This window comes from Arvicola amphibius, chromosome 3, assembly GCF_903992535.2.
Source record: "Arvicola amphibius chromosome 3, mArvAmp1.2, whole genome shotgun sequence".
Classification (NCBI taxonomy): Eukaryota; Metazoa; Chordata; class Mammalia; order Rodentia; family Cricetidae; genus Arvicola; species Arvicola amphibius.
Window position 1 is genome coordinate 46,994,223 of NC_052049.1, and position 251,747 is coordinate 47,245,969.

General features: G+C 43.3%; 10 protein-coding genes and 1 long non-coding RNA gene across 23 annotated transcripts; 7 read left to right on the top strand and 4 right to left on the bottom strand.

Moving 5' to 3' along the window:
• The first annotated feature begins 11,741 nt into the window (after positions 1 to 11,741).
• Slc30a5 (solute carrier family 30 member 5) lies at positions 11,742 to 40,129 on the top strand. Its single transcript, XM_038323163.1, has 16 exons — positions 11,742 to 12,047; positions 17,148 to 17,270; positions 19,601 to 19,667; positions 21,397 to 21,482; positions 21,833 to 21,920; positions 25,147 to 25,234; positions 26,278 to 26,354; positions 26,773 to 26,943; positions 27,634 to 27,922; positions 28,094 to 28,302; positions 28,828 to 28,985; positions 30,098 to 30,227; positions 31,966 to 32,161; positions 35,499 to 35,725; positions 38,940 to 39,068; positions 39,323 to 40,129. Exons 1-16 carry the CDS (start codon positions 11,971 to 11,973, stop codon positions 39,491 to 39,493), a joined length of 2,286 nt encoding a protein of 761 aa, XP_038179091.1. The 5' UTR covers positions 11,742 to 11,970; the 3' UTR covers positions 39,494 to 40,129.
• Positions 40,130 to 50,234: 10,105 nt separating this feature from the next.
• Positions 50,235 to 58,485, top strand: Ccnb1 (cyclin B1). Its single transcript, XM_038323937.1, has 9 exons — positions 50,235 to 50,357; positions 50,835 to 51,005; positions 51,099 to 51,254; positions 52,834 to 53,016; positions 55,636 to 55,794; positions 56,007 to 56,243; positions 57,047 to 57,187; positions 57,983 to 58,093; positions 58,335 to 58,485. Exons 1-9 carry the CDS (start codon positions 50,337 to 50,339, stop codon positions 58,440 to 58,442), a joined length of 1,287 nt encoding a protein of 428 aa, XP_038179865.1. The 5' UTR covers positions 50,235 to 50,336; the 3' UTR covers positions 58,443 to 58,485.
• Positions 58,486 to 62,317: 3,832 nt separating this feature from the next.
• On the top strand, positions 62,318 to 79,979 carry Cenph (centromere protein H). The gene is made up of 9 exons (XM_038323059.1): positions 62,318 to 62,469; positions 65,094 to 65,149; positions 68,467 to 68,515; positions 68,919 to 68,993; positions 70,646 to 70,702; positions 72,972 to 73,035; positions 74,447 to 74,498; positions 77,415 to 77,578; positions 79,611 to 79,979. The coding sequence occupies exons 1-9, from the start codon at positions 62,345 to 62,347 to the stop codon at positions 79,701 to 79,703; spliced, it is 735 nt and encodes a 244-aa protein (XP_038178987.1). The 5' UTR covers positions 62,318 to 62,344; the 3' UTR covers positions 79,704 to 79,979.
• On the bottom strand, positions 78,961 to 110,736 carry LOC119809876. Its single transcript, XR_005284684.1, has 3 exons — positions 110,624 to 110,736; positions 83,085 to 83,246; positions 78,961 to 79,525 (listed from the first exon to the last, which is right to left on the bottom strand). It is a non-coding gene; the product is annotated as an uncharacterized LOC119809876 (long non-coding RNA).
• On the top strand, positions 93,110 to 101,545 carry Mrps36 (mitochondrial ribosomal protein S36). Its single transcript, XM_038323060.2, has 4 exons — positions 93,110 to 93,222; positions 98,019 to 98,082; positions 99,525 to 99,712; positions 101,411 to 101,545. The coding sequence occupies exons 1-4, from the start codon at positions 93,184 to 93,186 to the stop codon at positions 101,426 to 101,428; spliced, it is 309 nt and encodes a 102-aa protein (XP_038178988.1). The 5' UTR covers positions 93,110 to 93,183; the 3' UTR covers positions 101,429 to 101,545.
• On the top strand, positions 110,134 to 137,205 carry Cdk7 (cyclin dependent kinase 7). 3 transcript variants are annotated; one of them, XM_038323056.2, is made up of 12 exons: positions 110,134 to 110,314; positions 110,555 to 110,614; positions 116,139 to 116,172; positions 117,349 to 117,416; positions 119,711 to 119,779; positions 128,211 to 128,321; positions 129,676 to 129,794; positions 130,957 to 131,056; positions 133,782 to 133,868; positions 134,321 to 134,470; positions 135,746 to 135,893; positions 137,007 to 137,205. In XM_038323056.2, exons 1-12 carry the CDS (start codon positions 110,249 to 110,251, stop codon positions 137,033 to 137,035), a joined length of 1,041 nt encoding a protein of 346 aa, XP_038178984.1. In that variant the 5' UTR covers positions 110,134 to 110,248; the 3' UTR covers positions 137,036 to 137,205. The 3 variants fall into 3 exon arrangements, with proteins under 3 accessions (XP_038178984.1, XP_038178985.1, XP_038178986.1); XM_038323057.2 differs by lacking the exon at positions 116,139 to 116,172 and having other exon boundaries at positions 110,239 to 110,314; XM_038323058.2 differs by lacking the exon at positions 110,134 to 110,314 and having other exon boundaries at positions 110,586 to 110,614; positions 117,349 to 117,414.
• Positions 137,206 to 138,694: 1,489 nt separating this feature from the next.
• On the bottom strand, positions 138,695 to 173,139 carry Ccdc125 (coiled-coil domain containing 125). Of its 5 annotated transcripts, XR_005284683.1 has the most exons (16): positions 172,770 to 173,139; positions 169,132 to 169,247; positions 165,814 to 166,154; positions 161,253 to 161,311; positions 159,546 to 159,632; positions 157,943 to 158,020; positions 156,825 to 156,910; positions 154,505 to 154,587; positions 151,528 to 151,643; positions 150,076 to 150,183; positions 148,794 to 148,965; positions 145,843 to 145,973; positions 144,601 to 144,639; positions 140,119 to 140,394; positions 139,516 to 139,653; positions 138,695 to 138,910 (listed from the first exon to the last, which is right to left on the bottom strand). XR_005284683.1 is itself a non-coding variant. In XM_038323054.1 (14 exons), the coding sequence occupies exons 3-14, from the start codon at positions 166,112 to 166,114 to the stop codon at positions 143,633 to 143,635; spliced, it is 1,269 nt and encodes a 422-aa protein (XP_038178982.1). In that variant the 5' UTR covers positions 166,115 to 166,154; positions 169,132 to 169,247; positions 172,770 to 173,137; the 3' UTR covers positions 143,201 to 143,632. The 5 variants fall into 5 exon arrangements, 3 of the variants coding, with proteins under 3 accessions (XP_038178982.1, XP_038178980.1, XP_038178983.1); XR_005284682.1 differs by having other exon boundaries at positions 138,695 to 139,653; XM_038323054.1 differs by lacking the exons at positions 138,695 to 138,910; positions 139,516 to 139,653; positions 140,119 to 140,394 and adding an exon at positions 143,201 to 143,641 and having other exon boundaries at positions 172,770 to 173,137.
• A 1,709-nt stretch (positions 173,140 to 174,848) lies between these two features.
• On the bottom strand, positions 174,849 to 190,217 carry Ak6 (adenylate kinase 6). The gene is made up of 5 exons (XM_038321909.1): positions 189,974 to 190,217; positions 187,838 to 187,930; positions 177,891 to 177,949; positions 177,635 to 177,780; positions 174,849 to 175,461 (listed from the first exon to the last, which is right to left on the bottom strand). The coding sequence occupies exons 1-5, from the start codon at positions 189,999 to 190,001 to the stop codon at positions 175,269 to 175,271; spliced, it is 519 nt and encodes a 172-aa protein (XP_038177837.1). The 5' UTR covers positions 190,002 to 190,217; the 3' UTR covers positions 174,849 to 175,268.
• Taf9 (TATA-box binding protein associated factor 9) lies at positions 186,125 to 190,022 on the bottom strand. Of its 2 annotated transcripts, none has more exons than XM_038321907.1 (3): positions 189,974 to 190,022; positions 187,838 to 187,930; positions 186,125 to 187,152 (listed from the first exon to the last, which is right to left on the bottom strand). In XM_038321907.1, the coding sequence occupies exon 3, from the start codon at positions 187,133 to 187,135 to the stop codon at positions 186,344 to 186,346; it is 792 nt and encodes a 263-aa protein (XP_038177835.1). In that variant the 5' UTR covers positions 187,136 to 187,152; positions 187,838 to 187,930; positions 189,974 to 190,022; the 3' UTR covers positions 186,125 to 186,343. The 2 variants fall into 2 exon arrangements, with proteins under 2 accessions (XP_038177835.1, XP_038177836.1); XM_038321908.1 differs by lacking the exon at positions 189,974 to 190,022 and adding an exon at positions 189,758 to 189,857.
• A 97-nt stretch (positions 190,218 to 190,314) lies between the features above and the next one.
• Rad17 (RAD17 checkpoint clamp loader component) lies at positions 190,315 to 216,753 on the top strand. Of its 4 annotated transcripts, none has more exons than XM_038321903.2 (17): positions 190,315 to 190,468; positions 191,174 to 191,277; positions 193,740 to 193,997; positions 195,565 to 195,648; positions 201,390 to 201,546; positions 203,018 to 203,154; positions 203,500 to 203,552; positions 203,680 to 203,805; positions 204,040 to 204,109; positions 205,621 to 205,732; positions 208,969 to 209,151; positions 210,576 to 210,661; positions 210,769 to 210,915; positions 212,379 to 212,528; positions 213,263 to 213,383; positions 215,093 to 215,150; positions 216,112 to 216,753. In XM_038321903.2, the coding sequence occupies exons 2-17, from the start codon at positions 191,236 to 191,238 to the stop codon at positions 216,377 to 216,379; spliced, it is 2,052 nt and encodes a 683-aa protein (XP_038177831.1). In that variant the 5' UTR covers positions 190,315 to 190,468; positions 191,174 to 191,235; the 3' UTR covers positions 216,380 to 216,753. The 4 variants fall into 4 exon arrangements, with proteins under 4 accessions (XP_038177831.1, XP_038177833.1, XP_038177832.1 ...); XM_038321905.2 differs by having other exon boundaries at positions 190,341 to 190,665; XM_038321904.2 differs by having other exon boundaries at positions 190,341 to 190,654.
• Positions 216,754 to 217,051: 298 nt separating this feature from the next.
• Positions 217,052 to 236,516, top strand: Marveld2 (MARVEL domain containing 2). Of its 3 annotated transcripts, none has more exons than XM_038323941.1 (7): positions 217,052 to 217,137; positions 221,740 to 222,891; positions 226,663 to 226,698; positions 231,852 to 231,997; positions 232,278 to 232,449; positions 234,063 to 234,113; positions 234,519 to 236,516. In XM_038323941.1, the coding sequence occupies exons 2-7, from the start codon at positions 221,755 to 221,757 to the stop codon at positions 234,639 to 234,641; spliced, it is 1,665 nt and encodes a 554-aa protein (XP_038179869.1). In that variant the 5' UTR covers positions 217,052 to 217,137; positions 221,740 to 221,754; the 3' UTR covers positions 234,642 to 236,516. The 3 variants fall into 3 exon arrangements, with proteins under 3 accessions (XP_038179869.1, XP_038179868.1, XP_038179870.1); XM_038323940.1 differs by lacking the exon at positions 217,052 to 217,137 and adding an exon at positions 217,265 to 217,410; XM_038323942.1 differs by lacking the exon at positions 217,052 to 217,137 and adding an exon at positions 217,425 to 217,577.
• The last annotated feature ends 15,231 nt before the right edge of the window (positions 236,517 to 251,747 follow it).

Below are 251,747 nucleotides of genomic sequence, written 5' to 3' on the forward strand. Positions count from 1 at the left end.
CTCAAAACCATGGCTGCCTATACAAGACCTCAACGACGCAACAATAGATACGGCTAACATGAAAGGTCATGGGGCCTCAACAGTAGACAAAGAACTTCTGAGGGCAGGAGAGGCCCCAGTTGGTTATCCAATACCAAGCGGTCAGCCCTGAGTTTTATATATATATATATATATATACAGGTAAATATTATACTGACTGAGAAGGTTGTACTTATGTATTTAGGTGTGTGTGTTTGTGTGTGTGTGTTAGGAATGTGTATCTCTGTGTGTGTATGTATGTATTAGGAATGTGTGTCTCTGTGTGTGTGTGTGTGTATGTGTGTGTGTGTGTGTGTTAGGAATGTGTGTGTGTGTGTGGTGTTACAACAACTAAAGAAAAAGCCATGAATTTGAGAGAGAACAAGAACAAGGGGGGTCTCATGAGATGAAATAGGGGGAGGAAAGGAAGAGAAAGTGCTACAATTAAATTATAATTTCAAAAAATAGAGTATAAAAAATGTAGTGGGTATCAATAAGTGGTGGATTAGAAAATATTTTTTATTAACTGTTGGCACCCTAAGGTACTCCAGACAAGAATTTCAGAAATGGTATTAGAATCAAGGGATTTCCTAAATAGCCTTAGAATATTAAAATATATATATATATTATATATATGTGGATATATATATATTATATATATATATATATATATATATCCTTAATGTCAATAAGAAAGACCCAGCAAGATGGCAGCAGGTCAAGGCACTTTCTGCCAAACCTGATGACCCAAGTTTGACCCCAGAATCCACATAAAGGTAAATGAAAAATTAATTCACTTAAATTGTTCTCTGACTTCCTCTTGGTGGTATACATGTGTATGGATGTCACACACACACACACATGCACAGACACACGCAAATAAATAATTGTCTTTAAAACATAAGAAAAGCAAGAGAGACTAGTCTGGGGAAATGGGGCTTGGGATATTACTTTGTTGGTAAAGTGCATAAAGATTTTGGATCCCCAGTGCCCTTATAAAACCTGGGTGCAGCCTGACAGTATCAGGCTTCCCAGATCTCATTGGCCAGTCATCCTAGCCCAGTCCATAAGGTAGAGATTCAGTATGGGGGTCTGACACCGTGGGGCATGATGGCAAAGACTTTAACCCCAGCACTCAGGAGGCAGAGGCAGGCGGAGCTCTCGGTTTGAGGCCAGCCGGGTCTACACAGACCCTGTCCTAAAATAAAGTAGAGAGCAATTGAAGAAGATACCCATTATTAACCTCTGGCCTCCAGGTGTATGCACTCAGACATGCACACATGCACAAACATGTACATGCACACACAAACACATACATACCACATACATAACCACGTATGTGCACACACACATACACACACCAAAAACCATTCTTACGTTGGTCCTGGGGATCAAACTCAGGCCCTTATGCTTTCCAGGCTGAGCTATCTCCTCCAACCTAGTTACTAAATACTTTTAATAATTATGTTGTTACATGTCCTGAAACAACCTAATTCAAAGTCAGTATAAAACGAGAGCATAAGCCAGGTGTAGTGGCTCACGCCTTTAATCCCAGCACTTGGGAGGCAGAGGTGGACGTACCTTTGTGAGTTCAAGGCCAGCCTGGATGATAGAGTGAGTTCCAGGACAGCCGGGGTTACACAGAGGAATCTTGACTCAAAAATACCAAAATAAATGAATACATAAATATAAAAATGAAATAAAATGACAATGTAAAGGTGACATCATTTACAAAGTAAAAGAGGTTTTAAGATAGATGAGAGCTACTCACTAAATATAGCAAAACCTCTGAGTTTGAGATTCTGACTTTTTTTTAGAAATAGAGAAAGTTTATTAAGTAAGGAAAATCGGGGACTGGAGAGATTGCTCAGCGGTTAAGAACACTGGCTGCTCTTCCAGAGGACCCAGGTTTATTTTCCAGCACCCACAGGATGGCTCACAACCATCTATAACTGTAGTCTCATGGGATGTGATGCCCTCTTCTGGTGTGCAGACATGCATGCAAACAAAACATCCATATACATTAAATAAATAAATAAATCTTTAAAAGGCAGGAAGGAAGGAAGGAAGGAAGGAAGGAAGGAAGGAAGGAAGGAAGGAAGGAAGGAAGGAGAAAGAATGGGCTGAGCTGCAGAAAGGTATCCACTCAAAAAGCGCTGGTCTATGAGGTTTATGACCCTCTATTAGTCATTTACATAGCACCTACTTGTCCCATGTTTATACAGCCTGAATTTCTCTTGGGCATGCTCTGTTTGTTACATGAAGCCCAGCTAGGTAGGGCAGGGTTTCCAGTGTTCTGTCACTGGCTTCTTTTAATATTGATGTCGCTGCCTCCAGTCCATGCTTTCCTCCCACAACTATCCCCCAAGAGCTGTGGTCCCAAAATTCTTTTTAAGGAGCAAATCATTTACTTTCCTTTGCATTCTTCCATGGCATGAGTGCTGTCATCCCAGACTGAAAGAGACTACAAGAATCATACTCTATCTGGTGGGTGAAGAGGTTTATAATTTTCTGTAGTAGGAGCTGATAGACTCCCTGTGTCATAGGGAGTTTAGTTTGAGATTGTCATATATCCTTCTAATTGACAAGCATTACTAGCTGGCTGACCAGGGTAAAAATATGACACATCACCAGATGGGGCCTGCTGACTGCAGATGAGAACTATAAGACAAATAATAAATTATTTCTGGGTCTGAAGACATAGTTCAGTGGCAGAGTACTTACCTACTCTGTACATAGTCCTGCAAAACAGAACAGAATGAAAAATAATACAAACAATACAATTTTTTTTAGATAGGGTCTCACTAGATAGTTCTGGCTGGCCTGGAACTTGCTCTAGAGACCCACAAAGATCCACCTGCCTCTGCCTCCCGAGTACTGGGATTAAAGTTATATGTCATGACAGCCACCGAAAAATCCAATATTCATTCTTCTCCCACAGTTCTGATACAACATTCCTGACATGGCAGTTGTCACTCCCTCTTATGTAGTCCTGCTTTTATTATCTAAGTGACCATTTCTTATCAAAACATATGCTTGACATGATTTTTTATGACATTTCATTCACCTGTGTGTGTGTGTGTGTGTGTGTGTGTGTGTGTGTGTGTGTGTGTATTGGTTGGTTGGGTGTGCAGAGACAAAGGAAAATGCTCTGGAGATCAGACTCAGGCTGCCAAGAAGCAACTTTGCCCACTGGGACATCTTGCCACACCACAGCATGAATTCTTTACTATGACTTGTATTGTACTACATGTGTCCTTCTGAAATTCCTTTCTTTACTCAGTGTTTTCCTGATTCATTCAACTTGTTACACGTAATTCTAAATCATTTATTTGAGAGAACTATATAATTTTTAATCTGCATCATGTTCATAGGTGTTGTGTTGATTTGAGTGAGAATTGCCCCTTAAGTTCGTGTATTTGAACGCTTGGTTCCCAGTTGGTGGAACTGTTTGAAGAGGATTAGGAGGTGTGGCCTTTGTTAGAGAAGGTAAAGGCTTAAAGGTTTTAACAGCCCATCCCAGCCCCCGACTCTCTCTCCCTCTCCGTTTCTCTCTCAGCTATGCTCTAGTGCCATGCCTGACCACTGGCTGCCTGCCTCCCTGCCGAGATGGTCATGGACTCACCCTCTGAAATGATAAGCAAATCAAGCGCTTTCCTTTGTAAGTGGCCTTGATCATGATGTTTTGCCATGGCAATAGAAAAGGAACTCAATCAAGAATTAAAGTTGGTGCCCCATTCTGCCCTCTTACAAACAATGACAGAGTGAATAACTTTGCCTCCATGCACCTGTTTGCAAGCCTGTCTCCAGTGGATGGTTCACAGACTCTGGAGTCCACCAGAATCACCTGAGTGGTTTCTTAGCCCCCGCCTGCTGCCTCCTGCCCCCTTTCTGAGTTTCTCCTCTGATTCTAGCGAGTTCTCGAGAGGTGTTGATGCTGCCAGTCTGAAAATCCCAGTCCCAGAACCGCTGTCCTAGGCTGTGCATGCTGGAGCACCAAACACCTGTGCATCTTCCACATAGTAAGTAGTGACAAATGGCTCTGCAGAAGGACTTCAACCGTGCGCTTTCCCACAAGGAGCTGGAGTTCTTTCTCACAGCCATACTTGATGATGCAACACTTCTGAGGTCTGCCAACCTACAGAACATGGAATTGTATTTCACCTTGGCTTCCATTTATGTTTCCCCAAGGAAGAGACCCAGTAGCTTGTCTGTAGCCCCCTGGGTTAAGTTGTCTTTTACCTGCCTTGTGTGTTCACTCTTTCTGCTATTTGCTAAAGGGCTATTTAACCTGTAACAAAAGACAAATTTTGATTAATAACCCAGTTTGCTTTTGTTTACAGTGCTAGCATCTGAAACGTCTCATCCTGTTAAACAGAAGACTCATCAGAGCAGGAGGGGAGGCTGACATGGTGGGTAGGAAGGATGAGGGAAGCAGACAACAAAAAGCTGAGTAGTCATTCCAAAACTGTTTTCTGTATAGGGTTATGATGGAAGTAACCTCTATATAACTCACGCCAACTATGGTCAGCTTTTCGAAGAGCTGGTCCATTTGATTCTAGGGCAGGTGACCCTGCTCTGGTTCAGTGTGATCTGCTGGGATGTATTCAGGAGCTAGTCCAAAACAATGGGACCCCATCAACTTTACACTTATGATAATCACCAAACCATCATCTTAGAACATGAACAAGGAAATGCATATGCACATATTGGGGAGTTTGGCATGTGCAATTACATCATTTATTAGCCTATGCAGCTTTCATAATGGGAGAAAAGAATACAGTATATGCATATATGATAATATGTAAACTGAAACTCCAAAACACTATGCTTAGAAAAGAGAGTAAATACCCAAACAGTGCTCAATTGTATCACAAGGACATGTGCTTAACTATGGTTATAGCAGCATTGAAAACATATAATGAAAAGGAGCAAGCTGAGAAAGAAAAAATACAATATGTACAATTTGAGGAGAAAATGAGCACCAGGAAGCGGAATGGAGCTAAATCCTGTGTTCAAGGAGATAAATAGATTAAGAAATGGAATAAAGGGAGTGGTGATCTCAGGACAAAACTCACTCAGCTAAATTTTCAACTTGTGAAAAGAAATTAAAGAAAAAAGCTTAGAGCCAGGTGTGGTGGTGCACGACTTTAATTCCAACACTCCAGAGGCAGAGGCAGGCAAATCTGTGAATTTGAGGCCAGCCTAGTCTACAGATACAGTTTCAGGACACCCAAGCATAGCAGTGAAGAAAACCATCGAAAATAAAAGGCTGGTGAAGATGTAGTTGAATGAGAGGCCATGTTCCAGCCCCAGCAAGCAGCAGAACTTGACAGTTTCAGTCAGGTGTCTTTAGAGTCAAAGATAGAAGAAAGGGGTTACGGAATCTTCCTCTGAGACCAAGGAAAGCCGCCGAGGCCAGGCTTGGGGCAGGGGTGTCCCTGCGTGGAGGCTTACAGAGGCCATTGCATGAAGCTGTGAAGGTGAAACCTGGATGACCTTGGAAAGCCACAAGATGCTGGAGATGCCCGAGCCGTGGGATACCTGCTGAGGAGAGCTGCTAACAGGGAGTGGAACCAGCCCAAGAGAAAGAAGGGTGTCTCAGGCAACAAAGCTCAAAGGGGTTGGAGATCTGAAGAGCGCTTTGACAGCAGACATGGAAATGCAGAGTTTAGAGTTTGCCCAGCTAGTTTTTGGTCTTGTTTTGGTCCAGTATTTCCTCAGTATGCTCCCTTCCCTATGTTTTTAGAATGGTAATCCTGTGCCATTACATGTTGGAAGTATGTGATCTGTTTTTTTTATTTTGATTTTTAAAGATAATTACAATTAAGAGATTGCTGGAATCTCAGAAGAAATTTTGAACTTTGGACTTTTTTATAAATTTATTTATTTATTTAAAAAACAATCTTTTCTCATTTTACATACGAGTCACAGTTCCCACTCCCTCCCCTCCTCCTACTCCCTCCACCTTTCCCCCACCCCACCCCAACCACTCCTCAGAAAGGGTAAGGTTTCCCATAGATGTCAACAAAATCTAGCACATCACTTTGAGGCAGGACCAAGGCCCTCCCCACTTTTGTTGAGACTGTGATAGACTATGGGGACTTTTGAAGTTGGACTAAATGCATTTTGCATTGTGATATGGTAACAAGCTTATGGAGGCCAGGGAGTAGAATGTGGAGTTGAATGTAATTGGGTTCCTATAAGATCATAGGAAATGGCACTATTAGGAGGTGTGACTTTATCGGAGTAGGTATGGCTTTGTTGGAGGCAGTGTGTCAATGCCAATGTGGAGGCAGGCTTTGAGGTCTCATATATGCTCAAGCCACACCTAGTGTCTCAGTTCACTGTTGCCTGCAGATCAAGATGTAGAACTCTCAGCTCCTTCTCCAACACCATGTCTGCCTGCAGGCTGCCATCTCCCACCATGATGACAATGGCTAAACCACTGAAACTGTGAGCCACCCCAGTTGAATGTTTTCCTTTATAAGAGTTGTTGTGGTCATGGTGTCCCTTCATAGCTATGGAAACCCCAGCTAAGACACAAAGAAAAGAGAAAATATTCCAGAATTTTTAACTGTCTACGTATCTTCTGTTTTCAGCACTTACTCATTCTTTGAGTAGCTATTGTTGCATATCTGCTATTTCTAGCACTGGAGCACAGAAGAAAAAAAAGTAAAATGGACTCTCTCTTCCCTCAAGAAATTCAGTCAAGTAATCTACTAATAAACTAATATATCAGTAAAATAAAGACTATCCAGGGTTGACTCAGCAGTTAAGAGGACTGTGTACTCTTCCCGAGAACCTGCTTTCGATTCTTAGCACTCATATGGAGGCTCACCACTGTCTGTAACTCCAGTTCCAGAATTCAAAACCTAATCTGGCTTCCACATGGGCACTGCAGACAAAATACCCACAAACAAAAATAAAGTCTTTAATATATATATTCATACATATATATATGTATATATATATGCGCGCGCACGCGTGTGTGTGTGTGTGTGTGTGTGTGTGTGTGTGTGTGTGTGTAAAGGGCATGGTGTCACACACCTTTAATCCTAGCACTTGTCGGTCAGAGGCAAACAGATCTCTGAGTTTGAGGCCAGCCTGGTCTACAGAGCAAATTCCAGGGAAGTCAGGGCTACACAGAGAAACTTTATCTCAAGAAACCAAATGTGAGTGAGAGTGTGTGTGTGTGTGTGTGTGTGTGTGTGTGTGTGTGTATAAAACATCCAATAAATAAGTTATTAATTGATTTAAAGAAAAAAGAATAATCGGGTCTGATGGTACAAACCTGTAATCATCATTCAAGAGACTGAAGAGCATTAATTTGAGGCCAGCCTGGGCTACATAGTAAGAACCTGTGTCAAAGGAGGAGGAGGGGCTGGAGAGGCACCGTTCCGTAGTTAAGAGCACTTGTTGTCTGGCAGAGGACTGGAGGTTGGTTCTCAGCACCCATATGAGAGCTCACAGTGTCTGTAACTCCAGTTTCAGAGGTCCAATCAATACCTTTTTCTGACCTCTGTAGGCAGCAAGCACATACACGGTGCATATACATGCAGGCAATCACTCATACACATACAGTAAAAATTATTATTTTTAAAGTGAAAAGAGGAGGAAGGAGAAGTAGTAAAGAGTGAGGAGCACAGCACTGTGCAAACCTAGAGTGTTTATGATCCACACATCCACATCGGGTTTAGAAAGGCTCCCTGAGAACGAGCCTCGGAGTTGGTAGATGCTTGCCGACTGTAAACAGCAGTGTGCTGGACTATACAGGACGGCCATGCTCACTGTTTGAGTTTGTCTTTAGAGTAATGGAAAATCCCTTAAGGTCCAGAGCAGTAAAAGCATGTTGTAAAACTTACATTTGAAAAAGAGTGCTACCTCCATGACAGAATGTGGAGAGCAGCCAGAAGGAAAAGAATAAACCACCAGTCGGCAGGTCCCTGAGGCTGTCCACACAGAAACAGTTATCAGCCTAGATAGACCTAACTGTGGTGGGGAGCAGGTCAAATGCTTTGATTGATCCTAGAAACATGTGTATATACAGGACAGGGTCTCACTATGTGGCCTTGGACAGCCAGGAGCTCACTACGAGGACCAGATTGTTGATTAAACCCAACAGAGATCCACCTGCCTCAGTCTCCAAAGTACTGGTATTAAAGGCATGTACCACTGCACCTGGATTCAGCTATAAATTTTAGAAGGTTAAAAAAAAAACTTCTAGAGGCAGAGGCAGGAGGATCAGGAGTTCAAGGAAATCCTCAGAGTTTAAGGACTGCCTGGCTACAGGGGAACCTGTCTAAAAGGAGAAAAGGAAGAAAGGAAGGAAGGAAGGAGGGAGAGAGGGAGGGAGGGAGGGAAGGAAGGAAGGAAAGAAGGGAAAACTCACAGGTTGACAATCTTTCCCAAAACCTCAGCAAAGGTTTTCCACATGAGAAAGTCACATATTACGTGCAGAACACAGAGGAAGGTGCCGTCCGGAAGTATAGGTGCGTCTGCCGGAAGTATAGGTGTGTCTGCCGGAAGTATAGGTGCGTCTGCTCCTGTTTGAACAAATAAGAGTGAAGATACAAAGCGCCCTTGCTGCTACTGTTTCATTGCTTAGTTTTCGTGTATAGAACAGTAGGTCTCATCAGGACTCTACTGGCGGACTTCTTAGCTCAAGATGTGTATTGGTTACTTCTCTGTTGTGATAAAACACCATGGTTTATCCTGACGAAAGCCCCATTTCCCTCCCAAATCACTAGCCCAGACTGTCCTATAAAGAATAATAGTTGACATTCATTGAGTGATCCTACACACCATTCACTCTTCTGGATACTTCGGACATAAACTTATAAAATCCTCCAAACAGCCCTATTATTTAGATATTTCTTTTCCTACTTTTCCAGGAATGGCAGTGCCACCAATGATGAGGCTTCCAGGCCATCCTTGGCTGTATTTCAAGTTGGAGACCAGCCTGAGCTACATGAGAGCCTGTCTCCTTGGAGAGAGAGAGGGGGGGGAGGGAGAGAGAGAGGGAGAGAGAGACAGAGAGAGACAGAGAGAGAGAGACAGAGAGAGAGAGAGAGAGAGAGAGAGAGAGAGAGAGAGAGAGAGAGAGAGAGAGAGAGAGAGAGAGAGAAACTAAACAGACAGGTCAAATGACAGCAAACGTTGATTTCTTTGAGTGTTCCTTTTCAGACAAAATCTCATCGTAGGGCCCTGACTGGTTTAGAACTAAATATGTAGTTCAGGCTGGCCTCAGACTTGTGGTAATCCTCCTGCCTCTGGCTACAACTGGGAATGCCGGCGTGCACCACCATGTTGACTAAAGTGACCATAGTTGTTAAGTATTGATATTCAGGCCAATAGAGATGCGGATGCCTGTATCTCTCACTCTCTGGCAACAGAAAGAATAGCTTTTATATGGGTGTGCCTAAATTAAGTAGTATAGTTTCCAAGGCAGATTTGAAGGAAAAGCTGTATTTTCAGAAAAGGATAAAGCTGTTTAAACTAGCACGCCCACAACCCTACCTTCTGTGTTGGGCCTTGACACTACATTTGAGTAGTCTATCCATATTGCCGATGCTCCTGCCCTGCAATTAAATAAAACCCACAAACATATGTATTGGCGTTTCTCTTTTATTTTAATAAATAAACATATAATGAATAAACATATAATAAATAATAAACATATAATAAATAAACATATGTATTGGCGTTTCACTTTTATTTTAATAAATAAAGCTTGCCTGAAGATCAGGGAGTAAAACAGCCCCACTAGTCAGCCTTACTGTCAGGGACCGGCCTCGACAAAAGTAAAGAGTACAAAGATGCAAAAATAATCAAACAGAAACCATTAGACTAGTTGTTATGGTTTTGGTCCCTGTCCCTTTAAGAGACAAGCCACGCCCATTCCCTCCCCATCCGCTGAGGCAGGCTGATCTTCAGCTTCCGGCCTGAGCTCACTCTCTTTTCCATCTTCCTCTCGGAGAGGCAGCTTTGCTTCTGCCTCTCTCCCCACTTCTCTGCTTCCCCTTCTCTGTCGCTCTCTGTCTCTCTCTTTGTCTCTCTCTCTCTCTGTCTCTCTCTCTCCCTCCCCCTTCCCCCTTCATAACTCCCCTGAATAAATATTCAACCTCACCATGTCTCTGTCTTCTGCCAGCCCGCCATGTGTCTCCCTGCCTGGGACCAGCCACTGCTCAGGGACCGGCAGCCATCTCTGCCTGGGACTGGCTGCTCGCAGGGCCCACTGTCTGCCGCCACATGGCCTGCTACCACCATTTGGGACTTCATAGCATTTGCTGCTTGCCTACAGCTGCCACCTGGGACTCCGCAGCATTTTTAAAAGAACACAACACTAGTACCCGGAGGGAGTGCCGGTGAATACTGAAATCACTCACGTTTAATTTCCAATTGCTTAAAATACCCCAACCCCAAAAAGTAGGAGTAAGATAAAAGACTGCATTAACATGATACAAGGAAATGAACAGGCCAGTTGAAGGTTAAACATTCTGTTGCTAGGTCACATCCTAGACCGAAACATTCCCCAAGCAAACCACTCCCTGGGTGGAATCCATTGTTATCTCATTAACGGAACTGGAACCTTAGTTGGATCCTTGGATTTCTGTTTGAGGTGGAAACATATCTACTTCTCTGTTCCTGAGATACAAGGTCTGGATATTAGCACAGCTGTTGATCATAACCTTGGGAGAGCAGGACTCCACTCTAAATCTAGGTGGGACCTTTGTTTGAGGTAGAAACACAATAACCTTGAAGGAATCGAGGTAAATTCCAACTCTCTGACCTTTGGTCAAGGTAGAAATAGGCTCACATGTTTGAACCTCCATACCTTACAGACCGGGTAGTGGTAACACACACCTTTAATCCCAGTAGCCGTACTAGTTGCCATAGAAACCAGGTGTGCACGCCTTTAACCCCAGCCCTAGAAAATATAAAAAAAAAAGGGTAGGAGACAGCTCTTAGACACAGTCTCAGTCTGAGATTCCTGAAGGCAGGATCGCCATTTCAGACTGAGGTCAAGGTATGAGCCAGTGACTGGCTGTTTTGCTTTTTGGATCTTCAGGTTGAACCCCAATTTCTCTCTCTGAGTTTTTATTAATTGTCCTGAATTCAGACATATCCTCCCAGCCCCCCCCATTCTGTGTCATAGATCATCAGAGATCCAAAAATAGTTATCTCTTTGTGGGAGTCACACTTTTTAAAAAACTTTTAGCCTTCTCATCATAAAAAGTTGATGGGCTCCATATATTCTTTGAGTTAGCAGTGCCTAGACGTGATTTACACCTGTAAATTCAGTACTCAGATGTAAGAAACATGAGTATTGCTGCCTGTTGGAGGTTAGCCTGAGCTACATGTTGAGTTCTAGGCCAACCTGGGCTACAGAGTGAGGCTGTTGGAACTAAGAAGAACCCTAACGCAAAGAGCTAAAACTAGCAAGCTGAGTTTAGTGACAACATGTGCATTTTCTAGGGGACGGCCCATTCCACGCACAGCGGGAACCCGCTGTACCCGAGATGGACCGTAGGTGGCGCCACAGGGACGGGTAAGTGCGTCCGGGGTTCCTCTAGGAGACGCGACTAGAGGGCGGGGCGATCCAGCCTCCTGCGCGGTGGGAGGAGCCTGCGGCCCGAGCCACGTGTTTACCGGCGCGCAGGCGCAGGATGGGGCACTCCCCCGGGAGTGAGGGCTGCTGGGCCGGATGACGTGGCCTGGCGGCGTCCGTGCCCGTCCTGCCTCCGGAGAACGGCGCTCCCGGAACGGCCCGCGGCCTAGTCCCGCCCAGCGCGCGTGTGCCTGCCTGCCGAGCCCGGGCTAGCGGCGGGGACTGCGGGGGACGGCGCGCCGCTGTCATGGGGGAGTGACGCTCCTGCGCCCGCGCTTCCGGAGCCCCGGCGAGACATGAGGAGCGCCCGCAGCGCGGGCAGCGGCGGCTCCTGAGCCGGCATGGAGGACAAGTACGGCGGGGACGCGCGGGCCGGGCCCGGCGGCGGCCTCGGGCCGGTGGACGTGCCCAGTGCCCGGTAAGGAACGACCCGCGGCGGTGCCGGACTGGCTCCCCCGCCGGCTGCCCCTGCGGTCCGCGAGCGGGCGGGAGTCCGGGCTCGGGGCGTGCCGCCTGCCAGTTTCCAGCCCCTGGAGAGACGATCGTGGGTGTCCCTCCCCGCCACGGTAACGCGGGCTCCTTCCCTTCTCCCACGCCTGCCCGAGTGTCTATGCGGAAGGTGTCACCGTCTCGCGCGGAGAAACCAAAGTACAAGCCGGTGAACTTGGGTGTACAGCACAGCAAAAGTCCAGCCCGGCCTGTCGTCGGGTTTTCGTGGCCGTGTTTTTGTGGGGAAGAGTGGAGGGCTTAATTTATTTTAATAGTACGAAATGCGTGCTGCCGCCTTCCCCCAAATTCGTACGGTACAGGAATTGATGAAGTGAAAGTTCCTTGCCCTTCCCTCAAGCCTGAGTAGTGTACTATGGCACCAGCCAGTTGTGTCCTTTCTGGCCTGTCCCAAGTTCTGAGGTAGTGTTAAAGATACGTAAACTAGAGCGCAGCAATTTCATTCAAACTGGTATTTATTACCTTCGTTTTTTTTTTTTAATGAGATTCAGTTTTTCCAGTCAGTGTACTCTGAGATTTAGTGATTGTTTGATAATGCTCCTATAGGGAACGTAGTAACTGCTTTACCAGCTTACTTTGGTTTGTGAAAAGGACACATGCTGAATAGAATTTAAACTAACTGCGGGATTTGTGGCGTACATTTGGCCTTCCGTGTATTTTGAGCGATTCATTTATAGCGTGTCACGTGTTAATCAGTGGCCCATAAGAGCTAAATGCGGTCGGAGTTACTGGTATGATTGGTAATAGAGGGAAAATACCAGACAGGGACAAGACTAGGCCAGTTCACAAAATTGGACTGTGGAGACAAGACTAAAGTATCAGATGATTGTTACATTTCCTGTTGGAAACTGCTGGTTTCATAGCATATTCATTGCCATAGTCTTAGGAAGTACAGATATTTCAGGGTAAAGTGTGCTGTACTCATTTACTCATATAATCCAAGGGTTGTGTGTGTGTGTGTGTGTGTGTGTATGTGTGTGTGTGTTAGAGTGTGAGCGGTTTAAAAGTGTGTGTGCTTAGAAGAGCCTCCTGTCTTAGACCAGTATGGGAAGTGTCCGTCCTTGGCCGGCTTGCCTGTGGCATTACTAACCTAGCAGAGTTGCACTTCTTTTGTAGTTGATTGCAGAGTCTAAATTTTGACTCGGACCGGTTGAGTTTTCAGGTTGCCAGAGTTTTCTGTGTGGTCAAGGGCTGGTTATTAACTGCAACAAAATTTATCAGATCTTCTCATTGTGCCTGTTTTCATGCCTGGGTTCACATATGTCTTCAATAAAGGTCTCTGCTTCTGCTTCATTAAGTCTTTGGTGGTCAGGACAGCCAGCTTTAGCTGAGTACCTCCTGGGCCCCTCAGACTCTTAGTCTACACCTCCCTTTAATCTTGACAGCAGCAGCCCTACAAACTTAAGAAGTGGTGTCCTTGTTTGATAGGTCAGGAAACTGAGCTGCCTAAGGTCACACACGACTAATGAATGACCTGGAGTCCCTGTTTCAGAACTCATGTATTATGTACGCCTTCTGCTCACACCTGTGGATGCTTGACTGTGTATTCAATGAAGTGGACTAGTATTGTTATTATTATGCATCCTATTTCTGTGTGAGACAAGATGTCATACTGTGGTGGCCAGACTGGCTGCTCCTTCGGCCTTGTAAGTGCTAGGATTACAAGCCTAGACCACTGTGTCTGGTCAGCGTGCTACTTTGTTTGTATATATGTGTGTTTTATGTACTCAGGTGTCCTGCTCTGTCACTACCTTCTTCCCCTGAGACAAGGTCTCTCCCTCAACCTGGAGCTAGCCTGGCAGCCATCAAGCCTCATCCAGCCTCCTGTCTCTTGAGTGCAGGGACTGGTTAGCACCCTGGCTTTTTCCTGGGTGCTGGGGATTCAAACTCAGGCCCTCATGCTTACACAGCAAATGCTCTTACCCACTGAACTATCTTCCCAAGCGCTTGGCTTTTATTTATTTATTTTTGGTTTCTCCGGACAGGGTTTCACTGTGTAGCCTTAGCTGTCCTGGAACTCACTCTATAGACCAGGCTGGCCTTAAACTCACAGAGATGTTTCTGCCTATGCCTCCCAAGTGCTGGGATTAAAGGCGTGTACCACCACCACCTGGCTTATTTTAATTTTTTTAGTTTTTATACATGTAAATGTTTGCTGGGTATATCCCCTCCTGCCCCTTTTCACCCCTCCTCTGTTGTCATATCTAGAGAACTATGAGTGACAGTGACAAGTGAAGTTCTTGGAGTTACAAACCCATATCCAGATTTTAATGATTGCAAGTTTAGGGAACTGAAGGACTGTCTAACCACAGAGGAGATAGGTTACATTTTTTATGAGATCACTTAATAGCAAATAATGGTTTCTAAGTCGGGAGCTGAACTGAATACCCTGCATTGCCCTGAGGTCCAGTGGCCTTTACAAGAGCCTCCCCTTCTCTAGTCATTTCCCTGCTTAACATGAACTACCGTGTTCATATTTGTTACTTAGCCTTAGCCAGTGTTTCAGAGATGTCTAGCAGGAAGATGTATTAACTAGAACTTTCAAAGTCAAAGAATGCTGGAGCCAGCAGGATGGCTTGCTGCCAAGGCATATGACCTGAGTTTGGCCCCTTGGACCTGCACTTAGGAGAGGAGAACCAACTCCTACAAGTTCTCTGACCTCTGTGTGACAGTGCCTGCTTCATGTGCACACGTACCTACACAGTAATAACAGTAAATATATGTAATAGGGGGAATTTTTAAAGTCAAAGAATGCAATGTTTAAAATGTCAAAATAATTTTCCTAATTTGATAATTATAGCAGAGTATATATATTGCGTGAAAGAGTCCAATGTCAGAATATGTGTATGGTTGCAAATGTGCATAGAATAATATGTTTATATACATAGAGATGAAAAAGAAGAGGTTTGTAAAGCTATAAAGTTTGCTTACTCTGACTAGCATATTATCAATGAGTGTTTTACATGATCTATATCATTCAGTCACCAATTTTTGAAATTTTTATTATTTATACAGAAGTTCTATAATCTTTGTAAAATAAGTATGTTAAATATAATTTCCCGTTTCTTTGGTTTCAGTCATATATAATCTATTGCTGAACTAAATCACTAGTTTGAGCTAAACTTAAATACAGTAGGATCTTCAAGGCCTCCTTCGGTGCTCATGTTTTGCACATGTGCTGTGCTCTGTCATAGCCTTCCCTTCCCTCTTCTTAATCCCTACATGGTCTTTAGTACACTTAGATCTCAAATGCTGACAAGAGACCTTTCAGTTCTCTACAGGTAGGTAGAGTCTTCTGTAAATATACCCGGGTCTGTTTCCCTATTCTCTCCTGGAGACCCGGAACTCCCTGAGGGCAGAGTGTTAACCTGGATTAAGTGTCTTGGTTATTATGTTGAAGCTGGAAACTGGAGAGGTTTAAACAAATAGGGATTCTCTCACAAAAGAAACCAAAGGGGTCAGGCAGCGGTGGTGGCGCACATCTTTAATCCCAGCACTCAGGAGGCAGAGGCAAGCAGATCTCTGTGAGTTCGAGGCCAGCTTGATCTACAGAGTGAGTTCCAGGACAGCCAAAGCTACACAGAGAACCCTGTCCCTGTCTCGAAAATTTAAAAAAAAAAAAAAAAACAAAACAAAACAAAAAAAAAAACGCCCACAGTGATACCCCTGAGACAAATTCGTTACTATTGTTTACAGTATATTAACTTTCATATTCAGACATATTAAATGGATGCAACATGTTTAGCTAAATTTTTTAAATTATTTTTATAGATTTTGGGGTTAGGCTAAAAATCTGCGTTTTAGGTGTGATATAATAGGCAAGAGAGTCGTAAGCTTTAGACCAGTCTGGACTACATAACAAGACTCTGTCTCAAATATAGGGGATGGTTTTTCCTTAAAGGCAGAAATAAGGTAGATCAGTTCAAGGCACTTCTTTCCCTGTTGAGAGGAAGAAATGAGGCTGTACCTGAAACTACCCTGCCAGATCTCCCTTGGTCCCAAGGGCCATATGTAACATCCAACACATACTGAGTGAGCATGGACTATTCATCCAAACCAAGCCGGAAGTTGGGCCTCTAGTGGTTGGGAATGAGTAGTTGCCTGGATGTGGGGAAGCAGGAGTCTGGGGGCCAGGTTTCTTCGAAGCCTAAGCTCTCCCACCCCTACTTTGCAGCTTCCTCTTGCCCTTATGAAGTATGTCCAGTCCTCCTTTTCGGGACTCTGGATCTAGTCACTTTCAGCCATGACCAGTGCGGTCGTTACCAGGACAGAGGAGGGACAGGTGCCTCTTGCTGTGTGTCGTAAATGTCTAGTCTCTTTACATGCAGAATGTAGTTTCTGCTTTGTTTTTGTGATTCTCATTTTTGACTAACAATAAGTAAAGCATATTTCAAATTTCTCTTTGAATTTTGATAAACTGTATATATTGTCTGTGGGGTTTGGGGAGCACTGGGAGCTGAGCCCATGACTTCCCACAATCAATGCAATCACTCTCCCACTGAGCTGCATCCTGGGCCTCTTGCTTATTAATTTTTTTTTGTTGTTGTTCTTTTTTTGAAGATCAGGTTTCACTAAGTTGACTGTGCTGATTTTAAACACACTTTGTTGCCAAGCAGGGATCTGTGAGTTCAAGGACAGCTTCGTCTATATAGTGAGTTCCAGGCCCACCAGGGCTACATAGTGAGACCTTTTGGGGTCGGGGAGCAAGGCGGATCCTTCTACCCAGCTTCCCAAGTAACTGGGATTACCAGCATGTCCTACCCTGCCTGCCTCCATGTTGCTTTACATATGATGTTAATATGCATTGAATATAAACCAAGAGTATATGTACCAAAACATAACCGTAGTTGTATGGATGGTGAGTTATTTGGGGGAAGGTTTTTATTGTTGGTTTTTGTGTGTTCATGTGTATTTCCATGATTTTTAATGTCCTCCTGTACTTGTAAACAATATTACAGCAATCCTAATGATTTCAATTATATTAAAAATTCTTTCTGTTTTTATTTTTCAGATTAACAAAATACATTGTGTTACTGTGTTTAACCAAATGTTTGAAGGCTGTCGGACTTTTTGAGTCATATGATCTCCTAAAAGCTGTTCACATTGTGCAGTTTATTTTTATATTAAAACTGGGGTGAGTATAGAGAGAGCCTTAATGTTTCTTATTTCTCTGTATCTTTAAGAAATCTTAACCTACCTATCCTGTGAAGTTTATTCCTTCTGACAACTATTTGATAATTTTTTTCTTTAAATAGAAGCTTACATAAGGGTAGAAGTCCAGAGACCAATCAGAAAAGGGTTATTTTAGCTAAGTGTAGCAGTCTGTAATCCTAGCACTAGGGAAGTTGAGTCAAGAGGATCATGAATTGGAGGCCAGCCCCAGTTTACACAGTGAGACTGTCTCAAAAATAAATTAAAAGGAGATGATTAAATTCTTACGACTTGCCAAATGCAGGGTTTTAGTTAGTTTGTGCTAAGATTTTTGCAAAGCTCTTTTAATATCTATCTTAATAGATGCTTTGGTTCATATCTATCTTAGCAACCAGTCTTTTGTATTCTCTTGTATCATTTAATCTCATGGGGGTAATGGAAGGCTCCCCTTAGACTCATGAGAACAAGTGTAAAACTATGTCTTTTTTTATAAAAAAAATAATTTTGACAGTTTGTTCCGCGGTTACGAGCAGTTGCTGCTCTTGCAGAGAACCTGAAGTGAGTTCCCAGCGTCTACTCACATGGCTCACAATGCCTATGATGTCAACACCAGATCTGACACTCTGGCCCTGTGGGCACCAGTAAACACATATACGGACAAACACATCCACATACCTGAAAATAAAGTTCATCTTTAATAGTTTTGGCTTTGTACTTCCCTGGGGATTTATAGACTGTCCCTGATGTAGCTCAGTCTCAAGGCGGTCATAAAAATGTTACCTGGGGTTTGTCTTAGCACAGACATTCCATGTTTGCAAGTTAAATCATGCTGTGCTGTCTTCCCTACACAACCCATCAAAGGACAGGGTCCTTGTGTATAGTTTGTATATAGTGTTCTCCCTAAATACTGATTTTTGGATCTTGAGATTAATAGTAATCCCCCTTTGTGTTAATAAAAGTTTATCAAAAACACTTGAGGGTGTAATTTGGTGAGCTAAGAAAGAAATTCTTGACTGGAAGAATTGACCATTTTTATATAACATAGTAAGAAGGTAGCTGCATGTTACTGTTCAAGATTTATCACTACTAAATATAAAAGAAAATGAGTTGCTCTCTGTGCTTTGTTAAGGTATTGAAAGTATTAAGAGCTAAGCATAGTGGCTCATGCCAGTAATTCCACCACTTAGAAGACCCAGGCTAGAGAATCACAAGTTCAGGATCTGCCTGGACTGCATCATGAGATACTTCCTCTACAGTACAATACTGAGTCTTGACACTCTATTACTTCTGTGTTCTGAAGACAGTTACCAGAGGAGCTCCTGGGTTTGCCATAGAAGCCTCATCACTGTAAAGGCAGTAGCTACTACACTTTTGTGACAGAGGCAGGGACTCTGTGTACCCCTGGCTGACCTTGAACTCAGAGATCCGCCTGTCTCTGCCTCCCAAGTGCTAGGATTAAAGGTGTGTACACCCAGCCTAGAACAAGGTTTCTTTAAATGCAATAGTCATGAAAAATTTGGCAACAAAAACTTAATTCAAAATCGAATGCATAATGAATCTGAGGTGTCTCTGTAGCACGAATTAGCTGTAGCTGCTGTCTGGTTTCTGCACACAGCATGGATGCTTTGCGCTGTGCATGTCATCTTGCCGTACAGTTCCAAAGAATACTTCTGGCTCATCTTGACTAACACTCAAGACTCTTAGGTTTTGAATTAGTATTTTTACATTATATATAAAATTTTCTAGTCTTAGAGAAACATAATGGTTTAATTACAGAAAACAAAGATTCAGTATTTTCTAGTGTCATTCTTCAGCATGTTCATATCACATTACTATATCTAAGGATTGTAAATACATCCATCTCATTAGCATGCAAATTTGCTTTCACCTCTAATAGTAAAACTGTATACACCAAAAAATTTAAGATATTTTAAAGCCGGCCTTTAATCCCAGCACTGGGGAGGCAGAGGCAGGCTGATCTCTGTGAGTTTGAGGCCAGCCTGGTCTACAAGAGCTAGTTCCAGAACAGGCTCCAAAGCTACAGAGAAACCCTGTCTCAAAAAACAAACAAAAAAAGATATTTTAAAGATAAAATTTTGCTATGATTTGTTAGCAGTAAATGTTTGATTTGTGTATATATTTTACATACCTGTATATCATAATAGCATAAAAATAGATAGGAAGGGGCCATAGGAAGAAAGAACGTAAAAAGCTCTGCTCTGGAGGATAGCATGTTTCCACTTCCAGTGTATTTGTTAAACTACACCTAATACTTAATGTAATGTTAATGTATTATTTTTTCAATGTTTACAGGACTGCATTTTTTATGGTTTTGTTTCAAAAACCGTTTTCTTCTGGGAAAACTATTACAAAGCATCAGGTGAGATGTCGACAGAACACTTGGTCCTTCAGCTTCCCTTTCTAGTCCAGAATAAAGCGCCATTTTTACAGTTTGCTTTTGTTGTTGCTTATTTGTTTTGAGACAGGATCTCCTATAGCCCGACCTTGCACTCCTGATCACCTTGCCTCTGCTTCCCCTAGTGCTGCTACTGCAGGCTTACACCACCATTCCCAGTTTATATGGAGCTGATCCAGGGATTCATGTGTGCTGGGCAAGCAGTCTACCATCTAGCTACATCCCCAGTCCGAGAATTAACTCTCTCCTGACTTGCCTTTTCAAAATTGAGGCTCCAACGGTGAACCTATAAAATCTTAATGTAATGTAGAAAAGGGTAACAAATTTTAAAGGGGTGTCTTTAACACAGTCTCCTTATTCAGAAAGGTACACAGATCAGACATGGAGTCATGCTCCAGAGGCTGGACTGTCACTGGGGAATTGATTGTGTGCAGGGGGTAGAAGTTTGGCCCCTAAAATCAGCTATATTCATGTCTTGTACTACTTACATGATTTCTTTTTTTCTTAATTTTGCTTACTTATAAAGTAAAGATACAATATTGTTCTAAGTATTTGTGAGGAGTAAATTATTTTATCCATAGGTTTATTTTTTAATTACACCTCACATGTGAGTATGCAGTACATATGCAGTGTATCACCCTGGTCGTCATCGTAATTCCCCTCAGATGGCTTCATAACAGAAAAGTTCCTCATTCAGCTTAGCCTCTCACAAAGGGACTCCCTGAGTATCTCTTTGATGTCACAATTATGGTCCTCTACCGTATTATCAGCATGGCAAATTGAAGTTCTTTAAGATTTATTTATGTATGCAGCATTTCTGCTTGCATGTGTCCCTGCAGGCCAGAAGAGGGCACCAGATCTTATTACAGATGGTTGTGAGCCATCATGTGGTTTTTGGGAATTGAACTCAGAACTCTGGAAGAACAACAGTATGTGCTCTTAACCTCTGAGCCTTTGCCCCCGGTTAGCAAGACATTTTAAAAGTACAATTAGTCTTTTTAACTTCATCTAAGTTTCTTTCTCCATTTTCAGATAGCTGTAGCATAAAAATTCCTCATGGAAAGCCAAACATGTACTCGTGATACCCATGACATCAGAAACAGGAAGATAAATGAGTTCAAGGCCAGCCTGAACTGTGTAGTGAGACCTTATCTCCAAAAGAATCCTCATAGAGATTTTTTAAAAGAAAAAAAAAAAAAAACTCAACCATTATTCCTAGAAAACTAGTGGGAAAAAAATAGAAAATTGTGCTGTGTAGGAAAAAAGATTTAAGACCTAAAAGGTGGGTGTAGTGGTGCACCTCTTTAACTAATCCCAGCACTCATGAAATGGAGACTGATGGACCTCTGTGAGGCCAGTCCAAGCTACATAGTAAGACTCTCAAAAAAAAGAAGAAAAATCCTAGCAACAGATGAGAATATAGACAGTGGAAGTAAATCTAGCTCCTAAGAGGATTTTTGGCATTTTCTTTTTAATGTTGATATACGGGGTCTCACTGTTGTTAGCCTGAGCAACCTGGAATTATGTAGACCAGGTTGGCCTGAAATTGAAGGTCTGCCTGCCCTATCTCCTGAGTTCAGAAATCAAAGACATGCCCTACCATGTGCTGCCTTCCTGTAGGTGTTGTTTAAGCTTGGAATATTTACTAGCAAATGGATATGACTGAGGTCTTTAATTTTTTTTCTATTTATAGTGGATCAAAATATTTAAACATGCAGTTGCTGGATGTATCATATCACTTTTGTGGTTTTTTGGCCTTACTCTTTGTGGACCACTAAGGTAAATAAAAACATGTATTTTCGCTATTTGTTTACATTTATTCATTTGAATCTTAATTTTGTTCTGTATCTCTTAGTATTTGCATGTGCATATATGTAGAGGTCAGAGGACTGGCAGTCACTCCTTCTACCAAGTGGGTCTTGGGGATCATGAAGATTATTATTGCCTGGTATTTTGCAGCCACATTCTTTCTAAGACAGTTAATACCAAAATATTTTCCAAAGGAATTGTCCATGTTTCTTTTTTCTCATGTTTTGTGAGACCAAAGGGATTTTCTTTTCTTGCTCTGACTGAATTCGTACTTCCTGAGAAAGGTCAGATCCATTCCTGAGCAGTGTCTCTTTTTGTAGGACTTTGCTGCTGTTTGAACACAGTGACATTGTTGTTCTCTCACTGCTCAGCGTGGTGTTCACCAGCTCTGGAGGAGGACCAGCAAAGGTAGGTTCGCCATCATTGTCACGTAGAAAGTACAGGTGTTAAACACATTGTTCATAGCAAAGACAAACCATATCTTTTACCGTTTATAATAATGAAGAGACTTAATACTAGCTAAACATTTTTCTGTTTTCATTTTGATATGATTATAGTTTTGTGGGAAGTTGTGAAAATGGTGCAGAGATGTGCTTTCTAGTCAATTTTTCCCAAAGGCGACTTAGAGGTTGGTAATAGTATAATCCATGCTTTAATCCTTTATTCAGGTTTTAGCAGTGTTACACGTGTATTTGTAGATTGTGTAGACACCTCTACAACCACAGTAGAGAACTGACGTATCACCTGTGAAGCTCTCCTTCACGTGCTACCTGGAGGAAAAGCTTGTGAGCTTGCTGTGTTTAGTCTGCTGAACAGTTACCCAGAGCCTCACCAACTTGTCATCCCTGTTGGACAGAAATCATTAAGTATTACTGTCTTTTGGAAAATGAGCTGTCAGTCTACCGTCCAAATGTTAGAGCTGGCACTACACTATCTCCATTTTACCAGATTAAAATATTCAACCAAAAAAAAAAAAAAAATAGAAAGAAGCCGGGCGGTGGTGGCGCACGCCTTTAATCCCAGCACTCGGGAGGCAGAGGCAGGCGGATCTCTGTGAGTTCGAGAACAGCCTGGTCTACAAGAGCTAGTTCCAGGACAGGCTCCAAAGCCACAGAGAAACCCTGTCTCGAAAAAACCAAAAAAAAAAAAAAATATTCCTACTCATGGTGCCTAGTCCTGGAAACTGGCATCTGATTCCATAGCAGTTGCATCTCCTCCCCTACAACACACAATAAATAAATCTAATTATTAACAGATAAGAGAGGCTATCCTGTACTACATAGTGAGACTCTACCTTTAAAAACAAAAAGAAGGGGCAGCAGAGAACAGGGGAAGGAAAAATGAAAGGAAATGAGAGTCACGAGAAAGGAACATTTTAATTGTGTAGATTTTTATGTATGCTGCCTTTGGCCGTAATTCTCACCGCACTAAGAATTTATTGAATAGATGTTTTTCTTTCTTTCTTTCTTTCTTTCTTTCTTTCTTTCTTTCTTTCTTTCTTTCTTTCTTTTTTTTGGGGGGGGGGGTTGTTTTGTTTTGTTTTGTAAGATAGGGTTTTCCTGTGTAACAGTCCTAGCTGTCCTGGAACTAGCTCTTGTAGACCAGGCTGGCCTCAAACTCACTGGGATTCACCTGCCTCTGCCTCATAAGTGCTGGGATTAAACGTGTACACCACCACCGCCAGGCCGAATGTCAGAGACTTTTTCTGTTTTGTTTTGTTTTTTTGGAGACAGGGTTTCTCTATAGCTTTGGAGCCTGTTCTGCAACTAGTTCTTGTATACCAGAGCTAGCCTCAGAGATCTACCTGCCTCTGCCTCCTGAGTGCTGGGATTAAAAGCATGTGCCACTACCACCCGGAATGTCTTGTTTTCATTTGGAATTTTTATTTACTGGAAGTCTTATAGTTCCATTGCTAAGTGTACATGATATTCTTATGTAAATGTGAAATAATACATGTAAGTATAAATATTGTATAAAATACTTGTGAGTTTACAGATAACAAATGTAGTAAGAATATGAAGTTTTTATATCTAATTTTCTGAAATGCTTATATAAACTAGGCTTATACATTTTCTCTATAACTTTCTTTTATCCAAATTCTTTCCCTGCAATGACAACACAGACTTTAAAAGTTGATCAGGAAGCTGGGTGGTGGTGGCACATGCCTTTAGTCCCAGCACTCAGGAGGCATAGTCAAGCAGGTCTCTGAGTTGGAGAACAACCAGGGCTACACAGCGGAAACCCTGTCTCCTAAACAAGGTTTATCAGGGCACTGGGTATATGGCTGTGAGAGCAAGGACCTGAATCCAGGTCCCCAGCACCCATGTAAAAACCAGGCCCCAGGCCTTGATCTTTATGCCTGTAACCCCATTGTTGTGTGGTAGAGACAGGTAGGTACTGGGGTAGGCAAGCTAGCCAACCTAGTCAGAGCAGCCAATTTCAATTTCAGATTCATTGAGAAACCCTATCTCAAAAAGTACGGTAGAGAGATAAGAGGATTGGAGTGTGGATTTCCAGCAACCCCTCTGGGTGGCTTACAACTGCTTGTAACTCCAACTCCTAGGGATCTGGCACTCTCTTTTGTTCTCTGAGGACACCTACGTTCATGTGCACAATTCCCACACACATACACATAGTTTAAAAAAAAAAACTTTAAAAAGTAGAGAGCGGGGCTGGAGAGATGGCTCAGAGGTTAAGAGCATTGCCTGCTCTTCCAAAGGTCCTGAGTTCAATTCCCAGCAACCACATGGTGGCTCACAACCATCTGTAATGGGGTCTGGTGCCCTCTTCTGGCCTGCAGGCATACACACAGACAGAATACTGTATACATAATAAATAAATATTTAAAAAAAAAAAAGTAGAGAGCGATAGAAATGACCAACTGTCTTCGTCTGTCTTCCTTATGCTTGCGTACAGCCAGCACACACATCCACCATACGCGTCTTTAACATTCTCTCAGGAATGACTTGATATTCTCAGCATGGTTCCATGGACCTTTTCCCTAGGGGAGCACTAGCTCTGTTTCTTAAATGTTGCAGAATGCGAAGCAGCTCTACTGACTATTGTTCCTTAGATACTGAGGGCTTTTCAACCAAAAATTAGGAAACTTAGTCTGTAAACCTTAATGGTTTGTTCATATTAATATGCCAGGTCACATTAGAAGGAGATATGGTGTTAACATTAAAATGCTCTGCAGAGCTTATTTCTGTAGCTTTTATTATTTGTTACCCTGTAAACTACGTAAAGAGGATAACGTCAAGTATTAACTTTCACTAAATGTTCCTTTTTTGTTTTGTTTTGTTTTTCAAAACAGGGTTGCTTTGGAGCTTGCCCTGGAGCTCATTTTTAGGTCAGGCTGGCCTTGAACTCACAGAGATCCACCTGTCTCTGCCTCCTCAGTGCTGGGATTAAAGACATGTGCCACCACTGCCCAGTGTACATTTTTAACTCTTCTGAAGCCATGCTTGGTGGAGGATTGTGAGTACAAGGCCAGCCTGGGCTGTGTAGCAAGAGCCTGTCTCAAAAAGTGAAAGGGACAGAAACCTTTTCCTCTAGCATTAGTGTGGTTATCATGCTAATAATTAACCTTTTAATAAAAAAACAAAAATAGAACTTTCTATTTCTTCTCTTTCAGACAAGAGGGGCTGCGTTTTTCATTATTGCTGTAATATGTTTATTGCTTTTCGACAATGATGACCTCATGGCTAAGATGGCTGAACACCGTATCCTTTTGCACTAGATTAAAGTCTGGAGAAAATTAGAAGCCAGCAGCATGGGAAAAAGAAGGAAATTAAACTCATGGATCACAAGTGGCTTTCCGAGATTCATGTTGACATTAATCACTGTTCAAGTAAATAGTAAAGTTTTTCCAAGTTGAATATTTTAGAATATCCTCGGTATTTTTCTACAGTGCTCATATTTTAGAATGTCCTCCTGCTAGAAAACAGCAAAACATTTAAAGTCCTTTGCCCTGGTTTTCACGGCCTTGCCCCGAATTGCCCTTGCCTGCTCAGTCCATACTCTTGAACCCGTCTTTCAAGTCAGATATGTCTGGTCTCTACTCTCAACTCTATAGCCTGCCTTATTTTTTTCCTGCCATACGCCTTTGTCTATTCTGCAGTACACCAAAGTACCAGTTTTCCTCTGAGTGCTGACACTTAGTACCCGGGGTTTATTAGTAAACTAATAGCAGTTTATTCTGTCACATGAGATGGGGGCAGAAAAGGCTCCAGATTGTATCTCCTACATCCACTCCCGACACATCCTCCTGTCTGCTGCTCACTTTGCTGGGCCTTGTGTGCTCAGCGATGTAGAGAAGATAAGTTGAAGACCGATTTTACAGACTGACCTGAAGATGTATCATTAAGGTCTGCTTCCATCACAGAGTGGACCAAAAAGATGCCTTGGCTATTTGTGCATCGTTTGGAGGCTAAGAACCAAAATGGAGTCACTATCTCAGCACAGTCGTGGTCATATGGCAGTCCACACACCCAGAAGCCAAGCATTGTAGCCCATCCTTATAAGCCCATCTCTTGGGAGGCGGGACAGGAGTTCAGGGGTGTGCAATTTGTAAATTTGTACATTTTTTTTTTTTTTTTTTTAGAATTAAACTGAATTGTTTTCAAAAGTACCGTGTTACTAAGGGTAGTTGAAATAGCATACCCAGGCTGGTTTGTCTTCAAAATAAAGTAATTAAACTTTGAACAGAACTTCGGCTTTGGGAGCTGAGATTGAAACGTGTTTTCCTTTACTGCAGTTTCCTTAGCTGAAGGACATCATGACAGCGCTCTAACTCACATGCTTTATACAGCTATTGCCTTCTTAGGGGTGGCGGATCACAAGGTGTGTGTGCTCTTCTCCATGGTGTAGCTGTCACTGGGGGAGTGGGGACATGGGAGGCAGGGCCTCGGGTAGCCCAGCTCTCCAAGAACTTGGTAGGTAGCCAAGGACGACCTTGAACTCTTGATCCTCCTACCTCTACCTCTAGGCCTATGCCACCCATTAAGTATAATTTTTAAGTTTTGTTTAAACCTGATCTATGTCTTTACTCTTCACACTAAAGCAGCTGAGGTAAGAGGATCTCCAGTTTAAGACCAGCCCAAGCTACATTATCAATACTGTCAAAAAATATATATTTAAACTAATTTATCTCAGGACTGGAGAGGTGATCTCAAACGTTTGTAAAGAAATGTATAAGTCTTTACATATTTTGAATATGATAATATATATTTTAATGAGACATTTCTCGTTTCACTTATAGGGTGGTGTGCTCTTGCTGGTGCTGGCTTTATGTTGTAAAGTTGGTTTTCATACGGCTTCTAGAAAGCTCTCTATAGATGTTGGTGGAGCTAAACGCCTTCAAGCCTTATCCCAGCTTGTTTCTGTGTTTCTCCTTTGCCCGTGGGTGATTGTTCTTTCTGTGACAACTGAGGTAATTGTTTAACAAATAGAGTTACCATTAGAAATTTCAGTTCAGTGTTTTTTAATTTGAGGTTGAGAGTAGTTTAAATTATCCTTGTTTTTTTCCTTCAATTTTTCCCCCTTTTTTGAGTTAATTTTAATTGTTTATAAAAATGTAAGTCAATACTATTACATTTACATATACTTCACATTCATTCCTATGGCCCAAAGGAATTGATGAAGAAAACCCATCTAGGGCTGGAGAGATGGCTCAGAGGTTAAGAGCACTGGCTGCTCTTCCGGAGGTCCTGAGTTCAATTCCCAGCAACCACATGGTGGCTCACAACCATCTATAATGGAGTCTGGTGCCCTCTTCTGGCCTGCAGGCATACACACAGACAGAATGTTGTATACATAATAAATAAATAAATATTTTTTAAAAAAAAGAAAAAGAAAAAAAAAAGAAAACCCAGCTAGTAGTCTTGAACTCAAAGATTTTGGCTCCTTAGTATTATAAAATTAAACAAGCGTGGGGTTTTGTTAGTGCTCTGGAGAATACTAGGGAAATGTCCTGATACTTTGTGGCTCTTCCATGTTGGCATTGTGAATCGTATTGAGTCATGAGTATTTGTTTCTGTATAAATGATCGACAAACATTGTGAAATCTGCTCTCCCCCGTAGAATACTGACAGTGTTTTGTGTTGTCTGTTTCCATTTCTAGAGTAAGGTTGAGTCTTGGTTTTCTCTCATCATGCCTTTCACCACAGTTATCTTTTTTGTCGTGATCCTGGACTTCTATATGGATTCCATTTGTTCAGTCAAAATGGAAGTATCCAAGTGTGCCCGCTATGGATCCTTGCCCGTTTTTATTAGTGCGCTCCTTTTTGGAAATTTCTGGACACATCCAATAACAGACCAACTCCGGGCTGTGAACAGAGCAGCACGCCAGGAGGGCACGGAACACGTCTTGTCTGGAGGAGTGGTAGTGAGTGCCGTGTTCTTCATTTTGTGTAAGCATTCGCCCTTGCTTTTTTTTGCATTAATCTGCTGTGTGGTTTCTGCTGTTTAAGCCTTCGGTGTAGAAGTTGTTCAGTACTTGCATTTTAGTCCTTGCTGACAATGACCATGTTGGTAACTTAAATGCCCAAAACTAGTCTAATAGTCTCTTTTTCTCTTTGTAGCGGCCAACATCCTATCGTCTCCCTCCAAACGAGGACAGAAAGGCACCCTCATTGGGTATTCTCCTGAAGGAACACCCCTCTATCATTTCATGGGTGATGCTTTTCAGCACAGCTCACAGTCGGTCCCTAGGTTTATTAAGGAATCACTAAAACAAATTCTCGAGGAGAGCGACTCTAGGCAGATCTTCTACTTTTTGTGTTTGAATCTGGTAAGAATTCTAAATATTAGTCATATTTTAAAGCACAATGTTTTTATTTTGGCATGATACGTAATTTTAGCACTTTAGTTTCTGACAAAGATGGGCTAAAATTTATATTTTTCTCTAATTAGTAGCAAGGCACCTATTCAGACGAGGCACACAATTTTTGCAGTACTGTGGAAATTCTGGTTTAGTGTGCTGTTTTAAACTACTGCTCCCGTAGCTTGTAAGAGGTGGAGTTGCCTCTTTAGTAGGATCTCAGTGCACACTGCTGATACTGACATTTTAAACCTTGCCCACAGATATACAGATTGAACAGTGCCTTCTAGTTTATAAAATGGTTATATCTGATAGCTTAGTTCTTTATGATCTTATGAAATACAGTTTCCAGGGTAAGTGTCAGGTAGAGTTTGAAACACATCTTCAGAGACAGTTTGGGTAATTAAAGGTTAAATTCTTATGATTAAAGTTAATAGTTCTTTATTGTAATTTATTCTCAACATGCTCCTCCTGTAATGTTTGAAACCTTTTTAGCTTTTTACATTTGTGGAGCTGTTCTATGGCGTATTAACCAATAGTCTAGGCCTGATCTCAGATGGATTCCACATGCTCTTTGATTGTTCAGCTTTGGTCATGGGACTCTTTGCTGCCCTGATGAGTCGATGGAAAGCAACCCGGATTTTCTCCTATGGGTAGGTATGCTATCAAGGCACTCGGTTTCTTTAAAACAGTTCAGATTCCATCTTCAGAAACAAAATACATTACATCCCATGTAGATAATGCCAAATCTTCACTTTTATTTCATTCCAAGTTAATGGGGAATAAGAGCTACACATTGACTAATACTGAATGGCAGTCAGCTCAGCATTATTCTTCCTAACACATCTGATTAGAAGCAAAGAGAAAAAATACCACCTAAATCATTTGTGGTTTTGTGCATCATGTTTCTTTGAGGGCATGAAATATTCATAACCATTCACATCTTTTTGTTAAAAAGTATTTAAAATTTGAAGTGGCTATGTGAAAATATCCTCCCATTATGACAATAATTGGACAAATGTCAAATCTCCTTTGCATGCAAGTTGTTTTAGTAAGACTTACTCTAGCTAGGCAGTGGTGGTACACGCTCTTAGAAAGAGAAGCCATGTCTCATAAAACCAAAAAGAAAAAAAGAAAGAAACCTATTTAAATAAACATACCCCTTAGTGATTGTTTATATTTTGGAATTCTTGTATATGTATTTTGTTTTAGGTGTGTGTCTGTGTATGTTTGAGTGTGTTGTACGTGTTAGCTGCTTGTATGTGTGTACCGTATGCATACCTAATACCCACAGAGGCCAGAAGAGACAGTCAGATGACTTGGGACTGGAGTTACAGTTACAGCTGCTGTGTAGTTGCAGGGAATCAAACTTGGGTTCTCTGCAAAAGCACCAAGAAGTACTCATAACTTCTGAGCGATCTCTCCAGACCCAGTGTAAGGTGGATGAACCAAAACACAATAGTTTTGGTAGAGAGCAGAGTGTGTGCTGTGAGAGATACAGGACACATCAGAAGTTTAGAGAGAGATGATCTGTTGCTACAAAACCAGACAAGGCTTTCTGTAAGAAGGGCTATATATATACAAAATTCCAATAAATATGTATTTGGGATGACTTTTGAACATAAATAATATTTTTAAATTTTGATAATTTTATTTACCTAGTAGTGTGAAGACCTGGACTTGTTTCTTCACTTATTAAGTTTATAATGTTTATATTTTTAAAGTACTTGTTTTTCCTTTCTAAAAAGTACTCTTGTGTTTTTAGGTATGGCCGAATAGAAATTCTCTCTGGGTTTATTAATGGACTTTTCCTGATAGTCATAGCTTTTTTTGTGTTTATGGAATCAGTGGCTAGATTGATTGATCCTCCGGAACTAGACACAAACATGTTGACAGTAAGTATTGCTCTTTCCTCTTTGGGCTCCTGCTCGTCTCACACTCTTCCACCGAGGGTCGACTGACCTAGGGCAGTTCTGACTTCGTTTACGTCAACATGACTTCCATTCTGGTGCATTGTCTCCTCATGTACTGTTTCATTTCCTGTGGTTTGGGTAACAGTTTTACCATGGTGTATTAAAAGAAAAGTTTCTTAAATAAATCTAAAGTTTTAAGTCATTTTTAAGCAAGCTATGGTGATGTATACCTTTAATCTCAGCACTTCAGAGAGGACTCAAGCTGTTTTATCACATTGCATTGTTATCATGGTTCTGTTTTATCTCTGTTGTTATTAGTCTCTTACTGTGCCTGACTTATACTTTATCATAGGTGTGTATGTGTGGAACAAAACACAGCATATGTGGGTGGATTTGGTATCATCCTCAAGCATACATTGAGGTCTTAAAACATACGCCCCAGCCAGCAGTGTTGGCACATGCCTTTAATCCCGGGTCTCAGGAGGCAGAGGCTGACAAATCTGAGTTCGAGGCTAGCTAGTTCCAGGACAGGCTCCAAAGCTACAGAGAAACCATGTCAAAAAAGAAAAAAGGGGGGGGGGGGCATATGCCCCAACAAAAACAGACTAATAATGTGTTTACATTATTACTGCAGGCTTTTAGAAACCAATCATTTTCTCAGATACCTTGGACTAATAATGTTAACTTGTATTATGAAATGTACAGGTTTTGTTATGACTTAATAATATTTTTTCTTTCAAGATTGTATTTTTAGATACCTGAAGGCATTTGTACAATGTTAGAGATAAAATCAGAAAAGAATAAAAATTGTACATATTTTACCCAATAGATTACATAACTATTATAACAATTTTAGCTCCTCTGTACCCCAATCCTTATGCATGTTGTTTCTGTAGATGGCATTTCTCTTCTGTTGGGATGTTTTCTGTTAAGCCATTCTTCATCTCACAGTTTCTCAGGCTCTCTGACTTGGGGTTTCTGTTTAGTTAGGCATTCCTCCACAACTTAAAATGTGCTTTTAGACCTTGAGTTATGTATCACTAACTTTTTAATGCTGGCACTTGAGTCTTTTAATTATGTGTGTGTGTGTATTTTGCCTACATGTATGTCTGTATACCATGTAACAGGCTAAAGAGGTCGTGGGATCCCCTAGTACTGGAGTTGTAAATGGTTGTGAGCTACCATGTGGTTGCTGGGACTCAAACCTGGGTCCTCTGGAAGAGCAGCCAGTGCTCTTAACTGCTGAACCATCGCTCCAGCCCTCTCCCACCTGACCTATAAGTAGGAAAATGACAGTTGATTCTCAAATCACTGAAAGCAGTTTAGAGTTTTCGTTCACTTGTACAGTTGAACCAATGATGTGCCCATCTGTTTTGAGACAGGGTCTCACAATGTAGTCCTGGCTCACCTAGAACTCACAGAGATCCACCTGCCTCTGCTTCCTGAGTACTGGGATTAAAGGTGTGCACCACCATGTACTGCCAGAATTTGCCATTCTTGATCACATTAGAGTAAATTCAAATATGTATACCAGTTTTTTTCTGGTATTTGGAAGTTAAAATGATCCAAAATCATTTTAAATCATGGGGAACTTAGTGACATTTACTGTGAAGTTTTTAAGCTGTAAGTAGGAAAAGTATACAGCCATGTAATAGCTTCTAAATAGCAACTTTGTTTTCTAAGCTTCAAATTAAAGTTTTGCCTGTCTCCTTTCTGCTAGCCAGTCTCCATTGGAGGACTGATTGTAAACCTTATTGGGATCTGTGCCTTTAGCCATGCCCATAGCCATGGTCATGGGACTTCCCACGGACACTGCCACTCATCCGATCAAGGCCATTCTCACCATTCTCATGGACACGGTGATCACGGTCACAGTCACGGCTTCACGGGTGGAGGCATGAATGCTAACATGAGGGGTGAGTTCTTAGGAAGTTCTGTCTCCTGAGTTGATGTTCGTACTTGTTTTTATTAAATATTGGCTTGCTGGTGTTACCACTCTAGAGATGGTGAGACCTGGGAAAATGGAGCCAGTAATGAGGCGGACTAAAATCTCATGAAATAGCTGTCTTTATTTAGAACCTTAGACAATTCGTGCTCTGAGGGTTTGATGCAGGAGAATTGTCTGTATTCTGTCTATCATATTTTAAATAAATGCTGATTGGCCAGGCAATAAGTATAGGCAGGTCAACCAGACAGGAAATACAGGCGGGGTGATGAGAACAGGAGAATGCTGGGAAGGAGGAAGCCCATTTCTCCCCATTCCTGCCCAGATCACCGAAGAAGCAGAATGTGACCTGTGGCTAACATAAATAAGAATAATGAGTTAATATAAGCTACAAGAGTTAACAAGAAGCCTGAGCTAATGGGCCAATTATAACTTATGGAGATCTCTGTGTGATTTTCTTTGGGGGCTTGCTGGCTGTGGGAACTGGGCAGAAACCCCAACAAGCCGGCCTTCATGTTACAGAATGGCGCCCAACGTGGGGCTATGAAACAATCCCACACCAGTTTGGATTCAAAGGGTTATTTATTTGAGGGGAAAAAACTTACAGAGCACCGTCCTACACGACAGCCAGGAAGGAAGTCTAGTCACCAGAGCAAGAGAGCTGGAACAAGAGAGCGAGCAGAGGGCTGCCCCTGCTTTTTAAAGAGAGAGACCATGCCCCAGTGGGCTGGTATCTCAGCAGCTATTGGCTGTAGGAGTGGAAGGAGCTCCCGCAGCAGGGTTAAGAAAGGTCACGAGTAAAGTTCTCATGAGTTCAAGCTGTGTACAATCACAAGGGCAAGCCACACGTGACAAAAATATATTTTTTCATATAGAGAATAGTTTAAACATTTAATTGAACAACAGCAAGCATACTGAGTGATCTGAGTAAACTCACTTCATCTGCTACACCTGGGAGGAGCACAAAACATCTGCCAAAAACAACTCTGTGTTTTGAAGAAACTGGGGTCATAAGATGTTCATCTTTTGTTTTCTTGGAGTTTTCTCACAAGCACTCAGAATTCTCACATGACCCTGTTCATGAACTGTCTTCTGAAATTCGGGTACAATTATTACTCCGGATTTTGTTGTTTTGTTTTGGTTTTTGTTTGCTTGTTTTGTTTTTGGAGACAGGGTTTCTCTGAATAGCCTTGGCTGTCCTGGATCTCGCTCTGTAGACTAGGCTGGCTTGCCTCTCCTTCCCAAATGCTAGAATTAAAGGCATAAGCCACCACTGCCTGGTTTATTCAGGATTTTTTAAAGGAGAATGCTAAGAATATAGCTCAGTGAAGAGTACTTGCCTAGTGTGCCTAAGGCTCCCAACACTAAAGGAAGAGGGAAGCAGGGACTCTAAATGCAGCAGCATGGATCAGCCTGGGGGACACGATGTCCGTGAGGTAAGATCATCACAGAAAGATGGCTTTCTCAGAAGTCTGCTCTCACATGATGAGACTTAGGCTTAGCATGGCGAGGTAGCCAGGGAGAAAGGTAAGGACAGATGGGTCACTGGGCCTGAGGTTCCTAATGAGTAGTTCTGAAGACCCACAGTCTATGAAATCTTATACCTGTAGGCCACAATGATGGAGTACTACACCATAAAATGTAGGAAAGAAGACATCTTAGGTTATGTTCACTCCACAATAAAGTCATCTTAAAAAATGGAAATGAAGGGGCTAGAGATGCCTACCACACATGGCAGCCTTTGATATAATACCATAAAACAAAAAAGGAAATACACTTGTGCTTAAATGTCCATGTTTGAATCAATTGCTGTACCGTTAATAAACTCGTGAGTGACAAAAGAAATATTTTTGTACTATAAAAAGAACTGGGTTTTATTAATCTCTTTTGGTATTGAATTGTTTATGCCAGTTAGTAATTTGGATAATGCCAAAACTTGGCTCAAACCTGATGGTGGTGGCACATGCCTTTAATCCCAGCACTCCAGAGCCAGAGACAGGTGAATCTCTGTGAGTGCAAGGCCAGTATGGTCTACAGAGTGAGTTCCGGGACAGCCAAAGCTACACACAGAAACCCTGTCTTTTAAAAAATAAAATAACTTAGCTTAAGGGAACTGGTACCGTGTGACTTGGTGGATAAAGGTTCTTTCTGACCAGTGATGCCTATTGGCCAAAATTTAATCCTAGAACCCATGTAAAGGTGGAAGGAGAAAACCATTTCCACAGGATTTCATCTAACCACCACACATGCATCAAGGCATATACGTCCATACACACATACCATGTGCACACATAGTAATAAATACATTTTTTCAAAGAATATTTAATTTTACTTTGTTTTTGTAGGAATAGCTTTTAAGCACATGATTTTTTTTTTTTTTTTTTTTTGGTTTTTCGAGACAGGGTTTCTCTGTGGCTTTGGAGCCTGTCCTGGAACTAGCTCTTGTAGACCAGGCTGGTCTCGAACTCACAGAGATCCGCCTGCCTCTGCCTCCCGAGTGCTGGGATTAAAGGCGTGCGCCACCACCGCCCGGCTAAGCACATGATTTTTTACACATACCAACTTGACTGCATTATTTTTAAAAGGTCCTTCTGAAAAGATCATAAAAATGCTTGGTTTTGTTTTGTGTTATGTGTTTTGTTGTGTTTTGTTTTGTTGTTATGTGGGTTTTGTAAGGGTGGGAGGAATGAGACAGGGTTTCTCTGTGTAGCCCTGGCTGTTCTAGAACTCACTATGTGGATATACTGACCTCAAACTTAGAGATCCACCAGCCTCTGCCTCCCAAGTGCTGTGATTAAAGCTATGTGCCACCACTGCCTGGCACTAAAAGCACTGTTTTTTAGCTAGTTATATTACTTTTTTAAAGACAAAATCTTTTAAATTACAAAATTTTAAAGGCAAAATGAGCTAGTGTTAAATGCACACCTATTTTTTAAAGGCAGAGTCTTACTATGTAACTGGCCTGGAACTCTCTGAGCCCTGCCTCAGGTTTTCCTCTTGAGTGCTGGGATTAAGGGCCTGAGCCACTGAGCAGTAGAGCTCTCGCCGCCACATAAAAGGCCTTGAGTGCAGGAGGGGGGGGAAGAAGACAGACTTGCTTCAAGCATGATTTTTAGGAAGCCTTCCCAGACAGATACTGTGTCACGATTGCCTGCGTCCTCACAGAGTCTGTACTCTGGGTTCCTTGATAGTAACCGTGCTTTAGCCACTAAAACGGGCCTGGCACTGATGTATTGGTGTCAGCAGTGCTGTAAAGAGGCCAGTTAGGTGAACTGTCATTGCTCATGTCCTTAACATTTTATTTGTAGGTGTATTTCTCCATGTTCTGGCAGACACACTGGGCAGCATTGGTGTGATTGTTTCCACAGTTCTTATAGAGCAGTTTGGATGGTTTATTGCCGATCCCCTGTGTTCTCTTTTTATTGCTGTGTTAATATTTCTCAGTGTTATCCCACTGATTAAAGATGCCTGTCAAGTCTTACTTCTGCGACTACCACCTGAACATGAAAAAGAACTACATATTGCTTTAGAAAAGGTAATTTCCTCACTACTTTATCCTTTAAAAATAGCGCTTAAAGTTGAGTAAATTGTTTTAACAAATAATAAGCAAGGTATAAATTAATATAATACAGTTTATCTTAAAGAACATAAATATAGTAGATCGGGCCTTAATGGCTCAAGCTTGTAATCTCAGTTGCCCTGGAGAGTAAGATAAAATGAGCAAAAGTTTAAGACAAACCTGGGCAATTTAAGTAAGACTGTCTGAAGATAAAAAGAGCTAAGAATATGTATATTACAGTGACAGGGGCGAATGGGCAAAAGAGGGAGAAGGGAGAAAAAGATGAGACAGCACACAAACCAAGAATTGAATAAGTATAAGATTCTGTATGATGAAGATGCTTAAAGACTTTTTTAATTTATTATGTATACATTGTTCTGCCTGCAGGTCAGAAGAGAGCACCAGATCTCATTACAAATGGTTGTGAGCCAACATGTGATTGCTGGGAATTGAACTTGGGTCCTCTGGAAGAGCAGCCAGTGCTCTTAACCACTGAGCCATCTCTTCAGCCCTGATGCTAATTTTCTTTTTTTGGTTTTTCGAGACAGGGTTTCCCTGTAGTTTCTAGAGCCTGTCCTGGAACTAGCTCTTGTAGACCAGGCTGGCCTCGAACTCAGAGATCCACCTGCCTCTGCCTCCTGAGTGCTGGGATTAATAATTTTCTAATCTCTATTCAGTTCTTTGTCATTAGAATTTTGTTTTTGGTTTTTTTTTGTCTCTTTTCAGTATTATTTAAAAATAAGGCAAGAAGCTATGATTCAGTCAATAAAGTACCCACCTCACAACCCTGAGGATCCGAGTTCAATCCCCAGAACCCATGTCAAGATGCTAGGCATATAATGTCACCTGTAATCCCAGGGGACCAGGATAGCCTGATTTATTAGCTCCAGGCCTGTGAGATGCCTTGTTTTAAAGAAGATGGATGGTATTTTTAAGGAAAACCTTACTGGACCTCCACAGACAGACAGATACACATACACACGCGTGTGCACATAAAAAACTTATTTGAAAAAGTGCTTAAGGGGCTGAAGAGATTGCTCAGCGGTTAAGAGCACTGTAACTCCAGTTCTAAGGGATCCAACACCCTCACTCAGACATACATGCAGGCAAAATACCAATGCACATAAAATAAAAATCATTTAAAAAAAAGAAGGCACTTGAGAACAAACAAAAAAATAACTTACAGAATTAACTGAGTAATTAGTAGACGCCTGTTTTGTGATTATAAAGTTATAGAATTAGCTCACAAAACTAAAAGTATGTACTTACACTTTTTTTAGATTTATTTATTATGCATACAACATTCTGCCTCGATGTATGCCCGCACGCCATAGGAGGGCTCCAGATCTCAGTACAGATGGTTGTGAGCCACCATGTGGTTGCTGGGAATTGAACTCAGGACCTCCGGAAGAGCAGCCAGTGCTCTTAACCTCTGAGCCATCTCTCCAACCCCCCCCCCCCTTTTTTTGAGATAGGGTCTTGCTACATACCTCTGGTTGGCCTGGTACTCACTGAGTAACCTAGGGTGGCCTCAAATTTGCAGCAGTTCTTCTTCAGGCTCACCAGTGCTAGGATTACAGATATGTGCTCTATACCCAGCTTCTCCCAGTTTTCATTTTAATGAGTTAGTTAAGTTTTCTCACATTCTCATAATCAATGAATACTATATCATACTTCTTTTAAAAGATTTCATTGCTGGCTTATTTTTTGAGATAGGGTCTTGTGTAGCCTAGGCTGGACATATGTTGCCTGCTTCCCAAGTGCTAGGAACACAGGCATGTTCCAACACCACCTATTTTTTTTCCAGTATGAGGGACTGAACCCTCTCTGTACGTGTTAGGCAAGCCCTCTATCAACTAATGACATCCTCAGTTCTAAAAAGTATTTTTTATTTTAAAAAATATCTCATAAGGAGATATCACAATAGTTAAGTGTTTACCTCTCTAGTTGGCAGCTAACAGTGTGAACCTGGGAGGGCTGAGCCTAAAGATGAGGTGGACTGACAGTCTCATGAAACAGCAGCCTTATTCAGAGCCTCAGTTTACACTCTGAGAGTTAAGAGTCACGTGAGCAAAGTGTCCCAGTCACAAGGACAAGCCATATGTGGCAACAACATGGGTTTTTGCAGAGGCATATGGATAGATAACAGTAGCCAGGTGTGAGGAGTGAGCTGAAGTACACCCACCTGGTCCCAGACCTGGGAGGGGCACAAAAGCATTCCAAGAACAGTTCCGTGTTTTCAAAGAAATTGAGCTCACAAGACTCTAGTTTTCTTGGAGTTTACCCACAAACACTCAGAATTCCCCTCACGCAGCTCCATTCACTGACCATGTTCCAACAGTTAAGAACACTTGTTGCTCCTACACAAGACCCAGGTTCAGTTCCCCGCACCCACATGGCATCTTGATTGTCTGTAAATTCCAGGGGATCCAGTGACCTTCATGAGCACTGCACACATAAAAACTGTATCTTTAAATAATAATAACACATATACCCATTACAGAGAAGTTTGAAGTACAGCAAAATATAAAGAAAAATCAGATGAAATTTGACAGCATTTTATAAGTTGTTTCACTACATAAAATACTTGAGGGTTGGAGCAATGGCTCAGCAGGTTAGAGCACTGGCTTATCTTCCAAAGTACCCAGCGTCAATTCCCAACATCCACATGACTGCTCCCAGTGGTCTGTGTAACTCCACAGTTTCAGAGGATCCAACACCCTCTTCTGGCCTCTGAACACCATGCACACACATGTAGACAGAACACCCAGATATATAAAAGAAAAACAAAATAAATACTTTAGCTTTCTCCATTAATACCATACTGAAGAAATGTATATATTAATGGCAATGCAAAATTACATTTATTTAGCCAATTTTCTGTAGTTGACAATTTAGCCAACCCTCTGTTGTTGAAAACTGAGGCTATCTTTTAAATCTGTTATCCGTGTGTGTGTGTGTGTGTGTGTGTGTGTGTGTGTGTACACGCGTGCACGTTATCAGTGTAAAGGAAGCTGTAGTTAAGTAAACACACCCAGGCAATGTTTAGAGTAGGCGAATTGTGTTCTCTGTCTTGAACAGCTTATTACAAACTGTATCTTTTTATTTCTTTGACCTCACCATAATTCCTAAATTAAGTAATCTGTATATATTTTATAAAAATCATTTGTATCACCTCTCTACTTCACAGATACAGAAAATTGAAGGATTAATATCATATCGAGACCCCCATTTTTGGCGCCACTCTGCCAATATTATAGCAGGAACAATTCATATACAGGTGACCTCTGATGTGCTGGAACAAAGAATTGTGCAGCAGGTAAGTTTTGTCTGTGATAATTCACTTCTAAGATGCTATCCACTATAGGGCTTAGTAGCCATTTACTCGTAAAATACTAATCTTGCTGAACCTGGTGGTACTCGCCTTTAATCTCAGAACTCAGGGACCCAGAAGCAGGCAGAGTTCCATGAGTTCCAGGCCAGCCTTGGCTACATCTCAAGACCCTGTCTGAAGAACAAAACTGTACTAACTACATTATTATAAATTTTTTAATTTTCTGAATTTTTTGACAGATTACAGGAATACTTAAAGATGCTGGAGTAAACAACTTAACAATCCAAGTGGAAAAGGAGGCATACTTTCAGCATATGTCTGGCCTGAGTACTGGATTTCATGATGTTCTGGCTATGACAAAACAGATGGAGTCCATGAAATACTGCAAAGATGGTACTTACATCATGTGAGATGTGCCCATGTGCATGGGCCGTGGAGGAGGAGTGACAGTGTGTATGATGTACATCAGCATGAAAGTTGCACACAACTGTACAAAAGCTTTTAAAGCTCCCTGCTGTTGGATCAAGGAGTCTTTTAAAAGAAAATTGAAATGCAGAATGAAGCATTAATTGTACAAGAAAACTGTTACTCTGTTTGAATTACGTGTATCAGACTCTTAAATATGAATGAACATGATGTAATTATATCACATCATCTTCAGAAATGGACACATAATGATGGATTCTGGTGAAGACCAAATTTCTTCTGTGCATTTATTTTCTATCAGAAAGCATCCCCACTGTGAATATGTATTTACATGTTTATTACAAAGACCCAGAGGAAGTTTTTAGTCGATTTTTTGCATATCTGAAGGACAAAATGGGAATAAAATTCTATATTTATGAATTTTCTGTATATAAAACTGATTTCTAATTATAACTTAAGTACATTAAGTAAAAACTGTATTTCCACTTGAAATGTAAATTATTCAGGAGAAATTTCAACCCCTGATTTGAGATAAACAATAAGAATAGAGAACTATAATATAGTTCCTGATGTATTACATGATTTAACCACTCCATTAAATAAATTTTTTATTTTTGGTAGTATTTGCAAATGAATAATTGATTAGGGCAAAGAACTTGCACTAAGTTGTGTCATGTTACTTTCTGTTTTCTTGCATTTCTGAAGTAGAATATCCTGTCTTGTGTGCATCTGACACCCCAAGACCCTTCTCATCCGTCTGCCCATCAGTCCCTGGCTTCCAGCAAGTCACTTGCCTCCTCGGTTGTGCAAGAGGCGCTTTCTCCGTCTGGGGTTATAACATTTTTCTAATTTCTGGGAGATATACATATGTAACAAATAACAGAGTAGTTTTAGTGAAACTGGCACAGGGATTTTGGACACCATGAAATTGAAATGTCCTATAATTACTTTATATAGTTATGTCTACCATATTTATCTATTTTCCCCTTTTTTGTTTATTCTTTCATAATCCATCCTGGCTGCAATTCCACCTCTCTCCCCTAAATCTCCATTTCCTTTCAGAAAAAAATCAGGCATTTCAGGGATACAACCAAACATGGCATAACACATTATAATAAGACCAAGCATATGCCATCTCATCAAGGCGGGACGAGGCAACCCAGTAGGAGGATTGGGGCACCACATTGATGGGAGCCTTTTAGGTCTAGCCTCAATGACCCCTCAGGGCTCAGAGAGGACACTATAGCAAGCAAGGGTTAGTGATCCAAGGGTAAACAATGAATCCCTCATTCCATACTCTTTTTTTAAAAAAAATATTTATTTATTTATTTATTATGTATACAATATTCTATCTGTGTGTGTGCCTGCAGGCCAGAAGAGGGCACCAGACCCCATTACAGATGGTTGTGAGCCACCATGTGGTTGCTGGGAATTGAACTCAGGACCTTTGGAAGAGCAGGCGATGCTCTTAACCTCTGAGCCATCTCTCCAGCCCCTCATTCCATACTCTTGCTGCCAGTTTCTTTATTGTTCTGCTGTGCTGCACTCCCAGCTTACACACACACACACAATGTCCTCCAAACGACCCCTACCCTCTTGAAGATGTGGAGTGGAGCTGAGGCTAGAATGACCTCTTCAGGTGTGATAAAGCCTTGATAATCTGAGGGTTCAAAGTTCTCAGCTTCAATAGGGCTCTCCCACATACAATTACAGGATCCCATTCTTTACCAATTAATGCCCTTACTTTTGACAGCTGGGACTGGAATTTGCACTGTGATTCAGCCAACCTTGCAGTGAGGGATTTGGTTTGAACTTCTGCAACTTGAGCTCTGTGGCTACTGGAAACATTCTCTTCCAGGGCACACTTGGAAACCTTCCAGCTGTTGAGCATCTGCAGCCGATCAACTCCATCTCTGAGTCATCGTCCTTTAATCATGTTAGGAGATACTGGAAATTGGTCCATTTTGTCACGGAACTATCCTATCCATTGTCAGTTTGTCGACAAACTGACTCGGAGGTCAAGATGTCCTCAGCGGCGAAGAGTACATCTTGGTGTAGATGGTAGTGATTAAAATCCCTGTCGCAATGCTATCTGTACGTTAAGGGCCTGTATTCTAGAAGATCCCTGTCAACAAAAGGCTGAGTAAGCTGGATCAAAGACACTTGGCAGATTTAAAACAAGAGTCTGTAAGTAAGAGAAGAACAGTCACAGTGGCTAGAAGTGCCATCATAGGGTGATTTCAAAAGACTACTAAGTATGGCCCCAGTGAACGTGAGGTTGAGAAGGAACATTATCCCACCCAGTGTAGGGCCCAGCCATGTTAGAGTAAGAGAATAAGCATGGGGTTCGTAACTCGATGTGAGTAAATACCCCAGACTCTGGCTGCTTACTGGGGAGATATTTAAAGATAGGTTTCACCACGGTTTCATAGAGAGAGGAAAGAAAAGCAGGTCTCCAAAAGAATCACAAAAGGACATTTGAACTTTGGGTGTGGAACACTCTTAACTCTGGACAGATGACCCCATGATGACAGAGTTTATATCTTTGCCTCTTGACCAAGCAGGATTTGAAACAATCTGGTCCAGACAGCATCCAGTGTCAATTTGGCCTCTGGGAGGATTTTATGAAGGACTCGATCTCCTGGTTTATATAAAGAGGTGACCCTGAAAAGGTATATCGATACCTGGGGTTGACCTTATCCTAGTACTCAGTGATAGCTCCATCTTCCTTGGAAAGGAGTCTGGAATGGCAAGGTCTTCTGCCAGGTCTTAGCAGTTGATTCTGAGAGTGTATAGACAGAGTTGCCTGCAGCTTCCCTCCCAGGATGATTACAGCCTGAGACTTCCTCCTCATAGGGACCGCCACCGAGATTAGCTCACCTGACTCATCCTGGCGCGGATAATAAAGCTGCTGAATTTTCTGGCTGCTGCAGGTGCATCCCCCTAAGAGCCTACATCCTACCAGATCCCAGCTTTCCTGAACATGTTTCTGTTGTCATGATCTGTGACCCCCCCCTCAGGTCAGCCCCAAAGCCATGCATGTCCTGGAAAACATGACAGTTTCCAAAAGGACCGTTTCTTTTATTTTTTTCATTTATTTATTATGTACATAGTGTTCTGGGCACCAGATCTCATTATAGATGGGTTTGAGTCATCATGTGGTTGCTGGGATTTGAACTCAGGACTTCCAAAACAACAGTCAGTTCTCATAACCTCTGAGCCATCTCTCCAGCCCAAGACCACATCTTTAAGTGCTATTTAAAACGTTATCAGGAGCCAGGCAGTGATGGCTCACACCTTTGATCCCAGCACTCAGGAGGTAGAGGCAGGTGGATCTCTGAGTTTGAGGCAGAGGGCAGGCTCCTAGAGAGAAGGTAAAAAGTGTAGCCCGTGGGGAGGTACGTACACTACTGAAGAGCTTAATGAGTTTGCTAATTCATTCAAGCACAAGCCTGGGGAATATGTGTAAGAATAGGTTTTAAGGGTATGGGATAATGGAGGAAGGAACAAAAAACTGGGTCAGGGTGAGTTGATTGATACGGGCCACCTGAGTAGAGATTCTAGGCTTAATATGGAAGCTCACACAATTTTTTTTAAAGCTGTCAAAGTTTGTTTGAATGGTTGGTTGAAGCATTTGTCAAAAGATGGCCTACTGCCGGTTAGTGGTGGAGCACGCCTTTAATCCCAGCACCTGGGAAGCAGAGACAGGTGGATCTCTGTGAGTTCAAGGCCAGCCTGCTGGTCTACTGAGTGAGTTCGAGGACAGCTACAGAGAAACCTTGTCTAGGAAAACCAAAAAAGAAAAAGAAAAAAAAAAAGCTTGCCTACTGAAAAGGAGTTGGAGGTGCCCGATATCCCTTGGCTTAGTGTTGAAGGGAGTTTAAGGCTCAAGGAAACTGCGGTGCATGAGTGGGTGGGTACCCTGTGTAAAACCCAATCCTCCACAACGGGAAGGTCCAAAAGACGTGCCCTTCATAATTCTATAAGACAAAAAAAGGTAAGCGGGGCACCACCTCCACATTTGAAGAGCTCTGTTGTCGCTCCATTCCTTGTTCCAGACCTTACGGTTGGAGACGCTGCAGCTCAGTTGGATTAATTAAATGCAATGGGTTTAATTGGGCCTTGAAGTAGCAGGAGCCAGGTGGCAGCCCTGAATCGCCAAAGGCAAGGTGACTGAAGTTATCATAATGGGCAGCGTAGACAAAGCAAGGTCCGTAATGGCCTGACTCATACTGGTCAGCCCAGGCAGAGTGATTTTTATGTCGGCACTACTCCTGTGGGCTAATCAAGCAGGGTGTTTCCAGGTCTGAAGTAGATAAGAAGTCTACTGAATTTTTGTTAAGAGGAAAAGCTTCCAAACCAATGAAAGAAAGGCCGCATTCGATCATGGCAACAGGGAGTCTCAGTCCATAAACCAGCTTCCAGACTTGAGCCAGTTTGCAGTCCCTGAACCCCTTGAAGGAAGGGTTGGCTGAGTTCCCCTGAGGAAGGACCTTGATAAAATACTTAAGGGTCTTACTGCTAGCCTTTCCCCAGTCCTTCCCCAGGGGGACCTATGACCTTTAGCAAGGATAACTGGCACTGAGAGAAAGGAAACAGTGAGACTTTCCAGGGTCTATTGGATACTGGTTCTGAACTGACTCTAATTCTCGGAGAGTCCAAGAAACACTGTGGCCTTCCACTAAAACAGGAGGTCGGGTGTTTAATGGAATTTTAGCTGAATCTTAACTCACAGTTGGTCCCAAAACTCATCTCATGGCTATTTACCCACCCCCAGAATGTATAACTGGGATAGATATACTTAGAAGTTGGCAGAATTCTCACGCTGCCTCCCTTACCTGTGGAGTGGGGGCTATTATGATTGGGAAGACGAAGTGGAAGCCTTTAGAGCTGCCTCTGTCCTCCAAACCAGTATTACATCTCCAGAGGACCTGTAGAAAATAGTATCATCGCCGGGCGGTGGTGGCGCACGCCTTTAATCCCAGCACTCGGGAGGCAGAGGCAGGCGGATCTCTGAGTTCGAGGCCAGCCTGGTCTACAAGAGCTAGCTCCAGGACAGGCTCTAGAAAATACAGGGAAACCCTGTCTCGAAAAACCAAAAAAAAAAAAAAAAAAGAAAATAGTATCATCAAGTAGGGCAGTGGTGGTGCACGCCTTTAATCCCAGCACTCGGGAGGCAGAGGCAGGCGGATCTCTGAGTTCGAGGCCAGCCTGGTCTACAAGAGCTAGCTCCAGGACAGGCTCTAGAAAATACAGGGAAACCCTGTCTCGAAAAACCAAAAAAAAAAAAAAAAGAAAGAAAATAGTATCATCAAGTAGGGCAGTGGTGGTGCACGCCTTTAATCCCAGCACTCGGGAGGCAGAGGCAGGCGGATCTCTGAGTTCGAGGCCACCCTGGTCTAGAGAATGAGTTCCAGGACAACAAGGGCTGCACAGGAAAACCCTGTCTCACAAAAAAAAAAAATTGTGTCACCACCAAGAACTTAAAAGATGCAGGGGTGGTGGTTCCTGCCACATCTCCCTTTAACTCTCCTAAGTGGCCAATGCAGAAGATAGATGGGACTCTTAGCTCCTGCTCCATGTCTGCCTGCATGCCACCATGCTGCCCACCATGATGATAATAGACTTAACCTCTGAAACTGTAAGCAAGCCCCCTCAATTAAATGTTTTCATTTCTAAGAGTTGCTGTGGTCATGGTATCTCTTCACAGCAATAGAAACCCTAAGACAATTGGTGACCTCCCAACCATAAAATTATTTTTGTGGATACTTCATAACTGTAATTTTGCTAATCTTTTGAATCATAATGTAAATATTTTTGGAAACAGAGGTTTGCCAAAGGGGTCTCAACCATGGAGAACTGCTGCTTTAGGGTGTTTCTTGGTGTTACCATGTCCTGTGATTAATGTCAATGGAAAACTACAACAGCATAATCCAGACAGGATGAGAAAGAGCGCAGGCCCATCAAGAACGAAGGTTTGGGTCACTCCTCTAGGAAAAAGCTAAGCTCTACTGAATTTCTTGCTGGTGGGGGGAGGAAATGCAGAACAGGTAGGAGAGGAGGTCATTATAAATACCAGCTAAGGGCACATGACCAGTTGCAGACATGAGGTTTGTAATTGACATGAATGTTTCTGATGCATTTTGTTAAGAATGTGTTTGATCGGGCGGTGGTGGTGCACACCTTTAATCCAAGCACTAGGGAGTCAGAGGCAGGCGGATCTCTGTGAGTTTGAGGCCAGCCTGTTCTACAAGAGCTAGTTGCAGGACAGGCTCTAAAAAACAACAACAAAAAATGTATTTGTATAGATATTTGTGTTACATACATTTAATCCAGATTATTTGAGCTGGAAGCGATATGCTTTAATCCAGAGCCTTAATCCAGATCTAATCTGAGCCACACCTTCTGCTGGAACCCTATAGAAGGACATAGAAGAAGGAAACTTTTGCACTTTGCCTGCTTGCCCTCATCTTGCTAGCAAGTCCATTCCTTCTCTGGCCTTGGAGCCTACTTCCTTAGGATTCCAGCGAGTCCTGAGGACCAGCTGAGACATCCAGCCTTGTGGGCTGAGCAACTACTGTATTCCAAATAAAAACAATAACCAGGGCATAATAATGCCTACACATGATATGCTATCCCACTTTATAATTGTGAACACATTATACATTTAATCAGGTCATCATTATGCCCCAAAATGGTATAGATCCCTCGTACAATGGCAAACACATTATAAATTTAAAATAGGTGGCGGTGTCCCTCAAGAAACAGTCTTTCAATAGCCAGCAAATGTTGGGTTTGATTGACCACAGCCTGTAAGTCATTCTAACAAATTCGAGGGGGGGGGGAGAGAGAGGGGGGGGTTCATTCTGTAAGGTCTGTGGCTGAACAGGAATTTTATATTTTTTTTTATTTATTTTGGTGCAGGGTGTGGGTGTGGGTGTGCATTTGCCACGGCACTCATGTGGAAGTCAGAGGAGCTTGCTCTTTCTTTCCTCCTGTGTGGGTTCAGGTCAGCAGGCTTAGCAGCAAGCTCCTTTATCCACTGAGGCATCTCACTAGCCTAACAAAAAGCACTTAAGAGTCTGTTGGTAAATCAGGCATGGTGGCATTCACCTTTAAAGCCAGTACTCAGGAAGAAGCAGGAGGATCTTTGTGAGTTTGATGCCAATCTAATCTACATAGAGAGTTCCTGGATAGCCAGGGATACATAGAAACTCTGTCTAAAATAAGTAAATAAATGTCTGTTGCCATAAACAGACCACAGTGACTGCTATCATCAACATAACTAAGGTTCACAATTCAGGGTCAGCATCTGGTTTTGTTCTTTTTTTTTTTTTTTTCCGAGACAGGGTTTCCCTGTAGTTTCTAGAGCCTGTCCTGGAACTAGCTCTTGTAGACCAGGCTGGCCTCGAACTCAGAGATCCACCTGCCTCTGCCTCCTGAGTGCTGGGATTAAAGGCGTGCGCCACCACCACCCGGCAGCATCTGGTTTTGATACAACCAAATCTTGTATAAAAATTTACTATTTCTTGGAGAGAGAGAGAGAGAGAGTGTGTGTGTGTGTGTGTGTGTGTGTGTGTGTGTGTGTGTCTCGCATGTGTGTTGAAGCAAGAGCTAGAAGAGGGCTTTGGAGCTCCTGGAGCTGGAGTTTTAACCACTTCTAAGCCAATCAGCATGGACCCCGGAAACTCACCGTGAGTCTGCGCTGGAGAAGGGAGCTCAAACATAGGTTTGAGCCAATAGATAGTCTTTATCAGCTGACCAGTGACTACCCTGGGAATTCAGGATCGCAGTGTAGCCCTGAGTCTTTCTCAGGGTGAGCTTTTAAGCACAAAACGTAGCTTGGGTTGATAGCTACTGTTAGACACTAAGAGAGGGTCAGTCATTGTCTTCAGGTGTGTACCGCCGAGGAGAGCACCGGGCGCCAATGAATACTTCCAAACCCATGGTCACACAGACAATCCTGAATAAGTTCAGTAGGTCTTCCTTCCTTCCTTCCTTCCTTCCTTCCTTCCTTCCTTCCTTCCTTCCTTCCTTCCTTCCTTCCTTCCTTCTTCCCTCCCTCCCTCCCTCCCCCCCCTCTCTCTCTTTCTTTCTTTCTTTCTTTCTTTCTTTCTTTCTTTCTTTCTTTCTTTCTTTCTTTCTTTCTTTCTTTCTTTCTATAGAGCCTCACTCACTACATAGCCCTAACTGGCCTGAAATTCTCTGTGTAGATCATGCTGGCTTCAAACTCTTAGAGAAACACTTGCCTCTGCCTCCCAAGTGCTGGGATTAAAAGTATTTGTCGCCACACCTGGTTTAAACTCAGTAGGCCTTTCAAAACAAAACCAACAAAAAAAAAAACCCACAAAAAAGTCAAGGCTTGCAGGAATCAGGAAGGGGTGGGTGATTAAGACTAGAGGAATAGAGAGAGTAAGGGGCTATAATAATCAAAATTGCTTTATTCATGAAATTGGCAAAGAACAAACTCAATAAGGGTTTTTCTTTTTCCTTTTTGGTGAGTGACTTAATCTGACTGGGGTCCATCCGCAGCATCACACCAAAAAAAAAAAAAAATCAGCAGAGTCAAAGCACTACACACTCGCACGATAGCTAAAGTCGAAAACTTTAGCATCAGTTGACAAGGATGTAAAACACCAGGAACTCTTGTTTGTTGCACGGACATGAGAAATGACATGCGTGGAGCCATGAATACTAATCCCAGTACTCAGGAGGCAGAGGCAGGAGGATTGCAGTAAGTTTGAGTCCAGTCTGGTCTACACAACAGGGTATAGTCAGGCCAGTCAGAGCTGTTTCAAAAGAAAGGGGCAACCAGTAGACGGGCCAGTGGAAAAAGACACCTATCTCCGAGCAAAACGACCTGAGTTTGATCCACTGCACCCATAACCATTTACACGGGTGCCTATGGGACCATTGGCAGTTAATGGTTGCTGGGAGAGAGGAGGTTGCTTGTTTGTTTGTTGTGATGTAGCCACTGAAAAATTGCCCATGCATTCATTAGTAAATATCACCTTCCCCATGCTATGCAAGTAACCCTAATTCAACTCAGTGAGTCACACACAAAAAAGTAAGGGGGTAATCAGTGCCACAACTCCCAGTGGCTTGGCCCTTGGGGGAACACGCCTTTAATCCCAACATTCAGGAAATTGAGGTAGGAAGATCACTACAAATTCCAAGGCCAGCCTCAGACACGTAGTCTTCCAAGCCAGTGTGTGCTATAAGACTTGTATCAAACAAAGCAAACCAAGCTTTTGTGCAAGCACAGACACACATACAGAGGGAGAGGAGTGTGGTAGGTTCAGGGATATAGTATTTGCTTACTAAATATATTAATTTGTATAGCAAGGATTTCTAGAGGGCTGGGGATACAGCTCCACTGGCAGTGTTTACCCTGCATGCTGGAAAGCCCGGCTTCAATCTCTAGTGTGATGTAAAGTCGGTGCTGTGGTGTACACTTGCTATCCCCACCCTGAGGAGGTGGAGGGAGAATTGGAGATTTGAAAGCATTCTCGGCTCAAGCCGTGCTTGAAATCCTAGTCAAAAATAAATAAAAACTCATTAGGGTTACTGAAAACTAATGTGGAAAAAAAAAAACTGAAGTTAATGAAGTTAATAAAGAGCATAAGGTAAAAGAATGGAGAGTTGCATTAGGGATTCCTGTTAAAGAAGTCGATTTTCTTTTTGGTTTTTCGAGACAGGGTTTCTCTATAGCTTCGGGATCTGTCCTGGAACTAGCTCACGTAGACCAGACTGGCCTCGAACTCAGAGATCCCCCTGTCTCTGTCTCCTGGGTGGCTGTAAACAAATAGATTTTACTTATTTTTTTATTTACTTTTTTTTTTTTTTTCGAGACAGGGTTTCTCTGTGGCTTTGGAGCCTGTCCTGGAACTAGTCTGTAGTCTTGTAGACCAGGCTGGTCTCGAACTCACAGAGATCCGCCTGCCTCTGCCTCCCGAGTGCTGGGATTAAAGGCGTGCGCCACCACCGCCCGGCCCTTTATTTACTTATTTTTGAAGTAATTGTAAGCTTACAGCAAAATTGAGGAGAAGGTACATTTTCTTTTACCACTGGGGCAGAAACTACGATGGCAATTGATATTTTAATTTGTTTAATTATAACAACTATTTACTATGTATATGTGTGCTATAACTTCATGTTGTAAACCTCAAATATCTATCCCAGATAGCTGTTGGAACAATCTTTTTCTTTTTGGTTTTTCGAAGTAAGATTTCTCTGTGTAGCCCTAGCTGTCCTGGGATTCTCTCTGTAAACTAGATTGGCCTCGAACTCACAGTCATTCTCCTGCCTCTGCCTCACGAGTGCTGGGATTAAAGGAGGGTAAGAAACAATACATAGGGCGACAGCCAAACTGGTCTGCGCGCTCCTGAACTGTGGCAGCTCCACTGTCACTTCCCCAAGGCCCATAGGCGTCTCCTAGGCTAGCAGAGACTGCACACAAGTAGGCAATGCTCGCCATGCCTACCTAAGGCAGGTGGCCGCACAGCAGGGAGTGCGCAGGCGCCGAGCCTGAGCTCGCGAGGGGTGGACCGGGCTGCGGGGGTCGCCCCTTGGCTCTGGCCCTGCCCCCGCCGAACGTGGTCGCGGGATCGCCCAGGAAACGCATTCTGCGGGAACTCGCAGCGCCAATGGGAAGAGAGCGAGTGCCACGAACGGACCAATGAGGAGCGAGCGGCCCGGGGTTTAAACCCAGGCCCGGCAGACTCCTCTCGGCTTGCTGCGGAGGAACGGCTGTTGGTGTCTGCCTTTGGCCAGCCAGAAGCTGGGCTCTTTGCTGCTGGTCGCCGAGTGTCTTTTTCAGGAGGAGCCATGGCGCTCAGGGTCACTAGGGTGAGCCGGGCTGGGGCTGCGATCGCCGGCGCGGTCTTCTCCCGCGGCGGCCCGGCGAGGGAGGGGGGTCCCGGAGGGCCCCGGGCGAGGTGGGGGAGCGGAGGACCGGCTGGATGGTGGAAAAGATCTCTGAACCTATCTGGGCATAAGGGCTGGGAGGAATGCACGGTGTACTTTAGTGATGAAGGCCCCAGAGCGAGCACTTTGCTTTTCCAGACTGCTATCTACAGCTGAGGCTTTTGTGGTTTTTTTCTTTCCGATGTAAATTCACGGTCTTTAGGATGGCATAGGACATAAGAGGAAGTTGGGTAGGTAGTAGGCGAGTGTGAAAAATCCGGGTGGAAATTCGGCGTGGCACGCCCGGAAGCTAACCTGGCTTTCCCTCAGGGAGCCTCAGTTGAGTGTGTCCTTAATTAACGCTTGATTTCCTGGAGCCGCCATGGATCCGCACTCAAGTGGTTTTAACTTTTTTTTCAGAGCACGAAACTTAACACGGAAAATAAGGCCAAGGTCAGCATGGCAGGCGCCAAGCGTGTGCCTTTGGCAATTGCTGCAGCCTCCAAGCCCGGGCTGAGACCAAGAACCGCTCTTGGAGATATTGGTAACAAAGTCAGCGAACAGGCACAGGCAAGACTGCCTCTGAAAAAGGTAACTGTCTTCCTGGCCCAGCTGTCCTGAAAGAGCCTGTCTTCCAGCTGTCACCCTTGGGAAAACATTCTGTTTTCTCCATTCTGTCCACAGGAACTAAAAACTTCAGTTACTGGGAAAGTTTCAGCTAAAATCCCACCAAAACTTCTGGAGAAGGTTCCTGTGAGTGAGCCAGAGGTGGAAATTACTGAGCCTGAGCCCGAGCCTGAACCTGTTATGGAAGAAAAACTTTCTCCAGAACCTATTTTGGTAAACACAGCATTTTTAAGACGTCTCATTTCTTCTCCGACCTCATTTCTCTCTGATACGCACGTCAGCGTTTAAGTATCTAATATTTATTGAGTGCTTAGCAAAAGCCTTTACTGTGCACTAACACACTCTGGGGTAGGTATTAGCTGTAATTAAGATGGTGGCGGATAAATGTGCTTTTGTTTTGTGTAGACAGGGTCTCACCTTGCTGCTGGTTGGCCTGGAACTCTGAGGTTTGATTGCCTCCTGAGATCTGGGGTCGAGGATGGGCACCATCATTTTTCTCTGTTGTGTCTCTGTAGCCATCGCTGTCCTTGAACTTGAGATTCTTCTGCCCTGACCTCCGGTGCTAGGATCTTTCCATTGCTTTATGTGTAGCTTCCTGAAGGAAAGATTTTTGTTATAGTGCTGTAAATCCAACTCTGTCTGGAATTAACAGAATGAAGCAGAGATGTGCTCATAAAACTTTTACTCTCTAACATGGCCACTAAATTGATAAACCTGTTAAAAGAGTAAAATTTTTTTTCAGACAGAAAAGAAGATGAGTTAAATAGGGTGTGTGGTGGTGCAGCCTCTAATCCCTGCACTCTGGAGCAGAGGCTGGTGATCTGAGTTCAGGGCCAGCCTGTTTGACTAGCAAGGTCCAGGCCAGCCAGAGCTACATATAGTGAGACCCTAATCAAAGGGAGAAAAGTGGTGGGTTAATACTTTAAGTCTAAAAATGAAGTTTTGACTGGGATTGTAGGTCTGTCAGGAGTTTTTCTTTACGTGTGTCTGTGTCTGTATTAGGTCAGAAGAGGGTCCCTTGGAGCTGGAGTGGCAGGTATTTGTGAGCTGCCCAATGAGGGTGCTAGGATCTGAATTCTGGTCCTCATGGTGGAGCAGCAAGGGCTCCCTAATTGTGAGCCATCTTCAGCCCCAAACCCTCCCTCTCAAAAAAAAAAAGAAAAGAAAACCAAAAAGTTTTTTTACATTATGTTTTGTGTGAATGCACACTTGGAGAGGCCAGAAGATACCTTTTAAGTCAGTTTTCCCACCACATGGGGCCGGGGGGGGGGGGGGTTGATTCAAGTTGTTAGGCTTGGCAAACAGACACTTTTACCCATCTTGCCCAGGTCTTCTGTTTTAAACTGGGATTAAATGAATTCAGATCTCACTATCCATACCTGACTGACTTGAACTCACAGAGATCTGCCTCCCATGTGCCCAAATTAAAGGCATATACCACCATGCCTGGCTCTGGAATGTCTTTTTAAGATTTATTTTTCATGGGCAGGGCAGGGGCTTGCACTTGAATGCAGTGCCCAAGGAGGCCAGAAGAGGGCATCATATCCTGGAGCTGGAATTGTGAGTCAGCCTGGTCCTGCATAAAACCAGGATGCCCTTGGCAAAAAATCAAGTGTTCTTTACAGCTAAGCCATCTCTCCTGCCCAGTAGATGCTTTTAATAATGCTTTTTCCTTTAGTGAAATGAATTACATTTATTTAGAATGGTTTCTTGGATTGAGGATAGCAATACTGACTTTCCTTCCCAGACTATAGCAAGTTCTCTTTGCTTCATGGAGTCTCTCCTTTTTAAGGTTGATAATCCCTCTCCAAGCCCAATGGAAACATCTGGATGTGCCCCTGCAGAAGAATATTTGTGTCAGGCTTTCTCTGATGTAATTCTTGCTGTGAGTGATGTGGATGCAGATGATGGAGCTGACCCAAACCTCTGCAGTGAATATGTGAAAGACATATATGCTTATCTCAGACAACTGGAGGTAAGTATTGTTACAGTCTGCTTTTACCAAAGAAAGACAAATGCTAATCTAAGACAACTGGAGGTCGATGTTGTTAAAGTCTGCTTTTGCTAAATGCAGCTAGGTTTATTAAAAACATTTTTAAAAAAATACTTATTTATTATGTATACAATATTCTGTCTGCGTGTATGCCTGCAAGCCAGAAGAGGGCACCAGACCTCATTACAGATGGTTGTGAGCCACCATGTGGTTGCTGGGAATTGAACTCAGGACCTTTGGAAGAGCAGGCAATGCTCTTAACCGCTGAGCCATCTCTCCAGCCCCAAACTTTTTTTTTTTTAACCAGATTTCCCTGTGTGCCCCTGGCTGTCCTGGAATTGGCTCTGTAGACCAGGCTGGCCTCAAAAAGTTGTACACCGGCCAGGCAGTGGTGGCCTGCCTTTAAACCCAGCATTTGGGATGCAGAGGCATAGCCTCTGAGTTTGAGAGTGAGTTCCAGGACAGCTAGGGCCACACACAGAGAAAGAAACCTGTCTTGAAAAAGTAAAGTGTGTGTGTTACATGTGTACTTGTATGCGCATGTATGTTCATGCAAATGCATGCCCTTGGAGGTCAGAGGCAGCAAATTCCTCCTGGAGCTGGACTTGGACTTGCATTAATTGTGAACAGTTGAACGTGTCAGTGATGGGAAAGAAACTCATGCCCTTTTACAAGAGCAGTACCCAGCTGGGCGGGGGTGGCACACAGCTTTAATCCCAGCATTTGGGAGGCAGAGGCAGGCGGATCTCTGTGAGTTCAAGGCTCGCCTGGTCTACAGGACAGGCTCCAAAGCTACACAGAAACTCTGTCTTGAAAAAAAGAAGTACCCACCTAATGACAGAGCCGTCTTTCCAGCCCTCCTGAAAATACTGCAGTTACTCTGTGTTACTCTAGTGGAGTTTGGGGGGTCGTCTCTTTTGCTTACCTACGTATAGCAGTTTTCATTGACTACTTCTAGTCTGGCCTATTAATGTACATAAGAAATTTTTGTGTTTAATCCCAGCACTCGGGAGGCAGAGGCAGGAGGATCTCTGTGAGTTTGAGGCCAGCCTGGTCTACAAGAGCTAGTTCCAGGACAGAGAAACCCTGTCTGGAAAAACAAAACCAAAAAAAAGTTGTGCACCAACAATTCAGCAATTAGATATTTTTATCAACAACACACTTGACATTTCTTCACAGTAGATAACACTTGAAATTCTGTTTTGAAACAGTAGAAATAGTCACTAAGTCCATGAAGTGGACTTGTCACACGAATACAACATTTCTGTGTTGGGGAGATACTACTATGTAGACACATCACAGGTGGGTTTGAGGGGGAGGTAGATGAAGATGTTAAAGCGCTATAACTGTCCCAACACAAGGCGTGTTTGTCAGTGTGCTTGGCAGGGAAACTATTTCATGTGCCCAAAAGGAGCATACTCAAAAAAATTAAAGTTGTTTTGTCAATTTTGGCTACTTGGAAAACTTAATGGCATCTACCCTTTCGCCTCTTTTAAACAAGACAGTTCTTCTAATGTAGCTTTATCAGATTGCCACCCCGAGGCCTAGGAACAAAGTACAGGACCTTGGGCGTGCTAAGTGGGTACTGTATCCCCAGCATTGTCTTCTTGGGTTACCATTGGTCTATCCAGTCTCTTGTCCTTGTGACAGGTGGTTGTGGGTGTGCTTATGTGGAGGGCAACAGTCGGTTCTCCTGCCTTCACGTCAGCACTTTACCCATTAAAGCCATCTTCTTGGCTCCCATTCCTATGACATCTATATTTTCTAAGGGAGTCTGCAGTAAGATATCTGTCCGGGCACGCTGTCTGTTTAATTCTTTTTTTTTTAAATATTTATTTATTTATTATGTATACAACAGACCCCATTATGGATGGTTGTGAGCCACCATGTGGTTGCTGGGAATTGAACTCAGGACCTTTGGAAGAGCAGGCAATGCCCTTAACCTCTGAGCCATCTCTCCAGCCCCTTAATTCTTGCTAGTACTAAAAGATTTTGTTTTATATTTTTTGTTTTCTAACTGCAGAACTGACTTTGGCAGTTGAACATAGTGGTCCTTAATGCCTTTTCTTTATGCTATGTTGGTGGTTTGAATTTATAACTTAGAGCAAGATTCTAACTGATCTAAAACTTTCACAATTATTTTTTCTATGTCACAAAGCTTAGGTTCTATAGTACCAATCTTTTTTGTGTGTGTTTTTTGTATTTTTTTGAGACAGGGTTTCTGTGTAGCTTTGGAACCTGTCTACTCTGTAGACCAGGCTGGACTCGAACTCACAAGATCTGCCTGCTTCTGCCTCCCAAGTGCTGGAATTAAAGGCATGCACCACCACCACCCAGCTATAGTACTAATCTTGGATGAAGATGAATAAAATCTATATTGATATGAACTGATGACAGGTGCAAGATGTGGGCCTGCAGTACCACTAGTTAATTGAATTGTCACAGTATCTTCAAAATATGAAAAGGCTGTCACACTTTTCTACTCCTTACTATCTTAGTAAAGTCTTGCCCAGAGCTGTTTCATGTTAATTAACTGGTCCTTATTGTCATAAATGGTATATAGAGTGATGTGTCTAGGATAACCGACATTTTCTTTTGCAGGAAGAACAGTCAGTTAAACCAAAATACCTACTGGGCCGTGAAGTCACTGGAAACATGAGAGCCATCCTAATTGACTGGCTGATACAGGTTCAGATGAAATTTAGGCTGCTACAGGAGACCATGTACATGACTGTTTCCATTATTGACCGGTTCATGCAGGTGTGTATAATTCAGTAATTGAGAGTTCTCCATGCCTGAGTTCTATGAGAGCCTTAGGGGGCGGGGGAGTGGACACTGGTGGTTGAATCCAGGTCCCAGGCATGGTGGGCAGGTACCTTAACCACTGAGCCTGAAACAAATAGCTCTCCAGGGAGATAAGGTGTCGCAGTTGATGTTCAAGTAGATATTGTTCATTACCATTCCAATTGCAGGATAATTGTGTGCCCAAGAAGATGCTGCAGCTGGTTGGTGTGACTGCTATGTTTATTGCAAGTAAATATGAAGAAATGTACCCTCCAGAAATAGGTGACTTTGCTTTTGTGACTAACAATACTTATACCAAGCACCAAATCAGACAGATGGAAATGAAGATTCTGAGAGTTCTAAACTTCAGTTTGGGTCGCCCTCTGCCTCTGCACTTCCTCCGTAGAGCATCTAAAATTGGAGAGGTACAGATTACTTGAAATTTATGCTGACTTAGATAAATGGCTAACTACATGGGAGAAGGATATGGCTGTTACTATTTATAATCAAGCTGTGTATTGTTTGGTTGCTTACTCTTTTTTAAATGTATTTATTATGTATATTGTAGTGAGGAGGCAAGCAGGCCTGCTTTTCGTCCCGCCCAGCTCCCGGCTGCCTGGCTAGCTTATGCCCCAAAATAACAACACACAAAGTGTATTCATTTAAACACTGGCTGGCCCATTAGTTTCAGCCTCTTATTGTCTAACTCTCACATCTTGAATAACCTGTATTTAGTAATCTGTGTAGCACCACAAGGGGTGGCTTACCGGGAAGATTCTAGCCTGCATCCATCTCGGAAAGGAGAGTCATGGCGAGTGCCCGATGCTTCTGCCTGAGTCATCTGCCTCACCTCCTTCCCAGCATTCTGTTCTGTCTACTCCACCCACCTATGTTCTAACCCATCAGGCCAAGCAGTTTCTTTATTAATTAACCAATGAAACAGCAGATAGATAGAAACACTCCTACATCAGTATATAGTGTTCTGGGTACCAGATCTCATTACAGATGGGTGTGAGCCATCATGTGGTTGCTGGGAATTGAACTCAGGAACAGCAGTCAGTCAGTTCTCTTAACTCAGAGCCATTTCTCCAGCCCGAGGTTGCTTACTCCTAAGGCCTTCCGTGGGCCATTGTATTTGAGAGTGTGTGGTCATAGATAGGCCTTGCTTTTGTAAGTGACTGATGAAGTAAAGCTCTGCAAAGAGCCTCAGCGTGTGGCTCTGTTCCAGGTTGATGTTGAACAGCATACTTTGGCCAAATACCTCATGGAGCTCACGATGCTGGACTACGACATGGTGCACTTCCCTCCTTCTCAAATTGCAGCTGGAGCTTTTTGCTTAGCACTGAAAATCCTTGACAACGGTGAATGGGTAAGCTGTCTCTCCCAAACCCCACGCTTTCAGTTGTGAATGGCCTTCGAATGCACACCTCCTCAGCCCTTGAGAAGCTTCTGCTCCTAAACAGGAATTTGACGTGAATGCTTCCATTTCTTCAGCATTCCTTGTAGGATAACACCCTTTTACAGTCTGCTTAAAATCCTTGCATACTTGGAAGCTAAGCCAAGTGGTCTAAGAAACCCATTCACATGCTAATGTACCAGATGCTGTCCTGACCTTGGGGTAGAGAAACCAGCTGGCAATGCTATGGTTAGATTTAGAGCACAGGCTCTTGCAGAAGCATACCTGGGGAAAGAGATGACTTAGATTTCAGCTGTGATTACCATGCACTATCTGCCTGCCAGACTCTTGCATAGTTTTTATGAATGATGGTGTTTTAACATGTTTTTGGCCTGGCGATGGTAGCACACACCTTTAATCCTAGTACTCTGGAGGCACAAGCAGTCAGATCTCTGAGTTCAAGGCCAACCTGGTCTACTAGAGCTAGTTCGGGACAGGTTCCAAAACTACAGAGAAGGGCTGAAGAGATGGCTCAGCGGTTAAGAACACTGACTGCTCTTCCAGAGGACCTGGGTTCAATTCCCAGCACCCACATGGCAGCTCACAACTGTCTGAAAATGCAGTCCACAGGATCTGACACCTTCACACCAATGTACATAGTTAAATAAATCATTAAAAAAAAATTTAATTAAAAAAAAAAAAAAACTACAGAGAAACCCTGTCTCAAAAAAAAAAAAAAAAAACCAAAACCATGTTTTGTTGTCTTAGACCCCGACTCTGCAGCACTACCTGTCCTACACGGAAGAATCCCTTTTACCTGTTATGCAGCACCTGGCTAAGAATATAGTCACAGTGAACCGCGGCCTTACAAAGCACATGGTGAGTTAACTGAAACTTCATGGCTGCTTAACACCTTTAATTCTGCTGGTTGGTGGTGGCGCACACCTTTAACCCCAGCACTCGGAAGGTAAAGGCAGGGGGATCTCTGTGTCTACAAGAGCAAGTTCCAGGACAGGCTCCAAAGTTACAATCTCTTTTCTCCCTCCAATCCCTCCAATGCACACACCCCATTGGGAGGGTTTCTGTTTTCTTATTTAACTATAGTTCTTTTCTCTTACAGACTGTCAAGAATAAGTATGCAACCTCCAAGCATGCTAAGATCAGCACTCTGGCGCAGCTGAATTGTACACTGGTTCAAAATTTGGCCAAGGCTGTGGCAAAGGCATAACTCAAGTAGACCACCACTACATCTGCACATGTGATTGGCACCATGTGCCGCCTGTACATAGTATACATTGCTTGTTTTTCAATAAAGGTCCTTTTACTTTCATAGATCACCTCATTTGAATGGTTTGCTTCTAACTCTAGGATAACAAAACTTGTCTGAAACATTTAGGAATTTTTTTTCATTTTTTTGTATCTTTTTTTCTGTTTTTCATTTAGGAATATTTTTAAAAACTGGTTTTACTTTAACAGGAGATCCAAGTAATGTATATAATTGTAGCCTATGTTTATATACCTTTTATGTGTCCTGATGGTGTCATCTTGCAAAGTCCTCTGCCTAGCTCTGCTTTCAACTGTGTATCTACCTGCTTGTCCTTCGTTCCGTTTTCTTCAGGTGGTTGCTGCCCTTCACCACTATCTCATAGCTAAAACCCAGGTTTTTGTGTGTGTAATTATTTATTTGTTCTTGATTGACTTGGAAAATAGGATGTTTAAAACTAAAGGTATCTTTTAAAAGAACTTGCCCCTCAGTCTCAATGCCCTGTATAAATGTAATCATGCATATGTTGTCGAGATATTTTTAATATGGGTTCATTTTTTCCCAATAATATGCCATTCACTGCCTATATTGCATTCATAGTGTGCATTTCATACTGTATGTAATATATTCAGTCGTCCCTTCAAAGACATTCGGACTGCATTCTCTCATTGCCTGTGTTATACACAGTGCTGCTAAGATGCTGTTCTGTGCCTTGCTTCACCTTATATGTAGCAGCTCTCCTAGGGGAGTATGCTTCAAATTCTGACACAGCTGGATGAGACCAAGGTGCCACTTCCTCTGTCTTTCTTCTGTCTTGTGACTCTGGCAAAAATCCTGTCTCATTTGCTGTTTTAATTTATACATCCAGTAATAAAGTTGAATAAAATTTTATTAATGGAAAGCTTTCCCGATTTTCCCATTTGCCTGTTTAATGTTTTCTTTTGCTGTATAGAAACTTCATGTTGCTAATAAACATCTTTGCCTTCAAATACCGACTTGTGAGTTTAAGGCCAGACCCTGTCTCAAAATTTGTTTTTCTAAAATGCTTTCTTTTTTAGGTGTATATTTCCTCAGTAAACTGTAAGCGGTGTGATGAAAGTCACTGTGATAAAACATCTTAGGTGACATTGGCCTCTGATCTAATAGAATGATTGTGTACTGAGTTTTAGGAGTTTGTGGGACCAGATACAGCTTGACTACTTTCAAGTACTTGGTGGTGTCAAATAATTGCCACATGAACATTGAGGTTGTTTGGTTGCCGGTATATGTGTGCTAGCTTAGAGTAGACTTGGCATATATCTTCCCATTTAGAAACTTCTTGTTGAGCCTTCACTATGAAATCCTGAGTTTCCTTAAGTTTATTGCTGGGATTTTACTTGTGAAAAGTTTTTACTACTTTTTCCATTCTATTTTTTTAATTGGTATTTATTGAGCTCTACATTTTTCTCTGTTCCCCTCCCTCCCTGCCTCTCCCATCCTCCCTTTTTCCCTCTCCCAGGGTCCCCTTGCTCCCAATTTACTCAGAAGATCTAGTCTTTTTCTACTTCCTACTTCCCATGTAGATAAGATCTATGTCTCTTAGTGTCATCGTTGTTGTCTAAATTCTCTGGGATTGTGGTTTGTAGGCTGGCTTTCTTTTGCTTTAGGCTTAAAAACCACCTATGAGTGGGTATGTGTGATAATTGTCTTTCTGGGTCTGGGTTACACCTCTTGAAATAATGTTTTCTAGCTCCATTTTCCTGCAAAATTCAAGCGCTCATTTTTTTTTTCTGCTGTGCAGTACTCCATTGTGTAAATGTACCACATTTCCTTATTCATTCTTTGATGGAGGGCATTTAACTTGTTTCCAGGTTCTGGCTATGACAAACAAAGCTGCTATGAACATGGTTGAGCACATGTCCTTGTGGCATGATTGAGCATCCTTTGGGTATATACCCAAAAGTGGTATTACTGGGTCTTGAGGAAGGTTGTTTCCTAATTTTCTGAGTAATCGCCACACTGACATCAAAAGGGGTGGTACCAGCTTGCATTCCTACCAGCATTGCAGAAGTGTTCCCTTTTCCCCACAACCTCTCCGGCATAAGTTGTCATCAGTGTTTTTTGATCTTGGCCATCCTTACCGGTATAAGAATGGAATCTTATTGTTTTGATTTGCATTTCTCTGATTACTAAGGATGTTGAACATTTCCTTAAGTGTCTTTCAGCCATTTTAGATTCCTCTGTTGAGTTCTCTGTTTGGGTCTGTACTCCTTTTTTTTTTTTTTTTTTTTTTTTGGATTGTGTGTTCTTTTGGTGGCAAATTTCTTTGAGTTCTTTGTATATTCTGGAGATCAGACCTCTGTCTAATGTGGGATTAGTGAAGATGTTTTCCCATTCTGTAGGCTGTCATTTTGTCTTGTTGACCATGTCCTTTGCTTTACAGAAGGTTTTCCGTTTCAGGAGGTCCCATTTATTGTGTCTCTCAGTGTCTGTGCTGCTGGGACTATATTTAGGAAGTGGTCTCCTGTGCCAATGCATTCAAGTGTACTTCCCATTTTCTCTTCTATAAGGTTCATTTGGCTGGCTTTATGTTGAGGTCTTTGATCCATTTGGACTTGAGTTTTGTGCATGGCGGTAGATATGGGTCCATTTTCATTCTTCTACATTTTATGCCAGCACCATTTGTTAAATATGCTTTCTTTTTTCCATTTGATACTTTTTGCTTCTTTGTTAAAAATCAGGTGTTCAAAGATGTGTGGAAAACTTAACAAATCTAGCATTTATATAGGTTCAGCTTTTCTCCATCCCTCGACTTCAAGGCTCAATTGTAACAAGTCAAACAGCCAATTTTCAAATGATTTTCAATCCCGAACTTGCCGCCAACTGGGGAAACAATCTTGCCACATACTCTGTCAAGGTAATGACTGTACATCCCAGGCTGGCCTTGAACTCATCGCAATCTCACAGTCAGCCTCCCAAGTTCTGGAATTGTGGGCCTTCCTCTTTCTGTTAGGAATCTCACTGATAGCTAAATGGAGTACCAGAGCAAGGAATTGAAAGACCAATCGTGGGTGTGCCCTGTTTAACCAGGGGCAACTTAAGGCATTTGTTTCTCCACTAAAAGGGAGATGCGAACCTTACGGCCGATGAACAAATACCTAATAGGGACTGGGGATGTAGTTCAATAACCGAGGGACCCTAGACTTGTTTCCAGCTCTGGAAGGTGGAAGCTGAGGATTGGGAGTTCAAGACCAGTTTTGACCTGTACGGGACGGATCTCAAAGAGGGAGGAGAGAGCGGAGGCTGGAGGGATGACTGTATGATTAAGAACACTGGCGTCACTTTCAGAGGGTTCAGGTTCAATTCTCAGTACCCACGTCAAGTGGCTCTAGTTTTGGAGGGAATCTGATGCCTTCTGGCCTCTGCAGCCACCTACAAGCACATGGTTCACATATCTCATCCTCCAAACTTAGACCTGAAGTGTAGTAGCAAGAGGGATAATAACGGCATCCAAGCAGGACTATTGACATTTGTTTAAGTCAGAACTCCCCCCCCACACACACACTTAGTTTGAGTTAATTTACTCCTTGATTAGCGCCCCTGGCTTGTTGCTGGGTCGATCGATCCCCGGACATTATATTTGCTAGGTAAACGCTCTACCACTGAGCTACATCTCCAAATACCCCTACCCAAAGGCTTCGAATCAACAGAATGTGTTGGTTAGAGTTCAATCTCCATGGAAACCAGAGGAAAAAAAATGCTGCGTAGTAACTACAGCGGCAGGAGGTGGGGCTTTAGGGCGGGAGGGGCGGGACGAAACGGGCACTTCCGGGTTTCAATTTCGTGGCGGGACTAAACGCTCGAATGTTCCCATAGAGCTCAAACCTATGGCTTCTGCAATGGAGCAGCCGAGGGAGAAGCCTGCGGCCGAGGCTGAGGACTGCGGAGAGGTGCGGGATCTGCCTCAGGCTGCGGAGAAGTGCTTCGAGGACCGCATCCGCCTGCTGCTCAGGTGCCCCCGCCCGGCATCCCGCCCTTGCTTAGGAGGCCCAGGGTTCAAATTCAGACTCACTGGCTGCCTCTTCTGGCTCCGAGCCTGAATACACTTTTAAGCGCTGTAAATTCGTCACTGGGGAAGAGGGCAGCAAAGGATACCGTGCGCGCAGAGCTGCTGGGTCGGGGGTTAGGTGGGACCTTCTGAGGAAATGCTTAGCAGTGCCCCTTCCTTAGCAAGGCTTCGAACCTGTTCTATCTTGTCTCTGTATTCCCGGCTGGTTGAGCAGTACATCCAAGCCAAACTACAGGAAGCGGGGGGAGCCCAACCCTTCCCCCGCCCCCACCCCCACCCTTTTTTTTTTTTTCTTTTGATTTTTCGAGATAGGGTTTCTCTGTGTAGCTCTGGCTGTTCTGGAACCCACTCGGTAGAACAGACTGGCCTTGAAAACAGAGACCGGTCTACCTCTGCCTCAGGAGTGTTGGGATTGAGGTGTGTGCCCCTCCCCCCCGCCCAACCCACCTTTTGTGACTAATACCCTTTACACCCAGAAGCTTCGTTTGCTTATCATTCTACTAGGACAGTGCCTATAATTCTATCATCCTGAAGGCAGAGGCAGGAGGATTACTACAAAAATTAGCCTGGCATACATAATTACAGCTACGCAGCAAGACCCTGTTTCCTATGTTTACTATGCTCTCCAGTTAGTGGCTTCTAGGGAAAATTTGATGTCAAGGAGCTGATTCAGCCCAAAGCCAAGACCAAATCCACTCTTCTGATCTTCTAAGAAAAGCTGTCTCTCGGACTGGAAATGGGACCCAGCATCTGGTGTATGCAGAGCGAATGCTGTACCACTGGGCTTCAGCGTAGTTCTTCCGTGTTTAAATAAGGATGGGAGCCAAAAAGATTTCATAACACGTGAATCCAAATGTTAATGCTCATAAAGTTTTATTGGGACTCAGTTTTCTGCTACAGGGGCAGAGATTAATAGTCAAAACACACTGTATGACTCCCAAATCTTAAATTATTTGCTATCTGGTTCTTCACAGAAAAAAAAAAGTATTTTTTGCAGACCTTTAAAAGTCATAACAAAGAGACTTGTTTGAATTTTTGGAACAGGGTCTTGCTGTGTAGCACTGGTAGGCTGTAATTATGTATGCCAGGCTAATCTTGAATTTATAGTAGTCCTCCTGCCTCTGCCTTCAGGGTTTATAGAATTATAGGCATTAGCCACCATACCCAGCCGTACAACGGCATATCTGTTGGTTTTAACAAAATCTCAGTCCTTCGATTTTGCTGGTAAAGACCTAAGATCCAGATGCTGGCGTGAAAGCCTTTAGCTCAGAGAGGCAGAGAAGGCACCCAGCTGGCCTTCCTCCTCAGCAGAGGTCCCAGAAGCCTCCACTTTCTCAAATGAGACTCCCCAAAAAGAATGTCTCCCTTCCTATGAGTTTCTCCGTCCGTCTTATCTCCCTCTTACTCTCTGTCATTTTTCCTGTGTTTGCTCCCTGTCAACTGGTTGCTTGTTCTGTCTCTCGACCTGTGGTTGACATTATTTAATCCTGTTTACAATATTCAAGCAGAAAACAGTATTAAAGGTGTGTGCTAGGTCTGAGCCACACCACAACTAGAAACAGGTTTTTCCAGTAAATAACGCTATCTCGGGATTCACAATGTGATCAAATATCCCACAACACACCATCCATCTGCCTATAAACATGACAACTTCTTTTCCTTTCATCTGAAAAAGAAACTTTTTTTGTGTATCTATACTTAACACTTCTACTTTAATCTGTAATAACCTGTCAGAGGCAGGGTTGGTTTGGGCTGCAGTAATAATTAAACCTTCGGCCTGAAGCTACATCAACAGCCCTTTTCTCACTCTTTATTTTGAGATCGAATTTGATAAGTTGCCAAGCCTGCTCTTGAACCTGCTCTGAAGCCCAGGTAGGCCTGTGCTGACTCTGCCCTCCTCCCTCAGCCTGGTACCTGGTGCGAAATTGTTGTTTTCATTTGGAATTTTGTCACTTGGAGAACTTGCTGTAGTGTAAGCTTTCGTAATCTGTCGGCTATTTCTTGGCTGTTGATATGGGTCTCTAAAAACCAACACTCAGGACTATGCAGCTGGCACTAGAAGCACTTGCTATCATTCTCAGCTTTTTTTTCTATTTATTTTATATTTTATTTTTGGATTAGGAATAACAGAACTAAAAACACCTACTAAATATTAAGTACTTATCTCGCTACAAATTTTTTTTTGTTATGTTTTTTGTATTTACTGAAAATGCTTTTTAAGATTTTTAGCCAGGTGGTGGTGGCGCACGCCTTTAATCCCAGCACTCGGGAGGCAGAGGCAGGTGAATCCTTGTGAGGTCAAGGCCAGCCTGGTCTACAAGAGCTAGTTCCCGGACAGCTAGGGCTGTTACACAGAGAAACCCTGTCTCAAAAACAAAACAAAACAAAAAAAGAAAGAAAGAAAAAGAAAAACAAAATAGAACTATAGAACTAAATTTTTAACTTTTCCTCCAGGATACCCTTTTCCCACTGTATTCCATTTTATGACTTCCAGTTTCATTATTGCATGATGATTGTAATCACAATCCATAAATACTTTCCTGTCTGTTCTCATTTTCAATTTGCAGGCTGAGAGCACAGACAAAACAGCAGCTCTTGGAATACAAGTCAGTGATTGATGCAAGTAAGTAGTTTCATTTTCAAGTAGTTTTGTGAGCTGGCTGATGAATACTGTTTTTAAAATTACTTATTTTTATTGTATATGCGTACATTTTGCCTGCTGTATATATCTGTACCCATAAAGCCAAAGAGGATATTGGATGCCCTGGAACTAGAGTTGCAGAGGTTGTGAGCCACCATCTGGGTGGTGGGAAATGAGCCCACATCCTTTGCAAGAGCAGCCAGGCCTTTTAAATGCTAAGCCATCTCCAGCCCCCAGATTAATGGTATTCTTGGGGGCTGGGGAGAATCAGCTTTACAAAAAGTTGTTTTTCTCAGGCATTGTAGTGAGGAGGCGAGCAGGCCTGCTTTTTGTCCCGCTCAGATCCCACAAGGCTTTACACCCGAAATAACAACACACAAATTGTATTCTTTTAAACACTGCCTGGCCCATTAGCTTCAGCCTCTTATTAGCTAATTCTCACATCTTGCTTAGCCCATTTCTATTAATGTGTGTAGCACCACAAGGTGGTGGCTTACCAATAAAGAGTCAGCATGTCTGACCTGGTGGCTGGCTTCATGGTGACTGACCCAAAGAGGAGAAGCATGGTCATTGCCTCACTTCCCTCTTCCTTCCAGCATTCTGTTCTGTCTACTCCACCCACCTAAGGGCTGGCCTATCAAATGGCCAAGGCAGTTTCTTTATTAACCCATGAAATCAACACAAAACAGAAGACCCTCCCACATCATTTCCCCTTTTTCTGTTTAAACAAAAAAAGAAGGCTTTAACATAGAAAAAATACATATAACAAAACAGTTATCAAGTAAGAATTAGTTACAATATTTATATCTATTTTATCTTTTATCATAACTAAGGAAAACTATAACTATCTATCTATTCTTCAACTCCATCAAAGACTCCAAAAGGATATAATATTATCTAAGTAAACAAGAGGAAAGCAACTTCCAAAACTCTAGAAATGACAGAGACATCTCGCTGCCTGGACAGTCATACAAAGTTCCTCTGTACCGTTGGGGCATCCATCTTCAGCCTACAGGCCCATAGTATCCAGCAGACTTTTCTGTGAAGCAGGAAATTTCAAAGACAGTTCAATCACTATCTGCTGTGTCCTGCAGAATGTCTTGCAGACTCTTTCATGAATCAGGAACCCCGAAAGACCATCTCACCTTTAGGCAAGTTCAGCAGTCCTCTCTCTGTGGGCTCTTTGTGTCCAGTTTATGCAACAGTCCAGGCAAGAGCAGTTTCTTGCCCAAATGGCTATCAAACTCCATAAGGAGCCTCTTCAGTGCCCATCTTCCTCTTCTTGAAGTACATTGGTGCTGCCAGGAGCAGACGTGTCTCATTGTCATGAAAAGCCCTAAGTTATTAAAACATTAAATGTCGTATTTTGCAGTCTTTGAAAGATATGAAGAATGCCTATCTGATATATCTATGCACATCTAGAAAATCTAACTAACATGACTACAAGCTTGACTATTGTCAATGATTATTTATTAACAGCCTATATTTTCTAATTATATATTACATTTTTAAATAAACTACATAATCACAGTACCTTAATCAAAAGCAGAAATACATATACATATAACAAAACTGACCTTAAGTTTATATCAATAGAGTAAAATTTATACCAATGTAAATTATTCATATCTATATCTTTAAATGTAAAAGAACATTTATAAACCATATTTGGGAATATGGACATAGTTATTTCTCTCCAAACTTCTTCCTGCTGTAGAGGGGCGCTGTTAATCAGATCTTTCATGGTATATACTGTGTGCCAGGTTTATCTCGGTCTGCAGTTGAGTGAAGTAATTTTCTGAAGGTGTTCACAGCAACCTTTCAGGAGGGCGTGGTCTATCATACCATATTGGGATAGAAGCAATCCACAGGGTCTCATCCTCTATGAAAACAAAAGAAGAACTCTTCCAAAGCATCATAACCTTAGATCCAAATTTTGAAGTCAAGGTATTTTCAAAGTATCTATCTTGGATTAGTTCAGCAGCATTTATAAACAAATATCTTTTAGCAGCTGTTGCTCCTTCCTCAGCATTCAAACAATTCAAAGAGAGCATAATAGCATACAGTATCAAGATTCTCTGTGTATTTTCCATCTTTGTGTGGCTTTATTTTAACCTTTATTTCTTTTATTTTTACTTTTACTTTTTGAGACAGGTTCTCTGTATATCGTTGTCCTGGAATAACTCTGTAGACCAGGCTGTCCTTGAACTCACAGAGATCCACTGGCCTCTGCCTCCCAGGCCTTGAGATTAAAGGTGTGTGCTACCACACCTTGAAATCACAGAGGTCAATCTACCTCTGCCCCTTGAAGTCTCAGAGGTCAATCTACCTCTGCCTCCCAGGTATTGGGATTAAAAGTGTGTACCACCACACCAACTACTCTCTTTTTTTTTCTTTCTTTTCTTTTTTTTTTTTTTTTTTTTTTAACTTTAAGAACATTAACTTTTAGCCTGCATATATTTTTAACACACTGTAAATCATTTAGAGGGTTTTTTTTGTTTTTGGATATATCTTTACTGTATCTCTCTCTCTCTTTTTCTGACCACATGAACCTTTAAATTACTGAGCAATATGGGTAGGAGTAAAGCCATGGCTTTGATGGCTAGATCCAGCCCATTCCTTAGCTTTCCAGCCTCATGTCAGAGGTACCAGCTATAACACAACTCTACAGTGTTTCAAGGTCCTGTCCGGCAAGCAAGCTGCAGCATTCTGCTCACACTTAGTCGGACCGCCTGCCTAAAAGAGTCAGAGTTTGCCCTGGCAGGACGGCCCAGAAAGCCGGCATTTTAAAACAGTGCAACTTTTTTCCTGCTACAGCTGAAAATCGAAAAGCATGCAGGTGGCTTTTCATCAACGCTATGTAAGTGTTTCATGGCAGGACCTCTTAAAAGAGCTGCAAGGCATGGTGACTCATGCCTGTAATTCCAGCACTCAAGAGGTAAAGAGAATCTGGTCTCTGTAAGTTTGAGGCCAGCCTGATTTCCATATCGAGTTCCAGGCTAGCCCAAGCTACACCATGAGACCCTGTCTCAAGAGATAAACAAATTGTGTAGATTCTGTGTAGCAACCCAGGTAAACAAAGAAACATGTAAGATAATTATGAAGGGGAGGGGGTGCAGCAAAATGGCTCCGCTGGTTAAGGTGCTGGCCAATAATCCTGACACCTGAGTTCAATGCCTAGAACCCGTGTGGTGGAGGGGAGAGCTGACTGTCACATGTGTTACCTGATATGCTCACACACACACTAAATACTTATTTAAATAAAATTGTTACTGACTTGAAAACTTTTTTACTTGTAGATGAAGAAAAAACTCCAGAAGAGACCATGCAAGAAAAACAAATGGAAGTGTATGTCATATTTTAATATTTTATCTGTGGCATTTACTAAGATTTCATCATACGATCACAGCCTCTTTCTTTGACAGTGCTGTCTGTCTTTTCCTTTGTAATTCCAAATAAATAAGTCGTGCCTGTGTTTGGAGGTTGTTGATTTGCAGTGGGGTGTTTGGTGTTGGGCTGGTGGCTTATGTGCTGTCTCTCATTCCCCCACACTGGCTAGATCCAGCTTAGTGAGGAGGCTCAGCCATCAGCTCCCCAGCTGTGGAGATGGGCTGCTGTGTGGTGAGCCTTCACTTTCTTCTGTTCAAATAGAGGTGTTCAAGCTGTTTTCCAAGACTTAACTTCATACATATTTCAGTAACAAACTTTGACTAACATTGCTGAAATTCTTTGGTTCATTTTTCTTTAACAGTAAAATTGAAGACCTGGAAAATGAAATTGAAGATGTAAAAAGTAATTTCGAAATTAAAAATCTTGCACTAAACAGGTAACTCTTACCTTAATACCATTAAGAATCGTGAACTAAATGCAGACTTGAGCTTGCAGAGAAAGTTAAGGGGATTGTTTGTTTGTTTTTTGTTTATCGTTTTGTTTTTCAAGACAGGGTTTCTCTGTAGCTTTGAAGCCCGGCCTGGAACTAGCTTTTGTGGACCAGGCTGGCCTTGAACTCAGAGAGATCTGCCTGCCTCTGTCTCCCAAGTTCTGGAATTAAAGCCACCACCACACAGAAAGTGAATTATTATTAACTAAACTGAATTAAATGATGATTGAGGCCAGGCATAGCCTGCGATCCCAGCACTCAAGAGCCTGAAGCTGGAGGGCAGGAATTAAAAGCCAACCTTGGCTACACAGGGAGATCCTATCTTTAAATGGAGGGTGGCGAGCAAGGGGAAGCTGGGAGTAGTAGTTGGTAGTGTACATCTTTAATCCCAGCACTTTAAATTCAGAGGCAGTTGGATCTTTTTGAGTTCAAGGTCAGCCTGGTCTACACAGCAGGTTCCAAAACAGTCACGCCTAAGTGTTGAGACTCTATCTCAAAAAAACAAAACAAAAAGCAAACAAACAAACAAAAAAACCCAGAAGGGCACGAAAGAAAAGAGGGAGGAACAAAAAAAAATGATTAGGGCCGGGCGGTGGTGGCGCACGCCTTTAATCCCAGCACTCGGGAGGCAGAGGCAGACGGATCTCTGTGAGTTCGAGGCCAGCCTGGTCTACAAGAGCTAGTTCCAGGACAGGCTCTAAAAAAAGCTGCAGAGAAACCCTGTCTCGAAAAACCGAAAAAAAAAAAAAAAAAGATGATTAGGTAAACTTGACCCTGAAGAATTGCATAATTCACTGGTATCTTCCTATGAAGAAGGTGTGTAGAAGGGACTGATAAGGGGTCTTCATGAAGTTAACAGAGTTTCAGACATGCTGGTGTTTAAAAGCGTTACACAAGTCCATTTATTTCAGTAACTGTTAGTACATAGAATTGCGACAAAATTTTCTGATGCAGAGTCTCACTCTATAGCCCAGGCTGGCCTGGAAATTGGGGTGCAGTTCAGATTGACCCAAAACTTACCAGAGTCCTCCTGCCTTAGGCATCCAAGTTCTGGGGTGACTGGAGAGGGTTGCTTCCCTTATCATGAAGTTTAGATGTATTTTATATTTTTTTTTTTTTTTTTTTTGGTTTTTTGAGACAGGGTTTCTCTGCAGCTTTTTTAGATCCTGTCCTGGAACTAGCTCTTGTAGACCAGGCTGGCCTCGAACTCACAGAGATCCGCCTGCCTCTGCTTCCCGAGTGCTGGGATTAAAGGCGTGCGCCACCACCGCCCAGCTAGATGTATTTTAATTACTGGTTTTGCTTTTGGGTTTGTCATTTTAGATATGTTTAGGTTGTTTTGTGTTGTGTTGTGTTTAGAGATATGAACCTAGGCTTGGAATTCATAAACATCCTTTCTCTTATTCTGGGATTACAAGCATACCAGTTTCCAGGCCATACTGTTTTTAAAACATGCTATGTTTTGAGTGTATTTAAGGGGAAATCAATCTTGTTAGTCTTATAAAAAGTTTTAATGCACTGTGTTATTTCTTCTGTGCAATACGAGCTTTTTCTCTTCGTTCCCATTTTCTTTTTTGTTAATGTTTTCTTTTTCTTAGGATGAAACTCTCAGCTGCTCTTGGAAATAATTTGGAGAAGATGGGCGCTGAGAGTAGGTATGGCTTTTACATTTCTCCTGGGTTTGGACAGAATGGGAACAAGAAGGGAGGTATGCAAAATGATTTTAGGTTGTGACCTTTTAAAAAATGTGCACGAGCCCGTTGTGGTGCACAGCTTCAATCCCAGCACTGGGAGGCAAAGGCAGGATCTCTGTGAGATTGAGGCCATCTTGGTCTATTTAGTGAGGACCAGGACAAAAAAGTGTGTGTGTGTGTGTGTGTGTGTGTGCGTGCGTGCGTGTGTGTGTGTGCACGCGTGCGTGTGTGTGTGTGTGTACACGCGTGTGTGCGTGCGTGTGTGTGTGTGCGCACGTGTGCGCATGTGTGTGCATGTGTGTGCGCGCGCGCGCGTGTGTGTGTGTGCGCGTGTGTGTGCGTGTGTGTGTTTATGTGTGTGGGCAACTTGAGGAAAACTTACCAGTTTTCTCTTGACATACGGACCCTGGGAATGAAATAGGACACTATTTAGTTTTTCATTGGTAGAAATGAGCTTGTTTTACCTGCCTGGGCTACAGGGTGAGTTTAAGGATAGCCTGAACCACTTAATGAGCCTCTGTCTCAAAATAAATAGTTTTTTAAAAGGTGTGGGATGTAGTTCAGTGGTAGATCTTGTTGTTAGCAGGTACGGTAGAACGGGGAAGTTCAGTAGCAGTTCTGATAAGGTGGGCGGGGCAGAAGAGGGAGGGAACATAGATACTAGTTCTGGTCTTCTCAGACTCTGAAAGTCTTGGGAGGGGTAAAGTGCCCTCCCGGGAGCCCCGAGAAGTTCTGGATGGACCCGGTTGTCTCTCCCATCTTGATGTCTCAAGGCTGATTTATAACCTCTCGATATTCCCTCTGGCTCAGAGTCTGGATCCTAGACTCTAAAGTTTCAAGGCCAGGTGTGGAGGCGCCTGCCGTAGGCTCTGCTCTTGGGAGGCCGAGGCAGTCTGATCGCTGGGATTTTGAAGCTAGTCTGGACTCTTGTGAACATTTTTGTATGGGGGTGGGTGGGTATGACACCCACATGGAGGTGAGAGGACATCACGTCTCTCCTCTGCCTGAGTTCCAGGGGTCAGACTCAGGTCATCAGGCTTGGCAGCGGGCAGCCTTACTCACTCAACCCTCTCGGGACCTTACGCCAGCAGTGAGGCTGGGGAGACAGTTCAGCAGCCAAGATCTGGCTGCGCTTCCAGAGGACCTGGGTTCCATCCCCAGCACCCACCTGGCAGCTCACAGCCATCTGTAATGCCAGTTCCCGGGGCATCCGATGTCGTTTTCTGGCCTCTGAGGACACTACACATATATTTTGTACTTATATATGTGCAGGTGAAAACCCACACACATAAAATAATAATTTAAAAAGCAACAGTTTTATGTTAAAGGAGCAAAGTGCAAGTTAGACTCCCCGTACGTAACGGAGGCCAAGCGCTGTCTGCAGCCTGTTTTGGCGTTTACCACTGCTAGCAATCATTTGAATAGGGCATCATTCGTGTGGACATCTCTAGCTCTTGAGTGCTGCCTTAGATTCCTCCATGAACAAGCTGAAGCCCAGTGTAAACAGTGAGAGAAACCATTGTTAGCTTCCATGAATATCTTACAAAAGTCCTCTGTCCCCTGGCTCTGGAAAAGCACTGACTCTGGTGTGCGCCAAGTCACTGGTCTGTTCTGCTCAGATAAACTCATTACATCGTGGTTGGGTTTTGTTTGCTTGGTTAGTTTGGTTTTCTTGTGGGTTTTTTGTTGGGTTTTTTTTGTTTGTTTGTTTTATTTTGTTTTTGATAAGGGGTCTTTCCGTGCTGTCCATGCTGGCCTTGAACTGATTGTGTGGTACAGGGTATCCTATCTCCCCTCCCCCAAGTCCAAGAGTTGCTGGCTTTGGCCCCTATGCCCCGTTTATACAGTCAGGGGTGAAATCTAGACCATGGTTCAGATTTGTTCATCCTAAGCAGTCAGTCTGCCAGCCAAGCTACACTCCTAGCCCCAAGGTTTACTTTTTTTTATTACTTGATATGGATGAGTGTTTGTGTTTGTATGTGTACCACATGCATGTGGTTGTGTTTGTATGTGTACCACATGCATGAAGTGCCTGCAGAGTCCAGAAGAGGGCATTAGATCCCTGGAACTGGAGTTATAATTGGATTGTTCAGTGAGCTGTCATGTAGTTGCTGGGAACCCAAACTGGGTCTTCTGCAAGAGCAGTAAGTATCTTAACCACTGACCTAATCTTCAGCCCCAAGATTATTTTTAGCTTAAGTAGATAAATCATACTTTGTTTGCTTTGCAGTGTGGTCACTGATGACATGAAACAAATATTAAAACTACAGAAGCTGATAATGAAGTCCAAGGAGGTGAGCTGGCACATGGGGTGTGTGTTTTCAGGGTTTCGACGACATCTTGGTGCTAACTGCATGAACTCAGGACTGAGGTGTTCACTGGGACCGTGTGTCTGCAGACTGCTTTCCTTAGGTTGTTTTTGTTCTTTTACTGAGGGTACAGATTATCAACATAATTCAAGTGACTATTTTCTTCCCTTGGCTTTGTGGAAATAGGGGAATTGAAAATCCTGGCTTAGGCCAAGTATCAGTGTATATGCCTGTGGTCCTAGCACATAGGAGGCAGAGACAGGACTAGGAGTTCGCTCATTTTTGGTTCCATAGTGAGTTGAGGCTAGCCTGAGCTATTTGAGAGATAACTGGGAGTAGTGGAACATGCCTTTGCTATTAATCCCAGCATGCAGAGTGAGTTCAAGGCCAGCTACATAGTAGACTTTTTCTTTCTTTCTTTCTTTCTTTCTTTCTTTCTTTCTTTCTTTCTTTCTTTCTTTCTTTCTTTTTCTTTTCTTTCTTTCTTGACAGTTTCTCTAGCTTTGGAGCCTGTCCTGGAATTAGCTCTTGTAGACCAGACTGGGCCTCCAACTCACAGAGATCCTCCTGCCTCTGCCTCCCAAGTGCTGGAATTAAAGGTGTGCGCCACCACCACCCATCTAGTAGCCTTGTTTCAAAATCAGACAAAAAAAAAAAGGAAGAAAGAAAGAAAGAAAGAAGGAAGGAAGGAAGAAAGGAAAGAAAGAAAGGAAGGAAGGAAGGAAGGAAGGAAGGAAGGAAGGAAGAAAAGAAGGGGCTGAAGAGATGGCTTAGCAGTTAAGAGAGTGGGCTGCTCTTCCAGAGGTCCTAAATTTAATCTCCAGGACCACATAGCAGCTCATAACTGTCTGTAACTCCAGTTGCAGGGGATCCTACACCCTCATATAGACATACATGCAGACAAAATACCAATGCACATAAAAACAAAGATAAGGAGAAAGGGGGAAATTGGAGCTTAAGTCAACCTAGGCCTGGAGAGATGGCTCAGTGGTTGAGAGCACTGATCTTTCAGAGGTCCTGAGTTCAATTTCCAGCAACTCACAACCATCTATAGTGGGATCTGATGGCTTCTTGCATGAAGGTATACATGCAGCTAGAGCCCTCATATATATTAAAACAAGAAGAAAAAAGAAAAAAAGGAAAATCAGAGTAGTCAGGGGGTGGTGGCACACGCCTTTAATCTCACCACTTGGGTGTCAGAGGAAGGTGGATCTCTGTGAGTTCAAGTCCAGCCTGGGTCTACAGAGTGAGTTCTAGGACAGGAAAGGCTACAAAGAGAAACTCTGCCTCAAAAAACCCAAAAAAATAAAAAGTATAAAGTGAAGAAAATCAAACTATGTGAAGCTCAGTGATACTGATTTATCATTGAGTGACATGTTTTCATTTTCATAAACAGGAGTCTGCGGAATTAGAGGGAAAACTGCTTGATGTCAGAAAGAAGAGACTTCGTATGTAGACCGTGTTTACCGTTTTCCTTACACGTGTGTGCGTGTGTGCACACATGTGTGTACATGTGTGCGTGTGTATGTGTTACACGTGTGGCGTGTACATGTGTGTGAGTGTGTGTGTGTGTACACGCGCACACACGTGCACATTTGCTGAGGCACTCATGGGGAGGTCGTTGAACAGCCCTTACGAGGTGATCTTTCCTTCCACCACCCCAGGTCTCAGGCTTGGGAGCAAGGGCCCTTACTGACTGATCCATCTTGCTAGCCCTTGGTTTGGTTTTTCCAGACAGGGTTTCTCTGTGTAGCACTTGGCTGTCCTGGGATTCGCTCTGTAGACCAGGCTGGCCTCACACTCAGAGACCCGCCTGCCTCTGCTGGGATTAAAACTGTGTACATCACTGCCACCTGACCTCACTGACCCTTTTTAATTATTTAATTGCTTGTAGAAGACTTTATATACTTTAGCTATTCACAGGGACAGATTCCTCAGCAGCTGATAAACTTAATTATCACAATTTCTGAACATGACAGTTGTTTTAGACTTTTAGATCATGGTCAGCTGTGGTGGCACATGCCATGAAGCCAGCACTCTGAAAGCTTAGGCACGAGGCTTGGGAAGGCAGGTCACACTGTACGTCATAGTGAGCTCAAGGCCACTGTGAAGTGGATTACAGTACGGGAGTGTTATCTCAGTGAAGAAGACAAATGACGGAGTCCCGCCCTCTCTGTGACTGTTTGGTATATGTCATTCTAGGTTCTTTTCAATGCCCATGTGAGCATATTTATAGTGTACATAATTTCTTGGTTATCAGTATATATGTTTCAGTCTTCCCACTTAATCTATTACAACATAATTCTAGCACTCAAAATGTCAGAGGTTCACCACTTGTTCAAAGCCTGCCTGAACTACAGCAGCAGCAGGCTGGACAGGAATTTACAGCAAGACCTTTTTAGAGTATATACACAAAGACATATATGTTTACATAGATATGTATATGTGAATGTGCATACACACACACACACACACACATATATATGTATATATATGGAATGAGATTCCTTTTGATTAAAACTATTGAAATGTGGGCTGGAGAGATGGCTCAGCAGTTAAGAGCATTGCTTGCTCTTCCAAAGGTCCTGAGTTCAATTCCCAGTAACCTCATGGTGGCTCACAACCATCTGTAATGAGGTCTGGTGCCCTCTTCTGGCCTGCAGGCATACACACAGACAGCACATTGTATAGATAATAAATAAATAAATATTTTTTTAAAAAAATACTATTGAAATATGTATTACAAAGGTATCCTACCTACCCTCAAATCCCTGAAACAGTCACTCCACAATGGCGCAGGGATTTTGTTGTTGTTGATTTTTTTGTTTTTGTTTTTACATCCAGACCCAAGTTTTCACTCCCTCCTCTCCTCCAAGTCTGTCCCTACCTCACCTTCCCCATCCACTCCTCAGTTTCTCTTCAGAAAAGGGCAGGCTTCCCATGTCTTTCATCCAGCATGGTGTATCAAGTCACAGTGAGTCTAGGCATCTCCTCTCCTATTAAAGCTGGACAAGGCAACCCAGTAGGAGGAGTGGGTCCCAGAAGCAAGTAACAGAGTCAGAGACAGCCCCTGCTCCCACTGTCAGGAGTCCCACAAGAAGACTACGTCACACAACGTAACATGTATGTAGAGGGCCTACTAGGTCAGTCCCATGCAAGCTTCCTGGTAGGAGGTTCAGTCTCTGTGAGCCCCTATTAGCCAGGTTAGTTGATTCTATGGGTTTTCTTGTATCCTTGACCCCTCTGGCTCCTATAGTCCTTCCTGCTAGGGCTGGGACTTATGTTCAGCAGTTTGGAAGCTGACTCTACACCATGATTAAACATATAGGTTGTCTCATTGCTTACAGGCTGGAGTCCTCACAAATTTACTGAATCAAGGATACTAGAGAAAACATTTCATCTGCAGATCATGGAAACTATGAGGATCCATACTGCGCTTTCAAAAGAAAATTACATAAATATATCCACGTGGGAAATTGGGTACCTAATAATAAGCTTCTTGGATTGGAAAAGCAGGTATCATGCCAGACAATGGTGGTGTGCACCTTTGGTCCCAGCTCTTGGGAGGCAGAGGCAGGCTGATCTCTTAATTCAAGGCCAGCCTGGTCTGCAAAGCGAGTTCCAGGACAACCAGTGCTTCACAAAGAAATCCTGTCTTGAAAAACCAATAAATAAACAAGTAATAATGAGAAAAGCACATATCCATGAAGGTATATCCTTTCGGTGAATGTAAAACTGAAAGTGGCTAAACATTTATGAGAACCAAGGCCTAGGGATGTAACTCAGTTGGTAGAGTTTAAACAACATGCAAAAAGCCGTAAATTTGGGTCTGGCATTAATCCCAACACGAGAGAGAGAAGAGGGGGGAGGGAGGATCAGGAATTCAAAGTCAGCCTGAACTATATGAGACCTTGTCTCAAAAACAGACAGACCATAGAGAAGGCTCAGGGTTAAGAACACCGACTGCTCTTCCAGGGTCCCCAGGCTGGTCCACATGACAGCTCATGATCATCCCTAACTTCAGGCCCAGGACATCTTTTGTGTGCTGCACACACTCGGTGCACAGAGCTACATGAAGGCAAAACACCATATACATAACAATAAAATGAATAACTTCTTGACTGGAATAACCAGGAAGTACTCTGCTTTATAATCTCTCATGGCCTTTGTTTATAAAGTTGTCCTCTGTCATGGGAATGCATGCTCTTAGGTAAGTTCCGAGTTCCAGGTCAGCCAGGGCTACATATTGAAAACAAATATGTCCATTTAAAAAAAAAGTAGCCTATTTAAAAAAAAAAAATGTCAGGTGGTGGTGGCGGTGAGGCAGAGGCAAACCATATAATGTTTTACCTTTAACCTAACAGAATTAAAACAAGCTTCAAAAACTAAGCTTTTCGAGATACAAACTGAGAGGAAGAAAGAGAAAGAGGAGTTGGACAACATGGAAGATTTGGAAATGATAAAGACCATGCAGAAAAAACTGCAGACGGAGATAAAGATTACTACAGTTATTCAACATGTGTTCCAGGTAACAGTTATATATGTGAAGAAAAGTGGTGGTGTGTGCCTCTAATCCCAGCACACTCCAGGCAGAGGCAGGCGGATCTTGTGAGTTCGAGGCCAGCCTGGTTTATGAGAGCTAGTTTCAGGGCCCAAAGCTACAGAGAAACCCTGTCTCAACCGAGCTGAGCACTCAGCATCTCAGCATGGCGCTTGCGAGTCCAGAGGGCCCAAGTTCGATTCCTAGCTGAGAAAGGGCGGCTTTTGGCCGTCTGTCCCGAGTGTGCGCGCCCTCTTGTGGCGAGCGTGGGAAAAAAGTTCAGGGCTGGAGAGATGGCTCAGAGGTTAAGAGCACTGACTGCTCTTCCAGAGTTCCTGAGTTCAATTCCCAGCCACCACATGGTGGCTCACAACCATCTATAATGAGATCTGGTGCTCTCTTCTGGCTTGCAAGCATACAAGGAAGGAATGTTGTATATATAATAAATAAATCTAAAAAAAAAAAAAAAAAACCTGTCTCGAAACTTCCCCCTCCCCCCCCCAAAAAAAACAACCCAGAGATATAGCTGAACACGGTAGCACACATGGTAGCACACACCTATCATCTGAACACTTTGGAGAGAACGGCAGAAGGATCAGGAGTTCAAGCCAAGTCTCCAAAACACAGAAATGGGCTGGAGAGTTGTGTCATTGGTTGGGAGTAGTGGCTACTCCTCCAAAGGCCTCAGGTTCAATTCCTAGTACCTACACAGCACTCATAACTATATATCACTCTAGTCCCGGGGATCTGATCTCCTCTTACGGCCTCCATGGCAACAGCCCTGGTAAGCAGATAAGATAAAAAAAGGCAGAAACAAAAATGTCTTCCATTTTTTTGTGGGGAGAGGCAGTTAGTGTTTTCAGACAGGGTTTCTCTGTGTAGCCTTGGAACTTGCTCTGTAGATCAGATTGGCCTTGAGCTCACAGAGATCCACCTGCCTCTGCCACTAAGTGCTACAATTAAAGGCCTGCGCCACCACTGCCTGTCAAGAATGTCCCTTCTATAGAACAAATGTTTTAATGTTTTTATTCATAATAGCATAACACTTTCTAAAATCTGTGTAAATATTATTGCAATAAATAAGTTACTATCTTTGAGCCACTGTTTATCGATAGGTAATAACCAGAATTCTTATTATTTCTTCGTTGTCCACTGATTGTCTGCCACAGAAATGTTTGTCAACATTTTCAAAGGTTTAAAACGTTGATGAGGCCGGGTAGTGGTGGCGCACGCCTTTAATCCCAGCATTCGGGAGACAGAGGCAGACAGATAGATCTCTGTGAGTTTGAGGCCAGCCTGGTCTACAAGAGCTAGTTCCAGGACAGGCTCCAAAGCTACAGAGAAACACGCTGTCTTGAAAAACAAAAACAAAAATAAAAAAAACGTTGATGAACTAAACTTTTTTTCTCTTTTGAAAATAAAATGTACCAGTTCTAGTTACTGTTTCTCCAGAGAGGGATGAGATGCCCATGAGCAGTGCAAAGTGAGCCCGACCCCGGGCAACAGTACTTTCCTCGTAGTCTGGCAGAACACTGCAAGGCTTCTTTGTGGGTAAAATCTGTCCAGGGAGCCCATAGGCGAACCCTGGAAATACCATCCGGCATTATGTGAAGGGGGATGCCATAGTTGCTGTGGGAAACTGAGGATGTGGTCCTGCTCTTCCTCTTGATCACAGTGCTGCATCCCAGTAGTTGCTCAGTGGATATTAGATGAGGTCAGTGCAAGGGTGCTGGGGATATCGCTCAGTTGGTGGTGTTCACCTGGCAGCACAAAGCCCTGGCTTTGGCCCCCAGCCCACGTGACCTGGACATATTGGCAGGCTGCTGTAATCCCAGCACCGAGGAGGTGGAGGCAGGAGCATCAGAAATTCAGCATCATCCTCAGACGCACAGCTGATGGATAGCAAGTTCAGTGCCATCCCAGACTACATGGAACCTGTCCAGGAAAAAAATAAAAAACAGGAAAGTATTCGTTAATCTTGTTAAATTAGGTACCTTTTTTTTTTTTTTTTTAATTGCAGGGCCTTATTTTGGGGAGTCAGACCAACTGGGCAGAGGATTCTGCCCTCAGGGAAATTGTGCTGCAGCTGGAGAAGGACCTCACTACGATCTAACAAGGATCCTGCTTCGGCACCTCAGCATCGGTTCTGTGCCCACTCTGTCGTGTAGATAGCAGAATTGGTGGGAAATGTAAGAGCTGGTTTGGGAGCCGCTCTGATGCTTCAGCTCTGAGGGCCCGGGTTGGTGTCATGACGTGAAGTCTTTTGTTTGAAACACACTGACTAAAGTGACTGGAATACGCTACAGGAGTCTGAGCATTGCAGTCTTGGGAAGGAGGCATCTGGTCCAGATGCTACAGAATGTGCACATCTTCACAGCCATTTTCCCGGAAGTCCCTTTCAAGTTGCTTTTATGCATCTGTGCATTGGTTTGTCAACCAGCACATTAGAAAGGGTCCGAAGTATGAAGTGTTGATTGTTTAAGTACGGTTGTGGATTGTGACTTTTTCTTTTTTCTTCTCCTCTGTTTAGCATGCATTTTACTTTTATAAGTTAATGAATTAAAATAATAAATGTTACCATCTTATTAATTAAAAAAGAAAATGCTCAGTGGTTAAGGGCACTGGCTGCTGTTGTTGCAGAGGACCCAGGTTTGGTTCCCAGGACCCACCTGGCTGCTCAACCATCTGTAACTCCTGTTCCAGGGAATCTGACATCGTCTTTTGGACTCAGCCAGATACCAGGCACTCATGCGGAGCATGTACATACATGCAGACAAAACACACATACATATGAAAAAAACATCTTTAAGCCAGGCAATGGTGGTGCACGCCTTTAATTCCAGCACTCGGGAGGCAGAGGCAGGCAGAGCTCTGTGAGTTCGAGGCCAGCCTGGTCTACAAGAGCTAGTTCCAGGACAGGCTCCAAAGCCACAGAGAAACCCTATTTTGCAAAAAAACAAAAAAAATCTTTAAAAAGAACAAAAGGTTGCCATTTTATAGTCTCTATGTTCTATTTTTGGATAACTCTTGAGTATTTGGAGGTTGTGATGGTTAGTGTTAATTAGCTGCCTGACAGAATCTACAGTCATCTGGGAGATGCCTGCTGGGGATTATCTTGATTGCCCTAATAACGCTGAGAAGACCACTGTGCAGTGCTTTTCAGTGGTGGACCCTGGCTGTGGCTGTAACTGAAGTACTATGCTCGCTGGGCATACACAAGGCTCGGGGTTGGACCTCCAGCACTGGGTGTAGGAGGGACTAGCTGAAGGAGACCCTTGGGGTGGGCTCCTGCATGTCTTTCTGCTGTGACACTCTAAAGCTGTGAGTGTGAATGAATCCTTCCTTCAGTCGCCACTAGCTGTTTCACTCAGCAATGAGGGGGGCCTCTTCATTTCTACTCCTCTTTGTGCTCAGGACCTTAGAGGGAAGAGTTATAAGGGCTAATGGTTTCAAAGGCTTTAAACCATCCATGGTTTTAATTTGAATCCGTGGTGAGGCAGATGACATGGCAGAGAGCGTATGGGAAAACAAAGCTGCTCAAGAAATAAAAGAAAGGGCTGGAGAAATGGCTCAGGGGTTAAGAGCATTGCCTGCTCTTCCAAAGGTCCTGAGTTCAATTCCCAGCAAACACAACCATCTGTAATGAGGTCTGGTGCCCTCTTCTGGCCTGCAGGCATACATGAACACAGAATATATATATTCTCGCGCGCGCGCGCGCGCGAGAGAGAGAGAGAGAGAGAGAGAGAAGTAAAAGAAAGCAAGGGCTCATTCATGGGATCCATCTTTCTCCCCCTGGGGCTCACATCTCAACGGTTCCACCACCTCCCAGCAGGCCTACAGACCAGTGATCCAACCTTTAATGCATGAGCTCTTGAGGGACACTTCAGATCTGAACTTTAGCAGGGTTTTTTTCTAAACCAGTTTCATGTGGTACAGATTGGCCTTGAACTCACTCTAACTAAAGCTGACCCTGAATTCCTGATCCTTCTGACTCTACCCACTGAGTACTGCAGTTACATGTACCTGCATATCCAATATGCAGTCACCTTTTTAGATGGAAGATAAACATAGAGACGAACTCAGTAGCAAGATGGATGGATGGATGGATGGATGGATGGATGGATGGATGGATGGATTCAGTATTCAAGCTGGGCAGTAGTGGCACATGCCTTTGATGCCAGCACTTGGGAGGCAAAGGCACATGGATCTCTGAGCTCCAAGGCTACACAGAAAAGCCCTGTCTTGAACTCCCACCACAAAAAAAAAAGAACAGAAAAGATGTATTCAATGAATAATAGCACTTGAAATACATTATTTTTTTTTGGAAAGGGTTGCTTTTATTTTTTAGATAGATTGTTTTGTTTTTAAAGACAGGGTTTGTTTGTGTATCTCTGGCTGTCCTGGAGCTCAATCTGTAGACCAGGCTGGCCTCAAACTCAAGAGTTCTGCCTGCCTCTGCCTCCTGAGTGCTGGGACTTAAGGCATGTGCCATCATGCCAAGCTTGATCTAGTCTTTAAATTAGCAGAAAAAGCCGGGTGATGGTGGCGCATGCCTTTAATCCCAGCACTCAGGAGGCAGAGGCAGGCGGATCTCTGAGTTCGAGGCCAGCCTGGTCTACAAGAGCTAGTTCCAGGACAGGCTCTAGAAACTACAGGGAAACCCTGTCTCGAAAAAGCAAAATAAAATAAAATAAAATAAATTAGCAGAAAATGATTTTGCCTAAATTAGCAGAAACAATTATTTGCCTAAATTCAAGTTCTGAATACTTCTCTTTGAAATATTTATAGTTATATATTTCATTTGATTAATCATCTTTATGTCTAATTTTATGTTTTTGCCATAGTGCAATGTCTATAGGTTACTTTAATGTAAATTATATTTTTGTTATGTAGAAACGTTATTTTGGAAAATTACTGATTTGGAAAATTTGTAATTCAAACTCACAGCAACAAATAAATCAATAACTGCTTTTTCGGTCGTTTGTTTGTGGTGCTGGGAGTGAAGCCCAGAATCTTGCCTGTAATAAGCAAGCTCCACCCAGCCCTCATGCATGCTCTGTCAATCAACCTCAGCCTAGATTATTTTTTTTGTTTTTGTTTTTTGTTTTTGTTTTTCGAGACAGGGTTTCCCTGTAGTTTCTAGAGCCTGTCCTGGAGCTAGCTCTTGTAGACCAGGCTGGCCTCGAACTCAGAGATCCGCCTGCCTCTGCCTCCCGAGTGCTGGGATTAAAGGCGTGCGCCACCACCGCCCGGCCTCAGCCTAGATTATTGGCATCATCTGGAAGAGCTTCGCCTTTTCCTGGGATTTTATTGCTTTAGGCATTCCTTACTTAGCTATAAGAGAGAAATATATCAAACTCTTCCCACAGCCCTGGGAAGTAACAGCCCCAAGTACCAAACTGTAACACAAATCTCCATTCATGTCGTATGAAAAGATGACATGTAATAATAAGTCATGAGGACTCTGTAGCCAACAAGATTTATCGTATCTCACCTAGTCTCAGAGCTGCTCCCATGTAGAGGGATCGGCCTATATGTCACCTGTCTTGTAGTTTTTCTGTTTCTTCCTTCATGTCTATGGTCAAGATTTTCAGGAGGTCTCTCCCAGTCAAATTTGATCTTTATTAATTTGAAGAAATCCATTGGTTTTTGTTTCCTGTGAAAACAAAGGCATAACATTTCCCCCAATGCAACACATTTCCTGACTTCTACTCTGAAGTTAAGACAACTTTAAAATATAGACTGGTTTAATTCTACATTTTTTCCCCACAATCCAATGTCTCTCAGCTATTTTTTTTTTGTTTATTAGCATTTTAAAAAATTAGGCTCAAAGACTTTGCTTCAGGTCTCTGGTGACTATCTGGCTCTGCTCTCCACAGGGACGAGTGCCAGGAAGGTGAAGCCGAGAGTGCGTATCCCCACTCAGGTGGTCCTGCAAGCCTCATCACTACAGCTCCCTGCTGTGATGGAGGGCTCTCCCACACAGGTGTTAAACCGAAGAGGTCTAAAATAAAGGGCTCGTGGAACGAACTATACAGATTCTAGGCAGAAAGTGAAGGGCCAGTCCTGTGACAAATTCTCTCAGCCACCAGCAGTTCAGCCAGACATCACACAGGAAATGTGAAGGGGCCACGGTGTTTCCTAACATTTCAGTGGGAGAAAACATCAAGTGTTCATTTTAGCTCAAATTCCCTGCACACAGGACAGTCAGGACACTGACCAAGGGACATTCCTGGGATAGTTTAGTTCCTGAAGAGAGTGTTGCTACTTCTTGGTTGTTTAGTTCCCCACTCCAGAAAGCAATGTGGACTTGGTAGTGAACCTCCAGGGTCAAAGCAAAGAACAGTTCTTCTAAAAGAAACAAACGATCTCTTACTCTGAGCCAAACATCAGTAACTATGACCAGAGAACACTGATTCCGGGTGCCTTGAATGATGTGTTCCATGGCGGAGAGGTCACATGAACTTCTACAGTGCTGGGAGCAGCAGGGAGGCAGCTCCAGCAAAGCCAAAGACTTTGCTTCAGGTCTCTGGTGACTATCTGATGATATTCTTAGTTGGGTGGAAGCTATTGATGTTCTAGATTAATATGTTCATTGGTGTTCTAGATTAATATGTTCAAAGAGTCTTCTCTCATAGTCACAAAATGTTCCCTCAGATACAGGGATTGGTAATATTATGTAGGAGGTTATCTCTGGGAGGGAGTAACCAACAGGCCACCAAAGATAGGGCAGACTCACACACACACACACACACACACAAACACACACACACACACACACACACACACACAATGGGTGGACCAGCTAAAGGCCTTGAAACGGTGCAGAGATAATGGTGGTGGTTGGCTGATGATCAAGATATAAAGACAGTAACTAGTCAAATAGAGATAGATAGGCCAGCTCAGGCCGGAAAATAAACTGGCAGGTCCCTGCTAGCTAACTAGGCAAGACTGTAGCAGCTCTAAGATCTCCCATATGCAGAGAGCTATCCCTTCCCCTAGTAAAATCTTCAGCTTTAGGCGTCCTTAAACCCTATGCATATTCTTGCATCTCATCTATTTACATATACTCGGCTTCTGAGAAAAGTGTACCCCTGTCCTAGAAGAACCAACCTAGGGCAAGAGGGGAACAGAGGGAGAAGAGGAATAAATATGAACCCCATGGCTATCAGGGTGGAGGCTGTTGCTGCCTGGCTTAGCCTGTAGTTTTTGAGGGGAGAGCACATTTATGTATTTATCTATTTTTATGTATGTATGCACATATGTGCTTGCATGTACACATGTCACGGCACGCCTTCAGAACCAGAAGGCAACAGCTCTCCCGTGACACAGGTCCTGGGGATTGAATTGAACCCAGGTCATTGGGCTTGGTGGCAAGTACCATTCTTCATGTCACCAGCCACAAACCTACGCTTTCTCTAAAGACCGTATGCTTGCTTCCTTGGTAGTTCCCACTGAATTCTTTTTAAAGATTTTTAAAGATTTATTTATTTATTTATTTATTTATTTACTATGTATTCAGTGTCTGATTTGTGACCCTTGCTCTATTACCGTGTCCCATCTGAATTCTTTTTCAAGAACGTAACAATCCAGACTGATGCTGGGTGGAGATCACAGGAAACTATAGACGTCACTATAAAACAGTGGTTCTCAGCCTGTGGGTCACGACCCCTTCGGCAAACCTGTATCTCCAAAAACACTTACATTACCACTCATAACAGTACCAAATTACAGTTATGAAGAGCCATGAGAATAATTGCATGGTTAGAGGTCACCACGACACAAGGAACTGTCAAAAGGTCACAGCACTAGGAAGGTTGAGAATGGCCGCTATAAACAGCAAGCAGTACATGGCTACTAAACGGATTAAAGATCGCTCACGACGCCGGGCAGTGGTGGCGCACGCCTTTAATCCCAGCACTCGGGAGGCAGAGGCAGGCGGATCTCTGTGAGTTCGAGGCCAGCCTGGTCTACAAGAGCTAGTTCCAGGACAGGCTCTCAAAAAGCTGCAGAAAAACCCTGTCTCGAAAAGCCAAAAAAAAAAGATTGCTCACGATGGTTTGGGCTCTAAATCTGCAACATTCCGTTTCTCCACAGTCATGAAGTCCTGGCGTCAATCAACTGCAGAATCTTCCGCATAAATGTGGCTCTAGGAATCTTCAGTTTAATTTGCATACCGAAAAAAGAAGGTGGCCTGGTTCCCCCCCACACCCGTGTGGTAATACACACCTATAATCCCAGAATTTGGAAGGTGAAGGTGTGAAGATCAGAAGTTCAAGGTCATCCTTGGCTAGAGAGCAAATTTGAGGCCAGCCTGGGCTACATGAGACCTTTCAAAAACAAACAAATAAATAAAACAAAAGAGAATACACATGGGTAATGTGGAGTGAACTCCCCTGGTCTTCTGCTCCTTTTCTCCATCCTTTCTCCTTTTCCACCTCTCACGAGCGAAACTGGCCAGACAGTGGTGGTGCACGCCTTCAATCCCTGCACTTGGGAGGCAGAGGCAGGCAGATCTCTGTGAGTTTGAGGCCAGCCTGGTCTACAGAGTGAGTTCTGGAACAGTCATGTAACTGTGGAACTGTGGCAGAGCCCTTCTGCACTTCGGTCCCTCAGAGGCAGGTGGAGCACAAGTTTACACCAGCCTGGTCCACAGAGTGAGCTCGACGCTGTCTCAAGGAAAACCAAAGGGCACACCTCGGATCTCAGATCTTCTCTAACAGTGCTCCGGGGCCAGACCTAGGAAGCTCTGCTCTCACCTCCAGAGGCTCTTGTTTAACCCAGAACTGGGCCGAAGGGCAAGGCCGAGTCAAGGTCGAGTGTCTGAAATCTGCCAATGCTGGGCCCAGTTCTGCTTCCAAAGGAGAAAGTCATTGCTCTGGACTCATGCAATCCAGCTGGAGGAGCCAAACACCCAGGCTCTCTCAAACCTCCAGGCAGGGAGGCGCTGCCAAACTCCACCCCTTCTTCTTGCAGGGAGAGGGCATGCCCTTAAGTCCTCTTGCTGAAGTGTGTTTGTGCATGTGTGTGCGTGCGTGCGTGAGTGTGCCAGCCAGAGGTCAACCTCATGTGGCATCCCTCTGGAATCCATTTTGCTTTGGAGACAGACTCTCTCACTAACCTGGAGCTCCCCTGATTGGTCCAGACTGGCTTGTTTACACCTTCCCAGCACTGGGATTACATGTGCACACCGTGACACCTGTTCTTTTGATGAGTTTCAGGAAGGAACTCGAGTTTTCGTGCTTGTATACTATTTTGTGCAAATACTACTGGCTGAGCTATTTCCTGGCCTTAGAAATATATTTTACCTTTATTTTTTTAAAGGTCTTTTTTTTTTCGAGACAGGGTTTCTTCTGTAGCTTTTGGAGACTGTCCCGGAACTAGCTCTTGTAGCCCAGGTTGGCCTCGAACTCACAGAGATCTGCCTGCCTCTGCCTCCCGAGTGCTGGGATTAAAGGCGTGCACCACCACAGCCGAGCTTTTGAAAGGTCTTTTAAACTTACTTTTATGTGCATGGGTGTTTTGCCTGCATGTATGTCTGTGCACCATGTTTGTGCCTGGTGCCCCCAGAGGCCAGAAGAATAAAGATGGTTGTGAGCCACTAAGAGGCTAAAACTAATGGGCCAGGCAGTGTTTAAATGAATACAGTTTCCATGTAATTATTTCGGGTGTAAAGCTAGCCGTGCAGGATCCAGGTGGTGGAACGCAGCCTGCAGCTCCTTCTACAGAGTGGTGCCCAGTGTGGCGTGTTTGGAGGCAGAGCTCTTGACATTTAGCCTCCATTTCTGATTCACAAGAAGGGAAGTGTTAACAGCAACATTTTTTTTTTTTTGGTTTTTCGAGACAGGGTTTCTCTGCAGCTTTTTTAGAGCCTATCCTGGAACTAGCTCTTGTAGACCAGGCTGGTCTCGAACTCACAGAGATCCGCCTGCCTCTGCCTCCTGAGTGCTGGGATTAAAGGCGTGCGCCACCACCGCCCGGCTTAAGGAGTACTTGCTGTCTGCATTTTCATGCAATCTTCACCAAGACCTCTTCAAATAGGAAATTACATCTGTTAACCCCACCCCCCTCTCTCTCGCTGATCTCTCTTCCTGCTGTACCACTCTGAATGCTGGGATTCATAGGCTTGCATCACTACACCCAGTTTAAACTTTCTTTTTCTTTCAAGGCTCTCTGCTTACTAAGAGCATATAAATATTTCCATGCTGGGTGTGTGGTGGTACGTGCCTTTAATCCTAGAACCCAGGAGACGGAGACAGATGGACCTCTGCAGGTTTGTGACTAGATAGTCTACAGAGCTTGTTCCAGGCCAGTTAGGGGTACACAGAAAGACCCTTCCAGTATAGTAGCAGTGTGTTTAATATGGCGGCATGTGAGCCCAGGAGATGTCTCCGAAGTTAAGGGCACTCACTGTAGGGGACTCTGATTTAGTTCCCAGCACACATGGTAGCTCATGACCATTTTCCAGCTCCCGGAGATCTCATGCTCTCTTCAGACCTCCACTGGCACAAGAGGTCCATTATGCCCATACATACATGTAGGCAAAATATACACATACATAAAAATAAGCATAAATACATTTTTAAAAGACATTCCATCACTCCTGAGGAAAACGCATTCTAACCCTTACCTCATTTATGCAGACTCTATAAAGCTCTAAGATTACCTAGTCATTTAGAGCTGGCCCTATTGGAGTAGGTGTTTCCATTTCTTTGGGCATATGGAGATGCCTGAGGATGGCCCTCAGCCAGCTAGCAACCCCTTCTACCTCAGCCTCAGTGCTTATTGCCATCCCTCACCTGGGCTCCAAGATGGCATATCCAGGTTACTTCCCAAACCTTAGAGCCCAAACCTGCTCTAAGATACCTTTCACCTGCTTCAAAACTGCTACTTCTCTCGCAAGGAACACGTCACCGGGCACTGTCCAGAGGCTCAAGAATTACCACAATGAGTTCAGCAGAGGCTAGCTTGTTAGAGTTATTCTTCTTCCACGCATAGTAAAATCCGAAAGACAGAAATCAAGTCACTGGGCTTAGCAGCAGGCAATTATGGCTAAAGATTTTATGCTATGCGTCCATCTGGTACCCACCAGCCATTTGTCTCTGACCCCAGTCCCAGGAAGTTAAGTTCCCAGTAACCCTGACTCAGTGACTCCCCCCAAAATGTACAGCATGACTTGTTATGATATGACTGCTTTTTTTTAATTCTGTAACTTGCCTACACAGATACCCAAAGATTGAACTGCCTTAACCACTTAACTTGACAGAACAGAACAGTTTTAGCTTGCTTGCATAAATATTGAAGGTTTTCATATGGTTTTCCCCTGTAAAAGTCCTTGCCCATACTCTCCTTCACGGCAATCTAAAATTTGGCTCAGAGATTATTCATCCTGCTGACAGCTAATCAACAAATCTTTTAATTATAATTGAATCGAGTCTATGGTTTTTTTCCCAAATGTCACATACTCCATAGCAGCAACGTTACCCAATGAACCATCTCGCTGGTCCTAATTTTGTTTTGTTTGTTTGTTTGTTTGTTTGTTTTGGAGACAGGTAATCCATGTTGTCTTTGAACTCACTGTGTAGCTGACATTGGTCTTAAACCTCTGTTCCTTTGATCACCCACTCCCAAGTGTTAAGATTATAAGCATATGTCTTTAGTTACATTCGTTTTATTTGGTAGTACTGGGAATCGAACTCAAAGCCTTGTACATGCTAGCCAGTGCTTTAGTACTAGGCTGTATCTGCAATCTCTAAATACATTCTTTTTTAAAAATTTATATTTTATGTATGAGTTCTCTGCATGCCAGAAGAGGGTATCAGATCCTATTATAGATGGTTGTGAGCCACCAGGTGTTTGCTGGAAATTGAACTCAGGTTCTCTGGAAGAGCAGCCAATGCTCTTAACTGCTAAGCCACCTCCCCAGTCCCCCTAAACACATTCTTCACACACACACACACACACACGCACACGCACACGCACACGCACACGCACACGCACATGCACACGGTGTTGAACTGTTACATCAGTACAGGGACTTGCTATTTCAGTTAGACTATAAATCTATTTCTGATTAGTGAGCCCTGGGATTCATCTGTCTTTGCCCCCCAGCAATGTGGCTACAGATCCATGCCCTCATGCCTGGCTTGTGCATGTGTTGTATATGTGTGCCAAATGTTTGTGGGGTATGCATATGTTGGGTGTGTGTGTGCACACCCATGCATTCCTATTGAGACTAGAGGAGGATTTGGAGGCCAGAGGAAGGAGGAGGCCTTATTCCTTTGAGACAAGGTCTCTCACTGAAACCGGACCTAGATTGGTGGCCAACTATCCTCAACGATCTGATCCACCCTTACACACCACTGTGTGGTTACAGGTGGGTGTGGGGCCACACCAACTATTTATATGGGTTTGGGGGAGCCAGACTCAGGTCCTCATGCTTGCTCAGCAAATCAGTTGCCTGAAGAAGGACCCACGTTGGGCGCCAAATGAAGAAGGGGGCTTAAAAGAAATCCTGCAGTTACCCACTATACCACCTTGTATCGTTTCAGTCCTGATATTTATTTCTTATAGTTCTGTATTAATCTATGCCTTTCTTAGTATAAAAATTATAACCAGGTACTGGAGACAGCTCTGCAGTTTAGAGTGCATACTGCTCTTTTAGACTAGAGTTCAGTTCCCACACACATGTTCATTGTTGGCAATTAGCTATAACTCCAGATACAGGGAGATCTGATGCCTTTCAGTTCCGAGGACACCTGCATTCATGGGTACAATGCCCCCCCCCCCCAACTGAAAATAAATCTTGTGAGAAATGATAACTGAGAAGCCGGCAAGATATCTCAGCTACTGAGAATGCAAACTGCTTTTGCTGAAGACCAAGTTCAACTCCCAGATCCTGGATCAGGGAGCTCACGACTGCTTGTAACTGTAGGGGATCCGATGCCTCTAGCTCCTCAGGTATCTGTGCTCATGTGCACATACACATAGACACACACATATAAACATAACTTTTTAAAATGACAAGTGAAAACCTCATCTCTGGTGGTTAGGAGCTGAGGAGCAATCAGCTGACCGACCCTGTGAGCCTTGGGATTTAGAAGTCCATCTCTTCTGTGTGCTTGCTTGCGGAAGGGCCCACCCCAAGTTTCTCCTTAGTAGCACAGGACCAAGAGCCAGCACCCTCCTTCCTGCTTCTTCCCTGAGATGCTGGTCCAGGTGTCACTTGATTCTACCCTCGGTTACCACAACAGATGGTTCTTGCCAGGTGATTGTTGTTTGTCAAGCTCTGATAGTCTTTACCTTTATCCCTTTTGCCTCTCCACCCAATGCCATATAGCCCAGGTTTATGTTGTGTCAGCTACTTACTTGTGTACCAATATCCCATATTTGTGATAAATCATGAAGCATTAACCTTTATCAACAAAATTGGTAACTCGATATTTACAGCAGTTTCAAGCTAGATTACTTACAAAGTTATGTTAAAAAGGCCACAACATCTATTATAGTATATATATATTATACTTATATATATATACACACACACACACATCAATATGCACACATATTATGTAGTACTGAGAATTAGATTCAGGGCCTTACGCATACTACATATGTGTCTTATGGGTTATATCCCTATCCTTTACATATTAAGATGTAATAGCCCATGCTGTTGCCCTAGCTGGCCTCAAACATGCAACACCTCTGTTTCAGCTTTAAGCATTAATATTACTATAGAGTAGATTTGAAAATAATAATTTGAAATGGCTGGTTATGTTTCAAAACTTAGACTATGATCCAGGAATAGTGGTGTATGCCTTTTTTTAAAGATTTATCTATTTATTATGTACACAGTGTTCAGCCTCCACGCCTGTAGGCCAGAAGAGGGCACCAGATCTCATTACAGATGGCTGTGAGTCACCATATGGTTGCTGGGAATTGAACTCAGGACCTCCAGAAGAGCAGTCGGTGCTCTTAACCTCTGAGCCATCTTTCTAGTCCCAGTGTATGCCTTTTGTCCCAGTACTCGGGAGGCAGAGCAAGCAAATCTCTGTGAGTATGAGGTCATCCTGGTTTACATAGTGAGTTCCCAGATAGCCAGGGTTATGTAGAGAGACTCTGTCTCAAAAAACAAAAACAAAAATTAGACCATGAAATTTCTGAGTACTTTCAAACTTCGGGAAAAACATGTAGTCAAATATCACGAATAGTGAGTTACAGAAAACAAACTGAAATCAAGCAATGCCCACCAGCAAGGGAGTAGGGTTTGGCTCCCATTAAGTCAGAATTAACCCTTTCTTTTGTGCGCTAAGTAAATCCCAGGGTTGGTTTTTTTTTTCTTTAAAAATATATTTTTTTCATGCAACATATTCTGATTATGATTTTTCCTACTTCTCTTAGTTTCTACCCAGCTCACCTCCCATCCAGATCCACAACCTTTCTGTCTCTGGCTAGAAAACAAACAGGCATCTAAGGAGAAATGATACAGTACAATAAGATAAAACAAAAACAAGTAAAGTGGAATAGGACAAAATAGCCAAACAAGTAAAAGAGCCAAAGAAAAAGCACAAGAAGCACATATGCAAAGGCACACATGTTCACACACACACAGGAATCTCATTAAATACATGAAACCGGAAACAGCAGATACACACACACACACACACACACACACACACACACATACAAAGGACTTGCAGGGTTTTAAAAAGGTGTCCTGAATTAACAGTATTAGACAAAGAACCGCCAAAGATGCTGCTGAGTTCATTTTCTGTTGGCCATCTGTTGTTTGACATGCCGCCTACCCTGAGTGGTTTGTTTCCCCAGTGAGACACCCTTGGAGAAAAATTTTCATTTGCAAGTGGCTATCGATTGGAGATAGGCTGTGGATTAGGGATGGGGGCACGAATCCGTTTCTCCTTCGGCTCTCGAACCCCATCTGGAGCATATCCTATACTTGCTGCCCCAGTCTTTGTTCCTGTGAGCCAGCCCTGTTGTATCTTGAGGGCCTTGATTCTTTGGTGTCCTCTGGCTCCTAATACGTTTTCCTCCTCTTCTGCTGAGTTCCCTGACCCCTGAGGGGAGAGATTTGATGCAGACATCCTTTTTAGGGCCGAGTGTTCCCAGGCGTCTCATGATGCCTATCATCTGGTTGTGGGTCTCCGTATTTCTTCCTATCTGCTTCAGGAGGAGACTTCACAGATGATGGCTGAGCAAGGGAGACATCTATGTAACTTCCAAGTTTTAATAAAATTATTTATGTTAGGAAGCCACAGGAGGTCGTATTACTTCTGTTTCACATTAAATTTTGAACTCTACTGAAATTAGAAACTAGCTATCTGGGAGGGAAATGATCCTAGATAACTTGGGATGGTGAACCAAACAGTTCAACCGGTTGCTGCAAAAGCGCTACAATAGAAAAGGCCAGGGTTGAGCGCCAAGGGCGGGAAGAGGGGCGGGTCCGAGCGCGGAGGGGTGGAGCTGGCTCTTACAGCTCCTCAGTGACATCACACCGGCTCCGCCCCACGCTGCCCACTCCCGATACTTCTGCCGCTCGCCCGCGCCCCGGAAGCTGCCCCTGCTCGGGGGTCACGATGGGCAGCAAGATGGCTTCCGCCAGCAGGGTCGTGCAGGTAAATCCTGGGCCACTCCCGCGCTTGGGAGGGAGGGATGGTGCAAAAGCAGCAGCCGCGCCGGGGCGGCGGGGAGAGGCAGTGGCGGAGAACGCGCTGTGACCGCGGCCCGGACCAGCGGGTGTGTGTTTGAGAATGGGACCAGGGCTCCGGGTGGCCGGGAGTAAGGAGGGTCTGGCGCCGAGGGTTCGAGCCGCGCGGCGGGAGGCAGCCTCTGGTAGTATAGGCTTGTGCTCGCCCGAGGTCTATGGACTCCCCAGCACCTCATTAGCCGTAGGAGTCTGCGGACTGCGCTGCCCTCCAGCAGTTTGGCCAATCGCCGTTTAAAATTGTCAGTGAGGTCCCCCAGTCAGCCAATCCGGAGGAAGGCCGTAGCGGGGCGGGGGAAGGAAGCAAATCCTGGTTCTGACCTGGTGTCCCTTCAAGGACTTGGGAACGGCCGGATAACTGGCCTCTTGGGCTGCTTCCTCACCTTGAACCTTGTCAGATCTGATCTCTTCGGGCGCCTGGCTACAGATGTGGGAATGTGTGAAATGTCACGCTAGTTGAGTTTATTACTTACTAGTGTGTATGTTTCAGGGTTGGTTTGCTAAGCCTTTTTCCATTGTGTTTAGATAGAGTAACATTGCTAGAGTAACACATTAGCTAGAGTAACATTGCTAATCCACCCATCAATGACTAACTCCTGACAGCTTTTGTACCTGCTTCCCCAGCTGTAGTCTCTGATTTAATAGGAGAGGTAAAATTCATGAATAAGTAGACACAGCCTATTGTAATTAGAGAGTTTTTAAAATTCGGAATGTGGAGTATTTTCTGATTCGCTTTCACTTTTGTTAAAAGTGCATTTTCCTTTGCACGAAAACAGGAAAACATCTTCTAAAAGACCTATCCCATGAAGTTGTCTGAATGATGACATTTGGTACCATCGAGCCGGGCGGTGGTGGCGCACGCCTTTAATCCCAGCACTCGGGAGGCAGAGGCAGGCGGATCTCTGTGAGTTCGAGGCCAGCCTGGTCTACAAGAGCTAGTTCCAGGACAGGCTCCAAAAAAAAAAAAAAAAAAAAGCTGCAGAGAAACCCTGTCTTGAAAAACCAAAAAAAAAAAAAAGACATTTGGTACCATCGCAATGACTAATCCTCAGTTACTTGTAGGCACTGAGGATTCAGCGAGTAGAGAACAGCCAACAAAAGTCCGCTGTCCATACCGTATAACCTCATATATCAGTAATGCATATATAACTTGGGCTGAAATGAATATGAGCAGACATGTTGGCTTACACCATTAATCCCGGCTCTCAGGAAGCAGAGGCAGACAAATCTGTGAGATAGAGGCTTGCCTGGTGTACAGAGCAAGTGACAGCCAGACCTACATAGTAAAACCATGTCTCAGGAAAAAAAAAAGGTTGGAGCCAGACAGTGGTGGTGCATGCCCTTAATGCCAGCATTTGGGAGGCAGAGGCAGGTGGATTTCTGTGAGTTTGAGATCAGCCTGGTCTACAAAGCGAGTTCTAGGACAGCTAGGACTGTTACACAGAGAAAACAACAACAACAAAAAAACTTGGTGGGTGTGTGTGTGAGTGTGTGTGAGTTTGTGTGTGTGAGTTTGTGTGTGAGTGTGTGTGTGTGAGTGTGTGTGTGAGTGGGGGGGGGGAATTGATAAAACAAAATTCCCACTGGAGTGTAAACATGAAAAAAAAGATGCCTAGAAATTCTTACTTGCCAAGGAGATAGATACAAATAAAACCCAGGAGGAACAACACATTCACCAAAATAACTAATATCTACTTTTTTTGTTTTTTTGGTTTTTTGAGACAGGGTTTCTCTGTAGCTTTGGAGCCTGTCCTGGAACTAGCTTTGGTAAACCAGGCTAGCCTCGAACTCACAGAGATCCACCTGCTTCAGCCTCCCGAGGGCTGGGATTAAAGGTGTGTGCCACCACCACCCGGCTAAAATCTGCTTTTTGTTGCAGGGCCTCACGCATGTGCCCTACTTCCAAGCTACACACAGCCTTGTGTTTTGCTTGTTTTTTCAAGACAGGGTTTCTCTGTGTAGCCCTGGCTGTCTTAGAACTGGCCTCCAACTCGGAGATCCGCTTGCTTCTGGGAGTACTGGGCCAATAGCTTAGCAGAATAAAGCCAGGCAGGAAATCTGAACAGAGCTGTTAGAGAGTGCAGGCAGAGTCAAGGAGATGCAAAACGAGCAAGCAGTCTCCGTTTACACAGACTCACACACCCAAACTCACACCCAGAGGCAGTTGGATCTCTGAGCCTGAGGTCAGTCTGGTCTGCATGAGTTACAGGACAGCTAGGGGTATGTAGAGAGGCCCTAGGGCTGGCAGGAAGGCTCAGGGAGACAAGGGGTTCTTTTCTATGCCTGATGACCTTAGTTGACCACGGGGTGGAAAGAGGGAGCCAACTTCTGAAAGTTATCTTCTGACTTCCATATGCACACACAAAATAAGGAAAATATATATTTTTTTTAACAGACTTAATTCACTTTTATTTTCCTTGTATAAAAACCCTTATGTGGTGGCCACAGCTGGAGCCTGGGTCCTCTGAACAGAGACTCTGGTGTGGGTTTTCACAAGATGGTCAAATATTTTTAAATGCTTTTCTAAAATATACATTTCTGTAAATAGAGGGAAAAAAATAAAAAAAGATTCAATACATTTTCATGGATTTTTAGGCTTGGGAGTTACAAATGTGAGCTAATTTGTATTTTTCTATATTTTTTTCCTGTTTTTTGTTTTTTTGTTTTTTTGTTTTTTTTTGTTTTTCGAGACAGGGTTTCTCTGCAGCTTTTTTAGAGCCTGTCCTGGAACTAGCTCTTGTAGACCAGGCTGGCCTCGAACTCACAGAGATCCGCCTGCCTCTGCCTCCCGAGTGCTGGGATTAAAGGCATGCGCCACCACCGCCCGGCATTTTTTTCCTGTTTTTATACAAATTGTGAGTCAGAACAAGGATTTTGTTGCTATTTTGTTTTTAAAACTCTGTTTTTGGTTTTTTGAGACTGTGTTTCTTGCTGTACTGAAATTCGCTCTGTGGATCAGGCTGGCCTTGAACTCACAGAGATCCGCTTGCCTCTGCCTCCAAGCACTGTGATTAAAGGTGTGCGCCACCACTGCCCAGCAGCAGTCAATGATTTTTATTGCCTTCACTAAATCACAAATTTTAAAGTGTTTATAAAAAAATATCTGGACAGCAAATAGAGCAATTATTTATTTTTTGAAACAGGTTCTTTCTATGTATCTGTCCTAAAACTTGCTCTGTAGACCAGATTGACCTTGAACTCACAAAGATCTACTAGTCTCTGCCTCCAGAGGCACTAGGAAAGGCATGTACCACCGTCCAACTTAGAACAGGTGTTTTTAATTGCCTAATATGCTTTTTGTGTGTTTTCTGTTCTAAACTGCTAAGTAGTAACATAGCAGGGAAGTCATACTTGATACAAATCAGGACATTTCCAATCCTTTCCCTATCAGCCTGAAAGGCTTTCACCACACAAGGTCACATCACTTCATTGTTTGATGTGGGAGAGTCTTCTGTTTGTGTTGATTTCATTGGTTAATAAAGAAACTGCCTTGGCCCATTTGATAGGCCAGCCTTAGGTGGGTGGAGTAGACAGAACAGAATGCTGGGAAGAAGGGAAGTTAGACAATCGCCATGCCTCTGCTCTCTGGGTCAGTCACCATGAAGCCAGCCACCATGTCAGACATGCTGAATCTTTCCCGGTAAGACACCACCTTGTCATTGTTATTTCGGGTCTGTAGAGATAAGGCGAGCAGGCCTGCTTTTCGTCCTGCTTGGCTCCCACATGGCTAGCTTTACCTGAAATAATTACATGGAAACTGTATTCATTTAAACACTGCCTGGCCAATTAGTTTCAGCCTCTTATTGGCTAATTCTCACATCTTGCTTTAACCCATATTTAGTAATCTGTGTAGCACCACGAGGGGTGGCTTACCAGGAAAGATCTTAACCTGCATCCATCTCAGAAAGGAGAGGCATGGCGTCTGCCTGAAGTGTCTGCCTCACTGCCTTCTTCCCAGCATTCTGTTTTGTTTACTCTGCCTACCTAATTTTCTGTCCTATCAAAGGGCCAAGGCAGTTTCTTTATTAACCAATGAAAGTAACACATAGACACTCCTCCATCAATTGTTTTATTATTTTTTTTTATTTTTATGTTTATATGTTTGCGTGTCTGAGCCCAGAGTGGGCATCAGATCCCTTAGAGTTGGAGTTACAGGTACTTATGAGCTGCCTGCTGTGGGTGCTGGGAACTGAACTCTGGTCCTTTGCAAAAGCAGAAAGTGGTCTTGAGCACTGAGCCATCTCTGTGGCCAATTCTCTATGGGTTTTGTTTTTAACGTTTTGCTCATTATTGTGCTGTATATAGAGTACACATATGTATGGCGGTCAGAGGACAACCTTTGGGAGCCAGTTTTCTCCTTCCACTGTGGGTGCCACCTTGTCGGGCCTGCTTAGCAAGTGTTTGTGTTTTCGTGTGTGTGTGTGTGTGTGTGTGTGTGTGGTGTGCACGTGAGTGGAGGCCGTCAGAGGTATCACATTGCCCCTGGAGGTACAGACAGTTGTGAGCTGTCCTGATGTGGTGCTGGGAATTAAATTCCAGTCCTCTGCAAGAGCAGTACAGTACATGCTCTTAACAGAATCATCTCTTCACCCTGTAAGTAGTGCTGTATTTTAATGAAGGTATTTAATTATGAGGACTAGTAGACTAGTAGGTTGTTGCTTTTATAGTTAATGAGGCCATTTTTTCTCACGTCTTATTTTCTATCAGGTAGTGAAGCCACATACTCCATTAATAAGGTTCCCTGACAGAAGAGACAATCCTAAACTCAGTGGTAAGTTGTATTTCATTTAGGTAGTTTCTAAAATGTGCACATTCATATTTAGAAGTGAATATTATAGACAGTATTTCTCACTTTATAACCAGGTAAGTTGTTGTACTTAAGATCAAAATGGTACCTGAGTAGCGTGCAAGTAATTATCTTTTTAAATTTTTTGTTTATTTACTTTTATGTAGGATCTTACTATATAACTCTTGCTGACCTGGAACTGGATATGTAGACCAGGCTAGCCTTGAACTCATAGAGCTTCTCTGCCTCTCAGAGTGCTGGGAATATACATAAACACATGCATACATACATACATACATACATACATACATGAGAGAGAGAGGGTTGTAATAGTTCAAGAAGCCATGTATAGTGGTGTGTACCTGTAATTTTGACACTCACAAGATTGAGGAGGAGGAGGAGGAGGATAGCTACAAGCAAATTGAAGAATGACTTATTTCCTAAAGTTTTATTTAATGTATGTGTTTTGTCACATGTATGTCTGTGTACCACAGGCATGCCTGGTACCGACAGAGGCCAGAAGAGAGTGTCAGATCCTCTGGAAATGAAGTTACAGCTTGATCACCTCTGTGGGTGCTGGGAATTAAACCTACGTCCTCTGGAAAAGCCAAGAGTTCTTAATGGCATCTCATAAGCCCCAATAAACTGTTTTAAAGGATGGTTTGATTATTCAGTAAAAAAAAAAAAAATAACATTTACAGATGGTTGTTGGTTAGTTTTTTGACTCTTTTGGTTCTTTGTTCTTTGGGGTTCCTCCACTCAACTCCCAAATAAATCACACATGGCGGCTTATTCTTTCTTATAAATGCCCAGCCTTAGCTTGGCTTCTTTCTAGCTAGCTTTTTTTTTTTTTTTTTTTTTTTTTTTTTTGGTTTTTCAAGACAGGGTTTCTCTGCAGCTTTAGAGCCTCTCCTGGAGCTAGCTCTTGTAGACCAGGCTGGTCTCGAACTCACAGAGATCTGCCTGCCTCTGCCTCCCGAGTGCTGGGATTAAAGGCGTGCACCACCACCACCCGGCTCTAGCTAGCTTTTCTTAAATTAACCCGACTACCTTTTGCCTCTGGTCTTTTTCCTTTTCTTGTTTCTGTGTATCTTTCACTTACTCCATGGCTGGTTGGGTGGCTGGCCCCTGACTTCTTCCTCTCCTTGGTCGCTTGCTCCTCTTATTTATTCTGTCTGCCAGCCCCGCCTATCCTTTCTCCTGCCTCACTATTGGACATTCAGCTCTTTATTAGACCATCAGGTGTTTTAGACAGGCAAAGATTCACAGCTTCACAGAGTTAAACAAATGCGGCATAAACAAAAGCAACACATCTTTACATCGTTAAACAAATATTCCACAACAAATAAAACACACCTTAGAAAAAATTTCCATAGCAAAGACACCTGGATAATTTGTCTAATTAGTATTTTTGTTTTTAATTTCAGCCTCAGACGTTTTGAGATCTGCTGGGCTACCCTCTCACTCTTCTGTAATTTCACAGCATTCTAAAGGAAGCATATCCCCAGATCTGCGGATGCATCCGGGGCCACCAGACACTGCAGAAATACTAAAAACATTACCTCAGAAATACAGAAGGAAACCTATATCTCAAGAAGAAATGGACTTTATCCAGGTATGTTGTTGCTCTTCAGCACAAGTTTGTGCAGACTGCCATGACATTTTGGCTTAGCAGTGGTCATTTGCTGATCGCATGTTCCCTTTGTTTTGTCAAATGGAATTATAGCTAAGGGAGATGAACAGATAGGCCAGGGATATCTCTGTTGGAACCCTCAGTAAGTATGCCTGATACATGAGGAAATGACCCCATACGAAGGACTGGGGAATGTTTCTCATTAGTAGAATTCCTGCCTAGCGTGTGCCAAAACCAGGGATCAGTCCCAACAAATCCAGCCATCTGAAAAAAAAAGCTGTTTGAGTGAGGGGCTAATAACTTTCTAAAGAATAAGGGGTTTCTAAGACTACGGAGAAATTTGAGGCTGATGTCATCTATCATCAATCTTTCTTTTTTTCTTTTTCTTTTTTTTTTTTTTTTTTTTTTTTTTTATGAGTCAGGGTTTCTCTGTGTAGCTCTGGCTTTCCTGGAACTCGCTTGTAGACCAGGCTGCCTCAAACTCAGAGACCACCTGCCTCTGCCTCCCATTTGCTGGGATTAGAGTCCACCACTACACCCAGTTTTGTCATCAATATTGAGTCCTTTCTAGATCTGAATTTGTAACATTTACCATAAGTTCTTCCAAACTATGAAAAACCACGAATTTTGTTTTGTTTTTTGAGACAGGGTTTCTCTGTGTACAGCTCTGATTGTCCTGGAACTCTTTGTAGACCAGGCTGACCTTGAACTCCCAGAGATCTGCTTGCCTCTTCCTCCTGAGTGTTGTGCTTAAAGGCCTGCACCACCACAGCCTAGTTTTTTTGTTTGTTTGTTTGTTTTTTTTTTTTTAAATCAGAGGCTGGAGAGATGGCTCAGAGGTTAAGAGCACTGACTTCTCTTCCAGAGGTCCCGAGTTTAATTCCCAGCAACCACATGGTGGCTCACAACCATCTTTAGTGAGATCTGGTGCCTTTTTCTGGCCTACAGGCATACATGCAGGCAGAATACTATATACATAATAAGTAAATATTTTTTTAAAATTTTATTTTATTTTATTTTTTAAAGATTTAAAAATCCCCTCCTCCCTTCAATCCTCCCTCAATGTCCCCATGCTCCCAATTTACTCAGGAGATCTTGTCTTTTTCTACTTTCTACTTCCCATGTAGATTAGATCCATGTAAGTCTGTCTTAGTGTCTTCATTGTTGTCTAAGTTCTCTGGGATTGTGGTTTGTAGGCTGGCTTTCCTTGCTTTATGTTTAAAAACCACCTTTGAGTGAGTACATGTGGTAATTGTCTTTCTGCGTCTGGGTTACCTCGCTCAAAGTAATGTTTTCTAGCTCCATCCATTTTCCTGCAAAATTCAAGCTGTTGTTATTTTTTTCTGATGTGTACTACTGCATTGTGTAAATATCCATTCTTCAATCGAGGGGCATTTAGGTTGTTTCCAGGTTCTGGCTATGACAAACATAAGTAAATGTTTTTTAAAAAGAAAAGAAAAAAAAAGCTGTTTGGGCATGGTAGCTCACAACTGTACTCTCAGCTCTCAGAAGGCTGAGGAAAGAGGATTGCCATGATTTCTTAGAGTCCAGTCTAGGCTATCTAGTGAATTTCTAGGCCAGCCTTGTCTCAAAAAACCAGCGACAGCCTGAGATCATTTTTATGTATAAATAATGGCCAGTTCAGTCCTTCATCTCATGGCTTTCTGCTTCTCTTTTCAGCGTGGAGGTCCAGAATGATCGCTGTGGCTGCTGTTTGTCACCAGACAAAAGGATTATCTTTACAATAAAGGACTTCCAAAATGTCAAATGAAAATTGTATATTAAGCAACCTTAATAAATATTCTGCAAAAAGAATGAAGTATAGAAACTCTAGATGGCCACTTGTATCTCCTCGGTGTACCTCGGTCAGCTTCTCTAGCAAGCTGACCTGCATACCTATTAAAGTCACATCTTTACATATTAGCCTGTTAACTTACTCTTGATTATGAGGTGTTACCAGTGATGAGCTATTAAAAGCACACAGTATCTAGTGAACAAATTTTCTCCTTTCTGTTTGTTTAGACATAAAGATGATTTATTAAGTGTAATTCTTGCTATAAGGAATCTTTTCTCCTGAAATTAGATGAGGAACAGTGAGATATTCCCACTTTTTTTTTTAAAGATTTATTTATTTATTATGTATACAGTGTTCTGTCTGCATGTCAGAGACAGGCAGATCTCAGGGAGTTCAAGGCCAGCCTGGTCTGCAAAGTGAATTCCAGGACATCCAGAGAAGCCCCGTCTTGGGGGAAAAAAAAGTGTCTGTATTGTAGGGAGCATTGGCAACTGTGAGTAAGTGGAGCCCTGAGTGAGTGTTAACACGAGCATGGCCATGTCTAGGACTCGAAGGCCTCAGCCCCACAGGAACGGTAAAGCTTTCCTTGGCTAGGCTCAGAGGGACCGAGCATTGGTGTCTGAGTGAGTGATCGATGTGTGCAAAGACTAGCAGCTGTAGCGTCTTCCTCCTGATGCGCTCTGCCTGCGATGCTGTCCTACAGAGACCTATCTACACTAGCCAGCTTCTCCCCATGTGCTATTCCTGATGAACTCAGGTTCCAGGAGCAGCCTGAGAACCCCGGCGTTACTGTGCATGTGTCTATGTGTCTGTCACTTCTTCACTGTGTCACCCTCCCAAGTCAGGGTTCCAGAACCCAAGCCCAGTGGGTTACAGCAGCAGATATGAAAAGTTTCTGCACCCCAGTAAGCCTCTTGGCCGACGCAGCAATCCACATCAGAGCAAATCAAACCAAATCAGAAAAAGCCTGGGTTTAATGAGTAAAATGCTTCCAGGTGGTTTGACAGCTCTCCAAAGAGGAGACAGGGAGGAGAGACCAGAAAAAAAAAAAAAAAAAAAAAAAAAAAAAAAACAAACAAAAAAAACCTTTATCTCTTTATCTTCTGGAGGGCAGTTTAAAATACCTTGTAGGAGTGGTCTTGAGCATCTCTGGGGTAGGAATTGTGTTTGTGTTTACTGGTCTTTCAGAGATGAGGCAGGGTTTGGGGAGAGATGGGAGAGGAGGATTGAGGTGGCACTTCCACCAGAACACTCCAGTCTCTTTGGGTATATGGATGCTAGGGCCTGAGGTGGAATTTCCACCTGAACATTCTAGCCTCCTTGGGTATAGGGACGCCAGTTCATGCCTGGCTGCCTTCTGAGGGCTTGGGAAGATGTGAGGAGGGAGAATCAGCAGGATGCATGGGTGAAGCATCCGTTCACTGTCGTCCTGGAGACTTCAGGCATCTGTTGCTTAAGCAAGTAGAAAAGGCAGGATGCTAGGGAAAAAATAGATTATTAATACCTGTCCTAGTTGTACTGACAAAGTTGAATGAATGTTCAGGGCAGGAGAGTAGATGGGCCCTTCCCTGGGACATCTTTGAAACTGGAGGGTGGAGGGACATCAAGTATCTGGACAGACCATGTATCCTGACTAGGTGCCTGCTTGAGCCTGGAGAGATGGTACCAGCATGGATGTCCCAGGAGCTTGAAGGAGTGGTGAGGATCACAGCATAGGGTCCTGTCCATCAGGGCTTGAAAGACATAGAAGCTAGTTGTTTGAGGAGTACTCTGTTCCCTGAGGAAACTGGGGCAGACTCTGAGGCAGTTGGGTCTGTTGGTGTGGGGCAGGGAGATACCTGTCTGCATGTGAATGGAGAAGGAAACTCAGAAGAGGTAGGGGAGGTATCCAGTTAGTGGAGGAGTTTAGGCAGGGAGGTGGTGATTGAGGAGGAAGGAGGTTGAAAGGGCTCAGGCCTGTAGGAGGGCGAGGGGGAGAAGGGAGGTCCTTGCCTTCACCTTGGAGGTCCCTGACACCCCGTCCTCCAGACAGCTTACATGGACTGTTCTCTCTCGGGGTATTCGGGACAGCCCCCATTTCTTTGGCCAAGCCCTGCCTCAAGATCTCTCCACCTTTGACCCCGTCCTAGCACACTCCTGCAATACAGAGATCTCCTTATCTGCTGTTCCACCCTGCCTCTGTCCCAACAGGCCACCTCTTCACTCCTGAACTACTGTGGCTCCCTGGGATATTATGTTTCTCTATTTAAGATTCAGCTATACTCTCCCACTGTGGTGTTTCTGGGCTTTCAATTCAGCCTGGGGTCTAAGATCCTCACCTCTGACAGAGTCCAGGCCCTGCAGAATTTATAGCCCCTGACCACAGTGGCTCAGATTCTCTCATTTTTAGGCCTGATGGGATTCTTCCATCACCAGACCCCTAACTTTGCAATAATGTTCAAGTCCCTGTACAAGGCGGCCAGAGAGACCCCTGAAGGGGCCCTCAGCCACCCATCTGCTGTCTGCCCCACTTCTCTTGACTGAGAGATGCCCTTCTAAGGGTCCCACCCTTGCTCTTCTAGACCCCTCTCGGCCTTATCACCTTTATACAGATGAAAGGTTAGGAGTGGCCCCGCGAGATCCTAGTCCAACTGGTTGGGCCTTCAAAATAGGTCATCACATTTTTGTCCAAAACTCTGGACCCCACCCCCACTGTCGGGGGATGGCAGCCATGCTTGAGAGCCCTAGCAGCAGTGGCTGAACTCACAGGGGAAGCTCTCAAGATCACCCTGTTCCAGCCAATTATTGTTCACTCCTCCTGCCAGACAAGTGCCACGACTGATTTGCAGGGGTTCTCCAGATGTCCTCGAAGACAGCCCCTGCACCAGACAGGTTGATTTCACTCACATGCCCACCCATAAAAAACTCCGTTATCTCCTAACTCTGGTTGACATCTTTACAGGATGGAGAGACGCCTTCCCCACCTCCAGGGAAACAGCAGATGTGGTGGCCCAAGTAATCCTGGACCACATCATCCCTAGATTTGGACTGCCCCAGACCAAATAAATGGACAATGGGCCAGCCTTCACTTCCAGGGTCATGGAGCTCGTGTTGGAAACTCTCAGTATTTCCTGGATGATCCACATTTCCTATCACCCATAATCCTCGGGAAAGGTCGAGAGGGCCAAAGGTCTCATCAAACAACAGCTCAAGCTCTCCAGTGAACACAGGTTATCTTGCTCCTCCCTTCTCTCTGTTGCCCTTACCCACCTCCAGGCCACTCCTACAGGCTTGAGCCCTTTTGAGCTTCCTCTTTAATCACCACCTCCTGACCCAAACTCCTTCATTGGCGGGTTACCTCCCCTTCCTTTCCCTTCTAAAGTCCCTTCTCCACCGTTTACCAGAGCCTGCCCCCCTCTTCCTGGGGGACAGAGTACTCCTCAAACAACTAGCTTCTATGTCTGTTGAGCCCCAAAGGACAGGACCCTACACTGTGATCCTCACCACCCCTTTAGCTGCCTGGGACATCATGCTGGGACCATCTCCCCAGGCTTAAGTAGGCACCTAGTCAGGATACTTGGTCTGTCCAGATTCTTGGTGGTGTCCCTCCACCCTCCAGATTTCCAAGATGTCCCAGTGAAGAGCCCACCTACTCTTCTGCCCTGAACATTCAACTTTGTCAGTACAACTAGGACAGGTATTAATAATCTATTTTTTCCCTAGCATCCTGCCTTTTCTACTGGCTCAAGCAACAGATGCCTGAGGTCTCCAGGACAACAGTGAACGGATGCTTCTCCACCCAGGCGTCCTGCTGATTCTCCCTCCCCACATCTTCCCAAGCCCGCAGGAGGCAGCCAGGCATGAACTGGCGTCCCTATACCCAAGGAGTCTGGGATGTTCTGGTGGAAACTCCACCCCAAGTACCTGGCATGCACATGCCCAATGAGTCTGGAATGTTCTGGTGGAAGTGCCATCTCAATCCCTTTCCCTTGTCTCTCTCTCTCCCTAGATCCTGCCTCATCTTGGAATGCCCAGTAAACAGGGCTTTTCCCCCAGAGAAGCTCAAGATCATGCCTACAGGGTTTTTAAACTGCCCCCCAGAAAACAGACGTGTTTTTTTGGTATCTCTTCTCTGTCTCCTCTCTGGGGGACCAGAAAATTATCTGAGGGCATTTTACCCATTAAACCTGGACTTTTTCTGATTTGGTTTGATTTGGTCTGATTTGGATTGCTGTGTCCGTGGAGAGCTTGTCAAGGTGCAGAAACTTTTCAGCATAAAATAAAAATAATGCATAAGATGAATATAGCATAGGAACAAATATTTCACCACTTATTCAAATTGCTACTTACTATGTCTGGGAGGATGTTCATTTGTCTGTTTGTGACCATGCTTGAAAATCCTGATAATGAACTTTCACTATCTTAATGGCTGAGAGTCTTAAAATCCAATGAAACTATAATGGGTTCTCCTGCTAATCTTCACACAGCTGACTAAATCCATAATGACTTCTAGAATATACTTTATAAAGCAGTCGTCCTTAATGTTGACTAGCCCATGATCAATGGACACTAGAATTGTGTTCTTTTCTTTTGTTTAATCGCCTGTGGGCTAATCTTTACTTTTTTGTCATTCCAGAGTCGGTTTGTGTGTGTGTGTGTGTGTGTGTGTGCGCGCGCGCGCGCGCAAGTTCTGGGCTATGAATGTTGCCCTGATGAGAAATAAAGGTTTATATTTGATGTTTGTAGTAAGCTATTCTGATAACATGAAAAATATATAATTCATCTTTTTCTTTATTCTTTTTTCTTTCTTTCTTTTTTGAGACAGGGTTTACTATGTAGTTTGGTTGACCTGGAATTCATACATAGACCAGGGTGACTTCAAATGCATAGAAATCCCTGCTTCTGCAGTGCTGGGATTAAAGGCATGCACTGACATGCTTAGTTCTGTATATTTCGTGGTAAAGCCATAGCTCTATCAGTAGAGTGCTTGTCAGGCAGTCCTGAGGGCCACAGAACCCAAATGAAAAGCTGGGAGCAGTTGTGTACCTGTAATCCTTCTGGGCAGGCAGAAAGAAAAGTCCCTGGAACTCTCAGTCCCAGGCTACATGAATTAGTGAGCTCTGGGTTTAGTGAGAGGCTGTCTCAGAAACACAGATGTGGAGCTGGAGAGATGGCTCAGAGGTTAAGAGTACTGGCTGCTCTTCCAGAGGTCCTGAGTTCAATTTCTAGCAACCTCATGGTAATGAGATCGGGTGCCCTCTTCTGGCATGCAGGAACACATGCAGGCAGAACACTGCATACATAATCAATAAATGTAATAATAAAAATAAAATGGAACAAGATCCCCAGAAAGGTCTCCATGAACCATAAAAATACTTCTATTTTTGATTATGAACACTGTATACATAATAAATCTTTAAAAAAATCAGATGTAGTGATTGAAGAAGACACCCAACACTGACCTCTAGCTTCTGCATATACACCCTAAATACATGCATACACCACACAAAAATACATAGACGAATTACTTTGGGGCTTGGGATATAGTTCAGTGAGCTCTTGCTTATCATTCACAAGGCCTTGGACTCCATCCCATGGCTTCAAAACAAAAAGATTGTTTTCTGGGCTGGAGAGATGGCTCAGCGGTTAAGAGCACTGCCTGCTCTTCCAAAGGTCCTGAGTTCAAGTCCCAGCAACCACATGGTGGCTCACAACCATCTGTAATGAGGTCTGGTGCCCTCTTCTGGCCTGCAGGCAGACACACAGACAGAATATTGTATACATAATCAACCAATCAATCAATATATAAATATTTTTTTAAAAGATGGTTTTCTGCAGTCTATAGGTGTCTTACTTGGACCTAAGTGGTGACAAAGGACTGAGGTAGTAATAGGTAGCTAACCGCTTGCCAGACATTTGCTTCACCCCTGCAAAGTTGTTTAAGCCTTCCAGCAGTGTTTGTGTAGATCCTATTAAAGAGAAGGAAACTAGGTATAGACAGAGATAAATTTAAGTCATTTGTCTAGTGACTGAGTGCTGGTTGACCAGTACTCAAAAACAGGCATTCTGGGTCCAGAGCCACTACTACACTATACTGGCATCTCAATTATTAGTGTTTGTACTCTGCCGCTATGTCCAACATATCTCTAAAAATTAAGATTCCTGATTCTTAGAAATATCAGTTGCAAAGAAAGAGGAAAACATTGCCTTTTTGACAGCTACTCCAGCTAATAATTTAGGGATCAGCCTATTATGGGATCCTATCGGCTAGGAACCAAACTTTTAGTATCATTCTGGCAAAGCCATCTGTTTTACAACAGTAGTTCACCAACAAGCCTTCTTGATTTTCCTTGCCCTGTCCAGTCTATAGTGTGGTCTCTTTACAGTCAGGACAAACTCTTTAAAACATTATCTGGGCCCAGAGAGATGGACCAGCGGGACAAAAAGACTCCATCATCAAGCCTGAAGACCTGACCTTCAAATGTGTACTGTGGCACCCCCACCATAATCACAATAAATAAAATGGAATAAAATAATCTGATTCTATTGTTAAAACCCAATGGATGTTCGGTGTCATCTTTCCTGCACTGCCGTGTTTAGAGCTGCAAGCCCAGTTGTCTCGCTGTTTATAGCACTTAGCATCCTGTCTCAGAGTTGACTTTTTCCCGAGACAGGATCTCACTATGTGGCCCCGGATAGTCTGGACCGCATTATCTTTTAATCTTCCACTACAAGGGAATGTTACGGTCCATGAGTTTTTTAGGCCCACGATTGGCACATAGAAAGCTACACATATGTGTTAATTTTTTTTTAGTTATTTTGAGACAAGGTCTCTTGTATCCTTGGTTAGCCTGGAACTTATTGAGTAGATCAGGCTGACCTCAAACTCAGAGATCTACCTGTCCCTACCTTCCTAGTGCTGGGATTAAAGGTATGCATGCCACTTAAATGAGTTTTTCTTTAGCATGATTTATGTTAACTAAGAAGTTGGGTTCAATAACAACCAGGTTGGTTATGTTGTTGCAGAATCTTGTGATTCATGAATTAGGCAGAAGTCACCTTGGAATCATAGAACTCCCAGTGACCAACATGGTTTTTTTTTTTTTTTTTTTTTTTTTTTTTTGTTGTTGTTGTTGTTGTTGCTGTCTGTAGCTCAGGTTCTCCTGGAAATTGCAAGCTTCCTGTCTCAGCTTCCAGAGTCCTTATGTGCCCTGCCGTGCCTGGCAGAACAGGATGTGTGTGGATGGAACAGGATGCGTGGAAATGGAACAAAAGAACAAAAAACAACAGGGAAAAATCTGACTGGTTAACTGAGCTTACTTTCCTTTATCATAAGGGTTAAAGCTCTTCTTTATGTCACCTAAAACTGGCCAGTTTGGGAGATCTGGCTGCTACTTTCTTGGAAAGTCAGATAAGTGACTTAGTTTCTGTTTCATATGGAACTTCAGGATGCTTGGCTCCCTTTGGTTTGATCTGGTCAACTCTGTAGAAGCTCAATTTGAACAAATGATGTCATTGATTCTATTAACAAAGGTATTAAGGGGCATGGAGATGACTCGGCTCTTAAGAGCATTTGCTGTTCTTCCAGAGGACCCAGGTTCAGTTCTCAGCACCCACACGGTGGCTCACAGCCATCTGTAACTCCAGTTCCTGGGGATCCAATGCCCTCTCCTGCCCTCCATGGACACTGTGCTCCTGATACCCAGATACATGCAGGCAAAACACCCATACACATAAAATAAAAATTAAAAGCAACGGTATTAAAACGTGTGATTCTTGCCTTAGAAGTAATTTCGACTTCATCATTATCTTCTTGAGAGATAAAAAGCTGAACAATGTGAAAATAAATTCTTAAATTCACCAGGGAATTCAGGTCTCAGCAAAGCCACCCTGCAAACTGGAGCGATATGAAGACAAAAATATGACTCAAACGGAAACCATTGCTGGAGCCAGTTAACTGGCAAATAGATAGGTCTGAAGCATAATTACTAATTCACAACTGACAGTGTTACTATGTCTAAATGCTCTGTTTTTTCTTAATTTTTTAAAAGATTTATTTATTATGTATACAATATTCTCAATACTCTGCTTGCAAGCCAGAAGAGGGCACAGATCTCATTACAGATGGTTGTGAGCCACCATGTGGTTGCTGGGAATTGAACTCAGGACCTTTGGAAGAGCAGGCGGTGCTCTTAACCACTGAGCCATCTCTCCAGCCCCCTGTTTTTCTTAATTCATTAGTTTAGGATTTTATAAAAGACAAAAGGCCTGTTCTATAAACATAATGTTCAGCAGGGCTGGGTTTTGCTTCCCTGGGCCTGTTCATAAATCAGCCTTTAAGAATTTGGCTCTCCTTAGAAGGAGGGGTTTGGCGTCCATAGCAACTGAGGCGCCAGGACAACGGGCCTTACACCCTAGCTAAATTCCGAACTCAGAAATACCGTGTCGTAACGCAGACCTATCCTTGGAAGCGAAGCAAATCCAAGCTAAAACCAAACACAAAAACATTAACGAACTGACAGCCGTCTAAAAGACGTCGCTTCCGGACACGGTACGCACGTGGCATCCCTCCTGGCCCCTACCAGCTTCCGTAGGGCTGGCCCCGCCCACGGCGGAAGTATGGGCGGGACCTGTAGGTTGTGTGCGTCCAGTGGACGGAAGTAGCTGTTGGGAGCTTTTAGACGCTTTAAATTCCTGCGGGGTGGAGGCCCTGGCTTTCTGCTGGAGTCAGGCTTCCCACCCGCATGGCTGTGGACGTGAAGTCTCGAGCGAAGCGCTATGAGAAGCTGGACTTCCTCGGGGAGGGACAGGTGAGGCGGCCCTTCTCGCGCTGGCACAGCCTGGCCACCACGGGCTCTCTTTCGGGGAGGGTGGCCCGACTGGTGCCCCCTCGCAGCCTCCTGGGCCTCCCTCCCATCTGGAGGAGAGGCCGTCCGGCCACCTAGCAAGCCGCTGCGAGTCCGCTCCGGATCCCGGGTTTAAAAAAGGGGTGTGGGGGGGAACCCAGAACCAACCATCACGTAAAGACCTCTCACTGTCTTCCTTTCTAGTTTGCTACGGTCTATAAGGCCAGAGATAAGAACACCAACCAGATTGTCGCCATTAAGAAAGTGAGTTACCTTTTACGTTGTTGTCTCTCTGGTCTTTTGCGTCTTGCTTGCCACGTAGCCCTCGCTGGCTCTGAGCTGCCTATTTCGACCCGGCTGGCCTAGAACCGGCTGTAGCCTTCCGCTTCTCTGCCGTGCGAGTGATGGGTTCGTAGGCGTGCTCCAGCACGCCAGGCAGCTCTTGCAAAATACTTGTGCATGGCCAGTTGATTGGCGTGACCAGTTATCTTTGAGACAGTCTTGCTCTGTAGTCCGGGTTGGTCTCCAGCTCGAGGAAATCCGAGCGCCGGGATTGCTCTGTTTTAATACGCACCATCACGCTCTGATGGTGGGAGTTGCCAGCCTTCTAGAGACAATTAGGGGCTTGTGTTTCAAAGTGGAACTCGAGCTGGACCAGTTTTTGTTCAAACGATATAAACTAGAACTTTTTGCTCCATAAAAGTTGGTCTTTGTTGGCCAAGGAGGCGAGGACTGCCGTCTCCTCAGTTCTCTGGATGCCGTGGGCTTTCCAGGCCACAGATGATTATAGCGATGCTGTCTGCGCACAGAGGTGTTCACCGGCATTAACAGCGCGGATGTGGTAGCCTTTCTAAAATGATTGACGTGACATTTAAGCTTAAATTCATTGAGAACGCTTCTGACATAGTTTTCTGTATGCCAGACGCTTCGACGTACTTTTCTTTGCTCAGTTAGCCTTTCAGACAGCCTGTAGAATAGGCAAAAGTGTCTTGTTTCACCCTGGGGGACCTGAGTTAGATGACTTCAAGATCACACAGCTAAGAGCGGCTGAGGCTAGGTCTAGAGCGCAGCTGTCACACGACCGAACTCCGGAGCCGTCTCAGGACCACTCTTTTTCCTCACGCGACTCGGGGCCTGTTGGTGTTGTTGACCTCCATGTTCAGTTTTCCTCCTTTATAAGCTCATTACGCCCTTGAAGTGTGAGTGACCCGGCTTCCCTCCTCCAGCCTCCCAGGTCCTCTTTGTCACTTGTTTGTTTGTTTTGGTTTTTCGAGACAGGATTTCTCTGTGGCTTTGGAGCCTGTCCTGGAGCTAGCTCTTGTAGACCAGGCTGGCCTCGAACTCACAGAGATCCGCCTGCCTCTGCCTCCCCACTTCTGGGATTAAAGGCCTGTGCTGCAGCCAACTGCCTTATTTCTCCTTTTTATTTTTTTTTTTTTTTGGTTTCTCGAGACAGGGTTTCTCTGCAGCTTTAGAGCCTGTCCTGGAACTAGCTCTTGTAGACCAGGCTGGCCTTGATATTTCTCCTTTTTAAAAAGCCCTTATGACCAGACTCCAAAGTTACTGTGTAACTCCTGCCTCTACCTCTTGTTTTAGGTATCCTATGTCATTATAAAATGTTTCTTCCTTAAAGGTGACTTTAATACTTACTTTATTTCAAATAGTTCATTTTTGTGGGTTTTAAAAGTTACTAATAAGCAAAGGCTTTTAACATGCTATATTATCTCTTATTTTGTTTTTTCAGTTTCTTTAACTTTCCATTGATACTTACCTCCAGAACATTTGGCTGGTTTGAGGGTCTTCCCTCAAACTTGGACATAATTTGTAATTTCTTCTGTGAACATTGAGGGTTTGGTGCTGTGACCCTTCCTTTTCCAACACTCATAATTTCTACTCATGTCCATTTGCTGATAGCCTCTTTGATTTTACAAAAAAAAAAAAAAAGACTCATTAAACCACTTTTACATTTACTATGACTTGGACTTTTTTTTTTTTTTTTTTTTTTTTTGGGTTTTTCGAGACAGGGTTTCTCTGTAGCTTTGGAGCCTGTCCTGGAACTAGCTCTTGTAGACCAGGCTGGTCTGGAACTCACAGAGATCCGCCTGCCTCTGCCTCCCGAGTGCTGGGATTAAAGGCATGCGCCACCACCACCCGGCCTGACTTGGACTTCTTAAAATGAAGTCTGGTGTGACTTAGCAATGGAGAGCACTGGCTGTTCTTATAGAAGACCTAAGTTTGGTTCCCAGGACTCATGTTGTGGCTAACAACTGTCTGTTACTCCAGTTCCAGTAGATCCAACATCTGGTTCTGTCCTCCACAGGCACAGGGCATGCATGTGGTCCATAGACATGCATACAGGCAACACCCATGCACATAAAATTAATATTTAAAAAATTACATGAATTGCCGTGTTTTTCCTGTTTCTTAGCTTACTTAGCCAGTTGGCCCTGTTGATGGCTTTTGGGTCATTATCTGTGTGTTGCTGTGTGAGTATGTCTAATAAGTATTTGTGGTGCATGCACGTGTTTTTCAGGTCTGCCCCTGCATGCCGCAGTAGGACATCTGATGACTTCCTCCACTGTTCTTTGTCTTAATTGCCTTTGAAACAAGGTCTCTTTATAAAGCCAGATGCTTGCTGTTTTGGTTTGCCTAGCAAGACAGACTGGATGATTGGCTGGCTCACCAGCAAGCCCTCTGAATCTTTCTGTTCCAGTCATGGTGGAACTTCAGGCACACATAGCCATGACTGGCCTTTTACATAGGTGCCGAGGGTTGGAATTCACATCCTCATGCTTGCAGAACCAGTGTTCCCCACCGAACCATCTCCCCAGGACTGCTCTCCTCCTTAAAATTTTATTTATATGTATGCATGTGTGCCTGCATGAGCGTGTATGCAGGTTGAACCCAGAGCCTTGAGCATTCTAGGCAAGTGCTTTGTTATTGAGCCACATTCCTAGCCTGTATTACTGGCCTTTGTTTTTTCTTTTTTTTTTTGTTTTTGTTTTTTTAAGACAGGGTTTCTCTGCAGCTTTTTTAGAGCCTGTCCTGGACCTAGCTCTTGTAGACCAGGCTGGCCTCGAACTCACAGAGATCCGCCTGCCTCTGCCTCCCGAGTGCTGGGATTAAAGGTGTGTGCCACCACCGCCCGGCCTGGCCTTTGTTTTTGAATTTTTAAGTATTTTGTGTATGTATCTGTATCTCGGGTGAGAGCCATGCTGCTGTCAGTGTTAGAGGACAGCGTGTGTAAGTGTATGAGGGGGGTGGAGTGAAGTCTTAGAGTTGCTTTAAAGTTTTAGCTGACTAAGCATAGCAGAATACTAATCACTTCAGTCTTGGTGATAAAGGACTTCATGAGATATTCTTGGTTGTTGGTTTCATGTTTTTTTTGGTTGTTTTTGTTTTTGTTTGTTTTTTGAGATAGTTTGTCTGTGTAACTCTGACTGTCTTAGAACTCCCTCTGCAGACCAGACTGGCCTCTAACTCACAGAGGTTCACCTGCTGAGATTAAAGGTGTATGCCACTAGCACCTTGTTTGAGATTATTCTACTTTTATTGTGTGTCGAACTTTTTCCCCATATAAATTTCATAATCAGTTTGTCAGTGCCCTGTGTCTTACATTTTGTGCTGTGATGTGTGGCCTGCTTTTAAATGGAAGGTTCTCTTACGTTTACGTCAGCAGCTTTTTTCTAAAGGAGGTCATTTTTCAGTGACAGCCGTTGTATAAAGTACGTAGGAGCAGGATGCTCTTTTTTTTAGTATTCTTTTTTAAAAATATTTATTTATTATGTATACAATATTCTCTCTGCATGTATGTCTGAAGGCCAGAAGAGGGCACCAGACCTCATTACAGATGGTTGTGAGTGACCATGTGGTTGCTGGGAATTGAACTCAGGACCTTTGGAAGAACAGGCAATAGTCTTAACCGCTGAGCCATCTCTCCAGTCCCGAGCAGGATGCTCTTTGACCTGGTTACTGCTTTGTATAAGACTAAACTTCTTAGCTTAGTCAGTGTTAACTGTTTCTTACATCCGTCACATTTTGTGAGTTTGTTTTGTAAAAAACATTGGATTATTGGACATATTACCAACTACATGTGTTATTTTCTGTTTGTGTCATTTTTTTTCTCCCAAGTATACAAAATTGAAGTAATTTTGGAATAAAGTAGCATACCCTCAGTTACCGGTCTGTATTTAACCTGAAAAGATAAAAGGAGATCTGGATGCAGTAATTAACATGTGTAAGTGTAGTATTCAGAGGCTGAGATGAGGATTTGAAAGTTAGGGCCAACCTGGACCACGTATAACAAGACCCTTTTTCAAAAACAAAGCAAAATAAACAAAAACTTAAACAGAGGGGGGGGGGCAGGCGGTGGAGATGCACCATGCAAACTTTAGTCCCTTTAATCTCCCCAAAAGCACTCAAGGCAAAGGCAGGCAGATCAATGTGAATTTGAGGCTAACCTGATCTACAGAGCAAGGCCCAGGACAGGCAGGGCTATACAGAGAAACCCTGTTTCAAAAAAACAAAGGAGGCGGGAGTGTAAAGGAGACAGTTATTGTTTGTGTGTGTGTTTACATGTACCACAGCATTGTAACAGCTTGCGGTAATTCTTCCCTTCCACATTGTGGGTCCAGAGATTTAACCTTAAATTGTACAGTTAGCAGATGAGCCTGTTGTTTGCATGTGTAGTTCAGAAACTTAAAGTAGATGCTTGATTCCTTTGGTCCTGCTGTGCTGGAGCTCCAGCTCTGCCTCCACTGTCATGACTCACTGCTCCTGGGCAGTACTTTCAGCCTTTGAACTCCCAGTTGTTCTCATGATCTACATACTGCTACATGCTTTTACTGTGGCTAATTTTTAAAGACAGGGTCTAGAACTCAGGATGTATATATACCTGGGTAGCTTCAAACTCAGGAGATCTGCTGCTTTGATTCATGATTTATTTAATCATAGGATTAAATAAATGCCCACCAGTCTAGCTGTTTCCATTTATTTGAGGCAGAATCTTGCTATGTAGCCCAGGCTCTGCCTCCCAAGTATTGAGACTATAGGTGTGCACCACCATGGTAGTCCTGCTTGTAGCATAAATTTTTGTGCATACAGATTATATGAACACATTGGGAGTTTGTTTATTTCGTTTTATTTTAAATTGTTGTTGCATATACATCGGTGTTTCACTTCTGTGTCTGTCTGTGCACCACTTATACAAGGTCAGAAGTGGGCATTAGATCCCAGTGGAGCTGGCAGTTGTAAGCTGTTGTGTGGGTGCTGGGATTGAACCTAGACCCTTTGGAAGCATTCAGTGTTCTCAACCCCTGCACTATCTCCATCCTTCACATTATTAATGTGTAGTGAGGAGCTGCTGGCAGGCCTGCTTTTCGTCCCGCCCGGCTCCCGGCCACCTGGCTAGCTTATGCCCCGAAATAACAACACACAAACGATATTCATTTAAACACTGCCTGGCCCATTAGTTTCAGCCTCTTACTCACATCTTGACTAACCCATATCTAATAATCTGTGTAACATCACGAGTGGTGTCTTACCGGGAAAGATTCAGCACGTCTGACCTGGTGGTTGGCTTCATGGCGACTCTCTCAAAGGAGAGGCCTGGCATCTGACTGAGCCATCTACCTCACTTCCTTCTTCCTGCTCTGTCTACTCCACCCACCTAAGGGCTGGCCCATTAAATGGGCCAAGGCAGTTTCTTTATTAACAAATGAAATCAACACAAACAGAAGACTCTCCCCCATCATTAATGTGTTTTGGTTTCCCCCGCTTTCTCTCCCAGATCAAACTTGGACACAGATCAGAAGCTAAAGATGGTAAGTATTACATATAATTTGATCAAACAGGAGATGCGTTTATTCTGATCTGAGGAGATGAGGAAATGCCAGTGAGAGCTGACAGTAATTCCCTAGCATTGTTGCAGTGTCGCTAGAACAGTGGTTCTCAGCCTGTGGGTCTCAATCCCTTTGGAGGGTAACATCCCTTTCACAGGGGTGGCATATCAGATATCTTGTATATCAGATATTTACATTATGATTCATACAGTAGCAAAAATTATAGTTAAGTAGCAACAACAATAATTTTATGGTTGTGTCACTACAACATGAACTGTATTAAAGGGTTACAACATTAGGTAAGTTGATCATTGGTCTCAAGAGTAAAGAGAATCCTGATAGAAACAACAGTCAAGCCATGCGGAGTGGTGCACGCCTTTAGTCTCAGCACTCGGAAGGCAGAGGCAGGCAGATCTCTGAGTTTGAGGACAGGCTCCGAAGCTGCAGAGAAACCTTGTCTCAAAGCCGAAAAAAATAAAAATAAACAACATAAAAGCATTGGGAGGATTCAGATTGTGTAAATGGAGGGCAATAAGGTTGTTGGGCCCTTGAGTGGATGTCCTCCGTGCTGTTTGGGTGTTGTAACTCATTACAACCTTTTGCATTTCTTGTTTTCTAATTGCTTTGAAAAATTGAAGGATACATCTTCACAGAAGAACACAAAGTTCCTATAAATTGGACTTATTAGGGAAAGATTTACTAATTATCCTCAAGCCTCTTAGAGCGTCAGGTCCAGTTTAACCATCAGATAATAATAACTATGAAAAAGTCCTCATCTGTGAAAGTGCTGGTCATTTGTATTGGAAAAAAGGTGTCCTTGGTGCCAATTTGCTATTAGCACATAAGAGTCTTCCTCTAATGTTTGTAGGACAGAAGAAAAGACCCTTATTACCACATGTCTGTTACATGTCTGTATATGTTGTTGTAAGGATTTTCAGAATGATGTGCTGGAGAAATAAGTACTTCATCATGTTTCATAGACTGTGTTAAGCTAGTTAAAACAGTGTGAGAAAAAGAACTTTCTTATACAAATAGTAAAAATTATTTGTTTTTATGTGTGAAATGTTTATTTCCTGAAATAGCCTTTCCTAAAAAACACATTTGTAAAAGGTTTGAGATTTGAGCGTCATTGTTCATTTTTTTATTCTTTTTTCATAGGTATAAATAGAACAGCCTTAAGAGAGATAAAACTGTTACAGGAGCTCAGTCATCCCAATATAATTGGTGTGAGTATGATCTAAGTTGTTTGCTTTTGGGATCCTCCATATTCTGAATATGGTCAATGTTGATCAGCGGCTCAGCAAGATGAGTTGATGTAGCTGAGCCTTGAAAGTTGGTCAGCTTGAAATTTATTTTCTTTATTTTTTGGTTTTCCAAGACAGGGTTTCTTGTGCAGTAGTCCTGCATGTTTTGGAACTTGCTTTGTAAACCAGGCTGGCCTCAAATTCACTGAGACCCAACTGTCTCTGCCTCCCAATTACCGGGCTTACTTAAACTTTTAAAGGCGTGTGCCACCACCACCTGACTTGAAATGTATTTTCTGTTCCGCTTTTGCTGTAAGTAGTATCATTAGCATAATGCATATAACTGATGAATTGAGTCAGATGTTGCCATACAGGCTAATTTTGTCAGAAATTATTTTGAATCCTAGAGAGCTGTAGGCACAGGGTTAAAAGTAGCAGCTTGCATTCAGATACAGAACCTTTCTTTTTGCCTGCATGAGGGCTGGAATATGTTCTTTCGATTTTTGCCGGCCAGCCAATTGGCATTTATGGTGTCTGCAGAAGTATCTGCAATGGGCAGTCACACGTTCAGTGGATGACAGATGCGCTTTAGAAGAGACTCTTTTTCTTGTTTTGTTTGGTGGCCTTTTGTGTAGTGTTGCCTTGAACTCATAGACTCAGGTGATCTTGCCTTCCAAGTAATTGATGTTGTGGGGTATCCACCAGAGAAGACAACTCAGGCTTGGGTTCAAACCAGTAATAGAGTTAATAAGTTAATGAGTCTTATTAACCAGCCGGCCACTGCACTGACTTTTTGGAACCCAGTGTAGCACCAAGCCTTTCTAAAGGTGAGCTTTTAAGTACAAAAAGTATGTTCTGGTTTGACATTCTTCAGTTAATAAGAACAGTTAGCCAGAATCGGGGCTATAGAACCCAAAAATAAGCAAGCTTAGTACATTTTCCCAGAACTATGGACTTTGATGGATTAGGTCTTTGTTTTCATTTGGTGGGTGGTACTGTCTACACACTGAGTTTTATGACCTGAAGGGTTTTCCCATAATGGAGTCTCTTGTGCTAAAGTGTGGGGCCCTGTTACAGTCAGTTGCTGTAATTACTGTACTGGAACTACAAGTGTGTATCACTTTGCCTGACAAGAATTTTCTTAAGCATTTTGCCTAGAATTTTATTTATTTATTTATTCATTTATTAGGCTCTTATTTTATTTTGTTTGAGACAGGGTTTTTTTTGTGTATCTCTACCTGTCCTGGAACTCACTCTGTAGCCTTGGACTCAGAGATCCACCTGCCTCTGCCTACTGAGTGCTGGGGTTAAAGGCATGTGCCACCATGGCAAGGCAGAGACTCTCAGTCAAAACCAGAGTTCAGTGATTTGGGTGCTTTTGTTAGTTAACTTGCTCTGGGAAACCGGTCTTCCCTTCCAAGGCCGGATTGCAGGCACACATTTCCTGCCTGGAGCTAACATGGTTTCTGAAATCTGAACTCGGGCCCAGTCTTGATATTTGTGTGACAAGGCTACAACTGCCGAGCCCTGCCCCCACCTGTCCCCACCTGTCCCCACCTGCCCCCACCTGTCCCCACCTGTCCCCACCTGTCCCCACCTGTCCCCAGTCCCAGAGAAAATCTTCAACTAGAAACTAAGGTGACATTTTCTCTTCTTCTTGTTTGGTTTAGTTTGGTTTGGTTTTTGAGACAGTAATTTTCTGTGTAGCCTGTCCTAGAACGCTCTCTGTAGACCATGTTGGCCTTGAACTCAGAAATCTGCCATCAGGGCTGTGAAATTTTCATTTATTTATTTATTCTAATACTTGGGATTTAGGGAGAGGAGTTTTTTTTAAAAGTTTTTAGTTTGTTATATAAGGTTTAATTATTTTGTATCTGAGAAAACTAACTCCTGTCGAAAAATGGGGCAAATGTTAATAAAAGACTTTCATGTTTACAGGAAATTACCAGCAGTTTAAAATTTTAAGCCAGGTAGTGCACATTTGTATTATAATTACCTGAGAGATAGCGGCAGGGGAAGGAGGATTATGAGTTCAGGCCAGTCTGAACTACATAGCAGGTTCTAGGCCAGCCTGAATTACATAGTGATATCTGGTCTCAACCTTTCTGTTAGAGCATCTGCCTGTCGTGCTGAAGGCCATGGGTTTACCAGTACTCTGGGTCAGGGTGGGGGAGGAAGCAAACAAATAATTTTTTAAAAAAATTTTCATCAATAATAAATTCCAACATTAAATAGGGAATAACAGTATAACCGCTTTGTTTTGCTTTGCTTTGCAGCTCCTTGATGCATTTGGACATAAATCTAATATTAGCCTTGTCTTTGATTTCATGGAAACTGACCTGGAGGTAAGATTTGGGTTCCTAGAGACTTTCCCCATGTAGTGAGAGTGGAACTTACATGTTTATTTTGCTTTAATAGGATACTGACCCACAAAAAAAATGGCTTTTTTTTTTTTTTTTTTTTTTTTTGAGACAGGGTTTCGCTGTAGTTTTAGAGCCTGCCCTGGAACTAGCTCTTATAGACCAGGCTGGCCTCGAATTCACAGAGATCCGCCTTCCTCTGCCTCCCGAGTATTGGGATTAAAGGTTTGTGCCACCACCACCACCTGGCTCAAAAAATGGCTTTCTTTTGCAGAAGTCAAAAAGATCTCTGATTTCTTTTTTATTATTATTACTATTTTATTTTTTTAAGATTTATTTATTTATTAGATATACAACATTCTGCCTCGATGTATGCCCACATGCCAGAGGAGGGCGCCAGATCTCAGTACAGATGGTTGTGAGCCACCATGTGGTTGCTGGGAATTGAACTCTGGACCTCTGGAAGAGCAGCCAGTGCTCTTAACCTCTGAGCCATCTTTCCAGCCCGATCTCTGATTTCTTTACATTTAGCTGTATTTCTAGTATTAAGTACAGAGATTTAGATTTTTTTAAAGTCTCATGCTTTTCATTAATTGAATCTCGGAAAACTGACAACCCAAGGATTTAAAACAACTAGAATTCTCATACATTGCTGGTTTGATTGCAAGAGTTTTGTGTGTGTATATATAATATATATTACTTACATATAATTGTATATAATAAGTAATATATTGTATGTAATAAGTAATATATAATTGTGATGGGTTTTTTTTGGGGGGGTTGTTTTTTGTTTTTTGGTTTTTTTGTTTTGTTTTGTTTTTCGAGACAGGGTTTCTCTGTGGCTTTGGAGCGTGTCCTGGAACTAGCTCTTGTAGAACAGGCTGGTCTTGAGCTCACAGAGATCTGCCTCCCAAGTGCTAGTATTAAAGGCGTGCGCCACCACCTCCTGGCTAAGTAATATATAATTGTATATAATAAGTAATAAAGTAACATTGGAAAATAGGACAGTTTGTTATAAAATTAAAGACACATTTGCTATCAGATCAAAGGTAAAAGGGATTTTTTTTTTTATAACACAGCATCAAATAGTAAAAGAAATTTACTAAATATGCAGCCTGGTGACAATGCTATATCTTATTATAGGTCTTAGCATCAGTACCCCTAATTTACCAATATTATATTATGTATAATAACATTAGTAAAATTGCAGTCATTAGTAACAATAATGTTATCTATCAACCACTGTTTGCTCTTTATCCAAGAGAAAAACATTGCCAGCTTAGAAATCACTTGGTGTATGGGTGTTCATTAAAATTGGAAACAGCTAAAATGTACTTCATCTAGTGGATATTTAAACAGATTAGTCACCCACATAAGAAAATCCTACCCAGTAATCAAAAGGAACCAATAAGTCTAACAATAAACTGGCAGAGCTTACAGATAATCATTGGATTCGGGTCTCTTTTCCTCTCTGTTGCCATCAGTCATGAGCATACATTTCACTCTATTTTCCCAGTCAATTCCAAGCTTGGTAGTCTTAGTCTAATTACCCTGGTAAGGAAGTGCTTGACTCCCTTCGATTCTGCTGTAAGTACTTGGGTTTCTGGTTGTTTGTTTTATTTTGTTTTGTGGAGCTCTGGCTGTCCTGGAGCTTGCTCTATAGCTCAGGCTGGCTTCGAACTCAGAGATTGGCCTGCCTGTGCCTCCTGAGTGCTGAGACTAAAGGTATACACCACAACCAATGGGCATTATTTGGGTTTCTTGAATGGTATTAGGTTTTAGGTCATAGGTCATATGTCTGTTCTTAAGCAGCCTGTCTCTTGGCAAAGAGGCTATAGTGAGGAGGCCTCAGGTAGAGGTTAGATCGGTCTTACTTTTACCATGTGACCTGAGCTGGGATGAAGCGATTTCCCAAAGCAATGCTAAATGCACTTGTTAGAAGGTATGAACAAAGCCCACAGACATTCAGTACTTTTAAAAAAATTTTATTTGTTGTTTTTACTTGAGCTATACTTTTTTTTATACTCCCCTACCTTCTCCCCTTCTCCCAGCTTTCTCCTGCCTTCCACGCACCTGGTTTACTCAGAAGATCATGTCTTTTTTTCTCCTTTCTAGGCGGATCCATGTAGATCTGTCTCTCTTAGATCTTCTTTGCTGTCTGTTTCTCTGAGGTTGTGGACTGTAGGCTGTTCTTTTTTGTTTGTTTGTTTGTTTTGTTTTTTCTTTATGTCTAAAAGCCACTTATGAGTGAGTACTTATGATATTTGTCTTTCTGGGTCTGGGTTACCTCACTCAGTATTTTTTTTTTCTAGTTCCATCCATTTGCCTACAAATTTCAAGATGTCATTATTTTTTACTGCTGAGTAGTACCCCAATGTGTAAATGTAGCACATTTTTCTTATTCATTCTTCAGTAGAGGGGTATCTAGGTTGTTTCCAAGTTCTGGCTATTAAATAATGCTGCTATAAACATACTTGAGCAAATGTCCTTATGGTATGATTGATTATCTTTTGGGTATATGCCCCAAAGTGGTATTGCTGGGTCTTGAGGTAGATTGATTCCTAATTTTCTGAGAAATTGCCAAAGTGATTTCCAAAGTGGATTGTTGACGAATTAGGTCGGTATGATAAATAATCAGACCAGCTCAAGAATAACCGTTATTTTTTAATAGTTGTAAAGAGGAAACTCACGCTACAAGAGTGGGAGGTCCAAAATCCAATCCATCCGGCAGGCACCGCGCAGAGAGCTCGCCTGTGTCCTACCAGTTTTGCTACCTGGGCTCCATACAGGTAGCCACACCCTAACTAGATGTGATTGGTTGATAGTTTCCCCCTCATCTCCCCGTTTTGTCTAAACAAGATCGATCCAAACCCAGTACAACTATATACAATAGAAACAGATACCAAATATAAAATTACAAACAATAAACAATATTAAGCAAGGAACGCATAACAAAAGTTTTACTAAACATTCTATTTCAAGGAGTCTAACTATTGCATTGAAATTAAGCTTGGCTCAATCATGCGGAAGGTAACTACAATTATCTAATCTTCAACTCCATCAAAGATCTGAGAATGGAAACGATATTACTTGAGTAAACAAGAAGTGCAATTGAGAAACTTCCAAAATGTGCAGCAAATGACAGACAACTGATTACCTGGGCAATCACCCAAAGTCTCATTTGCAATGTTGAAGCACCAACTTTGGTTAAGCATAACTGACATACCATTTTCAAAGGCAAGAAACTTTTCAAAACTATCTTACCCTGTCTTGGCAGGATATGACAGTCCTGTTTTATCCATTTATGTATACTCTGTATTTCTGTATTCTGGTTGAGGTATGGGCATTTCTTTGCCCAAAGGCCAGTTCTGCCAAGAAGAAAGGCTCCAGGTGGAGTGTCTTTGGTGCTCAACATTTTATTGGGAATAGATCGGTGTTGCGCAGGAGTGATTGTGTCTCACACCACAGAACCCTGAGTTAGATTAAAGGCCATTTTCTACAGCTCTTTCTTTTTCTGACTTTTTTTATTATGTGTACAATATTCTGTCTGTGTGTATGCCTGCAGGCCAGAAGAGGGCACCAGACCTCATTACAGATGGTTGTGAGCCACCATGTGTTTGCTGGGAATTGAATTCATGACCTTTGGAAGAGCAGGCAATGCTCTTAACCGCTGAGCCATCTCTTCAGCTCTTCTAGGTTTTTTTTTTTTTTTTTCTTAACAACAGGCTTGGAAGTAGAGAGGGACTGAGCCAGAGTCCAACTCCAAAACCAGCTCTATATATTTATAAATATAAGGACATTCCTAGTTCCCCCATCAGTGGCTATACAGGTTTGCACTCCCACCAGCAATGGTGGAGTGTTTTCCTTACTCCACATCCTCTTCAGCATAAGTTGTCATCAGTATTTTTGATCTTAGCCATTCTGACAGGTGTAAGAAGGAATCTCAGAGTTGTTTTGATTTTCGTTTCTCTGATTTCTAAGGATATTGAGCATTTCCTTAAGTTTCTTTTGGCCATTTGAATTCATCTGTTGAGAGTTCTCTGTTTAGATATTTTTGCATCAGTGTTTGTGAGATTTGTCTGTAATTCTCTTTCTTAGTTATGTCTTGTGTGGTTTGGGTATTAGCATAAATGTAGCCTCATAAAGGATTTGACAATGTTTCTTCTGTTTCTATTGTGTGGAACAATTTGAGGAGTATTGGTGTTAGTTCTTTGAAAATCTGGTATAATTCTGTACTGAAACCATTTGGCCCTGGGCTTTTTTTTTTTTTTTTTTTTTGGTTGGGAGACTTTTGGTAACTGTTTCTGTTTCTTTAGCAGTTATATGTCTATTTAAATTGCTTATCTGGTCTTGATTTTGACATGTGATACTTATCCATAAAATTGTCCATTTTCTTTAAGTTTTCCAGTTTTGTGGATACAAGTTTTTGAAGTATGACCTGGTAGTTCTCTGGATTTCCTCCATGTCTGTTGATCATTTCTGATTTTATTAATGTGGATATTCTTTCCCTGCCTTTTGGTTAGTTTGGATAAAGGTTTGTCTATTTCATTGATTTTTTTTTTTTTTCTCCAAGAACCAACTTTTTGTCTCGTTGATTCTTTGTATTGTTTTCTTTTTATTTTGTTGATTTCAGCTCTCAGTTTGATTATTTCCTGTTGTTTAGTCCTTCTGGGTGAGTTTGTTTCTTTTTATTCTAGGGCTTTCAGGTGTTCTGTTAGTTAACCAGTGTGGGATTTTTCCAGCTTCTTTTATAGGCGTTTAGTGCTGTGAAGTTTCCTCTTAACACTGCTTTTATTGTGTTCCATAAGTTTGGGTTTATTGTGCAGATATTTTTTTAATATTTATTTATTTATTATGTATACAATATTCTGTCTGTGTGTATGTCTGCAGGCCAGAAGAGGGCACCAGATGGTTGTGAGCCACCATGTGGTTGCCGGGAATTGATCTCAGGACCTTTGGAAGAGCAGGCAGTGCTCTTAACCACTGAGCCATCTCTCCAGCCCCTGTGCAGATATTTTCATTGACTTTTAGGAAGTTGTTCATTTCTTCCTTTGTTTCTTTCTTGACCCTTTGGTGATTTAGTTGAGTATTTCTTCAGTTTCCATGTGTTTGTGGACTTTCTGCAATTAGTGTTGTTAAATTCTTTAAGCCATGATGGTCTGATAAGACACGAGGTTATTCCAATGTCTTTGTATCTGTTGAGATTTGCTTTCTTATCAAGTGTGTGGTCGATTTTGGAGAAGGATCCATGAGATGCTGAAATGAAGGTGTATTCTGTGTTTGGGTAAAATGTCATATCGATCTAAAAAGTCATAAGATCCGTTAGGTCCTTTATTTCTCTGTTAAGTTTCTGTTTTGGATCTTTTTTATTTTATGTGCATTGGTATTTTGTCTGTGTGTTTGTGTTGTCTCTGTTGAGGGTATTGGGTCTACTGAACTGGAGTTACAGACAGAGGTGAGGTGCCATGTGGGTGCTGGAGATTGAACCCGGTCCTCTGGAAGAGCTGTAAGTGCTCTTAACTGTTTCTGTCTGGCAGACCTGTCCAGTGCTGAGATAGGGTACTGAAGTCTCTCACTGTTAGTATGTAGGGTTTGATGTGTGATTTAACTTTAGTAATGTTTGTTTTACAAATGGGGGTGCCCTTGTATTTTGGGCATAGATGTTCAGAACTGAGACTTCATCTTGATGGATTTTTCCTGTGATGAATATGAAATGACCTTCATCTCTTGAATAATTTTAGTTTGAAGTCTATTTTGTTAGATGTTGGATAGTTACACAGCTTGTTTCTTAGGTTCATTTGATTGTAAAATCTTTTTTCAACCCTTTACTCTGAGGTAATGTCTGTGTTTGTGGTTGAGGCATGCTTCTTATATGTAGCAAAAGAAGGGATTCTGTTTTCATGTCCAATCTGTTAGTCTGTGTCTTTTTATAGACAAATTGAGTTTTTTGATATTAAGGAATATTAATGACCGGTGATTGCTAGTTCTTGTTATTTTTTATTTTATTGTTTGTGGTGGTGGTGTGTGTTTTCTCTTCTTTGGGATTTGCTGGTGTGGGATTATCTATTGACTTTGTTTTTGTGGGTGAAGCTAATTTCCTTGGGTTGGAGTTTTCTTTCTAATACTTGCTGTAGGGCTGGATTTGTGGATAGGTATTGATTAAATCTAGTTTGTCATAGAATATCTTGTTTTCTCTGTCTATGTTGATTGAAAGCTTTGCTGGAAATAGTATTCTGCGCTGGCATCTGTGGTATCTTAGTGTCTGTATATCACCTGACCAGGACCTTCTGGCTTTCATTGTTTCCATCAAGAAGTCAGCTGTACAGGACAGGCTCTAAAAAAGCTGCAGAGAAACCCTGTCTCAAAAAACCAAAAAAAGAAAAAGAAAAAAGAAAAAAAAAAAAAAAGTCAGCTGTAATCCTGATAGGTCTGCCTTTATATATTACTTCGCCTTTTTCCTTAATATTTTCTTTATTCTGTATGTTTAGTGTTTTGATTATTATGTGACAAGGGGATTTTCTTTTTTGGTAAGGTCTATTTGGTGTTTTGTAAGCTTTTTTTAAAATTTATTTTTTTATTCATTTGCATACCAAACCCAATTTCCCCTCCCTCCTGCCCTTTTCCTCCTCTTCCCCCAACCTACCTCCCATCTGCTCCTCAGAGAGGTTAAGGTCTCCCCTGGGAAGTCAACTATCTGTAAGCTTTTTCCATTTTTGTTGGCATATCCTTCTTTAGGCTGGAAGGTTTCCTTCTATAATTTTGTTGGGTATATTTTTATGCCTTTGAGCTGAAACTTCTTCTTCTATCCCTATTATTCTTAGGTTTAGTTTTTTCATGGTATCCCAGATTTCCTGGATGTTTTGTGTTAAGAATTTGTTGGATTTAACATTTTCTTTGACGATGAATCTATTTCCTCTCTCATATCTTCTCTGTCTGAGGTTCTCTCTTCCATCTCTTGTTTTCTGTCATTTATGCTTGCATCTGTAGTTCCTGATCATTTACCGAGGTTTTCCTTTTCCAGATTGCTCTTGTTTTTTTATTGCCTCTATTTCAGTTTTCAAGTCTTGAACCATTTCTTTCACCTGTTTGATTGCTTTTTTTGGTCTTGTTTTTCTTTAAGGAATTTGTTGATTTCTTCCAATTATTTGGTTTTCTTTTTGTAGACCTGGCTAGCCTTGAACTCACAGAGATCCACCTGTCTCTGCCTCCTCAGTGCTAGGATTAAAGGCATGCCCCATCACCATCCAGCTTTCTTCCATTTCCTTAAGGGGATATTTCATTTCCTCTTTAAGGGCTTAAATCAGTTTCATAAGGTTATTTTTAAGGTGGTTTTTTTTTTTTTTGTGTGTGTGTGTGTGTGCTTCATCTGCGTTGAGATGTTCAGGTCTTGCTATTGTAGAACCACTATTTTCTGGTGGGGCTGTATTGCTCTTTATGTTGTTGAGTGTATTCCTACCCTGTTGTCTACCCATCTCTTCCTCCAATTCATATAAGTGGAACCTGTGTTTCAGGGGGTCCCTTTTCCTCCAGTTGGTGTAGTCGGGGCCTGTGTCTCTGTTGATCAGTCTTTCGGTTATAGATAGAAGAGAGATTTTGGTGATTGTTCCTCTAGGTGTCTACGGGCCCAAGACTCAGGTGATCATTCCTCCTGGTATTGGTGAGGCTGAGACTCCAGTGGACAGATAGTTTCTGGAGGCCACTGCTGTCGTCATGCCCCGCTGAGCTGCTGCTCACGCTTCTCCTCCCAGCGGCCTGGCCTGGCCTGCCCACCATGCTACTGCTCACTCTTCTGTTTTCTTTGTCTTAAAGATTTATTTATTTATTTTATATGCATTGGTGTTTTACTTGCATGTATGTCTGTGAGGATGTCAGATCCTCTGGAACTGGAGTTACAGCAGTTGTGAGCTGCCACATTGGTGCTAGGAATTGAACCCCGGTTCTCTGGAAGAGAGCTCTTAACCAGTGAGCTCTCTTTCCATCCCTGATATTTGATACTTGTAAGCCAGGGTTGTAGGGTGCACAGTATTGCTTTCTCCTGAAAATGATGATGCTTTTTAACCTGCTAATTTTGGAAATTCATGTGATATCTTCGAAAGGGAAGTTGGATAACCTCTCATAGAAGGACATGTATATGAGCCAGGCATTGGTGGTGCACACCTTTAATCCTAGCACTGGAGAGGTAGAGGCAGTCAAATCTCTGTGAGTTCAAAGCCAGCCTGGTCTGTAGAGCGAGTGCCAGGACTGGTTCCAAAGCTACACAGAGAACCCCTGTCTTGATAAGCCAAAAAAATAAAAATAAAAAACTAAAAAAGAAGAAGAAATACATGTATATGGATACATTCTGTGTATTTTTTTATTTCTTAGAGTTCATTTGGAATAATGAAACACACTTGTATGTTGCCTGTCTACTTTATAGGTTATAATAAAGGACAATAGTCTTGTGTTGACACCATCCCACATTAAAGCCTACATGTTGATGACTCTTCAGGGGTTAGAATATTTACATCAGCATTGGATTCTACACAGGGTAAGATTTTAAGTAATGCTCCATCCATCCATCCATCCACCCATGAGAGGTCTTTATTTGTATTCAAGGATGGCCTGGGATTTGCCATGTAGTCCAGATTGGCCTCAAATTCTTGATTTCTTCTGACTTCGACTCCTCATTGCTGGGTTTGTAAGTGTGTTTCACTACACCTGACTTTTAATATTTCTGCTTAAGTTTAATTAAACTTTTTTTGTCATTGGTTAGTTCAGGTTTTTATTTTATGTATTTTGAATGCATGTGTTTATGTGCGTGAGTGCAGGTGCATAAGTGAAGGAGGGTATGTGTCAGTTCTTGCCAGCCACTCTGTGGATTCTGAGTATAAAATTTAGAGCATTAAGTTTACTGCAGATGGCTCTACCTGCTGAACCACGTTGCCAGCTCAGTTGATGGTTTTTGTTTTGAAGATGGGGTCTTCCCCTGTAGCTGAAAGTCTTAGTTAGGGTTTCTGCTGTTGTGAAAAGACACCGTGACCACAGCAACTGTTAGAAGAAAACATTTTTTTTCAAGACAGAATTTCTCTGTAGCTTTGGTGCCTGTCCTGGTGTAGACCAGGCTGGCCTCGAACTCACGGAGATCCGCCTGCCTCTGCCAGACTATACGGGAAAACATTTAATTGAGGGTGGTTCACTTACAGTTCAGAGGCTCAGTCCATTATCATCGTGGCGGGGAGCATGGCGGTGTGCAGAATGACATGGTGCTGGCTACATCTTGAGCAGAAGACCAGGAATTGGTCTCTGGGTTACACTGAGGGAATTGCGAACGAGAGACCGCAAAGCCCACGCCACAGTGACATAATTCCTCCAGCAAAGCCACACCTTCTTCACAAATAGTGCCGCTCCTTTTGGGGGCCAATTACATTCAAACTACCACACCTAGGCTGCCTGTATATTCACTATCCTGTGTCTTAACCTTCCTTAGGGCTGGGACTGCTAGTCTTTCCCAGTACGCCTAGTTTTCTTGTTTTAAAGTTAAGCTAACGGGAGCTGGGGCCATAGCTTAGTAAAGTGCATGCCTAACATATATGAAGTCCTGCATTCCAATCTTCAGCACCACATTGGCTCCGTACACTGCAGCCAGCACTCTGGGTAGAGGTAGATGCGTCAGAAAGTCAAGTTTGTCCTTTTCCACCACCTAGTGAATTCAAAGCCAGCCTGGGCTACATAAGACTCTGAAATAAATTAATACATAAGGTATGTAGTTAGGTAAGCTAGCTAAATGTATCGCTATGCTGTTTTCCTCGAATCCTGCATAATTCTGCTTTGGCTATATAAGACTGTTTCAAATAAAAAATATGTTATCTTCCTCTAATCCTACTTGATTTTGTTTGATACAGGATTTGAAACCAAACAACTTGTTGTTGGATGAGAATGGAGTTCTGAAACTGGCAGATTTTGGCCTGGCCAAGTCATTTGGGAGTCCCAATAGGGCTTACACGCATCAGGTTGTGACCAGGTGAGAACGCCTTAAGAAGTTGAAAGTTCAGGTGTTAGGCTATTCATCACAACTGAGCATCAGCTAACTTCTCTGAAATACCTTTGCAGAACTCGGGAGTGAGTCTCTGTTGCTGTTATCTGAAATCCAGCCCTTCTTATACTAAGTCTAATTTGCCACAGTAAAAAAAAAAAAAAAAAAAAAAAAACAGCTCCTTCAGACAGAATCTAATTAACTCAGTCTCCAGATATATTTTTGATGAGATAGTGATTAACTTAACTATACCTTAAATCTCCAAATAACTCCTTTCACTCAAAAAAATTGTAAGTGGGGCATGGTGCCAAGCTCCTTTAATTTCAGCACTTGGGAGGCAGAGACAGGTGAGGTGGAACCAAAATAACAACAACAACACAACAACAATAATAATAATAAAGAGGTAGGGAGTCAGACATGGTGTCTCACTTGAAATCCCAACACTTCTGAATGCAGAGGCAGGAAGATCAAAAATTCTAGGTATGGCTGGCGAGGGGTTCTCTCCAGTTAAGAGCACTGAGTGTTCTTCCAGAGGTCCTGGGTTCAGTTCCCAGCAACCACAGGGTTTCTCACAATGTTCTATAGTGGGATCTGATGGCCCTCTTCTGGCATAAAGTTATACATACATATACATAAAATAATCAATAAATCTTAATTCCGGGTTTGCCTTAATTAGTGATCTTGAGACCGGACTGGACTGCTTAAGATCCTGTTTTCAAAAAAATAAAAAGCAAGAAATTTAAGAAAGAATGAGAGACAAGGATTTGATGCATGTGGATTTTAGAAAAGTTATGTTAGCATATTAATGGGAAAAGTCTAGTAGAAAATAAATTTTGGATAGAATTTAAGGAATAGTATTCTTGAGACCTGGCAAGGCAGGGTGCTTCAGAACTCATGGTGAGTGGTTCGTTCTAAAAATATGCAAGGATAGTTTATCTTTTAACAATTAGCCTTAGTTGGACAGTGATGGTGCACGCCTTTAACCCCAGCACTCAGGAGGCCGAGACAGGCAGATCTCTGTGAGTTTGAGGCCAACCTGGTCTACATACTGAGTTCCAGGACATCAGAGCTTCTTAGTGAGACCCTGTCCAAAAAAAACATTAGCCTTAGTTGTTGGATTTTTGTATGATGTTATTTCATTCTTTCCTAGATGGTACCGGGCTCCTGAATTACTGTTTGGAGCTAGGATGTATGGTGTGGGTGTGGACATGTGGGCTGTTGGCTGTATATTAGCAGAATTGCTTCTAAGGGTAAGTCCTAAATTCATGTACACGCTTAAGTATGGTTGATAAAATTCTCATAATTTTTTAGGAATTATCTTTTTATCATAATCCTATAACAAATTGATAAGCAAAGTCAATTTGTTAAAAGTTAGTTTCAACAGTTATTATAATCCTAGGATGTGGGAGAATGAGGCAGGAGGATCAAAGTGCATGGTAAAATTCTGTCTCACAAAACAAAGCCTCATCAACTCAGGAGGAAGAACTAGAAAAATGAAGAGGTCAAGGCCAGTCATGGCTATTTTCACATTGCTATGACAAAATACCTGACAAATCACATTAAGGAAGGGTGGCTTTGTTTAGGTTCACAGCCTGTGAGTGCAGTCCGCCATGGCAGAGGAGCCATGGCGATGGAAGAGAGGTGAATGCTCATTTCTGCTCCTGTTGTTAATCCAGGATCCCTGACCTTATAATGGGTCTTCCCTCTTTAGTGAACACAATTTAGAAATGTAAGCTTTGTAGCTGGGTTGGGACGGTATCATGGCAGTCTGGAGCCAAGGAATAACAACAGAATCATCCTAAATATGCAGTTAACAGCCCTGCTCCAGGGAAAGGTTTCCCTGTTGCAAATGTAACAACTGTGCTCTGGCTGAGAAAGGTAGGGTTGTTAACAGCTCTGCTCCACTAGGGGAAAGTTTCCCCAGTACGCTCCACTTGGTCTATCACTTCACACAACCACAACAAACCTTACCAAAAACCAAAAAGAAAAGAAAAAAGAAGACAAACCTCTGAGCATAAAGGAATTTCTTGTAGGGTAAAAAGGGCCAAGGAAAACACCCTGACCCTGACTTGGCCCCAGGACCAGGGCTTGAAATCCCACCAATCCCAAGCCACCCTGGGAAGCCTCCCCGAACTAAGAAACCCCATATAAGCTCTGAACTCTGTTCCGTTTGCTGCTGTTTCTTACCCTAGAGGCCGTCACCCTCCTGGATTCTGCCTTCCCAGTGAATCTCTTGAGCGAGGATTTTGGTTTTTCAAGACAGGGTTTCTCTGTGCTACAGTCATAGCTATCCTGGAACTAGCTCTTGTAGACCAGGCTGGCCTCAAACTCACAGATATCCACCTGCCTCTGCCTCCCGAGTGCTGGGATTAAAGGTGTGCACCACCACCACCTGACTAAGGTTTGTTTTCTTGGTGATTGTACATTCCACCAGGCTGACAAGATTAACCATTACAGAGGCTGGTAAAATAACTCAGTTGATAAAATGCTTTCTGCAAAAGCTTGAAACATTTCTGAATTCTTCCTGCTAGAGCTTCTACAAACTCTGGGCCCAGTTAGAAAACAAACTGTTGCTGGGTCCTAATGGCTCCCTTGGGGAGGGGGTGAGAAGGTAAAGAATCAATGGCATAGACAGCAGGAATCAGGTAAAACACAAAAAGCATACTTGTTTATTCAGCAGTGGGGAGAGCTTTATATACCCTCCTCCCCACACCCAGACTGCATTCGACCCAGTGATATTGCATGGTCACCCCTCATTGGCTAGGCACGATCAAGACCTCTGATAGCGCCTGTTGCTAGGTCTTCAGGCAGACTCCAGGTGGGCTCATCTCTTGGCCTGGTAGGCCTTATCTTCCTACAAGTCACACATTAATTTGTGCAGGAACATTTAAAAATATAAAGTGTGGTGGCTTACACTGTGATTCCAGCACCTGGGAGGCTGAGTTTGAAGCTGGCCTGTGTTACAGAGTGAGACTGTTCCACCCAGTCCCTCACTCACCACTGTAGTGGGATGGGGACAGTGAAAAGTTGGCCAATAAGCACTTGAACTAATCCTAAGAATATCAGCTGTAAGCAACAGTCACTGTTGCCCACCATGAACTCATCCAGGGAAGAATTCCAGGGCTTGACTCCAGACACTGCTCAAAGGCACGGCCAAGGATTAGATGGCTGCAAAGTTGCTTTGAGTCTCTTCTGGTAACTTCCAAAACTCAGCTTTTGGGACCCGAGATCCAGCACCTGGTTCGCGGTGGCTCTCAATTACCTGTAACTCCCTTCCAGGGAATTTGATACCCTCTTCTACCCTCTGAGGGTGCTGGGCATGAACGTGGTACACAGATGTACATGAAAGCATTTGTTCATAATAGGAAATAATAAAATTTAAAAAATCTGCTGTTTGGAGTATGTTGGAAATCTGCTCTAGAGTGCTGAGGGAAGCGCTTCAAACTGTGTGTAGTGCATGATGCGAAATTGCCAAAGAATCAATAAAGAATTAATGTGTGTACCTACTAGAAACTGCCCAGATTTACTTTCTACAGAGAGGGCAGAGGTGAGTTTGGAGCTGAAAAGCAATAAACTCATAATGGAAGTCAGTGCTTTTAACAGCTGTTTTAGCTCTTTCTAGCCCTATTGACGTAAGTGTTTAATTGTTGCAGAGTTTGGCTTATTATTGGTTTGGTTTTGTTGTTGTTACTGTTATTTGTTTGTTTTAAATTTATTTATTGATGTATTTTATTTTATATGAGTGCTCTATTATGACAGAAGAGGGCATCGGATCCCCTTACAGATGGTTGTGAGCCACCATGTGGTTGTGGGAATTGAACTCAGGACCTCTGGAAGAGTAGCCAGTGCTCTTAACTACCCACTGAGCCATTTCTCCAGCCCTGAGTTTAATTTTTTTATTTTATAACATTTTATAGCATTTTTCATGTAATCATTCTCAATAACAGCCTTGAAATGTCTATTTCTTACTTTTAGGTTCCTTTTTTGCCTGGAGATTCAGACCTTGATCAGCTAACAAGAATATTTGAAACCTTGGGTACCCCAACTGAAGAGCAGTGGCCGGTAAGCCTTTCTGTGTTCTCTCTGGAAGGTAGTCATGCTCTGCATGGTTTGTTTGCTGTGTCTGAGTACAGCTATGTGGCAATGGAGACATTAACTAATTAATTTTGCAGTGCTAAAGTGCCAAAGGACCAAGGCCTTTTCCATGCTGGATAAGTACTCTGTCACTGAACTAATTTAAAAAGTATTCTCATAGGTGGCCATGGTGGCATTTAATTATAATCAAGAGGTGTGGTGATGTTTTGTTTATGATCTAACAAATAAAGCTTGCCTTAATATCAGCGTGCAAAGCTAAGCCACTAGTTAGCCATAGGGGCTAGGCAGTGGTGGCACACATTTAATCCGAGCACTCGGTTGACAGAGGCAGACAGATCCCTCTTTTTTCTTATGTTTTGCTTTTTTGTTTTGTTTCTTTATTTCATTTCTGTGTCTCTGAATTGTAAATTTTCTTTCAGGACATGTGTAGTCTTCCAGATTATGTGACTTTCAAGAGTTTCCCTGGGATCCCACTGCAGCACATCTTCATTGCAGCAGGAGACGACTTGCTCGATCTCATCCAAGGCTTGTTCCTGTTTAATCCATGTGCTAGAATCACAGCTTCACAGGTACTTATATTAGGAAACTAAGGATTATCTTGGCAGCATTAATAAAACAAAATTCAAATGTCTAAGATTTTCTAATAGCCTTTAAATATCAGGAAGATTTATATCGTGTGTGTGTGGGGGGGTATGTATTTGTGTCCTTTCCCCAAGTTATAAACACTGTCCAGGATGATATTAAATTTTACATGTAAGAATTTATGCTTGCCTAGGGTGTGTATGTATGTTCACTCAAACTGCTATATTTCAGATGAGCATATTTTTGTTTTGTTTTGTTTTTGAAACGATGTCTCTGTGTACCTCTGGCTGTCCTAGAACTAGTTCTGTAGACCAGGCTGACCCGAACTCACAGAGATCCACCTTCCTCTGCCTCCTGAGTGTTGGGATTAAAGGTGTGTGCCACTACCGCCCACCAACTTTTTTGTTTTGAAAGAGAAGAATAGGAAGATGGGTAGGTCCAGAGGAACTGGGAGGAGTTGGGAAAGGGGAAAGAAAATGATCAAAACACATTATACTCTTAGAAAAGTCCTGATCTTACCTCAGCCTCCTGACTATAGGCATGTGGACTATAGGCATGTGGACTATAGGCATGTGGACTACAGGCATGTGGACTATAGGCATGTGTCACCATGCTTTGACTCTCGGAGACATATCCAGAGTGATTAAACTACTGTGGCTGTTGGATAGTCCTAGTATATTATAAATAGGCATTAACTGACAAACTTGTCATTTGAGAGGAAACTACTTTTATAAAGTTTGTAAATGCTGCAATATTATATTCTTGTGGTTAATAGAAACCTTGGATAAGTCTAAGTGAACTTTCACCCATTTGCAGTGGATTATTGTACTTGTAGTTCATTGGTTCCAGTACAGTCTATGCTGTTGTTAGAAATATGAGAAGGGAGTGAGCCCCCCTCCTGCATAACAGCACCAGCCAGTTGTAGGATGCTGGATGTTTATCTGTAGTAATTATAACCACATACTTGATACTGATTCTTTGTTTTGGGACATGGGATATTTACATACTATTTTTAATGCTATTAACAATTTGGGGCTATATTTTCCTACATGCAGTACAAACATTAAAGCATTACTTTTGAGCTGGGCATGGTGCTGCATGCCTGCCACCCAACACTCAGAACAAGCAGGAGGAGTGCTACAAGTGGGTGGCCAGCCTGGGCAAATGCCAGGTTTCACACCATCCAGTGCTTTGCAGTTAGGCCTTGTCTAAAATAAAACCAAAGAGATGGACCTTTCACTGGGTTTATTTTCTTTGAAAAGGCATTGAAGACTAAGTATTTCAGTAATCGTCCAGCGCCAACACCTGGATGCCAGCTTCCAAGACCAAACTGTCCAGCGGAAGCCCTAAAGGAACAGTCAAATCCAGCCATGGCAACGAAAAGAAAAAGAACAGAGGCCTTAGAACAAGGTAAAGATCCCCATTGGTAACCAACAAACAAACAAATGAAAGAAATGACATCAGAAAGCACTAAATAGCTCATGTATAGCTAGTGACTGGAAGCCAGTTAAGAAGATGGAGTTGTGAGCTGTTTAAACCCTCAACTGAGGATCCTTCAGGTCCTTTTGAGTAGACCTCAGTTGTGAGAGCTCTCCATGGGTGCCTTCTTACCCTCACCGCACCCCCTCATAATAAGCTTTTGTGTGGCTGTCTGTGAGTCTGCCATCTGTGGAGACCAGAAGAGGCGTCAGATTCCGGAGCTGGCATTGCAGGGAGTGCCCATGCACACTCCAGGGACCAAATCTGGGCTCCCGCTCTGGACGACCGAGCCAACTTTCTAGCCCTGGCACACACACCCGTTGTGCCCCCCCCTTTTGTTTTGTTTTGCTTTTTTTTTTGTTTTTTTGTTTTTTTGTTTTGTTTTGTTTTGTTGGTGTGAAATCTCACTATGTATCTCTGATTGGCTTGCACAATGTAGACCAAGCTGGCCTTATACTTACAAGATCCACCTCCCTCTGCCTCTTGAGTGCTAGGACTAAATGTATCTTTATCACACCCAGCTTTTTCTTTTTTTCTTCTCTCTCTCTCTCTTTTTTTTTTTTTTTGGATGGGGGGTGTGTGTGTGTCTGTGTCTCTGTTTGTCCCAGAAGTCTGTAACCAGGCTGGCCTAAACTCACAGACATCTGCCTGCTTCTGATTCCCAAGTGCTGGGATAAAAGGCTTATGCCACCAATGCCCGGATAATTTTTGTTTTTGACTTTTTTTTTTTTTAATTTTATTTATTTTTATGTGTATGGGTATTTTATTTGCATGTACCACATGTGTGCAGTACCTGTGAAGAACAGAAGAGGGCATCGGATCCCTGGAACTGGTGGTACAGGCGGCTTTGAGCTGCTGTGTGGCTGTTGGCAGTTGGACCCAGGTTCTCTGAGAGAGCAGTGAGTGCTCTTAAAAGCTGAGCCAGTTCTCCAGCCTTTGTCCAGCAGTTCCTAAGTGTAGTGTGTTAATGTTTAACAGGTGCCTGTAAGTCAGCTAACAGCATTGGAATGCAGTGCCTGAACAGCCTTTTTGTTTTCCTTTCAGGAATATTGCCCAAGAAGCTAATTTTTTAGTTACAGCCAACAATGGACAGTGTTTCACTGCTGAAAGAAATAATCCAAAAGGCAAATAAAAAAAAAATAGGGAGCATTAAATGCTGTAGAAGAGAACTTGTAAATATTCTACACATGTAAAAATATGTAAAAGTATGGGTTATTTTTATTAAATGTATTTTAAAATAAAACACTTGTGATTTATGATTAACATACAGAAATAAGTTCAGTTCTCTGAAATGTAATTCACAGTGCTTTAGGAGATCCTTAATATATAATTGCTGGTTCTGCAGCTCTGGATGATACTCCACCTCAAGTTCATTAGGGGTAGTATTTAAAACAGAAAAACACTGTTAACAGTTTTGCTGGTACTTAACCACTACCCAGAATAAGTAGACCTGAGAAGATGAAACTGACACCTCCCCTAACACTCTTCCACTTGGAGCTCACTGTGATCCTCCTGCTTCAGCTCTTGCGCTGTTTGATTACTCTGCCATGACCGGCCTTCTTAGCACTTCCCATCCCTTTCCTTTCTACCATTCCCAAGGAGACAGCTAGGGGGATTGTGTTCATCATTCCATGGTTTTACACTGTTCCCTTCAGAGAACTCTGTCTCATCTATGCTAGCTTTGATCCTAGCACCTGAAGGGGTAGATCTCAGAGCTTGAGGCTAGCCTGGTCTTCATACTGAGTTCCAGGCCAGCAAGGGCTACATAATAACATTCTCAAATAACAAAAACCTACTACATCTCATGCTATTGTTAGTTTAGAAGGTTACTTAGAACCTTCCTTTCCATATTAATGGATATGAATCTAGTTACCATATAATAGTGTGTTGTAAATAATGCTATTTACCTGCGCTTTGTTTACGGACTGTTATTTTTCTATTGCTGATAAGATTTATCCTAAAAATAACATGACTTGTGAAGCATAGTGGCTTATCCCTTAAATCTCAGGAAGCAGAGGCAGGTGGATCTCTATGAGTTCAAGGCTGGCTGGTCAATAGAGTGAGTTTAGTTAGGTGTAGCTTAGTGGTAAAGAGTTTTCCCAGCATGTATGAGCCCCTGATTTCAGTACCTGGCACTGTTGAAATAAATGACACAAAACTGTTGGGTAATAATTGTTAGGTGAGATCGCTAGCATGGTTCAGATTCCTTAGGAATTTCAACAAGGCTAAAACAAGGTGTTGACCACTTTAGCTTTTTTTTTTTCTAAGTTATTATGTGCATGGTGCTTTGTCTACATGTATGTCTATGTAATATGTGCATTCCTGGTGCCTGTCATTAGATTTTCTGGAACTGGAATTATGTATAGTTGTAAGCCACTATGAGGGTGCTGGAAATCAAACCTAGGTCCTCTAGAAGAGCAAGCAGCCAGTGCCTAATTACTGAGTCATTTCTCCAGCCACATATGAACTTCTCGTATGGAAGGATTGGGAGAGCAAAGCTTCACTCCTGTTCTGCATTTTCCTTGAGTCCCATTGGGGTTAAAAAAACAAGATTGATATGCCAAGCAGTGGTGGCACACGCCTTTAATCCCAGCACTCAGGAGGCAGAAGCAGGCAGATCTCTGTGAGGTCATTGTCAGTCTGGTCTACAGAGTGAGTTCCAGGACAGATTCCAAAGCTTCAGAGAAACCCTGTCTCAAAATCAAAACAAAAATAAATAGATTGATACAAACTTTATAGAAGAACTGTACAAATTTATTATTTAATGTAAGTATACACGGGGACTAAATTTGGCTGCTCATAAGTTTTTAGCACAAGAGCCTCCCAAAGACATAGAGAACAAGTCAGGAGTCAGCTTCATATCTGGGTGTGGTGGGCAGAGACAGGTAGATCTCCCTGGTTTCCTGATGTTCATAGCGAGTTCTCAGTCAGCCACAGATCATGAGACCCTGTCTCAGAGATGACAGAGTCTTATATATTACAGCAGAGAAGAAGAGTCACGAAAAAGTGCTAAGTCAGAATGGCTCATTCCAGAGAAGTTAGCTTGTAAGGGAATTGGCCAGGAAAATAAGGATTAACAAGGCTGGTTATACAAATTCGTCAGCTTTTTCATCCTTGATGCTGAAGATGCATCTTTTCATGGGGGAATTTCATCTCTTGCTTTTATTTACTTATTTTTTAAGCTTATGTGGATGGGTGCTTTGTGTATCTCTTGGAACTGGTGTAACATAGTTGATTTTTCTCATGGGCTGCTGTTGCTAAAATTCCTTCTGTTGAGATAGAAACAATGCCTAACCCCTCTTACTGTCCACAGACAGCCCAGAGTAAGATTCCATAGAGTTCCTTGGGGAGCCATTGAGCTTAGTAGGCTTCCTCACAGAGCAGTGGATGAGGGTTCTAAGCAGGAGCCACAGCAGAAAGCCTGCACCCAACATGGACTTGACTCCCTGTGGCTGCATAGATGGAGACCCTCCCATACGCCCCAAGATCTGTGTTATATTCAATTAGGGCAGAATCGTGAATGACTGATAGGGACTGGTAGCTGCATACTCACTTGAAGGTTACATGACCTTCCCCAGCCCCGCTTCTTCCAAGAGGGAAGGTGTACAGTCAAGCCCAGCTAGACTTGTGAAGATGTCAGCAGACTGGTGTGGAGAATAGTTCTGTATGCATAGCAGCTACTGGAGAGAAACTGGTAAAAAAAAAAAAAATAGAGGAAGGGGTGGGAGGCTGGGCTCAGGATAGGTGAGCTTGCTGGAGTCAAGTTCCCAACCCTGACCCGGGGCATCTCTCAGTTACTTTTCACTCTAGCTCCAGGGGATCTGCTGCCCTCTTCTGGCCTCCTCGGGGATCTGCACTCGCATGCCCCACACATGAAAATAAACCTTTTTATTTGTGAGGCAAGGTTTCACTATGTAATCAGGGCCTACCTGGCCCTTAACTTGCTATTAGAGACCTGCCTACTTCTGTTTTCAGAGTTCTGGGATTAAAGGTGTACACCACCATGGCTGGCCCAAAATAAATCTTTAAAAAAAAAAGAATTCCTGACTTGTTACCTGTGTAAAGATAAATTCACATATGACTTTAATTTTATTTTTAAATCTTTTCATGCCAGTACCAGGAGTGCATATGCAATTTATCTAATGTGCATACTTACTTGTGAGGTCATAAAAATGTATGCATTTCTGTTAATGTTGACATTGTCCTGTTTCTGTGTAGTGGATAATTTGTTGCATCCACACCAGACAGAATTATGCCTTCGAAAAGTTTGGAAGAAAAAAGTGATTTTTTTTTTTTTTTAAATCCCTTTGGCACGTCTCTTCCTGTGGTTGAATAGGAATTCATGTCTTGCTTGTATTGGTCATATCATCATTCCTTTTATAGCTTTTCAGACACCAAGTTGCCCAGTCCATGAAGTATATTTTATCAAAGACTGAAAAGAGCAGAAACTAAGGTCAGAATAGTCTAGCTTCCAAACCACTGAGTTGGTTGACAGCTACAACAAAAATGTAAATCTATCCTAGTGAAGCGTGGCCAGTTGATTTCAGTGGAGCACACAGCTAAATCTGAGATAATAGTGCCAAAGGAACCTTAAAATGTGTCTACCAGATTTTGTATTGTACACTTTCAGGTATGGTTGGCCTGTGTTGCCCAGGCTGCCCTAGAACTCATGATCCTCCTGCTATTTCCTAGGAGCTGGGATTACAGGTGCATGCCACTGTTCCCAGCTTCTTCCCTGCTGGGTTTAGGGGACTGCACTATGCAAATACGTGGTCCTTTGTATCGTTATACTAAGCCACTATTTTTAATTTTGTTTAACTTCTATGTGTGTATGTGCACGTGTGCATATCCATATGCATGCACACATGCTACAGAGCATGTGTGGTGGTCAGAGCACAGCTTGTAGGCGTTGGTTCTCTTCCATTCTGTAGGTCAGAAGGACCAGACTCAGGTCGTCATGCTGGACAGCAAGCACTTTTACCAGCTCAGCCATCCCACCGCAGACTTAGGTTTTAATGCCTTTTGGTTCGAAACAGGGTCTCTACAATATATAGCCCAAAGTGGTCTCAAAAACTCTGCCTCCCAAGTGGGATTACAGGCATGCGCTACCACGCCAGGCTACTAATGGGCTTCTGTATTGCTTAGAGCCTTGATAACCATTTAAGATACCTGTGCTAGCCTTAACACTCCTGCAAGCACCTCCTGCCTGTGTGCAGGGTAAGATCCTAGCTGGATCAGATACAAGCTTTGCAGATTTTTAACCTTTAAAAAAAAAAACAAAAAAAACTTATGAAATACATATGCCTTTTTGTATAATTATTTTTCCTTCATTTGTAGAATTTTTTCCAGCAGAGAAATGTGGAGGTTATAGTGTTCCTGTTTCATGCCCCTCACCCTGTTATATACTTCCTATCGGAGAAATTGTGTGACTGTTCTGTGTGTTGTACACGTGTTTGATGTGTTAGTACAAGTGTCTCCCTGAATAAACGTGTCACCTCCCCCTGGAGGAGCTGCTCCTTGAAGGTGTGCTTCACTATCCCCACAGCTCTGCAGATTGCATGTGTGCCTTACTGGTCTGTGCCGCCATGGGCAGACAAGAATGCGACCTCATCCCGTGTTTCCACTTGTGCAAGCACTAGCCCGACCTTTGTGGGACTCGTTATTTAAGTCTGAATTGAATGAGTGTGAAATAGTCACTCTTTGCTGAAGTAGACATAGTAGAAGTTACTGAACAAGACTGCTACCAAGTCCTTCTGAGTGGAGGCTTTGTTTGTTTTGGGACAGAGACGCACGGTGTAGCCCAGGCTATTCTTGACAATCCTCCCTCAGTCTCCCAAGTGCTGGGGTCATAGGCATTAAGTCACCCCAGTTTTTTCATCCCTCAGTAGCTCCCTGTCCATGATAGTACACTGCTGGTTCAGAGTCATGTGATGACGCTGTACTTTCCCTTTCCCTGTCTAACACGGCTGCCTGTGACTTCAGGTAAGGTTACAGCATCCACAATCTAAATGGACCAGAAACGTCGTAGTCACTCTTAAACTGTATCATGAGATACGCTGTCCACTGGAGAGGGGGCGGCTAAAGTATTCTCTTTAATATTCAGTGTTTTATGATGAAGAAGTCTGTTACATTTCGCTCGGCAGGGACATATGCTGAGAAAAGCAGTTAGGGGATTTTGCCATTTTCCAGGTTTTACAGTCCAGCATCCCTGGGCTGTGTCATCTAATGGAACCACTATTGTGTATGTGGCCTGCGCAATGTGGATATATAGTATATAACTTAATAACTAGAGTTGAAGTGTTCATACCATTTTCCAGTGATTTCAATTAACTTGATTGATGTCTAAGTCTTTTATTAAAATCACATGGCAGGCAGGTGGGCAGTGGTGGCGCATAACTTTAATCCAGGCACACAGGAGGCAGAGGCAGGCAGAACTCTGTGAGTTCCAGGACAGCCTGCTCTACAAAGTGAGTTCTAGGACACACAGGGCTACACAGAGAAACCCTGTCTCAAAAAAAAAAAAAAAAAGACCAAAACACGGCAGGCAAAGCATAAACGTAGCCTTTATCATGGCTCAGGCAACTTCATCTGAGACCTTTTCTGGGTCCATCACGTCACTTCCAGGACAGAATGAGAGAGCTGCTGAGTTAAATGTCAGCTTTGGCTACAGAATGTCGCTACTGACCAAAAAATGCACTTAAAGGAACTGTCAATTAATATGAAAATATTGCTAAAATCCCACCATAATGTTACTGAAGAGAACAAGAAAATCATTTCAAAATTTGGAATGGTAGATAAAAATTTCTGAAAATGGCAGATAAAGGTTCTTTAGTAGTTGGTCCTAAGTATTGTTTATTATATTGATGTTTATCTGACCTAAGACCCATATAGTTATCCTAAATAAATACTAGTGTTATTATGTTTGTAAAGGTTTTTTTAAATATTTTTATTTTATTTGGTTTTTCTTTTTTTTTTTTTTTTGTCTTTTTTTTGAGATAGGATCTCACTTCATAGACCAGGCTGGTCTCAAACTCATCAACCTGCCTCTGCCTCCTGAGTGCTGGGATTAAAGGTGTGCACCACCATGCCCAGTTTCATTTATGTAGGACAAGTATAAGCCACAGGGAAGTGTGACGATCAGAGACAGCTCCTGGGGGTTGGGTCTCTCCTTCCACCTTGTGGACTTGAGGGAATCAAACTCAAGTCATGTTTACACTGAACCGTGCCACCAGCTCTAGTTTTGTTTTTTAAGACAATTTTTATTGCTAGGTTGCATCCAGGCTTTCCTAATACTTACAAGCTTGAAGCCTTTTGAGCGTTGGGTTTACAGAGATGTACCACCACACCCAACAGAAAAATTACTTCATCAGTTGGTAATTTTGTGTGTGTGTGTGTGTGTGTGTACACATGTGTGTATGCATGTGATCACCAGAAGTCAACCTTGGGTTTTGTCCACCTTTTTTTGAGGCGGGTCTCTCGCTGGAGTCTATTAGGCTGGGCTGGCTGGCCTGGAAGCCTCTGCATCTCCAGCGGTCAGGTGTGCTCCACTGCACCTGGCTTTTCCTGTGGCTGCTGAGGATCGGACTCAGCCTCATGCTAGCAAGGGAACACTGCACCAACTGAGCTCTCCTCAGCTCCACAAATAAATGAATTTTTCCCAAGAATACTTGTCACTGAAACTGTCAAAATATGAAAAAGCACTTTATAAATAAAATGTCAACATAGTATATATAGAGTACAGTACTAATACATTTCTTATAAAACATGTGTTAAAGGTTTGAGTACTTAAGCTGCATCCTAAAACTAAAAGGGAGAGATGTGGTTAAACACATACATTGTTAATACATGTATTAAGATACCATAATGAACCTACTGCTTTGTAATTATTATGCTAACATTTTAAAAATATCTAGAAAGCATACAACTTCTTAATATTATCAACATTATGTGATTCTTTTGTGTTTTTGGCAGTAGTCTCACTATCTGGTCGGCCCTCAAATTACAGTATTTTTTGCCTTCTCAGGCTCCCAAGTGCTGGGATTTATAAGTTAGGATCCTCCTTACCCTGGGTTGTCTTTTGAAGTCTTTGCAATGCTGAACATCAAACCTGAGGCCTTTTTGGTTTTTGTTTGGTTTTTCAAGACAGGGTTTCTTTGTGGAGCCCTGGCTGTCCTGGAACTTGCTCTGTAGACCAGGCTGGACTCAGAGTCAGATCACCTGCCTCTGCTTCCTGAGTGCTGGGATTGAAGGTGTGCACCACCATGTGCTAAACCCAAGGCCTTATGCACACTGACCAAGTGTCCTACCTCTGAGACATTTCCAGCTCCAGAACCTGATTTTTACAGCTCTAATTCTGATTCCAACTGGTTTATTTCTAAAATATATTTGATGGCAAAGAATGGGATCTTTTAAGAGTCCTTGAGCAGTCTGAATCTCTCTGGGGATGGTGGACTGAGCAAATACAGCCCACAGGATCAGAAACATGGACATTTGAGTGTGCTGGATCATGCAAAACACAGAGTCCTGTAGCTTCCTGCCAGGGGGCTGTGAGTGGGGATTTCTGGTTCGTGGGAATTTTGTCCTTATTCTTGGTGGCAATGTCTTTGTCTTCCAGCGCCCGAGCAAGCATGTAACTGACCTTTCTTTGATGAGCCAGTGCTTCTTCTTTGTCATTCAACTGTAAGCAGAAGTTAGGGATGTACCAGTTAGTGTGTCAGGAAAAGAAGTGTTGCATTTTATCAAAAGACTGCATTCTAAATTTAGATTGGTCATATTTTAGGATAATCTTGAATCAAATGCTGTAGGATTTAAGTGAAATTTTTTAATTTATTTGGTGTGCATGTTTATATCTGTGCCACGATGTATATGTGGGTGTTGGAGAAGAATTTGAGAAGTCGGTATGTGTGTCCTGGAATCATATTCAGGGCCTGGCAGCAGGCTCCAATCTTGATGGGTGAAATTGTGCCTTTTATTTTAAACTTTCGTTTATGCATGTGTGTGTATATGTGCCGTGTGTGTGCAGGCACCTAAGAAGGCTAGAACAGAGCATCAGATCCTCAAACTGGATTTACAGGTGGTTGTGAGTCACTACTTAATTTGAGTGCTGGGAACAGAAGTAAATGCTCCTAACTGAGGAGCCAAACTGAGCCATCTCTCCAGCCCCAGGGGCTGGAAGGGCAGCAGTGAGGGGCTCATTAAGTAGGGTACTTACAGTGCATGCTTAATTGAGTCCAATCCTTGGAACTCACATAAAGGTGAAGAAGAGAGCCGATCTACACATGTGCCATGGCATGCCATGCTCACACATACATCATACATACATATGACGATAATAAAATTTTCTTTAAAAAAAAAACCCAAGGAATTAGTGTTTCTTCTCTGTAACCCTGTAAGTTACCTGGAGATGGTGAAGATTGTATATTTGTGTGTAATCTCAACGTGTACTGACTTGTGAAAAATATTTAAAGCTGTATCTGAATTGTTGTTTATGTATTCATATACAAATAAACGTCAGCAGAGTTAGCGTGTCTGCTCTGAGCACTTGTGTCTGTGTCTGTGGAAGGTGCCAGGACTGACGTCGGGTCGTGTTGGTGACAAAGGCTCTGGAACTCTTAATTGCTCATAACTCCAGGCCACACATAAATGCAGGGAGCTGAGCTGGTTGGAACCAGTCACTGACACACACACACACACCCTTAGCTATCAGTTGTGGGGCTTTAAACCTGCACAGAAGGGATCCTTACAGGAGTGGAGAGAGCTGGCAGGGAGAGGTTGGGGCGTGGTTCCCAGTGGAGAAAAGGGTTTAAGGGCCTAGAATGGGAACCCGTGGATTAGCTGACCCACAGTCTCTAACAAAACCAAGTGATGGTCTGGCACTAACCAAGTCTATTAGCATCTTAAGGACTTCTTGTGGGCTGTCTTGGTCTTCAGTCTTCTTCGAACTGTTTTCTGAAGGGAGCATCCCCAGCAGTCGCTGCCCTAAGGTCTTCTTTTTCCTTTGGGACGCATATCCTGGAATGGAGTGAGAAAGTCCAGCTGAGATTACTCTCGCTGATGTTAATTGCAGTAAAAGTAGTACCTGTGAGCCAAGGCTGATTAATTCCTGCAGCAAAACCACAAGGACCAGTGTTGCAGGTTGCACAGCATGATGGGGGAATGTGGATTTCAGGTGTGGGTGGGTAGGGACCTGGAGAGGGAGGCACGCTGTTGGAAGCTCAGGCCCAGGTCATCACAGTCTCCTGGAGCAGCAGAAATCCAGGTCTGTGTGTGAGATCTCTAAGCATGCTATGTGGAAACACTGCAGAGGCCCGACAGGTGCAAGCCGCAGACGCCAGAAGGGCCCACACGGGATCCTTGCTCCGCCTCTTAACCACTAAGCTTTAGATGTGTTTTCTGAGCTTCCCCCTGACCTCTGAGTAGGGAGCACTGTCTTCCCATTTGCCATTGTCATTTCTGATGGTGACAAAACATCCATAAAGTTTGCCATCTTAAACATTTCATTCTGTGCACAGCTGGGGGAGTTTGAGAAGACATTATGAAGCCAGATGGTGCTTAGACAACTCACTGCTGTATTAAACTTGGTTAAAATGGTAGATTTTGTGGACATTTTATCATCATAGAAACATAACTGGAAACAGCTAGCCCAGTATTAGCATACAATATAATTCTCTATATCTTGATGTATCACCAAAAGACAAGATTTGTAGAAAATGCCAGGTGTGGTAGCACATACTTGTAATCCCAGCCCTGGGAGGCAGACACACATGGCACTCCATGACAAGCATATGGAGGTCACAGGACAACTTGGGGAGCCAGTTCTTCCATTGTGTGGGTCCCGGGCTTAAACTCAAGCCTAGGCTGAACTGAGTTTCTGATCCTCCTCCCTCTCCTCCTAAATGCTGGGGTTCCTGACATGTGCATCATGCCCAGCTAAATACATTTTCTTTCCTGTTTTTGAGACAGGGTCTCACTAGGTATTCCTGATGAGCCTACAACTCCTACACAGACCACGCTGGCCTGGAATTCAGAGACCCACCTGCCTCTGCCTCCCCGGTGCCAGGATTAAATGTGTGCACCACCATGCCCAACTAAATTCTATTTTCAGCGTTACTTTCCTCTTGGCATTTGAGTCTCTTGAGTTAGTACCTCCAGTCGTCTGCCTCAGCTTCTGAGTGCTTGGATTACAAACCTGCACCAGCCTTCCCGACTCACCAGAGCATTTGCATTAATTATGTCTCTTTCCACAAGCCACACAGCCCTGTCTTAGTGAGGCAGAAGACTACTAGAAAGAGCACTCAAGATGGCTTGGTGTGGGTTACTGCTCTTACAGAGGACCCGAGTTCAATTCTCATTTCAACCCCCTGTAACTCCAGCTCCAGGGAGTCCAGCACCCTCTTCTGGTCTTCCCGGGCTGTTGAGGAATATTTATTTATTTAACTATGCAAAGATATGTTGCATTTGTTTAATTATGTAAAGATGTGTTGCATTTGTCTTACCTTGCCTGTCTAAGGCACCTGATTGGTCTAATAAAAAGCTAATAGCTAGGCAGGACTGCAGGGCAGAGAGTAAACCCAAGGAGGAATCTAGGCTTGACAGAGACAGGAAGAAAGAAAAGAGATGCCAGGAGCCAGCCAGGCAGACACACAGGAAGCAGGAAAGTAGAACATACAGCATGAAAGAAAGGTAGAAAGGCAAAACAGATGAGTAGAAACTGGTTAAATTAAGTTAAAAGAGTAGTAGTAAGCTAAGGCCGAGCATTCAAAATTAAGTCTTCATGTCTTTATTTGGGAGCTGGTTTGGGGCCCAAAGAAAATTCTGACACAGTAGGTGCCGGCATGCACATTTATATGCATACACACAGAACTCTAAGTGTTGGAAAGAGCTTATTCTGTCTCTTTATGGTTTTATTAACTTCAAAGCTCATTTGCATACATAATTGCCATTGTTGTCCTTTTGGAATTTCTGCCTCCACCTCCTGATTATAGCAGCACAGTTATGTGCCACCATGCTTGGTGCTTCACAGGTGCCAATTTAAAACAAAATCATTATTATGTGTTCGTGTGTGTGTACATGTGTGTGGGGGGCATATGTGTCAGGCATGGCCTGCTTATGGAGGTCAGAGGACAACTTTATGGAGTCAGTCAGCTTTCTCCTGAAGTGTCTAGGATAAACGTTAGAATGAAATACTTGTTTCCACCGTAAACATCAGCATGAACTGTTGCTTTCTAGAAGTACTTAGACCTTGAAGAAATCATAGCGGAAAACTGATTGCTGTTACCTACGGAGCTGTTTTTCTGAAGGAGCTGTCCAGCCTTTGCATGACTTTGGTCACAATATGGAGCTGGCACACCTGGGTATCTTGAATTACTGGGTGCTGCACACAGTACACAATAAGGGCTAAGGTTGCTGGGGTGTGATGTTCTCCTTCCAAGAGCATAAAGATGGATCAGGGGCTTTGGGATGAAGGATCTGTTTTACCCAAAAAGGCACTTGTAGTGTAATGTAAGTAAGCCTTGCACACTGCTCAGGGTTCAGTTTACAGAAACAGGTCCTTCTGCTGCCAGAGCCGAGAATCATCCTACAGTGACCCTGTCCTCAACCGACCCTCGAAATACACAACACCCGACACCCTCCACTTTTGGGGCCAGGGATGAAACTGAAGTTGTTAGGCTCGGTAGCAAGTCCTTTTAGGTGCTGAGCCATCGGTTTAGCTCCGACACTTGCTAAATTTGAAACGAATAACAGCTACATGAAAAACTCCAGTCACACCTCTCTCCTGTGCTGACTTGGATTGTATCCCAAAGCAACTAACACCCGCTTCTCCGCAGTTACCCTCGTCTTTCAGGTGCTGCCTGTTGGTCCACGCGGCCGCTCGTCTACACTTATCCACGTGTGCCAGTCTCAGCGCCTGGTCGTTTTTCCTCGTTAACTGCTGCTCAAAGGCAATTCTGAATGCATCTGCCATTATATGAGCCTCTTCCTTACTTTTCTGCAGAATTTCCAGCTGAAAGAGAGGCAGTTAGCCATGAGGTGAAACTGGATCCGTTTTTCATATGAATCGCTGTATTCCTAGCCTCTGTATCCTCCAAATTGTCTGCGTAAGTCAGCGCTTGCCCATTCTACCAGCTCTCTGAATGCCAGCAATCCACCCTGTGCCAAACCCCTGCCAGTCCAGCTCTTGAAACTCACCACCCCTGCTGGGCCCTGTGCCTGTCCTGCCCAAATCCTGGAGGAAGGGCACAGCCTAAGGCTGTGTACCTCCCTAGCTGAGCTTGAGTCTGATCCATGTGATTCTATGCTGTTCTTCAGGAGTAGCTAATGTTTGGCTGTTAGCCTTCCTAAGTGATCTAAAGGCTTTAAATTCACCGTCTTCAAAAAAGGTAAACCAGTGCCTGGGCATAGTGGCACACGCCTTTAATTGCCAGCACTGGAGAGGCAGAGAGAGACAGGCAGATCTCTGAGTTCAAGGCTGGCTTAGTCTAGAGTTAGTTCCAGCACAGTCAGGGGTACGCAGAGAAACCCTTTCTCAAAACAAACAGTAAAACAGTTTAGAATTTTGCCAAATAATAAATTTGGTTTGTACACATAAACATTCATAATTAAAGTCAGCTGGTTAAATGCCTGGCCTGTGATGATAAACATGGTGTCTGTTTCTTCCAAGACAGTTGTCATCCTGTTAACCTGTGAGAGGACTGAGGCTTACTCTGCCCACAGCCACATGGACAGGGAACGATGGTGCTAAGGGCACCGCTGGTCAAGTCTATCTGCGTCCTCCCATGTCATCCTCCCGCCCCAGGGTCAACTCTTATTTTAATGTAAACACACCGTTTCCCTCTATTAACTGTGATTTGAAGGCTGTGTAGAAATGAGAAAATATGATTTAAGAAATATTAACTACACACTTAGTCAAACTACCTGGCTTCAGATTTCATGCAATGCACGATGTGTGTTTTGGAACCAGGTAAACGAAATCTAAAGCACAAGTTAATTCTATCACATAAAGCCAAGCGTAGGTTCCACAGCCACTGACGCCTAAGATGAAACTCATTACTGCAGATCCTGCCGTTTATCCTCCCACTAATGAAGGGCCCGAACCAGGGCATCTGGTAAATACCTCATGTCTGAGCTGAAGAACCAGTTTGCGAGTGGATGCTGCCATTTTGGCACAAGAACAGGGGTTCCCTCCAGGACCGCGACACACGCAGGCGCCGAGGACTGCAAGCTTGAAACCCAAAGGCATTGCCTGTTAGCAAGTGTCACACTGTCTGAGCCACATACACACACCACCCCACCACAGCCATGCGCATGCTAGTCAAGCCTCTGATTCAATAAAGTGGACAGTGTGTGTGTGTGTGTGTGTGTGAAAACAGGTGAGGAATTCATGATCTGAGTGGAAATGGCCACAAATGAGACATCATTTCTTGCTGTAACAAACACTTCAAAGAGTTTACATTCCTTCCTTCTCAATCTCAAAACCTTTAATTCTGGCATTCATCTCCCATAACTTTGGATGTGCAGCAAGAATTTAGCCTAACCAAGTCTTTAATACTAACACCCAAAGAGTGCTTCCTGTGGTAGGCGTGACCTTGTACCTACATTCCCTGTGTCTCTCTCCTCCAACAAGACTGTGCTCAGAATGAACAATGAGTTTTCACCCTGGGGAAAGCAATCATGGCTCCATTCTTTAAAAAATTTACTCTGCGGGGCTGGAGAGGTGGCTCAGTGGGTAAGAGCACTGGCTGCTTTTCCAGAGCCCTGAGTTCAATTCCCAGCAACCACGGGTGTTCTCACAGCCATCTCCAGTGGGATCTGATGCCCTCTCTTCTGGCATAAGGTTGTACATGCAGATAGAGCACTCACAAAATCAATCTCACAAAAATAAATATGTTTCTTGGTCAATGACTGTAATGAAGTCACTTGTAGCCCTGGCCCCTCAAAACTTGACTAAAGCTGAAGGGAAGAAGCAGGGCCATTCATGGAAGACAAGAAAAAAGAAAAGCAAAGCAAGAACCTCCCTTCTGTTTTCCTCCCATGATAGCAGCTAGGCACACTTACTAATTTAGCAGAGGTCGTCTGTAGTACTGTACCATGCGTTCTGAAGTTTCATAAGGAATTTACTATAAAACTACCTAACTCCAGTCTGCCTAGGTGTACGTCACTAGCAGTGTGAGAGAAAATCACCCCTCATTCCTGTCTCCCCTCGTGTGTGACGTGGAGCTTGAGTCAGAGCGTGAGGGTAAAATGTGTCAGTCATAGAAGACCCGACACAGGTGAAGGGCGGTACAGTGCTTGTTCTTGCCTTGTCACCGTGAGAAAATACCTGAACCCACCCGGCCTTAGTTCCATGACATCCCTTTGCAGCCAGTCCCACCCAGCAGGGAGGCATGGCTCAAGCAGTGCCCGCTGCAAAGAGCAGGGTAGCAGCAGCTGGCAAGAAGCGACCTGGGAGGTCAAGGGTCTTTCGCACCCGAGCCTGAGGCGCTAAGTATGTTGCTGTCCCGAGCAGGCTGCAGGGAATAGGAAAGCAGCCGTCTCTGCCATGCGGCTTTCCCGGGTGCACACGTACCTCGAGTCCAGATACCTCTGAAAAGGCACTGTCCTCCTGAGCCATGTTCTCCTGGGCCACCTTCTGCTGTCTGATATCAAGCATGGCAAGGGCCTCCAAATACCGCTGGTTCAAAACTAGGAAGGGCCACACACGACACTGTGAGTTCTCTGAGGTTAACTACAGCCTCTCTATGGAGTTACACAGAAGCCACACACTCACTTCTTCTAAGTGACACCTATCAGCCATCACACAAGACTGGGCTCCATCCAGAAAACCTATCTGATGAAACAGGAAGTAGCATGGGAGAAAAGTGATACGGAGTCGCTCCTTTTTGTTGTGGTGGTGGTTTTGTTTTTCAAGACAGGGTTTCTCTGTTTAACAGCTCTGGCTGTCCTGGAACTCACTCTGTAGACCAGGCTGGCCTGGAACTCAGAGATCCACCTACCTCTGCCTGAAACGCTAGGTGGGGATTAAAGGTGTGTGCTGGCCAGGTGGTAGTGGCCTACGCCTTTAATTCCAGCACTCGGGAGGCAGAGGCAGGCGCATCTGGGGTTGAGGGGGGAGAGAAAAAAAAAGAATCAAGGTGTGTGCCACCAAGTGGACTTTTTACTTTTTTTTAAGATTTACTTATTTATTTATTATGTATACAGTGTTCTGCCTTCATACCAGAAGAAGGCACCAGATCTCATTACAGAGGGCTGTGAGCCACCATGTGGTTGCTGGGAACTGAACTCAGGACTCCAGAAGAGTGATCACTTAAGAAGAGTTCTTAACCTCTAAGCCATCTCTCCAGCCCCTTTTCTTTTTCTTTTCTTTTTTTTTTTTTTTAAAGTAAACATGTAAGGTAAATTATCCAGCGACGTTGAGAATGTTGCAGGAATATTTCTGGAATAAGTACTTTGATACCAATGGGACCAAAAGAGATAGGAAGTCAGGACACCCCCCCCAAAAGGTTTCCATGCCAGGTCTCGCTTGTATTCTTATTTGATACTCTAAAACCACGTGGGACAGACAGAAAAATAAGATTTTACAAAAGACCACAGGCAGCAGGTTGGTCAGGGCAACCACCAATTGTTTCAGCTGTTCCTTCAGGTCACTCTGTTCCAGGGAGCAAGGAAAGTTATGTTTGCCGAATAGGCAGTAAAAGCAGGGCTGAAACTAAATCGATAAATCGCTATGCGATAGTGGACCTTTCCCGCCTTATTCTGTCTGCTTCAGACAAGGAGATCACATGTACTCTATTTACGTCAAGTGTGCAAGTTACACAAATTCCATCAGATTTTTTCTATTAAGAGTTTTCCACAGGTGTGGTTGTGGCATGCCTTTAATCCTAGCACTCGGGAGGCAGAAGCAGGTGGATCTCTGAGTTCGAGGCCAGCCTGGTCTACAGAGTGAGTTCCAGGACATTCGGGGCTACACAGAGAAACCCTGTCTGGAACAAAGAACAACAACAGCAAGGAGTTTTCACAGAGGGCTGGGTGTGATGGTGATTTCGAGGCCAATCTGATCACTGAGTGCTTTGGGACAGCCGGGGCTGCCTAGTAAGACCCTGTCTCAAGAAACAAAACAGTTTTCATAGGAGAGGCCCTCACCATGGTCAGAAAGAAAGGGAAGGGATCCTGTTTAGTGGAGAACAGAAAACAGTAACCTTCCTCTCGAGGCAGAGTGAGCAAGGGAAAAGAAGGGCGGGGGGGCTTGTGATTCTGGAACCTTCTGTCCTAGACAACCAGAGGGACAGCTGGATGCTCAAACACACGTGTGTCCAGATCTCATCTGGGCGCTGCGTGAGCACCAGGAGCCTCTGAGCCACACTGATTCGGGTTTTGTTCCCTTCAAACGGTCACTTAGCTTCTGCTGAGGGGAGGAATTAGCATCTTAAAAATCTGTTACAAAAACCAGTACCAGCAGGGTTCTTCCAATGTTTACCATAAGGTGGCCCATTATATACGGGCTGTGCAACATACAGACTTTACACCTAAGAGTACACACACAGCAGGGCGGTGGAGCCCAGACTGTGTCTACCTCACGGCAATCCTCCTGCCTCAGCCTCCCAAGTGACGGGCTTATAGGTTGCACCACCTCACCTGGCCCTTTCTATGGAAACTGGACCGAAGGGATGGTGGAGAGGAACTGTGCACAGCCTTGACTTTGGAAGATTTCAGAAAACTGTGACGGTTGAGGGCAGGGACCGCACACACAGTTTGCCAGCACTACCGAATTAATAATCACTTTTGCTTTTTTAGAGTTTTCAAGAACTGTAGTTCAGACATGTACACAATGTACTTTGATATATCCACCTCCCACTCCCTCCAACACCTCCCAATTGCTGCCTTTTTTTTTTTTTCAGACAGACTCTCCCGTGTAGCCTATGGCTGTTGTTAAACTGTGTAGACCAGGCTGGCCTCAAACTCATAGAGATCTACCTACCCCTGCCTCCTGAGTGCTGGGATTAAAGGGTGAGTACCACCACAGCTTGCCCAACTGCTTATTTTAAACAATTAAATGATTAATTTGATGTTGCATGGATTTCACCTTGATAGTCTTATTTAAGAAATCTAAATGATGTATTTTTATTTTCCCTAAATTATATTACTTCAAAATATTAGCACTTTGTCTATATTGACAAGAGTGTTCTTGCTGCAGCAGTATATTCTATATTTGCTGTCTTTAAACATATTTTATTATTTTTTTTAGAGGCAAGGTTTCTTTTTTTTTTTTTTTTTTTTTTTTTTGATTTTTCGAGACAGGGTTTCTCTGTGGCTTTGGAGCCTGTCCTGGAACTAGCTCTTGTAGACCAGGCTGGTCTCGAACTCACAGAGATCCGCCTGTAGAGGCAAGGTTTCTGTGTAGCCCTGGCTGTCCACTCTATAGACCAGGCTGGCCTTGAACTCAGACATCCACCTGTCTCTGCCTCCCGCAAGTGCTGGGACTAAAGATATTCGCCACCACCCCAGGCTCACGTATTTTTAAAGAATCATTAAAATCCATTACTCACCAGCATTTTCAGACTTGAGCATTTTAATTTCTTCTGTTTTCACCTTCAGATTCTCTCTGAGGACAGCATTGTCACAGCTTAGTCTGCAAAGGAAAACTTAACTAAGTAATGAAAGTATTAACACCTCAATGAATGAAAATATCTTTATTTCTACAATTTATTATATTTTATTTATTTGTGGGGCATTTTAAAAGTGCACATATTGGGGCCAAAGGACAGCCTGTGGGAGTGGGTTCTCTCCTTCTGCTATATGGGATCAAACTCAGGTCGTTGGGATTGGTGGCAAATGTTTTTATCTACTCAGCCATCTCACCAACCTTCAATTATATATATTATTATAATTATTATTTGGTTTTTTGAGACAGGGTTTCTCTGTGTATGTCTGGCTATCCTGGAACTGGCTCTTGTAGACCAGGCTAGCCTTGAATGCACAGAGATCCTCCTGCTTCTGCCTCCCTGAGTGCTGGGATGCCACTACCACCTGGCATCACAATAATATAATTTTAATTCAACTTAATAACCATTTGGACACTGACTGTGCTTGGGCCATCTAAGACAGGTCCTCAGGTAAACCTTGGCTATTGGTCAGTACTGAGTAGGTACGGAGATCATAACCACTGGACTAAGTTAATGAAGGGATTGACGACAGGAAGCTGTGCAGGGGTGGGGGGTACGAGGAATCGCTGTACCTCCTGCTCAGTGTTGCTTTAATTCTAAAAGAGAGGCAAACCCAAAGTCCTTCACTGGAGGGTGGGGGGAAAGAACACCATAATGTTCCTAACATGATTATTTAAAACAGCCATAAGGCAGAAGCAAGCCCCAGTGGCCACCTAGGACTGAAGGAGTAAACCACTGAATTTATACCAGATGATACAGAATTGACGTCATTGTTTATCCAGTGCAAGACATAATTAGGAATAGGCTTTGTCCTATGTACATAACACACATCCAATCCCATATGGGTCTGCCAGGTCCTCTAGCACAAGGTAATGAAGAAATTGATCAGTTATTGATTGGGAACATGTTGCAGGCCTCAGAATTTCATAAAAAAACATCATGTCAAGCCGGGTGGTGGTGGCGCACGCCTTTAATCCCAGCACTCGGGAGGCAGAGGCAGGCGGATCTCTGAGTTCGAGGCCAGCCTGGTCTACAAGAGCTAGCTCCAGGACAGGCTCTAGAAACTACAGGGAAACCCTGTCTCGAAAAACCAAAAAAAAAAAAAAAAAAAAAAGGAAAAAAAAATCATGTCAATAGCAAAGGTTTAAATAAAGAGTTTTCTATTACATGGAAACAAGCTAAGGAGGTTATAAAGAGCTGTCCTACTTGCTCTCTCTATAACCAAACACCACTACCTGCAGGGACTAACCCAAAGGGCACTCAAAGGAATGAAATCTGGCAGATGGATGTGTTCCACTTTGCAGAATTTGGCAAATTAAAATATGTACACCACACCATTGACACTTATTCAGGTTTTCGGTGGGCAACCGCTTTAAGCTCAGAAAAGGCTGATTCGGTAATCACACATCTATTAGAAGTTATGGCCATCATGGGTGTACCTACACAAATAAAGACGGATAATGGCCCAGCTTATGTCTCTAGGTTTTTTGCATATTGTAATATTTTTAAAAAACATAAGAAAAAGAAAAAATACCATTTATACTGTATCTTAGTTTATGCTTGTCAGAGGGAATTAAGGAAAAAAATGTGGTCTATTCATCATATAGTGGAATCTTCTCAGATGCTGGAGACAGATTGTGAAACGCTCTACAACACGGAGGAGTTTGCAGGACCTGTTGAAGTACATACAGTCTCTCATCCACGCTGGCCACCTTGGCCAGGAGGGCTGGGACTATAGATAAAGTCACCGCCATGCCTGACTTTTTACAAAGGTCCTGGGGATCTGAACTCAGGTCCTCACACTTGTGAGGCAAACACTTTACCCACTGAGCCATCTCCCCAGGCTGCTTTGTTTGTTGTTGTTGCTTTACAAATGCTAACTAGGCCCTCTACCGCTGATCAGCATCCTGGGTCTGTGCCTTGCCACAAAGCCTGGCTCTACTATATATACAGTATTAGGAAAACAACAGAAAAATATGGAAATGGTAAGTAGATCAGCAATAAGAATTTTATTTATAATTTGCTCAAAGAAGAAGAAAGCCTAAAATTGCATCTGAATGACATGCATTTTAAAATTTTCCTCTACCTACCCAGGCTGAGGATGGGCTCGGCTGTGCCCAAAGAGGATGGGCCTCGGTTGTGACGTAATTGCACAGCATGCACAGGCCCTAGGTTTAGTTTTCAATGCCATCAATATACAAACCTGTCATATTTTTGGATCCACGATTCCTCTATATTTTTAAATCTATCCTGATCAAATTCCATTTCCCACTGCAAGGCATTTATTTCCTATAGAAAGAGAAATAATACCTTCAAATAAAAAACAAAAGAGCATTTTGTGGAGAATTATCAGTATACATCTTTCTGAGACACTGAATGGGTGAAAGGCATTTATTTATGCGCTTGGAAGAGTCTACGGTGCTTGAAAAATACATTGGGCTGGGCGGTGGTGGTACATGCCTTAATCCAATCCCAGCACTTGGGAGGCAGAGGCAGCCAGATCTCTGTAAATTCAAGGCCAGCCTAGTCTACAGAGTGAGTTCCAGGACAGCCAGGGCTGTTAGACAGAGAAACCCTGCCAAACACACACACACACACCAAATGGATTTTTTTTAAGCTCTCAGTCACACTTTGATAAAGCTCACCGAACACAGCAAAGAAATTTCAAATTATTTATGTTCAAAATTTGGTTGTAGTGAGCCCAGACTTCTCAGGGCCCACTTCTGCCCATGTAGACACCAGAAACTAAATTTACTTCTTGGAGTCTTAACCCAAATGGCCCCATTAGGGGAGAATACGATTTATGTAAGAAAATGACATCTGTGATTATCCTAATTCCATGTCCAGTGAGGCGTTCAGAAACACGCTGACCCTGCCTGGGGCAGAGGACAAAAAAGGAAAAAGATAAAAAGTGCTAAATTGTCAGACCTGCTGCCATAAAAGGCCACATTTACCCGCGTGATAATCTATTTTAAAATTTATGAGTCCCGGGGCTGGAGAGATGGCTCAGTGGCTAAGAGTACCGGCTGCTCTTCCAGAAGACCCTGGTTCAATTCCCGGCACCCACATGGCTGCTCACAACTGTCTATAACTCACTCCAGTTCCAAGGGAGCCAATACTCTCATACAGGTAAACTGATGTACATGAAATAAAAATAAGTCATTAAAAAAACGTCAGTGTCCAAAGGGAAAACCGTCAGAGACTGCAGAACTCCTTGCAGGAGAGTAAGCCTAAATGAAACACCTGTAACCACGCCGAGCCTAAGAACATTATATCTAAATATTATCAGATTGAGCGTATCAATGCTACATTTGCAAATACCTTCTCCAAAGATCTCTTTTGTTCTATGGTTTTTTGAAGCACTGTCTGTGTGTGACTTGTGGCTTTGTCAAGCACTGCCTAAGAAAAAATAAAAATAGTGTCAGTAAAATTAAGTTTTAAACCCTCTTATTTGCATAATATATGAGCATATTCCTATATGCATATTTTATTTTTAAAGATTTATTTATTTTCAACACACATACTTTTTTTCAATGTCTGTGTGTCTGCATATAAATGTGTGCATGTGCGTGCTGATGCCTGCGGGGCCTTTTTGGAAGGGGTGTCAGATCTCCTGGAGCTGGAGTTACAGGCAGTTATGAGCTACTTGACTAAGAAGAAAGTATTGCTGGGCAGTGGTGGCGCACACCTTTAATCCCAGGACTGGAAGGCAGAGGCAGACGGATCTCTGAGTTTGAGGCCAGCCTGCTCTACAGAGAGAGTTCTAGGACAGCCAAGGCTACAAAGAGAAACCCTGTCTTAATAAACTAAAAAGGAGGAGAAGCAAGAAGGAGAAGAAAGTATTTGTTATGATTTCAGCCACAATAAGGCTGGCACTTCCGAGTTCTAGGGCCATGCATGTGCGGATAAGCCTTCAGGCAGAAGTGCCTAAGGGCCCTGTGATCCACGTGCAGTGTGGCTGCATCATCCACGTATGGCTCAGCTAAGCCCTTGCACGCATGTGTGAGCCCCATCATCTGCGTATGACGTAGTCACGTCAACCCCCTGTGCACATGCGCTAGGCAGCTTTTAAAAGCTGGAAGCACTGTCTCCATCTCCCTCTCTCTCCTCTCTGCACACCGACCTCACCATGCCTGTCCACACCCCCTTAATAAACTCCTAAGCGGGTTTTTTTGCGTGTTCCGTGTTTCCTTCTCACTCGCGCCAGGTAATTTCAGTACTTTTCATGCTTTAACATGATTGGACCTCAAAAGCATGCTAACCAAACAATTACAGACACAAATTGCTTGGTTACATTTGTTTGAAAGAGAAAAGGTGAAAAGACAAATCCATTAAAAAGTGTGTGGGTGAGTCTTTTTCAGTTTTTTTTTTTTGAGACGTATTTTATCTATTACATATACAGTGTCTGCATGTACACCTGCATGCAAGAAGAGGTCACCAGATCTCATTAGCTGCCATGTGGGTGCTGGGAATTAAACCCAGATCCTCTGAGAGAGCAGCCAATGCCCTTAGCCTCTGGGCGATCTCTCCAGGCCCTACAAGATTCATTTTTTTTAATATATTGCAAGTGCTCTAAAATTAGGTTCTAGGGATACCTATACAACTCAGTAGTTAATAAAAAAATAACTGTATCTCAAAAACCCAACAATATTAAATACCGATTCTTTTATTTTACAAGGTAAAAGCATCACTAATTACTGTTGTTTCTGCTGCTGCTGCTGCTAGTGGTGGTGGTGCTGGTGGTGGCAGTGGTGGTGGTGGTGGTGTGTGTGTGTGTGTGTTTCCAAAACAGGCTCTCAGGATGTAACTAGGCCCAGTCTTGAACTCTCAATCCTCCTACCACTGCCTCCTGAGTGCAGGGATTATAATTCCACTCATTACTGAAATGTGTTAGGTGATGAAAATTTCAGAAATAAATTCTTACCATGCTTTGAAGGATTTTCAATGCTTCCTCTTTACCTTCAAGTTGCCTTTGAGAGGCTTCAAGTTCAGTTTTTAAAATTTCTACTTCCTGAGGACAGAAATACAGTAAGCCTTCCTGTTTGCAAGGCATGGAATTCCTGAACTGTCAACTGGCTAGTCCACATTTACCCTTAAACAAGGTTGTGAATTCCTAGGGATGCTGCAGTGAGCCTGTCAAACTATGACCAAGAGCCTCACTACCAAGCTCCAGTTTGATGGGACAGCAGCCCACTCCAGCATGTGGCTCTGGCAGGCCTTGCCCTTCTCCCTAGTCCTCTGCCTTGCTAAAAAACCATTAGATTACAGTCCTAAAGCTAGCCACCAAGGTCTATCCCCTCGTTTGGTCACTTCATCCCCGTGACACTGACTACCATTGAAGTCCAGCAACCAGAAGCCTTTGGCTCACCTTAACATGCCCAATATCTCCTCCTAACACAGGGTTTCCCCCTTTACCCTTATAAACTGCTATTTCCTATGGGCCACATGTGTCTCCCCTCTATCCAGGAGCAGTCCTTTGTCTAATACCCCTGCCTTTTCTCTTGTCCCCTTCTCCCTCATCCCCATCTCCTTTGCCACTGCATCTGACCCTATTCTAACATAGACCTCCCCCTCTCCTCTTAAAAATTACACCTGCGGGGCTGGAGGGATGGCTCAGTGGTTAAGAGCATTGCCCGCTCTTCCAAAGGTCCTGAGTTCAATTCCCAGCAACCACATGGTGGCTCACAACCATCTGTAATGAGGTCTGGTGCCCTCTTCTGGCCTTCAGGCACACATGCAGTCAGAATATTGTATACATAATAAATAAATATTAAAAAAAATTACACCTGTGAGGTCATTTTCTGATGTTTTTCTGCCTGTCAGAAAGCAACCACTTAACCTTTCTTCCCTGCTTAATAAAGGATCTCTCTGTGAAAACAGGTGTTTGGATGTGGCATGTGCCTGATCTAGGGGTCTGGGAGGGAGCCCCCCACCCCCGCTGTGCAGGAGTCCCCTTCACAGTTGAAACAAAAGCTTATCTCTTGCTTTTACCCATGTAAGCAAGTGGCTCATCATAAGGAAAAGAAAAATCTCGGTGTTGTTCTGTTTGACAAAGGATCTCAAAGAGCTATATTCTCAGCTGGGCAGAGTAGCACATGCCCTTAATCCCAGCTCTTGGGAGACAGAGGTATGACATCTAAAAGGAAGCAATGCAAGTTGTAGTTTAGATAAGTTTAGAGAAGCCAGATAGAGAAACGACAGGCATGCTTGAAGTGGCGGGTGTGCTTACACAAGAGGACTTTTCAAGAGACAAGAACCAGGGCCAGCAAGACAACTCAGCAGGTTAAGGAGCTTGCCACCAAGTCTGACCACCCGAGTTCAATCCCTGGAACCCACAGGACGGAAGGAGAGAACCAACTCCAGCAAGTTGTTCTCTGATGTCTACATGTGTGCTGTGGCACAGGTACCCACACAAACATAAAGAAAGAAAAGGAAGGGAGGGATGGAGGGAGGGAAAAAGGGAGGGAGGGAGGAAGAAACAATCAGAGAGAGAGAGAGAGAGATAGAGACAGAGAGAATAAAACAGGGGGCCTACTGAAAAGTAGGAGCCCAAGAGATGAAGGGAAGAAGAGGGAGTCTGGAGGAATGGATGGGGGTGCAAGGCCCCCCATCACTTATTTGCAGGACATACCTCTAAAGTTTCATGAAGACGTTGCCTTAATTGTTCATTTGACAAGTCTGAGTTAGAATCTATTGGAAGAAAAATTGAATAGTTTCTTTAGTTAAATACATGGCATTTAGCTGGCCATGGTGGCAGACTCCTTAAATCCCAGCGCTCGGGAGGCAGAGATAGGTGGATCTCTGGTGAGTCTGAGGCCAGCCTGCTTTACGTAGTGAGTTCCAGAACAGCCAGGGCTCTGTGGAGAAACCCTGTATTAAATGCCCTGCCCCCACCCCTCTGCAAAATACAGGACATCTGTTTATAAATATCAAATATGTATTTTCAATAAATTGCAAAATGAAAAAATTATAATATGATAACTAATGATAAAAATACATAAACTTAAAAGTGGCTTTGAAAAAAACAGCATTAAGGGATTATGATATGAAGCATGTGTTGATGAACTGGCTGCCACACAAATGTGTAGAAAAACATGAATGTTCTAGTCAAATAAACGGATTTTTATGTTTGTCTTAAGTAGCAATAATAATATCTAGGAACTAAACTTTCTTTCCAAGAACAATATCTAACTGGAGGGCTTCTGTAACTTTTTGTTGGTGGTGGTTTGTTTTTTTCGAGACAGGCTTTCTCTGTTTTCTCTGTATAGCTTTGGAGCCTGTCCTGGAATCTACTCTGCAGACCAGGCTGGTCTTGAACACACAGAAATCCTCCTACCTCTGCATCCCGAGTGCTGGGATTAAAGACATGCACCACCACTGCCTGGTGGTCTTCTGTAACTTTAATTGCATAGTTTGTTGATTATTATTTGTAGTAGGGTATTAAAAGGGCCATTGTACCTGGCATTTACTCTGGAGTGATGGCCACATAGTTCTTTAAATAATCTCTGATAAATAATCAGAGATTGTTATCTGAAATTTATGGGGTTGCTCTTCCTTGGGAATTTCTGAACCTTAGCATAACCTCAGTCATAAGACATTTCTGGGCCTTTTTGTTGTTGTTGTTGCTGTTTTGGTTTTTTTGTTTTTCGAGACAGGGTCTCTCTGTATAACAACCATAGCTGTTCTGGAACTAGCTCTGTAGACCAGGCTGGCCTCGAACTCACAGAGATCCGCCTGCCTCTGCCTCCCAAGAGCTGAGATCAAAGGTGCAACACCTCCCGGCCAAACCTGTAATTCTTATGATTCTGTTTGCTTACTTAGGTCATGGTTCCTTAAGACAACTTCTAGTTCGGATAAGAGATTTTGGTACGCAGGGGCTGACTTGCTAAAAGGCCTTTTGGGTGTCAATAAAACAGCGGTCAGTCCATGAAGACTGATTTCCCTGTGCTAAAGCTGACCACTTCCTGCAGTGTCTCTCTCTCCTCATGGAAACTGATTTTGTAAGCATTGCACCTCAGATGGAAAGGGATCCTGGCAGTGGGGAGTCGAGGAGTACCACAGAAGCGCAACAGCTTACAGCCAGGCTCTAGGGAAAGGTTTCTCCAATGTAACAGCTCTGCTCTGGTGGGAGAGAGCTTCCCCAGCGAAATTGTTACACTTTGGCTCTGCTTCCCCGGAGTAGAGCAACTCGGCCCTTTGGGCTGGAGAGATGGTTCAGCAGTTAAGAACACTGGCTGTACTTCCAGAGGTCCTGAGTTTAATTCCCATCGAACACATGGTAACTCACAACCATCTAGAATGAGGTCTGGCGCCCTCTTCTGGCCTGCAGGCATACATGCAGACCAGAATACTGTATACATAATGGGCCCAGGGCAACCTAGCCACACATAATGGGACCCAAGCAATTTGGGGCCCTGGGTAGCCTGGCCACACATGAGTCTGCCACCGCAGCCAGCACAGGGTTCCAGGAAAAACTGTAAATTGACACTACCCAGGGAGGGCCAATGTCTAAAGGGAAGTACCTGACATTCTAACCATTATCTAAGATTAGATAAAACCACGGGAAGTCCCTGAGCCCGGGGACTCACCTATTCACCTTTAGCAAAGACCCCCCAGACAAACATCAGCCAGTCAAGGTCCTGAAAATCCCCTCACCCCAACCTCTACTACAAAAAAAAAAAAAAAAAAAAAAAAAAAAAAAAAAAAAAAAAAAAACCCTACCCTGATTGGCCTTGGGGTTCTCAGCTATCAACCTCTATGCGGGACAGACAGAGAGCCTAAGCCTCTGTGGTGGTTTTTGGGGGACCCCACTATCTGTGCATAACACATAATAAATGAATAAATCTTTAAAAAACAAAACAAAGCAGCTCCGTTCTACTAGGTTTCCCCAGTGAGGTTGTTACAGCCCTGCTCAGCTCCTGCTCCACCAAAAAGTTGTTACTTTTCTCCTCCACTCCATTCCGGCAAAGGAACATATTTCACCCAAACCTCATTTAAGAGATTTATCGGGAGGGAAGAATCCAGGAGAGCGGCTGCCTCTGCCAGGGTGGAAGAAGGGCAGCAGCAAACTGAACAGGTGCTTCTTAGGGATGGCGTTTTCCAGGGAGATTTTCTGGGTGGGAATTGGGTCAGGTTTCTTGCTCAGGGATTGCTTGGCTTTCTGCTTAGTCAGTGAGGGGGCAGATTTGGCTCTGATTTCGGGGCCAGAGTGTGTTTCTTTGGTTGGTCCTTTTCCCTCCTGATTTCCCTGCTGTTTTGCTAAAGCTTATGGGGTCCTGCAGAGTCTCCCTCTTAGACTGACCTAGTAACTCAGAACACAAAGTATTCCCAGAACCTAGACTAGTGTACCTGGCACCTAGGGGACTCCGAGGGGGTGGGGTATAAGACTGCATAACAAAAGGAAAAGGCATTAAGTAGCTACCAGAGTCACACCTGTATGATATCAAAGCAGATTAGCTACTGTTGGACCCCCAAAGCATAGCTCCCCTCCACTGCGGTTGCTGAGAGGCAGGAAGCAATTCCCTCCAGGCAACCCAGCGGCAATAAATGATGTTACTTGAGGGCCGAGGAGAAAACACCTGTGTGCCCCGAGGACCGCCTCTATGGCAGTTACAGATGTGCATTTGGCAACGTTACAGATGATTCTGGTTATAACAATTCTGCTCGTGTACTTGTTCTTCATGTTCTTGTTTCCTTCCACACCAGTGGCTTCTGAGAATATGGATGCGCTGTATGTTAATACGAATCTTACTGATCTGACAGAGCGGGCAGGCACTGATGAAAGACCCGGATAAATCCAGACCCCTCTAGCAGAAAGAATAGAGCCAAAAATCTAGCAGGGAGAGAAGAACCAAAAATCTAGGTTAGCCGGTTTAGTGACTCTGTTCCAGGAACTGGCTGACCATAAAGTTAGATTATAATCTTGAGAATAATCTTGAAAAATGGGGAGCTACCCCCTTGTAATGATCACTAGTATTTTCAGAATTTTCCAATAACGCCCTCCCTACCCCTTTTGGGTTGTGGTTTCTTTCCCTAAATACCACTTCTCCCAGCTACACGGGGTCAAACTCCTCTACCCCTGCGTGGGAAATAAGTTTCGGTCCCAGCTGGTTCCTGTCAATAAACCTCCTGTGATTGCAGCAAGGACGGTTTCTCGTGAGTTCCTGGGGAGTCATGTTATCCCGAGACTTGAGTGAGAGTCTCCCCTCTTTCACTAAAAGAACTGGGGAATTTGGGGGGATATGAAGAAATTGTTCTTGCCTGATTATGACACTTGGTAAAAGAATTATACTGAAACAGAAAGGTACTGGCTATGACGAATAAAGTTTCTGAAGAACCCAGGGCTTTGGGGCTGACTGCCTTTGGCCTTTAAATCAAAATTGGAATCGTGAGGAACAACAATGGGAAAGGTGCGACAATGGAGTGAAACCCGCTGAACTACGCTTCTGTAACTGCAGGTAGTCTGCCTCTGAGGAGAAAGCCTCAGAAGTTGTTTAAAAATTAACTCAGCTAAGAATTAAGAATATAGTGGCTGGCATGGGGCTTGGGAACTGGGAAAATGTCATAATGCATGATGATGTTCTGATTTCAAAGAATCTTTGTACTTTTTGTGAACTGCTTTGTTCCTGAAATGATTAACCTGGGGCAAGAAAAAAAGAATCAAGTTCCTTGTGTAAAATTCACAATAAAAGACTGAGGTTTGAAGCTAGGGCAGAGAGAGACAGAGAAAGGGAAAGAAATAAGGGAGAGTGAGAGAGAATTAGAAGAACCCGCCCTGCAGCTGAGAGCCTGTCAGCTTGCATTAGAATCCTGTGTTTGTGTATTCGCTTAGCCTTCCAGACATCCCAGACCCACTTCTCTGCTGAGGCTGGTCCCCAGCATCCTACCATACTCAGAAACAAAACATCAGCTACTTCTGAACTCTCCATATTCCTTCAAGAGACTAAGACATGGACCAGTGAGGTGATTCAGCAAGAAAAGGCACCTGCTACCAGGCCTGATGACATGACGTGGTGGAAGCAAGGAACTGGCTTCAAGTTGGGGCATACCTTGACACGAGCTCGCCCCACCTCCTTAAACAAGTAAATTTAATCTAGTCTTAAAGAGATAAAGATGAAAATCTCCTGCGGTTACTGATTTTCGCGTTCCAAGAGGGAAGGAAGGAGAGAAAGCTGCGGATAAGGAGTTCTCACCAGCGCTGCTCTGCCGCCTGTAGCCCGATGCTCTGCGTCCGTGAGCGCATGCATCCCGCAAGCCCTCAGTCCCGGAATACTGAAAAAGGGTCTCACTTCTTTCTTCCCCCTTTCTTGGAAACGGAGGGGGGCTCAGGTTCCTTCCATCTGACCTTTTCTTAGCTGTAATCGAACACGAAACGTCATAAATCCCGCCAGGTCTTCTTCCGAGGCCGTACCCGAGGTCACCTTCGGTCATGTCATCCTCCTCTGTTTCCCAGACACCCTCAGCCTCACGCGGTGACCTCGTCACTTCGCTCATTAGCCAAATGCGGCTTTTATCATAAGCGAAGACAGGCTGCCTGTAGTAAGGGGAAGCAGTGATTAAAAACCAGTCAGCAGATGCCACGATTCCTCTTCTGCCTTTTTCCCCCAAAGACATGAAAGTTTTTATGTCAAAAAAAGATGCCTACACATCCGTGCTCATTGTCACTAACTTACAGCTGCCAAGCTATGAATAAAGGAAATGTGTGTGCATTCACGGAGAGGAGTATTATTTAGTGTTTAAAGCGTGGGGGGGGGGTGAAGAGGGGCTGGAGAGATGGCTCAGTGGTTAAGAGCACTGGCTGCTCTTCCAGAGGACCTGAGTTCAATTCCCAGCAACCACATGGCAACTCACAACCATCTATAATGCGATCTGGTACCCTCTTCTGGCTTACAGGCAAAACATGTTTACATAATATATGAATGAACCTTTAAGGGGGGGCTGGGCAGTGGTGGCACACAACTTTAATCCCAGAGGCAGAGGCGGTTGGATCTCTGAGTTTCAGGCTAGGCTGGTCTAAGGAGTGAGTTCCAGGACAGCCAGGGCTACACAGAGAAATCCTATCTCAAAACAAAAAAACAAAAAAAAAAAAAAAAAAAACAAAAGAAAGACAAGGGCTGAAGAGATGGTTCAGCAGTTAGGAGTACTTGATGTTTTTACAGTGGATCAGAGTCTGATTCTCAGCACCTACATCAAGCAGCCAACTGCCTGTAACAGCAGCTGCAGGGATGCTCTGCCCTCTTGTGGCCTCCTGCACACATCTGGTGTACATACAGACAAACATACACATACACACACACACACACACACACACACACACACACACACACACACAAATATAAGTAAAGTTTAAAATTGAAAGAAGACAAACCCTAACACATGAGCGCCCCTTACTAGAAGTGTTTAGCACCTCAGGTCTTTTTCCACAGGAAAGAGTCCCAAGCTCTTACTTCAAAGACCAACATGAATTGTGGGAAAGATATCAGCAGCTGAGGCATGAATGCGGTACTATACTGATCAGGGTAGAGCAGACCAGTCACTGAGGTGACAGAAGACTGTAACAGGCAAACTTACAAAGGAATGGCTCTGTTTCTACGAGTCTGAGAGTGGTGCAGATTCAGACAAGTGTGAAATGACTTCCCACCACAAACACTGCTCCAGAAGGACTCTGCCTCCTGCTTTGGTTCCTGCTTCATCCCTTACTTCAAGGGCTAAGAGAACTTTGGGCTCTATTGGCTTGGGGATGGAAAACCAGCAGAGGAAGGTGTCCCTCTGAGTTTCTTCCCTCTCTTTCCTCAAATTACACTGTCACACTTGTGTTCAAATTCTCCCACTTTTGTGTAACTCAAGTAAAACCCAAAGCCTGTGCAACGGCCAAAGGGCCCACATTCTGTCCGCCTCTCCTCACATCCACGCCGGCCAGCCCAGGCTCTAGGCTGCTCTGGTGTGGGCTGTATTCTTCACCCTAGCGCTCTGTGCTACCTGGACTATTCCTCCCCCAGATGCCGCACACCTGGCTCCTCGGCCTCTTTGGGTGATAACTTCAGTGTCTGTCACCCTGTGACCTGTCTTGGCACACTATCTAAAGCAAGCGGCAAGGGTGAAGGCAGGAGGTACTGCTCTCCGGCAGAGCATTTGCCTGGCATGCATGAGGCCCTAGGCTCCACCCCCAACACTGCAAAATAAAATAAATAGAATTGCCAACTCCTGTGCCTGTGGTAGCACAGGCTGGTGACTTTAGCACACAGAAGGCAGAGGAAGAAAGAAGCCAGTTTATGATTAGCCTGGGCTATACAGACGAGCTAGCCTTAAAATAAAAGAAAATAGACAGGCAGTGGTAGTACATGCCTCTTTAATCCCAGCACTTAGAGGCAGAGGCCAGCCTGGTCTACGGAGCTAGTTTAGGATAGTCAAGGCTACAGAGAGAAACCGTGTCTCGAAAAACCCAAAAGCAAAAACCAAATCAAAATAACATAGGCAGCCAGATGTGGGATAGAACGCAGAGATCTTCCTGCCTGCGCCTCCTGAACTCTGAGGTGAAAGGCATAGGCCACCGTGCCCAGTGTCTCTTCCTGTTTCTATCTCCCTCCCTCCCTTCTTTCCTTAGCGCATAGAACTTTGTAACATATTCCCCATATTTTGCTTATTTCTCAAATTATACCACCAACCCTTCTGATGAAGTGGGGAATTGAGTGGAGCAGGAGGCGACTCACTGTGTATATGTGCTAGGTTAGCTCAACCGCCTGCACATTCTCCTCGGCCACGGCGCAAACCTGCTCCAAACACCCTCACGCAGAGGGGACACACCAACAGGTCCCAAACCCTGTCTGCTTCACCCCGGTACTCTAGAGCCTAATTCAGTTTCTGGAACATAAACACAGCTAAATAAAGATTTGCTTACTAAACAAATAAAAAAGGAGAGAATGAGCAAATATAATACTTGCCTCTTCTAGGACAAGGATGTACGACAGCCGTGTCATCAAGGCTACCAGGCTACACACTGGGCGCCACAAGACTTGCTCCCCTCTCCCCTCCCCCCACCCCTCTTTATTTTTAATTTTTTGAGACAGGGCTTTTCTGTGTAGCTTTAGAGACTGTCCTAGAACTCTCTCTGTAGACCAGGCTGGCCTTGAACTCACAGAGATCGGCCTGCCTCTGCCTCCTGAGTGTTGAGATTAAAAGCGTGCGCCACCACCGCCTGGCAAGACCTGCTTTCTTTTCCAGAAGAAAATGTCTTCTAGCCGGGCGGTGGTGGCGCACGCCTTTAATCCCAGCACTCGGGAGGCAGAGGCAGGCGGATCTCTGTGAGTTCGAGGCCAGCCTGGTCTACAAGAGCTAGTTCCAGGACAGGCTCTAAAAGAGCTGCAGAGAAACCCTGTCTCGAAAAACCAAAAAAAAAAAAAAAAAAAAAAAAAAAAAGAAAGAAAAAAGAAAAAAAATGTCTTCTAGAAACAGCATCTTAGAGGACAGACCACCGAGGAGTCCCCTCCACCCCCACCCTTGGGGTCACTTACTTGGTCACGCAGGGAGCAAGTGCTGCTGCAGACACTCAGCCTCCTTCCTTCAGGACGGAGTGCGGTGAACTCCGGCTTTCAACACCGGGCATTTCAAAACGGCGGTTCTGCTGCAACTGTGTAGAAATGTTTCACTTTAAACACAACTATGAGTTAAAGAATTCAGTGTCAAGTTTCAATTCAATGAGAAGAAAATATAATGATGATAGTAATAGCAATAAAATAATCCCAGTAACAAGCCTTAGTTTAGATGAGACTGGGAATATAAATATCCTGCTGCTTAAGCAGATGCTTACTGGGACTGTCAAAGACACTGAACAGTCTTGACTTTTTGCTGAGATGGCTTTTTTTGGCGGGGGAAGTTTCGAGACATTTCTCTGTGTAGCTTTGGAGCCAGTCCTGGAAGTCGCTCTGTAGACCAGGCTGGTCTTGAACTCACAGAGACGCCTGCCTCTGCCTCTCTCGAATGCTGGGATTAAAGGCGTGAGCCACCACCATCTGGTGAGACTGCTATTTTATTTTTCACTATTAAAACCACTGATAGAAAAATTGCCTAGAATATATGAAGCCTTGGCTTCAATCTCCAGACACCCCTCCCCCCAACACACACACACACACCACAGTGTGGTCAGGTCTAGGTGAATAGCAACAAAAAAAGACAGAACCGGTCAACACAAGGGGAAAGGAAGTCTCTGAGAGTAAATCGTGGATAACCACAGAGTGAGACAAGGTGTTTTGTTTTGTTTGCTGAGATAAGATCCTGTTAAGACAGTCTAGGCTGATTTCAAATTTGTTGTGTGGTACAGACTGACTTCAAATTTGCAATCATCCTGAATCTACTTCTTGAGTGCTGCATCAACACACCAAGCTATACATCAACACATCCAATGTGCACAACACACCAAGTGTGCATTTGCACATCCAGTGTGAACACACCAAGTGTGCCTTTGCATGCCTAGTGTGTATCAACACATCCAGTGTGCATCAACACCAAGTATGCATCAGCACATCCAATAAGCACAACACATCAGGTGTGTATCAACACATCCAGTTTAAGGACTTGCTGTGACTTTTGTTTTCTGAGACATGTTCGAGATTTCTGCGCAGCCCCAGGCTGACCTTGAACTTGGGATCATAGCCTGTCTCTTGAATGCTGGAATTGCAATCATTCATGGCCACATCGGGCAAGATTCTTTTCCTTTTTAGGCAGGCTCTTCCTAAGTAGCTCAGGTGACCTTAAACTTTTGATAAAACTCCTAGCTCCGCCTTCTGAGTTTGGGATTACAGGAGAGTAGCACCAGCTTGGGAACATCTGTGGAATAGGGAAAGTGCTGCCGTGGGAGTCTGAGCACAAATTCTTAGCTGCTGATCTCGGATCCTGATTGAATCATTGGCTCCAACATGAGTTTAAGTAGAATGTTTGGAGCACCATTGGGTATATATCTGAGATCAGCTACACTAGTCAAATAAATAATCTGAATTTTATTAATTGAGTATTAAGCCAGCTTGGTGGTGTTTGACCTAGTATTCAAGAGACTGAGGAAGAAAGATTGCTTAAATACCCCCAAAAGAAGGATTTGTGCACCAGTATACCTACTTATTAAGTTTTTGTTTTTTCAAGACAGGGTTTCTCTGTGTAGCCTTGGCTCTCCTGGAACTCACTCTGTAGACCAGGCTGGCCTTGAATTCACAGAGATTGACCTGCCTCTGTCTTCTGAGCACTGGCTTTGAATTTTTTTTGGAGTATTATACTTCTATTTCTGTACTAGCATTTTGCAAAGGGTACTTCTCCACCCTACTTGTATTTCTAGAAATAAAAGGGTTTGTTTGTTTTCACTGAGAAATATTTTCCTATTCCAAGCATACATGACTTGACCAAATAACACAGGTAGGCAGTGGGTATAGTCAGAACCAGAAATCATATCTGGCTCCCTGTCCAGTCCTCTGGACACTTTAGAAAGGACACTGCATGAACAGACTGCTGGCAATCTTCCTGTTTTTCACTAAAATAACTCTGAAAAATAGCAAACTGCTATTGCTAACTCCAAGACCTAGCTTCACCCCGAGCCTCTCTCTCCAAGTCTGTAGGAGATATGAATCTTTAACTTCACATCAGGTCTCTGGGATACCTGGATTTCTCAACCAAGCAAGAAAGCAGCTCAGGAGCTGGAGAGATGGCTCAGAGGTTAAGAGCACAGACTGCTCTTCCAGAGGTCCTGAGTTCAATTCCCAGCAACCACATGGTGGCTCACAGTCATCTATATGACATTTGGTGCCCTCTTCTGGTATACAAGCATATGTGGAAGGAATGTTGTATTTTATATATATAAAATTATACACATATAATACAATAATATGTTGTCTACATAATAAATAAATAAACAAATAAGCAGCTCTCTTTTGTCAAGAGGGTCACACAGCTGCCTTCCGTGGCACTTTTTTATTCCTCTGGTTCCTTCTAGTTTGCCCTTGCTTTTACTGCTCTTAAACTCATTTCCAGCTCAGTACTAGGCCTGTAATACAAATACAGCTCAAAGCAAATTCATTCTCTTCCCACTCCCTGAATCCAGGTCTCTTCTGGAGTTCCCTTTGTTCTAAAATGTATCACCATGTTCTAAAACCCTCAAGTGAAAAACTTTGGAATACATTTTCCCTCTTTTTTTTCTTTGATCCTCGAATGTCTTCAATTGTGAAGTCTTCCGGACTCACAAAAATCTTCCCAAATCCTATCTTTTCCACTTTAATTTCCTGGTTGTATTTCTGATTACTTCTGGGCTAAACGACAAAGCCACCTACACATACATCGCTGCCGAGTCAATACTTTTAAAACAGATCCAGTGATGTCCCTTTCTGGCCCTAAAGACATTCATGGCTCCCACTAGTTTAAGGAAATGTGTCTCATTTGCTCGCACCTAACAAATGCTAAAAGATATTTGTTGAAGAGAATTGAGAGAGGACAAATTCCAAGAGGGAAACAGGCCAGCAGAATCCACCCCCACTAGCCCGACAACTGCTTCAGCAAACAAGTTGATCAAACAGGCACTACCTACTACTTCCTGTCCTGCTGGGGAGAAAACTAACTTAGCCTTCATTAGCGAGCCTCGGGGCTTTATACGCTAACTTTTAACCTTAGGATAATTTTAGATTTCTAATAAGTTGCAAAGACTTAGACCTTTAAATTCTCCATTCAAATTCCTCTAAGATTAGCATTCGGTACATTTATCAAAAATTGAGAGCAAGCCACTGGTGCAATTACTAACTAAACCACAGACTTCCGTGGATTTCCTGTTTTTCTCGAGGATTTTTGTTCGTTCCTTTCTGTTTCAGGATCGAAACCAGGATATTGCATAGCATTCGGTACATTGCAGCTCTATGGCTCAAAATTAATAAATAATAGTAGGAAGAAGCAGGGAACAGGGTTTTTGAGATCGGTATTCCCTAGTGTCAGACGAGGCCATTAACGGCTGGCTGTACCGGAAAAGGAGCCAGTTTGCTAATCTGACCACCAATTGCAGTTTCCACTACAGAGCAGCGGGCTCCCGACCCTCCCCACCGCAGGTTCCCAGGGCGCTGGCCTGACGAGGGCCGTCTGCGCGCCCGTCCCAAGGATCGAACCTTCAGCTCCTTCAGTGGCTCACCCCGCACCGCCGCGCGTCCTCAGGCCCCGTGACTGCACGACCACCGCCAGGAACCGGGAAGGGTCGCCAGGTCCAGGTGGGCCAGCGGCGCGCCACTCCTCCTGAGCCTCGTGTCCGTGCCTCCGTGCAACCGGATGTTAGCTGCCCTCCTCCAGCTTCAGCTCCAAAGCCGGATGGACAAATAAAAGCCTGAGATTTAAAGCCACCTAGGACACGGTGAGCGTTAAGACACGCAAACTTAACTGGTCCCAATTTGGGGACTTTAGGAACCCCGTAAGAGAAAAATGCGCCCCAGGTGAGGTTCCCGGGGAAAGGCAGATCTGGGAATGCAGGCTTTCAGCAGTTAGAAACCCAGAAGGCAGCTTGGGCCATTGGGAGGGCCGGAGCAAAGGCACGGCAGGAGGGAATGCTTGCAGAGCACTGGTGGCAAGATTGCTTTGTTCATTGCCTATCTCAGATGCTTCCATCCGACGTGCTGGACCAGCTTCATTATCTTGTTAAAATGATCGTGTGCTAATTCTCTGCGCCTACACCTGTTATAACCGAAGGCTTTGCGGTTATCAAACACTTTCCTAGGCTTAAATAATACTCTGGTTTAAAAACAGAGATCAGATCCTTCTCTTGCAGTAATAAGCCTCTCATTTCTTCTCCAGAGCCCGCCTGTATTGTCCCTAGTTACTTAGGTATGCAAAAAAACCCGACTTAGTTTCTGTACTTGGTCAGACTCACCCTCCGAAACTGTAAGCAAACTTCCCAGCCAATGCTTTCTTTTATAAGTTGCCTTGGTTATGGTGTCTCTTCACAGCAATGGAGGTGACCAAGACATGCTTCATACATCTAATCATGCATGATGCATGCCATCACTGAGCCACACCCCTAGAATTGTACATCAGATTTTAAAACCAGAATTTTAAGATGGTAAAAAGTATGTAAAAAACAATTGAGCCGGGCGGTGGTGGCGCACGCCTTTAATCCCAGCACTCGGGAGGCAGAGACAGGCGGATCTCTGTGAGTTCGAGGCCAGCCTGCTCTACAAGAGCTAGCTCCAGGACAGGCTCTAAAAAAGCTGCAGAGAAACCCTGTCTCGAAAAACCAAAAAAAGAAAAAAGAAAAGAAAAAAAAAAAAAAACAATTGAGAGCTTTTTTTTTTTTTTTTTTTTTCCAAGACAGGGTTTCTCTGTAGCTTTGGAGCCTGTCCTGGAACTAGCTCTTGTAGACCACACTGGCCTCGAATTCACAGAAATCCGCCTGCCTCTGCCTCCCGAGTGCTGGGATTAAAGGCATGTGTCATCACCGCCCAGCGAGAGCTATTTTCTACTTGTTATATTTTGCTTTTTGAGACAGGGTTTCTCTGTGTAGCCCTGGCTATTCTGCAACTAGCTCTGTAGACCAGGCTGGCCTCAAACTCAGAGATTTGCCCGCCTCTGCTTCCTGACAGCTGAGATTAAAGGTGTACATCACCACTGCCTTGCGAGAGTCTGTATTTTCTAAGATAATATAATACTCACATAAATAAAATACAGAATAACGTGCATGTCATTTTGTGTGTGTGTGCGCGGCCAGAGAACCACCTCGGACATTCCTTAAACACCATAGCCTGTAACCCATGAAGTAGGTTAGGTTGGCCAAAGAGCATGCTTGTATGTGTGGGCACCCTTGGGCACACACACGTGGAAGCCCAAAGTTGTCTTCCTTGATCATTATTTTACTGCAGCAGTCTCTGGCTGAGCCCAGAGCGAAGTCATTCCAGCTGGTCTAGTTGTCGGCTTGCCTCCGGGAGTGTCTCTGCAGCCAGTGCTGTTTACAGGCACAGCTCTTGGCCTCGCGCTTGCGCGGTGAACACTTCATCCACGGAGCCATCTCCCCAGTCCTCCAGTTATTAAACCCACTTTTATTTTGTGTATGCACGTGTGTATGTGGAAACCAGACGACATCTGTGGGATGTCGGTTCTTTCCTTCTATCATGCGAGTCCCAGACACTGGACTCATGTCCTTAGCCTTGGTGTCAAGTGCTTTATTTACTCAACCATCTCATCGGTCCCCTCTGATTTTTAAAATAAAAAAGCAATACTCTGATGGTAAATCTTTAGTTTTCCATTTTTATTTCGAGAGATCACCTACATTTTAGTAAATTTAAAAGATATGTACCCACTGACCAGATTTATTATCCACTGAGTTTGATTTTTTAGGTTTAATCCTTAATAATTTATATTAGTATCTGAGATTCTTTAAGCTTTCTCATGGAGAAAAAGAAATCCAGGCAGCAGCTAAAGCTGCACCATGTTTTCTTCTGCTGAACCTTGGGCATTCTGTTATGTGACTGAGTGATATCAACAAGAGTAGCTATACTGTGGCCAGGCTGGTTCCCCCTTTGAGACAGAGTCTTAACTACATAGCCCTGCTTGGCCTAGAACTCACTATGTGGAACAGCTTCTGCCTCCCAGGATCTGGGATCAACAGTGTGGGATCAGGTGTGGGCCTGGCTAACCTGCCTCTACATCAAGAGTTATGATCTTTGACCCATTGCTCAATCCATTTTGAGATCTGGTTGATGTTATCCTCTAGCTGTTCTGGTTCATTACTGGGCAGCTGGTGCACAATTTCTTCTTTGTAAGATGCTCTGGCTTCTTCATAAAGAACTTGGAAAATCTCACACTGAATGTTGTCTTGTAGTTTCTTCGCATTATAACCCCTAGAAGGCAGAGAGGTAAAGCAAACAGAATGGTATTAAATATGGCTTTGGGAACAAGTTAGAAATTGGACACTGTGAATATATCAGTAATTACACAATCTCTGCCTAGAGACATCGACTAGCGTCTGCACGAGACTTCTTTGACACGAGAGCTAAAGTGAGAATTATGACACTAACATCTGAGTTTATCTGAATCCCGTGCTAGTTTATTAGCTGATCATATAATTACTAATCAATTAGTCAATAAGCAAGTACCCACCTCAAGTCAGATTCTCAGATACGAGTAAAAGGATCCATAGCAAGAATTTATGATAAGACAAATAGTATATACAGAGGAGAACATGGAATATCATACACCAATTAGATAATTCATCATAAAAATGTTATCTGTATTTTACTAATCCCAAAGATAATAAAAGAATTTATATAATATTTAGGCAGTATATAAATTAATCAACTAATAGCCAGTTAAAAAGCTGAGGACCAGAGAACACGGCATCCATGCTCTCGATTGCTGAGAAGCCACAAGGTCACCTGAGCCTTTGAGAGCACAGAAGAGAAGCAATGACGGCAGCTCAAGAGCCAGCCCCACTCCATTTTGTTCCACTTGTAGCTAAGTTTCTGTTTTTCAGACCAGGGCTGCGCCCCACCCCCAATCATAAAATATTCTGTATAATAAATGCTCCAAGATTTCCTTAGCTACTTTGTAAAATCCTACCTGGAAAAAAAAAAAAAGAAAGAAAAAGAAAACCCCCCACCTTGCAGTTTTGCCCTAAAAGGGGGGAGGGGTATGGAAATTGGCTTGAGGCCGGTCTCATGAATTCCGCCTTGATGTGAACACGAATAAAGCTTGCTTTAACTTGGCCATAATTTGGGTCAGGGATCTTTATCATCAAGTCTACAGGATTAATAGTGTCTCCTTAACATCTAAGCTTCAGGAATCAGTGACCTTTGACGATATGGCCATGTACTCTGTACTCTCTAAACGGGAATGAGCCACTTGCTCGTCCAGAAGCCCTGAGTTCAAGTCCCACGAACCACATGGTGGCTCTCAACCACCTATAATGAGATCCGGTGCCCTCTTCTGGCCTGCAGGCATACATGCAGGCAGAACACTGTATGATTAAATAAATTAATCTTAAAAAAGGTTTATAATGGCTTTTCACTATTTAAAGAAAAAGATGGAAATTTAATCTTGCTTAGCCTAATTTGTCATATATTTACTCCTTGTCCTCTGTGCAAGGATTTTACATGCATCCCAGTGGTCAATCAGAGCTGGCCATTCTGACCCTAGATTTGACAAAATTCTGGAGCTTTTCTTTCTGATACTGTCCGCTAACTCCCTCTAAACTCTCCACCTGCCTACAGTCTGGATCAAAAGATATCAGAAAAAAGTTTTCTTCCAAGTTCCCTTTTCTGGTTAAATCTAATGTTCTATGTGGGTAGGTCCAATACACACACACACACACACACACACACACACACACACACACACACAATGTATACAGTGTTCTGCATTTATCCACGCAGGCCAAAAGAGGGCACCATATCTCATTATAGATGGTTATGAGCCACCATGTGGTTGCTGGGAATTAACTCAGGACCTCTGGAAGAGCAGCCAGTGCTCTTAACCTCTCCAATCCCCAAAATATATTTTAATGATTGTAAAATGCTGTTATCTCGTTAATCTTCATAAACTTCCTCCTTGATGTACGGATAATTTGAATGAGTAGTGGTCAAACTAAAAATATTATTGTTTGACTCTTTTTGTAGGAAAGGCCTTATATCAAGGATAAAGCATGATTATTTGGGGGTTTGTTTCTTTTAGCTGTTGTAGACCAGGCTGACCTTGAACTCAGAGAAATCTGCCTGCCTCTGCCTCCCAAGTGCTGGGATTAAATGGGATTAAAGCTGTGTGCTACCACTGCCTGCTATTTGGGGGTTTCTATCTCTTATATTTTACTAAATCAAATTTTCAGTTGAAGCTGGGCGGTGGTGGTACACGCCTTTAATTCTAATACTTGGGAGGCAGAAGCAGGCGGATCTCTGAGTTCAAGGCCAACCTGGTCCACAGAGTGAGTTCCAGGACAGCCAGAACTATTACACAGAGAAACCCTACCTCAAAAATCCAAACCAAAAATCAGTGTTTTTTTTTTTTTTTCCTTTTCCTTACCGTGTTTCAAGTCTTTTGTACAGTATACTATTATCTGTTCTCAACACAAAAACTATATGAAACCAGCGTTCAGGAAAGAAATCACAACCATGGTAATCAACGATAACGCCGCCTTCGCTCATCTGACTCTCTAACTCATCAACGACCTGCAATAGACACACAACAGATAAAGATGAATAAATAGCCCTAAGAAAAACGGAAACTGACTCTCCCAAAAAGTTAACAGATGCACGCTCGTCTGTTCAGTCATACTTACTCGATCTTCATCTAGAATGGGACAACCGTACTCTTCATCGTAGCCGTCATATAGCTGCCCTGGAAGAGATGACATCAGCTTGTTAACATGTCCTAAGTAGCTTTCCCTGGTTTTCAGTTGACCCTAGGTTTGTGGAAACACATCGATGATTCTTTCAGCCGCAAGAAAGGGTACAGAACAACAGCTGAGACGCGCACAATCGCTATGGCGCAGTTGGCAAACATACAGAGCAATGCTGAAAAACTGGACTTTTATCTGAAAGGAAACCTGGGTGACAACAGATCTTAACATATCTTTTACGTTACGTTATCTTCTTTGTTTTGTTTTCCAACAGGGTTTCTCGGTAGTTTTGGTGACTGTCCTGGAACTCACATAGATTTGCCTGCCTCTGCCTCCCAAGTGCTAGGAATAAAGGCATGCGCCACCACCGCCTGGCAGCAATATAACTTAAACTTACTTTGTTTGCTGTGTGCTCTTGAGTCAGGGTCTCACCATGCAGCCCACCCTGGCCTCAAACTAGGAATCTTAATTTCCACTTCTAGAATCACATACCATTCCTTATGTCCAGCTTATCCAAAACCTTTACTTTTTTCTTTTTTTAAATTAAGATTTTATTGGGGGTCGGCATGATGGCTCAGCAGTTAGGAGCACTGACTGTTCTACTGCTCTAAAGGTCCTGATTTCGTATCCCAGCAACCACATGGTGGCTTACAACCATCTATAGCTGGGTCCAGTGCACCCTTCTGGTGTGTAGACAAAGCACTTGTATACATAAGATCCATAAGCAAATGCTTAACATTTTATTTTTACTTATGTGAGTGCGTGTGTCTGAGTGCGTGTGTCAGTGAGTACAGATTCCTGAGGAGGCCAGAAGTGTTGAACCCATGAAACTTGTGCTATAGGATGCTGGCTGTAAACCACAGATAGGTGTTGGGAACTGAACTCTGGTCTCCACAAGAGCAGAATGCAGAGGTTGTTTTTTTTCTGAGACAAGATTTCTTTTTTTTTTTTTAAATATTTTTATTGTTTATTTAACTTTATTTTATGTGCATTGGTGTGAATGTTTCAGATCCCCTGCAACTGGATCTTCAGACAGTTGTGAGCTGCCATGTGGGTGCTGGGAATTGAACCCGGGTCCTCTGGAAGAGCAGTCAGTGCTCTTAACCACTGAGCCATATCTCCAGCCCCGACAAGATTTCTTTGTATAGCCTTGGTGATCCTAGAACTAGATCTGCAGACTAGGCTGGGCTCTACCAGAGATCTTCCTGCCTCTGCCTCTTAAGTACTGGGATTAAAGGCGTGCACCACTGCTACCACCCCCAGCAATATATATATATCAATATCTATCTATCTATCTATCTATCTATCTATCTATCTATCTATCTATCTATCTATATTAAATCAACTCTTTTTGGTTTATTTGTTATGTATACAGTATTCTCAGTGTTCTGCCTACAGGCCAGAAGGCACCAGATCTCATTACAGATGGTTGTGAGCCACCATGTGGTTGCTGGGAACTGAACTCAGGACCTTTGGAAGAGCAGGTGGTGCTCTTAACCACTGAGCCATCTCTCCTGAGCCCCCCAGCTATAATTTTTAGTAAGAGATTCGCTTTTTACAACTCCTCCCCTCTAAGACAGGGTCTAGCTATGTGTATCTGGCTGGCCTTCAACTCACAGAAATCCATCTGCCTCATAAAGGTTAGAATTAAAGGCCTTGACCACCACACGTGGCTAAAAGACTTACTTTGAATTATGTGTATGTCTGAGTCTGGTTATGTGCATGAGTGTGGGTGCCCACAAAGGCCCGAGGCGCTGGATCTCCTGAGAAATGGAGTCACAGGCAGTTGTGAGCCATCCAGTGTGGTGCAGGAACTGGAGTTGTGTTCTCTGCAAAAGCAGTGTGCATTCTCAATGTCTAGGTCATCTTTCCAGCCTTTCTCGAAAATTTTTTAAGTATTTATTTATTTATTTATTATGTAAACAATATTCTGCCTGTGTGTATGCCTGCAGGCCAGAAGAGGGCACCAGATCTCATTACAGATGGTTGTGAGCCACCATGTGGTTGCTGGGAATTGAACTCAGGACCTTTGGAAGAGCAGGCAATGCTCTTAACTGCTGGGCCATCTCTCCAGCCCCCTGGTGTACACCTTTTAATTCCAAGCACTTGGGAGGCAGAGGAAGGCAGATCTCTGTGAGTTCGAGGCCAGTGTGGCCTACAAAGCAAGTTAAAGGACTGAGAAACCCTGTCTCGCAAAACCAAAATCGAAAACCAAACCAAACCAAAACTCTAAAACACAAAACTTAAAAAGCCATTTCTCTCCAAGCTAGACAGTCTTGGGCCTGTGGCTGTAGCGCAGCTGAGAGAGCACTTGCTCATCATCCACAAGGCCATTCTCATAGTTAGGGCAGAGGCTTGAGGGACAGCTCATCAGCTAATGGCATTTGCTCTTCTTTCAGAGGACACCTGGGTTCAGTCCCCAGAGCTCAACACGGTGACGCACAACTGCTTGTGACTCCAGTTCCAAGGGGTCTGACACTTTCTTCTGGCCTCTGTGGGCACCAGGCATACACATGGTACACATACAAACATGTAGGCAAAAACAAAGTGGGAATAACTTAGTTGGCAGAGGATTCGCCTATTGTGCAGGAACCCTGGGTTTGAGTGTCAGTGTTAAAAAAGCCAGGTGCAAAATCACATGCCTAGAATCCAAGTACTCAGGACAACCAGGAGTCCAAGGCCGCTCTCGGTTACCTAACAAGTTATAGGCCAGCCTGGGACAGAAGCATTCCAGTCTCAAAACAAGAACAACCAAAGTGACAAGCACAATCACAGAGAAGGCAAATTCAGCCGTTAGGGAGAGCTCAGTGGGAGAGTGCTCGCCTGACATGTGCGTGGCCTGTGTTTCGTGCCTGCCATTGAATTAAAAAATGGAAGAAAAGGCTGGGGGATTTCAATTCAACATTAGAAGTTTCAACAATTCACAGGCTCAAGAGAAGTGTTCTTCCTTTCTGCCCCCCCCCCCCAAGATAGGGTTTCTCTGTGTATCTCTGACTGTCCTGGAACTCACTTTGTAGGCCAGACTGGCCTCCAACTCAAGAGATCTGCCTGCCTCTGCCTCCCAAGTGCTGGGATTGAAGCTTTGAGTTTTGTTTCTTTTCTTTTTTTCTTCTGCTGCTGTTGTTTTGGTTTTTCAAGACAGGGTTTCTGTGTAGCTTTGGAGCCTGTCCTGGAACTCACTCTGTAGACCAGGCTGGCCTCGAACTCACAGAGACCCGCCTGCCTCTGCCACCGAGTGCTGGGATTAAAGGCGTGCATCAACACCACTTGGCTTGAGTTTTCTTTTAGGAGGTAAAACAGATAATCTCACCCTCACTACAATCTAGATTTTATTCATAACTTTAGCTACCAGAAGCACAGTACTGAAGTAGATTTCTTACCTAATTCCTCCTATATTTTGTTACCCGCTGAAAGTAAGTCAATGGAATGAGCCCCCTTGCACCTGCCGTGACTTGTCTTCATGGATAAATGCTCCATTAGCACAGAAAGTATCAGGCTAAGAAACGAAACTGCCTCGGTGTGGCAAAGACTCGATAAACAACACTACTGCTTCCTTGCCAAATACGAGCTAACTCATAAACCAACATCAAGTGCTGTCAGTAAGTTTAAAATATCAGAAGCAGCTGTGAAAGTCAGGGCATTAGACCCGGTGGTGGTGGCGCACACGTTTAATCCCAGCACTCGGAAGGCAGAGGAAGGTGAATCTCTGTGAGTTCGAGGCCAGCCTGGTCTACAAGAGCTAGTTCCAGGTTAGGCTCCAAAGCTACAGAGAAACCCTGTCTCGAAAAACCAAATAAATAAATAAAATTAAAAAAAAAAAATAAAGAGAGGGCACCCTTGACCACATAAACAAGCATCCGCGGTCACTGGCTGCAGCAGCGATGTCGTATTTGGGAACTACCCCATTCCTGTTCCATATGCAGTGGTTCCCTTTCTCATTGCTGTGGCAAACACCCACGACGGCAGCAGCAAAGGTCCGAGACATGTTTTCAGGAGATGTCCGTCCTCGTGGCAGAGAAGGCAGGACAGAGCTGCTTCGTCCAAGGTGGTGGGAGCCTGCAGCTGCCACTACTTCACATGGTGTCCAAACCAGGAATAGGGGAGACAGGAACCATCAAGGATAGCCCCCAGGACCTCTGTCACCACCTGGGGACATGAGCTCATGGGAATGAAGAGAGGCATTTTGGTGAAGAGCATGCTCCCGCGGCAGGCCTCCTTCAATGTAGATTGTATGTGTACATGGTATGTGTAGGAGACTATGTAGACAATTAATGAGCACGTGAGTCTTCACATGTGTGATTCTACCTGCTGAGTCATCTCACTGGCCTCCTTTTGTATGTATGTTTTTTTTTCAAGACAGGTTTTCTCTGTGTAGCCCTGGCTGTCCTGGAACTCACTTTGCAGACTAGGCTGACCTTGAACTCAGATCTGCCTCAAGTGCTAGAATTAAATGTTCTATAATCATTACCTGGCTGATGAATATTTTAAATCATGCCAACATATTTTAATATAACAAGTGTAATACAAACTTTCAAATACTCATTTCCATAAAACTTGTTTCTTTTGAAACAGGTTTTCTTTGTATGGCTTTGGAGTCTATCCTGGAACTTGCTCTGTAGACCAGGCTGGCCTCAAACTCAGAGATCCACCTGCCTCTGCTTCCTGAATGTTGGGATTAAAGGCATGGACCACCACTGCCCAGGCTCCACAAAACTTTTATCACACAGGATGTACCAGTGATTGAAGTGATAATAAGGACACACTAGTGTGAACAAATTATATAGACAAGTAAATACAATTCCTTCCCTCAAAGAACTTATAATAAACTGGAGATGACAGCAAGTCTGGAAATAGGACTGTATTGCTAGAGGAGGAATTGGATGAGTACCTAGCATAACCTCAAGGTGTTAGGGGAGGCTCAGAAGTGTGTGTGTGTGTGTGTGTTGCATGCACATGAAGGTATGGGTGTGTGTGTACCTTTGTAGCGATCAGAACAGGATACTGGGTGCCTTCTGCCTCAAGACAGGGCTTCTCACTAAATAAACACGGCTCACTGTCTGGGATAGGGTGGCTGCCCGGCAAGCTCCAACCATCTGCCTGTCTTCCCCCCACCAACACTGAGACACCTGCAGCATGCATCTCCCTGCTTTTTACCTTGTGCTTCCAGAGCCAGAGTTTTTATCTACTGAGCTAGCTCCCCACCTCCTAGGAGTAATTTCTAAGCAGAGATTTGAAGTAGTTAGCTGGAGATGGGGTAGAGAACTGAGCAGACCATTTTAACCCAAAGAAAACAAGATAATCAGAGAGTGCCTAAGGACCGGAGGAGGGAACCATTGGAAAATAGTTTAAGGGTTTAAGTAAGCTAAAGTCAGATCAAAAAGGCCATTATGTAGAATGAGCGGCGGGCAGGCCTGCTTTTCGTCCCGCCTGGCTCCCGCACGCCTGGCTAGCTTATGCCCAGAAATAACAACACACAAATTGTATTCTTTTAAACACTGCCTGGCCCATTAGTTTCAGCCTCTCATTGGCTAATTCTCACATCTTGCTTTAACCCATATTTAGTAACCTGTGTAGCACCACGAGGTGGTGTCTTACCAGGAGAGATCTTAACCTGTATCTGTCTTGGAGAGGAGAAGCATGGCGACTGCCTGACTCTGCTTTCTTTCTCCCACAATTCTGTTCTGTCTACTGTGCCTACCTAATTTTCTGTCCTATTAAAGGGTCAAGGCAGTTTCTTTATTAACCAATGAAAGTAACACATAGACAGATGACCCTCCTCCATCACCATTAAGACTGCATAAAGAGTTTAGATCAAGGAAAGAAAAGCCTAAAGTATATTAAACATGGAATACAGTGATTCACTTCTCATTTTAACAGATCATTTTGTTTTCTGAGTAAACAGTGAATTGGAGCCAAATCTGGAAGCAGCAGGCATTAATTATGAAGAATTTAGAATTCTCGGTAACCAGTTACTACAGTATGTACTGAGGGTGACAGTAGAGATGGATTTTAAAGTTCACTTCAAATTTCAAAAGAAGAAACCATAGTTTAGAACATTAAGAGGAAGCTGATCCTATAGCTGTTCATACACATGATTTTGTCTTGTTTTTGAAGACAGGGTTTCTCTGTGTAACAGCTCTGGCTGTGCTGGAATTCGCTCTGTAGACCAGTCTGGCCTTCAACGCAGAGATGCCCCTGCCTCTGCCTCCCAGTGCTGGGAGTAAAGGTGGGCAGCTGCACCACCCGGCTACTTCTCACCTTTTCTTTATCAAGAGACAAGTGAGAGATACTAGAGATTGAGGTTTCTCACATATGGGCTGGCACCTTAGGTGGCATGCACCCACATGTCGGGATGCATACCTGTAATTGCACTAAGGAAGGACAGACAGAAGCACCAGAACAGACTATTCTTAGCTATACACTAAGTAGTTGGTCGGCCTAAGTTACATGAGACCTTGTTCAAAACAAAACAAAACAAAACTGGCTCAACAAGTAAATGAGTTTGATCCCCAGGCCCCACGTGGTGGAAGGTGAGGGAGGACTGACTCTTGTACGCTGTGCTCTGACCTCCATGTGTGCCACGACAAACTCACACCAGTACAAACATACAGAGTAAGTAATAAAACAAAACCCTAGGCACAGTACCAATGGCCAGGGAGATGGGAAAGGAGCACTGTATAGATTTTCCCTAGAGAAACTATCAGAAGTTAGAGACCAAGTAGAACTGTGCAGAGAATGTGTTTGTGTGGCAAATTAGAACCAGGAGGTAGTAAGAAGAATCAAAGATGATTTCAGTCCTGCTCTCTAAATACACTAATTTGGAGATGTGTGCTTAGCAGTTTGAACAGTTATGCATAACAGGGGTCTAGTGTTCCTTAGCTCAGGGAAATATCTAGCAGGAGCTTGCCAACTCGTGAGTTGAGACAAACCAAGATTCTATCTATGGAGCAAGCAGCTGTGGTAGTGTATGCTTAGCATGAATGTAATTCTATCTGAAATGAATTCAATGAGCTACATTATTCTACCAGTCCCAGACCTATGGGTACCCTGGAGTTAGCCTTCATCGGGTTAAAGACTAATAAACTGGGGGTAGGGAAATTAAGGATGCTAAAAACTCTAAAACAATTGTATATGAGAAAGAACATCACGTGGAGAGCAATGTGAGGAGATACAGGATAATAATACAAGCAATTTTACACACTCATGGTACTGAGATGCTAAGTCAAGAGAATCATTTGAGCAAGAAGAAAAGTTGTAAACTTTAAGAAGTGAGGCAGGGATCTAGAGAGATGGCTCAATGGCTAAGAGTACTGGCCACTCTTCCAGAAGACCCAGATTCAATTCCCAACACCCACCTGTCTTATAACCATCTGTTTCTCCAGTCCCAGGGTATCCAAAGCCCTTTTCAGGCCTCCATGGGCACATGTGTGGTGCACTTACATACAGACAAACACCCATATATATAAAAAAATTGGAAAAAAGTGAGGTAGAAAGAAATGCCAAGTCTTAAATATGACCAAAGGAACTCTCTCTCTGCACACACACACACACACACACACACGGCACATGCCTTTAAATCCCAGCACTTGGGGAGGAAGAAGCAGGACAAACTCTGTAAATTTAAGGCCAGCATGGCCAAAATAGTTCCAGGACAGTTGGGACTGGGACTACACAGATAGACCATGCCTCAAAATAAGTAAATAATTAAAACATCAGAAGACATCAGAGGTAGGTAGCACAGCAGATATAATAACAAAGGCTGTAACCGTTGTAATCTGTTGGCATGGTTTGTCACCTGAGAACCCTGTCCCTTTAAGAGACAAGTCCCCTCCACACCCCATCCCCCATTCCCCCTTCTCCAACCTGCTCCCTCTGTCCCTCTTCTGAAGAGGTAACTAATGCCTCTCCCTCCTCCCCCCTTCTTCCCTTCCCTTTCTCCTCCATAATTGACTAAGTAAACTCTATACCCACACTCTCTGCATGGCGTATCTGTCTGTCTCTTACCCACCGCTGTCTCCCACCCACCAAGGCCCTGGGTGACCTACTGCTGCCCCCGGGGGACTGCTGCCTCTCCTGGGACCAGTCCCCCACCACATGTTCATAAATAATAACAGTAACAACTTCATGATGAGGGGAAAATTGCTTTGAAAACATAATTGCCAAAGTACCAAGAATCAAATTGATAAATGACAATTTTATTTTTTATGCATAAAGGTTGATGAAAAACCATTACTAGCTCTATTAAAACTCAACATTTCAATTGAAAAGCATGGAAAGCATACTTATTAAATACCACTTTCTAAAATACAGCTTTAGAACATCTAACATGCTTGCTTAATTTCAGTACAATGGATTCAAGACCAAGTATACATGTTACATGCATCAAGACTAGATTACAAATTATCATAGTCGTCATCATCATCGTCATCGTCATCATCATCATCCCGTTTTCTTTTCAGTGCATTTGCTGACTCATTGGCTGTATTCTGTGATACCATATTAGTGGTAATCAGAATGTTTTTGGACCCAATTAGCGACGGATTAATCAGAACATTCTGAACTGTTGATGTTGCGGGAATTGAAGCTTTCACAGCGGGGGACTGGGAAGCAGGCATCTGCACTGTGAACCTCTGTCCTGTGAGGGACATTGGAGTGCCCACTTTAGTTGAGACAGACATGGTTTGTGGAGTTGGTGTGCCTAGTGTGGGAGTACTTGGTCTGCTAGAAACTGAGCCAACACTTAATCGCGGAACTGTGATTCTTCCTGCAGGAGTAGGTGCCTTTTTTTGCAAAGACTTAAGCCTATAGTTTGGAGCAGTTAAACAATATCTATCAGGTGGCAATCTAGGACCCGAGTATGGCTTGATCAACGGCAAAGGGGTTTGATTTCTTTGTCTTGCAATATCTAATAAAAAATCCCTCGGGGGAGGAGAAGTGAAAGACTGGTCGGCCCGGCACTGGATTGCCAAACGCACATCGTCTGCATCAACAGTAGCTTTCTTAGCATGGCTGGAATAAATTTTAGCATCATCTAGAATTGTGGTCACATATCGGAAGGCAAACTCCAACATCTGATTTATAACTCTCGGCTCATATTCTGTAATCCCCATATCCTTCAGGATTTGGGCCATCATCTGTGCATCTTTCGGCATGCTCTTGGGAGACGCCATCTTGCCAGACTCCATGATATCCGGTGATCAGACTTTAGGTCATTTGAAAAAAATATGGAAATTAGATCAAACCGAAATAGTTACTTTAGTAGCAACTGTTAGGAATTTAAAATTTTCAAATGTGTTAAAATTTTCAAAACTCTAAAATGTAAAACAGCAATCTCTGTATACCTAAACTTCCCTCTGCTTAAAAATACTGAGTTCTTTCTCTGAGTGTGGAATATAAAAAGATGACACAAATAGTTAAGTAATAAAAGAATCGGGGAAAACAGGGTAAAATCAGTAAAATACCACTTCAGACTATATGCAGCGAGTCTGGGCAGGCAACTGATAAAAATAACAGTAATATCCTACTGCTTGAGTCCACAGTAATCTGTCCTTCATGAAAGATCAATAAACTCTCACACATGTTTAAAAACCACCCACAGCATTTCCCCTCTTCTTCATATTCAGACCTTATCTATCCAACCCCTCATAGAAGCTGTCCCCATTATTACTGTTCACAAACACTGGGTTAGGGAAGGGGAAATGTCCAAAATAACTATGTAACAATACTCAGCATGTGGTCTTTTATTTTCTGTGTCCTTAGCAAAACATAAATTGCTTACTACTGGTGTCTTTCTGCTTTCTGGACCCTCTAGCAACACTTAGCTAATTAGTACTAACACTCTACTACCTGACTTAAAAACATAAATCCAACATCAAAGTGTACCTTACCTTCTTGAGCTAAATCACCCACATTAATGTACTTCAGTCCTGATCTTGATGCAAGTTCTTTGCCTAGTGTGGTTTTTCCAACCCCGGGTGTACCTGTAAAAGAAGTCACAGGAAAACATAGTTCAAATGCTGCTTATTAGATGTCAGTTGGTCTGCCCTGAAGGGTCTTAACTGACACAAAAATTTTCTTAATTAGCAATGATATATGAACATATACCATGATCTAATAAAAATTTCCCAGAAAGCCCGGTGTGGTGAGCACTCGGGGGGCAGAGGCAGATGAATCTCTGTGGGTTCAAAACCAGCCTGGTCTAGATCGTGAGTTTCAGGACAGCCAAGGAAACACAGAGAGACCTTGCCTCAAAACCAAACCAACTAAACAAAAAATTCTTCAGAAATGACTGGGTGTCAATCTCTGTATCCTAATTTCCAGGGGTACGATTTCAGCAATTTTGATGCAAATTCTGCCCGCAACAACATGAAACTTCCCAGCCTAAAACTAGGCACCTCAAATAAACTACCATCACTCACTGCTTTAATGAAGAAACTTAGGTGGCATGAGATATCTCATCACTACTACTAACCCCTAACTCTGATGACTTCCCCAGAGGGAACCACTATAACCCAGGTCTTCCTTAGCTTTCTGTGTTTGTGGTATCTAAGGGACATAACGTCCTGCTTGGTATGTGTTTAAATAAGTGCACACATACACACACCGTACATATCCACACACACAGCACTGATATCCTATACACTGCCCTTTGCTTTTCTCCTTTTATTGTTAACACAATTATAAAAAAAATCAAAACATAACTAAAGCTGTTCAAACTTAAGTAACCCTGATAAACCATGCCTCTAAAATGTATTTAGAAAAACATTTCCACTGTGGTACAGCAATCTTGAAGCCTTGACTCAACTTGTGTGAACTCTGAACTCAACATGGTTATTTTATTTTAGTCTGACTTCTTACGGTGTAGCTCTTGTTTTGACAGGGAGCTGTGCATTCCAGGCTAGCCTTTCTGATCTTCCTTAGTATCAGGGTAACAAACATAAATTATGCCATCCAGTTTATGTAGTCATGGGGATCCAACTCAGGGCTTCATGCCTACATCGCCAGGGTCTCAAATTGTAGCCTACTAGCTTCAATGCCTTATAGGAACCCCAAGATACTCTCTGTCCACGCAAATCAGATATTATAAAATGTTCCTCCTAAGGACTCTCTTCTTTTTTGGTTCTTCGAGACCGGTTTCGCTGTAGCTTTGAAGCCTGTCCTGGAACTAGCTCTTGAAGACCGGGCTGGCCTCGAGACCTTCCTCTGCCTCCTGAGTGCTGGGTTTAAAGGCGTGCGAAACCACCAACAGGCCCTCCTAAGGACTCTTAAAGGCTAAAATTTGCTTATGGTTCATTAACTGAGAAAAACCCTGCTTCCACAAACAGGTTCTTAATAATTTTTTTGTATAAAGGAATAGCATCTACGCCCATTTAATTTTTGTACTACTGGCCTATGATGCTACTAAACGCTACAACTTAGTATTTCCAGTAAATCTTCGAAGACCCAGAAGGGCCCCACCCACGATCAGCTCCAGATCTAACATTCCACGGCACCAACGGCCACATAGGCTCAGCTTTCACACCGAAACAACGACAAAGCCTGTGACACCAACCGACCGAAACCGTTAATCGGTCACGTCGCTTCACTAACATCCAAAGCATTTACCGAAATCTTTTAGGCAGTGTTTCCCAGAAGCAAAGGGAAAGAGGAAAAAAAAATCACGATCAGGAAGGCCCAAGGACCGAGGCACCCACCATCACCCCATCTCCTATCGGCTAGAAACCACCTTTACCGCACTTGCATGGAGAAACCCCGAGCCCAACCCCGACAAAGGACCCGCAGCCCTGCCCGCTCTCCGGGCGAAATACCAGATTCACAAAGACCAAGCCTCGGGCGGGTCAGCGAAGCGGGATCGGCCGCCGCTCTCCTTCCTCGCCGCGCCGCGTCCGGCCACCCGGATTACCGCCCCCTCCCCCCAACGGCCGCGCGCGCCGGGTCCTCACGCGACAGCCACACGCCACGCCGCGCGGCCCGAGGCGACCCCCTCCTGCCTCCCCCGGACCGGCCCCGCCGCGCGCCCTAACCGGTGAGCAGGATGTTCGGAAGCTTCATAGTCCTCCTTCCCAGGCCGCCAGCGCCTCGGCTCACGCGCCCAACGCTCTCTCCAGGGAGGAGCCGGAAAGGGCGGGCGGGCGGGCGGGTGGCCGTGTACGCCCGCGGCTCGCTTTCCTCCCGGCCCCGCTCGGGACTCCCGACGCGCTTCAGGCGCCCTTGACACGCACCGATGAGTTCCCGGTCTCCGGTGCTACGCTTCCATCGAACGATGGAACCCGGGCCGCATCCCAGGCCGGAGTTTTGGGTCAGGCAGTACGCCGGACGCCTATGCGACTCTCTCTGCTGCCCGCCCCGCCCCTCTGGTAGCGTCGCGGAAGCGCCGGCGGTCAGGAAGGTCCCCAGGAGGCGGTCCCTCCTGGAAGCCTGCGGCGGAATTGGGAGGCTGGGCCGCTATCTTCCCACAGAGAGTTGATCCTGGGCTCCTTCGCTCCGTTCCGCCCACGAGGGGACGCCGCTCCCGGGAAGTAAGGCCGCGGCGGCTTCGGCTGTGTTTATTAATGTCCTAGAGGCGTAAGGCTAGCTTCGTCTTCCCGCCTACCTGGGCTGTCTTCCCGACCCGCCCTCCCATATGGACTGCTGTAGGATGTGGGTGACTAGCCCCGAGCCGTGATGTGAGGTGTCAGCTCTGCGGAATTACCGAGGACTGCTGTGTGAGCTGAGTGTGAGCCCTGTGCAGCGTGTGAGGCGGAGGGGGATCGGCTGGGGATGCTTCCTGAAGGTCTCGTTTTTCTGCAGCTAGTCCACGAGCCTGGCACCCTCCGAGACAGTTGTCTGTTTATTGGAGGAGGAGATTGTCAGTCTTGTTCAAAGAGTCCTTTGAAACGGACTCGAGCGTCTTGTATTTCGACAAGTATATTTTCTTGAGTAGATGTTTTTGTGCCCTTTTGAAACTTCAGGCTCTAATCCTAAGTTATGTAAGGGGAGAGGATTTGTTTTATTAGGTGGGAAACTTTTTAGTGTGTGGGCTTGTGAAAAACTTATACCACTACAGGTTGGTTATGAGGTAAAATTGTAGTCATTTAAACTAAACTTTGCTATAGGATTTTAACATGTTAATTTTCTCTCATTAGTTCTCGAGCCCCTATTATGTGGCTGATTGTGTATTTAAATACCGATTACTATAATTCTGTATTTACAGTTTTTCCTAACTTGAGAATTTTTTTCCCCAGGTGAATTACACTTCAATGTACTCCAAACTGTATACTACTGATGGGAACTATTAAAGTTTATAATGTCAGAAACTTTCCTTAGACCAAAGGTTTCTTCCACAAAGGTATGAGTGGCTGTGTAGTGATTACCTAAAAACAACGACAAAGCCGGATGGCGGTGGTGCGCGCCTTTAATCCCAGTTGGCAGGCAGATAGATCTCTGATTTCTTTTTTTTTTTTTTAATATTTATTTATTTATTTATTATGTATACAGTATTCTGTCTGTGTGTATGTCTGCAGGCCAGAAGAGGGCACCAGACCCCATTACAGATGGTTGTGAGCCACCATGTGGTTGCTGGGAATTGAACTCAGGACCTTTGGAGGAGCAGGCAATGCTCTTAACCTCTGAGCCATCTCTCCAGCCCCAGATCTCTGATTTCTAAGCCAGCCTGGTCTACAGAGTGAGTTACAGGACAGCGAGAACGGTTTCCTGTCGCACGGTCCCCCCCTTCCCACTCCCCCCCCACCCGCAAAGAAAAGACAATGGCAAAAGGTTATTTGTTCTCAGTGACTTAATCCTAGCAGAGTGTTGATGGTCCAATGTCTGGTAATAAACTGCAAAACAACCAGAACCTTAACTCTGAAAAAAAAAATTTTTTTTTTAATCTTTCAAAACAGAATTTGTCTGTGTAGACCTGGCTGTCTTGGAACTTACTCTGTAGATCAGGCTGCCTCTGTTTCCTGAGTTGCTGGGATTAAAGGCTCGAGCCACTGTGCCCAGCTTTGAGAAAGCATTTGTAGTCGCAGTAACACAGAGTGAGCACTCTTAAATAGAAGAGACAGTATGTGTGTGGTAATTTGTTAGCTTAACCATGGGCTCTACTTCTTAGAAGTCATGAAGTTCGGTGTGTCGTTTTTCAGCTAGATAGGAATTTAGGTGCAAGGGGTGTCCAGATGGTATCATCTGCAAGGGAACTGGGAACCACTTTCCTACGGGTGGCTCCAACTTTTTTTTTATTTCAAGTAAATTACGTAGCTTTGTTGTTTTTCTTTTTTATGGTAGATAGAAGTAAGAAATAAAACTACAAAGTGTATAAATAATATACAAATCAATATTTTTGTCAGTAAGTTTGGCATAAAACTGTTTTCATGCACTTTTAAATACAGAAAAATGAAAAAAATTTATAGTAACATTGCCAGTCTTTTAGCACAGAAAAAAATGAATCAACTGGTTATGACTGCGTTTTTTTCTCCACAACTTTCTTTTTCTACTGCTGATAATATTCCTAACCTTCTGACCTAAGAGTGAAGTGTAATTGGGATTGATAAAGTAGTTATCAGCCCACATTTCTTCCCAGAAGCCTTATTTGCTTCTCTAGTTTGGGGCTCTCTCTCTGAGAGGAGCATTATCTACCGAAGAGTTCCCAACTGTAATTAAGTCCCCTCCACTGTTGGTATCAGTCTCCATCGTAGGGGTCAAGGCTGGAGCCAGGGCCTAGTGACGGGGCAAGCATTCTACTGCTGAGCAACGCCCTGACCCAAGCAGAATATCCTTGAATCTGATTCTTCCTCATTCGTCAGGCAGGACATTTCAAAGCCAGGCGACAAATTAGAGATTTTTTCTAGATTTGTTATAGAGTAGAGCAGGCTATCCCAGACTTGCTGCCACCCTCTTGTTCTTGTCTCTCCACTGCAGGGCTGAGAAGATTGTGCTGCCATACCCAGACATTTAAGAAAGTTTCATTATCTGGAAAACCCCTTAGTGCTGTTATTTTAGGTTGAAATTGCTCAATTCAGTATTTTTTTCTTTGACAAGGTTTATGTAACAGCCCTGGCTCTCCTGAAACCTGCTCTGTAGACTGGGCTAAGCCTCAAACTCACAAAGATCCACCTGCCTCCGCCTCCCAAGTGCTGGGATTAAAGTCATGTGTCACTACCGCCCACAGCTTTTACCTAAGGTATTAAAGCAAAGGAAGTAGTGGAAGGAAACTTGGAGAGGTTAGCAGTTTCTGTAGACCAGAAAACATGGACTGGAATGCTTGGAATTTGCTGGTCTTTCCTAAAGTTTCTGTGAATAAGATAGCACCTTCCCTAGAAAGCCTTTCTCTCTAAAGTGTCGCCTGCTTCATTGCAGCTGTACGTACCAGGCACAGCATTAGAGCGTTAGCACTTCTTATCTTTATAAAGTCTTACGACTAATCTGGCACTTAATACAGTTTCTCCCCAGCACTCAGGAGGCAGAGGCAGGCTGATCTCTGTGAGTTCAGTCCAGCCTGGTCAAAAGACGGAGTCAGGATTGCCAGGGTTACACAGAGAAACCCTGTCTGATAGGAAAAAAAGGAAAGGAAAAGTTGAGGAAGAACTGAGTGTACTTGGGAGGCTGAGACAGGAGCAGCTCTGACTCAAGGCTATCCTTGGCTACATAGTATGTTCTGGGTCAGCCTGAGCATGACCCCGTTTCAAAAAGATGCTCATAGTATATATAAATTGTAGGACTTTTAAGGGTTATAGTCATATTTCTGAAGTAGCTCAGTTACATAGGGGATGGGTAAAAACTTGTGGTAATTTCAGTTTTGTTTGTTTGCAGGTCACAGACTGGGTAGACCCAGCATTTGATGGTTTCTCAGCGACTGCTGCCACCACTGCCATCACTGCTTCCTCTTTAGGGTTGAATAATTCAAGTCACAGAAGGAAAAAATCGCCCTCCACATTAGACAGTAACAGCTTGCCGACTAGGAAAAGAGGAAAGCTGTTTTCTTTAGAACAGACCTATGCTGTAGAAACTTCAAAAGAGTATCTGTCTGATATTGAGCCGTGGGTGGATAAATATAAACCAGAAACTCAGGTATGCATTGGATATCATACAAACATGCTTATGTCATTTTAGGTTGGATGAACATGGATGTTTTCAGATGTTTTATTCATAAGAATCTTTTTAGCTTGTTATTGTTCCTCACACCTTAATCCTGTTACCCAGGTGGCTAGCAGACCTTGTGATTTCAATGCAAGCAAGTTCTAGGAAAGCCAGGGATATAAAGAGGGACCCAGTCACAAAAAAGAAAGAAAAGAAATTAGTAAAATGAAGTAGAAGAAACACACACGCGCGCGCGTGTGTGTGCATGTTAAAAGCCTATGATATGACCAAGTTGTTCTGTAGTTTTACCATCTTTTCTCTGTCTTTGGCCCAGACTAGAATTTACAGATGTACCCTTCTTCCCCTGTAGTAGGATCTGCGGGCCGCTTCCTGCCACCCAGCTAGCTTTACCCAAAATAATTACACGGAAACTGTATTCATTTAAACACTGCTTGGCCCATTAGCTCTAGCCTCTTATTGGCTAACCTTTACCTCTTGCTTTAACCCATATTTATTAATGTGTGTAGCACGACGAGGTGGTGTCTTACCAGGAGAGATCTTAACCTGCGTCCATCTCGGAGAGGAGAGGCACGGCGACTGCCTGAGGCGTCTGCCTGACTGCTTTCTTTCTCCCACAATTCTGTTCCGTCTGCTCCACCTACCTAATTTTCTGTCCTATTAAAGGGCCAAGGCAGTTTCTTTATTAACCAATGAAAGTAACACATAGACAGATGACCCTCCTCCATCATTCCCCACTCCCAGGAATATAAAGCTGGATTTTTAAATAGTTCCATGATAAGATATACAAAAAATTGCCATACAGTATATCAGCATGAGGATAGGGTTTTTTCCATAAAAACCTAAAAATTGAGGGTCTGAAGAGATGCCTCAGCAATTTAAAACACTGACTGTTCCTCCAGAGGACCCAGATATCATTCCAGGTCTCCACAACCATCTGGAACTTCAGTTCCAGGGGATTTGATGTCCTCTGAGGATACCAGACATAGTGCATTGATATACATATGTGGGCAAAACACCCATACATATAAAATGAGTAATAGAAAAGAATGATCTGATAAGGCTGAGAAGGGTACAGACAGACACATGCTGGAAGGAGTGGACAGACTCCTGCAAGTTGTTGGCAACCTCCCCAAAACAAATAAATGTAAAGAATATATAAAAATTTAAGTATAATCAAGAGGCCCTGTTGTATAGCAGCACCTTACTGGTTTTCAATTACTGTTTAATGAATTCATTTTTTTATTTTATGTGTGAGTGTTTTGCCTCCATGTATGTATGTGCATCACTTGTGTGCCTTGTGCCTAGAGAGGTAGAGAGTATTGGATCCCCTGAAACTGGAGTTAAAGATGGCTGTGACTCACCATGTAATTGCTGGGAATCAACCATGTCCTCTGGAAGAGCAGCCAGTGCTTCTAACTGATGAGATATCTCTTCAGCTCCTGTTTTGCACTTTTTGTTCACTAAAGTGTTCATATTAAAAGGTGCTGGTAGGCTTAAAATGTTTTAAAACTTTTTTAACCTCAAATTTTTATCTTAGCATGAACTTGCTGTGCATAAAAAGAAAATTGAAGAGGTTGAAGCCTGGTTAAAAGCTGAAGTCTTAAAAATGAAGCCAAAACAGGTAATTAAGTAAGAAATGCATTTAAAATATTTAGCATCATATGTTTTCTGACTTACAAGATGTTAACCTGTTTTTCTTCCTCTGTATTGAGACAGTGTCTCACTATATAGTCCTGGCTGGCCAGATTGGCCTCAGATTAACGGAAGTCTGCCTGCCTCTGTCCCTGGAAGCTGGGATTACAGGTGTGCTCAGGCTTCTCTGAGTTTATCCAAGTTCTGGGGTTATAGGCATGAGTCGTCATGCCTGACAGGAAGCTAATTTTTTATGATCACTCTGTTTATATGTCTTCATATTAACCTTCAACAGAAGCTTCCTGATTTGTTATTTCCAACCTCTGAAAGCCTGTTTGAGGGGCCGGGAGATGGTTCAGTGTGTGAAGGTCCTTAGACAACTTAGACAACCTGAATTCATAAAGTGAGTCAGTTGAGGTGATTGTGTTTTTAGCACATCTCATTATTTCACAGTAAAACCAGCAGGCAATTTACATAGTAATGGTTTTTTAAAAAAAACCTAACTATAACTAAACCTGTTTATCCTCAATAATGTTAACCTGATGTTTTGTTTCGCTTCCTTATTCTACAATTATTCTTAGCCCTTCCATAAAAGGTACATTATTGTCTCTTCCTCTTTGTCTTCTGAAAGTTTTTTTTTTTTCTGTCTTACAAACTTTATTAGTGCTGGGGAAAGGAGGACAGGCAGCTCTGGTCTCTCCCATACATTACTGCTTGCTGTTGCCATTGAGGGTCGGTTCACATGGTCGGGGAGGACAGGAAGGCCTTGATCTTAGGCCGGGCACTGAGGCTTGCCACATAGACACTGAGCATAGACACCCCGTCATTCACCATATCCACCAGGGCAGCCTCCCTCTGATCTTTCCCATAAAGCCTAAGGGAACGGCCCAGGTGCCTCAAGATGGCATTAGATTGGTACAGGGTAAGGTCTCCATCCTGAAACTTGGGGAGCTGCCCATACAGACAGGAGGACTTGAACAAGCCTTTCATCCAAGTATCTATGGACACCACCTCCTCCTTCCAGCTGTGGTCCTGGTTGGCCAGTAGTATGCGCATGGCCTCACAGCGCCCTCAAACTAGGAAGTAGACAATGGTGTACTGCGGCATGGCTGCTGCGTAGACAAATTCCAAGCTGCACTGATGGTACCGGACCTTGGGTGTGGAAGCCAGCCTGTCTTCTGAAAGTTTGAGCTCGTATCTTCACAATGTACTCCACATTTCAGCCAAGTTTGTTAGTATACACCTTTAATCCCGGAACTCAGGAGTCAGACTCAGGAGAATCTCTGGAGTTCAAGGTCAGGCTGTCCTCCACGGCAACTTCTCGGTCAGCCCTACTACGTAGTGAAACAACAGGAGGCAGAGCCGTGGGGCGCACCCCCTTTCATCCCAGCACTCAGGAGGCAGAGCGGCAGTAGGATCTGTGACCCAAGACAGCCAGGCTGCACAGAGAAACCTGTCTCAGGAAAGCAACAACAACAAAAACGCCGACAGAACCCTGACATTTCAGGCAGACTTTGAGATAGTACCTAATACCTCACCTTAACCTTTTGTGTTTTTACTTTGAGTGCTCTGGGCATCACTTTAGACTTTTACTCCTAATTTATTATATATATCATATTCTGCTTTTTAAAAATTCACTACAGTGCCCAATGTACCTATTCTGTCGTCTCAAAATGCCTTCTGCAGCTGGTCTGTTTGAGCTAAACCCGAAACAAGAACCAGGCATTGCATTTGATTGCTGTGTCTCTTAGGTCTTTGTTTCTCCTTCTCAATCTTTTAGTTTTTCTATAAGACATTGACTTAATTGAAGAGATCAGGCGTGTTGACAATAAAAGCCTCATCTCTGTATTTGTGGATACTGACTTGTTTCCTCTGACTCTGGTTAACTTTTTTCCCACGTCTGTATTTTCCAAATCTTTGTTTTGTCCCCTTTGATACGTGGTCTCACTGTATTGCCTAGCTCATAATTAAACTCCTGGGCTTAAATATTCCCACTTCAGCCTCCTGAGTACCTGGGTTTATAGGATTAATTAGATTCAGATAGAACATTTCAGTATGAGGTGTCTGTCATGTATTTTTTATATTATGATGTACCAGGAAGTGGATGAGTCTGCTTGCTTCTTTGCCATGGTAGGATCAATCATGGTCTTAATCAACCAGACAGGTACTCTACCACAGACCTTTGTTATTACAGGAGTTGGGCTTTTGTAGTTGGGCTTTTTTGTCAGACTTTCTTTGAACTGCCAGCCCCCAAATAATGACATGGAGACTTATTATTAATTATGAAAGCTTGACCTTTGTTTAGACTCGTCCCGCTATCTTATAACTGAAATTAACCGTCTCTACTACATTGTGCAGTGTGGCTCTTTACTTGTCTTCCATTCTGTGTGGCCGACTCCCTCTGCATCTCTCATGTGCCCAGTTCCCCTGAGTTCCTCTCCGCCTGGAGTCCTGCCTATCCTCTGCCACCTAGCTATTGGCTGTTCAGCTTCTTTTTAAACCGATCACAGCAACACATCTTCCCTCAATGTAAACAGATATCCCACAACAGGATTTCACTACATTCCCCAGGCTAGGTCTGAATTCCTGGGCTCATGAATCTCTACCTCAGATTCCCGAGTGCTGATACCATAGACATGAGCATAGCACCAAGCTCTCCTGTTCTGTTTGATATTTAGTTTGGTCACTAGAGTAGGGAAGAAATAGTCTAACACGTTCATTATAGAGTACTTTCCTCTTTCAGCAGCCACTAATCTTTGGGGAGGTACTTCGGTAGCACAGTTCCCTGGTGAACTTTATCCTACATGCCTTAGAGTCCTTTCCTGAACTACTAAATAAGGAAGGCTGTGAGATGTTTATTTTCAAAATATTCAGTTATTTCTATAATTAGCAGATACCTTTCTATAAAAGACAGTTCTAACTCTGAAAATCAGGTTAAATTTAGAATTTTATCCTTTAATTTTTTACAAAGATTTATTTTTATTTTACATGTATAAGTGTTTTGCCTGATAGCCACAGAGGCCATAAGAGGGCATCAGTCCCCTTGAACTAGAGTTATAGATGATTGTGACCCGTACCATGTGGTTACAGGAAGTAGAGCCCAGGTCTTCTTGAAGAGAATTCAGTGCTCTTAACCACTGAGACATCTCTCCAGCCCATTGTAAGCTCATAGGAAACCTTAGAGATTTCTCTGTACCCTACGCCTTATTAACATTCTCTACCAAGTGGAGCATTTGTTAGTATTAATATTGATGAACTTACATTGACTTGTCTTTAACAGTCAATCTATTGCTTAAATTAGGGCTTCCTTTTAATTTTCGATTTCAGAGTGAAAAAGTTGATGTTTTAGTTGTTTTGAAAGGAACGGATTCTCCTCATTTTTGTGTGTGGTGCTGTATGTACATGGGCTTTATCCTAGAGGGCCCCCACCTTTTCTAAAGTTTGAGACATGATCTCACCTTGTAGCCCATGCTTATCTGGGGCTCCCTACATAGTTCAAACTGGCCTAAACACTTAGCAGTCCTCCCAACTCAGCCTCCAGGTATGAGCTACCACACCTGGCTGTGATATACCTCTTGTAGCAGTGGTTTTTTAAAAATCGTTTTGTTTTGGTTTTTGTTGTTGTTGTTGTTGTTGTTGCTGTTGTTGTTTGGTTTTCGAGACAAGAGTTTCTCTGTGTAGCCTTGGCTGTCCTGGAACTCATCTATAGATCAGACTGGCTTCGAACTCACAGAGTAACTTGGTAATTTCTAGATTAATTTTAGTCAAACTTAAATTACCATGGTCCTGTAGAAGTACTGCTTAGTGGTTGATTGCATGTGCTACTCTTTCAGAGTACCCAGGTTTGGTTCCCAGCACTCAAATCAAGCAGTTCACAAACTGCCTGTAACTCCAGCCCCAGGGGATCCAGTGCCCTCTTCTGGCCTTTGTGGGCACACATACATGTGACACATAAACATATATGCATAGAAAGAAAAATAATTTTGGAGAGAAAGTCTTGTTGTAAGCATTCCCAAATTACTTATTATTATTAATATTATTATTATAGGGGGCGTGAGACAAGGTTTTTCTGTGTAGCCTTAGCTGTCCTGGAACTCACTCTGTAGAGAAGGCTGGCCTGAAACTCAGAGATCCTCCCTCTGCCTCACGAGTGCCAGAATTAAAGGTGGGTGCCATCACCATCTGGCTACATTTTAGTTTTTCATGGTATCTTTCATTCAAAATATGGGAAAGCAGCCAGGCATGATGGCACAGGTCTTTAATTCCAGACCTTTCTGAGTTTGAGGCCAGCCAGGACTACATAGTGAGACCCTGTCTCAACCCTCCACCCCCTCCAAAGAAAACATGTTAAAGCTGTGTACCACTAAATCAATGGAGTAGTTGCTGTTCTGACTTGAGATTCTGCTGAGAACCTACCTTCTAACTCTCTTACTGGGAACAGAATTTTAGAATGTGGCTCTGCTTAGTATTTTAGAATCTAGGCACCGACTATATTTCATGAAAAAAAAAAAAAACACACATGTATCTCCCACACATGAGCTACCTTCTTATTTTAATTGATCTGTTTGTAATAGGAGCCAGGCAGTAGTGGCACACGCCTTTAGTCCCAGCACTCAAGAGGCAGAGGCAGGTGGAGCTCTGTGAGTTTGTGGCCAGTCTGGTCTACAAAGCAAGTTCCAGGACAGCCAGGGCTGTTTCACAGAGAAACCCTGTCTCCAAAAGCAAAAAAAAAAAAAAAGAACAACAACAACTCAATACGGTGGTTGTGCTTTGTAAAGTTGCTAAGTTAGAAAATATCAAACTATTGTCCTATTGAAATAAAGGAGTAGGGGCCTGGAGAAATGGCTCAGCGTTTAAGAACAATGAAGAGCACTTCCAGAGTTCAATTCCCAACAACTATATGGTGACTCACAACCATCTATAATGAGATATGGTGCCCTCTTCTGGCCTGCAGGTATACATGCAGAACACTGCATAATCTAATAGTAAAAGTAATAGTAATAATAATGAAATACAAGAGTAGATTTCTATAAGCCTCTAGTCAGAATTTCCGTAAGCTTTTTGTCAGACTGTCATTTCATTCTGCTTGTGTTTTAGATTTATGTATGAGGAGGGGAATTAAACCAGGGTATTGTACAGACTAAATAGGTGTTCTAATGAGCTTCACACTCAGCCCCAGCCTATAGGTGCCAGGGGTCTAACTCAGGTCCTCATGCTGTGTAGCAACCATTTTCCTGATTGAACACTCTCCAGCCCCTGCAATTTTATGAATTCAAATAACCTCTTAAGAATCCTGTGTCCTTTGTAGCAAAAATTTAATTGCTTTAATTTAGTTACTAAATTGTTTTTGAAAATATACAATATAGGACTTGAGGAATTTTCAGAAGAAAACAATTGTTTCATCTGTAACTTAGTTTTAAAATTTGTTTATATTACGTATTTAATAGATCTTTGTAGGAATAATAACTACTAAGAAAAATTTATTTATTTTTTTCAATTATTTATTTTTATTTTATGTGAATTGGTGTTTTGCCTGTGTGTATGTCTGTGTGAGGGTGCTTGATCCCCTGGAACAGAATAATAGACAGTTGTGAGCTGGGAATAGAACCCTCTGGAACAGCAGCCAGTGCTCTTAACCGCTGAGCCATCTCTCCAGCCCAAGAAAAAATTTTAAAATTGTGTCGCATTCTAGTCATTGTGGTTTTAATTAGTGTTTGTATTTGGTTTTAGGGTGGGTCTATTTTATTAATAACAGGTCCTCCAGGATGTGGGAAGACAACTACTCTAAAAATACTATCAAAGGAGCATGGAATCCAAGTGCAAGAATGGGTTAATCCTGTTTTACCAGACTTCCAAAAAGATGATTACAAGGAGTTACTTAATTTAGGTAAGTTTTGCTGCAAAGGTGCTGGAGTTACAAAGAAAGCTTTATGTAACGAAACTTCCAGGTCAAGTAGTAAGAGTGCATGTTTCTCCCGTACTTGTCAGTTTGAGGAGAAACTGAGAAAGGCTCCGATAGAGAGTAGAGCGGGGTTCTTAGAAAATTAAATTTACACTCTTTTAAGATAACAAGCTGATTTTTGTGGGGTTTTTGTTTTTAAATTTTTTTGCATTTATTTATTGACTGTATGTTTGTGTATGTAATGTGTATGTACATGTACATGTGTGTATGCACAAACGTGCCCATGCCATGGCTTTCACGTGGAAGTCAATGCTCTCCTTTGGGGAGTCAGTTCTCTCCTTCCACTGTAGGTTCTGAGCCTGCTCGGTTTATGCAGTATTTTATGTACCTCGGCTTGCCCTAAACTTGTGATCCTCCTGCTTCCGCCTCCCACACGCTAGGATTATAGGCATGTGGCACCACACTAGATTAACAGGATCTCAGATTTTCATTATTTATGGAGTTCCACACTGTAAGATCTTCTGTTTCAGTGTCAATCAAGTCTTAGAACATACTAAAGGAACTTGCCTCTCAATAAAATAGCTTACACCCCAGCACTTAGGAGACAGATCTCTGTGAGTTCCAGACCAGCCTAGTCTAGATAGTTCAGGCCATCTAGGGTTGCACAGTGAGACCCTGTCACTCCCCTTAAAAAAAATTGCTGGGCAGTGGTGACACATCCTTTTTTTTTTTTTTTTTTTTTTTTTTTTTTTTTTTTTTTGTATTTTGAGACGGTTTCTCTGTAGCTTTGGTGCCTGTCCTGGAACTAGCTCTTGTAGACCAGGCTGGCCTTGAACTCACAAAGATTCACACGCTTCTGCTTCCCAAGTGCTGGGATTAAAGGCATGCGCCACCACTGCCCAGCTGCACATATCTTTAATCCCAGCAATTGGGAGGTAGAAGCAGAAGTATCTCTTTGATTTCTAGACAAACTCATCTACATAGTGAATTCCAGGACAGCTAGAGCTGTGTACGTTGAGAGACCCTCTCATAAAACAAAACAAAACAAAGATACAGTAGTGATAACCACGATCTGAAGATAGCATTCCAACTCCTTTCCTTCCTTCCCTCTTCCATGATGGTTCTGGGAGAGAAATGTTCTCTTGGGCTGGAGAGATGGCTCAGCTGTAAGAGCTCTGGCTGCTCTTTTAACTGCCGAGCTTCTTTCCAGCCCAACAGCTGTTTTTTAAGTCAGTTAATCTTGTGATACTTTCATTGGAATAGAAAAATTATTCTTGGCCGTCATACTAGTCTTTTAAAATGATATCTTATTTTAAATTTAAACCATTTCAAATAATTGAAAGATAATCTTCAGTACTGTAAGTTGTATCATTTAAATGAATTTTATGTGTACAATATTTGTATAATATTAATGTATGTAATTTGAAAATAAAGTAATAAATGTATTTCTTTTCAGATTCAAAAGTCTACATAGTTCCATACCAATCTCAGACAGCAGTCTTCAATGACTTTCTGTTGAGAGCCACCAAGTATAGCAAACTGCAGATGCTCGGAGATGATCTGACAACTGATAAGAAGATAATTCTGGTTGAAGTAAGGACAGCTTTTAAATGCTGCTAGAGCTCTGGTGTAAACCGTTGTGAGATACATTAGTAGTGGCTTTGTGATAGCAGAGGCCTGAAGGTTGTTTCAGTATCATCAGCAGAACAGTGTAGGTTACAGTAGTAGCATAGTTTTCAACTGCGACGCCATCGGTATAGAAAAGTAAAGTAAATCTATCGAAAGTTAATTTCCTCGGTGACAATAAATGACCTTTAATATCTAAACTGTGATCAAAATACTTTGGATAAGTAATGTTTTTTCTTGACAAATAAAAGTTTAAAAATAAATATGCAATGGAATATCCCTGAGCTAATACTTGTCCCTTATGTTCAACAGGATTTACCTAACCAGTTTTATCGGGATTCTCACGCTTTACATGACATTCTAAGGTGAGTGTCATTGGAAACCAGTGTTCCAAACTCTACATTAGAGGTGGGGTTGAAATGCAGTGATAGAACGTTTGTCTGCCACAAACAGCTAAATTGCTTGAGTTTCAGCATCATCTTGTTATTTTAGGAAATATGTGCAGATTGGCCGGTGTCCTCTTGTGTTCATAATCTCTGACAGCGTCAGTGGAGATAACAATCAGCGGTTACTCTTTCCCAAAAAGATTCAAGAGGAGTGTTCTATTTCAAACATTAGGTAAGAAATTGTTCTTATGCTTTGTGTTGTTTTTGTCTTGTTTTTTCGAGACAGGGTTTCCCTATATAGTCGTGACTATCTTGAAACTCACTCTGTAGACCAGGCTGTCCTAGAACTCAGAGATCCACCTGCCTCTGCCTCCTGAATGCTGGGATTAAAGGTGTGTGCCACCATTGCCCAGTTTAAACTATTTTTAAATTAATAATTTAAGCACCATATTTTTTCTTTTTACAGTTTCAACCCAGTGGCACCAACAATTATGATGAAATTTCTTAATAGAATCATGACTATAGAAGCTAGTAAGGTAAGTCTAATTAAAAACTAAATTGTAGCTATGGAAAACACAGATGGAGAAATAGTTGAAGGATGACACTTCAGAGGACACTACTGCTATAGAAATACGTATCTTAGCATTCTCTGTCTCTTTCTGTGTGCATGCATGTGAAAAGTTGGAAACAGTTGGAGACTAGCTTCATGGTGTATATAGTCTTTGCCTAGCTTGTGAAAGGCTCTGGTTTCAATCCCCCAAATGCCAAAAGTTGTATACAGGGTCATGACATTAATATAATTGTTCCTTATTGGGGAAAATACTTGCTTTGTCAGAGGGTATTAAGAACATTATTTAAAATGTTGCTACACTTTTATTTCTTTTGTGTTCATGTGAATTTGTTTATGGAGAGGGAAAGTGTTCCCCGGGCACATGTGGAGATCAGGACAACTTGCAGGAGTCGACTCTTCTATCATGTGGGTTCTGGGGTGGAATTTAGGTCATCAGGCTTGGCAGCAAGTCCCTTACCCACTGACCCATCTTTCCAGCCCTTGAATAAATAACATTTTAATAATGAAATAGATTTAAAGCTACTAACTTAAAAATCACCTCAGTGGTGTTAGGTAAGAAATTAAACTTAATTGAAAACAAATACTGTAAGTCTGCCTAGGTTAAAAATATTAATTCTGCCAAGCAGTGGTGGCATATTGCCTTTTATCCCAGCACTAGGAAGGTAGAGGCAGGAGGATTTCATGAGTTTGAGGCCAGCCTGGTCTATAAAGTGAATTGCAGGACAGCCAGTACTGACAGTGAAACCCTGTCTCAAAAAGGCAAAACAAAAACCATTAACTCTGCATGTTTGCCTACACTTAGAGATCTTGAATATATTTATAGATTCAAGCACACAGAAAGTATGGAAAGATACTCACTACATTTCTGTGACAGAGTTTGCTTTGGGAAGACAAACAACTTTCATAAAGAATTTCTGAGGGCTGGAAAGATGTCTCAGTGCTTAAGAGCACTGGCTGCTTTTTCAGAGGACCTGGGTTCAGTTCCCATCAGCTACATGGAAGTTCACAACTGTCACTCCATTCTGGGGAGCAGATGTGGTTTTCTGACTGCTGAGGACACTGGGCACATACTATACATGCATACATACAGAAAAAAAAATCTCACATAAAATAACATTTGAAAAAAATAATTTTTGAAACAACCTTTGGTTAATAAAGAGAATAAATGTGTAAATTTAAGGGTTGTAGTATAGTTCTATTTTTCTATGATAATAGTTTTGTAAGATCAGATGTCCGATAGACTATGAAAGACTCTCCCGAGGTAATCCATATGGGTTAGAATTTAGGATTCTTTTGCCTCAGTTCCCACATGCTGGGACTATAGCCATGTTCTACCATACCTGGGCTGTGCAAGTTTTTAGACATTCAAATTTGAAAAAAATCTAATTTGTATGTAAGTTCTCAAAATGGGCTTTAGCTTTTATGTATGTATTTATGTTTGGGCAAAACAGTTTAAATTGTATCTCTTCATTTTAGAATGGAGGGAGAGTTGTTGTTCCTGATAAAACGTCCCTGGAGTTGCTCTGTCAAGGGTGTTCTGGTGATATCAGAAGTGCGATAAATAGCCTGCAGTTTTCTTCTTCAAAAGGTAACTAACTAGAAGACACATTCATAGAGCAATGATAGGTTACTTTCTCTTAAACAGTCAATGAAATAAATCAGATTAAACCTCTATGTAGTGCCTAGGGATCAGTCCCAGGGACTTCCCTATGGTGGACAGGTATTCTACTGAGCTTTCTATTCTCAGCCCAGACTAGAAATGCAGTGGTCCCTTCTTATCTGTAATTTAGTTGCCTACCGGCAGAACTCTCTAAAATTTTTATGAAATATTCTAGAAGTAGAATAAGTCATAACTTTTAAATTTTACATTATACTGACTACTGACAAGATCTTCTAGTAGCGCATGCCTTCAACCCCAGCACGTGGGAGGCAGAGGCAGGCAGATCCCTGAGTCTGAGGCCAGCCTGGGCTACAGAGTGAGCTCCAGGACAGACAGGGTTATGTAGAGAGACCCTGTGACAAAAAAGAAAAGAATTCTGCTGTCCATCCTTTGAAGCCAATCATCTCTGGTGCGTGAGTGCACGTGTGTGTGGTGTAGACCAGGACAACTTTCCAAGTTGGTTCTTTCTTTGTAACACTTAGCTAGGCAAATCCTACAGCATAGGTATTTTTAGATTTAATGGTTTTTTTCCTAATTATGTGTATATGTCTCTGTGTGGATATATTCACTTGAGTATAGGCCCTGTGGAGTGCAGATCCCCCGCATGCTTACTGTGGCATATGCATGTGCCCATCACACACACAGGCACACATACAAATACTTGTTTAAAAACTGCTTCAAGACAAAACATGATTAATTTACATACAGGCTTGGTACTGTAGTTTTCTTATTTATTTATTTATTTTTGGTGTGGTGTTTTGCCTATGTGAAGATGCTGCGGATGCCCTGGAATCAGACTTAAAGACAGTAGTTGTGACTGCCACATGGGTGCTGGGTCTTCTGGGAGAGCAGCCAGTTTTCTTAACCACTGAGCCATCTCTCCAGCCCATCTTAATTATTTGTAATGTGGCTCAGGAAAGTCTTGGCTGGGCAGTATGAATGATTACATCTTTTTGCTTTCATCTTCTTGCTTTTTACTTAGGGGTTGTGTTAAGGTTAAATGAAATAATATTTGATTATCATGGTGCTTGATATATATGAGGACCTCTATACATGATGCATAGGTTTTCTTTTTTGTGTTTTTGTTTTGTTTTAAAGATTTATTATGTATAGAGTGTTCTACCCACACACCAGAAGAGGGTACCAGATCTCATTACAGATAGTTGTGAGCCACCATGTAGTTGCTGGAAATTGAACTCATGACCTCTGGAAGAGCAGCTAGTGTTCTTAACCCCTGAGCCATCTCTATAGCCCTATTCATAGGTTTTAAAGTATTGTACTTCATTACATTTACTTTTGAACTTTTTCATAAAAATTTCTATATTTAATAAATTTATTTCCTCCATTAGACATAAAAAGGATTGATAAACATGACGTAGTAAACCATAGCTCCACTAATAATGATGAGTTATGTTTTTATTCTAGTAATTATAAAAGACTGCATAGTACTTACCGTAAGCATTTAACAAGCTGTTCACATGGCATTAAAGAATTGACCTCGAAATAGAAACTATCTGTTGATCTCTCAAAATCCATCTAAAATCCTGGTTTTCTTATTCACAATTGTAGCAACTGTTATTATTCAACATATTCACAACTGTTCTCTGCTTGTATGCTTAATAACCATAGAAAAATGGTACCCTAGCACAACTAAAACTAGTCTGTATGCAGCCTGTTCCTGTGGGAGTATAAATTCCTTAGATTCAGTACAGGAATTAGGTGTTAGAAATATAATGTGGGACAGTTTGAGATCCTGGGTCATTAACACATTACTGTTCTTAACTCCGAAAGTTTAAGAGAAGAGGAAAATAATGTTCACCAAGATTTATGGGAGCAATTATAAAATTCATTTTTTTAAAGATTTATTTATTATGTATGCAGTGTTGTATACCTGCAGGTCTGAAGAGGGCACCAGATCTCATTACAGATGGTTGTGAGGCACCATGTGGTTGCTGGGAATTGAACTCAGGACCCCTGGAAGAGCAGCCAGTGCTCTAAACCTCTGAGCCATCCCTCCAGCCCTAAAATTCATTTTTTTATTACGTAGATTTATTTGGGTATGTGTAAGTATGTATGTTGGTACATCATGTCATGGTGTGTGAATGGACATTAGTGGATGATTTGAAGGTCAATTCACGTTCCATGTGGGTGCCTGGAATCAAACTCAAGCTCTCAGGCTTATTTAGCATACCTCACTGACCCTTTACTTACAATAACTATCTGCTGCTGCCATAGAATTTCTATGAGGGTAAAATTACTGTGTAGCATCCATCATAAACAGTACCTTACATAAAACACTGTGAAAAATGAGATGATATGGTTATAGTACTGTGTTATTAAGTTTCTGGAAATTTGTGATGCCATGAGATACTATTTTTATGGGGTTGGGATTATAAGATAATTTATTTTATTTTTTGATATTTTTTTTTAAACCACGTGGTGGTGGTGGTGCACACCTTTAATCCCAGCACTAAGGAGGCAGAGGCAGGTCTCTGTTCAAGGCCTGGTCTACATAGTGAGTTCCAGGACAGGCTCTAAAGCTACAAGAAACCCTCTCAAAAAACCAACAAAAAAAAATTAAGAATTTATGTGTAGGGGCTGGAGAGATGGCTCAGAGGTTAAGAGCACTGACTGCTCTTCCAGAGGTCCTGAGTTCAATTCCTAGCACATGGTGGCTCACAACCATCTATAATGAGATCTGGTGCCCTCTTCTGGCATGCAAGCATACAGGGAAGGAATGTTATATACATAATAAATAAATAAATCTTAAAAAAAAAGAATTTATGTGTATGGGTGTTTTACCTGCATGATTGTCTGTGTACCTGGCACCCATAGAGACCAAAAGAGGGCATCATATTTCCTGGATCTTGAGTTATAGATGGTTATGAGCTGCCATGTGGGTGCCAGGAATCAAACCTGGATTCTATGGAAGAGCAACAAGTACTCTTTTAACTGCTGAGCAATGTCTCCAGCTCCTAAGACAATTTAAATGACATTTATTCCATTTTTATAGTTAGCAACAAATAGGATTCTTCACTAAGGTCAAATTAAGTTACTGCTTGTTAGAAAAAGTTTTGGTTAGAATATTGAGTATAAGTATCTGAAATAGTCTTAGTGTTCATATTTTGATTTTTTAAAATATCATTTGGATGTGTATTATTTAGGAGAGAACACTTTATGGTCAAAGAAAAAAAGAACGTCACTGAAATCAGATGCTGCCGTATCAAAATCAAAGCAAAGAAAGAAATATAATAGTGCTTTGGAAAATCAAGAGATCCAAGCTATTGGTGGAAAAGATGTTTCTCTCTTTCTCTTCAGAGCTTTGGGGAAAATTCTGTATTCTAAAAGTAAGAAATATTTCTGCATTTTGTTTTCATTATATGTGGTACTCTCACTTCAGAAATAAGATACTATGTGTTTTGAAATGCCTTGTATTTTGTTTTGTTACTGAAGGAGCTAGGGACCCTGCCAGATACTGCAGAGCCAGTGCTAACATGCAACAGGAAAATGTTTTCACCTGTGGAGCATTTTCCACAGCTGTAAGTCACAGTAATTTCTGTAAGTTCAGGTTCCTGAGGACAGCAGTCCATCCAGAGCAGCAGTTCTCAATCTGTGAGATGTGACCCTTTCATAAGGTCACCTAAGACCATCGCAAAACACAGATGCTTACATTATGATTCATAACTAGTAAAAGTACAGATATGAAGTAACAATGAAATAATTTTATAGTTGGGGTCACCACAACATGAGAACTATATTGAAGGGTTACAGTATAAGAAGGTTGGGAGCCAGTGCTCTAGACCTTTAGTGGTAAAAGTTGGTAGCCCAAAGCAGTTGTAATACTTAGCTCCAAATACTGGGTCCTGGACCAGGGGCTAGGTAGCTTCAGGTTTCTTTGGCTTCTCTTCATTAACTTGCTGTTCTCATAACCGCAGGTGTCCATTGCTCTTCTGTATTATTTATTCCATTTAGCCTTTCCTCACCTATCCTTTCAAACTTTCCCTCTTTTCAGGAAAATCCCAGACTTCTGTTCTCTATATACTAAATACCAATAGGATTCTGAAGGGAGAGACTGATTCCAAAGTGGAAATGCCATGTAAGGAAAGTCTGGTGAAAATACTCATCTGCTTCTTTACCTTCTTTCCTTCCAGCCTCAGTGCCCATTCTCACCTAATTCCTTTCTTCCACCATTTCTTCATTCCCAGTGTTCATGTCTAATCTCTGCATTGGGGCGTAGCTTTCCTGTTCCTGAAGGTAGAATAGCCTCTTCCTACACAGCAAATACAGCACTTTAGCCTTCCGTCCCGAGAGACGGCAAAGGGAGAAAACAACCCGGAGCTGAAAGATGAAATGGGAAGTACTTTGAGACATGCCAGTTTTTAAGTTCAGAAGAACCATACCAGCTGGACTGTGATGGCACACACCTTTAATCCCAGCACTTGGGAGGCGGAGGCAGGTGGATCTCTGTGAGTTCGAGGCCAGCCTGGTCTACAGAACTAGTTCCAGGACAGCCAGGACTACACAGAAAAACCCTGTCTGGAAAAACAAAAAACAAAACAAATCCATAATTTAAACATCACAATTTTGAATTTTGCCCTTGTTAATGATGGTAAAGTAGTTAAACTCGTTTGTTTTGATGTTTTGGTTTTTAATTTTTAACAACTTCCTTAGTGTTTTAAAATGAATGTACCTAAAGTATTGAAAATGAAGTCATGAAAGCGCTGGTTGGAAAGATGACGTTAGCTTTAGTAACCCCGAGGTTTGTTTACAGGAGCACCTTTAACAGGGTCAGACTCCCCCCGCCTGCCTGCCCACCTCTCAGAGCATGAACGGGACACCTTACTTGTTCAGCCCGAGGTAAGGACTTTTGTAACACTTGGGACTTGGCTTAATATGTGTTATCTATGTGCCTAAACGTCTGTCCATTTGCACCAAAATTTATATATTTTTGCCTCTTTTTATAGGAAATAGTAGAAATGTCACATATGCCAGGAGACTTTTTTAATTTATACCTTCACCAAAACTACATAGATTTCTTCGTGGAAGTGGATGATCTTGTGAGAGCCAGCGAGTTTCTGAGCTTTGCAGATGTCCTCGGTGGTGACTGGAATGTAAGATCATTTGACTTACATAGTTTTTGTGTGTTTTGTATTTCTTCAGGAAAAAGTTGAGTTTTATCTCTATTTGATGTATGTTGTGACTCACCTACTGTGCTAGATCTAATTATTCAAGCCAGTGTTTATAATAAAATCTCAGGTTATTTGATTTTTCTGATGATATATAGCACTATTTTTTCTGATATTTTCTAATTTTATTTATATTACTTATTATGTCTATGAGCCTGTATATATATGTACACCAAGTAGGTGCTTGATGTCCATGGAGGTCAGAAGACGTTGAATCTCCTGGAACTGGAGTCATAGATGGTTGTGAACCACCATGTGGGTGTTAGGATCCAAACCTGGGTCCTCAACAAGAGCAACACATGCTCTTAACCACTGAGCATCTCTCCAGCCTTGTTTTCTAATTTTAAATTAACATATACTCAGACCATTTTTTAAAAGACTTGTTTTTAATTATGTATAGATGTGTGCCTCATGTGTATATGTGCACTCTGAGGCTGGAGTTACAGACAGCTCTGAACTGCGTGGGTCTGGGTGCTGGGAGCCAGACTCAAGTCTTCTGGAAGGGGAGCAGCAAGTGCCCTCCTTAAGGAGTCAGTCACTGACAATTAATACAGATTTTTGTTTTTAAAATAACTATACAATGTGTATCAGCTGTAAGTGTGACTCAGTGGTAAAGCACATGCTTAGGCGCACGAAGCCCAGATTTGATCCTCCATATTAAAAAGTCGTCTGGTCCTTTCTTATTAGCATGGGGAGGGTATAAGAGGACAGCTTTGTGGAGTTGGTGCTCTCTATCCACTTTGTTGTAGGTTCTTATTAAACCCACAATATTATCACACTTAATAAAGTTGCTGTTAATTTAGTTACTATTAATTTAGCTTGGTACACACTTGTAATTCTGGTACTCAGGAAGGTAAGGCAGGAGGTATCAAAGTTAAGACTAGCCAGGCTTACTTAGGAGACCTTGTCTTAAAAACCAACAAGACAAAAATAGTTTATGAATATGCTATCATTTTCTTTTTTTCTTTCTCTCCCCCCGCCCCCCGCCCCTTAGCAGAGTGTCTCTGTGTAACTCTAGCTGTTTTGGAACTCGCTCTGTAGACCAGGCTGGCCTTGAACTCAGAGATATGACTGCCTCTGCCTCCTAAATGCTAGGATTAAAGGTGTGCACCACCACCTCTGGCTGTTAACATTATTTTCTAGTTGCTCCCAAAATGTTTCTCCTGACCCTACCAAAGCCTTTCCCAACTCCACCAAAGTTCTACTCAGTGCATTTGTCTCCTCTGTTTCAGTTGAATTTGTCTTAAGTAATTTTATAGCAATATTTTTAAGGCTTTGATGATATTGGGAAACATGCAAAGCAACTAAGTATAGGGGGTCTTAATCTGTGTCAGTACTACCAACAGTAGTATTTCATGTGTTGTTTCACATCTTGTCTCACCTGCTAGACACGCTCTCTACTCAGGGAATATAGTACATCTGTAGCCACGAGAGGTGTGATGCATTCCAATAAATCCCGGGGATTCGCTCATTGCCAAGGAGGAGGATCAAGCTTTCGACCCTTACATAAACCTCAGTGGTTCCTAATACATAAAAAGGTAAAAAAAAAAAAAAATAAATAAAAAAAATAAAAATTAAGCTATAATCTCAGCACTGCTGGCTGAGGTGAGAGGATTGTGAATTCAAGTCCACCTGGGCTAACTACATAGTGAGACTCTATAGACTGTGAACTTCATTATGTATGCATTAGATCTCCAAGCGAAAGTTTTGGTTTTGGTTCAGTTTTTAGTTAGAGTCTTGCGTATCACTGGTTGTCCCTGAACAACTCCTGATCCTTCTATCCTCTGCTGCCTTGCTAAGCTTATTTTCTTAACAACTCTGTGTGTGTGTGTGTGTGTGTGTGTGTGTGTAATCCTATTTGGAGACCAACCTGGTTGCATGAAAAAAAAAAATATCTTTATGGAACATAAACTTAGTCTTTGTGGCATAATAAACTTTATGAATTCATAACCACTTTTGTTTGATTTGGTGTTAAATTTTTATTAAACTTTATTATTGATAAACTTACTAATAAAAATATCACACACCAAAATTAACCAGACCTAAAGTATTAATGAACTTATATACAGTTATAATTGGCATTTGTTTGAAACAGGATTTCACTGTGTAGCTCTGACTGGCCTGGAACTTGTTATGAAGATGAGGGTAGCCTCAAATTCACAGAACTCTGCATGCCTCTGCCTCTTGAGTGTTGGGATTAAAGTAATCACCATGCCACACATATAACCATCTTAAAATTTTATTTTCCTTCCATTGTCTTTCTCCCATACAGTATCGAGAAAATTGCCTGGCAGCAAAGGCACTCTTTTTTGACTTCTGCCTACCAGCTTTGTGTCTTCAGACTCAGCTCTTGCCGTATCTTGCTCTGCTGACCATTCCAATGCGAAATAAAGGTAACGTGTTTCTTTCCTATAGAGAACTTGTTACACCCACGATGCTGTAGTCTATAGGACTGACATCTGGTTTTCACTTTTGGTATCTGTCGACAAAGACTCTGGGATCTTCTTCAGTTGTAGTTCCTCACTATCATTTATTTTGATCTCAGATTGTTCACAATTGACTAGTTGATGCTGCTTTAAGCTGTGCTTTTCTTTTTATTACTATATTTTAATCATGTGTATATGTCTGTGTGTGGGTATGTGCACATGGATGCAAATGCAGTCAGAGGGCAGAAAGGATGTTAGAGCTACAGGTGGTTGTGAGTCGCCTGATGTAGGGAACCCAGTTTGGGTCTTCTGCTGTAAACATGCTTAACAGCTGAGCCATCTCTCTGGAAACCCAGTGTCATTTCTAAGCTTTGTCTATAAAACAAAGCTAGACAAATTTGTGTGTATAACGTAAGTCCATAATAGAACATCTAGTTTCTACCTAGCCCGACAGTGTCTATTCTAACCTTTTCCCTTTCCATAGCTGTATTTCTTTTTTTTTTAATATTTATTTATTTATTATGCATACAATATTCTGTCTGTGTGTATGTCTGCAGGCCAGAAGAGGGCACCAGACCTCATTTACAGATGGTTGTGAGCCACCATGTGGTTGCCGGGAATTGAACTCAGGACCTTTGGAAGAGCAGGCAATGCTCTTAACCACTGAGCCATCTCTCCAGCCCCCATCATAGCTGTATTTCTGTTTGTTGTGATTGTTACTGTTTTGTAGGGCTGGAGGCCAGACTTGATTTTCTTTGATTACAAGTACTTGGAATCAAATTTAGGGCCTTCCTTGTGCAAGCTAAATGAATTTGTATCACTGAAATATATTCCAGATATATCTCCCCCTTTGAATAATGAAATTGCCTACCATTTTTCTAGATATATTTTCTTGTGTGATCATTATACACATATGTACTTCTTATGTATCTGTCGGTGTGTGCATGTGCACATAGAAGTCAGAAGACAACCTTGGGTATTGTTCCTCAGCTACTAGCCACCGCTTTTTTCTTTCTTTTTTTTTTTTTTTAATTCGAGACAGGGTTTCATTGTGTAACCCTGGCTGTCTTGGAACTCACTCTGTAGATCAGCCTGGCCTTGAACTCATGGAGATCCCCAAGTGCTGGAATTAAAGGCATGTACCACCACAATCTGGCCCCAAAAATTATTTTTAATTGACAAATTTAAACTGTATATATTTATGGTATATGTGACATTTTTTTAAGATTTTTATTTATTTATTATATATACAATAGTCTTTCTGCATGTATGCCTGAAGGCCAGAAGAGGGCACCAGACCTCATTACAGATGGTTGTGAGCCACCATGTGGTTGCTGGGAATTGAACTCAGGACCTTTGGAAGAGCAGGCAATGCTCTTAACCACTGAGCCATCTCTCCAGCCCCCTATATGTGACATTTTTATATGTGTATGTATACCTTATAGAATAGCTAAACCAAATTTTTTTTTTTTTTTTTTTTAGTTTTTCAAAACAGGTTTCTCTGTATAGCCCAGACCGTCCTAGAACTAGCTCTGTAGACCAGGGCTGGCCCTCAAATTCACAGAGATCCGCCTGTCTCTGCCTCCCAAGTGCCGGTATCAAAGACATGTGCCACCAGTTGGCAAAAGTAATTTTTGAATGATGGTATTTAAAACTTTATTAAAATATTTTTTCAGCTCAGATTTCTTTTATCCAAGATATTGGAAGACTTCCTTTGAAGCGAAACTTTGGAAGGTAAGCTGATCTTAATTCCTAAAGAATTCTTTCTGAAATGTCCACTGGATATGTCTGCATGCAGTCAGTAAATGTGCTCCATTAAATACACAGCAGCTAGGGGCTTGGTGGACTTTCTTAGCTCAAGCCAGCCGGGGTCTACATAGCCACAGCTTTGAAGACAGATCCTGATTCTGATTACATGATTAGTTCCCTGGTTGAGAGTACAGACTGTTCCTCCAGGACCAGATTTTGTTTCCCAGCACCCACGCTGGGCAGCTTATAACTGCCTGTAGCTGTGGCTACTGTATCTGACTTCCTAGAAACATAAAAGTGAATCATTTAAAGTATCTTTTTCCAATTTCTAGCAGATAACTATAGGAAATAAAAGTAATATAAAAAGAAGGTATTACAGCTTTGTTGTCTTGAGGTGGGGAGTATCTCACTATGTAGCTGAGGCTCGACTCAGGACTTCTCAGTCTCTTGTAGCCTCCCAAGTGCTAGTATTACAGGCTGCACCACCATCCCTGACTGAAGTTTTAGTGGGGTTTTTTTTTGTTTGTTGTTTTTTGTTTTTGTTTTTGTTTTTTTTGAAACAGGGTTTCTTTATGTGGTTTTGGCTGACCTGGAATTCAGAGATCCAGTGCCTGCCTTTACCTCCTGAGTTCTTGGATTAAAGGTGTGAGCACCATGCCCAGCTTTAGTTTCTATTTTTTAAATTATAAATTATAAATTAAATAATGTAAAATGTAGTCCTATTCATGTTTCCTGAGATTTCTTTTTTCTGCTCATTTTTAATGTATATATAAACATTATTGCATAGGAACTCTGCTGGAGACATTAACCCTCTTGTAGGCAGTAGGGTTTATTCACAGTTTCTCATTCACCTTGCATTTTGTGTAAATGGAAAGACCTCTTAGGTTGCAATTGAAAGGAATCTGCTGTTTGGTAACTACTGACGTCTGCCCTGTGAATCTGACAGGTTGAAAATGGAAGCCCTGACTGAGCGAGAGCTCATAGAGCCCGACAGCGAGGATGAGTTCCAGCGTACTGGAGGGCAGCTTGCACAGGACGCTCAGGGAGAAGCCTCGCAGACTGCTGACCCAGAGCCCTGGTCTCTCCCCCTGAGTCAGAACAGCGGGAGTGACCTGCCTGCTAGTCAGCCGCAGCCCTTCTCCTCCAGAGTGGACATGGAGGAAGAGGAGGAGGAGGACATCATAATAGAGGACTATGACAGTGATGGGACGTAGAAAACACCTGTCCGTCAGAGTGCTACTGGAGACTTGTTTCCAGCCCTTCAGGACTACAGAACTTGGTCCTTGAACAGCATTACACACTTCTGGTGAATGGCAAGCAGTTTGCTGACTGCTCAGTTGTCCTAGCGTTCCTTCCAAGCCACTGACTCCAGTCATCCTGAAGAAGTACAAAGTCTTTAGTATTTATTTAGTCTTGTGAAAGCTTTAGGGAGGAGCAGTCACAGTGTCAAGTACGGTTCGCAGTGTCCTGCTTAAATATCAGAAAATGTGAAGGAGTAATCCAGAATATAGACTTTATGGGGTATTGTAAATTGATTTGTAAAACAATTTATGAGTATAAATAAACTTTGTGCCTTATTTACAGTTTGCATCTAGCTTCTCAGATACCGTTTGGTATGTTGTACAGTGGAATATTTTAGATACTTCTGGAAAATATTTACATAATTTATATAAAAATTAAATGTTGGCTTTCATCTTGTTTTTCTTATCTTTTAACATTGCCTACCACGCATTGTCTCCTTCGGTGCAGGCGAAAGTAGAACAAATGTTCTAAAGGTGGACGGGGCAGGTAGCGCCTTACACTGGCAGGATCTGGGCTGGCGCGGGCTGGGTAGGGAACCTGCGTGGGTGAGGCCGGCAGGAGGGATCTGGCCGGGCGGGCGGAGCGCTGTGGCTGGACCACGCCTTAGGATCCCGATCCCAGTTTCGGTGCCCGCGGAGGGAGGCGCAGGGAGGCGCGTTCTTCCGGCCAGGTGAGTGGGTCCGCGATAGGACGTCGCGCCCGTGGGGTGGGGGGCTTTAACCCCGCAGCCAGGCTGAAGCCGGAGCACGTGGGCGAGCCGGCTGGGGGCGGCGGGAGGGTTTCCCTGCAGCGACAGGTGCGGCCGGCTGGACCGCCTCCTTCCGGGCGCCGAGTGGCGCCGCCCTCGCCACTTTCCCGGCTGTCCTGACGGGACAACGGCCACCTTGGGGCGGAAGCAAGAGTGGATTTTCCAGAGAAGAAGGCGAAGTCGGGAGGCGCACCGGTGGGTACAGCCATCGAACCGGGAGGCTGCATGGGAGAGCCCCGCGAGAACGCCGGTGACTGTCAGCGGCGGCTGCGGCTCGCCGCTCTCCAACCCCAAATCCCGAGGCAGGCAGTCCACCTTCTGGAGGCAGCAAAACTGTAAGGGGCGGTTGTGCGTGTGTAAAGGTAATCAGGCTTGATTCCTGTAACGTGCAGGGAACCATTTTTCTGGCCAGTACTCTGGCATTCCTAAGTCCCTGGCCCCAACCAAACAAAGACCTGCGATCTCAACGACCTGGATGGAGCCTGGGGGCTCTGGAGCAACCCATAAGACATCAGGAGTTTCTATATATTTAAGATGTGGTAAAATACCACTGACCATTCCTTTCCCAGATAACAGTTTGCTCTCCTAGTCTACACATTTAAATTTGTTGTTTATTTAAATGATAAAGTGATGAATTATTTCAAAGAGACGTTTTCCACAGGTGAAGATGAGCTGAACCCGTTACAGTGAGTCACACTTTTAACTGAGTTAAATTAACCAGCAGGATGCCTTGTAAACCCTATGTACCCTAGATACTTCAAACCTTGTTCAGTTTGTTGTGCTTTTGCTTCTACATTCTTTTGTTTTGATTTTTTTTTTTTCTTTTGAGATAGGCTTCCTCTGTGTTAACAGTGCTGGCTGTCCTGAACCTCTTTTTGTAGACCAGGCTGGCCTCAAACTCACAGAGGTCCTTCTGCTTCTGCCTCCAAAGTGCTGGGATTAAAAGTATGTGCCACCGGTGGGCTTTGCTTCTACATTCTTAGGCATCTGTTGAATAGAAACTTAGGACAACAGAGAGAGAAAGACAAGGGTAAGTGCTGTTGTGCTGGCTGGTTTTATGTCAGCCTGACACAGGTTAGAGCCCCTTGAGAAGAGGGAAACTCAGTTAAGAAACTGTCCCTGATAGGTTGGCCTGTGGGCAAGCCTCTGGTGCATTTTCTCCATCAATGATTGATGTTGGAGGGCCCAGCTCACTATGGGTAGTGTCATCCCTGGCCTGGTAGTCCTGGACACTATGGAAAAAAAAAAAAAAAAAAAAAAGCTAAGCAAGCCAAGAGGAGAAAGTCAGTCACCAGCACTTCTCCACGGCCTCTGTGTTAGCTTCTGCCTCCGAGTTCCTGTCCTGACTTCCCTCAGCAATGGAGTGTGATCGGAGTGCTGTGACCTGAAATAAACCCTTTCCTCCACAGGTTATGGGCATGCTGTTTATCACAGCAATAGAAACCCCAGCCAAGGGCTGGAGAGATGGCTCAGCGGCTTAGAGCACACACCGCTCTTCCAGAGGTCCTGAGTTCAAGTCCCAGCACCTACATGGTGGCTCACAACCATCTCTAGTGGGACCTGATGCCCTTTTCTGGCCTGCAGACATACATGCATACATGTACTCATACACATAAAATAAATAAACATTCTTTAACAAGAAAAGAAAGCAACTTCATCAAAATATGGCTAAGAAACTGAACAGAATCCTCAAAAGAAGAAATATGAATGGCTAACACACATTTTAAAAGAAGAAAAACCTCAACTAAGACAGCTGTCATTTAGAGAGCTTTTGGTTTGGTTTGCACACCTTGCTCGGTTAGCAATATTAATACCCCAGTCTAGGAGTGCCTCATTGGAGGACCTTGAAATCCCTTCTTGGACTCTTCCTGCTGTGCTCCATCTATTCCATATTGGGTCGTTTTTATGTGGGTGAGTGTTTTGTCTGCATGTATGTCTGCGCCGTATGTATTCAGTGCCCTTGGAGGCTGTAGATCATGTTAGATCCGGTGGAACTGGAGTTACAATTAGTTGTAAGCCTCCTTGTAAGTGCTGGGAATTGAACCCAGGTCCTCTGGAAGAGCAGCCATTGTTTTTAACCACTGAGCCATTAGGAGGAATAGGACAGGGAAGAAGTGAAATATAAATAGGATTGGTCTATGTTTAAAGTTTTCAGTAGCTATATATTTTACGTCCGCTATGTCTAGAATGCAAGGGCTCACTGTGTTTGTGTCTAGCACCGTGATGCTTTGGATCATATTAGCAGCGTCCTTCTCTTAGCCTTCCCCTCTTTGTGGTACTCTAAACATCCACAGAGATCCTACTAAAACAAGCCAGGTCATACCACTCCTCAACTTCGAATCCTCTGGCTCATCACCCCTTAATTGCCAGTGGATTTACGGTCTCTGGTGAATCAGTCAGCTTCCTTCTGTCCTGCTTCTCATTCTGCCGCTGCCTTGCTGAGCTCTCTGAAGTGGCATTTCCCTAGCTGTTAGGCAATCCCTAAAGGCGTTTGGGATTTCACTGTAGCAGTTTCATTTGCCTGGGGCGCTCCTTCCAGGCGGCTGCTTGGTTTCCCCTTCCCCTTTATTCCCATACTGTCTCTTTCTCCGTGAAGACCCCTGGCTGTGCTAAAATGAAAGCCTGCTGCCTGCAGTGCGCTCCCTACTCCCTTTTAAACCGTTGGTCCTGCACACCTTTAATCCCAGCACTCAGGAGGCAGAGACGCGAGATCTCTCTGAGTTCAAGGCCAGCTTAGTCTACAGAGCGAGTTCCAGGACAGGCTCCAAAGCTACAGAGAAACCCTGTCTCCACCCCCAACTTTGATCCTTAGTGCGTTATGCGTTTCACTTATCACCTGCTGCTCACAGTGGGATTTAAGTTCCATAAAAGTAGGAAAGTTAAATACAGCCTTAATGTGCCTGATTTATCAAGGTTCCCAGTCCGTCTTTGTTGACTAATGGGTCTCCATTTTACCAGGTAAAATAATGCCTTAGGATTTCCAAATGTTCAACACCTTAAAGGTGAGAGTACGTTTTTTTCTTTTGACATAATTTCAAGTTTAGTACCACATGTCTAGTTGAATAAATGCCAATAAAAAGGCATGAACGGGAAAAAAGGGAGAAACTCAGTGTGCCCCAAACCTAGTAGTTCATCAGTAAGTGGGGTTTTTATTCTGTATATATTTAGGTCATTGCTTTGACTCAGTCAAAGTGCTTTCAATAGTTTTTTCATGTATATTAAGTTCCTCCTAAGATGCTTTAGTTGTCCATGGCAACAGCAGATTGCCTTTATGTGCTATGGGCACAGTTATATTTATAGTTAGGGCTGCTGTTGTTTTACACTTCTGGGCAACCACGGATCTCAGCGTTTTTGCTTCTGAGAACTTTCTCTAAAGTCTAGTGCCAGCTGTTACTATTGTGGGAGGGAAGAGCAAGCCCCTCAGCTAAACTTTTCACGCCTTTGCTGTTTTGTGTGGGTGGGTGTTCTGCTTGCATGTATGTCAGTGCATGTATGTCAGTCCCCCAGAGGCCAGAAGCGGGCATCAGATCCCCTGGGACTTGGGTTATAGCTGATTGTGAGCCCCCCATGTGGGTACTGAGAATTGAACCCAGGCCCTCTAGAAGAGCAGCCAGTTCTCTTAACCTCTGAGCTATTACTCTAACCCCTCAGCTAACTTTTTTGATTAGAAAGGGAAAGGCCACACGCTTGCTGTGTTTTAAGACTGCTTTAATGGCTCCTTGTTCCTTCTGAAGCAAATGTATACTCATGAAAATGAAAAGTATTTGCTGAGCCATCAGATTTTGGTACACTCAGATTCTTTTTGTTATTGTTTGGTTTTTTGAGACAGGATTTCTCTGTGTTACAGCCCTGGCTGTTCTGGAATTCGCTTTGTAGACCAGACTGGCCTCGAACTCACAGAAATTCACCTGCCTCTGTCCCCCAAGTGCTGAGACTGAAAGTGTGCACCACCACTGCCTGGCATACTCTGACTTAAATATTTGATTTAGATGTCTAAAGACAAGATTATACTTGGGAATATGTTAGTATTTTGTATTGTTCAAGTTTTTGTTTTGTTTTTATATTTTGTTCATAGGGTTCATATACAAATTAGACTTAAATGCTTTACTATGTAAAATTCAAAACTAATATTTAAAATTTTTGTTGCACCAAAATGTAATGGTGTGCTATGCAGTGGTGGCACACACCTTTAATCCCAGCAGTTGGGAGGCAGAGACAGGCAGATCTCTGTGAGTTCAAGGCCAGCCTGGTCTCCAGAGCGAGTTCCTGGACAGGCTCCAAAGCTACAGAGAAACTCTGCCTAGAAAAAAAAATGCAACGGCATAGAATACTTAAATATATTTCTGGATAATCTAATTGTTACATATGTTTAAAATGTGTTTACCATTTTATATATAATAATACTTGGATATAATTATGTCTGCCACTTGAATCATTTTTGTAACTAAGTGATTTATAAAATAATTGGATTTTATTTATGGAGGATAAAGTAACTAGACATTCTAACTTTAATCTTGTCCACAGGTGTGAAAACCCCAAATGTCGTCAAGTGATGGAAGGTCCAGGATTCGGGACAGGGGCTACAGTGAGGTTCCAGGGGACATTCCTGGTCCAGATGGTACCATAAGAACCCTCCAGTCCCTTCAGAGCAGTGAGCTGGCTCTGAGCGCAGATCCTCTGCCGCCTCCCCCTCTCCCATTACAGCCACCATTCGGCCCGAGCTTCTCCTCAGATGACACAGAGGAACCAGCCATAGCACCAGACCTCAAGCCCGTAAGGCGCTTTGTCCCTGACTCCTGGAAGAACTTCTTCAGAGGGAAGAAAAAGGATCCAGAATGGGATAAGCCGGTGTCTGATATCAGATACATCTCGGATGGTGTGGAGTGCTCACCTCCGGCCTCTCCAGGGAGACCAAACCATCTCCCACCCGGTTCTTACAAAGATCCTTCCGGAGGGTCAGAAGGTGCCTTCAGCTCCCAGCGAGGGGCAGACGCCATGTTTCCCCAGGACCCTTACTCATCCCTAGACCGACGCACACAGACGGCGCGGACCTACAGCGAGAAGGTGGAGGAGTACAATCTGCGGTACGCCTACATGAAGTCGTGGGCAGGCCTGCTGAGAATTCTGGGTGTGGCCGAACTGCTTCTTGGGGCTGGCGTCTTCGCCTGTGTCACGGCTTACATCCACAAGGACAACGAGTGGTACAACTTGTTTGGCTATACACAGCCCTATGGCACGGCAGGTCTGGGCAGCACATATGGGGGTTATTACTACAGTGGCCCCAAGACGCCTTTCGTACTCGTGGTGGCTGGATTGGCTTGGATCGCCACTATTATTATTCTGGTGCTGGGCATGTCCATGTATTACCGCACCATTCTTCTGGACTCTAACTGGTGGCCCCTGACGGAGTTTGGCGTGAACGTTGCCTTGTTTATCCTGTACATGGCCGCAGCCATTGTCTATGTGAATGACACCAACAGAGGTGGACTCTGCTACTATCCATTATTTAACACGCCCATGAATGCAGTGTTCTGCCGGGTAGAAGGAGGTCAGATCGCTGCAATGATCTTCCTGTTTGTCACCATGATAGTGTATCTCCTCAGCGCCCTGGTCTGTCTAAAGCTCTGGCGGCATGAGGCAGCCCGGAGGCATCGGGAATTCATGGAACAGCGGGAGGTAGGTGACTTTCTCAATACCTTTGTTTTGCTTTGCTTCATTTTTTCTGTTGCTGCAAAAAAAAAAAAAAATACAGAATCCTCATCAAGGTCTTTCTAGATCTGTATCTGTATTTAATTGAGCTGAATTTTTAAGAGTCCTTGCTCAGTGACTTGCTTTGACTGAGATAACCCTCTCTGCTTATCACACACACACACACACACACACACACACACACACACACACGCACACACGCACGCACGCACATGCATGCGTGCACGCTTAACCCCTGATGTTAGGAAGTTAAAACAGGACAATTCTGAGTTCAAGTCTAGCCTGGGCCATGTAGTTTGAGGCCTGCCTGAGCTTCTTTCCAACTCCCTGTCTCAAAAAGGAAAAACAGAAAAGCATATGGTGACTTTGCCTTAAAAACAAACATTGAATGACTGAGTTGTGGTAAACATCAAACTTACCTACTGGCTTGTGATGGTTCATCATTATTTTGGAGAGGTCTGTATTCCAAAATAAGAAAGTACTGCATTTATTTTTCTCTCTTGGATTTTACTTATTAAAAATAACAATAAAAGGGCAGGTGGTGGCGCACGCCTTTAATCCCAGCACTCGGGAGGCAGAGGCAGGTGGATCTTTGTGAGTTCAAGGACAGCCTGGTCTACAAGAGCTAGTTCTAGGACAGGCTCCAAAGCTATAGAGAAACCCTGTCTCAAAAAGCAAAATAATAATAATAATAATAATAATAATAATAATAACAACAACAATAACAATAATAAATATAAAGGAAAAAGTGATGGTGCTATCTAATGGATAAGATCATGTAAAAAGTCCCATTTGAAATTATTTGAGTTTGACAGTAGCAAACATTAGGTTTGCTGTGCTACTTCCAGTCTGCCCTGAGATATGTTGATGTTTTACACTTTCCAATAGGTGCCGTGGAATCTCTTATTCCACTGAAAATTAGTTTGCCTGAAATTAGTCCCTAATTAAGTTGACCATATTGTAAGCATTTCTATTCCTGCTTTCTCCAAGGCTTCCTAGATTCTATATAATTGCACATGTAAAAATAAAGGTTAAACCCCGTCCCTTTAAGAGCACATTTTATGAATGTGATACATGTTTGTTTATTTGAGACGTGGACTCACTATGTGGCCCCAGCTGGCCTGGAACTCATTATATAGACCAGGACTTCACAGAGATCCACCTGTCTCAGGCTCTGCTGGGATCAAAGGTGTGCTCCACCATGCCCTGCAAAATGATTTTTGTAACACTTAATATGGTAATCAAGGAACTTTGAATGGTCTAGTGTGAATCTGTGAAAGTACTCTATTGTTACAAAGTTACTTCAAAAAATGTACCTTAGCTGGTGGTGGGGAGGTGGCGCACTCAGGAGGCAGAGGCAGGTAGATCTCTGTGAGTTCGAGGCCAGCCTGGTCTGAAAGGAGCTAGTTCCAGGACAGGTACCAAAGCTATGGAGAAACCCTGTCTTGAAAAACAAAACAAAACAAAAGGAAAGGAAAGGAAAGGAAAGGAAAGGAAAGGAAAGGAAAGGAAAGGAAAGGAAAGGAAAGGAAAGGAAAGGAAAGGAAAGGAAAAGAAAAGAAAAGAAAAGAAGAGAGAAAAGAAATGTAACCTCATGTTGGGAGCAGTGAGACCCCAGATCCTGAATTTCTTGTAATCCCTGATCTGAGTGCCTACAGCTGCTCTGAGCACGAGACCTTCAGGAGTTCTTGATGGCAGGAGAGTGGTTTCTGGTGGGTTTGGCTGGGGCGTGGCTATCTCTATATAATCTGCCCCTGAACACAATAAAGGGGGCATTCTTGGGGAATTCAAGGATGACCCATGTCGTTGTCTTTCTGTCTGTCTGTGTCTGTGTATTTTAACCTCCTGCCCCTTGCCCTAATCTCGCGAACTGGGTGCCAGCGCAGCGAACGCAGACACAGGGGCACGGTGCGCGGCAACCTCAGTCCTTCAAGAGTATTTTTTTCTTTTTTTCCTTTTCTTCCTCTTTTTTTTTTTTTTTTTTTTGTTGTTGTTGTTGTTGTAAGACAGGATTTCTCTGTTTAGCAGCTCTGACTGTCTTGGAACTCGCTCTGTAATCTAGGCTGTAAACTCAGAGAGCTCTGCCTGCCTCTGCTTTCCTAGTACTGGGATTAAGGTTTGTGTCACCAGTGCCTGGCCTGGTGGTATTGCTTAAGTTTAAGTCTCTATGTATAAATTGAAGAATTTTAAGTGTTTCCTTTTGGTTTTGGAACAGGATTTTACTATATAGCTATGGCTGGCCTGATACTGTGTATCAAGCTGACCTTGAATTCACAAGCTCCATGCCTGTGTTACAGGTGTGCATCCCCCACCCCCACCCTTACCTAAGAACTCTTAATTCTAATGTGTGAGATTCAAAATAGGAAGACTTAGACTCTTCCTCATAAGTTTTTGCTAGCTTAATACTCATTTTTAATTATTTAAATTTCATAAGTCTATTACATTAGTATAATTGTAATTATTAGCATGTTTTTCCTTCAGTAAAAACGTATTTTGTGGTGGTGGCTCACGCCTTTTCCCAGCATCTGGGAGGCAGAGGCAAGTGATCTCTGAGTTTGAGGCCAGCGTGGTCTTTAGAACGAGTTCCAGGACAGTAGGGCTACACAGAGAAACCATGTCTTAGGCAAAAACTCCAACAACTAGTTTTGTTTTATTTGAGAAGAGGTCTTATTATGTAGCCCAGGTTGGACTCAAACTGATTGTATAGCCCAGGATGACTTACCACTCACCACAGTCCTCCTGCCTCATCTTCCCAGAGAATTAGAATTTCAGGCATAAGCTAGTGTGTTCATCTTGAAAACTTTATATAAGAATTTTTTTTACAATATTTGGTTAAACTTGAATTATTGAAGGTGATGTTGCATCCTTTGGCGGTTTTTCTTCTATCAATTTTATAAAGTGACTGTATCAGCTTTTTAATTATCGAAAGTGCTGGACATGGTAAGTAAGCACTTGGGGCAGAAGCAAGAGGACAGCCACAAGATTAAGGCCAGCCTAATCATATAGGCTAGCCGAGGCTACATAACAAGATCATATCTCATAAACAAAACAAAAAAAATAACAATCTAATCACCCAAGAAAAAGTAACCAGGAATAAATAAATAAAGTCTAGGTAATTCAAACAACCTATCAAATAGTAACTACCATTCCCACATCTCCAAATCCTCCCGGCTAACAGGGAACCACAGTCACCTGACGTCCTCTGGTTCCCTACTGGTCCATAGGCAAACAAGTATGGAGAACAGACATCAAAAAGAGATCAACTTCCGGACACTGAGATTGGGCTAGAAGTGCAAGTGGATGGAAACATTTGAAAATTAGCTTCTGGGGCTGGAGAGATGGCTCAGTGGTTTAGAGCACTGCCTGCCCTTCCAAAGGTCCTGAGTTCAATTCCCAGCAACCACATGGTGGCTCACAACCATCTGTAATGATGTCTGCTGCCCTCTTCTGGCCTGCAGGCATCTACATTGACATAATATTGTATACATAATAAATAAATAAATATTTAAAAAAAGAAAATTAGCTTCTATATTTTACGTGTGTGTGTGTGTGTGTGTGTGTGTGTGTGATGTGCACTTGTATGCGGGGCTCAGAAGAGGGCGTGGGATCCCCAGATGCTGGAGTTACAGGCAGTTATGAGTCTCTGCAAGAGCAGTAAGCTCTCCAGACTGTTGAGCTATCGCTTCAGCCTCTTGAGAAATCATTTTAACTCTTTTGTTGTTGTTATTGTTGTTTCAGATAAATGACCCATCGTTGCCATCAAAAAGGAGAATGGTAAGAGTAACATTAAGTTATCCTGTGTCTGTAGATTTGCTAAATATTTATCTCCTGTGTATTTATCGACAGTAGACTCATCCATGCGTGAAACTATGATACCAAGCTCGGATGAAGACTTTGGGCTTTTTTCTACACTGTAAGGACCAGAGTAGGCAGTTCTCCCTCGATCCCCTTTTCATTTTGTTACATGAACTTTTAGTAATGAGTATGGCTGGTCTTCCTTATATGTTTGTTTGAGGTGAGTTCTTGCCGTGTGGCCCAGGCTGGTCTTTAATGCATGCTGCCTGCCCCTGCTTCTGCCTCCTGTGCTATGGGACTCTTGGCTTACTAACTATGCCTGGCTAATTTTCTTCGATGGAAATCATTCTTCCTGAGCTTGGGGTATAGCTCAGTTGGTAGACTGCTTGCCTAGCATGTATGAAGCCCTGGATCACTCCCCACCCCTTCCAGTACTGCACAAACTGAACAGAGTGGCCCGTGGCTGTAATCCTAGATTGTGGAAGGTGAATGCAGGAGAATCAGAAGTTCAAGGTCATTGTCTGTTGCTGTGATAAGACACCAGTACCATAAGCAACTTGGGCGCACATCAGTCCGTTATTGAAGGGAAAAGTCAGGACAGAAACTTAAGCACGGCAGGGTACACATATACACACACATTTGACATGGGAAATCTATTTTATAATGCCAGCACTCATTAACAGATAACATCAAGATCTAGTGTCAAAATTATGCAGAATGCTAACATTTGGCGTCATATTCATAATATTTTAAGTATTCAAAATAAAGGTCAGTGGTAGAATGCTTACCTGCCTGATGTGGTTGAGGCCCTGGGTTTAATCCCCATCCCTGAAATCCTTCCATTTATTCATCCGTCCAACCCTCCATCCATCATCTTTGGGGACATTTAAAGGTGCGTCCACTTTGCAGTTGCTTACTTCCCAGTGCCAGGAAGGACAGGGTCACCTCACTGGGCTGCAGTATGGCAGTGATGTGGTAGCACTAATTGTTCTTGTCCAGGGTAGAATTGTCTGGGCTTCCTGGTCATTCCCACTGAAGGCAGTGGGATTTACCAATGGACTTCAGTACAGAACAGAGTCAACCGAAAAAGCCAGGAAGACACAAGGGAAAGCAGCCCTCAGTGTCGAGCAGTCGGGTCCCCGCTGGGTGGGATGCACAGGTGGGACAGGGCTATTAAGATCTGCTTGAGAGTTCTGGGGCTCATCTTTCAGTCTGCCTAGGGCCAGACAGCATGTCCAGGAGGTCCTGGAATAGTTAGGAATGATGGTAGAATGTCCACTCTTTTTTTTTCTTCTGAGACAGGATTTCTCTGTATAGCCCTGGCTATTCTGGAACTAGCTCTGTAGACCAGACTGGCCTCGAGCTCCGCCTGCCTCTACCTCCCAAGTGCTGGGCCTAAAGGTCTGCGCCACCACGCCCCGCTGGAATGCCCATTCTTAATTTGGAAATCACTTAATCTACAGCTTCCCCAACTCTTCTTACAGACAAGGAAGCTGAAGGAAGCCAAAACACATCCTTTTAAAGACCTCTCCAGAGATGGAATCCAGAAATAGCTTAGGAGTATTTCAAGAGGGACTGATAAATCAACTGGATTTAGCCAATGAGAAAACTGATAGAAAGCTGTAGAATCTGGCTTTTCATGGGTGTAATTTATTTCACCTGCCTTCCCCTGAATCCTGAAAGGGATGGTTGGGAGAGATAGTGACTGACACCTTGATCAGCTTTACAATTAGGCTGCTCTGAATCAGGGCTCTGGTGCAGCTTCCTCTTGCCCGTTGATCCTGTGGAAATTACTTATCTTCTCTGAACTTGAATTTCCTGTCCATCATTTGGGCTGTAGAATAGGCTGAACCTTATTGTTATATTTTATTTTCGGTTTTTTGAGACAGGGTTTCTCAGGGTTTTTTTTTTTTTTTTGAGCTTTGTATTTTTCTCTGCTCCCCTCCCTACCTCTCCCATACCCCCTTCAACCCTCCCCCAAAGTCCCCATGCTCCCAATTTACTCAGGAGATCTTGTCTTTTTCTACTTTCTACTTCCCATGTAGATTAGATCTATGTAAGTCTCTCTTAGTGTACTCGTTGTTGTCTAGTTCTCTGGGATTGTGGTTTGTAGGCTGGTTTTCTTTGCTTTGTGTTTAAAAACCACCTATGAGTGAGTACATGTGATAATTGTCTTTCTGTGTCTGGGTTAACTCACTCAAAATGATGTTTTCTAGCTCTATCCATTTTCCTGCAAATTCAAACTGTCATTATTTTTTTCTGCTGTGTAGTACTCCATTGTGTAAATGTACCACATTTTTCTTATCCATTCTTCGGTCGAGCTGCATTTATGTTGTTCCCAGGTTCTGACTATGACAAACAATGCTGCTATGAACATAGTTGAGCACATGTCCTTGTGGCACGTTTAAGCATCCTTTGCATATATACAAAAGTGGTATTACTGGGTCTTGAGGTAGGTTGTTTCCTAATTTTCTGAGAAATCGCCACACTGACATCCAAAGGAGTTGTACCAGCTTGCATTCCCACCAGCAATGCAGAAGTGTTCCCTTTTCCCCACAACCTCTCCAGCATAAGTTGTCATCAGTGTTTTTGATCTTGGCCATTCTTGCAAGTATAAGAATGGAATTTCAGAGTTGTTTTGATTTGTATTTCTCTGATGACTAAGTATGTTGAACATTTCCTTAAGTGTCTTTCAGCCATTTTAGATTCCTCTGTTGAGAGTTCTCTGTTTAGGTCTGTACTCCATTTTTTTTTTTTATTGGATTATGTGATCTTTTGGTGTCCAACTTCTTGAGTTCTTTGTATATTTTGGAGATCAGACCTCTGTCTGATGTGGGGTTAGTGAAGATCTTTTCCCATTCTGTAGGCTGTCGTTTTGTCTTGTTGACTGTGTCCTTTGCTTTACAGAAGCTTTTCAGTTTCAGGAGGTCCCATTTATTAATTGTTTCTCTCAGTGTCTGTGCTGCTGGGGTTCTATTTAGGAAGTTGTCTCCTGTGCCAATGCATTCAAGTGTACTTCCCACTTTCTCTTCTATAAGGTTCAGTGTGGCTGGCTTTATGTTGAGGTCTTTGATCCATTTGGACTTGAGTTTTGTGCATGGGGAGAGATATGGGTCTATTTTCATTCTTCTACATGTTGATATCCAGTTATGCCAGCACCATTTGTTAAATATGCTTTCTTTTTTCCATTTGATATTTTTTGCTTCTTTTGTAAAAATCAGGTGTTTGAAGATGTGTAGATTAATATCTACGTCTTCTATTCAGTTCCATTGTTCCTCCTGTCTGGTTTTTTTTTTTTTTTTTTGGTTTTTCGAGACAGGGTTTCCCTGTAGTTTCTAGAGCCTGTCCTGGAACTAGCTCTTGTAGACCAGGCTGGCCTTGAACTCAGAGATCCGCTTGCCTCTGCCTCCCGAGTGCTGGGATTAAAGGCGTGTGCCACCACCGCCCAGCTCCCTCCTGTCTGTTCTTATGCCAATACCAGGCTGTTTTCAGTACTGTAGCTCTGTAGTAGAGTTTGAAGTCAGGGATTGTGATGCCTCCAGAAGTTCTTTTATTGTACAGGATTGTTTTGGCTATCCTGGGTTTTTTGATTTTCCATATGAAGTTGAGTACCGTTCTTTTGAGGTCTTTGAAGAATTTTTCTGGGATTTGATGGGCATTGCATTGAATCTGTAGATTGCTTTTGGAAAGATTGTCGAGACAGGCTTTCTCTGTAGCTTTGGAGCTTGTCTTGGAACTTGCTCTGTAGACCAGGTTGGCCTCGAACTCACAGAGATCCACTTGTCTCTGCCTCCCGAGTAAGTAGGAGGCAGAGACAGACACATGCACTGAAAATGGCGTGGGTGTTTGAAGCCTCAAAGCCCACCCCAGTGACACACCTCCTCCAATAATTCCTTTCCAAGCAGTTCCACCAACTGGGGATCAGGTATTCAAACAGATGAGCCATGGGGGGCCATTGTCATGCAGACGACATCAGTAAGACACCTTGCTTCTGTTCCTTATTCTGTCCCCACTTGTTTGCCTTGGGTCTCCGAGGCTTGTGGTGTGATTTCTCCCCATCTGGTTTGTGGGCTTGGAGCTTCTCCTTTCCTAGTTCCTTTTCTTGGGCTGGTTAACAGCCTCCACTAGCTCAGGCCTGTGCCATTTGGTGAGGTAAGAGCTGGTGGCTTTGACAGTGAGCTAAAGTTAAACCAAACCTCAAGACCAGTCCGGAAGCAGGGAAGTGGGAAGACAAAGGACTTTTAAAAGCTGCCAAAGCAGTGGAGGGCAAGGCTTCAGAATCCTTCATTGCGTGTTTGCACTCTTTTGTTGGTTTTTGTTTTGTTTGTATTATGTAGAGAAGAAAGAAGTTTGTGCATCGGGACCTCGTTTTCCTGCAGCTGTGGCTGGCACTGCCTGTCTTATTCATTAGGCTTGTTTCCAGTATGCGTCTGAACTTCAGGGCACTTTAGCCTGTGAACAATATACATTTAATCAAATAGGTTTTCTGCATCTTGTTCATATATCAGGGAATCTTGGGTTAGGGTGCAGTGCATTGCATTGGTGGAGCACAGCTGGCCTGGCGAGCTCAAAACCTCTGGGGTCAGTCTGTAGCATCACAAAAATCAAACACTTGCAGAATTTAGTTGGGGTTTTTCTGATTAGTTGCTGTGTGACCTTGGAGGGTTCACTTATCCTTTCTGAACCTTACGTTATGCATCGGACCCTTCTTGCATCTACCAACCAGCCTTGGGTGTTCTGGGTGCCGTGCAGTTAAATGCTGAGCTACCTTTGACTGCCTGTTCTAGAAGATTCCTCTGCATCTTCCACTCATGTGTCCCATCTGCTGGCTTTGTTAGAAACCTCTCCCAGTCCTTCGCATTTTTCTTCTTTCCTGAATATGTAATATTTTTATTGCTTTGTAATATGCTGATTAGGAGCGGGAGGTGCCGGCCTCTCTGTGCTGCCGTTTCCCGACATGACTCTGTTCAACTGTTGCATTGAGACCATCTTTGTGTGTTTAAGACACGGAACTCTCAACAGTTGTTTTTTTCATGTTTCGTCTTCCTACTCCCGCTTCGTTCTCTCCCAGTAACTTGGGTGGCTCTTTCCCTGTTCCTTTGTACAGTCGATTCTTTATCTCTTTCCTGCAGTGCGAAGTAGCCACCAGTGATAGACAGAGAGACCAAGAAGTTAATTTCAAAGAGCCGAGAACAGTGAAAACGACACCTGAGCTTCAAAGCGGGCACATCCCTCCGGGCTACATTCCCAAGCCCATCGTGATGCCTGACTACGTGGCGTGAGTCCATCTCGGTTTTTCTAGCATCTTCTAGTTTGTCATCAAGCCAGCACTGTGTTTAAAGTCATTTATGTGAACGGTTGGTTGTTATCCAGGGTAACGTTGGAAAATAAGAAAGGTACGCCAGGCCTGGGTACTGAGTGAGCTGACCCGATTCAGCTATTCGGCTTGCGTTTTTCCACTCTGTGGATAGAACCCAGAGTCTTGAGCCTGCTAGGGAAGTGCCACTACAGACCTCCTGCAGGGTAAAGTTGTCACCCTGATTTGTGATTTTCCTCAGAAAATATCCTGTGATTCGGACGGATGATGATCGAGAACGTTACAAAGCTGTGTTCCAAGACCAGTTCTCAGAGTACAAAGAGCTGTCTGCGGAAGTGCAGGCCATCCTGAGGAAGTTCGAGGAGCTGGATGTGGTGATGAGCAGGTTGCCACGGCACGCTGAAAACCCCCAGGTCAGTGGCCACCCCTGCTGAGAGGAGACTGCCACGTATTGGGAGTCCCAACCGCCTCTCTGCTGTCTGTCAAAGTGTTTGAGACCTCAAGGTTGCTTGGCAGCATTTCCATTCCAGTCAGCAGAGCACTGTGTGTGTGCAGAGGCCTTAGGTTTGATCCCAGCGCTACAAAAAAAAAAAAAAAAAAAAAAAAAGAGCGGAACAAATTTTAAATTTTACAATTAATGTCTTTCACCATTGCTGCCTTCTTTTTGTTTTGCTTTTTGTTTTTTCTTGTTGTTTTGTTTTGTTTTCTGAGACAGGGTTTCTCTGTAGCTTTGGAGCCTGTCCTGGAACTAGCTCTTGTAGACCAGGCTGGCCTTGAACTCACAGAGATCCGCTACTAGGTCTACAGAACTAGTTCCAGGATAACCAGGACTACACAGAGAAAAGCTGTCTTGAACCCTTCCCCCCCCCAAAAAAAAAAAGATAAAGGATGGTCAGGCATGGGTGGCACACGCCTTTAATCCCAGCACTCAAGACAGAGGCAGGCAGATCTCTGTGAATTCAAAGCAGCCTGATCTACAGAGAGTTCCAGGCCTGTGAGGACTGCACAGTGAGACCCTGTCTGTGTTCTAGGAAGCAGGAGAAATCCAGCAAACACTGAACTAATGGGTCAGGCACTACCATTTGGGAAGTACTCAAGGCCAACGGGCCCAAAAGGGTAACCAAGTTTAGAGGTCTTCAGAGGTGCGCACGAAGAGCCGTGTGTGCTTAGCCAAGCCTGCAGCCCTGGAGCTGAGCAGGAGAAGCTACTGAACCCAGGAGTTCTAGGCCTGGGGAACGTTGTGAGAACTTTTCTCAAAAGAAGTTGTGTAGAAAAAGAAGTCATGTAGGAAAAACAAGGCATTCATGGAGAAATGGAAGTATTTCTGTAGTCCTGTCTTACTTATATTTATATAACATATAAATTATATTTATACATAATACTTATATTTAATTATATAATATTATATTTATGTTTAGTATAAAATGTATAATTAAATTAGAAGGGACCTTCTACTAGCTCTTCTCAGGAGTTGAGTAGCCCCCACCTCTTCCTCGAGCACACCTGACTCACGAGGAGAGCTGTTGGGGAGGATGGAGATAAGGGAAAAGGTCAATGTGGGGGTTTTTAATTTATCAAGCTCTGTCAGGATCATTGCGAATAAGTGAACCTCCTGACAAGTATTTGAAGGTTATGGATATTGTTTGTGGTGAGGGGAAGAATCTTAGGACAGACGGTTCACCCAGGGTCACACGGCTGCTTGTAACACTTGGCAGAGAGCAGTGCCTGGCAGGGAGTTAGTTGCAAATGTTTATCAGTGAATTATATTTTTATGTAGCTATTTTCATTCTAGCTTGTGCAAAAAACAGGGAGGTTTGTTTTTGAGGCAGGGTCCCTCTCTGTAGCCCAGACTGACTTTGAATTCAAAGTGGTCCAACGCCTGCCCCCAAGTGCCCAAATTGCAGGCGTGTGACACCGTGCTTGGCAAAAAAATAGTTTTTTGGTTCTAATTTCCAGTGTGCTTTGAAACATGATTTGAGTAAATGCATGTTTTAACTAAAATAAGATAAAAATATATTATTTTTAGGAACACGAGAGAATTTCAAGAATCCATGAAGAGTTTAGGAAGAAAAAGAATGTGAGTAGAATCAGTTGCCTTTGTCCGTGTCTTTGTCTCCGTACGTTGGTGTTAACTGACAGACTTCCAGTTTCTCTTAAGCTAAATTATGAAATGTCTCCCATGGAGTCTCTATTGACTTGTGAGATTCTGCAAAGGGCAGAGTTGGGAAAAATCCGGGAGGGACATTTATTCATATTTTCAACACTTGCTCTTCACATAATTTGACTACTAAAGGTTCCTCTCTACTCTCCATATTCCCCTCGATTTTTCTGTGACCCTAAAGCATAGGCTGTCTTGTGTTGACAGAGGGCGTGAGTGTTCTAATTATCAGATCATATCTGCCAGTAACTCCGCTGCTTTCTGTGTGAGGACGTGTCTGTCAGTCATCCAGGAAAGCTGAATCAATAACTGTTTCTTTCGTAGGACCCTTCATTTCTGGAAAAGAAGGAGCGTTGTGATTACCTCAAGAACAAACTCACTCACATAAAGCAAAGAATTCAAGAGTACGATAAAGTAATGAATTGGGATACGCAAGGTTACTCTTAGCCCGTTGGGAACTGTTTATAGCCAACTGTTTCTTCACTGCCTTTATATGCTGGCCTCATAGGTGAGAAGCGGGCTCTTCCAGGTCAGCCTCTGCTTGGTTTAACATCTGAGGTTAAACGCTGTGATTTTACTCAGACATTTCAAACCCACCGAGAGCCTTTCCTGAGACTGGAGAGACCGTGTATTCACCTGGTTCCAGTTCCATGTTTTTCTCGTTAAAATGTGTTGTCGTTTTAGATATCAATCACTGGGGAGGGGCAAGCTCAGGACTTCAGTTCTGATGCTTTTTCCTTCATTCAGGCTGCTTCCTTCAGTTTCTCTAGGAATTTCTCCTCCTAAGAGAAGTTCTTAGGAGGTTCTGCCTAGGGAAGTCACGAGGACTTAAAGCCAAGATCGATTGTCACGCACTGTGATCTTGGGCAACTCGATTAAGCCTCTGTGCCCTTTGCTCCTGTAAGATGGAAGTAGGATGGTACCTACCTCATAGGGCAGTCAGAGCCTGCCACAGTGTAAGCAGCGCATCCGTGCGGGGAGTGCTGTGGGCGTGTTGCTGAATGGGTGAGCTACCTAGGATGAGTCTCAAGGAAACAGTCTTTAACCAGCGGTTAACCAAAGGCCACGTGCCCCATAGTTTGTCTTTGTGCCTTAAGCAGATGTCTCCCTGTTGTCTGTGACCATGCATATGTCCCCAAGTCCCCTGCCCAGCCTGTCTTGTGCACATGGGAACGACACCTTGTATTGACTTGGTTCCCTCCATGATTCATTAGCACACTTCATCTTACCAAGGAACTCCTGGTTGATGTTTTATTCATCAGAAAATTTTACCATGTTTTTTTTTTTTTTTTTAAAGAAATTGTCGACAGGCAGTGGTTGAGGATTTTCCTGGCAGGCTTAGATGAAACCCTGATTCCTAGTACCGTGGTGGTGTGCAGGCCCTTAATCCCAGCACTTGGGAGGCAGAGGCAGGTGGATCTCTGAGTTCAAGGCCAGTGTGGTCTACAAGAGTTCCAGAACAGGCTTCAAAGCTACTGAGAAACCCTGCCTCAAAAAACAAATAAATAAATAAAATTTTTAAGATGCTGGAGGTGTAGCTCAGTTGATAGAGCAGCTGCCCAGCCTGCGTGAAGATTCAGTCCCATCTCTGCATAAACCATGATTGTGTTTAACGCCTGGGAGGCAGGAAGATAAGGAGTTCAAAGTCAACCTTTGCCCGCAGTGAGGTCGAGTTCAAGGCCAGCCTGGACAATGTGAAGTCCTGTCTTGAAAAATAAAAATAAATTAAAAAAATTAAGATGGGGAAGATAAAAACACTACTTCTGGTTTCTTTCTATTCAGCAGGATCTAGCCAATTGTTTCCCTGATAGAAATATGGTTTCTGCCTCATATATAGCTTCCATTCAGATAATTGATTAATGTCCAAAGGATTTTACATAGTGGAGAAACCAGAGTAACACATGGAACAGGCAGAGGCCCAGAAAGTTCCAGCTTCTAAATGACCTAACGTGTCTTTCTGAGTGACTGGCACTACATCCGCGAATTCAAATAAGTAAATAAAACGATAAAACGTGGTGGTGTGTGCACACTGTCCTAGCGCTCAGCAGCGGAGGCAGAAGGATGTCAGGTTCAAAGCCAACTTGGGCTACAAAGCAAGACTCTGTTGTTTTGTTTTGTTTTGTTTTTAAATGTGAGATATTCTCATTTTGTACATTTAAAAATATCTAGCTCAACATTAAAATTAAATAAGGACATTTAACTTTGTGAAACTTTATTTTACTGTATTATAAATGTTAATCTTTTAAGACTGATGCTGTAGAACTGATTCTTTTTTAGTGTTATATAAATGCATAGTTGCATTAAAATGTCAATTACCTGCTATTTTGTGTGTGTTCTTTGTTGCTTTTCAAACATTCCTGAGTTCATCAAGAATGTTCTTGAAAGTACTTTCCTTAATCAGAAAATAAACTGGAGGGCTGGAGAGACAGCTCAGTAGTTAAGAGCTCATGCTGCTCTTGCAAGGGACCTATGACCTCTTCCCAGTACCCACATCGGGTTGCTGACAAGCACCTGTACCTGCCACCTTTGCCTCCCCTGGCACTGCACATACCCACACAGACACATTCATACATCATACATGTAATTAAAATCTTTTGTTCTTGTTTCCAAGACAGGGATTCTCTGTGTAGCCCTGGCTGTCCTGGAACTCACTCTGTAGACAGGCTGGCCTAGAACTCAAAGATCTGCCTGCCTCTGCCTCCTGAGTGCTAGGATTAATGGCTTGGGCCACCACCGCCCAGCTAATAATTATTTTCTTAAAAAGAAAGAAACTGGAAAGTCATGAATACCTGTAGGTCACAGTGCTCAGGTTAATATTGTGTCCTATCCTGTTTGAGCAAATTGTGGGTCAGACCACTAGAAATGCATGTCTGTGAGCCCAGGACTTAGGATCCCAGCACCCAGTCAGAGGTCGGAGGATCCCAGAAAGTTCCAGACCCACTAGGGCTGAAATCCAAAATAAACAATAACAAAACAAACTAGGAAAGTCGGGGAGTCCCCAGAAAACTGGGCCATCGGCTCTGGAGAGAGAGACAGGGAGAACCCAGCCTGGTATATGGTGACTTTGCAAGACCCAGGCTAGTGGGAAAAGCACTTTGGAGGCAGAGACAGGTGGATTTCTCAGTTTGAGGCCAGCCTGGTCTACTGAGTTCCAGACACTAAACACTAAATATTAAGTCTCAAACACTAAAATACAAAAACCTAGATTTGTATGATTCTGCTTTTATTTTTGGTTAAAGTCAGATGAGGTAATTTTTCTGAAATCCACATTTTTGTGCTTATCACTTATTTCATTTTAATGTAATTTCATATATTATTATCTTAAGGTTTTTGATGTTCATATCAGATGATGGAGAGAACAAGGAATGAGAATTAGGTCTAAGCTATGTGACCTCATCAAGTCCACCTGACTGAACAATGAGATCAGGCAACAGAAAGTACAACAACCATGTTGTCACCGCCTGAATATCCTGATGTTTAGTATTTTAGAGTTGGCTTAGTGAGGTTACTGGTAAGAACTTTCCCTTGGGCCAAAGAATCATTCATTGTTAATGAAGGGAGGCATGATCTCATCGTGTAATCAGGACTCTGGGGGCTGTGTGTGTGGGCTCAGCCTGTTATCTTCGCAGTGACAGTCATATACTCAGACAGAAGCGATTCACAAAGACCAAAGCCACGGTGTACTAGTCACCGTGAAACGGGGGAAGCGGGCTGGGACACGGGACATTTTCTGGTTAACAGGGCAAAGATTGGGTTCCTTCTTTATGAGGAAGTTAGGCGGCTGTGGAGATGGCAGTCAAGAAAGCACTTGTGTCCTGAGCATGAGGACCTGCGTTGGGTCCCCAGGATCCACGCAGAAAGCTATGACGGCAATGCGCGTTTGCAATCCCAGCAAAGGCAGGAAGGACAGACAGGCGGATCCCTGGTGCTCACTGCCCAGCTGGCTCAGCCTATGAAAGTTCCAGACCAAGGAGAACCTGTCTCAAATGAAAGCCTGAGGGACAGCACTCTTGGTCGTTCTCTGAACTCCACAGCCAGGTGCACTGGCTTACGTGGGAAAAAGAACCACAGGAGAGAGGGGGAAGGTCAATGTGGAAGGAGGACCAATAAGAGCAAAGCAAGACAACATGGATGAGAATTACCACAGCAAAGCCCATTAGTTTGTGTGCTAGCTTAAATAATAATATTTTTCTTTAGTAATAATTTTTAAAATAATTATTTGGGTCCTCACTACCTAGATTAGTCTGGCCTCTAATTCACAGTGATCTGCCTGCCTCTGCCTCCCAAGTGTTGGGAGTAAATGCTGGATTGCCATGCCCAGCTAGGATAAATGATTTTCTTGTAGCCCCCAGGCTTCCGGCTTCTATTTCTGAAGGTCCTTGTAAACAGGCTCTGGTATATACTGTGCGTGAAACAAACATGGAGATTGATATGTGTATCTCTTTTTTTTTTGTTACTCAAAGTACATTCACTAAACACTAGTTTGCTGAAATAAAAGTGAATAACAGGACAAAGTCCCCAGATATAAGGAGCTTTCAGGCACCCCTCCTCCAGGTATGTAGTTTCAGACTTAATGTCTTGGCCATGTAGAGGCTTTGGAGGAACTAAGTTACTAAGTTACCATAAGGTCTGGGACTTGTGACAGACATTAGCCAAAACAGGTTGGGTTATTTCACACAAGGCTACTCTTTACCCCGGGCACCCTGTAGATGGAAGTTTCTGTCCTACCCAGTCACATCTTGATTAATTATTTATTAATCTGTTTCTATTAATTTCTATTAATCTGTGTATCACCACATAGCAGTGGCTTACAGGGAAAGATTCAGCATGTCTGACTCTGGCGGCTCCATGGCGGCTCTCTCTTACTCTGCTTTCTTCCTCCCAGAATTCAGTTCTGTCTTCTCCGCCTACCTAAGTTCTGCCCTATCAGGTCAAAGCAGTTTCTTTATTCATTAACCAACGAAAGCAGCACGAAGACAGAAGGACCTCCTACCCCAGACACCTTTACTGTTTTATTTAAGTGAGTACAGATGTTCATCAAAACAAATGGGCAACAATAGCAAGTTTTACTCATAATAACTCCAAATTGGCAATAACTAATCATGTTAGCCCATCAACAGCAGATCAAAAGAAATGAGAAATAAATTGAGCTAACACGATATAACAAAAATGAGCTGCTGCCACACAGAATAGACATATTTGTCTGAGGGTGGTGTGGTCTCCACAAGAGCCAGATGAGGGCATTCTGTACAACTCACTTTATATAAAACACAGCAACCAGGGAAGCGGGACAAAAGAAGATACACAGTGAACACAATCAAAGTGCAGTACACACACGTGAGAAAACTTAATAAGGAAACTTATCACATTGCACAATTAATGTATGCTAACATTAAAAAAGGAAAAAAGGCCAAGCATAGGTACGTGCACCTTTAATCCCAGCACTCTGGAGATAGGAGGCGGAGGCAAGTGGATTTCTGTGAGTTCTAGACCAGCCTCATCTATGTAGAGAGTTCCAGGCTAGCCAGGGTCTCAAAAATGCAAAACAAAAAACCCACAAGAAAAAAGTGTCAAAACTAATCAGGAGTGGTTTAAGTCAGAGCAGCAGAAGAGGAAGCAGTGGAGAGCAAGCACTAACAAGGGGACAGGAAGGTGTCTTCTCAGGCTTGGAACTGACCTAGGCAATTCTCCGGGTGGCGGTTATATCAGTATCTTAGTCTTTAGTTGGGTGGGGGTCAGCATAACAACATACCCAAGGCTTAATACCTTAAAAAGAAAAGAGTTGGGGCTGGAGAGATGGCTCAAAGATTAAGAGCATTGTCTGCTCTTCCAAAGGTCCTGAGTTCAATTCCCAGCAACCACATGGTGGCTCACAACCATCTGTAATGGGGTCTGGTGTCCTCTTCTGGCCTACAAGCAGACACACAAACAGAATATTGTATACATAATAAATAAATAATTTTTTTTTCAAAAAAAGAAAAGAGTTGCCAGGTGGTAGTGGCACACACCTTTAATCCCAGCACTCAGCAGGCAGAGGCAGGCGGATCTCTGTGAGTTGGAGGCCAGCCTGGTCTACAAGAGCTAGTAGAGCTAGTTCCAGGACAGACTCCAAAGCTACAGAGAAACCTTGTACCGAAAAACCAAAATAAATAAGTAAGCAAGTAAATAAATAAATAAAAGAGTTACTTGGTTCAGAATCCTGGTGCTGGAAGTAGTGAACAGCATGGAACAATGACCCTGGTGAGACCGCTCAGCTACATCACATTGTGGCAGGGGAAAGGGCTGCGTGAGAAGAGTGGTTCATAACAACCTCGTCTAACAAGAATAAGTCGCAAGCCGGGCGGTGGTGGCGCACGCCTTTAATCCCAGCACTCGGGAGGCTGGATCTCTGTGAGTTCGAGGCCAGCCTGGTCTACAAGAGCTAGTTCCAGGACAGGCTCTAAAAAAGCTGCAGAGAAACCCTGTCTCGAAAAAAAAAAAAACCAAAAAAAAAAAAAAAAAAAAAAAAAAAAAGAATAAGTCGCTAATGGAAGTCAGCCCTAACTTCCTAGGGGCAGAGTTCCAGTCATCCAATGACCTGTACTAGAGCCCACCTAACACTACCACTGCCGTGCTGACACAGCACGCCAAGCTTCCAGTGTGAACTGTGTGGCCGTGACGAAATACCAAGAGCAAAGGCCACTTACGGAAGAAAGGGCTTATTTTACCTTACTGTTCCTGAGGAGAGTCTGTAATGAGGTAGGGAAGGCAGCAGGTGACCAAAGCAGGACACTGGGACACAGAGCAAAGGGAGAGAGAGCTAGAGGTGGGTCAGGTTGAGACTTCAAAGTCTCAGAGCCTGCCCCAGTGACACACTTTCTCCAGGAAGACTCCACCTCCTAAATGCTCCATCTGGAGCTAGAGAGACAGTTCAGCAGTGAAGAGCATTTGTTACTCTTCCAGGGGACATGGGTTTTGTTCCCAGCACAAAAACGGTAGTTCACAACTACCTGTAACTCCAGTTCCTGGGGATCTGACATCCTCTTCTGACCTCCATAGGCACTAGGCATGTATGATATATGTGTGTGTGTGTGTGTGTGTGTGTGTGTAAATGCATGCAGGCAAAACACTCATACACATAAAATAAATACATCTAAAAATAGATAGATAGATAGATAGAGAGAGAGAGAGAGAGAGAGAGAGAGAGAGAGATAGATAGATAGATAGATGTTCCTATCCTTACCCAAACAGCACCACCAACAGAGGGCCAAGTGTCTAGATACTTGAGCCTAGGGGAATGTCTCATTCAAAGCACCACCCTGAGCTGCACTCTTGAGATGCAAGTACTTTGTGCACTTAACATCATCTGTGTGTTATGTTCATTGCATAACACTAAAAAAAAACTTATTTTTAAACATAAGGCTGCAAGGGACTGGAGAGATGGCTCAGTGGTTATAGTACTTGCCACAAGCTTAAAGAATGGAGTTCAGAAACATTCTGCCCCAGAACCAATTAACTGCTGAGTGGACCCAGTGGCCAGTGGATCCCCAGAGCAAGCTGGCTAGCAAGAGTACCCATAGAGGAAAGCTCTGGGCTTGTTGAGAAACCCTTCCTCAACGAATAAGATGAAATGGAGGACAGTTTCCTTCCTGACACCAAAATCAGGTCTTCACAAGCAAGCACACCTATCTACACACGGGCCCACAGGTGCATACATACGTATGCATACACATGCACAACACACACACACACACGCACTCACACACACCCATCCACACATTGGCCCACAGGTGCATACATACATATGCACAACACACACACACACACATGCATACTCACACACACACCCATCCACACATTGGCCCACAGGTGCATACATACATACGCATATCACACACACACGCACTCACACACACACACCCACACATGGGCACACAGACACATGCACTCATACACAACTATCCACACATATGCACACCACACACACACACACACACACACACACACACGCACACCAAAAACAAATCAAAAGCTGTAGTTAACGGCTGCTGGAGTCAGGGAGTCAAGGATTTTGTAGGCACTGCTAAAATGACCTTGCTCAAGTAAATAAGCCCTACCCCAATTAAATGCAAAGGAGAACGGCTTTTAAAAAAAAAGGAACAGAATGTGAGGGGAAGAAATGGCACATACCTTTAATTCCCAGCAATCAGGGAGACAGAGGCTGGTGCATCTCAGTGAGTTCAAGGTCAGCCTGGTCTACAAGAGCAAGTTCCAGGACAGCCAGGGCTACACAGAGAAACCCTGTCCCAAAAAACAGAAAACAACACACAAACAACAACTAAAGCTGAGCGTGTTGTCTGCGATGCCAGCACTTGGGAGGTGGAGACAGGAAGATCAGGAGTTCAGCGTCGTCCCCAGCTGCACAGTAAGAGCAAAGCCGGCCTGGGCTACATGAGACCCTGTCTCAACCCCCCACAGAATCGCTTTAATCAGAATAGGGGCCACATTCATTCTAGAAGACTTTGTCTGAGAAGAGGCCCTAAGGAATTAGGGAGACTTCTAAATACTATATGCCCTGATTTGGCTGATTTGAATATATGTATTTTTTTTTAAAAAAATCCATTAAACTAAACCTTTAAAACCCAGTGCTATTTTGTGTACATGCATTCTACCTCAATTTGAGTGTGTATAAGGTGTGTGTGTATGCACAAATGCACGCATAGGTGTATGTGGAAACCAGACGGCAACCATGGGTGTCCTTCCTTGGGAGTTATTCCCTTGTTCTAAGCCACCTATCATTGGCTAGAGCTCCCTGGTTAGATTAATCCCACTACTAGGTTTTCACACGGCTTCTGGAGATTGAACTCAGACCCTCACGTCTACGTAGCAAGCTCTCTACTAACAACCATATTTCCAGCTCTTTACCTTCATTTTTTTAACAATTATATACATTTGGAGAAGAGCAAGTTCTGGCTATCATGAAACTTGCCCTGTGGACCAAGCTGACCTCGAATTCACAGAGATCTGCCTGCCCTGCCTCCAGAGTGCACACATATGTCACACATATATATGTGCAGGCAAAACACTCAGACATGTAAAGTAAAAATAAGTCTTTTTAAAATAAAAAGACCAAAGTAAACTTAGAAAAATAATCATTTCATAAACCAGAAACTGCCTGCAGTGTTTTCATGACTTTTTTAATTACTATTTTGTTTTTAAGCTTGAATACAAAATAATGAGCTTTGTTGTGGTCTAGCGATCTTAGGAGGACATTAACTGAGTTGTAGCTGAGGCGGCACAACAATCTGATAATTTTTGGTTTCACGCGTTATATCTAAAACTTGCGCCCATGTGTGTATGTATGCATGTGCCTGAGACTCTGAGCCTGACCTCACAACCAAGGTGGCAAGTTATGACAGTGTTCTCCTCTCTGTCTCCAGGAGCAGATCTGAGTGAGACAGAAAGCCAGAAAATGAAGGGACCTACAGATGACTTATAATCCTCTTAACATACTGTGTAGCTTTGGAGCCTGTTCTGGCACTCACTCTATAGACCAAGCTGGCCTTGAACTCACAGAGACCTGCCTGCCTCTGCCTCCCGAGTGCTGATACACCCTGTCTTTGAGGCAGGAGGCAGAAGAATGAGTGGCAGGTGAGGAAAGAGCTGCTTGTTAACGAAGTGTAAAATATTCAGTTCTGTCCAATTTAAACTTTTCTTGTGACCTGAAAGCCTGCCAGTGTTGTTAGTATTCAAGGGTACTCTGGGAACTTTTATTGCCCAAGGACAAACCTAAGTCAAGCCATTAAGAACCTCCACCTCCAGGCCTGCCATGTGACTCAGCACTAGAAGCCACCAGGAGGTGGAAACTGCTGGGGTTCATATACTTGTTGGTGACAGCCAGGGATTTCCTTAGAAACACTCTGAATTAGCCTTTGAAATCAGAGAACAAGAAGCATTGCATACTTGCTGCAGAAACAATGAAGACCACTGACGTCTGTATGTCCTGTGTCCACGAGCAGTTCCATGAAGGACTGCTGGGCTGTGGATGGGAGGCTGTTCCTAAAGATGCTGAAAAAATTTCCTGCTCCCAGGCTGGGGATACAGCTCAAAGGTAGAGCACATGCCTGGTGTGCATGAGGCCCTATCTTCCATCCCTAATACAGGAACAAAGGGTGGAGGACTCATGAAAGGAGGAAACGGAGGGAAGCAGGGAGGGAAGAAGGGAGAGAGGGAGGGAGGAAGTGAAGAACCTAGAAATGGCTCGGTGGGTAAGAGTACTTGCTGCAGAAACACGAGGACCTGAGTTCGGATCCCAGGATCCTGTAAAAAGCATAGCATGTAACCCCAGTACTGGGGGATTGGGAGGGAAATGAAGACGGAATGATCACTGAAGCGTGCTGGTGGGCTCCAGGTTCAGAGAGACGCCCTTCTCCAGGAAGATGGTAAAGCGTGACAGAGGATCGCCCATGTTCTCCTAGCCTCCACATGCTTAAAAACTAGTACACACACACACACACACACACACACACACACACACACACGTACATACACCATATTTACACACACACACACACACACACACACACAAATAAACTATTCTTCCTCTCTGCGACATCCATCAGCAGTTCGTGAAGGTTCCAGTTTCTCCACGTCTTGTTTTGTTATGTAAGGCAGAGCCTTGCACAGACCAGGCTGACCTTAAACTCCCAATTCTGCCCCGACCCCCTGAGTACCAGTGTAACCTAGGATTACCAGCAAGCCACCATAACACTTGGCCAATTTCCCCAAATGTTTCCCAGCGCTTTCTCTCTCCTTTCTTCTGCTGTGCTTTTAGTAACAGTCACCCTAGTATATGTAAAGTGCTCTAGTGTGGTGCTCTTGATGTATGTTTCTCTGAGGATGATGATCATATGTCTGTCTTCTCTGAAGAAATACCAATTATGTCCTGTTTTGTCTTTTTTTTTTTTTTCCTGGTTTTTCAAGACAGGGTTTCCCAGTGTAGTCCCAACTGTCCTGGAACTTGATTTGTAGACCAGGCTGGCCTTGAATTCAGAGAGATCCGCCTGCCTCTGCCTCCCAGATGCTGGGGTTAAAGATGTGTGCTGCCTTTTTTTTTAATGTATGGCTCAGGCTGGCCTCGAACTCATGATCCTCCTGCCTCTGCCTCCTTCAGCAAATCCTACCAGTGTGCACCACCACAACCGGTCTTTGTGCCTTTTTAAATTAGACTGTTTTTTGGTTACAGAGTTCCTTTCTACATTTTAGATTTGATTTAGGTATGCATATTGTTTGTTTGTTTCTGGTGATGGGAACTAAGCTAGGGCCCCAGGCAGGTTAGAAAAGTGCTTATCACTGAGCAATATTCACAACTCAAACGTTGAACTTGCTTGTCCACCAGAAGATGGGAAAATAGCCTCCAGAAAAATCACAGTCAGACTCTCTTCAGAAGCAAAAATAATACAATCTGTCGTGGCTTGATGGTGCTTGCTTGCAGGTGTTACTGCATGCGTTCTAGCCATGCTCCACAGATTAGTTACAGACAGCAGGTCATAAAAATTAAAAATAAATAAACCGGGTGGTGGCGCACCCCTTTAATCCCAGTGCTTCTGAGGCAGAGGCAGGTGGATCTCTCTGTTCAAGGTCAGCCTGGTCTACAAAGGGAGCTCTAGGACAGCCAGAGCAGTTATATAGAGAGAACCTGTCTCAAAAAAAAAAAAAAGCCAAAAGAAAAAAAATTAAATGAGTTTAAAAATATGGCCTGTGAGAGGACTTGGCGGGTAAAGCTGCTGGCTGCTCTGATGCGAGCCTGAAGATTGGACTTGGCCCCAGAACTCACACAGAGTTGGGAGCAGGGAAGGAGTTCTGCAGAGTTCTCTGATGGACACATGCACTCTGTGGCACATGTGCCCCTCACCCCAATAGTAACAAACATTTGGAGGGGGTTCGAGACAGGGTTTCTCTGTGAAACAGTCCTGGCTATACTGGAACTCACTCTGTAGACCAGGCTGGCCTCAAATTCACAGAGATCCACCTGCCTCTGCCTCCCGGGTGCTGGGATTAAATGAGTGCACCATCATACCCGACAGAACAATATTTTTAAGCATAAAAAGTCAAGCAACAAAATCCAAGAGATCTTTTGCATGCACCTGCAGCTGTAGTTCCTGAGGCTGCTGCTGGCCTCCTTACGTCAAGCCTGGGAAGCCATAAACCAAGTGGGAAATGGAACGGATTTTCTCCACAAATGCTTTTTGTTGTATTTTATTTTTCAGGCAGATTCTCACTATATACGTAGCCTTGGCTGGCCTGGAACTTGCTATGTAGAAGAGGCAGAGGCTGACGTGAAACTCATCAAGACCCCCGTGCCTCTGCCGCCACTGTCACCACGTCCAGTCAGTTGCTTTGGGCTTGTGGTGGGAAAGGGAAACTCCAGTTTGACCTAGAGACCTCTAAGGGCAAAGGATCTTTAAAGAAAGTAGGATATATCTTTCTGTCAAGAATGCTGTGAGTCATGGGGGTAAAATCAGGACAGTGGAAGCTGAGAGATAAATACCAAGGGAAAGAATATGGAAGCAAGTGGTGGAGACGGCTTGGCCTCACAACCTGCATTCAGTGGAATACCAGGCCCCACGTGGTGGAAGGAAAGAACGTGCCCCAAAGTTGTCCTCTGACCTCCACAAGCACATGGTGGCACACCTGCGAGCACATGGGCACACACACACATGCACACACACACACACATACAGAAAGAGAGAGAGAGAGAAAGAGAGAGAGAGAGAGAGAATGCAATAAATAATAAATAAATGTAGTAAGAATATAAAAGTGTCATCTAAAGTAAATTCCTGCTGGACAGTGGTGGCACACGCTTTTAATCCCAGCACTCAGAAGGCAGAGGCAGGCGGATCTCAGTGAGTTCGAGGTCAGCCTGGTCTACAAGAGCTAGTTCCAGAACAGTTAGGGCTGTTACACAGAGAAACTCTGTCTAGAAAAAAACAAAACAAAACAAAAAAAAAGAAAGAAAATTTTGGGACTACTAACTAACCCATACGCTTTTCTCTTTGTTGATTTCAGCAACACTGTTTCCTGGGAATATTGCACAGGGCTGAGGTCTTTTAAGCAACTCCAAATATTTGCTTCCATGCTTTGACCTTTGCCTTGATTGCACACCAGTTTAACTAGGCCCAAGACAAGATACAAGCTTTGGATTTTTTTTTTTTTTGATATTAGTATAAGTGTACAAAGGCCAAAGTCCATACTAAGAAAACCTGACCGTTTCAAAACCAACAGCAGAGAGGTTGGTTATATATCTATCTCTATCTATCTATCTATCTATCTATCTATCTATCTATCTATCTATCTATCTATGGAGGGCTTCCTTTGTTTTAGTTTTGGGGTATTTTTTCTTATGTAAAGTGGGGGAGACTCAGGTATGGTGGCATGCACCTGTAGTTCCAGCCACATGGAAGGCTGAAGGCAAGATGATAGCTTGAGCCCAGAGGCACCAGGCTAGTCAGAATAATACAGCTAGGCTTGGTCTCAGACAACAAAAAGAAAGAGAGAGAGACAGAGAAAGAAAGAAAGAAAGAAAGAAAGAAAGAAAGAAAGAAAGAAAGAAAGAAAGAAAGAAAGAGAAAGAGCAACCAGTGCATCTTTATCCTTTTCTCAATTCTTTGCTTGAAGAGGCTAGGAGGTGGGAGAAGGTTGGTAAGGGCTGTTTTCTGTCTCCTCTTAAAGCCCACTCCGCCCTCTGTTATTTTGCCAGCCTTGAAAGTTAAACCCTCCTTTTCCAGGGCCAGGCTCCTGTGTGTGAATTAGTGGGCACAGCCAAACAGTTCAAAAGGCCCCAGTGGGTGTTCCTTCCTTTTCTTTACACGTCTAAAAAACTGTGGACAGCAATAACCAGTTCCCAGGGATAAGGGACGGATATGACATCACAACTCTTAGTGACTTTGAGGCAGGAATAGAAAATTTAGAAATGCTTAAGTTCTTTATTTTATTTTGTTGTTCTTTATTATTTTTAATCCTGGAAGGAGGAGGGGCGACTGTGACACTGACCTTTTATCCCTGGATATCTAAGGACACGACACTCAGGCACAATGCTTGCCTTCTCTACGAAATCCTTGTGTTCTTGACTAGGAGTACGTAGAAGCGGACTTTCCTGTTTGTCTTCTAGCCCATTCTGGGACGTCCCTCTCCAGTTGTGGCTATGTAAGGAGGAGCCTGCAGGGGTTCCAGAAGCACACTTTTTCCTTAACTTAAAAAAAAAAGAAGGAGTTGGCAGCTGAGCGCAGCGATGTGCATACCAGAAGGTTAGAAGATGGCTGGAGTCTGGGAGCCTGAGGCCACTCTGGGCAACACAGCGGGAAGTCTCTACCCTACCCCTACCCCAAAGTTGGGTTTTTCTCACTCTGTAGACCAGGCTGGCCTTGAATTCACAGAGATCCACCCACCTCTGCCTCTGAACGCTAGAATTAAAGGCGTGCGGACGCCTGGTAGGACCTCTTCTGAAAACAAACAAAACTGGGGTGGAGTTGATTCTTCCGTCCTTCCTGAGCCTACGTCTAGACTTTGGAATTGTCCTCCAGTGAAGAAGTTTTAAAACATGAAGGCCACAGGAGCTCCACCCAACTAAATAAAATGTGAAGGCAAAAAAAAAAAAAAAAAAAAAAACAGTCTCCTGCTTTCCCCATCAGGAACCTGTGTTTAGTTTATTGTCTGCAGTGCCCAACTCAAGACCAACCTTTCCTACTACCTACGTACCGTACCTACGCACCGTACGTACCGTACCTACGTAGACTCAAGTCCCTACCTTCAGGCCTCCATCCGTTTATTCCGCAGCTTACCACCTACTGGGGAATGGTTTGGAGCTTAGACGCCTCCTAAAGACCTGTGCAGGAGTGCACCGCTGGAGGGGATGTCCGGTCTCCGTCTCACTTTCTCTTTCTTTTGTAGTTCTGAGGATGGAACACAGGGCCCTATAAGTTTTAGGTTTATTTCTTAAGACAGGATCTTTAAAGTTTCCCAGGCTAGTCTCAAACTTGAAATCTGTTTACCTCGGCCTTCCATGTAGCTGGGATTACAGATGTGTGCCACTATGCCCAGTTCCCATCTCTCCCTCTCCTCACCATCTTCTCCCTCTTTTTCTTCTTCCTCCTCCTCCCATCCTCCTCCTCTTTTTCCTCCACCTCATCCTTGTTCTTCCCCCACTATTCCTAACTGGTGAGAATAAGATCACGACTTCAATTTTTATCCCCACCCCCTCCCCAGACAGGGTTTCTCTGTAGCTTTGGAGCCTGCTGCCCGGCTCACTACTTCAATTTGTGAGCCACATTTGAAGCAAGCTCTATCAAATACTGGCCAGGACGATGGACACTGACCAGGTCCAAACCCAGTATTCTCAGATGGCATTGAATTACATTAGACAGGGCTGATAAAGCCAAGACCCGCCAGGCTACATACTACCTGCCTTTGTCCAATCAGGAGCAAGCAGACATCCTCATGTACTTCCTGCCTACGTGTGATCAAGCACAGCCTGTGCAGTTGGGGCAACCATGGTTGTTTACAGAAGCAAACACACTTGACTTGTTAGTGTATGTGAACGATGCCCCCCGTGAATTCCAGGAAGTTATCCGGCCTTGGGCAAGTGGAGCTTATGGGTAAGAGGCATTTTTGTTTCCTAGATCTTTAAGCACAGTGATTTAGACTTAAAACATACCCTCGCAGTGGCCATGGTTGTTCTGTCTCACCTCAGGCCCCCAAACAACAGGGCCAAGCATCCATAGATTGCAAGTTCTGGAACCTGCAACCAAAGTATATTGTTACTTCTTTTAAAAATAATTATATTATGCCAGGTAATGGTGGTGCAGGCCTTTGATTCCAGCACTTAGGAGGCAGAAGCAAGTGGATCTCTACGTTCTAGGCCAGCTTGGTCTACAGAGTGAGTTTCAGGACAGCCAGGGCTACACAGAGAAACCCCGTCCCAAAAAACCCAAATAAAATAAAAAAGATTATCTCAAAAGCTAGAAAGATTGCTCAGCAGTTAAGAGCTCTGGGTGCTCTTTAAGAAGACACAGGTTTGGTTCCCAGCACCCACACCGATAGCTCACAGGCATCTGCAACTCCAGTCCCAGGGCATCTGATGCCCTCTCTGACCTCTTCAGGCTCTAGGTATACACATGGTACATAGCTACACATGCAGACAAAACAGTCATACACACCAAACAAAGAAATAAACTTTAAAAATTGATAAAAAGATTATTCCAGGTATTTTGTCATGGTGACAGGACGCTGGAACACCTGCGTAGGGACACCATGCTGCCATTTGGAAAGAGAAGCGAACAAACCCTAGTGGAAATCTCAGTAGTGCTCACAGTCAGCTTGGTACTTCCATTTTCTTGTTTTTTATTATTGGTTTGACCATTGTAGCCATTGTTATAGTTGCTTTCCTATCGCCAAGACAAAACATCATGACCAAGGCTACTTATAAAAGAAAGCATTTAATCTGGGGGTTTGCAGTTCCAGAGGGTTAGAGTCCATGACCACCATGCTGAGGAGCATGGCAGCAGGCAGGCAGGCATGGTGCTTGTGCAGTTGAGAATGTCAGCCAATCTGGGCTACATAGCAAGATCCTGTCTATTCAGCACAAGCAAGTGGCCTGAGTTCAGACTTCCAGCACCCAGATAAAAGTGGAATTATTTCCCAGCATTTGTAATCCCAGGTAACCCTATGATATGGTTCAAGCAAAAAACGGTGCTGTGCAGCGGCAGAAATGCTGCAGGTTCCGAAGCGGCTGCAGCAGGCAGCGGGTTCCAAGACCACTGTGGGCCTTGAAGGCAGCCAGTCCCAGGTAGGGAGCCCCCAAGTGGTCCATGGGCCATGAGGGCCAGCAGGTCCTAGGCAGGGAGCCACATGATGGGTGAGACCGAGACAAACAGGCACACCAGGAGACCACGCAGCAGGTCCCCAAGGCAGCTGGTCCAGGGCAGGGAGTCACATGGGAGGCAGGTGAGAGACAGAGACATATAGGCAGACCATGCAGAGTGAGGTTGGATGTTTATTTAGTGGGTTATAGAGGGAAACAGGGAAGGGAGAAGAGCAGAGGGGGGTAGAGGAGAGGAGCCACAGCCGCAGCTACCTCTTTGGGAGAGAGATAGAAGGGAAGTACTCTGGATGCAGGCAGAGAGGAAGATCAGCCTGCCTTGGTGGCTGGGGGGGGGGGGTGAAGAAGGAATGGGCGGGGCTTGTCTCTTAAAGGGACAGGACAGACCATTGCACCTAGTACTGCTGGCAGGTGAGAACAGAGACGGGAGAATCTCTGGAATAATGGTACGTTCCAGATTCAGTGGGAGACTCTGCCTCAAGGGAATAAAGTGGATCATGGTAGAGCAGGACCTCTAATGTCATGGGGGGCCTCTGTGCACACACAGACCCATACACCCTTATAGATGAGCATGTGTGTACACACATTCCACATGCACATACCCTCTCACATGAAGCTTTTAAAGAATAAATAAACTGGGTGGTGATGGAACATGCCTGTAATCTCAGCACTTGGAAGGCAGGAGGATTTCTGAGTTT

What these genes read in the sequence shown, in the direction of transcription:
- Slc30a5 (XM_038323163.1), top strand. Translation starts at nt 11,971, where the DNA reads ATGGAGGACAAGTACGGCGGGGACGCGCGGGCCGGGCCCGGCGGCGGC. An exon ending in ATTTTTATATTAAAACTGGG is followed by an intron (nt 17,271 to 19,600) that starts GTGAGTATAGAG and finishes CAATGTTTACAG; the next exon opens with GACTGCATTTTTTATGGTTT. An exon ending in GGCTAAGATGGCTGAACACC is followed by an intron (nt 25,235 to 26,277) that starts GTATCCTTTTGC and finishes CAGTTTCCTTAG; the next exon opens with CTGAAGGACATCATGACAGC.
- Ccnb1 (XM_038323937.1), top strand. Translation starts at nt 50,337, where the DNA reads ATGGCGCTCAGGGTCACTAGG. An exon ending in TTATTGACCGGTTCATGCAG is followed by an intron (nt 55,795 to 56,006) that starts GTGTGTATAATT and finishes TTCCAATTGCAG; the next exon opens with GATAATTGTGTGCCCAAGAA. An exon ending in GCGGCCTTACAAAGCACATG is followed by an intron (nt 58,094 to 58,334) that starts GTGAGTTAACTG and finishes TTTCTCTTACAG; the next exon opens with ACTGTCAAGAATAAGTATGC.
- Rad17 (XM_038321903.2), top strand. Translation starts at nt 191,236, where the DNA reads ATGTCAGAAACTTTCCTTAGACCAAAGGTTTCTTCCACAAAG. An exon ending in AATATAAACCAGAAACTCAG is followed by an intron (nt 193,998 to 195,564) that starts GTATGCATTGGA and finishes TTTTTATCTTAG; the next exon opens with CATGAACTTGCTGTGCATAA. An exon ending in AGAAGATAATTCTGGTTGAA is followed by an intron (nt 203,155 to 203,499) that starts GTAAGGACAGCT and finishes TATGTTCAACAG; the next exon opens with GATTTACCTAACCAGTTTTA.
- Marveld2 (XM_038323941.1), top strand. Translation starts at nt 221,755, where the DNA reads ATGTCGTCAAGTGATGGAAGGTCCAGGATTCGGGACAGGGGCTACAGT. An exon ending in GGCACGCTGAAAACCCCCAG is followed by an intron (nt 232,450 to 234,062) that starts GTCAGTGGCCAC and finishes TATTATTTTTAG; the next exon opens with GAACACGAGAGAATTTCAAG. An exon ending in AGTTTAGGAAGAAAAAGAAT is followed by an intron (nt 234,114 to 234,518) that starts GTGAGTAGAATC and finishes TTTCTTTCGTAG; the next exon opens with GACCCTTCATTTCTGGAAAA.
- Taf9 (XM_038321907.1), bottom strand. Translation starts at nt 187,135, where the DNA reads ATGGAGTCTGGCAAGATGGCGTCTCCCAAGAGCATGCCGAAAGATGCA.
- Ak6 (XM_038321909.1), bottom strand. Translation starts at nt 190,001, where the DNA reads ATGAAGCTTCCGAACATCCTGCTCACCG. An exon ending in TCCGAACATCCTGCTCACCG is followed by an intron (nt 187,931 to 189,973) that starts GTTAGGGCGCGC and finishes CTTCTTTTACAG; the next exon opens with GTACACCCGGGGTTGGAAAA. An exon ending in TACAAAAGACTTGAAACACG is followed by an intron (nt 175,462 to 177,634) that starts GTAAGGAAAAGG and finishes TCTGCCTTCTAG; the next exon opens with GGGTTATAATGCGAAGAAAC.
- Mrps36 (XM_038323060.2), top strand. Translation starts at nt 93,184, where the DNA reads ATGGGCAGCAAGATGGCTTCCGCCAGCAGGGTCGTGCAG. An exon ending in CCGCCAGCAGGGTCGTGCAG is followed by an intron (nt 93,223 to 98,018) that starts GTAAATCCTGGG and finishes ATTTTCTATCAG; the next exon opens with GTAGTGAAGCCACATACTCC. An exon ending in AGACAATCCTAAACTCAGTG is followed by an intron (nt 98,083 to 99,524) that starts GTAAGTTGTATT and finishes TTTTAATTTCAG; the next exon opens with CCTCAGACGTTTTGAGATCT.
- Cdk7 (XM_038323056.2), top strand. Translation starts at nt 110,249, where the DNA reads ATGGCTGTGGACGTGAAGTCTCGAGCGAAGCGCTATGAGAAGCTGGAC. An exon ending in GTCATCCCAATATAATTGGT is followed by an intron (nt 117,417 to 119,710) that starts GTGAGTATGATC and finishes TTTGCTTTGCAG; the next exon opens with CTCCTTGATGCATTTGGACA. An exon ending in AACAGAGGCCTTAGAACAAG is followed by an intron (nt 135,894 to 137,006) that starts GTAAAGATCCCC and finishes TTTTCCTTTCAG; the next exon opens with GAATATTGCCCAAGAAGCTA.
- Cenph (XM_038323059.1), top strand. Translation starts at nt 62,345, where the DNA reads ATGGCTTCTGCAATGGAGCAGCCGAGGGAGAAGCCTGCGGCCGAGGCT. An exon ending in CAAGTCAGTGATTGATGCAA is followed by an intron (nt 65,150 to 68,466) that starts GTAAGTAGTTTC and finishes TTTTACTTGTAG; the next exon opens with ATGAAGAAAAAACTCCAGAA. An exon ending in TTATTCAACATGTGTTCCAG is followed by an intron (nt 77,579 to 79,610) that starts GTAACAGTTATA and finishes TTTTAATTGCAG; the next exon opens with GGCCTTATTTTGGGGAGTCA.
- Ccdc125 (XM_038323052.1), bottom strand. Translation starts at nt 166,114, where the DNA reads ATGAGCGAAGTGACGAGGTCACCGCGTGAGGCTGAGGGTGTCTGGGAA. An exon ending in TGAAAATCCTTCAAAGCATG is followed by an intron (nt 158,021 to 159,545) that starts GTAAGAATTTAT and finishes ATTTTTTCTTAG; the next exon opens with GCAGTGCTTGACAAAGCCAC. An exon ending in TGGATCCAAAAATATGACAG is followed by an intron (nt 154,588 to 156,824) that starts GTTTGTATATTG and finishes TTTCCTTTGCAG; the next exon opens with ACTAAGCTGTGACAATGCTG.